General features: G+C 56.1%; 14 protein-coding genes across 23 annotated transcripts; 9 read left to right on the top strand and 5 right to left on the bottom strand.

The window, feature by feature from the left end:
- The first annotated feature begins 665 nt into the window (after positions 1-665).
- DRG2 (developmentally regulated GTP binding protein 2) lies at positions 666-10,664 on the top strand. Of its 2 annotated transcripts, XM_075104739.1 has the most exons (13): positions 666-818; positions 2,429-2,589; positions 3,025-3,114; positions 4,275-4,335; positions 5,337-5,427; positions 5,838-5,910; positions 6,064-6,154; positions 6,346-6,443; positions 7,066-7,142; positions 7,580-7,668; positions 8,623-8,681; positions 9,109-9,162; positions 9,250-10,664. In XM_075104739.1, exons 1-13 carry the CDS (start codon positions 755-757, stop codon positions 9,334-9,336), a joined length of 1,095 nt encoding a protein of 364 aa, XP_074960840.1. In that variant the 5' UTR covers positions 666-754; the 3' UTR covers positions 9,337-10,664. The 2 variants fall into 2 exon arrangements, with proteins under 2 accessions (XP_074960840.1, XP_074960841.1); XM_075104740.1 differs by lacking the exons at positions 7,580-7,668; positions 8,623-8,681; positions 9,109-9,162; positions 9,250-10,664 and adding an exon at positions 7,286-7,511 and having other exon boundaries at positions 668-818.
- Positions 10,665-17,437: 6,773 nt separating this feature from the next.
- MYO15A (myosin XVA) lies at positions 17,438-41,512 on the top strand. Its single transcript, XM_075104738.1, has 63 exons — positions 17,438-21,064; positions 22,008-22,090; positions 22,317-22,380; positions 22,485-22,594; positions 22,782-22,856; positions 23,077-23,167; positions 23,641-23,744; positions 24,277-24,340; positions 24,425-24,538; positions 24,735-24,896; positions 24,993-25,106; positions 25,210-25,268; positions 25,558-25,681; positions 25,770-25,865; positions 25,957-26,088; positions 26,529-26,654; positions 26,851-26,928; positions 27,315-27,469; positions 27,621-27,666; positions 27,808-27,932; positions 28,145-28,262; positions 28,354-28,529; positions 28,599-28,683; positions 28,950-29,003; positions 29,177-29,258; positions 29,348-29,478; positions 30,203-30,298; positions 30,389-30,624; positions 31,003-31,181; positions 31,291-31,363; positions 31,551-31,742; positions 31,897-31,991; positions 32,122-32,213; positions 32,302-32,428; positions 32,594-32,655; positions 32,796-32,859; positions 32,945-33,083; positions 33,532-33,622; positions 33,707-33,803; positions 34,038-34,159; positions 34,288-34,347; positions 34,595-34,670; positions 35,056-35,171; positions 35,255-35,373; positions 35,457-35,598; positions 35,901-36,012; positions 36,160-36,234; positions 36,647-36,852; positions 36,924-37,057; positions 37,138-37,204; positions 37,359-37,431; positions 37,664-37,737; positions 37,842-37,924; positions 38,148-38,278; positions 38,419-38,513; positions 38,927-39,004; positions 39,251-39,347; positions 39,433-39,593; positions 39,695-39,828; positions 39,933-40,066; positions 40,599-40,732; positions 41,018-41,158; positions 41,247-41,512. Exons 1-63 carry the CDS (start codon positions 17,438-17,440, stop codon positions 41,346-41,348), a joined length of 10,404 nt encoding a protein of 3,467 aa, XP_074960839.1. The 3' UTR covers positions 41,349-41,512.
- Positions 41,513-41,910: 398 nt separating this feature from the next.
- On the top strand, positions 41,911-60,949 carry ALKBH5 (alkB homolog 5, RNA demethylase). Of its 3 annotated transcripts, none has more exons than XM_075104736.1 (5): positions 41,911-42,039; positions 42,660-43,482; positions 50,003-50,083; positions 54,380-54,535; positions 56,239-60,949. In XM_075104736.1, exons 2-5 carry the CDS (start codon positions 42,761-42,763, stop codon positions 56,420-56,422), a joined length of 1,143 nt encoding a protein of 380 aa, XP_074960837.1. In that variant the 5' UTR covers positions 41,911-42,039; positions 42,660-42,760; the 3' UTR covers positions 56,423-60,949. The 3 variants fall into 3 exon arrangements, with proteins under 3 accessions (XP_074960837.1, XP_074960838.1, XP_074960836.1); XM_075104737.1 differs by lacking the exon at positions 41,911-42,039 and adding an exon at positions 42,092-42,141; XM_075104735.1 differs by lacking the exon at positions 41,911-42,039 and adding an exon at positions 42,280-42,418.
- A 1,307-nt stretch (positions 60,950-62,256) lies between these two features.
- LLGL1 (LLGL scribble cell polarity complex component 1) lies at positions 62,257-74,938 on the top strand. Its single transcript, XM_075104725.1, has 23 exons — positions 62,257-62,467; positions 65,296-65,393; positions 67,505-67,586; positions 67,663-67,778; positions 68,196-68,354; positions 68,433-68,595; positions 68,690-68,825; positions 68,913-68,967; positions 69,120-69,277; positions 69,370-69,587; positions 69,675-69,742; positions 70,062-70,215; positions 70,648-70,752; positions 70,970-71,262; positions 71,347-71,500; positions 71,579-71,732; positions 71,828-72,111; positions 72,388-72,652; positions 72,766-72,880; positions 73,001-73,095; positions 73,209-73,332; positions 73,439-73,518; positions 73,783-74,938. Exons 1-22 carry the CDS (start codon positions 62,387-62,389, stop codon positions 73,515-73,517), a joined length of 3,156 nt encoding a protein of 1,051 aa, XP_074960826.1. The 5' UTR covers positions 62,257-62,386; the 3' UTR covers position 73,518; positions 73,783-74,938.
- A 118-nt stretch (positions 74,939-75,056) lies between these two features.
- FLII (FLII actin remodeling protein) lies at positions 75,057-85,426 on the bottom strand. The gene is made up of 30 exons (XM_075104724.1): positions 85,300-85,426; positions 84,362-84,472; positions 83,133-83,204; positions 82,878-82,958; positions 82,322-82,407; positions 82,004-82,165; positions 81,795-81,898; positions 81,515-81,690; positions 81,271-81,428; positions 81,070-81,154; positions 80,627-80,774; positions 80,368-80,501; positions 80,039-80,251; positions 79,778-79,957; positions 79,622-79,704; positions 79,451-79,525; positions 79,107-79,190; positions 78,869-79,040; positions 78,682-78,786; positions 78,274-78,465; positions 77,952-78,137; positions 77,710-77,849; positions 77,369-77,594; positions 77,026-77,180; positions 76,837-76,897; positions 76,623-76,751; positions 76,412-76,518; positions 76,024-76,129; positions 75,863-75,928; positions 75,057-75,681 (listed from the first exon to the last, which is right to left on the bottom strand). Exons 1-30 carry the CDS (start codon positions 85,360-85,362, stop codon positions 75,547-75,549), a joined length of 3,795 nt encoding a protein of 1,264 aa, XP_074960825.1. The 5' UTR covers positions 85,363-85,426; the 3' UTR covers positions 75,057-75,546.
- A 413-nt stretch (positions 85,427-85,839) lies between these two features.
- On the top strand, positions 85,840-90,108 carry MIEF2 (mitochondrial elongation factor 2). The gene is made up of 3 exons (XM_075104733.1): positions 85,840-86,219; positions 86,705-86,882; positions 87,747-90,108. Exons 1-3 carry the CDS (start codon positions 86,073-86,075, stop codon positions 88,799-88,801), a joined length of 1,380 nt encoding a protein of 459 aa, XP_074960834.1. The 5' UTR covers positions 85,840-86,072; the 3' UTR covers positions 88,802-90,108.
- Positions 90,109-91,298: 1,190 nt separating this feature from the next.
- TOP3A (DNA topoisomerase III alpha) lies at positions 91,299-103,031 on the bottom strand. Of its 2 annotated transcripts, none has more exons than XM_075104726.1 (20): positions 102,975-103,031; positions 102,233-102,486; positions 101,006-101,065; positions 100,514-100,587; positions 99,820-99,895; positions 99,170-99,278; positions 98,735-98,878; positions 98,012-98,182; positions 97,686-97,786; positions 97,475-97,549; positions 97,271-97,353; positions 96,944-97,151; positions 96,584-96,769; positions 96,016-96,145; positions 95,489-95,602; positions 95,241-95,406; positions 94,663-94,806; positions 94,250-94,372; positions 93,243-93,970; positions 91,299-92,188 (listed from the first exon to the last, which is right to left on the bottom strand). In XM_075104726.1, the coding sequence occupies exons 2-20, from the start codon at positions 102,416-102,418 to the stop codon at positions 92,010-92,012; spliced, it is 3,057 nt and encodes a 1,018-aa protein (XP_074960827.1). In that variant the 5' UTR covers positions 102,419-102,486; positions 102,975-103,031; the 3' UTR covers positions 91,299-92,009. The 2 variants fall into 2 exon arrangements, with proteins under 2 accessions (XP_074960827.1, XP_074960828.1); XM_075104727.1 differs by having other exon boundaries at positions 102,971-103,012.
- Positions 103,032-103,388: 357 nt separating this feature from the next.
- Positions 103,389-113,152, top strand: SMCR8 (SMCR8-C9orf72 complex subunit). Its single transcript, XM_075104728.1, has 2 exons — positions 103,389-105,892; positions 108,111-113,152. Exons 1-2 carry the CDS (start codon positions 103,536-103,538, stop codon positions 108,562-108,564), a joined length of 2,811 nt encoding a protein of 936 aa, XP_074960829.1. The 5' UTR covers positions 103,389-103,535; the 3' UTR covers positions 108,565-113,152.
- On the bottom strand, positions 112,995-119,385 carry SHMT1 (serine hydroxymethyltransferase 1). 3 transcript variants are annotated; one of them, XM_075104730.1, is made up of 12 exons: positions 119,296-119,385; positions 118,046-118,170; positions 117,342-117,487; positions 116,949-117,064; positions 116,697-116,857; positions 116,454-116,535; positions 116,016-116,228; positions 115,625-115,741; positions 115,146-115,268; positions 114,732-114,848; positions 114,439-114,549; positions 112,995-113,936 (listed from the first exon to the last, which is right to left on the bottom strand). In XM_075104730.1, the coding sequence occupies exons 2-12, from the start codon at positions 118,145-118,147 to the stop codon at positions 113,767-113,769; spliced, it is 1,458 nt and encodes a 485-aa protein (XP_074960831.1). In that variant the 5' UTR covers positions 118,148-118,170; positions 119,296-119,385; the 3' UTR covers positions 112,995-113,766. The 3 variants fall into 3 exon arrangements, with proteins under 3 accessions (XP_074960831.1, XP_074960833.1, XP_074960832.1); XM_075104732.1 differs by lacking the exon at positions 119,296-119,385 and adding an exon at positions 119,204-119,228; XM_075104731.1 differs by lacking the exon at positions 119,296-119,385 and adding an exon at positions 118,467-118,546.
- Positions 119,386-120,196: 811 nt separating this feature from the next.
- LOC142062414 (chemerin-like receptor 1) lies at positions 120,197-123,224 on the top strand. The gene is made up of 2 exons (XM_075104734.1): positions 120,197-120,315; positions 120,844-123,224. Exon 2 carries the CDS (start codon positions 120,862-120,864, stop codon positions 121,945-121,947), a length of 1,086 nt encoding a protein of 361 aa, XP_074960835.1. The 5' UTR covers positions 120,197-120,315; positions 120,844-120,861; the 3' UTR covers positions 121,948-123,224.
- Positions 123,225-130,748: 7,524 nt separating this feature from the next.
- PRPSAP2 (phosphoribosyl pyrophosphate synthetase associated protein 2) lies at positions 130,749-146,675 on the top strand. 3 transcript variants are annotated; one of them, XM_075104720.1, is made up of 12 exons: positions 130,749-130,872; positions 133,252-133,371; positions 133,987-134,137; positions 135,339-135,391; positions 135,510-135,576; positions 136,585-136,757; positions 137,704-137,819; positions 141,386-141,441; positions 143,771-143,919; positions 144,634-144,704; positions 145,415-145,561; positions 145,982-146,675. In XM_075104720.1, the coding sequence occupies exons 3-12, from the start codon at positions 134,019-134,021 to the stop codon at positions 146,138-146,140; spliced, it is 1,110 nt and encodes a 369-aa protein (XP_074960821.1). In that variant the 5' UTR covers positions 130,749-130,872; positions 133,252-133,371; positions 133,987-134,018; the 3' UTR covers positions 146,141-146,675. The 3 variants fall into 3 exon arrangements, with proteins under 3 accessions (XP_074960821.1, XP_074960824.1, XP_074960823.1); XM_075104723.1 differs by lacking the exon at positions 135,510-135,576; XM_075104722.1 differs by lacking the exon at positions 133,252-133,371 and having other exon boundaries at positions 130,782-130,872.
- A 3,273-nt stretch (positions 146,676-149,948) lies between these two features.
- On the top strand, positions 149,949-191,097 carry SLC5A10 (solute carrier family 5 member 10). Its single transcript, XM_075104717.1, has 15 exons — positions 149,949-150,118; positions 150,811-150,882; positions 151,750-151,854; positions 152,462-152,521; positions 152,719-152,823; positions 158,473-158,578; positions 160,164-160,244; positions 163,936-164,141; positions 166,482-166,617; positions 186,313-186,420; positions 186,796-186,946; positions 189,256-189,424; positions 189,885-190,100; positions 190,282-190,363; positions 190,550-191,097. Exons 1-15 carry the CDS (start codon positions 150,005-150,007, stop codon positions 190,714-190,716), a joined length of 1,878 nt encoding a protein of 625 aa, XP_074960818.1. The 5' UTR covers positions 149,949-150,004; the 3' UTR covers positions 190,717-191,097.
- On the bottom strand, positions 163,448-182,534 carry FAM83G (family with sequence similarity 83 member G). Its single transcript, XM_075104716.1, has 5 exons — positions 181,367-182,534; positions 174,438-174,605; positions 170,504-170,628; positions 168,256-169,702; positions 163,448-164,665 (listed from the first exon to the last, which is right to left on the bottom strand). The coding sequence occupies exons 1-5, from the start codon at positions 181,859-181,861 to the stop codon at positions 164,246-164,248; spliced, it is 2,655 nt and encodes an 884-aa protein (XP_074960817.1). The 5' UTR covers positions 181,862-182,534; the 3' UTR covers positions 163,448-164,245.
- GRAP (GRB2 related adaptor protein) lies at positions 191,045-197,975 on the bottom strand. 2 transcript variants are annotated; one of them, XM_075104719.1, is made up of 6 exons: positions 197,740-197,945; positions 196,423-196,520; positions 195,035-195,157; positions 193,201-193,398; positions 192,147-192,195; positions 191,045-191,951 (listed from the first exon to the last, which is right to left on the bottom strand). In XM_075104719.1, the coding sequence occupies exons 1-6, from the start codon at positions 197,815-197,817 to the stop codon at positions 191,706-191,708; spliced, it is 792 nt and encodes a 263-aa protein (XP_074960820.1). In that variant the 5' UTR covers positions 197,818-197,945; the 3' UTR covers positions 191,045-191,705. The 2 variants fall into 2 exon arrangements, with proteins under 2 accessions (XP_074960820.1, XP_074960819.1); XM_075104718.1 differs by lacking the exon at positions 192,147-192,195 and having other exon boundaries at positions 191,045-191,891; positions 193,230-193,398; positions 197,740-197,975.
- Between the last annotated feature and the right edge of the window lie 17,377 nt (positions 197,976-215,352).

Here is a 215,352-nt window from a genome sequence, read left to right as displayed (position 1 = left end):
TTCAGAGCTTCCCTCCTCTAAAGCCTTTGTTTTGGTTTTCTTTGACTTGTTCGATGAACTAGAAAGACGTTACGTATGTTGCGATGTGGTGAGAGAGAACTGACCGGGGGAGGATCTGGGCTGTGGAGGTGAGAAATGGGGTATTTGGTCTTGAAAGAGGTTGCAATGTCTCTTTTGAACCGCGCTGGCTGCAGAAGTGGTGTGCTTGTGGGCAGACGGAGCAGGGGCTGAGGAGGCGTTTTGCAGAGCGATCAATGTCCAAATTAAACATGAAATGTATTTAAGGGGTCTGTGTCCGTGTCTGTTTATCGACCAAAGCATTTCTCGGTTCCGGGGGAGAGCTGTGCTTCATATTCTCCCCTCGAGGGTTTCTCCAGGAATCCCATAAGCTGCTGATCGCCTCAAATGCAGGATCCAGCCTTAATTGGAGGAGCAGGAGGGGGCAAGTCCTGGGGTGGGGGGCCTCCCTCTGAAACCCACCTGGGTCCTCGGAGCTTCCCTATAAGCAGCTCCCGTTAGCCCCCTCCTTAGCCTCAAGTCCCGGGCCGCTCGCACTCCCCGCTCAGCCGGCGCGTGGGCGCCCACCCGTGTCCCCCATCCCCGGGGCCGGGCGGCGGCGGCGGGCGGAACCCGGAGCGGCGCGGCGGATGCACGGCGCCGGACGCTTGAGAGGGACGGACAGACGGGCCGGCCGCGCTTCCGGTGTGCGGCGTGCGGGGCCTGTGGGACGGGCCGGTGCGGGCCGGGCCCCGCCATGGGCATCCTGGAGAAGATCTCCGAGATCGAGAAGGAGATCGCCCGCACGCAGAAGAACAAAGGTCCGGGCCGGCGGGGGGGGCCCGGGGGCGGCAGGGGTCTGAGTTACCTGCGGGTACCGGGCGGGGCCCTGGGAGAGGTTGGGCGTGCGGGGTGCAGGGGCTGGATCGGGGCGGCTGAGGGGCTTGGGGTGCGGGGGGCTGGGGCGGGTCACGGAGCGGGGGCCGCCCCTCCTCTCTTTCCTCGCTGTTAATGCCCTGCTCGTGCGGGTGGGCAGCGCCCCGGCCCCGGCCCCGGCCCCGGCCCTGGCCCCGGCTCTCCTCAGAGCTCGGCCAAACACCGCGAGCGCTCCGCTCCGCGCTGGTGCGGCCTCACCTCTTGCACAGTGTGCAGTTTTGGGCGCCACAGTATATTAAGGATATAAAGCTGCTGGGGGGTGTCCAGAGGAGGGCCGCAGAGTTGGTGAAGGGTTTAGAGGGGAAGCCATTCAGGGAGCGGCTGGAGTCCCTGGGTTTGTTCAGGCTGGAGCAGAGGAGGCCGAGGGCAGCCTCATGGCGCTCTGCAGCTCCCTCCCGAGGGGAGGAGGAGGGGCAGGGCTGGTCTCTTCTCTCTGGTGACCAACGCCAGGGCCCGAGGGAATGGCAGGGAGATGTGCCAGGGGAGGGTTAGGCTGGGCATTAGGGAAAGGTCCTTCCCCCCGAGGGTGGTGGAGCCCTGGAACAGGCTCCCCAGGGAGGCATCGCGGCACCAGCCTGGCGGTATTCCAGAAGCACTTGGACACGGCCCTCAGAGCCACGGTGTGAATTTGGGGTGTCCTGTGCAGGGACGGGAGCTGGGCTCAATGGTCCTTGTGAACCCCTCCAAGCTCAAGACATTCTATGATTCCATGAAGTGCTGCTGGCGCAGGGGACCAGGGCTGTCTGCTGTGGAGTCTGCAAGCTGGTGTTTAAATGCCTTAACGTAAAGAGGCACTGGGGAGCAGAGCTTCCCTCGGGTTTTGCTGGAGCTGGTGCCCAGCACAGTGCTGCTTCTGGAGGCTTTAGGCTGCGGTAAATAACGGAAAGGAAAAATAGTAAATCATGTAATCTCCTGGGTTTCTTGCCCTTCCCTCTTACAAAGGGAGCTTCTACGGAAAAAACTACTTTCTTTTTTTTCCTGTATCAGGTGTAGATTCAAGTGTTTTGCTAAGAATAAATCAGTAAAGTACTTCCATCATGTGAGCTCCAAGTTACAAGTCTTTTAAAACTTGGCAAGAACAGAGGGAAAAAAATCTTGTGTTTCTGGAGTGCTGAATGTGACCGGGTGTGAGAAGGGGCCTTTGCCCAGGAGTGGCTGTTTCCCCATGATCTCTCCCTCCTTAACTGGCTCCCTTCACCCCTTCATTCCTGCACTAGCTCTTCCTCTGGCTCCTGCCTTTTTTTTTTTTTTTTTTTTTTTTTTTGCTGTTTCTTTACGTTGAGTCTGACTTGCTGTGGAGGTTACTAGAAGGTTTGCTCTTAAGGCCCAGTGTTTCAAAAGGTTGCAGAACAGCTGGGGGGTAGGTTGTACGTGTCGCAGTGGTTAAGACGTTGACCGAAATCCATAGTGTTTCTTCTTAGGAAGGTTCTTATTTCTACAAGTAAATTATCAGCAACTTTCTGTCAACCAGTTGTTGCGGTTTGTGTTATTCCAGCCACCGAGTACCACCTTGGCCTACTGAAGGCAAAGCTTGCAAAATACAGAGCTCAGTTACTAGAACCCTCCAAATCCTCGGCCGCTAAAGGAGAAGGCTTCGATGTGATGAAATCTGGAGATGCCCGGGTGGCACTGATCGGTTTTCCTTCTGTGGGTAAGGTCAGTGAGTGTCTGCGTTAACCACGTGGCGTGTGTGTTTCCAGGTTTGTGGTTAGCTGTGGCTGTAAAGCAGATATCCATCTTCTCTTTGTCTTCCACCTTCTTGCCACAACTTAACAGAAAGTTATTGTACCCCAAGAGCTGAAAGAGCTAGGGTCAACGCTCCTTCACCTTGTGTGTGGTGCCCTGTGGTAACAGCCTAAAACTTGGTCTTGCCCAGCCACGGCACTGTTGAGAAAATAGGTGAGAGCACAGGATTTACCTTCGTTCAGCAAAAACACTGGCTGTCCCATCACCGCTTCAGTCCCCGTGCCTGGAACAGCCACAACACCCGTTCTGAAAGCTGAGGAACGCTTTGGTCTTGCTTGTTTTGCTGAACGTTTACCGGTCCTTTCATTTGTGCATCTGTGGTGATGCTGATCTCTTGCATTTCAGTCCACGTTTTTGAGTTTAATGACCTCAACCGCCAGCGAAGCTGCGTCTTACGAGTTCACAACCCTGACATGTATCCCAGGAGTCATAGAAGTAAGTAGGATCCCCCTCCCTTCAGCATGGCAGCGGCGATAAAAAACCCAGACATGTAAATGTGTCTGTGTCTCTAAGAAGCAGCAATACCCAGAGGTCTCTGCTGACTTCTGCTCTAAACTTTAGGAGGTCTGGAGTGCTTGCAGCATCAGATCTTCTGCACCCCACAGTGCTGATTTAGCACTTCCCTAGGCTACATAACTCTCCAGGATTGACTGCCCGAGCGGGGTTTCGTATGGTGCTGTTCGACTGACCGGAGCAATACAACAATTCTCAACTGAATTTTTTATAACCGCTATTGGCGCCATTGACCAGATGGCTGGAAACCTTGACAGATTTGTTTTTAATGAAGCTTTAAGAGAGGCAATCTGTACTGTGATCAATTTGGAAAGAAAATACAACTACTCCTGTCCTTGAGGGGTTTTATTAGTGGAGGCCTAAGCATCCATCAGTACGGCAAATGATAAAGGGCATCAAACTGAAAAGTGTCCAAGAGTAATGAGAAAATTTGGGTCAGAATTGAAAGTGGAGTTAAATAGTGAAAGTAACCATGTTGGTGTTAAAACGAACATAAATATTGTAACGCATCCAAACGCAGCCTTGAGCTGCAGTCAGTCGCTACCAAGCCGTTACCGAGGGCTTTGCTGCAACAATAGCTTGAAAGCTAATGCCCCTGCAGATCTGATGAATGAAAGCCTCCTGTTGTTCCCTGGTGCGGTAAGACCTGCAAAACATCTGAATAGTTCTGGTCTGTCTCGGTAAGAGGTGGTGGCACTTGCTTGTTACAGCACCTTCTCCTTAAACCAAGAAAGTAAGCCTGTGTTGGGTTTTTTTTTTTTTCTGTCCATTTCAGCAACTCAGGATAAAGCAACTCTTGCACTGTGCTGTTTTCCTGGTGCTTTGTCAAACTGCAATTACATGATGCTTTAGGAAGTCAGGACCTAATGAATGTTGTTGAACACAGCCTCGTAGGAAACACTGTGGAGGTTGCCCCGATAACACAGAGCCACCAGCTTTGTGCAAAGCTGTCCTGCTCTGTCAGGTTCATTCAGCTCTGCTCTTGGCAGGCTTTGGACTCCGGCTCATGCTTGGGGCTTTTGAGGCACCTCAGGTGCCCTGCACAAAGCTTTCAGCTTTCCACCCTTCTGTTTTCTTTTCAGTACAAAGGAGCCAATATTCAGCTGCTGGATCTGCCTGGAATCATCGAAGGAGCAGCACAAGGTTGGCTGATCTCTGTGTTCATGTAAAGTAGGGATTTGCCCTCATTACCATAGCTGGGTGTCTCAGACGTTAGCAGGTTTCCTGGGCCAATAGTTCCCATGCTGGTTTTCCAAATTTTAGAGTCCTTGATCTTATGTGAGGCACGATTCTTATCCCTGAGCCCACGTAATGTTCTATATGTAGCAGAAAGATGCTTTTCTGGAGGTGGGAGCCAAAGCAAGCCAGTCACTTCTCACCTTCTTGCGTGAGTGTTATCTTGCTCATCTGTTTTCTGGTACAGAGGAAATCTAAAGAAAGATGCTAGAGAGGCGGACGGGGAAATTACACCTAAACAGTAACCTCTCTTGACTAATTTCCTGAGTTCCTGCCAGTCCTCCCATGACTCCTGATTCTGGGAAGGAGTGTTGGCTTTGTCCCTTTGCTTTGTCATTGTCCTGATTGGCTGATCATGTCAGAAGATGCCTTATGAAGCTTAGGAAAACCATGTCAGAAGATGCCTTGGGAAACTTTGGAAAACCTCCTAGTGGTCTCTTCTTGGAGGGGCACGGCCTGGTTAATAAGGTCTCCCTACTTTTTGATCAGAAAGTGCACGTAACCTCTCTGCACAGGGGCCCTGGGCCCACGTCGCTGCTCTGGGTAAGCTGCCTCTGCTGCCTGGAGCTGTTACCATTGCACATGTCTGGGGACGCTGCCCTGCTGGAAGAGTTGTCGTTTCCACCCGCGCGGCCGTACTCTGATAGCTTTACACACACCAGTTCATGTAACCTGTGGTGGAGGAGCAGCAGCAAAGAGCATTTGTTAGGGGTTGTGCTGAACATAAGACAGTATGGATGGACCAGAGGCGCTTGCTCAGGGCCCCCGACAGCTAACTACAGCCAGTACAGCACTGCAGGATCTTTTTCCTTGCTTCCAAGCAGCTGTTCAGGACAGAAATCCCCATCTGTCGCAGAGCTCATAGCTGATTCCTCTCCCTGATGTGTGGCCATCTCGTCTCTCCTCAGGGAAGGGCAGAGGTCGGCAGGTGATAGCTGTGGCCAGGACAGCAGACGTCGTTATTATGATGCTGGATGCCACGAAGGGTGAAGTACAGAGGTGAGCGTGTGCTTCTGGGCTCATGGAGCTGTGGGGTGGTGGGCTAGATTCAGGGGTTCCCACGTGCCCAGAAAACACGCCAACTCCCTGAAGCATTGTGTCATGTGCCTGTTGGGGAACGAGTACTTAAGCTACTGAGTGTGAGACGGAGGTTGTACTCCATTAGAAGCGTGCTAGCTAACTGGTTTGGGCTTCTCAGCTGAAGGATCATTCCCACAGGATGGCTGGTCAGAGATGTGGGTGTCACCCTAGATTTCCACCGCAGATTCTGTCCTGCGTTAGCTGTGGTTTTTAGGTTGTAGTAAAAGCTCATGGCAAGGTGGTGTCAATACAGTAGTCGAAAAGGAAAGGTGTGGGAGTCACCCAACTGTGCTCAGTCTCACAGGTACTAACGTGCAGTCTCCCTGCAGGGCCTTGCTGGAGAAAGAACTGGAATCTGTAGGGATCCGGCTGAACAAAAACAAACCAAATATCTACTTCAAGGTGATGTTTCCTGGGCTGATGCAAGCACAGCTTGTATCTGGCTGCCTAAGCAAAGCTGGGGTTGCTGTGTGCTGCCCCTTGTGTTGGACAGACTGAAGGGGGGGCTGTGGATTTTGCAGGCTGATCTTAAGTTGCTTTATTGCCTCCCTGCAGCCGAAGAAGGGTGGAGGTATCTCCTTCAACTCAACTGTCACGTTGACTCAGTGCTCCGAAAAGTTGGTGCAGCTCATCCTCCATGAATATAGTATCCTTTCCAAAAATGGGAGACCCTTAAGCCACCAGCAGCTTGTCAGTCAAGTGGTACCTGCTGCGGGACAGCCTTGCTGTGTCTTTGATGCTGGGTTGACAACAGGCTTTCACAAGCAAGCTCAGCCCATTGGCTCACAGAGGTGTGTAGATGTGTTGGGATTTGGGCCTTGACAATGTTCACCTCAGAAATCTTCAACGCTGAGGTCCTCTTCAGAGAGGATTGTTCCCCTGATGAGTTCATTGACGTGATTGTAGGCAACAGGGTCTACATGCCGTGCCTCTACGTGAGTATCTCAGAAACAGCCTGCTTTCTGCTGCACCGAGCATCTCCATTCTTTGCCGAAGGAAACGCTGTACCTTCCTGGTTCCTAAAGCAGTAATGATTTGGGGTTTAAGAGGTGGAAAGCACAGCTCAACAGGGAGCTTTTTATAAGCTTTACATGCGCGGCTGTACTCTGTGTGTTCCCTGTGCCCTCTTGTGGCTGGCTGCCGTGGAGCAGCGCGAGCTGCGTGTCCTGGCGGCGTGGGGTTGGCTCCCCCCGGTGCAGAGGCTTCGATTCCTGTGCCGCAGGCTCTGCGCTTGGCTTTTCGCTACTGGGCCCTTGTGCCAGAGGTCACTTAACAGCTCTGTTTGGTGACTGGGTCTATGGTGAAATCAAAGATACTGGAGAACATATTGCAAGTCATCCCAAAGGGAAAATAAAAGGCCCAAACTTAATATTTCAGCTTCTGAATTTTAACAGTTTGTTTTACTAAGGGCCCTGGCTTGTCCTCTGGCTGGCAGGATCTGACCTTCTGTTTCAGATATTGGAACTACCTTGTTATACCTCCGTGTATGTGTCTTACTTCCTTGCAACATTGCTGAATTGGCTTCCTAAAGGGTGTGCTGTTTTTCCTTTGACCTAGGTATATAACAAGATTGACCAGATATCTATGGAGGAAGTGGATCGTCTTGCTCGGAGACCCCACAGTGTTGTAATCAGGTAGGAGCCTGTCACGCTGCCTGATGTGCTGGCCCGGATGGTGTGGTGGTTCATTTCCTACCCCTTTCTCCAGCTTCTCCCAAGAAGGGGCTTCTCCCAGGGCTGCCTGCAGCTGCTGGGATGAGAAGCAGAGCGCTGTGCAGTTTTTTCCAGGCTTCCGTCCCCTGGAGAGGCAGGCTGCTTGGCTTCTTCACACTGCAGGCCAGAGTAAGCCAGTCTAGCTTGTTTCCTTAGAAGTGCTGATATATCTGACTGGGGCTTTGCTGCTTCAAAGCTCCTTGCCCTTCTGAAAGCCCTATTTATTTCACCTTGTGTTTTTCCTTTACTTGGCCTCATTAAAGACTTTTCCCCTTGTTCCCTAGTGCTTTAATAAGACATTTCACCTTGTTCTTCTGGATCTCTAAAACCCAACAGCAGTAAACACTGGTGTTTTGCAGCTGTGGCATGAAACTGAACCTGGACTACTTGCTGGAGAAGCTCTGGGAATACCTGGCACTTACCTGCATCTACACCAAGAAACGAGGACGTAAGTGACCATTAGCTGAGCAGTTTTGGAAGGCACAAAGGGCTGCCACTCATCAAAGGCAGACAGGTTGCCAGCGGGGCTTGGATGCCTGGCTGTCAGCGCTCTCTTGTGTCCTGGAAATGCTGCAGTTACGCTTTCCCTAAGCAGCTTTCAGCTCTTGGGAAGTGCTTTCTGTTCCATCTGATCCAGCCATGCCTGTACCCCACCACAGCCCTCCTATTCTCTCTGTGCTAGAAGAGCTGAATTTTCATAAGACTTTGCATGATGATATAAGGAAATAAAGTTTGCAAGTTCGCAGCTTTCTTCCTTATTATGCACACTCTGTGATGAGCTGTTCAGCCCATCACTACCCAGAAGAGGTCCCCTGTTCCTGCTGTGAGAGGTTTGGTGATTCGCATGCCAGGCTCCTGAGGCTCAGGAGTGCTTTTGATCCTCCTTTTGCTTTACAATTCACTTGCAGCTTCTCTCAGCGATGAAGGCACGTCTGTAACTTGTTCCTGTTTGGTTGTGAACTGCTGTGTCTCTGAACTTGGCTGGATGTGAGGAGATTATGAGATTTACTTTCTATGAGCTTGTTAAGCTATGAAATCTTGCAGATTTTACAGAAAACTGCAGAATGGTTTGGTTTTACTTGAGGAGGTGTGTTTTGACGGGTTTTGGCTTGGGTGGTTTTGTTTGTCTTAAGTATTTGGAATGGAGTTGAAGCAGGTGAATTGTGAGGAAGCTGTTGACTGTGTGACATGGGTAACTGATCTTGTGGGTACTGGAGTGTCTACAGAACTGATCCGATGCTTTCACATACCTGGATACCTGTTCTGTCTGGGAGCTGGCAAGCATAACGGGAGGAGGGATTTGGGAGTAGTAAACACAAGGCAATGTGAGATGGTGTCAGCATGTTAGAACACGCTTGATGGAAATCCAATGCTTTTCCCCCCCCCTCCTGCTTCTCCACAGAGAGACCAGACTTTACAGATGCCATTATTCTACGGAAAGGGGCCTCTGTGGAGCACGTGGTAATTTCTCTGCATCTTTTACGTTTCCTTGTCTGTAGAAGGTAGGTTCCTCTTGGAGCCTGCCTTGATTTGTGCTTCATAAACCTTGGGACATGGCAGTGTTTAGTTGGGCTTCTCCTTTTGTTACCTTAACTAATTCCATCTGCCTGAGCTTTCTTTCCTAGCTGCTATGAAAGGTTAAAAAAAAAAAATCACTTAATGCAGTCCAGTGAGAAAGCACATGGAAGCAGTGGAATGGGGCTTTATGTGGAATGGTGATTCCTGTGTGTCTGTTCTGTATTCTTTCAAGTGCTGTTAACTGGTTCCTGAAGTCACTGTTGTAGTTTCTGACACAGGCCTGAGTTGCTTCTAGTTTCTGAATATTGAGCCAGTTGTTTGCAAAGTAGTGTCACTGAAATGCCTCACATGCTGTCTGTCTGTCTTGCAGTGCCATCGAATTCACAGATCATTAGCCAGCCAGTTCAAATACGCCTTGGTGTGGGTAAGTGTTTAACAGCAAGTGGAATCCCTGTCCTCAGGTGTCTCTGGCTGGTCTTCTCCTAACCCTTCTCTCCCTTTTACTTTAAAGGGGACAAGCACAAAATACAGCCCTCAAAGAGTGGGTTTAACCCATATGATGGAGCATGAAGATGTCATTCAGATCGTAAAGAAGTAATCTTCTTTGCTGGTGCCTGGCCTTGTCTTTAATCACTAGAATTGGAACTGACCAGAAAAAAGCAAAACAAAACAAAACAAGAAAAAAAAAAAAAGAAAAAGAAAAAGGGAGATGTGTTCTACAGCCAAGAAAGCAAGAAAGCTTCCGTGAAGCTCCTGCTCTTGGAGAAAGACAGAAAATGACGCTACTGTACTTGCAGGTGGGGATGGGGAAGATGGGGTTTCCATCTTGTGGCATTTCAGGCAAAGTAATGTCTCTTAAAAATAAAATAGGAGCCGGTTCGTCTAGGACACAGTTGCCACAGCCAGCGATGTCCTGCCCCTAGTAGGGTTTGCACGTGGATCCATGTGTTAACCTACCCGTGGCTTGCTTAACTAGTGGGAAGTTTGTGGGTTTGTGTGAACAAATCTGGCCCTGTGTTTTGGGACAGGGAAGCCAGGGCTGAGAGAACGTTGCTGATGCTTTGCTGTTTCTCAATTCACTTAATTTAAGCATTGATCTGAAACAGAAACAGAGTTCTCCCTCCCCTGCTCCTTGGAGATGTTGTCTCCGCAGCTTTTAGCCATTGGAAACATCACTCTCTGCACCTGAGACAACCCCTGGTGAATTTGTGATGGTCCCACCTCCATTAATATTAAGAAGTTGCACTCTGTGCCTCTCCTTCGCTCTGCAGTAGGGTTTGTAGGACATCCTGGTCCAACTGGTACTGAGAGAGATGAGAAATGAAACTGTTCATGAGTGATTAACCTGGCCGAACTGCAGCAGGGTACGATCAAAGAGCCATAGGCTGCAGCGAGGATTCATTTCTGGCATATCACTTGCCGAGGAGCTGTTTTGGGAGTTCGCTCCTTTGCTCTTGTCCTGCCCGTTAGTCCCCAAGAGTATTGCTGAGGAATCGCCTCCTTTCTCAGTCATGCCCCTGAATTCCAGTAACAGCTCTTTGAGCTCGAAGTATCATCCCATGCCGTGGGTTTTACCCCAGCCCTGTTAAACATTGTCGCTTGTCTGGATATTTTTCATCAGAAATCTGGGGTTTTTCTAATCATGCTTTTTCATTGAATACTGATGCTAAACGATTCAGAGTGCCTGATAGAGAACAGCTCTTTCCTTCTGGGATCAAGAGTTGCCAATAGCTTTTATTTTCTTTCATTGAAAAAGGGTTCGGTCTGATGTGGATTTTTAACTGTGAGGACAGGTCTGATCGCAAACTTGTCTGAGCAGGGCTCCTTCCCTCTCCTTTGTGCTCCTCCCCACCCCTCACAAACTGATCGAGCAGAAATGGAAGGATTATTTTATTTGAGAAAATAAAAGTTGCTATATCATGTGAACTGTAGGTGTCTGCCTGCCGTGGGTAGACAGTTTGGTGTGTTTTCTAACTCTCTTTTTTTCACCTTCGGCCACCTGAGGAATCCTCCTTGCTGTTGCAGGAGGTTGTAGGGGGGAATAGATTGTGAAGCGGCTGCAAGAGGACTCTGAGGCTAGAGGGGACTTGATGAGATGTGATGGGAGATAAATAGGTATTATACACAATACCCAAGCTAAGAAGGTGACTTTGAACTCTGTCAGTTCCCTTCCCTGTTCCTGGCTTTGTTCACAGCTGGAGTGCAGAGCAAATCCCGGCCGCGGTGGCAGCTAGCGGAGAATGAGCTCCAAATTAGCCGCATTATGCCTGAGCTGGCTGTAGAAAGCAGGCGCTTCTCTGTGTGAATCGGGTGGGATGCCGTTCCAGCACATTAACTTGCCCTTTACGTTTCCTGTGAAGGTTGCACAGGCAGAGCTGCCCGCACAAAGAGTTCTTTTGGTTTCGTTTTGTCCCTGAGTTTTCTGACTTCTCATTCCAAACCCAGGAGCCCGCCAAGCCCCGGCACACGACGGGGCAGCCAGGACTGCTGACTGGGCTTTGTCCTTCGGCCAGGTACTGTGTGGAACTGGGGAAATGGTCGATGCTTGCATGAGGCCGAAATGGACAGTGTTACCTGCTAAAACATATCCTTGGCTGGTTAGTGCCTACCTCTCGGTGTGTTCGGGTTTCAAATTGACTAGTCGAGCGTGCCATTGTTAAAAACCCCTCTGTCTAATTAGCCTTGCTCTTCATTTAGGAAATCGGGCGTTTTTATCCTGTTCAAAATGAATTGATACATGATTAAATTTGGAGCGGGGAATGTAGTAAAAATAGTTAAGCCAGAAGCAGCTAACTTCTTTTTTTAGTGAGGGTAGCTTTTTTGCAAGCAAGTTTATAGCTGTATTTGAAAATGCGTGCATTTAATTGCAGCGTTCGTTCTTCCAGGCGGCATCTCTAGTTGTTCTGCGCTACCCTTAAAAGCTGCAAACATTGCAGTTCAGCGCGGGAGCAGGTTTGCCTGAAGACAGCTCTGAATCCTGAGAAAGCAAGGTCCTAAGGGCAGGGTGGAAAGCTGCAGCATTAGGATCGTACCAGAGCTTCCTGAGGTTTATGGAATTGGTCAGACCCCTTGTTAGCTCTGTGGGAGCTCTCTGGGGGAGAGGTGCTCAGAGCCTCCTTGCTGAGGGTTTTTGGAGAAGGGCTTGCTTCTGTCCAGTGAGATGGGGGCGAGCTGCAGGCACGAGCTGTGGCTTTGCCCCCCGAAGAGCAGCACGCTGCATTTTCTCTGCTGTACGAGGGAAGGCTTGGCTGGATGATGCTCGGAGGAAGCCGCCCTCCGCAGCCTGGCTGGCAGTCTCCTCTTCTGCGCCGCGGCCCCCTGCCATTCCTCTGCTCTTTCAGCCGGCTCCGGTTCCGTTAGTGCCATACCCCGATCCCAGCGGGCTGCGCTGATCCTGCCCGGTCCCTGGGCCTGCGCTGCTTGCGGTGTGTGGCCGTGCATCGCTGCTGAGCGGCGCTCCAGGTGTGAAGTGGGGCGGATCGGCTTCGATACAGTCCATCAGCCACCCTCCATCTAGTCCTGGAAACAGCGACGGCCCGAGGCGTGCTCTGTTTAAAATGCCTGTTCCAGGCAATCAAGCAGGTTTGATTGGCTGAACACTCCTTTTATAATTTAATTTAGTCAGGAATCGTTTGCAAGGTAATAAAAAGAGACTCTGACTCCAAATACATTCATTTAATTCAATGAGAGACAGTTACTGCGGCGGGCTCGCCTCAGCCAGCTTCCCTCACCCCATCACGCTGACATCTTAAAGTGCTGCTCAGGGCTGTATATAAGAGTCACGATCTGCAGTGACAGCTTAATTGTTTCAAACGCTGACAAGGGTCACCCCGACCAGCCATCGCGCATTGTGTGGGGCTGGCTCAGGAGGCTGCGGAGAGGAGGATTTATGGCTGGCAAATAGTTCTGAATTCCTCTGGTTGCGCCTGCTAAATGATGAACCTGCCCCTTGGGGATTGGGGCTATTGATTGTAATTTGCAGTTAAGCCCTTGCTTTCTGAGGAATCAGCATAATAAATACCCACTGCATTACGGCAGGGACGTGTCTGCTCGGAGGAGGAGGAGGAGGAAGGGGAGGTTTTCCCGGCTCGGGCGGTGCAGCGCATGCAGCAGGATGCTCTCGCTGCCCCTGGGTTTGGGAGAGCCGCGGCCTCCATCGCTGCAGGGAAACTGTCCCCAGTGTGTGAGATGCAGGAACCCAGTGCTAGAGCGGGGAGGATGAAGCTTTTCAGAGGCTCTTTGCCCTGCTAATCTCAGATGCTTTGTGAAGGCAGGTGGAAATGCCCTCATCTGTAGGAGAGGGCAGTCCGGTGTTGTCAGGGTGATGCCATGGACAAGATTCCCTCTCTGTGCCCGGCCTTTGATCCCTACTTTTGGAGAGGAGTGGCGGGGGGGTGTCCATCCCTATGTCCCTGTATTTTCTTCTAAATTTGCCTTGGCTCAGGGGCAAGGAGCAGGTCAGAGCCATTCACCAGCTGTTCACATCTGGGGTTCATGACACTGAGAGGTGACGTCCCGGGAGGGAAGGGGCTGTGGGACTGTCCAGCCGCGTCACCGGGGGAGGAAGGGACAGGGACCAGAGCTGGCTGCCTCTCACCCCTCCAGCCGCTCCCTCCCTGACGTTCCCCAGCTCTGCAGAGGGAAGATTAGCTCCCGTCCCTCTGCTCATGAGTGGAGATGAGAATAATAGCAGTCATCAAATATGCATTGGGTAGCAGCCGCCTGCAGCTGCTGTGCAGCAAATATGGTCCTGCGGCTGCCGGGGGAGTGACGGTCGCCGGCGGAGAGCGAGGCTGAGAGCACGACACCGGCAGAGCCGGGGCTTCGGGCAGCACCGAGCCGGCCTGGTGCCATGTGGGGGAGCTAGGCTACCCGAGGTGAGTGGCTGTGAGTCCCCCAGCTGGGTGGCACTTCCCTTTGGCTTGTGGAGGCCACAGTGGGAAGGACCAGGGAGGGACCTTTGTGTGCTGGTCCTTATGCAAATGCTGTGGCGTGGGGCTCGGCCACCCTGGGTCAGGGTATATGGTGTCATCTTGTCTCTGGTTGTCCCTGCCTGTTTGCTTGCTGCCTTTTGACTCCTTATCTCACCTTCTGAAACGCACCCTCCCTGCAGTCCCAGTGTTCCTGCTGCCCTCCAGAGCAGGGCTCTCTCCCCTAAACACCCCCTCCTTCCCCAGGAGCCTCTGCCCCATGTCTTCTAGCACTCCTTCCCCAAATTCCTTTTACCTTGGGGCTGTTTTACCCCAGGAAAGCTGCCGGGCCCCACAGCCGAGCTCGGTGGGGACCCTGGGCTTGACTCTAGGACCAAGGTGATGGCACGGGGCTGTGACCTGGCTCTGAGGCCACCAGCCGGCGTTCCTGCGTGCGCACCAGTGCTAAGCCTGGGACACCTCACGCCCAGCTGGTTCTCTGCTTCCAGCACCTGCTCCAGCCTCCCTCCTCCCCATAACGCCTCCCTCACGGGCAGCTCTCAGTGTGAGGCAGCAGCCGGCAGGCAGGGACACGGTGTGCATCCCCCGAGAGATGGCGGGTCCCTGTCCTCGGGCGGGGCGGGAACTGGAGGGGATGGAAATCAGCAGCAAGTTCAGGGGCATGATGGGTGCTCAGGATGGTAAGGAGAGACACCCCCCCAGTGCCTTGGGGGCTTGGAGGACCGTGCTGCTGTCACATTGCCCATTGCTGGAAGGGTCCAGCCTGTCCCCGTGCTCCCAGTGTCTCTGGGGCTCACGGCTGGAGCAGTGAGAGCTGTGGCACAGCTGCCCCATCTGCACACGGGTGTTTAGAACTGGATGCACAATGATACAGAACTGATGAGGGGGAAGGGGATGTGATGGGAGATGCTGCAGCCAGGAGTTTCCTGGCCATGGCAGAGAGCTCCTGCGAGGCATGGCTGTGGTGGGGCCGGCATGGCATGGTGTGGTGGCACCAGGCGCTGCTCCGGCTGTAACTGGAAACAGGCTGTAAGCAGACCCTGGGCCAGCTGGTGACCACAGACCTGCCTGGAGACAGCGGAGCTGCTGCCCAGGAGCTCTGCCCCGCCAGTGCTGGTGCTCCAAAGGTACAGTCCCAGGCAGCTGTGCATCGCGCCGGGCTGGGGCGGGTGAAACAGAACCCCAGTGGTCAAAGCCTCCCTCCCCTTTCTCCACCCAGCCCTGGCACAGCTCCAGACTGCGGTGATGGGACAGGGGCTACCCTGGGCCGTGTCTGTGGGGCGATGTGGCTTTCCCTGGCTCAGCCACGTGGCTGGAGCTGTTCAGGGGTGACGGGGTCAGAGGATGCACTGGGCATCTTCTCCCAGAGCCCTGGTCCCTCTTGCCATCCCAGGGAGCCCCTCGCTGCCAGGTTTTGCACCCAGGTTCCCTCCCCTGTCCTGCTGCTGGATTCAGCTGTGCCCAGACACCCTGGAAACAGCTGCCAAGTGTGGGTGCCCCATGGTTTGGGGGTTCATGGCTGTGGGTTCCCCCACTAACCTCCAGCTCTGCCACCATCCCACTGTGCCTGGGCACAAATGCCCCTTGCCCAGCTCTGCTGTGCCAAAGGCAGGTGAACACTGCGCCCATGGCTGAAGAACCCAGGGAGGTGTTGAGGGGGTCCAGTATCCCCATACTGGGAGGGCTGGGACCACGGGAGGCAGTCCCTGTGTGGGATGAAGCCTTCTGGGCTGAGGCCAGGCTGCCCCCTCTCTCTTGCTGTCCCTTCCTCCGTGTCTCCTCTCGGAGAGCCCTTGTCACGGACTGGCACCATGGGCACAGCCACGCAATGGCATGGGGAGCTGAGCCAGCGCTGCAGGACACAGAGAGCACCGCCGGTCCCTCCTCTGCCCTGCCTGGCTCGGCCGAGGGTGGCGGGGGCAGAGGTAGGGACTGCCGAGGGCAGTGGGATGGAGGTGGGTGTTGCGCGGGTAGTGGGATGGAGGTGGGGACTGCAGAGGGTGGCAGGACAGAGCTGGGGACCTGCAGCAGCTTCTCACCAGCTGGGTACCCCCTTGCTCGCTGCCAGCAGCCGAGGGAGGGGCCGTATCCATGTTGGTGGTTCCCTGCCACGTAGTCGTGCCCAGGCGTTGCTCCGTGCACCTGCCCCGGGAGGAGGGATGGTATGGTGGTGCAGCCCAGGTGCCTGTGGTGTGGGCAGGGCAGGCTGCATTGGCCCCGTGTGGCACGGCAGCGATGGCAGACCCATGTGTGGACCATGCCAGTGCCATGGGGGGCTCCTGCGAGACGATTCTCCCTGCGTGGCTCGGGCTCTGCTGATGCTCTTTCCCACTGATCCCACGCTCATGTCACCCCGTAGACTCCTCCTGGCTATGTGCCTCCTCTCCTCCATCCCTCTGCTCTCCCTGCAGCTCCAGGGCAGCCTCCCTCTGTGCTGGGGTGTCTCTGGCCCAGAAATCAATGCAGCAAGGAGGCCAAAGCCATCAGATCACGGCTGATACCTCCTCTGCTACAAATGTGGCAGGTAGGGACCAGGCTGGGGAGCAGACCAGGGTGCCATAGGGTGCCAGCCATGGGGCTCTCCTGGTCCTGGAGGCAGCCAGTGTGTTCAGTGTAGCAACTTCTGCTGATGCTGGGGTTCCCCCAGGTGCTGCGGAGCTGGATCCTACTGCTGCTCCTTCCCTGGGTCTCCCCAAATACCCCCTGTGAGAGGGTGGAGCTGGTGCTGCCCCTGCCTGCACGGATCCTGCCACTGCCTGCAGGTGATCCGCGTGGGGCAGCAAGTTCCCACCACCGCTGCTTAAACTTTGATGAACCTGCAGCTGCAGGAATCCAGCCCTGGCATTAACATTTGATGCAGTCACCCTACGCCTGGGCACGTGTGTGTACAAACACGTTACCGGCACTGCCATGGGGCACACGTGTGGCACATGCAAACCCCCTCACCAGCTGCGTGTGGGCACGTGTAGCAGCCTGCCCGCACGTGCAGCCAGCATGGCATGGCATGGGGGGTACCCCCGCGGGCTGCTGGCTCTTCTCTGCTTCCCCCTCGGGCTGTGGGATTTGGTCTGGTGTTGGGTTCCTCCTCTGTGATGCTCCCCTTGGCCGTGCTCCCAGTGCCAGGGCGGCACATGCCTTGGGCTTAGCAAAATTATCTCCTTTCTCAGTGCCGCGATTTGGCTTTATGGGGTCAAACGGGTCCCTGGGCTTGATCCTCCTCTGTGCTGCCCAGAGGAAGAGGCTGATTTCCCAGGGGGGAGAGCACAGGGAGCCTTGAGGCATGGGGAGGTGGCAGGGTCCGGTTCTGGGGCGGTGATGGTGCTCTGTGCTGTCCCCCGAGGGACTGCTCCCTGCCATGGGGGCCCTTTCCTGCTGCTTCAGAAAAGTCTCGGGGCCGGAGCAGCACATCCCTTACATTATTCATGCTGCCACGAGCCCCAGTGGTTGGGTTACAGCCGGAGCCCAGCCGCCGGCACCACGCTGCCTAACTCGCGGGGTGCCGCAGCAGGCAGGAGGCAGCTCCGCCGGGCTGCGCCGGGGCTTCCGTCCCCCCGCCCCAGCGCCATGCCAAGCGGGCGGCCACCGGCGGCCGAGGGAGCCACACACGGGCACGTGCCTCGCCGAAACCAGGCGCAGGTAAATACCCCCCCGGGACGGGCTGTGGGGTCGGGAGCCGGACAGTGTGCCAGCAGCTGCCTCGTGCCGGTGCGGGGCGTCATCTCCCAGGGCCCTGCCGGGGCCAGAGCATGAGCGCCCGTCACCGCCGGGATGGTTGGCAAGAAGGGGGACCCCAAAAAGGATGCGGAGGCCAAAGGCAAGGGGGGCAAAGGGAAAGGGAAAGATGGCAAGAAGGGCAAGAAGGAGGTGCCCAGCGAGCCAGAGGAGACCTCGGACGTGGAGCTGCTGAAGGCAGAGGAGAATGAGGAGACGGAGGTGGTGGAGGAAGAGGACAAGGAGGAGGCGGCTGTGGAGGAGCCCAAGAAGGGGAAGGGGAAGGAGAGGAAGGGGGTGCTCAAGGGGGTGGTGGCAGTGAAGAAGCCAGGCCGGGGGAAAAAGGCGCAGCTGGAGCCGGAGGAGGAGGAGGGCGAGAGCAATGCCACGCCGGCCAAGAAGAACTTGAAAGGTACCTCCAAGCTGGTGATGGGGCTGGCGGCCGACAACACCAAGAAGAAGAAAGGGGCCAAGGGTGCAGAGGCCAAGGGCCAACCCAAAGCATCCATGGAGCCCAGCCCAGCCGAGGAGGAGGAGGCGGCGGAGCCGAAGGCCCGGGCGAAGCGGAGCCTCCGCAGCACCTCAAAGCTCTTCCTGGGCTTCAAGAAGCTTGGGTTGCGACGGCCCAAGAAGGGGCAGTTCAAGAACACATCCCGCTTCTTCTGGGGGCTGCAGAAGCACAGCACCAAGAGGAAGAAGAAGAAGAAGAACAAGGCGGTGCTCAAGTCCACCTCCAACCTGATGGTTCGCTTCAAGCGCGTGGGCAAGAAGAGGAAGGAGGCGGCCAGCAGCTCCCCGCCAGCGAAGCCATCCTTCCTGCTGCTGCGGCGGGGCGGGCAGGCAGCCGAGGACGGTGCATCCCTCTTCCGCCGGCGCCCGGAAAGGAAATTCAAGCCACGGGCGCAGGTGCTGAGCAAGGCAGCCACCGCCACAGGCTGGCTGGCCAGGAAGGTGCTCTCGCGGCGCGGGCGGCTGGCGGGGGGCGGCCGGGCGGCCGACACGGCCTGGCTCTCCCGTATCGGTGCCAGGAAGCTGCCATTCCCTGCAGAAGACGAGATCCTCAGGCACCGGGCCAACATGAAGCGGATCCCCGGTGGCAGCGGGCTGTCAGCCCCCAGCGCTGCACGGCATGGCCAGGAGAGGCTCGGCAGCACGGTGAGGCATCCGTCCCGGCGGCGCTCCCAGCATGCGCCTGCGGAGCTGCCAGCGCCACGCTATGGATGGGCTGAGGAGGAGGATGGAGCCTACAGCCACCGGCATGGCTATGCCAAGGAGCAGGATGGAGCCTACGGCTCTCACTGTGGCTACACCAAGGAGGAGGATGGAGCCTATGGCCCCTGGCGTGGCTACACCGAGGAGGAGGATGGAGCCTACGGCCCCCGGCAGGGCTATGTTGAGGAGGAGGAAGGCTACGTCCAAACCCCAGCCTACCCAGCGGGGTATGGCTTCAAGGGCACAGTGCCGACCCCCTACGCTGACTCCCCCGGCTATGAAGCAGAGGAGGAGTATGGCTTCTACGGTGGGTTTTGGGAGGAGGGTGACCCACCGGGGCACCCCTACGGCTACACGGAGCTCGAGGATGAGGGACCATTTGGTGGTGTGTCCCCCCATACCCTCTACGACCCTTACAGCAGTGACCCAGAGTACAGCGAGGAGGTGGCGGGGCCCTTTGGCTACAGGGGGGATCCTTATGAGGACTTTGGGGAGCCCCTTGCCAAGGGATACCTAGGGGATGAATACCCCAAGCATCGCATCCAGTACAGCGAGGGGGGCTGGGCACCGCATGCCCAGTCCTCCTGCAACCCTTACGCCCTGGGCCTGGAGGAGATCACTGAGGCTGAGGAGCCGGAGGAGTGGGAGGAAGAGGAGGAGGACAGGGACTACCCGTTCTCTATCCTTAGCGCCTCCTCGCTCCGGGGTATGCGGCAGACACTGTCCTCCAAGCTCTCCCTCAACAGGAAATTCAGGCTCTTCCCCCGGCCCCAGGTCAAGCTTTTTGGCAAGGACCGCCTGGATGTCCCCCTCCCGCCGTCCCCCCACTTGCCTACCACCCATGCTGAGGATGACTATGATGAGTACGAGCCACCACCACCACCGCCGGCAGCCCCCAGCCCCGCAGCTTCCCCGGGGCGCCATGTTTCAGCAGCGCGGGCATGCGGGAGCCCACTGGGGCAGTTCCTCCAGCGCTCCCTCTCACAGCCCCCCGGCCGCCCGGCTTGGGGTGGGGGGGCATTTCGTGACCCCCACACCCCCCAGCCCGCCTATAGATGTTCCAGCCGCAGGCTAGCAGGGATGGAGAGCACCAGCATGGTGGGCCAGGACCCCCCACCACGAGCATCTCTGGCCAGGCAGCCTTCCCCACCAGTGGGACCCTGGGGGCAGCCCCTGCCCCAAGAGCCGGGAGCTGCGCGGCGGCTGTCGCTCCGTAACCCCTTCGCCAAGCCCAGGCGCTCCTCATCACCGCCGCTGTCCCGGCAGCGCCCCAGCAGCGTGCAGGGCGAGGGGCCGCTGCGATCCCCCTCCTTCAGTGCCAGCCTCCGGCGGTTGGGCCCCAAGCCCCCCGCCCTGCCGCCGGCTGCCCCTCGCTCGCCAGGGCTGGTAGGGAGGCATTTGGGGATGCCTGTGGCAGGGTCAGGGAGACCCCTGTCCCCGCAGCAGTCGCGGCGGAGCAGCCCCCCTGGGCTGCCGCTCCCCCAGGCCTGGCCCAGGCTTCCTGAGCCCCCCACCAAGGCTGTGAAGCCATTGCAGAGGACCCCCTTCCTGTCACTGACCCCCCGCCCTGGCAGCCGCCGCCTTGGGCCCCCCAGCCCGTCCTGGGATGAGGAGCTGCCCCCCTGGCAGGGTGCTGTGCGGGGTCTCGCTGGGGTGCCCCCCGCCCCCAGCACAGCTCCTGGCACCCCCAAAACCTTCATCCAGCGTGTTGGGCAGCCCCTTGCTGGGATGGCCCCCCATTCCCCGCCAGCAAGGCTGTCTTCAGCTGAAGTGGGGGGCCGAAGCCCCTCCCCAGGGCGCTCTGTGGGGCAGTCCCTGGCATCATTGCTTGTGGGGAGCATGGCCCCTGCCAAAGCCCCTCCATCCCCACTGCCTGCCCGCCATCCCTCCTCCCACTCACCCTCCTTGCCCCGGCACCCATCCCGGAGGGACGGGAGCACCCGCAGATCACCGAGCCCACCGGCAGGACAGCGGGGCTGGGTTGACACCGGGCACCCTGTCCTCCCCTCCCCTCTCCGCGGTGACCGGAGCCCCTCGCCACAGCGTCGTGCTGCTTTCCCCGCACCCCGTGGCCGAGCACCCGGCTCGCCAGGCATTCCCCGCGGCAGTGCTCGCACCCCAGGGCCGGTGGAGGCCGTCGAGGGCGATGGGGCAGCCGGGGAGGAGGGCGCAGGGCGCTACGCGGTGGTGACGCCGCAGGTGCAGAGGTTGGGCTCCCTGCGGCGCGCGTCCCGCATGTACAAGCAGCACTGGTCCACGCAGCACGTCGTGCGGGTGCGGGAGATGCCCGACGCCTGGACGGCTGAGCAGGGCCTCCCCCGGCAGCCCACCCAGCGTGGCCGGCGGTGGGCGAGCCAGCGGGGAGCCGACATTGCCCGATACCTGAGCCAGCGCTCGCCGGCGGGCGGCTGGCGGGACAGGCACCCCTGGGCAGACGGGTACGTGGGCACCAAGCAGCCCTGGCGCAGCAAGGTAACGCCGGAGGGGAGCCTGCCGTGGGTGCTGGCGGTGGGATGGAGCCGGAGGGGCGAGCTGGTGGGGCGTGGGATGGGGTGGCGTGTTGAGATGGCTACCAGCTCACCAGGGATTGAAGCCACCAGTGCTGGGGGGTTTGCAGTGCTCAGGGTGGGGGGGAAGTGGCTACAGGTGCACTGGGTGCTGGTGGGGGTCCTGCCACGCGGAGAAAGCTGGAGGGGGATGGTCATCGCCCGTTGGGTGCCCCTCCCCCCCCCCCCGTGCATGGCCCCCTTGGGGACACCTGATTCTTGCGTATGGAAATGCTGAGACCCGATCTCCGGCCGGGACGAGCGCAGGTGGCACGCTGACCCGGCGGGTGTCCGCTTTCCTGCCCGCCGCCTGGCCGGCCGCCAGCAAGGGCTCCTGTGTGCCACCCACCCCGCGTCACCTCTGCGTGTGGCCGTGGGGCACGGCCGTGGGGAGCAGACCCCACAGCTCAGCCCCCACCACAGCCCCCTTCCATCATCTCCCCTGGATGTGCCGCCCTGCCCGAGGGCCTCTGTCGCCCGCGCCTTGCAGCCCCCGTGGGGGGTTGGGTGGAACGCAGGGTGTTGCGGTGGGGGGTGGCGCAGCCGCCTCCGCCTGTTCCTGCCTGCCTACAGTGCACGGGGCGGGGGGCTCCGGGACCAGCCTTTCCTGGGATGGTCCCCAAGGACACCTTGATGGCCTCGTGTCCCCATTTCTAGCGCCGCTGCTCTCCCGACATGTGATACTCTTGCCAGAGGACCCATTTTAGGGCCATGTGGTGCTTTCTTGGGGTCCCTGCAAAGGCTGGCTGCAGGATCCCCGGTTTGGGGTCACAAGCAGTGGTTTGGGGCAGTGGTGGTGACCGGGTGGGACACTGGAGGGGGTGGTGCGGCCCTGCCGTGATGGAGCCGGGCTGGGTTGCTCTGTGCAGATGCAGTCGCTGTGCAGCCTGCCCATCGTGCGGTACCAGGAGCCGCAGGAGGAGGATGGGCTGGAGGACATGACCCAGCTGGAGTGAGTGTCCCCATCCCTGCCACCCACCGTGACCCAGCACCGCAGGGGCCAACAGGGCTGCGACGCCCCCCCACGCCTGCCCCACAGCCCCCCCTGCTCCCCATCCCATCCCAACACGGGGTCTGCTCCAGCCTCCCAGGGCTGGGGATGCTGGGGACACACTCGGGGGCAGCAGACACCTCCTGCTGCCCTGCCACCTCCTAATGCAGCCTCTGCTCTGCGCCAGGGACCTCCAAGAAGCCACGGTGCTGAGCAACATCCGGACACGGTTTGAGCGCCAGCTCATCTATGTAAGTTTAGGGGTTTATGGCATCCCCCCGACACCCCAGGCGTGGGGTTCAGGGGGGTCATCGCTCTCTGAGCGCTCACAGACCCAAATCTTGCTCTTCTGCAGACCTACATTGGCAGCATCCTGGTCTCAGTGAACCCCTACCGGCTCTACAACATCTACGGGACAGAGCAGGTGCTGCAGTACGAAGGCAGAGCGCTGGGCGAGAACCCGCCGTGAGTACGGGGGTGTCCCCGAATGCCTGTGGGGAGAGGGGCACCCCTACCTGCCTTCAGCCACCCCTGGACCCTCAGCCTCGGGGTGCTGGAGCAGCTGTGTCCGTGCACGGAGGCGCAGAGGAGGCCCCTGTTCTGGGGCAACACTGCACCACAACCCCCACCTCTGCTTCCCCCCCCTCCCCAGGCACCTCTTTGCCATCGCAAACATCGCCTACTCCAAAGTGATGGATGCCAAACACAACCAGTGTATCATCATCAGGTGGGACATGGCTGTCCCCCAGCGTGGTCCCCCGGGATGGCCCCAGTCAGCGCTGCCCTAATTGCTGGTTGCCGGGATGCTGCCGCCAGCCCGGCCCGGCGGCCTGGGGCTGAGGAGTGCTTCTGGGGAGGGGGTGTTGGGTGCCTTTGGGATGGGTGCACCCCCTGGCCCCATGCTCGGCTGGTGACAGCCCTGGCTGTGTCCCCGCTCTGCATTTCAGTGGGGAGAGCGGCTCGGGGAAGACCGAAGCCACCAAGCTGATCCTGCGCTACCTGGCAGCCGTCAGCCAGAAACGCAGCACAGCCCCGCAGGTAGGGTGCTGCCCTGGGGACATCTTCGTCCCCATGTCCCACCTCCCCACGCTCTCCTCCACCCCCTGCTCATGGCTCTATCGCTCTCTCCTTGTCCCCACGCTTCCACCCGGACCACGGCAGATAGAGGTACTGGGAGGGACGAAAGCTGGGATGGTTCAAGGAGACTGAGCATGATGGTGGCATCTCTGCCATGTCACCCCAGCTGTGGGGGGACAGCTGGGATGGAAAGCCGGAGCTCGGTGCATACATATGCATGGGGTCTTTGCGCTCTCCTGCACCCTCATGCAACCCAGCCATGGTGAACACTTCAAATTTTGGCACCCAGGGGTGTCTTGCACAGGGCAGGAGGTGGCAGTGAGGGTGGTATGGGTGGCGGGATGACAAGGGGCGACCCATGGGAGCACAGCCCATAGCCGTGGCGGGTCAGGGTGGCCGGGCTGACCCTGCAGCTCTCCCCGTTGCCACAGCAGATCCTGGAGGCGACCCCCTTGCTGGAATCCTTCGGCAATGCCAAAACCGTGAGGAACGACAATTCCAGTAGGTTTGGGAAATTTGTGGAAATCTTTCTGGAGGAGTAAGTAATGCTGAGCAATGCCTGCGTGTATCTGGCCCCCACCCCCTGTGTGTGTCCCCTGGCCTGGGGCTGCCCAACCCAGCCCCCAGCCCTGCTGCCCCTCAGCTCTGGGGTGGGACACACATGGGGACAATTTTAGGGACAAACTTGGTGGGGGAAAGGTGATGTTGTCTGAAGACAGGCAGCGTTTGCTGTCCCTGGGGTAGGGGTAGGGATGCTGTGTCCTGGGCTGGTGCCCTGAGCACTCCTGGTCCTTGACACCCTGTCCCCACGGTCCGTCCCATCCTTGCTCAGCCCCACTGATCCCCATGGGGGGGGGTACCCCGTGTCACCCCGGGGTGCAGCAGCTCCAGCCCTCACTTGAGACTCTGGTGTGGGCACCTTTCTCTGCCCACCCATCCCTGGTGGGGAGCACCTGGGGACCCCCGCCATGTTCGGGGAGAGCACTGGGGCAGGGGTGAGCACCATGGTGGGGGGCACAGTCCCTGCTGTGATGAGGGTGCCAGCCGGGTGCCTGTTCTCGCCCCAACAGTGGCTTGATCTGCGGTGCCATAACCTCGCAGTACCTGCTGGAGAAGTCCCGTGTGGTCTTCCAGGTGGGTGGCAAGGGGGTCCCAGGCTCTGCCTCCCTAGGCCGCCCCCCTGCTTCCCCTGCCTCAGCTCGGTCCTCTGCTCCCCAGGCCAAGAGCGAGCGCAACTACCACATCTTCTACGAGATGCTGGCAGGGCTGCCTGCCCAGCAGCGGCAGCGCTACTGCCTGCAGGGCGCCGAGACCTACTACTACCTGAACCAGGTAGCATACCCTGTGCCTGACCTCCCCATGCTGCCCGCTTCTCAGGGGGCTGCCCGAGCCCGGGGTGCCGGTGGGTTCCTGGGTCCTCCTGGATTTGGCATGAGGATAGGGAGGGTGCTGAGGGCAGGGCATTCCCCCCACACCCTTGGGTGCTGCCCTCCGGGACCCGCTGATGGCACTGAGGGGGCTGTGCCAGGGTGGGAACTGCGAGATCCCCGGCAAGGACGATGCAGAGGATTTCCGTCGGCTGCTCAACACCATGGAGGTGCTGGGCTTCACCGTGGAGGAGCAGAACAGCATCTTCCGCGTCCTCTCCTCCGTCCTCCACCTGGGCAACGTCTACTTTGAAAAATACGAGGTACCTGAAGCAGAGACAAGCTGCACTCCTCAGGCCCAATTTGGGATGTGGCAGATGTGGGGGTCACCACATGCCACCGCCCACCGTGTCCTGCAGACTGACTGCCAGGAGGTCGCCACGGTGGTGAGCGCCACGGAGATCCGGACGGTGGCTGAGCTGCTGCAGGTGTCCCCCGAGGGCCTGCAGAAGGCCATCACCTTCAAGGTGACGGTGAGTGCGGGGAGGGGGCACAGGAAGGGAGGGGGGTCCCTGGGGACCACAGCTGGTGCTGCTAAAGCTCCATCATGCCATTGGTTTTGTGCGCCCCAACCAGGAAACTCTGCGGGAGAAAATTTTTACCCCTCTGACAGTCGAAAGCGCTGTGGATGCCAGGTAGAGGGAAGTGGGGGGCTGTGCTGAATGGGGGCATGGGGGGTGTCTGGCCCCCGGGGAGAGGGCAGGAGCTGAAATGCCAGGCTGGGAAAGGGGATGGCTGGGTCCCCCAGTGCAGATTAGTCTTTCCAGTGATTAAAATTGCAGCCCCAAGGGCTGCTCCGTGCATGACGTGGGACTGTGATGGATGCTGGCCATGGAGGCAGGGGTGCACGTCATGTTATGCTGTGCCATGCCATGCCGTGCTGTGCTGGAGATCCAGCACTGCACTCACCTACTCCCTCCCCAGGGATGCCATTGCCAAGACCCTCTACTCCCTGCTCTTCGGCTGGCTCACAGACCGCATCAACAAGCTGGTGTACCCACGGCAGGAGGCCCTGTCCATCGCCATCCTGGACATCTACGGCTTTGAGGTGAGCAGGATCCATCCTGGCTTCATGTCACTGGCCACCAGCCCCAGGGTTGTGGGGTCTCAGGTGCCATGGCCCCTTCTTCTCGCAGGACCTCAACTTCAACAGCTTTGAGCAACTGTGCATCAACTATGCCAACGAGTACCTGCAGTTCTTCTTCAACAAGATCGTCTTCCAGGAGGAGCAGGTGGGCCAGTGAGCGGTGCTGGGCTCTGCCCCCGTGTAAAACATCACCACGGGGCCGGGGGCACGGGGCTGACTGAGTGTCAGCCCCGCAGGAGGAGTACCTCCGGGAGCAGATTGAGTGGAAGGAGATCCCCTTCAGTGACAACCAACCCTGCATCGACCTCATCTCCCAGAAGCCCTATGGCATCCTCCGGATCCTCGATGACCAGAGCTGCTTCCCCCAGGTGAGGAGCTGCCCCGTGCCAGGGCAGTGACGATGGCAGTGCCAGGCGGTCACTGTGCCTAGGGTGTCACCATAGCCTGGGGCTGCTCCACTCCTGGGCTGTCCTGGATGATCTGGGAGACCCCTCAAGTTTCTGCAGACTGGACAAGCCCTGAGAGGTCCCAGGTCGGTGCCACTGGAGCAACTTCCCCCAGAGGACTGGCTTTTGCAGGAATTACTGAAAAACCCCTCCCAGCTACCCTATAGAAGAGAGAAGGGTGGTTGGACCCTCTTTGCCAAGGGGGTAACTGAGGCACAGAGCAGCAGGTGCCTGTGACCACACAGCTGCTCGCTGGCGGAGCTGCAAGCGGGGTCTGGCCAGTTGTTCAGGCAACCCAGTGCCTGTATCCCCAGGGCTGCCGAACTTCCCAAGCCGTGTCTCACCCCTGTGTCCGTCCCCAGGCCACTGACCACACGTTCCTCCAGAAGTGTCATTACCACCATGGGCTGAACCCACTGTACACCAAGCCGAAGATGCCGCTGCCCGAGTTCACCATCAAGCACTATGCAGGGAAGGTGACCTACCAGGTGCGCAGTGGCAGGGTGCCCAGCTTGGGGTTTTAAGGAGCGTTAACGGTGAGGTTTACCCTGCACTAGGGAGTGAGGGGAAGCCCAGGGGGTCTGGCTGGGGACTGGGAGAAGTCCCCTACCCACGATGTCTAGGCCTGGAACTCCTCGCCTCCCCCCACTGGGCTCCTCACTACAAGGTTTTGCTCTTTGCCAGGTTCACAAGTTTTTGGATAAAAACTATGACCAGGTCCGTCAGGACGTGCTGGATCTGTTCATCAGCAGCAGGACCAAGGTAGAGCCCTGCCTGGCCCTGGCTCTATGGTGCTGAGGGCCACAGGGCATGGATAGCCCCCTTCCATACACAGCACTTTCCCCGAGCATGTGCCCCCATCACCAGTGAAGCCCAGGGAGACTGGGAGCGGTGGATGCCTCCAGCTCCACCTGGTGCCTTCTTCCCATGGGGTCCTCTGGACTTTGACCCCTCCAGCATTGGCACAAATGGGCATGTGGGCTGCTTTTGCACTTTCCCATCCCCATCTGGGAAACCCAGTCACAAATAGGGGATGCGACTCGCTCAGGGCTGGGCCAAAAAGCAGTGACCGGGCTGGGAAGCAGAGCAAGGAGAGCTGCAACATCCCAGACACCTTCCTCTTCCCTAACCCTTCCTATCTCCCCAAGGTGGTGGCCAACCTCTTCTTCGGCCATGCCCAGGTGATGGCCCGGCAGAGGAGCCTGGTCAGGAGAAGCAGCACCAGGACACGGCGGTACAAGGCCCCCACCGTGGCTGCCCAGTTCCAGCAGTCGCTCCTGGACCTGGTGGAGAAGATGGAGAGGTCAGGGCAGGCAGGGTGGGCAGAGCAGGCGGGCCAGACAGCCAGGCCATGCCCACGCTGGGGGGAGCCGGGTGACAGCCAGAACCAAGCCCGAAGTGGCCAGGCTGGCTTTGTCCCCTGTCCCTGTGCCAACAGGGTCTCTCTGATGCAGGTGCAACCCCTTCTTCGTGCGTTGTCTCAAACCCAACAACAAGAAGGTGAGAGCTGGCCCAGGGCTTTCCTGCCCACGGTGATGCTGGTGCTGCCTGCCCTTGCCAGCATGGGGGGCAGTGGTGGGTGCATGGTGGGCAGGGGTCTACTTATGCAGCCGCCGAAGCTTCTCCCCATCTCCTCCCCAGGAACCAGGGCTTTTTGAGGCCGATGTGGTCAGCAGCCAGCTGCGGTACTCTGGAATCCTGGAGACCATCCGCATCCGCAAGGAGGGCTTCCCCATCCGCATCCCCTTCCCCATCTTCATCGACAGGTGCCTGGGGCTGTGGGTTGGGTATGGTGGTACCTGGCAAGGGGAGACTACAGAGCTTGTGGGTGTTTTGGGGTCAGCATTTGGCCTGGGGGTGGAGCTAGGAGCCCCCCACTTTGATGCTTTACCAGGCATGGTGCTCATCACGGCAGGGAGGGTCCATGCCGGTGTCCCGGTGGGGTCCCACACGGTGACAGTGTTGCGGGCTCACCCAGGTACCGCTGCCTCGTCGACATGTGGTCCAGCGTCATTCCCAACGGGGCCAACTGCGTGGAGATGCTGAGGAACCTCTGCCCTGTCAGCCCCAGCATGTACTACATCGGCGTCAGCAAGGTACTGTCCTGGGCAGGGGGCTTGGCTCTGGTGATGCCCTGGGGGAGCGTGGCCAAGGCAGGGGGCTCACAGCATCATCCCCACCCCCCAGCTCTTCCTGAAGGAGCAGCTGTACCAGGCGCTGGAGAGCAAGCGAGCCCGTGCCCATCACCTGGCCGCGCTCACGCTCCAGCGCTACGCTCACACCTTCTTCATCAAGAGGCGTTTCCGCTCCCTCCGCCGAAAGATCGTCCTCCTGCAGAGCCGGGCACGGGGCTACCTGGCCAGGTGGGTGTCCGGGGGGGGTGGCGGGTGAGCACTGGTGGGTGGCAGAGGGTGATGGGTGTCCTCCCACAGACAGCGGTACCGGCGCATGCGGCACACGCTCATCAAGTTCAGGTCGCTGGTGCATATCTACGTGAACCGCCGGCGGTACCTTAAGGTGAGGTGGGGGCTGACACAACCCAGGGGGTCCTGGGCACCTGCTCCCACCCTGATGCATGCTTGGTGGTGGGTCTGGAGAGGGCACAGTGGCACCCCCAGGCACCATCCCCAGCACCTCCTCCATGCCCCATGGGGCATAGGCAGTGCCTCTTGGGGGTGAAAGCCTGTCAATGCTGGGGGGGCAATGGCACCCCAGGGGGGTCCTGCTGCCTCTGGGTCTCCCTCCCTCCTGGTGGAGGCTCAGTGTGGCTACTCTTTTTGCAGAGAAAGGAGGATGCCCGCCAGCAGGCAGAGGAGGAGAGGGAGAGGATGAAGCAGGTAACAGGGTGCACTGGGAGGGAATGCACGTGTGATGCATGTGCAGCTGGTGTTGCTGTGCCCTTGTCCCTACCGTTTGCTGCCCCATCCCCATGCTGCTGGCTGGGGTACCCATGGGTCCTGGGGTGGGGAGCAGTGTGATAAGCAGGTGCATCCCTGTGCTGCACTGGCAGGAGCTGACGAGGAGGGAGGTGGTGGATGTCACCCACCTGGAGATCCCGGCCGAGCTGATGGGGCTGCTGGAGGCTGCCGCAGGTGAGTGGGTCTCGCACCTCCGCTGGCACCGCTCCCAGCCCCTCGTCCCCATCCCTGCGGCTGTGCCATAGCTGCCTGTTGTGCCGTAGCTGCCCGGGAGGTTAATGCCGGCTGTGTGGTCCTGGTGCCGCCACCAACGCTGCAGCCTGACTCCCAGCTCACCCTCCCACTTGACATCAACGACTACCCCATGGCCAAGTACGTGCGGGGCCACTTCCAGGTAAGGTGGGCGCCGCGGCCCGGTGGCAGGGACCCTGCCCCGATGGGCAGCCAGCTTTTGGGGGGTCCTCGGCACCCCAGTCATGGCTGAGTTAGGTTTGAGGTCCCCACGGCGGCTCTGCCCAACGGCTCCCCTCACCGTCCCACCGGGCTCTGCCCTGGCTTCGGCCGCAGGGATGCCGTGGGGTGTGAGAGGGGCCAGACCCAGGGCAGCTGCAGTTCTGTGGGGAGCTGGTGGTGGCCTCCCTCCCTCCCTGTGGGTTCCTGTCGTCTCCAGAAGCCGGGGGGACCCCGCTGAGATTATCGGAGAGAGACCAGCCGAGCCCTCCTGGACGCCCGACGCGGGGCGGATCCGGAAACGCTGGGGGCGGGAGACCAGGTCGCTTTGCTCCCAGGACCCCATCCCCAGTCACTTTGCCCCCTTCCTCCTCCTTGCCCCTATTTCTGCCATGTGTTTCCCAGTCCCCAGCATCCCAAATGACAGTGCCAGGGCCCTGCTCTCAGTCTCACCGAGGTGCCGGCATCTCTGGTGCTGCCAGCACAGCCTGAATCCTTCCTTGTTCTGCTGCTGGGAGGCTGCTGGCCCCATCCTGCACCCCAGCCCCTTCGCAGCCCTGTAGCCCCCATCCAGCCTCAACGCCATGCTCAGCACTGTGGTCCTGGCCCCTCCTGGCCTGAGGCTGTCCTTGGGGCCCGGGTAGCCACGGGTGCGGGTGTCACCGCAGGAGCCGGCGTTTGGGATGCTGACGGCCCCGCTGGCAGCCCCCCTCACCCGGCTGGACGAGGAGCTGTGCCATGAGGCGCTCAGCCTCTTCCAGCTGGTAGGTGGGACAGCACGGGATCCGGCACCGCGGTCCCCTGCCTGCTCCCTGCCCGGGGCTGGAGGGAGGACCTCGCTGTCCCTGTGGCAGATCCTGAGGTTCATGGGAGACCCGGGGCTAGGCGGCCTGCAGGAGACCCTCTTCGGCAACTACATTGTACAGAAGGGGCTGTCGGCGCCGGGGCTGCGGGACGAGCTCCTGGCACAAGCCGCCAACCAAGTCTGGCGTAACACCAACGTCAACAACGAGGAGCGGGGCTGGCTGCTGCTGGCCGCCTGCCTCAGCGCCTTCCCGCCCTCCGCTGCCTTCGACAAGTACCTGCTCAAGTGAGCTCTGGCTGCGGACAGGGACGGGGACTGGGGCTGGCTGGGACCCCTGGGTCGCCTGGCACGCGTGCCCGGGGACACTGCTGGGTCTCTCCAGCGCCCCTCCAGGCCAGCTTGGCACATGTGCCTGCGATGCTACCCAGGTCCCTCTGGGGATGTTCTGTGGTCCCTCCATGGTCCCCGGGGCCAGCGTGGCAGCTTGCCCAGGGATTATGCTCAGGTCCCTCCAGAATCCCTCTGGCCAGCCTGGCACACGTGCCCAGGATGCTGCCCAAATCCCTCCAGGGGTGCTCTTAGTCCCTCTGTGGTCCCCTAGGCCAGCCTGGCACACATGCCTGGGGATGCTGCTCCTCCTGCAGCACCCTCTTTTGCCCGCAGGTTCGTCTCTGACTACGCCTTTGCCGGCTACAAGCCAGTGTGCCAGCGCAAGCTGATGCATGCCATGGCACGGTCGCAGCTGGGCACTGCGGCTTCCCGCACCTACCCGCCCTCACTGCTGGAGTGGACGGCGAACCGGCAGCAAGCCAGCATGGCGCTCAACCTCCACTGCTTCAACGGTGCGGGACGGTGCGGGTCCAGGGGCACAGCGGCAGTGAGGGTCGGTGCCGGCTTGGCCCCCCTGTCACCGTCACGGGCAGGACCTGCTTACTGCCTGTCCCTCCCCAGGCGACAAGTTTTCCTGCCCTGTCCACTCCTGGAGCACAGGCGAAGACCTGGCAGGGGATGTCCTGAAGCACAGGTACCTGCTGGCTTCACGCCCCCCCCACCCAGCGGGGCAGGCACGGGGGCACAGCATCATCCCAGGGCCATTTTGGGTGAGCCCAGGCTCTGGAGGCTGGGATGCCCAGCTCATGGGCAGGGTGTCTCCCCGGAGCTGGGGCACTGCTGGCAGCCCGTGCTCGTCCCCAGTGTCCTGCTGTCAGCAGGGGGCTGGTGGAGGGCTGGCGTGGCTGGTCTGTGGCCATGAAGGCGGGTGCCCAGTGGGCTGAACTGGCTGGCCACGACTATGTCTTGGACCTCATCTCTGACCTCGAGCTGCTCCGGGGCTTTCCCAAGCAGAAGTCTTGCTTCCTCGTCGCATGGGAGGGGGCTGAGACCTGTGGCGGGGGCAGCCATGCGTAAGTACTTGGGCAGGGACGGGTCCCTCATCGTGGGGCTGGTGGGGAAATGCCGGCACTGGGCTGGATGGGTGCTGGCAGAGGTGTGGGTTGAGCCCCAGGAGGGCTGTGGCACCCAGCGGATGTGGGATGAGCATGTCCTCTCTTTCTGCAGGGTGCTGGGACACAGCTTGGATTTGGATGAAGTGCCTCCTCCCCCGGCCGTGAAAGCCCCCACGCTGCCGTCCATGGAGGCGTACCCCCCACATGGTAGGGCATCATTCCCCCCAGCCCCCCGGCGCTGCTGGCAGGGCTGTGCCAGTGAACCCTGCCGTGCCGGTGAAGCTCTGCCATGCCAGTGAAGCCCTGCTGCCACCGGCTCATCCCTCCTCAGACAGAGGAGATGGGGACTTTGGGGAGCCACGTAGCCAGAAGGGTCTGGACCGGTACCTGGACAGCCTCTTCGACCCTGTGCTCTCCTACGGCAATGGGGTAGGAGCAGTGTCCCCCTGCCCAAGGGACTCCAGCATTTTGGGGGTGCAGGTGGCTTGGCCTCCATCCCCTGATGCCTGCCCCCCAGGAGCTGGAGAAGCCCGCTGCCATCTTGCAGAGGATGAAAGGAGGAGGTGGCGTGGGACGGGGGGACAGCGGCGGTGATGCTGAGCGGAGCGGACCCTCCATGCCTGCGGAGACACGTCAGCCGAGGGGTAAATGCCCCGAGCACTCCTGCATCCCGACCCAGCTCCCTGCCTCAGTTTCCCTACCTGATCCCTGATCCCTGGGGTGGGGGACATCCCTGCACCCAGTGCCCCACAGCCCTGGTACGGGGCTGCGGGTTGCCCCGGCTGAGCTCTCCTCCTTTGCTGTTGTAGGTGCAGAACCAGCCCCGTCCCCGCAGCGCTGGGCAGATGCGAACCAGCCACCTGGGCCCCCGGTCAGTGGGACAGGGCCAGGGGGGCTGGGGTAAACTGAGCCCTGTCCGGCCTCTGCTGTGGGGCACCTCTCCTGGGCAGAGCCCCAGGAATGGGGGCAGCTGGAGGGTGCCAGGTCCTCATGGCCCTGTGTCCCTTGCAGGGCAGAGCAGCAGAGGGGATGCCAGCCCGTGCCCCCCAGCCCCGGCCCTACTTGCAGAAAGCCAGTAAGGGGTCCCAGTGCAACGGGGTGGTACTGGGGGCTCATGGCATCAAGCCTGGTCCCCCTGACCCACATGCTTGGCCCTGTAGCACCCATGGGCCAGCAGTGGCCAGGGGAGCTGGTGCAGCATTCCCGGCTCAACTCAGAGCACTTCCCACGGCCCACGCACGACATCCGCAACATCATCCGGCAGTGCCAGCCGGCTCCACGCGGCTCTCAGCCTCCCAGGTACCCACCCGAGTCCCCGGCCAAGCCGTGGGCTTCTGCCTGCAGGTGCGCGTGCCTGCCCTGATGCCGGAGTGCAGGCGATGCCAGGGTGCAGGTGGTGCTGGGGGTGGAGGCGATGCCAGGGTGCAGGTGGTGCTGGGGGTGCAGGTGGTGCTGGGGGTGCAGGTGATGCCGGGGTGCAGGTGACGCCAGGGTGCAGGTGGTGCTGGGGTGCAGGTGGTGCTGGGGTGCAGGTGACGCCAGGGTGCAGGTGGTGCTGGGGGTGCAGGTGATGCCGGGGTGCAGGTGACGCCAGGGTGCAGGTGGTGCTGGGGGTGCAGGTGATGCCGGGGTGCAGGTGACGCCAGGGTGCAGGTGGTGCTGGGGGTGCAGGTGATGCCGGGGTGCAGGTGACGCCAGGGTGCAGGTGACGCCAGGGTGCAGGCAATGTGGGATGCTGTCTCTGCAGGAAGCTCTTTGGGAAGAAGCCGGACCCCCATGAGGAAGCCATGCAGATCCTGAAGGAGCAGCTCTCAGCAGCCCAGGTGCCGGCAGCTGCGGTAGGGATGCGGCTGCCCCCATGCCCCCTGTACCAGGCTGGGGGAGCCACCGGCCTCGACCACAGCCTGCTGTCTGCTTTACAGGAGCCCAAGGAGACGGTGGCCACGGTGAAGCCTGTCAGCAGCAGCAGGTACCAGATGCGAGCACCCACAGGGCGTCCAGCGGCCACCCGACCTGCAGGTATCGCAGGGCAGAGCCGTGGCACTGGGGGGGCCAGGGCAGAGTGGGGCACCTCGTTCTCCCCGGTGGCACCGGGTGATGCCTGATACAGCCAGGTCCGGGTCTGGCTCTGCAGTATCCTCATGGGATAACTGCTCTGCCTGGCTTAACCCTCCCTGCCCTCAGTTTCCCCGGGTGGAGAGGGGCTCTTGGTGGCCCCCCTCGAGACGTGCAGGACTTTCCATCCCTTTGCAGTATCTGTCTCACGGGAGCTCCCATCTGAGGCACAGCAGGTCCAGACCCAGCTGCACCGGAGCTGCAGCGAGGACTTCTACACCTACCAACACGTGCCCTGGAAAATATACATCCGCAAGGAGGTGCCGGGAGGGAGGACGGGGACAGGCTGGTGTCAAAGCGCTGCGGGGATAAAGGGTGCTTTTTGCAGAGCCCAAGGCCCTGCAGGGTGGGCGATGCCACCGATGCATGTTGGTATCCCTCCTGACAGGTTTTCTACCCCAACGACAGCATCAACCACCCGCTGCTACTTGACCTCATCTTCCGGCAGGTGAGACACCGAGCTGGACCCAAAGCTCCCCGGGGGTCCCCTGGGAGCTGGGGTATCCCCCCACTGGGGTGATGGTTTACTCATCCCACCATGGCCATCCCATCTTCCCCTGCTGAGCTGCTGCAGAGGAGCAGGGGGTGTCCCCATCAGCTGCCCCAAGCCAGGTCAGGGGCCAGGCAGGGCAGAGGGCCTGGAGGGCACACCGCTCCCCCTGCACAGCCCTGCTGCTCCTCACCCCCTTCCCCAGATCTTCAACGACACGCTCTCTGACACCTGCATCCGGATCAGCCAGGAGGAACGGCTCCGCTTGAAAGCCCTCTTTGGTAACCCTCGCCCACACCCCCTATGTCCTGCTGCTCCTGGGTTGGGGGTCCCAAACCTGGGGGTCTCATATCCAGCTGCTCCAGTGCCCATCCTCACTTTCTGGGCTTCTCCAAGCCACAACCAGCTCTGCTTAAAGCCAGGGGGGTTTTGCCTCCAAACCCAACGAGCTCCCTGTGATTTAGTGCTCCACAAAGTCATGAGTTATGTCAGGTCTCACCCAGACTCGCTGCCTAAGAGGGTGCCCTGGCAGGGTGGATCTGTCTTGCCATCATGGTCTTGCCTGGCTGGGGAAATGCATGAGCTTCCCCCCTCTCACATTGAACCCTGTGTCCAGATCCTCCCCAGAGAGGGAGGATGCTCACCGGGGGATATTTCTCCCCGCAGCGGAAAATAAGCTGGACTCCTTCAGCCCTGTGGCCACTGAGAGCGTCAAGAGGGAGATCATCGCCGCAGCCCGGGATGGCTGCGAGGTGTATTTCTCACGCCTCTTCCCCGCCACGGTGAGGGTCCGGACATGGGGCAGGTTGGTGTGGGGGGTACCACAGCCCCGTGCCCCCGGCTGAGGCAGCGTCCCGGCCCACAGGGCAGCGTTGGGACAGGTGTGCAGATCCTGGCCGTGTCCCATGCTGGCGTCAAGCTGCTGCGGCTGGTGAAGGGCACCAACGTCCCTGGGGAGCAGCTGCGGGTGCTGCGGACGTACAGGTAGGGGCGAGGAGCCCAGGAGGTTGGGGTGGGAGGGGTGCTGTTGGTGCCGGGTGTTTCAGCCTCCCCTCGCCCTGCCCCAGCTACGCCGATGTGCTGTTCGTGACCACCCCATCCAGGAACATGCTGGAGTTCAACCTGCGCAATGAGAAGCTCATCCTCTTCTCCCCCAAAGCCCCCCAGGTCAAGGCCATGGTGGACCACTTCATCACAGAGCTCAGGAAGGTGGGGGGTGCCCAGGGGCCAGGGGGGCAGCTGGGAGCATGTCCTGGGGGCTGGACGCTGCCTGTGTGCCCACATTTGGGGGGCCAGGGTGGGCAGTGGAGGGTACCCTGCAAATGGCACCATGCCTGGGGTGAAGGGGGATTGAGAGGGGGGTCATCCTGGGGTGGTCCTGCAGCTGTGGGTGCTTGAAGCCCCTGTGCTGAGTGGGATGTGGGTGTGCATGCGTGTGCATGCATGTGCATGAGTGTGCATGCGTGTGCCTGTGTGCACAGGCTGTGCCAGCCCCCAACCACTCTGCCCAGGACTCCCTGTACGTGGTGGCTGTGAGGAACTACAGCCCGGAGGACAGGGGCCAGCTCAGCTTCCACAAAGGGGATATCATCCAACTGCAGCCGCTGGAGCGCCCTGAGACAGGTGAGCGGCCCCCCCACAAGCCCGTGCCAAAATGCCCTCGATGGGGGTCATGAGGGTGGCAGGACTGATGGCTTCTCCAGCCCTGGAGGTGGCCGTGCCCTGGCCTTGCATCCTGTGAGACCCTGTGTCCCCATGATATCCCTGCAGACCACTACTATGGCTGTGTGGTCCGCAAGAAGGTGATGTACCTGGAGGAGCTGAAGACGGGCACCCAGGATTTTGGTGGGTGCCATGCTGTCCCTGTGTGTGTCCCTGGTACATGTACAGCTGCCCTGGGCCGTGTCCCCTCCTGGGACTGTGGCATGGGGCAGGACCCTGCCTCTGTCACCCCCCAGCAGGATGGTTTGGGAGGCTCTTTTGAGCATCAACCCAATGCGGGGGGATGCTTCTCTGTGTTCCCACTCTGGGTGGCACTGGGTGCTGCTCCATGTCCCTGCAAGTGGCTTTGTGGCCTCTGGTCTGTGCCTTTACCTCGAGCAATACCAAACCGCCGCTGTTTACAGCCAAAACCCATGGCCAGTCCCTCTGGAAAGGTTTTGGGGTGCAGGGGGCTGGAGGGAACAGGCAGAGGCTTTTTGGGGGTGACCCCTGGGGCTGCCAGCCCAGGGCCATCCCCACCATCTGCCTGGCGCAGGGTGGAAGTTCGGGGCCATCCATGGCAGGTCAGGGCTCTTCCCCGCCGAGTACGTCCAGCCCGTTGCGGCCCCTGACTTCGTCCATTTGCCGGCGGAGAGGAAGGAGGAGCCCAGGGACAAGCAGGGCAAGGTGGCAGCTTCGGCAGCTGTGGCCGTGGCCGTAGCCTCCACCGCTGTGGCCCAGGAGCTGGACCGGAAAACCGAGGTGGGTGCTGGTCTGGGACCGTCACCGTCATGGTGCCAGCTGTGCCCAGCGCCCACTGCCCCACTCCACAGGCATCCCCCACCAGCACCGCCTTTGCAGAGGGTCCAGATGGAGACGGCGGTGAGCGGCTCGGGGCCAGTGTGGGGACCTGCCCCATGCTGGCCTTCGCTCGACAGTATTTCCGCGTGGCACGGCGTGGGACCACGTGAGTGCCCCCAGTGGTGGGATGGGGACACCCCAGAGCAGGGACACCTGTGCCCACCCGCTCCTTCATCCCTCTCCCAGGGACTCCTGTGAGACAAAGACCAAGAGGGATGTACCTGATGTGCTGGAGATGCTGACGTTCACCAAGGTACAGGGAAGCAGGGTGCCTTGGGGTGCCCCTGCACTGATGTCACCTGCGGGTCCCCCGAGGTCCTGGTGTGCTTGGGAGCTCCCCAAATGCCACCCCAACCTCCATCCCATCCCTCCGGCTGCTCTCGGGAGCTGACCTTCTCCCCCTCCAGACCCCCATCCAGGAGTCGCTCATCGAATTCGTGGATGATGGCATTAGCAAACTGGCTGTGGAAGCTTTCCAAGGTAGGTGAGGTGCACAAGGGCCCTGTCCCCCTGCCCCACTGCCATCCCCAGCCCCATCGCTGGGGAAGGTTGGGGGCAGGACAAGGGTGGGCATATGGGGTGTCCTGGGGTGGGGTTTAACTCCTCTGGTTCCACTGCCCCACATGCACGAGGTGCCGCCCATACCCAGGGGAGCATGTCCCAGGGAAGAGACGAGGTGAGCTGTGTCACCATTTGGCTTTGTCGTCCCCAGCTGTGATGAAGTTCATGGGTGACCACCCTCTGAGGGGGCAGACGGAGCTGGACGCCATCTGCACCATCCTCAAGGTAAATCCCCCGCCGGCGTGCCGAGGCCTTGGGGTGACGCCTGGGCAGGAGGGTGGCAGCTGGGGACGTCCCCAGCCGCAAAGCGAGCCATGCCTGTCCCCCAGCTGTGCACGGAGCACGAGGTCCTGCGGGACGAGGTGTACTGCCAGATCATCAAGCAGGTCACCAACAACACCAGCTCCAAGCCGTGAGTCCCTGCACCCATGCTGTCCTCCCTGGCTGGGACAGCAGAGGCTGGCACTGGGGAAACTTGTGTCCCTGGCCAGGCTGAGCTGCTCCAATGTGGGGGGAGACCTGGGGACCCCACTCTCGCAGCAGGCTGCGCTGCTCCTCGGGGCAGTGGGTGCCGTTGCAGCTGCTGTGGGCACCCTTGCCCTCCCTGGGGGCTAAGCCCCAGCTCTCCCCGGCAGGGACAGCTGCCAGAAGGGCTGGAGGCTGCTCTACATCCTCGCCGCCTACTACAAGTGCTCAGAGGTGCTCAGGCCCTTCCTCCTGGCCTTCCTGCAGGATGCTAGCAGGCACCCGGAGCTGCCTTTCCAGGGTAGGGGCTGTGACTGCCCCAGGGTGCTGGGTGCATGGTGGGGAAGGACACCCGCGGGTGTGACAGGGCTCTGGAAGTGCTCTAACAGAGCCAACATCATGGCTCAGCCCCGTCATTCAACCTGGACCCGTCCCCGCCAGGCATCGCCAAAGCCTGCGAGCAAAACCTGCGGAAAACCCTGCAGTTCGGCGGCCGCAGCCTCTTCCCCAGCGGCATGGAGCTCAGGGCCATGGTGGTGAGGCTGGGTGCTCATGGATGCCCGTGGGGTGCAAAGCAGGGCTGATGCCAGCTTGAGATCCACCCCCCTGGAGGTTCTGGACAGCCCCCCCCATGTGCATGGGATCCTCCCCAGACACTGGCCCGGAGCTGAGCTGATGGCCTCTTGCTGGTGTGGGGACCACAGTCCTTTTTGGGGTCAGCTCTCCAGACACACCACTTTGGGGAGGTGCCCTGGGCTTTCAGGGGTCCCCAGCAGGGACACAGCTTTGTGCACATGGGGCACGATGGCTCACCTGGTTAGGTTGGGCAAAATACAGGATGATCCCCTTAGGATGGCCCCCGTAGAACAGCTTGGGAATTTGGGGTGTCCTTTGGGGGTCTTGCTGTACAAAGGGCCCCCCTGCACCCCAGCATGTCCTCCTCACACAGGCTGGACGCAGTGCCAAGCGCCAGCTCTTCCTCCTGCCCGGCGGCATCGAGAAGCACCTCAAGATCAAGACGTGCTCGGTGAGTCAGAGGGGGCAAGAGGCTTGGCACACCCCGGGGCTTGTGGTGACACCCCAGTTGTGGGTGCCCTGAGGGTGCGGATGCAGGGGTCTGCACCCCTTGGCTGTCCCCGAGCTGGGGGACTTTGTTCTCTGGGAAAGGGAGATCCCTTCCCCGAGAGCCGCATGGGATGAGCCTCAATGCAGGACCCGTCGGTGGTGGCAGGGGGGACGTGGCAGCGTCTCAGCTGCCTGTCCCCATGCCCAGGTGGCTCTGGACGTGATCGAGGAGCTGTGCTGTGAGATGGGGCTGCAGCACCCGGAGGCTTTTGACGAGTACATCCTCTTCGTGGTGACCGACAGAGGTGAGGGGCTGGTGAGGATGGGACGGGCGTACCGCCGGTGGGTGCCACGCGTGGCGGCCGCGCTCAGGCTCCCGGCGGGGCGCAGGGCAGTGCGTGCGGCCGCTGACCCGCCGGGAGTACGTCCTGGACGTGGCTGCCGAGACGGAGCGCCGGGATGCTGGCTACACCTTCTGGTGCCGCCGCGTGGTCTGGAGCCAGCCCCTCAAGTTCGACAATGAGCTCTACGTCACTGTCCACTACAACCAGGTTGGGCCACCTCACCAGGTTCCCCCGGGGTCACCTTTGTGTGTCTCCTCCCCGAGCACCCCCTGTCCCCGAGCTGTGTCCCTGTGCTCTGTCCCCCCAAGGTGCTCCCCGACTACCTCAAGGGGCTGTTCACCATCCTGCCACCCGCGAAGCCGGGAGAGCAGCACTTCCCGCATGTGGCCAAGCTGGCTGCCCTCCAGCACCAAGCCAAGGACCGCCACCACCTCCCCACCACGTATGGCCAGGGTGGGGCGTCCGGGGGGGGGGGGGGGGGGCATGCAAACCATGGGGTGCGGGACCTGCTGGCCAGCGTCGGCCCTGATGTGTGGCTCCCCACAGGCGGGAGGTGCAGGACTACATCGCCCCACAGCTCTTCTGCCTGCTGAAGGCCCAATCCTGGCTCCACATGGTGACCCAGCACATGCAGCAAGCCCAGGCGCTCAGCGCCCACCAGGCCAGGGCACAGTTCCTGGGTGAGCAGGTGCAGGATGGGCACGGGGAGGTGATGCTAACAACGACGCAATGCTTATGGGGAGGTGATGCTGCTGGGGGTGCAATGCTAACAAGGACACAATGCTAATGAGGATGCAATGCTGCTGGAGATGCAAGGCTGCTGGGGATGCAATGCTAAGGAAGGTGTGATGCTGCTGGGTGGCTCCCCTGCAGGGAGGCTGGGACAAGCAGACCACGGCCCTGCGTGGAGCGTGGGGTGCTGCGTGGCCAGCAGGATGACACACAACGGGGACAGGACCGCAGGCAGGGCAGGGCAGGGCAGCTGCTCCCAGGCCCCCATGCTCAGCCACCCACTTTCCCAGCAGGATGCAACAGGTCCCCTTGGGTGCTCCTGAGTCCAGTCCTGCTCCCAGTCTAGAGCCTGAAGTGGTGCAAGGCTCTGGGAGCCAACCCGGCTCCTGCCAGGCATGGGGCTGGCTGGGACCCTTGGAAGAGCCCTGTGGGTGTGAGGGGGTGGCAGCGGGCACTAAGACCCCCTCCTCCACGTCACAGGGCTGCTGAGCGCCTACCCCATGTTTGGCTCATCCTTCTTCTACATCCAGAGCTGCAGCAACAACGCCATTGTCTCGCCCTGCATCCTGGCTGTCAACCAGAACGGCCTCAACTTCCTCAGCAAAGAGACCCACGTAGGTGGGGGGGTGGCTGTAGGGGGCACGGGGTCCCGTGGGCTCCACCCGGCTCCCCTGCTCCTGCTGTGGGGGCAGAGGCAGGCAGCGAGGTGTCATGGCAGGTCAGGGGGGTGACATCCCCCTCCGATGGGGGCAAGGTCCCCTGGTTTGCCTGCCCTGTGCAGGAAGGGGGCTGCATCACTGGCATTCTCCATCCTACTCCCATCCATACCCGCTCCGGTCCTCGGTCCCCTTGGTGGGGTCCCCAGGGCATGCGGGCCACCCCCCACCCTGTCCCTCCAGGAGACCGTTGCCAAGTTCTCGCTGAAGGAGATCCAGTCGACGCGGACGCGGCGGCCGACAGCCGGATCCAGCTACCCCTACGTGGAGATCACGTTGGGCGACCTCCTGGCGCAGGGCATCACCCAGCTGCAGCTGGAACAGGTAGGGGACACTCGGGGGTCCCAGGGTGGCCCTGCCGGGGCTCCCGCGGTGGTGGCACAGCCACTGATGGCACGTCCGCCCTCGGCAGGGCCTGGAGCTGTGCTGCGTGGTGGCGGCACACATGGAGCGGCTGCTGGGTGCCCGGGAGAAGAGGCTGACGCTGCCGCCCAGCGAGATCACCCTGCTCTGAGCCCGCCGCAGACCCTCGCCACGGACCCCCGCTGTGGGGGACAGGGGACACATCGATCCCGGCGTGTCCCCAACCTGGCTGGGGGCTACCACGGCCACCGTTCCCCCTGCGCCGCTCACACCTCGCTGTTGTTCTTGGGGGTTTTATACACGCCTGTGAGCTTGGCCCGATCCGGCTGTGATGGCTTTGTGCTGCGGTCGCTGCAGTGGGGGGGGGGGGGGCTGACGCCCCCTGTGCCTCAGTTTCCCCGTGTCCCAGTTCCCCCATCCCCACGTCCCAGACTCAACCATCCCCGACTCCCACTCTCCCCCTTCCACGAGTCCCACTCTCCCCCATCCCCACGTCCCAGTCGCTCCCCCCTCCACCGGCCCTCCCGTTCCTCCCGCCCGCCAGGGGGCGGTCTGCGCCCCGCCGCCTCGCGCCCGCAGGCACCTCGGCGGCCACCCCAACCCCTCACACCCCCACACCCACCCGCTAGGCCCCCGCGCCGCTCGCCGGACGCCCAATCAGCCGCCGCCTCGGGCCGCTCGCTCCCGCCTCCTAACCAATCAGCGGCGAGGCGGGGTGGGGCGGCGCTGCCGGTACCCGTTACGCCGCGAGGCGAGGGCGGAGGCGGTGGCAGCCAGGCGGGGTCGCCGCGTCGTCTGTGCGTCCGTCCGTCCGTCCGTACGAGGGGCGGGGCCGGAGGGAGGTAGGGGGGCGGTGGCGGCGGGCGGCGCGTGCGCGGCGGGGCGGGGCGGGGCGGGTGCGGTGGGCGGCCCCGCGGCGATCCGGGATGTCGGGCTGGCTCCTGGTGACGTAGCGCGCCGCTCGCGCCGCGGGAAGGGCCGCGCGAGACCCCCCCCGGCCGCCGCCGCCGCCCTTCCCCCTCCTCCCTCCCGGTCCGGCCCGGTCCGGGATTCCCCCCACTCCGTTCCCCCCCCTCGCCCGCCATGGGCAGCACCGCGGCGGCGGGAGCGGGCGGGGCGCCGCGCCGAGCCGGGGCCGCCGCTGGGCATGTGCCAGGCCCGGCCGCCGCCTGAGCGCCGCCGATACCGGCAGCGTTGTCCGCGTCCGCCCCGGGCGAAGCCGTGAGTGTGGCGTCCGCCTGGGCCGACCCCTTTCCCCCCAAACCCTCCCGGGAGGGGCGTCGCGGCGGGAGGGGGTGGGCGGGAGCCGCGTTCCCCACCGGGAGGGGGGTCCCGTGTCCCCGGGGAGGGGCGGGCCGGGGTCCCGCGGGCTCGACCCGCCTGGCCGCGGTACCCGGGGAGAGGAGGGGAGGGGGTGCGATCCGGTCCTCACCTCCCCGTTCAACCGGGGCTCTTCCCGCAGGGCGGCGGGTGCCATGAATAGCAGCTGCGCGTCCCTCACCGCCGCCGCCCGCCGCCGCCTGCAGCACCGGGATCGATAGAGGCGGGGGCTGCGGACACACTATGGCCGGCAGCGGCTACACGGACCTGCGGGAAAAGCTCAAGTCCATGATGCCCTACCGGGACGGCCACAAAGGTGGCGGCGGTGGCGGCCTCCCGCGGGAGCCCCCCGAACCCCCCTACGATCGCAAACGGCGGCACCAGGAGGATTCTGGTTCCGAACCCAGTGACTACGAGGAGCAGAAGGAAGAGGAAGAAGCTCGGAAAGTCAAAAGCGGCATCCGCCAGCTTCGCCTCTTCAGCGCCGAGGAGTGCGCCAAGATCGAAGCTCGGATCGAGGACGTGGTGTCCCGGGCAGAGAAGGGGCTCTACAAGGAGCACACGGTGGATCGGGCGCCGCTGCGGAACAAGTATTTTTTTGGGGAGGGCTACACCTATGGGTCTCAGCTGCAGAGACGAGGCCCTGGCCAGGAACGTCTGTACCCACGGGGGGAGGTGGACGCCATCCCCGAGTGGGTGCACGACCTGGTGATCAGGAAGCTGGTGGAGCACCGGGTGATTCCCGAGGGTTTTGTGAACAGTGCCGTCATCAACGACTACCAGCCGGGGGGCTGCATTGTCTCCCACGTGGACCCCATCCATATCTTTGAGAGGCCCATCGTCTCCGTCTCCTTCTTCAGCGATTCGGCCCTCTGCTTTGGGTGTAAATTCCAGTTCAAACCCATCAGGGTCTCGGAGCCTGTTCTCTTCCTGCCCGTGAAGAGGGGAAGCGTCACGGTGCTCAGGTAACTCGCCTGCATTGCCGAGGCCTCCGCTAACGTGCTGGGGCTCGGTTGTGTAACGCTAATCACGAGGCATGCGGTTGCACACCCTGACAGTGGCTCGGGCTTGATCTCACCAGCCTGTAGGCATGCAGGGTCTCGCCGTGGCAGAAGGGGTGAAGGAAGGATCTAAAGGAGGGGGTGTCCTGCCGCTGTGGTGGATGGGGATTTGGGTGGGTGATTGATTTTGGGTGGGTGCCCTCTCTGTGGAGCTCAAGGCAATTGCTGGTGGGAGCGTGGCCACTTGCGGAGCTGAGCTTTGACGTAGTTCCTGTAAATGGTTAAAATAACACATCGAGACACAAAATGGATCCTCTGCCCAAGAGTGGTCAGAGCGGAGCAGCTGGTTGGGACGGGGCTCCTGGGTCTATTCTTAGCTCAGCCCGTGCCTCCCTGACCTGACCTTAAGCTGGAGAGGAGGTGTGAATGGCCTCGTCTTCCCAGTCTGTAAACTGGGAATACTAAACGTGTCCCTGCCTGACGCTGATTGGGAGAGCGGAGTGCAGAGCCCCTGTGGGACTGTCATTTGGAGGCGCGGTGGGTTGCGGATGCAAGAACGGACTTTACTTGCGTTTTTGCAAGTGGGGGAAGAGCCGTGGAGGCAAAATGACCTGCCCAAGGTCATGCAGCCGGTCGGTGGTAAAGCTGGGATTGGCATGGGAAAAGCCTGCTTCCTAATCCCCGCAGCCTCCCGGTACACACTGGGTGAGCAGAGCAGGTAGGTGAGGGGACAGGCAGGGCAGGCGCAGGATGCACACTGGTGCGTATGGACCCTCCAGGTTTTGGGGAGGGCAGCTCAAAGCCCGGCCCTGGGGCTGTCTGACTCGGTGAGCAGCCGTCCCTCATGTCCCTGAAGGTCAGAGTGCTCCCTGCCAGGAGCAGGGATTGCCCAGACTCTGCCAGCAGTGTTCCAAGCTACCAACTGCATCTTCCTTCGGGGTTTAGTTGGGTGTTTGTTTGGTTTGTTGGTTTTTTGGTTTTTTTTCCAGACTGGTGAAGGTGCAGGCCGGTTTTCAGGGCTCCTAGGCCGTAACACAATCCCCTGCTTTGGCTTGTAAAGTGATCGCCGCAGGGTTCGGGAAGGAATTTTTCCCCCCCACATATGCACAGCCTCGCACCCGTTGACTAGTGCATCAATAATAAATGCTGAGATCTCGCGTAGCTTTTATCTCGGAAAAGCTGCACAAACATTAACTAATCCTCGCCGTACCCCCGGCGTTAGGTAACTTCTGTGGATTAGCGAGGGATGAGGGAGGCTGCCGAGGGAAGTGGCAACAGCACTGAAGAAATTTTCTTAATCTTTGGTAGCTTGGCCGGGGCAGGGAGGGTGCAGAGGTCCGGGTGATTTTGTGAAATGGGACCGGGGTGGGAGACCCATCCTCCCGTGTGTCCTTTTTACCGCAGAGCAAGCTCCGTCCCCAGGGATGGAGGCTGCTGGGTGCGAGGCAGCCGCTCCTCTCCCTGACTTCTCTTCTTAGACATGAGGAGGGAAACTTTCTACCCTAATTTTTCTGCTGGCGATGCAAACCCCTGTGCTGCCTTTCTTGGGGGGTCTTGGAGTAAATAGTTGTCCCTCCTTTCACAGCCAGAGGTCTTGTAATTTCATTTTTTAAGGACAGTTAGAGTGTTTTCTTGCTTAGAAGTATGCTGGCAGAGCCGTTAATGCAGGGTCAGGCTGTAGCCTTGTAGTCAAAGCCACTAGGAAAACTTGCAGCCTTACATCCAAAGGAGGATCGCGACTTTGCCGTGGAGGATGGTGGGAGGAGGGAGAGGTGCTTTGCTCTGCTTCAGGACCAGTAAATGATGTTTTCTTGTCCCAAACTCTCACTTTTCTCCCCAAAACTGCTGGGAAGAGTTTTGGGAGCAAAGGTCCTTTTTTCGCCCCAGCCGGAACAGCTGGCTCGGGGCTTCCAGAATTGGAGCGGGGTGTCTCCTAGACCTGTGCATTTGGGTTGGAGGCCACCTGGGTGCCCTAATCAGTTTATTAAGGTGGCTGAAGCGATCATACAAATCAAAGGAAGGTATCTTTTAACTCTGACTAGAAGGGTTGGTTTCTTACTGATCCACCCTAGTCTTAGATGTTCTGCTTTCCAGCAAATAATAGAGTTGAAAAGGGGGGGATTATTTCAATTTTGGTACAGCAGTTAGCAGATACTTAGCACTCACTTAAGAGAGATTCTGCCAAAGTGATTGTTCTGTGATGATATGATCCTGGCTGGATACAAGTTCCTGGACTGCGGCAGATCTCATTGTCTCCCCTCTAACCCCAGCAATTTGGGAGGAGCAGGGAGGGGTGCAGACTGCCGGTAAGCTCTCGGGTGTATCTGCGAAATCCAGCCCTTGGTCATGTTTAAATCAACTCCCCAAACTTGGTTTTTTCTCCTTTCAGTAAACAGTTGCTGAAGGCAGTTGCCCTGGAGATAGGGAAACGGCGCAGATAGAAATGGCATGCTTGTAATGTCTGTGATTCAAATATTGCTGGGTCAGTGGCTGCTGCTGGCATGCCGCCTTTCTGGGGAAGCCAGGGTAGCTGCTTGCGTTTGCTTACTGTGTGGAAATCATGAGGACCTAAACAAAGCTGTTGGATCTCTCTCTTTGCCCCTACATCCCTGGATCATGCCTGTCCTGTTCCTGCTCCCAGCAGCCTATTCCGAATTGTCCTTCCGATTTTGTAGCCACCCACCCGTCAGGGAGTTTGCAGCGAGGCTTTCCCTTTACCCCTCCCTTGCCTTTATTTGCCTACTGTAAAGCAGGCTGTGGTGTTTGCAAACGCTGAACCTGCCTCAGACTTGCTGGAAAGTATTCGGATCTCAAACGACAGGTTAGCATTTAAAAGGTGGAATGGAGATTCTCCTGGGTGGGCTGTGCACCTCTGCCAGCAGGAGAAAGGCTGAGCCACCCTGCAACTTGGTAATGAGCCCTTTGCTCTTCCAGCAAGGTGCTTTTTCCTCTTCTTTTGTATCTGTGGTGAAGATTTGCTCTTGTATGTTCTGGCGTCTTGAAGAAGACCTTGTCCGGTCCTCTCTTCTCCCACAGCCTCAGGAAGCGGGTGCTCCTGCAGGTTTGTCCTGCTGCCAGCCAGGCCAAGAGAAAACAGCGGCAGCACCTCGGTCTGTGCTGCTCTTCTTGGGCAGTCAGAGTTGAGTTGGATTTCAGTCCTGTGGGCTGTCAGCTGGCTGTTGGGGGATGCTGGCTAGACTGAATTTGTGGCTTTTCTTATTTATTTTTTTTTTAAAAAGAATTTGGTAAGCGTCATTCGATAGAAGCAGAGGGGAGGAGATGGAGGAATTTGCCCGTTCATCTGGGGAACACGTGCTTTGACAAATGCTTAGCCTGGAAAAAGGAAGGGAGCAGAGGGGTGTGCCGAGCCAGCCGGGGCGAGTGGTCCCAGACGTGCCCCTCAGCCGCTGTCGTAGGTAGCGTGGTTGGAAATAGCGCAGTTGCAGTGAGCCAGAGGAGCGAATGACCACAGGTAACATTTCTCAAGTTCTGAGAGCTCATATGCCATACGGGCTTTCCTCCTGCAGCTGGTGAGCCGTCCAGGTTGTCTCCCCCATGTTTGCAATAGCAGTGGAAACATCGTGATGTTTGTCTCTCCTGTTGTCTCGAGGCGTGCCTGAGGGTAGAGTAATCGGAGCTGGTTGGAACCTCTGGAGGATGAAGCTGCTTTCTGCCCAGCTGGACAAATCTCTCCACAACTGCCTGGATTAGATGCTTTTCCAGAAAAGTCTGGTCCCTCAGAACAGGCCGTTGGTGCAGAGGAAGTTCTGCGTGTGCCAGTGGTGATGAGGCAAATAGATTTGTTCAAGCTCTGCTTGAACTGGTCGGTGTCACATCTGTGGTTTGTGGCGGCAGCTTTCCTGAACCAGAAGTAAATCCTCGAGCTGCTCAGACCCTGCGATGGGCTAGTGCGTGAGGTCCCTCTGCCTGCGAGCTGGCCTGGATGTCGTCAACCCCTCACAACATTTCTTATTGGAGACTGTGTAGAACTTTAAGGCCTCTTTTCTGGTGATGTTTGTACAAAAAAATCCACTTTCATCTCTGTGTGACTCAGTTCAGTTATGTTGTGGCTCAGCCGTAACTATTCTGGGCTGAAAGAGACTGGGGAAGGACTTGGGGCTGTAAGATCTGACAGGTGAGTTAGAGTTTGGGGTGCTTGTGAGCTTGGGGGAGCGTGTGGATAGCATCTATACCCCTCTGTGTTCATCTGGAAACGCTCTAGGCTGGACACATTGTGCTTGGGTGTTCTTGTGGGCAGCAATTTAGGGCTTTCCTTACCAAGTTATCTCTTTACCTCATGCTTTGGGATTGTTGTCTGGGTAAGAAATCTCTGGGTAGACCCTTGATGTCACTACGGGTGTTTGGTTCCAGTGTCTTGCCCCTTCACCCATCATCAGGATGCGGCGAGGCCGGGCAGTGGGTGCGAAGTTCATGCTGGCACGAAGCAGAACAAGCGTGATGCAACCAAATAATCTTTTTCTTCCATTTCTCTGCGTGATGTCTGTACAAACCCCTGTGCTGGAGCACCATGCAGAGAGACACCGTCACTAGATCTGGTGTGGTGCAGGCTGAGTTGTCCCACACCAGCGTGGCACTGGGGCAGACTGGTGGGTCCCCATTAGGGCCCCAGACTGGAGTACTGGGGCGGTCGCTTTGGTGCTGCCCACGTGCATGTGGGACTGCCAGCTCTGCCTGGCACCGATCTGAAATTGAGCTGGGAGTGAGAATGAGTGGCTGGGCTGACACCTCATGATGGAGGGTGCAGGCCTTGAAGCAGACCTTTTCCTGATGTTCAGGGTGTTGCTGAGGATGTGCTGAGTCAAATGTTAATGTGGGTGATATTAATAAATTCTTTGGAGCTTGATACAGAGATTCCTGGAACAATAATAGAGCATCATTATAAGCCCCTTTGTGTAATGCTGGCTTGTTCTGCAGTGCCCTGGAGGATGGGGCGGGGATGGACATCAACCCCGGTTTTAATTGATCAGGTTTTAGACTCTTAACTCTCCTCTCTGGGAGGTGTGCATTTCTCGGTGAGTGGGTGGGTTATCTAACTAGATAAAGGAACCCTGGTCCTGTCCCTAGAGGAGACTTGCGTGTGCGTGATCTCTTCTCTGCTCTGAGTGTCCTGAATAACCTGCAAGCCGATGACCCTGGCCCTGCTGGAGGGCCAGCTGACAGCCGGTGTGGCAGCAGCTTCACAGTAAAGCCTTGTGGGGAGAGCAGGCTTCAGGTTAAACTAGTATGGTGGTGTGCTAGCTTTGCGTGGCGTGAGCAGCCTTCACCCAAGTCCTTTCGAAGGTCTTCCTGTCCTTGCCAGCTGTTTCAGGAGGCTCTGAAGACATTTATCTTCTCTTTTCCCTGTACTGGACTCTAGAAAGCTCTCTTGTGAACACTCTCCAAATAGCAGGTAGAGGGCAGGTCCACCTCTCAGACCTGCTCGCTGGCACCCACACGAGCGACAAGATGTGTTGCTGGCAGGGAGGTTTGTGTGTCTGAGGTGTGATGGCTGCTCTCCACAGACCCGTCGCGATCTCACCTGCTGTGCTGGACCCCAGGGCTTGTGCTGAACAACAGAAGCAGCAACGAAAAAAATGGTCCCATGTGTTGTGGGTAGCTGGGGCCCTTGTTGGCTGTGGCTTTCCTCCTGCCTGCTAGAAACGTGGAGTAGGCGAAGTCATCTCGTACAGTGAAACACTCCTGCAGACAATGGCTGCTGTGAGGCCGTGTAGCTGCTTGAGCCTGGTGTTATTTTCCTCGGCCCAGGTAGCTGTCTTGCCTTGTGAGCCCTGTGGCAGGGAGGTTTTGGGAGTGCAGCTTGGTTTGCAGGTCTGGATTTGAAGGTTACCCCGTGTGTGTTGTGTCGGGGTTAGGCTGTGCTGGGGGGTGATGTTTGTACCGTGGCTGAGGATGTGCCATGGGGAGGGCGAGGGTGCTGAGCTGGCAGTGACCGTGCCCACGTGAGGGGTGTGAGACACTTGACTGTTAGCACCGCTGTTCCCCCTCCTCAGCTAACAGATCTTCTCATGGACTCCGGTACATGTTTGTGTCTGGGTATGCTGCGCATCTCGGCCATGAGGTTTTGCCTGGGGACACGTGAGAAGATGCTTTGGAGCAATATGCTGACTTTTTTCCCCATGTTGGTCTCTAATTCCTTGATAAATGAACTCCATAAACTGATCTTCTACATGTCTTATTTCACAATGTTGTGGCAGGTGGCAGTTTCCTCTGGTCTGTGCTAAAAAATTGAGTCAAAAACCGAAAAAAGACCAAAAAAAAAAAACCCTGGGCTGTCCTCATTCTTTCCTGAAGTTTCTTCCTTCCTATAAGTCTAGCTCCCGTGTGCCCGGGGAATGACGTTTGAAGGAGGAATTCCTGGTGGAAGTTAGGAAGTGACTGGCCAAACTGGGTTGTTGGGGCTGGCAACCACTTTCTGCTTTTGCCTGTCGTCTTTCTCACAGTGGCTTTTTGTTTCTGTTGTCAGTGGATATGCAGCCGATGAAATAACACACTGTATTCGACCACAGGACATCAAGGAGAGAAGAGCTGTCATCATCCTTCGAAAGTAAGTGTTGAAGCCCTCTGGACAGTAAGATAAACTTGGATGTGGTGCTGTGATGTTTCCTAAAGTGCTTTTAAAGAAACACTTTAAAACTGCCTTGCTTGTTAATTTGCTGGCTTGACCTTACATCTCGATGAGGTGTGACTCTGTGCTCGCTTGTGTCTTGCCGTATGCATCGATTGGATGGTGGAAGTAGATGGAACTCGTTACTGCAGAGTTAATCACTTCTTGGCTCTGTGCAGCAGTACTCCATTGTAATGTCTGGGTTTGCAAGCGGTGTTCATGTCCAAACACCTGGCTTTCATTGGCTGCCCAACTCCAAACAGCTAGGATTTCAAACTCTTGTTTTGGGCTGTATATTCAGGTGTCTGATCATATGATACCCACATGCGTGGGTTACCTGGACAAGTCCTTTGAAGCTGATGCTTACAGTGAAGAATCTCCTGTAAAGCAGATAAAGTTTTCTTGGTAGCATGGCTTTCATTTCCTGGGGAGAGGGAAGAAGATGCTGGCTTCGAAGTGAAATGGATGCAGTGCATTTAGTGATGGCTTTGCAGAGCTTGTCCTTCAAGTCAGTGTTGGGAAGCCAAGCTATGTAAGCTGTATTGCCCGCTTCCTGTTTTAGAAGATATGCTGTTGGGGGGGATGAGGCGGACCCAAACAAACCAGCCCCTCCCCCAAACTCCCTCAGTATAACCTTTCTTTTGTTCCCAGAAATGTCCCCTCTCACCAGCTCCTACTAGGTGACAAAAAAAAAATGTGACTGCCACACATTGACCCAAGTTGATTGTGCCTTAGAAGGCGTTAGCAGTAATTCCACTGTCAAGAAATCTTGCAAGTGAGAGCACACACGATTTGAGTACTGTAAACCCAGGCGAAAGCGTGGGCATGAGGGCAGGACTGCAGTTGTGGCCCAGGCTGGCATAAGACTAGCAGGCAAGTGGTCTAGATTCAGACTTGCTAAGCCTTTGGATGGCTTAGTTGGTTTCAAAACAAGTCTGGCAACATTGTGAAGATGTGGCACAAAGCCAGTGGAGGGGAGTTGGACATCTGGTTAGAGAGACCCATGAAATGAAGGCAGGAAAAACAGCAGCCCTGAGGCATTAGCCAGGCAAAATCACAGACCCAGGGAGGCAGGATGAGATGAGGCAGGTGAAAAGAGATTAGAACCAAACCACCCAATAGTTGGTTATTGCCACATGAAGTTTAAGGCGAGAGGGTTGCAATAAAAGGCTGTTATGTTCACGTTATTGATCACTACAGCTAAAGAAAAGCAGTGCGAGGGCTGATGAGCACCAGTGGAAGGCCTCTCCAAATCCTGTAGCTGCTTTAGGTTGGGCTTTGGGATAGAGAAGCTGCCTGTCCTAGGCTGTGGAGCAGTTCCCTAGAAAATACAAACTTGGCTAAATAAGCTAAAGCTGCCCAAACTGGTGCAGATGTCTCACGTACGTGTTTAAACTGGCTCTACCTCTTGCTCTTGCTAGCCGCTGTAAGCTAAGGGTGTTGAGTTCTTTCAGTCTAGACTGACTGGCCTCAAAAGTGCAACTGTGCAAGCACCTGTCTGGCCGCGATGTGCCTGGCTGACCTGGTGCATCTCTGCTGGACAGACAAGGTCCGTTAGCTCCTAGGAGAGCCGTATCGGCTGTGTTTGCTTAGCCATCCTCCGTAGCAGCATGTCCTTCTGTCTTCCCCTGATTTTCAGGGGCCTGATTTGCTTAGCGTTAGAGCAGAAGTGTCTCTGCCCAGTCATACACAGACAGCGATGGGCTGACTTGACTGGCAGGCTGGAAGAAACCACAACAGGATTTTTTTCTTGAGCAAAGTGGAAACCCCCTGGTAATTATTTTTGAGTAATCTCCGTAGAGCTTAGCAGCCCTGGCGAATACATGGCAGTTGCCTGTTTGCCAAAGGGTGAACTCTGATTGCTGCCAAATAGAGCTTATTAATTGCTGCTTATCCCTTGTGACGGCGGCCGTCTCCTCGCTGAGTCCCGTGTGCACGCATGCATGCGCAGCAGGGCTGCAGTGACCTTTGTCTGCGCTCGCATCCCCACGGCATGTATTGCTGCAGCAAATGCCATTCCCTAGTCCCGGATCATGCGACTTTTTGCAGTCTGAAATAGCGTGTTATGCAACCAGGAAAACAGCTACTTCCGCTGGTAGCCTGCTAGCACGAGAGGCTAGGGAGCAGCCAGCGGCCTCATAAAACTCCTCTTCCTCACCTTTGTGGTAAGAAGCAGCCCCGAGCTTTCCAGCAGGGTCAGGTCAGTTGGGTCATAGAGCAGCATAAACTTTGCTGCAGCTTGGAGCTGGGATATTCAGCTCTGAATGGGCTGCCGGAGCCTGCTGGGTCCCAGACGTTTGAGTCTCGATCTGCTCTCGCCTCTGCTCCGAGCATGTGGTTCTAGGGATGGCTTTTGCTGGCAGCAGCGGGAGAACAAAGCTGCGCGAGCTGGAGAAGTGGCTGGGTTTTGCAGGATGCTTGAGAGCGGTGTAGTTACCAAGTAGGTCATAAACACTTCAGTGCTGTAGTGTGATGATATTTACAGTGTTTCCTGCGTATCGGAGTGCAGGACTGCGGGGAGCCAGCAAGGTTTGGAAGCACGTTGAGCAAGAGGCTGGCGGGGGGGAGGACTGGTGCTCTCAATTTCATGAGATGCGCAAAGAGGTAACGTGGGAGGTGGGGACAGAAATGAGACCTATTCAAGTGGGTCTTGAAAGTCATTTTAGAGGGCTTATGCTGCCATGTGTAAGCAGTTACATTGGGAGTTATTCTATTTAACTTGAACTTTGGTAGGTAATTTGCTCTGTTTTAGTGTAGCCTCTCCTGGTACCTGCTCCTGCAGCTCATACCTGCATTACTCTGTGGAGAGAGAGAGCGTGGCTGGTGTTCCTTTCCCTTGCAGTGTGTTTGGTGGTTTGTTCATTTTAATTGCAGGCCTGTAGCTGCTGTTGTATTTCAGAGGTATTTAAACCGCCTAACTTGGGCAGGATCCGCAATGCCTTTGGTGTTCTAGCTGGATTGTGTCCAGTCCTGGAGCCGAGAACCGCTCAGGACGACGGCGCTGGGGACTAGCGGAGGCTCCAGCCTGGCAGCTGCCTGCGGAAGCGTTCCTTGTTTTGGCATGCTGGGAGGACTTGGGCTGCCGTGCCCAGCTTCACACGTGCCAGCCTGGCGTTGCGCTGGTTAACCGAAGAGGCTCTCCCCAATGGCGAGAGGAAGCTTGGCAACAGGAGGTGCTTCCTAATGGGAGCTGAGGTTGGGTTTCTCCTGTGGGAACCTCCCTCGGGAGCTAAAGTTCAGCACTAGAGAGCAAGTAGCAATTCTCCCCTTCCACATTCACCCCTAATCCCAAGGAAGGAGACAGGCTGCAGTGACAATATCCGGGTGCCTTTCCTTCTGGGAAGGGGCTTGGATCCTCCTGAAATTGGCAGCTCTAGAGCACCAGTACCACCTTTTTAATGTGTTTTTGCCCATTCTTAAACTTCGGTCTGTGTTTTGAAATAGACTTTAGCAGTGCTTGTAAGTTGAGACCGGTAACTGTGCTGTGCTTGGAGATGGTGATAGTGCTGTGATAAGATGCTGTGCTGTCGAGTTTTCATTCCTGCTGCTCGGCCTGCTGCCTCCACGTGTGCTACAGCCGTGCCTGGGCCAGCAACAGTTCTGCTTTGGGACGAGCCGTGCTTGCTCTCTGGTGTAGCTCGAGCGCGTTTCTATCCCAGCACGAACAAGGCGGTGCTGTGCTGCTGGAAGGGATGTGGTGCTGCTTCTGTTTGCTAGACCTTCTCCTGACTCGTACTTCAGCTCTTTAAACCTCCTAGTCAAGCTGAGAAACGCCTGACCCCACGAGATCTTGAGACAGTAGGGAGTTTCCAGATAGAAGCAGTTATTACTGTCAGAGGCGATGATGAATTTCACAGGGCATCTCCCAGGTGGCTTAACTGCAGCTGTGAGTTATTGACGAGTCACTGTGATTTCATAGGATTTCACAGGGGCTCTACCGCCTCTGCTCTGTATCCTGTAACTGTGATTGCAGTGAGCCCAGCACCACTAGTGTTCACCGCACGACTGCCTGTGTCCCTGAGCCTTCCTCTTCCCTCTAACCAACGCAGCAAAGCTGCAAGTATCTGGAAGCTGCAGCTTGTTTTGCTGTTGAGCATGATAGTCCTGACCCTCTTCCTGGGCTGTGGCTGGGAATGAGGGTTCTGCTTCAGCGCATCTGGGACGGGCGTCTGCTGCAGCATGCTTGTGGTTCTGTAGAAACTCCTTGCAAATTCTCTTCTCTTTAAATATTTGCAGAACAAGACTAGATGCACCTCGATTGGAAACAAAATCGCTGAGTAGCTCTGTGTTGCCACCAGGTTATAACTCTGACCGTCTATCGGGAAGCAACCGGGACCAGATCCTGAAACCAAAGCGGTCCCATCGCAAAGCAGATCCTGATGCTGCTCACAGGTAGGAGGATCTCTTCTAAGAGCAATGTTTTGGATGGTATCTCTAGGTCAGTGTACGTCTGAAGTTCCTGGCCACTGATAAGAGAGGCTGCGTGCCTCCTGGGTGCTTTCTGTGGTGAACGACCTGTTTTATCAGAGGTTCTTTATACGTTCCTCCTAGCCTTGCGGAGGCTGAGCTCTGGCTGTAAGCAGCTTACATTGTTTATCCTGTGAGTGGCATAATGAAGAAGCAATAGATTTGGCTGGCTCTTGATAATGCAGTCATTCAGAACAATAGTTTCCCTGCAGCTAATTATTTTTGACCTCTATTGCCAAGCAACCTGTGCAGCTGCGTTAAACTATATTATGAAAGCAGTCTTGGGAGAGAACGTGAGGTTTTGCTGTCTGGGAAAGGTGAAGGCCTTCTTGGGAGGATTCTTAGACCTGTTTTGGTTCCAGAGCTGCATGTGTATATTTTTGTGTGTGTAACCAGACTGTGTGAAAGTGTAAGCCTGACCTTCAGGGGAGCAACTTGCTGAGGTTTGAGACAGCTTGAGCTCCGCAGCAAGGCTTCCTTCAACCACCACTTTGCTCTCTGTGAACGTACTGATAGCCGTGAGTGATAGCCGGTCTGCCAGTTGTCGTGCAGTACTTCTGCTATTCTCCAATTCCAAAGCTTCCCAAGGACCAAGGCAGCATTTTCTGCACCTCGTGGAAAAACCAAAAGTTGGCTTGGTCCTGGGGCTTGGCTGCTGCTGTGCGGTCTCAGCCCATGTTTCAACCTGTCCTGGAGGGAGGAGGGTGGGGATGGCTTGTTTATTAGCAGTGTTCACTCACCTGGACTCAGACTGACTGGGAAGATAAATCAAGAAGAGGAGCTAGCCTGCAAATGAACGCTTACCTCTGAGCACGCAGTGGGCCGGTGTGTGATTAGGGAATTGATCATGCAGGACAAATCTGTGGATCCGTGAGAGCTGTTTTTCAGCCTGATGTGACCTTACCGGGGTGGGGGAGCTTGCATAGACTCCTGCAGCAGATGGCTGTCAAAAACATATTTGTCTCTTCCTTTGGCCTCAAAGACTCCAGTATAACGTAGGTGAACAGCATGGCTATCAGACAGTGGTATCTCTCAGAGGAACTTGGCAGTTGCCACCTAGGACAAAATAAGTGGTCTGAGCAGCCTGCCAGCCCACTCCTACTAAGAAGTGATCACAGGTGAGACCAGAGGTACCTTTGTGGGATATAACAATTGTACCATGCTACTCTTTGAGAGAACTGGTGAGACGACAAAGGAGTTTGGAGCTGTGGTTTATTCCTGCACCACAAACACCCCAGCAGCTTCAAAAGGAGCTCAGCTTGGTGCTGTGAGTTCTGCTGTAGAAGAGACAGACCCCCCCTGCCCCAGGGATGTTTCTTGGGGCCACAAGCTGCACTTAAAAAGAGGTGACTGGGCTGTTTGGAAGCAGTCCTGGTGGGGGTGAAGACCAAAACTTCCCCTGGGAAGGGGAAAGACTTGCACCATCAAAAGTTCTCAGCCCCCCCATGGGAGGTGCAGCTTGGGGATCTGTTCCTGCTCTGCCAAGCACCCAGTACCGGGTGAGCAACGTGGAAACAGTCAGTCGTATCACCCAGAGTGTGCAAAACTGCCAGTAGTGTCTGCACAAGGGACTGCCTAAATCCTGTCGTGGATGTGCTCTCACTCCCTCTTTCTGTCTTTCTCTGTAGGCCACGGATTCTAGAAATGGATAAAGAGGAGAACAGGCGCTCAGTCCTCTTACCAAAACATAGGAGAAGGAGCAACTTCAGCTCTGAGAACTATTGGAGAAGGTCTTACGAGTACACGGAGGACTGTGATGAGGAAGAGGAGGATGGCAGCCCAGCCAGGAAAGTTAAAATGAGGCGACACTGAGGATTGCACTTTCCAGGCTCATGGAGCTGATGAGATTGGTCTCCAGTCTGTGAAAACTTTATCCTCCCTCTGGCTAACTTCCATCTAGCTTCAGTTTTGGTTTTTCCTTTCAGGCTGAAGAGTAAACAGGAAGGATCTAGCGATTTGTTTTTTATGAATGGAGGAATGCTGACACATATGTAAGGATGGAACATGTCCAGTGCACATGGTGTCCTGAGTCATGGGTCAAACAGGCATCTCTCCCTTAGGAAGCAGATAAAGTTATGCCAGGCTGTCTGTTGGGATTTCTTTTGAAAACACCAAAAAGTTTAACTGTTTCATTGCGCAAGATTCAAGAATTGTATTTTTGTTTTTTGCTTTAACTTTCTTCCTTTCCAAATGTTCTAAATATGATGTTTGACCCCAGGAGCTGAAACTCTGTGGTGGCCTCGTATTCCTTGCTTCACCAAAGGGCTCCTTGGTCTGCTCTTACCTAGTTGTTGTTGGGTTTGTTTTGAGGGTGCCCTGCAGTAACTGGAAGTTTGAAGCTTTGCAGACCCCTCTTACTGCGATTGATTTCAAAGGGTTTAGGATGTTTTTGTTGCACTTTAGTACCAGTTTTAAATGCCGTAGGTTTCCTTTCCAGTCCCTTTTCCCAAGCCAGCACAGGCTCACAGCTTTGTGTCCCTGTGCTGCCCTCTCCGAGAAGAATGTACTTAAGCTCTGGTTTCTCAGTGCTACTCTGACCAGGGGTATGTTTTGGTTGAGGAGGAAGGAAATGTGGCTGGCTTCACTGAGGCTTGGCCCAGCATTGACCCGAGGTCCATATTGGAGCCCTGGGACTGGCGAGTGAGTGATTGCATTGAGTACATGCTGCTTCCCAGAGCTGGAGATAGCAAATAGGAGTAGGAGAGACGCTGTGCTTGTGAGGACGCTTGCCTTGGGACCCCCTGAGAAGAGGTGTTCTCCACTGTCTGGGGAAATGGCTTTCGGTCCCCTGCTCCTTTTAGGTGGAGAGAGTTGAAGACGGCACAGCATCCCATCGCAAGGGACCGGCTGCGCTCTGTCAGAGCAGGAATGGGCGCTGCTGCGGTGGAGCCGGGCAGCTCGGCTGTGGTCCGTCCCCTCCGAGGCTGGCTCTGGGAGCGAGGACGCTGCAGGGCTCTAGTTTGGCCTTGGTTCAGTGCATTCAGCGACTAGTGCTGCAGCAGTTGCCCACCGCCTCCTGTCTTATTCCTGCGTGTATTCCTGGGGTAGGGAGTTTTCTGGTTGCTACAGAAAATGTTAAGAAGAATTGGGCATTTGGCCCCATGGAGTTAGTGTTAGAAAGTCTGCCGCCTTCTTCCTCTTCTCCCACCCAGTTTGTGTTAGCCCAGACTGAAGCCTGGGCGTTTTCAAAAGTTTGGGGCCCAACACCATATTTAGAACCGTACTTTTAAGAAACTTCCTCCAATTGATTTTTTTGAACCCAAGTGTTGGCAGTTGTAAGGAGTAGTCTTATTTTTAAATTTTTACTGCTTTGCCCTCCCTCAAATTGTAGTTTTTCTTAGTGTCGTGTCCCCCACACACTTCATGGTCTGCACACTTGGCAATAAAAAGATGTAATATATTTTGAAACCTGTTTGCTGCTGTCTTGAGGGGCTCCCAGTCAAAAAAACAACCCCAAAACCCAGGCATTGTTCCCCAGAGTGCCGTTCCTTGGCGATCAAGTACATTTGCTGACATCTGGGTCTCGGTGTCCTTTTCCTTCCCCACTGACTTCTGCAGCTCCTGCCACTTGCCCGTTGTTGGGGTCACCACTTAGGCTGGATCTAGCGGTCACGTTAGAGCAAAGGAAATTACCATCACCTTCAGTGCCGCTGATCTGCGAGGGGTTCATAGGTTCCCACTGCCTGTCTCTGATTCTCTTCATCCAGTTGCTTTCCTGGCAAGAGCCCCTGTCGGCTCGGTGCAGAGGTATGGGCACAGCCTCACAGCCAGCCTTTGAAGGAACCTGTCTTGTCTGCCCAGATATCTGAAAGCTCATGCTGCTTCTGCTTCTGAAACCTTTAAAAAAAAGTCTTCTTCAGACCACACTTAGCGTCTGAAGCGGTATTCCTTGCCCTCCCAGCTTTCTGCAGAGAATCCAGGCCAGCTCTTGGCTACAAACACCCTGCTTTGGAAAGCTTGGCATTCCCCTGATAGCAAAACCGCACGCAGGGAGCGGGATCCCTTCTCTTCCTTGCGGCTGGTGCAAACATCTCTGGCGAGCTAGGGACCTGCTAGCAGGATGCCTAGCAATGGCTGTTTCTAATTGTCTCTCTGGATTCATCCTGGATGTGCCCCATGCCCCCCTCTGCGTCAGGCTCTGCTGTGGGTGCTGCTGATGGTGGCAGTGGTCACTGCCAGAGGTCTCGGCTCTGCGCAGCCTGCTCTCCCCCTCTCCCCTCCCCGCACTGGCTCCCAGTTTTACGCCTACCTCTGCAATATGGACACTACCCTGGTGTCAACCCAAAATGAAGCTGGAGGCAGCCTGCCTTTCCAGGGCGACTTCCCAGAGCAGGACTCCCGTGGGACGAGGCGTTGGCTCTATCTCTGCTGAATACTGAACAAGGCATCCTGAGCTCTTACCTCTAGCCCTGAACCAACCTTTGCCTCATCCCGGTCCTTGTGCAGTCTGTACATGTGCAGGTATCCTTCCTCTCCCAGCTTGTTTCGGTACTCCTGCGTGCCGTGGTTCGGAGCTCTCCCCTCCTTCATTCCTCCCCTGCCCGACATCTGTGCGGTGGGTCTGAGCTGGCAGCTGTGCTGGAGCTGCTCTGTAGCCGCTCTCTGTTCTCGTGTGCGCTTGGTTTTCAACCTGACTGGTTGGGTCTTGACACCTTGGAGAAGAGTGAGTGAGTGGGACACGAGCAGTCTGACCCATAGCGTCTCTTGGGCAAGGAGTCCCCAGTGTGTAGGCAGGCCATCTTCCCCACTTGTACAGACATTTTCTATACACGCAGATGTATATGTGTAGATAACATGGTTTTTTAACTCTTTTGCACTGAACAACATCGGAGTGAAACCTTGATTTGAAACCAGAAGACACATTTTTCACGTGGATCCAGATGTCTAGATCCCTTATTGTAACCTGTCTGGTAAAACTGTGGCTCAAAAATACTGGTGATGCCCGTACCTGTTCTCTGTCGCTGGCTGTGTCGGGCTGCCTGCAGGCTTTGGGTCAGGCTGGTGGCATGGGCCTGCTGCGGAGGATGGAGGGTGGTGAGGCAAAACTTCTCCGTCTGCTCTGCAGGACAGGCTCATGCACAGACCTGACCCCAGCGGCTTTGTTGTGTCTGTCCTGTCCAACCTCCTCTCCATCCACCCACAGCTGGTTCTTCTTGTAACCTGCTCAGCCCGAAACTGGGAATAAGGCTATGTCCAGTGTGATGACGCCGTGCACCCAGACCCACAGCCCAGACCGTGAGAACTGCCTTTCCTAACGAAGGGGGAGGAAGGTGGGGTTTGTCCCTGCTTTTCTGCAAAGAACAGGAGGAATTGGGGTTTGTTACTGTTACCCGTATCTTGAGAAGACACGCTGATCAAACTAAAGCTCTTGCATCCGTTGCGTGGGCTCAGTGTGTTCATAGGAAGGGAAGGAAAGGCTGTTTGCTGGCGGTAAGAGGTGAGCTGGCCCAGGGAGAGGCTGTCAGTCCGCCAGCAGGTCACTGCCTGGCTGGGCTCTGCAGGCAGGCTGTCTGCAGCAGGGACGCCCAAATTGGCACATCTGGCTCCACATCTGCTGAACTGTCATCCAGCCATCAGTCAGGCGAGAGCTGTGACGCTCGGGAGCTGCGATCTTGATCCCAAGGCTTGACTCATCCCGGAGGTCGGAGGGGTTGCTGGGGCACAGGGCTGCCAACCCGCTCTCTGGGGTGAGCCAGCCACCAGCACGAGCCGATGTCTGGCAGGGCAAGAGCCTGGCCCTTCGGTTTTCGGCGCTGTTAGCACCCAGCCCTCGCTGCTACGCGGTCTGAGTCCCATGGGTTGAAATGGCTGCCATGCTTTGAGCAGGGCTCAGGTCAGGGTTCAGATTCCTGCCAGCAGCAAACAGTCTTACATCTGCCAAAAGTGTTCCCTTTCCTGGTCAGGAGGAGAAATGTTCAGCCGAAGAAGCGCGTCTCTGCTCCTTCCCACGCCCCTGCCCACACTTACAAGTTCTGGCTGACTTTAATTTTGTTTTTTAGAGATTCTAATTTTTTTTTGTTTTGTTACGAATAAAAATAAAAAAATAAAAAAGAAAGTGGCAATATTTTTTTCTGTAAGCTTTTCCTAGGAAAAAGCGTGGTTTGTAACAAAGTTGTACAGTTCTGAAGTTTGAGATACGAGAAGTACTGTGTGAAACGCTGTAAATGGGGCAGAGATTATTTTATGTACAGTCTGATGTGGGGGGAATCTTTTAATTCTGGTTGATTCTTAGGGAGAATTTGGTTCTTCACTGTCAGGGTTTGGAATTTCATGGTTTCATTATTATTTTTTTTTCTTGTATAGATTGCTGCATTAATTGAATAAAAGCAGAAAGCATCACTCTGCCTGCCTCTGTGGTGGTGCTGGTGGGTGGGATGTGTGCCTTGCTTCCCCGCCGGCAGAAACGAGGTTGCGGGGAATGGGGAACCGCTTCTAAATTAAGGGAGTCTCCATCTCCCTTGGGACGGGGCAGCCAAACACATCGTCTGTCCCTCCTGTGCTGCCCTAGAAAGCAGGGATGGGGCTTGCTGCCTTTCTCCTCCTCCTGCTCTCCATCCCTGGGGGTGGGGGAGCAAATGTGCATGCTGTCCCCCCGCAGCCCCCCACCCTGCCCAGCTGACCAGGCTTGCCGCAGCTGGTGACCGGTCCCTAAAGGCCCCAGCTCCCTAGCAGGGGCTGTACACCCTACTTGGGCATCGTGTGGAGCCCCTTGCCTTCTGCCCTCCTGCAAGGAGAGGGCGGTGGGCAGGTGGATGGGTGTGTGGTGCCAGGGGTGGTATGGTTGAATGGGGTCTGTTGGCCTTGCATGGTGGCCTTCCTCTTCCTCGTCTTCCACCATGAACTCCTGCCTGGTCTGGTGATGTTGTCTCCATCACCCATGGGGTCAGACCTCTTCCCCCTGTCCATCACCAGGGCATCAGGGTGATGGCTCCCCATTCGCCCCGAGGGCGTTTTCCACCCCAAAGGCTACGTCACCCAAATACAGTATTTCCCTGGGGATGGGGTTAGTCAGCAGGGAGGGGAAACCCTGCCCTGCCTGGGGTGACTCACCCCAAACCTGGGTGCAGGGCAGGGGCCTCCCCACACAACCTGGGAACAGTCGTCAGCCGGGGTTGGGGCTTGAATTCTGATGGTGGGAGCCAGCAGGGTGCTGAGCACAGCCATGCGTGGCGCAGCTGCCGTGGCTCAGCACCCTGCCGGCACATGGCCCAGTAGCCGTTGTGCTGCCATGTCGCTGATGCACCCCATGGCAGTGAGTCCCATGGGCCAGGATGGGGCCCTGAATCCAGGACACCCCATGGTTGTGTGGGCCCTGTGACCACGATGAGCGGCTTGAGGATGCCCTCGCTGCCGCCCCCACCACCCCGGAGTGAAAAAACGAAATAAAGGGGTAAAAAAAAAAATATACAGTGGCCGCAGAGGGCGCCTGTGCTGGAGAACTACAAGTCCCGTCGTCCCCCGCGGCGGCGCATGCGCAGCGCGTATGGGCGGTGCCGCGCCGCGCTGTTCGCGCCGTAGGGCGTTGATTGGCGGTGGGGGTTGTCCGTCAGGGCCGCGCCCGCCCCGCCGCGGCGGTGCCAGCCCGGGCTCGGCGCGCGGTGCTCGGTGCTCGGCGCGCGCACCGGGACCGGGACCGGGACCGGGACTTGCACCGGTACCGCCCCCTCCCTCGGGACCGGCACCGCCCGCCCCGGGAGCGGCACCGGCACCCCCCGCCCCGGTACCGGCACCGGGATCGCCGGCCCCGCCCGGTACCGCGCCGCCACCGGCCCCACCATGATGAAGTTTCGGTTCCGGCGGCAGGCTGCCGACCCGCACCGCGACCGTCTCCGCCACGACCTCTTCGCCTTCAGTAAGGTGCGTCCGGGGCGGGGGGCGCGGTGGCGGACCCCGGAGGAAGGGGGCGGGGCGGCGACCACCGGGGGGCACCGGGGGCGTCGGGCAGAGCCCCGGGGGCGGGGTGCGGGCAGTTCCCCGGTGGCGCAGGCTCCGGCACCCCCCGAGCGAGATGCCGCCCCCGGGGAGGGGAGCCGTGCATGGGGCACCGCCCCCCACGGGGCCCGGGGTGGACACCCGGGGGAGGGGAGTGACCGCGGTGGGGAGCCTCGCACCGGACCCTCTGCTGTCCCCGGTGGCGCGGGTCTGGGCCCGGGGAGAGGGCACCTCCGGAGGGGGCACGGCGCCCCGGTGCAGGCGTGGAGGGGTTGCACCCGCCGCGGGTGGGTACCGGGACCCCTAGGTGCAGGATGCGCCCCGGGGGCGGCAGGCTGGGGGTTCCCCTCCTCCGCTGGGTTGCAGCGGACATCCATCCCCGTCTCAGGGGGCACCTCGTCCCGTACCCGAGGGGCACCCTAGGGCAGGGTGCGACCCCCCCCAAACCGGCGTGACATCCCCCCTCCCCAGCCCCACTGGTGTGGGGGCTCCCCCGAGTGCCCCGGTTCCTGCACTGCTCCCTGCCCTGTGCCTTCCCCCAGGCCTTGCTCACCGGCATTGCTGTTTTGGGGTACCCCGCAGCCCCCCACCCTGTCCAGCCCCAGAACATCCCTGGCTGCACCCCCTGTGTCCCATGGGGGCACTCAGCCCCTCACCCCAACCTCCCCAGGGGTGGGATATGGGGGGGCTGGACCCCCTATGTCAGCAGGAAGGGCTGTGGCGATGACCTCTGGGCCTGGGGGGTCCCTTTGCACCCCAAAGATGTATTTCTGGGGGACTGGGGGGCATCAGAGGCCCAGAGCTTGGCCCCCCTGCCAGCAGCGGAGGGGGTGTTCTCCTTTCGACCCCCTCATGTGGCACATGGAGCCCCCTGGACTTGTCAACCCGGGAGGGACCCTGCGAGCCCTCGGGTGCTGGCCTCGGTGCGTTGGCAGGACGGGCCATGCTGGCGGGTGCCCGCCTGGGGCTCGGTGCGCCCTGTCCTGGGAGCCCCGTGGTATTGGGACCACCTTCCTGCCCTGGCCCCGAGGCAGGAGAACGGCAGCAGCGGCCCCTGGCTGAGCCCAGACCACGTCTGTCCATCCTTCAGCAGCAGCAGCCTGGCACCGGGCTCTTGGCCAAACTCATGGTGGGGACCGTGGCATGCGCCGGGGGGCACCCTCAGATCGCCCCACAGCGGGGCCGGGCTGGGAGGTGTTGGGGTACACCGCTGTGGGGGGGTCACAGCCAGCACCCACCGCCCCGGCATAGCCCCGTCCCCCCCCAGACTCACCACTGCGGGTGAGGGTCCGGCTGAGGCTTGAGGCTCAGCCCAGCCAGAGCCCCTCGGTTTTGGGGAGGATCCTGCCCAAGCAGGCGCCTTGGGGGGTCTGTACCCGGCGGGGTGTCCTGGGGGACTGCTCCCCAGCCCTGCTCCGGCCAGCCCGGTGCTGGGGCCGCCAGCTGCCCACCTGCCTCCCATTAACGGTTGTTTTTCCTCCCGAGCTCCAGATCTGCCTGGGATTTGCTGTAATTTGGCCGGGAGCGCGCCTTGGCCGGGCCGGCACAGCCTGCCGGATGCGGCCCCGCTGCCGGGTGGGAGGAAGGGCTGCACGCAGGGCGCTGCGAGCCAGGACCCCCTCTATGGGACTTGGGATTGCAGGGGAACTGGGAGGGTGCTTCTGGGGGAGCATCGAGGGGGTCTTTGCCAGTGTCATCATACCGGTCCCTGATGTAAAGCATCACTGGGGACAGCAGCAGCACGGGGATGCCCAGTTCCCACTGCCATCCTTCAATGCGGCGTGCGTCCCGGGGGGACCCGGGGTGACCCTGTGTGGGGCTGCTGAGGGGACCGGGACCCGGAAGTGTCTACTAACTTGCCCCTCAGCCAGGCTGGAACCCTCTGGATGGGCTGGGGACATTGGCATGCTCCTGAAGGTGGCCCTTTGGAGGGGAGCGGAAGACACGGGGGTGACGGTGGCTGTGCCGGCGGGTGTGAAAAGCCGCCCCGGTGTGCCTCTCAGCCACCCCAGACAAAGGGAGCGGGTCAGGATCCGGCCAGTCTGGCTCTGGCGGCCTCCGTATCGTCTGATCGCGCCGTCGCCGCTCAGCCAAGCTGCCCTTGGGGCTGCTCCCCCGGGAGTCCTGCGGTCCCCGGGGTGGCGGGTGCCCCCCACATCCCCCCGCTGCCAGGCGGGCAGCCCCTCCCCAGCTGGCAAGCCCGGGCAGGCTGCCACTGGCCGGGACTTCCTTGGGAAGGTGCCCGCGGGCGGCACCCGGCTCCAGCAGGGACATCCCCGGGGCTGGCGGCTCCCGCTCGCCTGGTTCTGCCACCCGGCACCGTGGACCCCCGGGGACGTTGTGATGGGGGTCCCGCCTGCCTGTGGGGTTGAGATGGACCCTGCTTACCCGTCCTGGGGTATCTGTACCTTGGGTGGGGGGTTTAGGGTGGGGGGTTCCCTTCCCCAAAGTGCCGGCGGGCGGTGGGGCGGCTTGCGCGAGCTCAGACCTACCCCAGCCCTTGGTGTGGCTGTTGGGTTTGGACTGTTTTTGGGGCGTCAGGTGGAAATTGGGTGAGGAGTGATGTCCCCCCTCCCCAGGACCCCCTTGGTGGCAGTGGGGGACAAGGCAGCGTCCTCATGGCCCTCCATTGTGGGGGTGAAGCTCAGGCTGGTGCAGGATCAGAGCCATGGGGGTGAGAGGGGACTGTGGAGGGGTTTGGGAGGGGTCAGGGGTGGGGGGTCCTGGCTCTGACCTGCCTGTCCCCGTGGCAGACGGTGGAGCACGGCTTCCCCAGCCAGCCCAGCGCCCTGGCCTACGACCCCGTCCTGCGCGTGATGGCCATCGGCACCAAGGCGGGAGCCGTGAAGCTGTATCCTTTTCCCCCAGGAGGGCAGGAGGTAAGGACCCCCCCACACCTCCCTGGCCACCCCCATCCTGGGGGACGCTGGGAGACATGGCTGTGCTGCTGCCGGCCCAACCGGCAGTGTGCTGTCCCCCTCCTCCCTAGCTCTGTGGCGTCTGTCCCTCTGTCCAGCTGGGCTGCAGCTGGGCTGGGTTGGGAGGGAATGGCCGGAGAATACGCCCGCCTTGCCCGAAAGGCCAAGGGAGCAAAGGGGCTCGGCAGTCCCGGGCATCTCAGGCGGGGGGTGCTTCCCAAAGTCACCCCCCTTATCCCGGGGGGGCTCCTGTCTGTACTGGCCTCGTCCGTGCAGCCTTCAGGGGGTGCAGCGGGGCCTCTGGCCGGCCCAGCTCTGGGTGGGGGGCCAAGGGGGGGACGACAACGCAGGGCCCGGCCAGGCTTTGTTGCCGGCGGCGTGCAGGGAGACTTCAGAGGGCTGCTGGCGGGCGGCCAGGGCTGGATGCGGCCCGCGCTCGGGGGCCCCACGCCGCAGGAATGCGGGGTGGGTGTATGGGGGGGGGCGTGGGGGTGGCTGCGCCCGGGTCGGGGTCGGGGTGGGGGGGACCACCGCGCTCCCCCTCCCCCAGGCCGGCAGCTCGCTGCCTCCCGAGCACAAAGATGGCGTTTTTTTGTTTTTTTTTGTTGGCTTTTTTTTTTTTCTTCTGCCGGGGCCGCCCCGATGCCAGCCCGGCCGCGATGTCGCCGGCTGCTCCGCTTGGCTGCTTCGCCGTGGGGTGCTGGCTCCAGCCACCCCCCGGTTAAACCCTCCCCAGGGGCTGCGGAGCCGCTGTTGTGGGGGGCTGCGGCGCCCTGTCCTTCCTCTGTGGGGATGTTTTTGGGGTACCCGGCTCGGGGCAGATAGTGGGGCTCCACGGTCCAGTGCTGGCACTGCAGCCGGTGCCCACCCAGCTCCACTCCGGCTGCCACCGAGAAGATGCTTCTGGAGGTTCATGGAAGCCAGGGCCGGGCGAGGCAGCAGCTGGAGCTGGCCTGACTGGTGCTACTGGTTAGAGGGGGCACCCGTGGGTGCTCCCTGGCCGGGCTGGGTGGATCTGGCTGCAGACAGCCCGGCATCAAGGGGATGCCACTGCCTGGGGGATCCCCCAGGGTAGCTGGGGGTCCCTGGGCTTGGACCCCTATCGCAGTGAGCTGGTGCCACCTGTTCCCTGGTGCTTGCCCCAAAGGTGGCTTTTGGCCAGCGGCACTATTTTGGGTGGGGAAGGGCCCCGGGATGAGTGAGGGCGGGTGGTCCCTTCCATCCCCACAACCCCCTTGCATGTCCCCGTTGTGTGGCCTCCCCAAAGCCTCGGTGGCTCTGGCCTGGCTCTGCCAGCTCAGCTGTGCCCGGCGCTGCCAGAGAGCTCCTGCCTGTTGGTCCAGGCAGAGCCACTGGGCTCGTTCCCCATGCTGAAGGCAGCGGTGGGGAGGACCACAGGGGTTGGCAGGTGGAGACCCCCAGCACGGAGCACGTCGAGCCCTAGTGCCACCTTGCACCGGTGACACTGGGCTGGGGGAAGCAGCTCGCTGGATCCAGGGGCTGTCAGGGAGGCGCCGGGTTGGGGTGCACCATGCGATGCTGGAGCTGCCATGCGGGTCCTGCCCCGGTTCCTGCTGAGCGGCGTCGCTGGCGGAGGAGCAGGGACCAGTCGGGTGAGTGAGGCCCTGCCGGCGCATGCCGAACCCCACCCTGTTGCCGGTGCGGTGCGTGCCGGGCTGGCCGGGGTTGCCGGTGCCTCTGCACAGCCACAGCCCTGCAGCTGAGGAAGAAGGGGGTGGCAGAAGGCAGGAGCTGGCCCGACCTGTGCACACCCACCCCAGCCACGTGCCGGCCACATCCTGACCCGGGGCATCCCAGTTGGAGGTGCTTGGTGGATCCCAGTTGGTGCTGGAGATGGTGGTACCAAGGCTGGATCTGGCACGGGGTGCTGCTGGGGATGCTCAGCCCTGGTTCTCCCTGGGGTCACGGGGTTAAATTGGCTTCTGCTTGCAGAACTGTGACCTGGGGGAGAATCTGGGGGGTCCAGGGGTTTGCTGGGGTGGGGAGAGCTCTACCCTCGTTGCTTCTTTGACGGCCTCCCCAGATATGGTGCGCCGGGCGTGGAGCTGACGGGCTTGCACAAGGAGACGGCCACTGTCACCCAGCTGCACTTTCTCCCCGGCCAGGTAGGTGGGTGTCCCTGGGGGTGCCTTGTGGCAGCTCCCCTGGCCCCCCACCCACCCCACTGCTGTCTCCCCACAGGGCTGGCTCCTCTCCCTGTTGGATGACAACACGCTGCACCTCTGGGAGGTCTGCCAGAAGGATGGCTGCTCCCACCTGGAGGAGACCCGCAGCTTTGGCCTCCCGGGACGCCCAGGGTCCGACAGCACTAAGTACTTGCCTGGGGGGGCGGTCCCCAGCTGCCCCCTTTGTGGGGCTGCGGCTGGGAGCGATACCGCTGCCGGTTGGGAACGGCGCGTGGGAGAAGCCATCCCTGCTCGGGTGGGATGGTGGCCAAGGTCCCCTCAGCGGCAATGTTTTCCCTGCCGGGATGCTCCTCTGATTCCGACTGGGATGCTGTGGGGGTGGGAACGCAGTGCTGGGCTTTTTATAGGTGCTGGCAGGACTTGGGAGTGATTGATGGCTCTAATTGCTGTTAGTGCTGAGGCTGTTCCTGTCCTCCTGGGGCCAGCAGGGATGGGGATGCAGTGCTGGGCAGGGGAGGTTTGGGGTGTCTCTGCTGCTCCCCCAGACCCAGCAGGAGGCTGATGCAGCCCCCCTGCTCCCCCCCCCAGCTGCTCTCCCGGCATCACGCGGGTGACGGTGGTCCTGCCGACATCTGCCTGCGCGGTGGCCTGCCTGGGCACTGAGGGCGGCGTGGTGTACTTCCTCGCCCTGCCTGCCCTGGTGCTGCTGGAGGACAAAGCCCTCTTTCCAGATGAGATCCTGCAGAGGTGAGCCCCACCAGCCCTGCACCCCCTCCCCACTGCCCCCAGACCCCCGTGATCCCCCTGTGTGTGTCCCCCATGCAGCGTCCCCGATGACTACCGCTGTGGGAAGGCGCTGGGGCCGGTGGAGTCCATCCAGGAGCATCCACGTGACAGCAGCCAGCTCCTCATCGGGTACAGCCGGGGGCTGGTGGTCCTCTGGGAGCAGAGCACACGCACCGTCCAGCACCTCTTCCTGGGGAACCAGGTACTGGGAATGGTGGGGGGCTGGTGGGACCATGGCCTTGTGCGTGTCCCCCCACCCTGTCCTGGGTGTTGAGCCCTGCCGTGTGCCCCTGCAGCAGCTGGAGAGCCTGGCCTGGGAGCAGAGCGGGAAGAACATCGTCAGCTCCCACAGCGACGGCGGGTACATGGTGTGGGCGGTGAGCGGTGCAAGCCAGAGGACCCAGCAGCCCGTCATGTCCACCATCCCCTACGGTACGGGGAGGGTCACGGGGTTGGGGGCTGATCGCCCCGTCCCGGTGCCGGCGCTGCAGCCACAGGGTTGGTATCTTTTTGTTTCAGGTCCATTCCCTTGCAAAGCCATCAGCAAAATCCTCTGGCGGACCTGCGAGTCGGGGTATGTCCCTGCAGCGCGGGTGGGGGGCTGCTCCAGTGTACACCCCCCGCAACAGCCGGGTTGGGCTGGTGATGGCCACACGGGGGATCTGGGCTGTGGGGAAGATGCCCTGCGAGGTCTGGGGTCTGATGGAGGCTGTTGAATCCCCTCAGGAACCCCTTCATCATCTTCAGTGGGGGGATGCCGCGGGCCAGCTACGGTGACCGGCACTGCGTCAGCGTGTTGCAGGGCCAGACCCTGGCCACGCTTGACTTCACCTCCCGCGTCATCGACTTCTTCACCGTGCAGAGCACCGAGGCGGCTGAGGGAGGTATGTCATGCCGGGCACCCTGGGGAGGGAGCGGTCGTGGTGGTGGGGGGTGGTCTCTGCTAGCAGCAGCTATGTCCTGCCCCCCTCGCCAGGCTTTGAGAACCCCCGTGCCCTCGTGGTGCTGGTGGAGGAAGAGCTGGTGGCCATCGACCTCCAGACGCCGGGCTGGCCCACCATCCCTGCCCCATACCTGGCACCTCTCCACTCCTCCGCCATCACCTGCTCCTGTCATGTCTCCAACGTGCCCCTCAAGCTGTGGGAGAGGATCATCAGTGCCGGCGAGCAGCAGAGCCCCCGGCTGTCGTCTGCGGTGAGTGATGGGGATGGCAGGGTCCCTGAGCCCCCCAGGATGGGCTGGCAGAGGGGTGATGCCTGCTCCCTCCATCCCTCCCTCCAGGCGTGGCCCATCGATGGGGGGAAGAACCTGGCCCAGGAGCCCACGCAGAGGGGACTTCTCCTCACCGGGTGAGTGGCCTGGCAGCGGGGGGAGGGGGTCCTGGGAAACCCAAAATGTGCTGTGGTGGTGTGGGGACACATCCTCAGCCCCTTGCTGCGGCAGGGCAGTGGGATGGGGTGGTGGGGGGGTCCAGCCCCTTTTGTTTGGGTGACTTGCCCCCCTTCTCGTTCAGTTTGATGGCTGGGCAGGAGTGTGTCACCCGCTGCGTTGTCCCCCCCTTGTCCCCCCCCCCTTCTGGCACGGTGGCTGCCAGCACACAGACGGCTCTTGTTAGCCGGGCAGATGTCAGGGCCCCACACTAACAGGGCCTCCCCATCCCCTCTCCAGGCACGAGGATGGCACAGTGCGGTTCTGGGATGCCTCGGGGGTCTCCCTGAAGCCCCTCTACAAGCTGGGCACCGCCAGCATCTTCCAGACAGACTGCGAGCACAACGACAGCCTCAACCAGGCGGGCGAGGAGGAGTGGCCGCCCTTCCGCAAGGTGAGGTTCCTGGGGCTGGGGGGGGATGCTGCTGCAGACCCCAGCACCCCCCTGCCTCCGACGGCACCGGCGCAAGCCTGGAGCTGGGTACGGAGGATGCACCCGCTGGAGCCATCCCGGCTGCACGCTGGGGACGTGTCCCCTGGCTCAGGGCACGCTTGCCGCGTGATGCCCTGAGGGGACACAAGGGACGCTTGTTCCGCGTGCCCCGTCTCACGGGCCTGCCCCAGCACGGGGGGAGAGCCGGGGGACGTGTGGGGACAGACCTTTCCCGGGCGAGATGCCCAGAGCAGCCCGTGCGCCGCAGCCGGTACCCGCCAGCTGGTGGGAGGGGACGTGGGGGTGCACCAGGGGGCTGCCGTGCAGCTGCATGAAGGCACCCAGCCCCCCCTTCCCTCCCTCCCTCCCTCCCTCCCTCCCTCCCTCCCGCAGGTGGGCTGCTTTGATCCCTACAGCGATGACCCACGCCTGGGCGTGCAGAAGATCGCTCTCTGCAAGTACACGGCCAAGATGGTGGTGGCTGGCACGGCGGGGCAGGTAGGGTGGTGGGGGACAGAGTGAGGGCTGCCGGGCACCTCTTGGCTCCCTGCTTGGGGACACAGGGCACAAGGCGGGGTTTCAGACCCTGCAGACACCCGTGCCCATCCGTAAAGGGTGCCTACCCACAGGGTTTAGCCCCCAGCTTGTAGTAGGGTAGCTTTACCGGAGTGGGGTCCAGCATATGTCCGCCACTGCCTGTGCTTGTCCCCTGTAGGTGCTGGTGATGGAGCTGAGCGATGAGAAGTCAGAGCATGTGGTCAACGTGGCCACAGTGGACCTGCTGCAGGACCGTGAGGGCTTCACCTGGAAGGGCCACGACCGGTTGGCCCCCAGGAACGGGCCCCTGCCCTTTGCTCCTGGCTTCCAGCCCAGCGTGCTGGTGCAGTGCGTGCCCCCTGCTGCCATCACTGCCGTCACCCTCCACTCCGAGTGGAACCTCGTGGCCTTTGGAACCAGCCATGGCTTTGGACTCTTCGACTATTACCGGCGCAACCCCGTGCTGGCCAGGTATGGGGGGGGATCTCGGTGCCAGGGACCCCGCTGGAGTGATGTGGCAGGGGTCTGGGTGCTGAGCAACATCGGTGCTTGCAGGTGTACGCTGCACCCCAACGACTCGCTGGCCATGGAGGGGCCCCTGTCCCGTGTGAAGTCCCTCAAGAAGTCCCTGCGGCAGTCCTTCCGCCGCATCCGCAAGAGCCGGGTGTCTGGGAAGAAGAGGCTCAACGCCAGCAGTCCCTCCAGCAAGGTGGGCAGGGAGCGGGGCCGCCGAGGCTGTTCCTTGTCCCCACCGGGCAGGGTCTGACCCCTGTGTCCCCCTCCCCAGGTGCAGGAGGCCAACGCACAGCTGGCTGAGCAGGCGGGACCCCCTGAGGTGGAGATGACACCCGTGCAGCGGCGGATCGAGCCCCGCTCGGCCGATGACTCGCTCTCAGGGGTGGTGCGGTGCCTCTACTTCGCTGACACCTTCCTCCGAGATGGTGAGACTCACTTTCCCCGGGAAGAGCCCCCGAGTTGGGTCTGGCTGGTGCCACGCTGTGGGGAAGGGGCTCTGACACTGCTCTCATCCCCGTAGCTGCCCACCACGGCCCCACGATGTGGGCAGGGACCAACTCTGGCTCAGTGTTCGCCTACGCCCTGGAGGTGCCATCGCAGGAGAAGTTTTCGGAGCGGGCGGTGGAAGCAGTGCTGGGGAAGGAGATCCAGCTGATGCACCGGGCGCCAGTGGTGGCCATCGCGGTGCTGGATGGGCGGGGGAACCCCCTCCCCGAGCCCTATGAGGTCTCACGGGACCTGGCCAAGGCCCCCGACATGCAGGGCAGCCACTCCATGCTCATCTCCTCCGAGGAGCAGTTCAAGGTGAGCGTGGGGCTCGGTGTCCTGCTGTGGCAGGGATGGGACCTGCCACCCACATGTCCCGTGTCCTTTCTGGGTGTCCCCTTCACCCCAGGCGCAGGGATGGGGCTGGAGGTGACTGGCCAGGTCCCGGGACGCTCCTGCACCTGTCCCCTGGGGTGGTGGCTCTGAGGGGAACATGCTACCCTTGGCTCTCGTGGTGGGAGGCTGCTGGGTCCCCACTGAAACCCTGCAGATTCCTGTTCCCCCACGGCACCTGGCTCCTCTCGCCTCTCCCAGGTCTTCACGCTGCCCAAAGTGAGTGCCAAGACCAAGTTCAAGCTGACGGCGCATGAGGGCTGCCGGGTGCGGAAGGTGGCCCTGGTGAGCCTGGCCAGCGCCGGCTCCGAGGAGCGGCTGGAGAACTGCCTGGCTTGTCTGACCAACCTGGGCGACATCCACATCTTCACCGTGCCCGGCCTGCGGCCCCAGGTCCACTATGGCTGCATCCGCAAGGAGGACATCAGCGGCATCGCCTCCTGCGTCTTCACCAAGCACGGCCAGGGTGAGAGCACCAGCCCTGCGCTGGGGGTGATGTCCCTTCCAGGTGGGACATCGTTTCTGGTTGCAGCCCTATGGGGTGTCCCTGAGGCTTTTTGTTGTCCCTCCCCATTCCAGGTTTCTACCTAATTTCACCGTCCGAGTTCGAGCGCTTCTCTCTGAGTGCCAGGAATGTGACGGAGCCACTGTGCCGGCTGGAGGTCACCCGGCTCCAGGACACCTCCTGCCTCAGGTGGGCTGTGCCCCGGGGCTGCGGGGGCATGGCCATGGCAGCTTGGCCACGGCAGCACCCCTGTACAACCGCCCCATGGCACCGGCTCCAGCAGTAACTTCTCCCCACGTTTCCTTGCAGTAACAGCTTGACGGCGACGCCGAAGCTGCCACAGGCGAACGGCACCCATGTCCCGCACAGCCCCGAGGGCCGACCCTCCCCCACCGACAGCGACCGTGAGTGATCGCCCTGACCCCGCCACGCGCACCGCACCCCCTTGGGCCCTGCTCCTGGGCTGGCTCCGTGCCGTGGCTGCCCCCCCAGCCCTCCCATCCCCATGGCTCCCCAGGGTCCCCCGAGGATCACCCAGCTGCCTTCTCGCCCGGCCCCATCGACTCCCCCAACAGCAGCATGGAGAACCCACTGGACACCACCGGGGACACCACCGTGGAGGAAGTGAAGGATTTCCTGGCGTGAGTGTGGGGAGGGAAGCGGTGTAACCAGCACCTGCGGCCCCTGCTGCCAGCTCCGAGGGGCCGCGGCAGTGCCCCGGCTGCCCCTCACCCTGCTCTGCCCCAGGTCCTCGGAGGAAGCGGAGAGGAACCTGAGGAACGCCAGCGAGGACGAGGCCCGGCCTGCAGGGATCCTTATCAAGTGAGGTGTGTGTGAGGGGCCGGTGGTCCCCAGGGTGGGCACGGGGGCGGGTGGTCCTGCACTGCTGTAGGGATGCGGCTCTGGCTGCAAACCCCAGGGTGCTGCGGGGTTTGGAGCTGGGATCCCGATGCAGTGCCCTGGCATCCCTATCCATCACAGGGAGGATGGGGCTGTGGTCCCTGGGGCTTGCGGAGGAGCGGGGAGCAGGGTGGTGGCGTGTCCTTGGGGGAACCCCCAGCTCCCCATCTCAGGGGCTGTGTCACCCACAGGCATCGCCGGCCTCCCCAGCCCATCTCAGTGCTCGGATTCCCGGGATGCGCGACTCGACTGGACCCCCCCGCGCCCTCTCCCTGTGTAACGTAGACTCGCCTCTTCTCTAACATCCGCGCTGGCCGCCGGCGCGCCCCGGCTCCGGCACGCTCCCCCCATTCCTCCCTGCCCGGCTGCCGGCCCAGGCCCTCCCCGCCGACCCCGAGCCGGGAGCCGTGGTGCACAAACTCTTCCCGGGGAAGATAGATAATTTTCTCATTTATACACGGTCAAGTGTCACTGTCCCCTGCTCCAGAGCCCCCTCCCTGGGGGCTGCTGCTGCTTCCCCAGCTCCAGGGGGAGGGCTGGGGCTTGTGGACCGCTCCTCCTACCCTGGTTTTGGTCCGTCGGGGAGGTGGGGGGCCGGGAACCCCTGGGCACGGCCCCCCCCCATACCCTGGTCTCTGTTTACATGCCCGGCTCCCTGCAGTTTACAGCCCTGTCCCCTGCCTGCCGGGAGGCTCCAGCTGCCGCACAGGGACTGTCCCCTTCCCGGGGGAGCCCAGCGTGGACCCCTTGCCTCCCGGGTGGGCATGAGCAGCCTGGGAGGGGATTGGGGGGGGTCACAGGTGGCCTTTTTCTCTTAGTGGCTTCTCCAAGGGCTATTCCCCAGGTTGGGCTCTGTGCCTGCTGCTCCTTTCTGACACTAATTCCTGCCACGGGTGGGTTTGGGATGAGATTGCACGGGAGGGGGTGGACGGACACACCAGCTCCTGGCCTGTGCGGGGAGGGGGGGAGGGCAGATGGGGCATGGGGCTGCCCTGGGGTCTCACTGTGCCAAATCCCTCTTCCCGGGCTCCCCAGCCCAGCCTTGGCCTCGCAGGGGGCTGCGGTGACAGCGGCTCTGTCCCCCGGTCACTCATACCTGCCCCTCTCCTTTTGGGGATCTGGGGCTGTTTTGGACCCCTCCCCGGGCTCTCTTGCGGTACGTGTGTGGTGGTGGTGGGGGCTGGGCAAGGCAGTGCTGCCCTGGCCTCCGTCGCTGCCTGCCGGGGCTGTAGCATCCCTGGTAGAACACCCCATCCCCCCCATCCTTTTTTTGGTAAGATGAATTTAGCATTGTTTAGTTATTAAAAATACTGGTTTTTAATATTGAAAATAAAGCATTTAATATCAGCTGCCTGGGCTGTAGGTGTCTGGGGAGCCAGGTGAGTGCCAATGTGCCCCCCCCCCCCCCCAAGCTGTAGAACCCCACCTGAGAGCGAGATGGGAGCAGTCAGAGCCTGGCACAGCCTTGGGGTGAGAAGTGCAGCCTTTATTGATATGACACTGATGCGCCGGCCCCTGCTGGGGTGGGTCTGCCCCCCACCCCCAGGACAGCAGGGCCGGCTGTAAGGCCCAGGGCTGAGAGACCCTTGCTCCCCCCCTGCAGTGCTCCTTAGCAAAGCATCCTCCCACCCAAACTGGGAAACACGCCTGTCTCCCAGTTGCAGGGGGAGCTCGGCACTGGTTTGCGGCAGCAACGTCCCAAAACAGGGTGTAACAGGGGCCCACACTGCCCTTTATGCCCTCTCCTAGGCAGCGAAGGGGCTGAGCTGGGCCCTGTGCTGGGAGACGTAGGGACAGAGGGTCAGCCCCGGTGGCTCCCTGCTGGCCCCAGCTTGGGGAAACAGCTCCAAGGGTTGAGCTTGGCTGGGAGCAGGCGTGTGAGGCAGCGCAGGGGGCCAGGGGGGTCCAGCTGTGCTGTGGGGGGCTGTAACCGGAGCACTGGGTGCCCCTGGCCCTTAGGCAGGTGGCTTGCGGAAGGTGCTCCAGGCGTGGAAGCAGCGGGTGAAGGGCCAGGGCTCGTTGCCTTTCCGCACCAGCCGGAGCTTGCGGGGACGCGAGGGGTCCTTGGAGCGCATGTGCTGGATGTAGACCTGGGGCAGAACATAGCCATGGGGGTCCCTGGCCCTTGCCCACCTCCAGGGCTGGCATTCCCCAGCCCGGGGGGCTGCTGGGAGCTCTGCACTGACACACGCAGGGCAGGATCAGGGCCCCAAGGGCAGATGAAGCCCAAATCCTCACCCTCTGCAGCAGCAAGCAGCAGGGAGGTCCTACCTGGCATGCCTTGAGGCTCAGCTTGATCTCCACCTGGCTGGTCTGGGTGCCCACCCACATGTAGACCTGCAGGAAGGACGTGCAGCCAGGCTCAGCGGACGGAGCTGCTGGCGGATCCAGCCCCCACCCTGGACACGGACGGCCTCACGGCCCCAGCTCACCTCCCGCCCATTGTCCAGCAGCATGATGTCATCATCAGCTAGGTCATCCTGGCAGAAATCGGAGCACTTCTCTGACACGGAGAAATAGCCCTTCTCGTTAGAGCACCTGCAGGGACAGCAAGAAGGGGATGGCATCAAAGACCTGAGTTTGTTAGGACGTAGCTCATGCAGAAGGAAGGGATGTGATGCAGAAGCTCTGTTTCAGCTGTTTGATGCCCAGGAGTGGAGAGAGAGTTGGGAGAGGGGCCTTACCTGTTGCGGGGAGCCGTGCCCTGGCTAGCCTGGGAGGACTGAGCCCCTGGCAAAGGCTGCTGTGGCCTGGGGCACCGTGGGACGAGGAAGGGGCTCAGCACAGCCTTGATCAGCCCCCACCTGGGCCAGGACCCACCTGAACAGCCGGGAATGTTTCATATAGTCGGCATCTTCATCATAGGGCTTCTGGCTCCCAATGCCCACCCAGAAGAAGTTTTCGGGTTCCTCTCCCTCGTTGATCACCTGTGAGAGCAAGGACAAGGCTGTGCGTGGCTGTCCCCTGCCCTGACGGTCGTTGCCACCCAGGTAAGCTGGCACCAAGCCCTGCTGTGCCCTCACCTGCTTACCTGCTTGCTGTAGGAGTCGTCAAACATGTGGTTCATGATGTCTTCAGCCAGTTTGGCCTCATCAGGGTCTGCAGCCCGGCCCACCCAGGTGTAGACGATGCCCTGGTTGTCTGTGCTCTCGAAGGGCACCTGGGGGAAGACAGAGAGTCAGGGCTGCCCAAGCAGGGGGACAAGTGGCCAAGCACCCCTGGGGATGCTCAGCCATGAGAAATACCTTGAGGATGAAGCAAAACTCCGAGTTGAGCAGACCAGCGTCTGTGTTGATCTGGATGCACCTAGAAAAGAAGCCCACAAGGTACAGTCAGCAAGAGATCAGGCAGCCGTGCCCACCAGCAGGTACCCTGCCAGGAGGCTGGCACCCATGGGTGCTGGCTGGCCTGGAGCCGCCGGTGGGAGGGCTGACCTGGTGCAGAGGGCTCCGCCGTTGGTGCGGATGTGGTAGAGGCTGGGCTGGGGTGGACTGGCCCTGTCCTTCCGCTTGCCCCGGTGGATGACAAACCTCCTCTTGAAGTGCGAGAGGAACTTGGGGTTCTCCTGCTGCTGGGTCATGCGCACGACCTGGCCAGGGGTGGGTATCAGCAGGGCCATAGGCACCCCCCCAGACACAACCCCAAGCCCCTGCTGCGCCCCCTGCCAGCCCCTATCTCCGCTGCCAGCCCCTGCCTTGGGTCAGGGAGGGGAGGGGGAGAAGTGAGGCAAAGCTGGGGGACCCTGTGTCACCCTCCAGGAGGACACAGCGGGGTCACCTCCAGTTTGCCAGGGAAGAGACTCTCGAACTTCTTCTGGAGGCTGAAGGTGAAGGTGAGCCAGCCCATGTTGGAGGCCTCCCGGCCCTGCCAGAAGTAGACGATGCACTGGAAGTCTTCCTCAGGCTGCTTCTCCTCCTCCTCTTCCTCACCTTCCTCCTCCCCTTTGCCTTCACCCTTCTTCTTCTTCTCCTCCTCCTCCTCGTACTCCACCGGCACCCAGTACCTGAGGGCAGGAACAGGGGGTGATGTGAGGGATGGGGCAGGCGGGGGGTCTGGGTAGCGAGATGGGTGGACGAGGGGGTCCAGCAGCCCCAGAGAGGGGACAAGCCGCGTGTCACCTGCAGAGGAAGACGTAGCAGTCGTGGGTGTGGAAATGGCCAAACTCCTCCTCAGGCAGGCGAGCGAATTTCTTGCCCTCCAGCACGAAGCCCTCCATGCCGTCCAGGTCCTCGTTCCACTCCTCCATCAGCTGCTCCGCCTGCGGCCCCACACACTCCCGTCAGTCTGCGGCCACCCAGCCCCTCCATCAGCACCGGCCCAAGGCCGTGGCGGGGACACACAGGACGGTCCCCAGCCCTACCTCGCTCAGGGGCATGGGGGGCTGGCGGGGCAGGAAGAGTGCGGTGAGGTCAGCCTTCATCTGGTCCTTCTTGGCATCCTTGCGGACCTTGCCGGCGAGCCCGCCCTCCTGCAGCACCGTTTCTGCGTTGCGGGTGTAATCCACGTGCAGGACGTCATCCCAGTTCTTGAACTTGGACTTGAACACCTAAATTGGGGAGCAGGTAATGCACCCTGGGCCACAGCACCCAGCATCCCACCCAAGGGGTCTGTGCCCCCATCCCCCTCCCTGGCACTGCTGCCGGGGGGTCTGTGCCCACTTGCAGGAACGTGGGCCGCCCTACCTGGCACTCGGTGCCCTCCAGGTTCCTGGTGACCATGGCGTGCTTGGGCCGGTGCAGCATGCTGCACAGCTCCTGGCTCAGCTTCAGGGCCGCCGCCCGCACAAGCCGCGGCGACTTCCTCCCGATCCAGATGAAGACGTCGGACCAGCAGTCCAGGATGTACACACTCTTGGTGTCCAGCAGGCTCTGCAGCTGAGGGCACCGCAGGAAAAAGGGGGTCAGGCACCCATGGGCTTTCCTGGCTGGAAAACGCCCTGCCTGCTCCCAAAAGACAGCCGGGAAGAACACAGCATCCCCCGCCTGGCCCCGCTGGCTGAACCTGCCTCTCCTGGGGCACAGCTAGAGGCAGAGTGGGCATGAAACCAGTCTTACTGGTAAGACTGGGAGAACCTCCCCACCCCATCCTACCAGGCGCATCTCCGGCATCAGATCAGCCTTCAGCCTCTTCTTGTGCTCCACCGAGAGCTTATAGTTGATCTGGGGCAGCTCCAGGTAGCCCAGACCCAGGCCGACCTGCAGAGGGGACAGGATATGGGTGAGGGGGGGCTGCAGGGGCCCGGCAGTACCAATGACCCTGCGGACGCCAGCTCCCCACCTTGTACAGCTTGGGTTTGTGGGGCTGGAAGTCATCGGGGACGCAGGGCCGAATCTCCTCGGGCTGTCCCCCCAGCACCTCCCAGAATTCGGGGGTCTCCTGGCCCTGGGTCAGCAGCGTGATCTCTGCTTTGCCCTTGCGCTCGTTCTTGTTGATCTTCTCAGCGAAGAGTCTGCAGCGGGAGCGGGTGAGATGGCAGGTGGGCTCCCTGCACCCCCAGCCCCCCGGTCAGCCGTACCTGGCCTTGGTGGTGCTGCTCAGCGTGGCCTGACTCCCACGCCACACAAAGAGGTTGAGGCCATGGTCCAGGAGGAAGACAAACCTGGTGGAGATAGAGGTGAGAGGACCGCCAGCAGAGAGTGGGGTGCGTCGAGTGTCCTCCCCACCCCAGGGGTCCTTGAAAAGCAGGGTACTGCAGTTGCTGTGGCTGCCATGTGGGGTTTGGACCCACATCCTTGTAGAAAGGTGCTGGCATGGCCGATTTTTCACCCCAGACCTGCAGCTACGATGTGCTGGGGGACTCTGCCAGCACCCTGTCCCTCCACAGGGACCCTGTGACCCCTGGCTGCTCCCACTCCTCACCGGGGGTCCAGCGATGTCCCTTTCAGTGCCACTGGCTCCAGCTTGACGTTCTTCTTCCCATACACACGGTACAGCCTGGGGGACAGACAGCCATGGCGGGACATGGGGCACCGCCTGCCCCACACACGCCCCCAGCCCCACGCATCCCCCCAGCCCCGGCCCCAGCTGTACCTGGTGATGTATTGTGTGTCCTCGACGGTGAAGAAGCCGCTGGCCGTGCCACCCTCAATGTAGGAGATGTCGTTGTCGAAGACCTGGGGGCAGGGAGAGGGTGAGGGTGGGAGAGGCACAACTGGGGGCCATGGCGGGGCCGGGGGTCCACCTCACCTGGAGGAACTCGTCACTCTCATCCCCCATCTCCTCCCGGATGCTGCGGCACTCAGCCCCCAGGTAGTTGCGGAGGTTGACGGCGTGGATGGCGGAGCAGGCCTTCTTGTCCAGTGTGGCCTCCTGCCCGATCCAGTAGTAGATCTCCCAGTTGAGGGAGCCGTTTTCATCCAGGAAGGTCTGGAGAGAGACAGGGTGTGAGATGGGAGAGCCACAGCCCTGGGTTGGGGACATGGGGAACCCTTGGTCCTCGCCGGGTACCTTGAGCACAATGTAGCAGTCGGCCTCGTAGAACTTGCCATGGAAAGCCTCGTCCACCAGCGTTGGCACGAAGTTCTCAATCTGCCAGACGCAGAGGCCGGGCAGCTGCCCCACGTCCTCACTGAAGAACTCTGAGTAGTCCAGCTGGGGCTTCTCCAGGCCCTGGTCCCAGCGGCGAGTCTTCAGGTCTGGTGCCTTCGCCTCTCCGCTCTCCTGTGGGGATAGGGACAGGTCACTAAGCTGGGGGCAACTGGGTCCTTGCCAGCACCCAGGGTGGGCCAGGGGCACTGTGGTGCTGCTCAGGGACCTTCTCCCACCCCAGACCCTACCTCTATCTTCTTGTTCTTCTCCTGGGCCACATCCGACATCCCCTTCAGCACCTGCTTGGCCTGGTCATCCTGGGCAGAGTCCTTGCGCCGCCGGAGCCGCATCTTGCGGGCCAGTGGGTCCTTGGTGCCGCTCCCTGGGGACATGGGGATGGGGTGAGAGACAGCCAGGATGCCTGTGCCTTGCGTGGGGCACGCCGTGGGCCACGGCTCGTTTCCCAGCACGCTACCCAAGGCAGGGGCTGTCCCCCACGCTGCTTACCTGCCGCAGCGGCTGCAACGGTGGCCGGGGAAGCTCCGGCCAGGCGGAGCTGGTTCTGCAGGGAGAAGTCGATGTTGTACCACTCCGACGTCCGATCCACCGGCTTCGGGGGCATCACCAGATTGGGGTTCTCGCGCACATCCAGGATCTGCCAAGGAGGGGACGGAAGACCTCACTGCTCTGAAGTATGGGCTCACAGGAACACTGAGGATGTGGGGTGGGACAGGAGAGCTCCAGAGCACCCTGGGCTTCGGTGAGGTGATGTGGAAGGAGCCCCAAATCCACCACCTGCCTGGGCTGAACCGTGTGCCAGATGGCACATATTGGGCCCAAGACCCCTCTGTCCTCACCTCACCCATCCCACCCTACAGCCCTGGGCTCCCAGGGACACACTGGGGCCGTGGTGGACCCAGCCCGAGGTGGAGCGGGTGTTGGGCTCTCACCTCCACGTCCGTCAGGAAGTGGATGGCCTCTGGCAGCGTCACCAGGCGGTTCTTGTTCAGCACCAGCTTCCGCAGCTTGGAGCACCTGTGGGACACAGAGACACTGGTGAAGGGCCAGGCCAGAGTGACGCCCTGTCACCACACAGCTTCTGTGTCCCCTCTCGGGGACGGAGCAGATCCGGTTGGGGGCTTTTTCCCTACCTGCACAGGCTCTCGGGGATGAGCTCCAGGTTGTTGTTGGCTGCCATGAACTCCTCAAGGTTGGCGAGCTTGCCAATGCCCGAGGGGATTCCATCGAAGTCGAGCTTGTTGGAGTTCAGGTATATCTTCTTCAGCTTAGTCAGCTTGCAGATGGCCGACTGGGGAAGGAAGAGATGGTGGGGTGAGGGAGAATCCAGCGGCATGGAGGCACGGGCAGGGACACCGTGTACAGGCAGGGACATACAGGCAAGGAGGTGAGCTGGTTGCGGGACAGGTTGAGGGTCTCCAGCTGGGTCCACTGGTCAATGCAGAGGGACAGCTCCGTGATCTGATTGCTGCTGAGGTTGAGGCGCCGCAGGCTGCCCAGGGTGTAGAGGCACTCGGGGACGCGACTGAGGTCGTTGCAGGACAGGTCCACGTCTGGGGGAAGACAACGGGGTGACGCCACCGGCCAGACCCACGCCAGGGCTGAGAGAGCCCCTGGAGAGCCCCGTGCACTGCAGGGCTGGGCGCCCCAGCCCTACCTGCCAGGTTCACCAGGCCCTCGAGGCTGGTGGGCAGGTTGCTCTGTGTGCGCTGGGTGTTCCTGAGGTGGAGGGTCTGCAGGGCCGTCATCGCTGGGAGCTGCCTGCAGGCCATGGAGAGCCACGGGGCAGAGATGGCATCAGGGCTGGATCAGGCACCTGGCCCGGCCCTAGTATTGTGGGATCCAGCCCGGGAAATGGGGCCTTACCGGAGCTGTGCGTGCAGGAGAGGGTTGTTGTTGAGGATGAGGGTCTGGAGGTGGACCAGGCGCCTCATCTGCGGTGGGAGGCTCTCCAGCTTGTTGTTGCTGAGGTCGAGGTAGAGCAGGTCCGTCAGGTTGATGAAGAGCTGGTTGGGGATGGTCTCGATGCTGCAGGGATATGAAGATCTTCAGGGCTACCTGGAACCTGCACCAGCCCTGGCTTCCCTCCCAGAGAGGGGCAGAGAGCCGGACCTGGTGTGAAGGAGGATGATGGATGGAGGTGGCCATGGCCAGGGGAAGATGCCTGCCCTGGTCTAGACCCACCTGTTGTGGCCGAGGTTGAGGACCAGCATGTTCTTGGCGTTCTCCAGCTCCCGGGGACACTCCGTGAGCTGGTTGTAACTCAGGTCCTGGGGAAAATGGGAGGGTAAAGCAGGCATCACCCTCTGCCCCGCATCCAGGAACCACCACCCAAACCCAAGGACCAAGGAGCACCTTCGAGGGCATGGCCTGCCTACAGCCACACCAGATCTTGCCCTGCGGATCAGTGCCCAGCAGCCGGAGCTGGATGAGCATGTGGGGAACCCAGCTGTGGCATCAGCCTTTAAAGGAGGCATTGCCATGGGGTTATCCTGCCCACAGCCAGCTTCCTCGGCACCCAGACATGGGGTCAGAAGGACGGTCACTGAAAGGGCATGGGAGTTCTTGTTGCAGGGAAGTTCCTTATGGCCTGGGCACCCGAAAGTCAAAGGGAGCCAGGCAGTGCTGAGCTCTGATTTACTCGTGCTCCCCAAGGGGCACGAGGGGCCACCGAGGCACAGGAGCAGGACCCAGGAGTCTGAGCTGGTTCTCGCATTAGCCGAGGAGACTCTGCACCTACCAGCACCGAGAGGTCATCCAGCTGGAAGATATCATCAGGGACTCCCGAGTTCTTCAGGCTGTTTGCACGAGCTACAATTGCCTTGAAAGGGGAGAGAGAGGCATGACTGCAGCCACCCACCGGCTCTAGCACCTGCTGAGCCCCCCGGGGTAGACGGGGATGATCCTTGTGTGTCCCCGGAGCCAGGGGCTGGATGAAAGGTGCCTGCAGACACCAAGCCCTGATGTGGGCAGGACGTGTGAGTGGGACACTTACCCGGAGGCAGGGCAGGCCAGAGAGCTCGCCGTGGAGCGTAGTGAGGCTGTTGTGACTCACGGAGAGGTGTTCCTGCAGGGAAGCCCCAGACAAGCCCCAGTGAGCAGAGAGAGGAGCCAGAGCTGCACGGGGCAGCGGTCGGGCCCTCACACCAATGTGGGGGCTCCTTGATCCCAGGAGAGGAGGGGGCTTGCAGAGGCATGGGTGAGCTCAGCCCTGACCCATACAAGGCTGCTGGGATGCTCCCAGTCTCAAACAGGTTGGTTGGCCCTGGTGTGCCCACGCTGCCTCTGCACCCTTGGGGCAGAGACACCCCAGCCCTGCTGCAGGGTTCGGGGTGCTCTGGGCTGCTACTGAGCTGGCTTGTGGCAGTCCCATAAGGTCCCCGGGCAAAGAGACCCGAGTCCTCGGAAATGCTTCTCACTGGGTGATCTGGTAATGGGCAGGCAGGCGAGGACCAGCAAGTCTGCAGCAAGGCCCCGGAGTAATTTTGTTTTCCTCATCAGCCGAGCGGTTACCTGCTCAGCAAAATAAGGAATTGGCAGCCTGTGGGTGAGATGCCAGACTTTAAGTCCGGTTGTGGCCCCCCAGCATCTGGCAGGACCGGCAGAGGCACAGCTCTGAGCCGCGTGGAAAGCTTCCCCACTTGCTGTGCCTGAGCAGGGTGCGCCCGGCATGGTGACGAGGGCTTTTGGCAGTGTTTAAAGCATCGTGTTTGGCTGACATCAATTTAACAATGTCCACAACGTGCTGCAGGACTCCACCAAAGCAAAGCTTAGCCACAGACTCCACCAAGGGCCGGGTTGTGCACAGAACTCGAGACACCCAAAAAACAAAGGCAGGCAGCTGCCAGCTGCTGCTCTTTGTATCTTTTAGCAAAGGAGGAAGGAAAAAAAGCCCGAAAACCTTAATTGTCCCCATACTAAACCTTCACCCTTCCCTTCTATTAAAGGGCAGAGGATTTAAGCATGGTTTTTAGTCTGGTTTTCTAGGAAAACAAGGTGAAACCGAGTACAAGTCCATCTCAACCCCACTCCTAACAGCTCCTGCATCCAATTTCAACCACATGTCGTAGCTCAGCCCTATTATTAGACACCAGAGCATCCGCCAATGAGCCACAAGGCTGGCAAGCACCGGGTTCTTGGCACCGCTACGCAGGGCCCCGTCTGACTCCACAGCCCCAGTGGGAGCCGTTGAGCCCCATCCCCTGCCCGGAACGTGCTGCTCACCAGCTTCTGGAGGGCGGCGAGCTCCTCGGGCAGGTAACAGAGCCCCGTGCGGTTCAGCTTCAGCCAGCGCAGGCTGGTCATCGCCTTCACGTGCTCTGGGAAGTAGCCGCCCTGAGAGGAGGAGGAGGAGGAGGGTGAGAAAACCACCTGTCCTAACAGGGTGAGGATCTGAGGACCTCAGTCTGACCAATCCTGCGTGGTCAGGAGGAGGCCTCGGATCGCCCAGTCCTATGGGATGGGAGCTGGGGCACCTGGGATTGCCCAGTTTTACAGGATGGGGGATGCAGGGCCTGGGATCGCCCAGTCCTATGGGATTGGTCCTATGGGGCCCGGATCACCCAGTCCTATGGGATTGGTCCTATGGGGCCGGGATCGCCCAGTCCTATGGGATTGGTCCTATGGGGCCGGGATCGCCCAGTCCTATGGGATTGGTCCTATGGGGCTGGGATCGCCCAGTCCTATGGGATGGGAGCTGGGGCACCTGGGATCGCCCAGTTTTACAGGATGGGAACTGGGGGATGCGGGATTGCCTGGTCCTATGACACTGACTGCTGGGGGCCAGAATCTCCCATTCCTATAGAATTGGGACCGGGGGGGGGCAGGATCACTCAGTCCTATGGGGTTTGGACCTGGGGGGCTGGGATCGCCCAGTCCTACGGGCCTGGGAGCCGGGGGCCCGCATCACCCGCCACTCTGGGGCCCCGTGGGTTGGGGGGACGGCGGCTGCCCAGCCGTAGGGGCCGGGGGTGGGGTCGGGGACTGCGGCTCCCCAAGACGAGCACCCCCGGCCTGGGGTCAGCAGCGGCCCCGGGGCCGGGCGGGGCCCCGCGGCGTCCGGATCAGGGCCCGCCTAGCGCTCGGGGCCTGGGGCCCGGCTGTCCCGTCCCGTCCCGCCCCGCCCCACCCCCCCTGGTGTCCCCTGTTTCCCCTCCCCGTACCTTGAAGTCGTTGCCGCTGAGGTCGACGCCGCGGACGAAGGGAAGGACCCCGGTGGCCGCCATGGCGGTGCTGGCGGCGGAAGGGCGGAGGGACCCGGCGGCAGCACGCCCCGCCGGCCCCGCCCCCAGTCCCCGCCCCCTTTCGCCACCCGGCCACGCCCTGGCGGTGACGTTCCACGCGGGGGGGTGGTAGGCGGAACCGGATTCCGCTTCCGAACGTGAGTGGGCGGTGCCGGGCCGCGCCGCGCTCCCATTGGCTGGGGCAGCGCCGGGGGTTGCGGGACGCGCCGGCACGCGCAGGCCCGGCGGCAGCGCGCGCGGGCGGCGGGGGTGAGTACGGGCTGCGGGGGCGGGGGTCCCGCTCCTGCTCGTGAACCGGTCGGGGCGCGGAGGCGGCGTCGGACGGTGCCCGCGGCCCAGCCACCGGCTCTGGGGTGTCTCCCGGCCCCTCCCGGGGGCGCAGGCAGCGGTTCCTCCGCGCTGCCGGTACCCCCGCCCCGTCCCCCCCCCCCCCCCCCCCAGGGCGGTTGCGCCAGGGCCGGGCGAGGAGCGGGTGGCACAACTCCGGGGTGACCCTTGCTCCTCCGCCGCACCCAGGCGTCCCGGCAGCGGCGGGAGCCTTTGCCCCGGAGGGAGAAGGGAGCGGTGGGGCCGGTTGAAACCCCCGTTCTCCAAGAAACTCCCATCCCTCAGGTTCTGCGACCCCCGAGGAGGAGAGGTCCCACGTCCCGGATGACACCCCGCTGCTCCTCTCCCTTCTCCGCAGGGCGACCATGGCCGAGTTCACACGCCAGCGGGGCAAGCGGCAGGAGGACGGCGGGCTGGGCAGCGTCCTTGACGTGCTGTTGGCCAACGCCAGGCTGGTGCTGGGCGTCAGTGGCGCGGCCGTGCTCGCCATCGCCACGCTGGCCGTCAAACGGGTAAGGGTGGCACGGGGCTTGGAGGACGGGGGCGGCAAACAGGCCTGCGGAGGAGGGCGGCTTTGCTCCCTGGCTGCGGAAGATGCGCCGCGAACATCGCTGGCTGCTGGGGAGCTGGTCCCTCAAGTCTGGCTCAAATGGCGCCGGTGCTGGCGGCAGTGCCATGGCCACGGAGCTGCCTGTGGGGGCACATGCAGCCCCACACCCTGTTTGCCCAGAACGGCGCACGTTTGGCATACGGTATCCCATTGAGAAAGGCACCTTGGGCTTAATTAGCATTAGGACACCTGACTGTTTTCCACTTAAAATCTTCAGGAAGAAAATGTGTACCTTTGTGGTCCCCTAAACTGTGTATTTTTGCTGGCTGAAGCCCTGCGTGGGGCTGTGTCCCCCCACGTGTGTGCCGGAGGGGCTGTTGTCCCCATTAGTTCAGGGTGTGACCACAGGGATAATAACTTTTCCACACTGGTTTTCCTTCCCTCCAGCTGATAGATCGAGCCACCAGCCCTCGCGATGAAGGCGATCCCAAAGCTGAGCAGAAGACCCTAGAGGAGAGCTGGCAGGATTTGACCTTGATCAAAGCGACGCCAAAACCCCCCAAGAAGCAGAGAAGGGAAGACCTCAGCGAGCCTCTGCTCTCTCCGGCTCGGCCGCCGGTACCAGGTGAGGCTCGCCAGTGTGCGTGCCGGCTCTCGCCGTGGCCAGGAAGATCACCTTGATGTGCTCCGGCCTGGCTGCACCGCTGTTCCCGGCAGTCTGGGAGCTCCATGTTATTTTTAGCTCAGTGACCGGAAAGCCAACCCGGTTGAGCCTGCCCTCCTGGGAGGCTCCCAAACTGCGGCCCCTTTTTAGGCAATGCCTGTGGTAACGGCACCTCTGACAGAGTCCTGGGTGCCTCGGCCACCGTGGTGTGGCGGAGACTGTCACGGCTTTCCTCTGGAGCGGTGTCTGCTGTGCTCGTTTTCTGGGTCAGCTCTGTGTAGAGGAAGGTGTGCTTGGGAGCTGACGCAGACAAAGGCTGCCTTGTCCAGCTGCCTGCAAAGATGGTGTTTTTACAAGTGGGAAAGCAGCCTGGATCGGTGCAGGGCAAGTCCTGAGATACCAGACCCGGAGCGGGATTGTTTGCAGGACTCAAGTGATCAGGCAAGCATTCGGGCAGGCTGGATCTACCTGAGCAGTCTCAGTGGGGCCAAGCCTCATAGGGACCCTGGCAATGAGTCTCCTGCCTGGCTGCTGGTGCTCGGCCTGGTTTACCCATCTCTAGCCAGAGGGTGAGGCCAGGAGCTGTCAGGTTTTGAGGTTTGTTTGGGCTCTGCCTTGGCTGAGAAGCACTGTTAACATCAGAGGACTTGGTGGTGGCCCTCTTGGCAAGGTCAGCCTCGCGTCCAGAGAGGTGGGCTGAGGGCTGAGCGCCCAGCTCACGCCTTCCCCTCAGCTGTGGCAGGAGAAGCTGCTGCTGTATGCTGCAGGTGATCTGCTCAGAGCTGTAACTTCACCCCCCCCTTCTGCCCCATCCCCTTCTCACAGAGCCCAGGGTCTGCTCTGCCCCGCCGGAGCCTCCTCGGGTCGAAGCCAGCCCTCTGCACTGCCTCACGCTGCAGAAGAAGCTCCTCTCGCACTACAGCAGCCGGCTGGCCGTGCCTGAGGCGCAAGCATCCCTCGCCCTGCAGCTGGCTAGGAGCATCTGTACCCAACTGCAGAACTTCCTGCGGAGCAAGTGCCCAGAGCTGCCCTTCGGCAGCCTCTTCCTCAGCGGTCCCCTGCTCGATGGCCTTGGGGCTCTGGCGGCCGACCACATCCACCTCATGCTGCCGGTGGTTCTCGATGCCACGCTCTGGAGCCTCATCCCTGGAGACGACACCGTGGTGAGGAACCCCCAGTACTGGATGATCAAGAGGACTGATCTGGAGTATTTCCCTCGTGGGCGCAGCCCCTGGGACAGGTTCATCGTGGGCCGGTACCTCTCCTCCAACGCGCTCAACGAGACCCTCCACAAGATGCTGGTGGCCTCCATCAACTGGCCGGCAATAGGCAGCCTGCTGGGGAGCATCATCCACCCGGTCGTGGCCTCCCGGGAGCTGAGGATGGAAGTCAAACACGATCAGGTCAAGCTGAGCATCACCCTCTTCCCGGTGGTGGAAATGGAGGACAAGGTTCTTCTGGCTGCTCCTCCTGAAGGACTGGTGGAAAACCTCTGGCTTGAGAGCTTTTACAGGGCAGAGGTCTCGAAGGTGGAGGAGCTGGATGCTGGTGACTCTGGGGCTCGGCAGCACTGCCTCCGCATCCTGAACGGTGTCTGCAAGAGCCATCCTGCCCTGCACAAACTGAGCGGCAGCCCCTTGACCCACGTCGTCCTTCACCTCAGTGCCACCAGTTTGGACTGGGCAGAAGAAAGCCTTGCTGACAGGTTCCAGCAGGTGCTTGAGGAGCTGGTAGGCTACCTGGAGAAAGGGGTCCTGCCATCCTATTTCAACCACAAAATCAACCTCTTCTGCGACCTGTTGGAAGAGGAAATCGATGAGATGGGCTTCATGCTCTACAGGGCCATATCTGAGCCAGAGCTCCTGCTGACTGAGAAATGACAGACCTCCCAAGTGTAGGGTGTTCCTCGCCCATCTGCTGCTCCTCGCTGTGAGGGTTGCGATGCTTCTAGTTGAGTAGTCAGTAAGAGGCAAAGTTCTTGCACTTTATGAGAAAAAAAAAAAAATCCTGTCTGAATAAAAACGTGCCTGAGCAGAGGTGGGCGTTGGCACAAGGAGCCTTTGGCTGGGAGGCTCTGCCAGACCCGGGGTGAGTGCAGCCTGTGCCTCGAGTACCTACAGGTGAGTCCTGTCTGCTGGGCATTGGGAGCCAACATGAAGCACGTTTGGTCGCTGGTTCCCAGCGTGCTCTGCCTGTCCCAGCCTGCGGTCACAGCTTTTGGGCTGCCCTTGTGTTGTGAGACCAGCTGGAGCTGGAGGGGAGGAGTTCCTTGCTGCTGCTGTGTCCTGCAGACCCCATGGGGTGCAGTGTCCCCGTGGAGACTTGGTCTTACTGCGCCATGGGACAGGGTGGGAGCCTCATTCGTCTGCAGGATATTGCCCAAGCGATGACCTGGGTGGTTGTCTGGGCACTTCAAGGTACAGCCATAGCAAATAGGGCTGTGGGTTTATTTTTTGGAAACCCTTTCAGCTGCCAAAAGGGGTGAGCTCAGCCCTACCTCTTCATTCTGCCCTGAGGAACGGGCATGCTTCCAGCACGGCGCTGGGGCTTTGTAGCCCTTGCCCCATGCCATGTTTTGCTGCATGATGTCCTGAAAAAGGCAGTGGCAGGAAGAGAGCTGCTGACTCCCGGGAGGCTCCTGGCATCGGTCCTTTGGTGGAGGCTGCAGCAGGGCTGTTCTGCAACAAACCACAGTGTCCCCTTCCAGTCTGTCCAGTGACCTTTTCACACGTGTCTTGCTGCTGTCTTCAGGTCCCCTTCCCCCCCCACCGAGCAGGGAATGGGGCAGGAAAGTAGGACAGGACTGATGTTCTGAGCAGAGCGCTTGCAAGACCTGAAGTGGTTTATGCTTTTTATTAAGAAGGTATGTTTCATTTGGGTATTTTGTCTTGGTTTTTTCCTTTGAGTGGCTGCTAGTAGGCTTCAGTTCTGGCTGTAGTCCCAGGGCGAAATAATATATTCTTATATTTAATGGAAAGAGCTGTTTTTGCACACTGGTGGAGATGGAGCAATCCTGTGGACTTCAATGGGAGCAGCTGTTGTGGTTTAGTTTTCTTCACAGCTATCATCTTGTTTATGGGAGGGGAAAAAAGCCCTGCTTTTCCTCCCAATCTGAAGATTACTTTGTTCCTCCAAACCACTTCCCAGGTGTTAGCGATGAGAATAAACCCTTCCTGTGTAAACTGGTTCTCTTGTGTCAGCTCTCTTTTGTTTCCTTTTTTGTGATGAGGACTGAAGTGATCCTCCAGCTGTGGTGGCATGTCCAAGAACTGCCCAGGGTCTCCCACACTGTGCAGAGTGTGATGGTGGTCAGACCCTGTCCTGGAACGCCTTTCTCCTCTGCTTCCAAACCCCTGTCCCTGCAGAGTGCCTGGCTGTGGTACGTGGGCCGTCTGGACACTGAACTTGTGTCATTTACCCAGTGGCTTTAACGGCTCAGCTGGCAAAACACTGGCCGGGGTTAGAGCAGGAAAGCTGGTAATGGCTGATGCCATCAGCAACGTTTAACCTGCTGCCTGTGTGCTACGCAAATGCTTTCCACGGCTGTTGCCATTCAGAGGCTGCTGCCTGGGCTTCTGCCATGCTTTTGCCAGCTCAGTGATTGCATTACAAAGCCTCGTAATCCTGTTATTTTAGCTGGCAGGTCTGTATTTTTAGGCCACAGCTGTTAATCGTGGGAGTGAGGGGTACAGGGAAATGCAACCCGAGTTCTCCTGACCTTACTCCATAGACAAACCTGATAGTGATGGACTGCTGCAGAGTTAAAGGCTTTCTTCTCCCTTGTGCAGACTTTAAAGGTGTTAAAACTGTGCTGCTGTGGTCTTCTCTGCTTCGAGCTACCTTCTACAGAAACTGCTTCAACCTCCTGCCCATGCTGGCTGCTCCGTGTGCTGCATGTCACCTCAGCACTGACCCCAGGGAACCGCTCAGGGTCCAGCAGCAGGCTCCTGAGCAGCATCAGAGGCCCTGGGGGAAAAACTGAATGCTGTCCTCTGGCAGAAGAGGACACAGGAATCTTGTGGGTCTACTTGCTTTGATGTACAGAGGAAGCCCCAACAGAGAGGGAGGAGGTAGCCTGGCTTCCCAGGGAGTTCAGTCTAAACCAAGTGCAGGAAAACAGAACCTCCCTTCAGTTCAGCCAGCTGTCCATCTGTCCCTGGGCAGCAACACTACAGCAGATGCAGCTGGTGAGATAAAACCATTTTCCCTACCCCTCTGTGGTTCACTTCTAAATAAGTGTGGGGAATTTCTGCCAAGAAAGCTTCTGTATTGTTCCAGTGAGTGGAAAGAGCAAGACTTGGGTGGATGCTTTTACAGTAATAGCTTAATTATTTTAAGTAGGAAGAAATAATAGAGCAGAGTTAAGATGTCACTGTATCATTTAAAAAATTAAATAATCTTTTAATAAGAAACTTATTAGTTTGACAAAAATAACTTACATTAGCTAGCAGCATCACAGAGGCATGTCTCAAGGTTTGAGAAAGAACTCAGTTTCAAATTCAGGTATGGTCTAAAATGAAGGCTTTTCCTGAGCGCTGCAGCTGAGCTTCCCTTTCAGGGCAAGCAACAGAGCCAGCTTCTCTGCATCTGGCCCTCCCTCACTGGCAGGGACAACCAAGGTAAGGGGTATGGCACTGTGACAAAAAAAAAGAAAGGGGAAGGTTGCTCAGGTAATGTCAAAGCAGTTAGTACCTCAGAGCTCAGAGACCCCTCGGCATGATGCCTCCCCTCCACGCCAGAGGAAGCTGCAGGTGGACTAGATCCAGTGCTGTTTTCTCTGCAGGTTCAGCTTCCAAACCCTTTCTTGAAATGTTTAGACTATCCCAATCTGCTCAGCAGAAGAGCAGCTGAAAACAAAGGCTGACACCAGTAGTGGAGCCCCCTTTCAGAGCCGATTGAACCCTTGCTGCCCAGGCATGTCATGTGTGCCTGAGGATGGTGTCCCTTAGCAGGAGCAGCCTGCAGCCAGCCCTTCCAGAATGCACTCAGCAGGCTTGTTTCTAGACTCTGGTTCTTTCAGCAGTAGGTGCTCCTGCAGCAGCTCACGAGCCTGGACCTTTCAGGCCCTCAAGAGATGTCCATCCAGGCTCAGTGGTTCTGAGGGCAGTTTCTCCTAGTGTGGCCAGGCTGGTGGCAAAGGCTACAGGTCCGTGCTTTCTTGGCAGTGGCTCCTGAGGAAAGACTGCTTGGTCTCTTGGCTTTACTTCCCAACCCTCTTGAGTATCCACTGCTGCCAAAGTGGTTCAGAGAGACATCTCCAGAAGGCCCTAGAGAGAAACAACCTGCATTTAAGCACCTTTCAGAATATAAGTAGGTGAGAAACAGAAGTAAGTTCAGAATGGCAGATCATGGATTTCACTATCCCAGCCACTCAGATTATTCCTGAAACTACACACGCTTTGGATTTGTCTAAGCAGTTAAATATTACCCATTTCTCTTGCAGCATCAGACAAATGTGGGAATAGAACAGGCAAATCTGATCTGCCTGGTTGCATGCTCTGGTCTACAGCTGAAGCAGAAACAATGAAACATGCCAGAGGAAAACTTGGGTTTTAAGTAGTTTTGAAAACTTGATTCCACCCTTTTAGGCCCAAATGTCTAAGGAGGAGGAAAAGGCCAGTGTTGAAGATCTCTCTCAGACCACATTTCTACTTCTGTACTTTCCTTAACTGTCTGTCTGTGTCAGCGCTCTTTCTTTCACATCCTTATTTTGTCTTTCTTTTTTTTAATGGGTACTTGTTTTCACCATCTTTTCACAGCAGCCACACTTGCTTTCTCAGCTCTGATCAAACCCTCAGACTTGGCCTTTCACTGCATTCCTGAACTAGGGCAGAGGGAGTAGCACTGCTTCCCTGGCACGACAGAATGGGGGTTTAAGATCGCCAAAAGCTCTGCCACTGCTTCAACTCTGTACCAAGTTGGTAAGAGCTCTCACAAAGCTCAGCACCGTAATTTGGGAGGACAAATTCCCAAAGAGACTGTTTGAAAGAGAGCTGGGCTTTATCCAATGAGCCAGACAGACGCTCGTGCTTACTGCACACAGAAGCAAAGCATCCTGCTCGGAGCCCAGCAGATGTGTGCTGTGAAGACATACCCTGCTAGCACTTGGAAAGGTAGGCCAGACTCAGTTGTCACAAGCAACATTTGAAGTGCTATAATGCTGCTGACAGATGTTCTAAAGACAAACCTGAAGTCTGTTAAATGTATGAGTTGCTACAAGAGCTGTCACGCTGCGGTAGCGTTACGCGTGTGAGAAGTGTGTTCAGTTTAGCTTCAAGAACAGCCTCCATCCCTTGCGTCTCACCCCGAGCCCAGCCTTACCTGGTGCCGCGTTTTCATCTGCCCACTGGAAGAAGCCGCACTGCTGGTCTCGGGGTTTAGGGCAGGTGTGGAACTGCCGCCCTTTGTTGGGCCCGTCCTTTTGGACGGTGCGCGTGACGGCTGGCTGGTTGCACTCACAGACTGTGCCACCTCCTGAATTGGAGCTGTTGCTTCCAAAGAGCTCTGGGCCTCTCCCTCCTCCTGGGTGCTGAAATCCTGCCAGGCCCCTTCCTGCAAAGGGCTGGGCCAGCAAAGAGCCCTGCGGAGCCCTGCTGCTTCTGTCCTCTGACTGACCAGCCCAGAGAAAAAAGTTGCAGGTACCGGCACTGCATTTGTAAAACTGCCTGCCTTGATTGGGCCCTTCTTTGCGCACAGTTAACAGCAGGGCTTCGTTCCCACAGTTGCACACCACTGCATTGTTCCCATCATCTGGGGCAGCTGAAGGAGCAGGCCTGGCTGTTCTCGTTGAGCTTAAGGAGAGTAGATGTCCTGGTGCCAGGTTTGTAGTCCCCCTCACATGCCTGTTTTCACCACCAGCTCTGTTAAAGGAGTTGTTGACCTGCAAGTGATGAGCTTGCTGGCCAGCCGACGATGTGGATTGGGATGGCCTGTATAAATACTTCAGGTCCAAGAGCTCTTTTAGCATCTCATCACAGCCTCCAATGCAGCCAACAAACTCCAGGGGCATCACAGGTGGAACACTGCCTCTCTTGAATTTAAACTTCAGTCTAAGAGGAAAGGAAGAATGAAAGTCTCCAAGTTCATATAACTCACCAACAGACCTCGATTTGGACTTGACTTTTTTTTTTAAAGTTCTACTACGCTTACGCTGATTTCCCTAACCCCTCTTCTTTCTATCCCCAAGCCATGAGAGTGCTGCTCCAGCTTTCCAAGACTGGAATGGAAAACAGTTGCCCAGCCTAACCCACAGAAGTCTCTGGCCCTGATGGCTAATACATAATGTCTGACGGGCTGCATTTTCCCAAGGAATAACTGGTATGACCTACCTGTGAACTGGATGTGGTTTACACACAGCACAGATGCTCTCGTCCCTGGCCACGTCCAGCACAAAATCAGGAAACCAGACTGCAGTTTTACAAGCTGGATAGCCTGTGCAGCTGAGATAGAACCTGTCACGGGACAAAGGCACCGGATAAGGAAAAGGCAAAGTCAAGACAGTCAATGATCTCTTCTCCTGCCTTCTCAGCCATCAGAAACTGTCAAAACAACAAATTTTAAGGGCACGTACGTACTTGACAGAAAGGTTCAGCTGAGTCCACCAGCTTTACGTAGCTGGTGAAGTTAGTTAGCTGCAGCCCAAGTTTGCACGCTTGCTGCAGAGGGGAGGTAAATGAATAATGCCTAGAGAAACACAAACCGACACAGAAGGCTACTTTCTAAAACAGGGAAGATCACCAACCCGCCGTTCTTCCTGGTCTTCAGGACCATGTCGTTGTTGCACTGTGGACACTTCCGAACAGAAACAGGCATTGCTGGGTAGACCTCCTCTTGCTCTGCAATTTCTGTGGCTTCTCCAAAATACTGAGCGAGGGCCTGGTCCAACCTACAAAGTAACAAGCAGAGCATCCTGTGTGTCTCCTCCACAAAACGCGATCAGGCACTGCAGTGAATTAGCGCCTGCCGCCCTCCACAGAGCCCTTCTGAGCTTCTCCACGAGTGTGTTGATTCAGCACCTTGCCTCTGGAACAGTTTAGGTGTGGGTAAAATATGAAAGAGGTCAATGCATGTTGCTATCTCCTTCAGCCAGCTCTGAATTTTATCTTAAGGGTCTAAAGCAAGATAAGCAGTTAGTTGGCGCAAACTCACAACAGTGTGCCAGGCTGCGAGTCATCCCTTCCCATGCAAATGCCTACACACACCGGGCAGAGCTCCAGGGAAACAGAGTGACAGGATCCTGCTCTGGGGTGAGCCCCAGATCAGAAACCAGCACCTCCCAGAACAGCAAAACAAACAGAAGAGGGCAAAGACAGGACTCACTTGTTGGCTCTGGCCACAGCTTCGATGAAGACTTGCTTGTACTTTTGGACCTGCTGCTGCAACACAACAGATTTGTCCTTCTTCCCCTCACAGATCAGTTTCAGATCAGCCTCCAGCTCAGCTCGAAGGTCAGGCTTGGACATCTCATAGCCCATGGAATCATAGCCTGAGGAGCATATACTGCACGGTGAGGGAAAGCAAGGAGCAAACAAGGAATCTGCCGTCTTCCTAATGGGCACTGCCCTTACCTTCAACCAGCCCCATGCCCAGGTGGCCTGGGAGGAACCGCTGATCTGCTGTAAGGCCCACGTACATCCGCATCTTAATCGTCTCGATGTGCTCAGCGTGAGTGGCGTCAGTCCCTGAAAGCAGACAGGTTGTGTCCAATTAGGTACCAAGGAGTGACCCTCCCTGTGCCTAGTGCAGCGTGCAAGGTGCTAGAGGGGCAAGGAGACAACTTATGGTCCTGAGCAGTGCTGCTCTCATGTCTCGCCTGTACTGAGGCCAACGAGGTGCTGGCAGGCACACCCTGAACCCTAAGCTGCACATCTCCCTAGGTACTGGAGGCACTCTGCAGACTCCTTAGGATTTCTGGACTTTGCCTGCATGTCTCTACTACTCCTTTGTTCTGTACATTTAACTGATTTCTTATCTGAAGTGACTTTTAGAGAACTCCCTACTCTGAGGGTGGGACAGAACTGGTGTTAGAGAAGTTGAGAAGAAGCTTATGAACAAAGCTCTCCCAAAAGCGAGAGGCCACACTGCCAATACTGACCAATGCCATGTTTCTCCATGAGAGCAATGAGATCCGCTTCTGTGAGGAGCAATGGAGGGCTGGTTTCCCCATCCACCATCTCCACTGTAGTGGGCTGAAAGCGAGACCCTTTCTCATACAGTGGGATAACCTGAAGGAAAGGAGAATCTCTTTGAAACTGCTTTCTGGTCCAGTCACTAACGACAAAATGTCACACTAGCAGCAGGCCAGTGCAGTAATAGAGCAGCACCCTGTTCCAGAGGAGATCCAGTCTCAGGGCCCTCAGAATTAGCCAGTAATAAGCTGCCAGAGAGACCACAGAATAGCAATTGCAGCTCCTCTCGATAAGTAAAGTCAACCCCACAGCCCTGTATGGTCTCTGCTGTGGTGTCAGGAGGGAAGGAACCTATCTGAAGCTGGCACAATAAAGCTGCACAGGTTTTCAGCAGAGATGGCTCTGAGTGAAACAGCCAGTGGTCTACGAATTCTCAAAGGACATTCTGTAGAGGGGTTTGAAGTTGGCAGCGAAGTGCTATTTTAAACTCCAGGTACTTTAGCCTCTCCCATCTACGTTATTCAAGGGTATTACCTTATCACTCCACCTCTCATAAGGATAGACTTCCAGATAATTTCGGGCCAGGATCATTAGTCCTTGAGCAACGAACCGCTCATAAGCAATGTCGATCTCCACAGTTGTTTCCTGTCCCTTGGCATCTTGAGAGCAGCAGGCCAAAAAATGGCGCACAATGAATTCATATAGTCTCTGCTCGTTGCCCTAATATCAAACAGTAACAAAGGGTCAGTGTCCTCCTGTGTTAATGAGATGTCAAGAAATATTAGCGAGATCTCACGTGAGGATACTGTGCTAATGACCATATTACTAAGACTTCTATCTCAATTTATCAAGCAATACAAACCATCCAGTTACCTCTGCCTTCGTTAAACTCACCTGCAGGTTAGCAGCGTACTTTGTGGGGTGAATGGGAGGGTGAGCCTGGTCTGATTTGGTCCCATTCCGAGGGGTTGGCCCACCCTGATCCAAAATCCTCTGTGCAAATGCTCCCCAGTTTGGGTCCTGTGTCTGCTGTTGTACTAAGGCAGAGAGGTTCAGCTCCTTGGGGAAAATGTTGGTTTCAGTTCGGGGGTAGCTAATGAACCTTAAGACGAAAAACAGAAAAGCACTTTAAGAGGTGCTCCAAGACACTTCCCACTTTTTACTAATGGCCATTTTTTTTTGAAAGAATTAAGTTTACCAAGCCAAGGCTCGCTTTCTTACCCTTGAGTATAGAGTTTTTCTGCTATTCTCATGGTTTCCTTTGCGTTTATTTTCAGTTTGCGGGAAGCCAACTTCTCAAGTTCCTGCACGGGGAGGAGCCAGAAAAAAAAACCAACACGTATTTGTGCATAATTCAGAGTGGTGAGTGGAATATCTGTTCAAAGCTTCTTTCAGATAAGTCCTTTCAGCATAGTTCAAACGTACCACAGTGTCCAGGGGCAGGGGCCTCCATTTGCTCTTTGGCTTGCTCCCAACCTCAACAACAGTCGCTACCGGATCCTAAACACAGAGTAAGCAAAATGAAAAATCTCCCTGAAGAGTTTACACAAATTGTTCTCTAAACATCTTGAGCGAGACAGATGCAGGAAACGTTTGGCTGATACTGGATAATGCAGCTATTTACAAGCTTTCCTACCTCCATACACATCTGGTAAAGGACGAGGCAGGCTGTGTGATTAAAGAGCCGGTTCCTCTTCCAGTTGAAGACCACACTGCCATCTTCATGATCATGTGTCACTGTTGAACAACAAATTTGAGTGACTAAGTGGTAATACAATGGAAATACAGCAGAGGCAGCGGGGCCACGCTATCGGAAAACCTTTCAGCTTTGCTTAATGGCCATGGCAAAGGAAGAGGAAACCACCTCTGCAGCATTGTTTGGTTACTGCCCTGATATTTTTCCTTTCTAAACACATCAAGCCCTTTGAGATGGAGCCCAGGACTCACTTTCCCCAGGCATACCTTTTATTTTATAGAAGGCTTCAGGAACAAAGGCCTGGATGGCTTTAAAGCGTTCAACTACAAACCCCAGCGTCGGGAACTGGCAGCTACCATAGCTGATCAGCTGATCTGCTAAAATATCAGGAAAGATCTTCCGCAGCCTCAGCGTCTGGAATCTGGTGAAAGCAGCACCTGAGAAAACGAAAGGGACAGCAGAACTGAATAATACAAAATCGGAGGATAATCACAACATTTCAGAGGGCTTTTTTTTTAATACTCTGAGTATTAATTTTACTCTGATTTTAACACTAGAAATTGCAGGAGTCTGTCACTGCTGCACCAGCTGTAAACCTAATGTTTGCTTCAGAGAGCATGCTTCTAGTAAGACGCGAGACGTGATTCAGTTGTATCTGACCTAAAAATCCCATTTACGACGCTATCGAGGGCGCTTCTGTCTTGTGTTGAGGATACAGCAACAGATGATTTCTAAACATCCCTTGCTGGGCTTTAACAATGTGCATTCAATGTGGTTAGACCAGAATGAAGGAAGAGCCTAATGGATGGCTGTCTGCTTTGTACAGCAGTCTAACGGAGTTCAAGTATTTATAGACCACAAGCTACACACTGATAACAAAGCTGTCCCCTGCCAACCTACCACGCTCTTGCTCGCTTCCCTTTATCGGAGGCGTAGGCAGCAGCTCAGGCCTTGCAGCCCACTCTCGCCCTCAGCGTGTGTTTCCATACCTATCCTGAGGTCCAGCTCCTGCCTGACGTCAACGGCATCGCTCGTTTTTTGATCCGGTTGGGTGAGGTTCTCGCAGGCTGTTCTGACAGCGTGAAGTGTAATCTCTGAAAAACGGGCTCGGAAAACCTGGAGGTTTGGCTTTACTGTCAGACACAAAAAGAAATCAAAGAGCGACTCAAACGCCAGTGGAAAGGAGCAACTAATGAGCAGCTGTCTCCAAGAGAGCATGCTGTCAACCCGCTCTATTGCTTTCCAATAGCTGAACGTATTTCTGTTGTATCAGAGCGACGTATTTATCAGACCTACAGTCAACATATTTAAACTGGACACAGTAAGATTGAGAATACGCCTCTGTTACGAGATCTCTGAGCAGCGATACCTGTTAAATCAGCACTTGACTGGAACTCAGATTATACAGAAGATGCTCTACGCACCAGCTTTGCAAACGTGAATTATCTCAAAGCCGATGTTCTCCCCTTCTCGATCGCAGTCAGTCCAGATCACCAGCGCTTGGCACTGCTGGACTTCTTGTTCAAGGGTTCTCTGAGATGAGAAAGCAACGCAGAGTGAGGCACACCAGGCCACTGGCTTTGTCATTTAGTTTTAGGGTGAGTCACTAACTGAACATGAAATGCGACGTGTATCCATAGAGATAGACTGTTGCAATAACATTTTGTAATTGTGTCTCTCATGAGATTAGGCAGCTTTCAAAAGAAATGAGTCATTTATTTACATCTAATTCTGTTAAAAAGCATGGCTTGGATCAAATTGTACCACAGTCTGTTTTCTGCAAATGTCATTTTTTGTAAAATTGAGACACAATTACCAATTCCAACTTGTTGGAAACAACATTTCTGCTTTTAGCAAAGTAGTTGTTCCTTTACTGCACTAAGTGTACACGAGCAGGAGACTTTCAATGTCATAAATGAACAGCATATTTAGTCCTCGGAAATGGGGGCAGAATTCGCTAAATGCTAGAACTTAGACATTAAGGGCAAAGGTACAACCCTCCTTCTGTCTGAGACGGTATTTGTAGAACTAACCTCTGAACTCAGTTTTGGGCAAACTCTTAAAAACAAGTTACCTTGATATCCATGTAATTTTCAGGGCAATACTTCTCAATTTCAGCATCAAAAAGAGCTAGAGGGTTGCAGCCATGCCTGGTAAACAGAGGATAAACAGCGTACATAAAAACTGAAATATATGTTGTGAGACACTAACTGGAGCTGTCTTGTGAGGAAGTGCTGTTCCAGTACTGGTATTTATAATATATTTTATTACAGACCTCGTCTCAGATAACTTAGTTTTCACATGAAATACTGAGTTACACTTAAAAGCAACAGAACCAAAAAGCAACCAGAGAAAAGAGCAAATCTGGAAGGCGGCCCTAAACAAGCAACTTCTCTTATTTCAAGCACAGAGAGAACAAAGGGAAGGGAAGACAGAGAAAGCGCCTCATTTCCCAGTGCAACTCCTAGCTGAACAATGAACACAAAAATATGAATCGAATTTTGGAATTAGCTTAATTCCTTGCGTCTGCCTTAATGTCCTTTAACCATTATTATGATTTGGGGGATTTTTAGCGCTCTGAAGACAGTAATTTGTAACAATACTATAGCTATTCTACATAAAATTTGGTACTCGTCACCCTGCTCTGCAGGCGGTGTCAGAGTCCCTCCCTGCTCCCCAGCCTTCGAACTCACAGTGCCCCGCTCAGCTCAGGGGTGAGAGCAGAAGACAACAGCCCCCCTTCCTGCAACTGGGTACCAAGTACGAACCATTTGCGAAATGGCAGCTTAAAATCGTGAGCCAGTAAGTGTCCTGACACTGACGTCATCACCATAGTAACATTCTGCAAGAGACAGAGCAAGGTAATTAGTGCCCATCCTTTCCTAAAAACTACCCAGAGCCTCGAGATCTTGATGCAGCTCTCAATTTCCACAGTGACACCTCCCTCCCGCTAATATATCACAACGAGCTCTTCCCTCTAGTGGCAGCTAAACCTATGGCCTTATCCTCAATTTTTGTAGGAAGCTCCCAATTCTAAATAGCAACATATTTTTGACTGATATAAAACCAGGAAGTTGAAAGACTTAAGGCAAGAAAACAAGTCAGTGGTTGAGCAAAGAAAAGAACATCTGACTTTTCCTCACGTTTGGACAAAGTGTCCCCAACACTGTATATGCATTTTGTAACTTCTGACAAATGGCTTTTAATAATTAGTATTTTGCACTTCCCTAATCCAGCAGTAGAATGAAAGAAAACTTTACCTGGCCAAACATCTGGTAGTCGTATTCGTAGATCTTGTTGAACTTGGAAAACCCTTCTCGCTAGAAGGAAAAGTAGTCACTGAGTTTCTGGCTCCTAACAGAAACCAAACGTTTCCCGCCTCGCTTTATACACGCTGTTATGGCAGAGCACAGACATGCATGGGGCAAGTGAAAACCAGGTACTGTAGCCGAAACACAAAGGTAAGGTAGTGTGAATGGAAAATGTCTGTATCATTTATGGAGACACTGAGACGGTGCTTTCCAACGTAAGAGTATTTTAAGCCAAGCCTGAAGGGGGTGCTAGGGTTATCTCCCCATGCATAGTGACAACAAATGGTGAAGAACAGATTTGTTTAATGGGGCTGGCCGGTTTTATTCCAAACAACTGCCCTGCTCTGAATGACAATCGGTGCGCCAGCTCCGCGTCCCCAAGAGTACCCCCCCATCTAACTGAGACTTGCGAAAGTTTCTAGATTGGGTATATGCTGCTTTGTCTACAGAATCAGGATGGTATCTTCTTTGATTGGGACTGCCAGCGCTCAGGCTCTCAATAACACCTTTCATTCAAGTATAATTCTGGTCTAGAAGCACCTCCTAGTTCCTTGGCTTGGAAATACCAAGTAATTATGCAAACTGTTACAGGTCACAAAACAAAGCAGCAGAGAGATCTTTGAACTCCTCTTCTCCAAACCACAGACCATCTTTGCTTTATTCTGTGAACTTCAGTAAACCCCTGATGCTTGCTGATGCTGCAGAAGCGGTGCTTTTTGACAGGGAAATGCATGCCAACAGATGGTTTCAGTTCCTGAAGCCTTTCGCATACACTGCAAAGCTAGGAACGACACAGGGAGCCCTCACTGCAAAGCTGGGCAGAGGGAGCACAGCTGAGGAGCTAAACTCCAACAGGACTTAAGTCACAAGGAAAAGGGATCCAAGCCTCTCAAATACATTTGGACAGGTGGTGTTTGTCCACAAAAGAAAGCTGTTCTTGCACCCTCACGTGGTCAGAAGCAGCCAGAGACAAAAAACAGTGGACGATGTTGCATGTGCTGATGTGAACTGCCTGTGCCAAGCTCTGCAGAGCGGGCTGGGGCTACCACACAAGACACAGACCACACCTGAGACCAGGACTGTGCTGCTTGTCTCAGTGAGCTGACCCTCTCCAGGCAGCTAAGCCAGACCCGTACGCGTATCAGGAAGCACTAAGGAGATATGGTGTATTCCTACCCGTCGCATTCTGCTGTTGGACAGCAGATCTGCAATCCCTCGGGCAGCATCGTTCTTTTCAGCCACGCACAGGACCTTCCGGATCCTCTGCAATGCCATATCCTCCGCAGCCCGGGAGAATAGACGCCAGGGCTGTGGCAGCATCCTGACCCCGCAGATAGTGAAGAGCCTTGCTCGAAAGTTCATTACAAGAGATGGTGACAGCTCCTGCAGGGCCAGGACATGCTGCTGGGTCCTTGCCCTCTGGCTGGATCCTGCCAAGGATGGAGAGCGATCGCGATCAATGAATGCCCCTGGTCTGCCTTTAACCGGCGACACCGGGAGGGCCCAGGGCATCCTCTGCCCGGCGCCATTCGCGGCGCAGTCCCCTCAGGGCGTCACCGAGCTGGAGGAGGCTTCTCTCCTCCACCAGAAACAGCCACCCGGTGGGCCCTGCCTGGGCTCAGGCAGGGCCCCGGCCCGTCCAAGGCCTCCCCTCAGGCCGGGGCTAGCCCTCGCCCACCGCAGCGGGGGCAAGGCAGGCCTCCACCATCCCCCAACCCCCCTGGGGCTCCCCCTCACCCCGGGCAGGCCCTTGCCACGCCCAGGGCTCTCCCTCACCCCGAGCAGGCCCCTCCACTCCTCGATCCCCCCGGAGCTCCCTCTCACCTCGGGCAGCCCCTTGCCCCCCCACCCCCCCCCCCCGGAGCTCCCCCTCACCCCGTGCAACCCCCTCACCCCCGGCCCCCCTCTTCTCACCCACCGCCCTCACTCCCGCGCTTGCTCTGTCGCAAAGCGCAGCAGAACACGACGCGCTTTCCCTCACCGTTACGTCCTGCCGTAAAGCGCCAATGCGGCGGGAAAGAACTACAGCTCCCAAGAGGCCCCGCGGCGCCCCTCTGCCGTGTCCCCCCCCGCCATCCCGCCCCGGTTCGCCGCCTCCTCCCGCCGCTGGGCCTGTCCCGGGTTAAGTAACGCCAAGGGGTGGCGGAGATTTAAAAATAAACTAGCTAATATCGCCATAAGAGTGAGGGGGAGGTGGCGGGGTGAGAGGTCGCGGCGTCATGTGATCCCAAGATGGCTGCCGGGCTGCGGCGCCCGTGAGGGGAGCGGCGGCGGCGGAGCAGCGGGGCCGGCGGCGGAGCGGGGCCCGGCCATGGCGGAGGTGTGAGGCAGCGGCGGCGGGAGAAGGGGGCTGCGGCGGGGTCCCGGCTGCGGGCGGGCCTGGGCTGCGGCAGGGCCTCCCGCAGGGCCCGGTGGCGGCGGGAGGGGGACACCGGGAGGGAGCTTCGCTGCTCCATGTCGGTCCCCCTCTGCGGGAAATATGATCAGCGCCCCTGACGTGGTGGCCTTCACCAGAGAGGAGGAGCTGGAGGATGAGCTGTGCAGCAAGCCGCCCCTGCCCGAGGAGTACTCGGTGCCGCTCTTTCCCTTCGCCAGCCACGGTGCCAACCCCTGGGCCAAGGTCGCCAGCTCCAAGTTCACCCAGGACTTCATCCTCATCTCCGAGTTCTCAGAGCAAGTGGGGCCCCAGCCCCTCCTGACCATCCCCGATGATGCCAAAGTGTCGGGCACTTTCGATCTCAATTATTTTTCCCTTCGGATCATGTCTGTGGATTACCAGGCTTCCTTCGTGGGGCACCCACCCGGCTCTGCCTACCCGAAACTGAACTTTGTGGAGGACTCCAAAGTGGTGCTGGGGGACTCAAAGGAAGGGGCCTTCGCGTACGTCCACCACTTGACTCTGTACGACCTCGAAGCCAGGGGTTTTGTGAGGCCCTTCTGCATGGCCTATATTTCTGCTGACGAGCACAAAATCATGCAACAATTTCAGGAACTCTCCGCTGAGTTCTCCAAAGCCTCCGAATGCCTAAAGACAGGGAACAGGAAAGCTTTTGCTAGCGAACTGGAAAAGAAACTGAAAGATCTCGACTACACCAGGACCGTCCTGCACAATGAAACCGAGATACAAAAGAAAGCCAATGACAAAGGGTATTACACAACCCAAGCCATCGAGAAGGCCAACGAGTTGGCCAGTGTGGAAAAGTTGATCATCGAGCACCAAGATCTGCTGAAACAAATCAGGTCGTATCCCTATAGGAAGTTGAAGGAGTCTGACTTCCATCCCTATGAGCCAGAGTGTGCGCTGGATCAGGCTAACGCGGGCTGCGACCAGGACCTGACTACCTCCAACCTTGCTGAGCCTGGCGAAACGCACCTCTATGCCCACGTGCCGTCCTATACCCCCAAACTCATTAAAGCCAAGTCTGCCAAGTGCTTTGACAAGAAGCTGAAGACACTGGAGGAACTCTGCGATATTTATTTTTTCAACCAAACTCTTGACCAGTTGCATCAGATCGAGAGGACTTTCAGAGGTGACGTGTGCTACCTCCTGACAGAGCAGATCAGTAGGGCACTCTTAAAGCAACAAAATGTAACTAACTTCCTCTTTGAGGACGTATCTTTTCTGCATGAAAAACCACCTATAAAACAGTACAGAGGCTGCCAGGAGCTCAGCCAAGATGCCATTGATAGAAAGTGTGGGGAAGAGTCGCCTGCTCCTAAAGTCATCATCAGCTTGGGATCCTACAAGTCCAGCGTGGAGTGCGTGCCCATCAAGATGGAGCAAGAAATCGAGGACCCCCAAGAACCCCAGATGACCGAGTCCGTGACATTTGAACACCAGGAGAACCTGGATTATCTGGACGCAGATATTAAGGGCAGCATCAGTAGCGGTGAGAGCATCGAGGTTCTTGGAACGGAGAAGTCCGCCTCTGGCTTGACCAAATCGGAGAGCCAGGCCAGCCTACCCGTCAGCCCCAGCCCCCAGGCGGGCAGGAGCAAGGTGGGCAGCCGGAGGACTGTCAGCGAGGACAGCATCGAGGTTCTCAGCACATGTCCCTCCGAGTCACTCATCCCGGAAGATTTCAAAGCGAGCTACCCAAGTGCCATTAACGAGGAACCTTATGCGGATGATGAAGAGGGAGGCCTTCGTTTTACCCCCAAACTAACCTTGGACAACGCCAATGAGCAGGAAGATGATGTTTCAAAACAGGAAAACTTAGTGCAGGTTGACTCTGCCTGTTGTATTGGGAAGGAGAGTCCCAACTTCCTTGAGCCTCTGCCTGACCTGGGACAGAAGCCCTGTGATGAGGATGGGGTGGTCAGGATTCCCCCGCAGCCGTACCGGCAGGCCGAGCAGGGGCTGCGCGGGAGCTTCGGGGGTTTCCCCTCCCACGATGGCATCTCAGGGGGGCTCCTTCCCTATGAGCTTGACTCTCGCTACCTGACGGGCAGCAGGGAGGTCAGTAAGAGCAGCCTGGATGAGTGCTCAGACTCCACAAGCTATATCAGCAGCGCCGCCTCCACGTGTTCCGACAGGACGCCTTCTCCCGCTCACCCTGCCTGCCAGGCGAGTGAAAGGCACAAAAAAAAGGCTGGCCAGAACGCACTGCGGTTCATCAGGCAGTACCCCTTTGCTCACCCCGCCATCTACTCCCTGCTCAGCGGGAGGACCCTGATCGTGCTGGGGGAAGAGGAAGCGATAGTCAAGAAGCTTGTGACGGCACTCTCCATCTTCGTGCCAAACTGCAGCATCTACGCCAAGCCCGTGAAGCACTGGGTCACTTCCCCTCTGCACGTTGTGGATTTCCAGAAGTGGAAGCTGATCGGGCTCCAGAGGTAAATCAAGGATCTGTTTGCTTGATTGGCATCGAGGTGTATGATAAAAACTTCACCTCCTAAGTGGGAATTTCAGAGGGGAAATGGTGCACAGGGGAGGTCTCTGTCTAATTACCTACGTGGCTGCTGTGAATTTCTGCTTATGGGATATATTTTCAAGTGGGGTAGATTGTCTCTCTCTTTATATCCAGCTTCACTTGAGTGTTAATATTTAAAACATCTGCTGGGCACTGCTGCCCGGCTCATACTAGTTATTTGGCCAGGAGGTTTCCTTCTGGTTTAGGTCTTAGCCTGGCAAAGCAGAGAACAAACACACAAAAACCTGCTGGTTTCCTGGATGATCTGGTAGGGGTGCTCCTGGAGTCCCCATGTGCCCTCCGCTTTCCCTCATCTCCTGCCAAAACTCTTCTGACGTTTCTAGCTAGAATTTTGGTTTTTAAATGGATGCTTTGTTAATGGGGAGGGTTTTTCCTTGTGGACCCTGATGAAGAGATGAGGCGCTGGTGATGAGCTCGGGAGGTCAGGCATTGGAGCGCCAGCACCTCGGGCCGTGTTGGCGAGGGTGTGCCGGCTGCATGCTGGGGGGAAGGGCGGAGGCATGCAGCTGGTGAACTCTCTTTGAGAGGATGCAGAGGCTTATTTATAACATGCCTTTATTCCTGCACTAAGGCCCACAGAGCTCAGCGGGCTGCGGGGTTGGAATTGCAGTTCAGATGCAAAGGAAACCTCTGCTCAGGGTGAGGACCGTCGCAAAAGCAAGCACTCCTTCCCCAGCCCCCAGTCCTGAAGTGCGGCTTCATAGTGTATATTAGCAAGTAGCAATTGCTCAGCTCTCAAGATTTTGGCCCTGCCTTTGTTGCTGTGATGAAAAGGATTTTCTTTGTGCGGTACCAGGATGCGTTCTGGTGCTTTGGGTGCAGGTATGACAGGGAATGGCCGTTGCTGTCACCAGTGTGAGTCAGAGTGGCAGCCCATTGCTCAGAGCCGGGCTGGAATAGCTCCTCAAAGAGAGTTTCTGAGCAGCTTGAAAATCAAAATACAGAAATCTGCTTTCTGGGCTGCTGAGTATTGCGTTGCTGGGGGTTGTGGATGACAAAATTATCCTAATCTGCGAGTTTCCCCTCATTTCTGTGCTCATGCGGCAGGCTGACAGCTCTGCCAACAGCTGCTCCCAAACTTCTCTGCTGTTGGGGTTTTTAAAAGCCCCAAGTATTTACCTGTTGCTCAATATCTGTGGTTAGATGCAATTTTTCTAAACAGAAGTAATTTTTTTTTTCTTAAGAACTGCTTGTAACGTGTCAGTCAGTTAAACTCTCCTCCGTGGAATGATAATTAAGTGTTGAGTTTAAAGTGGGTGTTCTCAGCGAACCATTTGTCCAAGGGCTTTGGGAAGGAACTTAGAGGCTAAATTAATTATTCCTGTAAGGGTGCTGCATCTCCTAAGGCCAGACGCTGCCTGGGCACAGGGGCAGCCCTTACACCAGCAGCCGGGGCTCCTAGTTTGAAGCTGGGAGCTGGATGTCAACTGAGTGACTTTTAACCACACAGAATTGAGGAGCAGAAGGTAGAGCTTGCGTAAGCTTGTAATTTGCATTTAAATAACATTAATTTAGGCTTGTTGGATAATTTTATGTTGTGAACATGCTGTGGGTTTGCACCTGAGTGGAAAATACCCATGCTCAGCCAGGGAATATTCTGGTTTAAGGATGGTTCCCTTTTTAAAGGAAGGGCAGAAGGTTTCGCTCCGCTCAGGGCTTTGACCACCTGAGAACGGCTCCCTCCCAAAACAGCGATATGGGGGCAACGCGGACCTCTTGGCAAGGCGGGGGCTGGTTTGGGTTTCTGAGTCCTTGCGTCTCATACAGATGCTCCCAGCTGCCGCAAGATTTGCTTCTGTTTACCAGTGATGTCCTATTGCTCCCTCTCCAAGTCACTGAGGGAGGCAGCCGCCCAGAATCACAGCGGTTTATGAAGTAGCGCACACACGGCGTGGATCAGTGCATGTGGGGATCCGGGGGATCAAGGTATTTCTGGGATCTAGCAGGCTGGAGAGACTATTTGGCCACTCTCTTCTATGCTAGGCTTTATTTGCCCGCAGAGGCTCTTGCACCAGGTCATGAGCTAGAGGGAAGGTGTGTGCGATACAGGGGCGTGGACACAGTCTGCTGCTTAACTGTCTGGTCCCCTCCAGCCGTGACCTCTCTCCTTGCTGTTTCAGGATGGCGTCGCCTGCCGGGGTGAACGTGCTGCACGCCCTGAGCCGATACAGCCGGTACGTCAGCATTCTGGACGCCGACAGTAAGACTCTCCGCTGCCCGCTTTACAAAGGCACCTTGGTGTCCCGGCTGGCAGACCACCGCACGCAGATCAAACGAGGAAGCACCTACTATATGCACGTCCAAAGTATCCTCACCCAGCTGTGTTCGAAAGCCTTCCTCTTCACCTTCTGCCATCATTTGCACCTTCCCATCAGCGAAAGGGAACCAGAGGAATCCGTTGTGAATCGCAGGATGAACTTTCTGAAGCTTCAGCTGGGCCTTGCCAATGAAGATATCAAAATCGTGCAGTACTTAGCTGAGCTGCTGAAGCTGCAGTACCTTCAGGAACCTGGCCGGGGGGTGAACCCTCTGCTCAGATTTGACTATGTTCCCAGCTTTTTGTACAAAATCTAGCCTCGCGCGGGCTGTCTGCCTGCGTACTCGGAGTCTGACAAAGCTCATCCGTGCTTGACAATGACGCTGTCTGCAGTAGCTCTCATGTGTTGGGAAGGGGCGAAGAAGCCGGTGTGTTTGCGAGCGTCTCTGCTCCACAGAAATCGGTGTCTGAGGGACTGCATTTCTGTGTGGTTCCTTGTAGCCAAGAATGTAGATATTCCATCACATAAACCGCCGGGCACTCTGGTTTTAAATGTTAGAAGGGGCACTATTGACTTTTAAAGTGTATCATGGCAGCATCCTGGGGGGGGAGGGTTATGGCATGGAGAGAGAGGTGGGCTGTCTTGGGGATGAAGACTAGTGTGCAGCCTCTGAAATAATGCGGTGCTCCGTGTGCTTCTGCCAGAGCCCTAAACGCTGTTGGTCCCTTCCATGCAGCCAGGGCAGAGACCAGAGGGGAGATGTGAAGGCCACATGAAGTGTTTTAATCCACCAGTGTCTCGCATGAGTGTAGCTCGGAAGCTCCGTGGCAGGGTGGCAGCTTGCAGTTACCTGTCTGTGCACAGCAGTAGCGGATGGTGTGTCCCTTTCTGCATTTGTCTGAGTTTCCTGGCGCTTCCCAGGATGGGTTGCCTGGTGGGAGAGCAGTGGAGGCACACACGCTTCTCTCCAGAAAGCGTTTGCTTGTTTCTCTCAGTGTTTTTAAAATCTGGAACGTGGAAAGACTCCTTAACGCTGGTGAGCACCGAGGTGGCCGCTGCTGTGAATGTAGAGCACTGTGCCTTGTTAATTTGTCACGTCCTATTTGCTGGGTGACCTCTGAGAAGGGCAGGAGGGAGACCAGGAATTCTCAAAGCATGTGAGGTTGAGGGTGGCCGTTTAAGGAGAGAGGGGCACTGAACAGAGTGGGGGAGACCCTCGTTTTTAGGTGCTTTTAGCGATGGGGAAACAAACAGTGCAATTCAGCTGAAGCTACGATGTGGGACAGCAGGCTGTTAGAGCAGGCTGCCTGGCGGGTGAGATACTAGAGCTCAGGAGAGATCGGGGATTAACGTATTGGATTCCACGATGTATCCAAACTAGGTTATTTTGGTTTATTTTATTGTTTGTTTGTTTGTTTTCTTTTTCCTGTTGGGGAGTTGACTTTTGTGCTTTGCAGTAAAGCAGAGTCAGCGTCGCCACATTTGTCACGTCTCGACTACCTCTCCTGGGGTGATCCTGGGTAGCTCTGGATGGGGCAGATCTGCCACGCTCTGATCCTGGATGCTGAGGACTTTCCTTTCAAGCTTTTGTGCCACTGCCTGTGCCATAAAGGTTGTGCCATCGGCGTGGTGACGCTCCCAGATTGTTCTGTCAGTGCCAAAAGCTTTGTGCCCGGGCACAGCGCTTCCCTCTGGAGTCTCGTAGGAGATGCTGCTCCTTGGCCTCTGGTCCCAGTCTGCTCTGCCCGGAGCTGTGTGGCGGTAGCAGCCCCCATGACACTTCTTAGCAAGAAAAGCCTTGCTAGAAAAGATAGCCTTGGTTTTATTTCTTGTTATCGCTCTTCTGGTTATGGGGTGAGAACAGCTGACATCATACAAGATGAGCTGTTGTGTTGTTTGGTTTGGGTTTTTTTCTGTTTTTTAAACCTCTGTTTATCGCAATGGTGTGAGGCAGTGCTGGAGATGAAAGCGATGTTCCTTCCCTGCCCAGGGAAGTTTCTGTGTAAGACTGGGGTTTGTCAATGTGGCTCAGACCCCACTGAAACTTGCTGCAAGAACAGCACTGGCCCAAAACCTCTGTCCTGAAGGCAAGGAGGCCCCTTGGGGAGGTCTGGCACCAGCATCTGCACTTCAGTACCGCTGCCGCCTCTTTCTCTCGCCTGGAAGGGTCTCTTTGGGGTGGTGCAGTAGGTACAAATGCCCAGGGCCGAAAGGCTCTTTTAAATGTTAGTGTTGTTTCTGATGGCTTACACTGAGGCCAGCTCAGCCTGGCCAGCTGAGCTCAGGGTGCTCCAGAGGGATTTCCAAGGTCAGGGGTTGCTTGTGACGGTGTTTTTAGGTCACAGTTGAGAAGCAGCGCAGCGTTACCTTCGCTGCAGGGGAGCAGTGTGCCTGTGCGCGGGGCTGCATGCCTTTAAAGCATGTTTAAAGGCATTTTACTTTCCTAACTGTGCCCTCCTGTCACATGCAAACTGAGTCTGCTGGTGAGAGACTTCCATGTCCATCAAAACCGCCTGCCTTCTGAAGTGAATTGAGGTGTCCCCTGTTGATTTGTCTGTACCTGGACGGCGTCTGCACTAGAGCTGAGGTGAGATTCCCTGGGGGAAGAGGCATCTCAGTAAATCAGTAACGCAGGTGACACCAGGCAGACGAAAGCTTCCTGCGTCCTGCCTGACCGGCAGCTCTGGAGAAGTGCTCGGCACGGGAGCTTGTTTCCTGCTGGAAAACAACCCAGTGCTGTTTGGGTTTGAGGAGGGAGGGATGAACTTTTTCCCTGCTGACTCACTTGCATCTTCCTCCAGGCTGACAGCGCAGAGCGGCGGAGCAGGATTGATGATTAGCGTTTGCTGATCTCTTAGTCACAGCGGTCTCTACCTGTGGTGTTCGGCTTCACTCATCAATTGATAAATAACTCTTCTCGTTGCTCCCTCTGTGTTGAGCAATACTTGCACTACCGCCTGTCCGACCTGCTTCATCTCTCCGCGGTGAAGCAGCTCTGATTTGGGAGGATGCCCTGGGGTCTTTGCTGGGCTCCTCGCCTGTTTCAAAACAGGAGCTCTGCACTATCTGCAACTCGGCTATTGAGCAAGAGCTGTGGGCAAACATGCCTCGGAGTGCTTGTCCTCCCAAAGCTGCCTCACGGCAGGGTAACCTCAGAGCTCAGACTCTGGGAAAGGGGGGGTTACATCGGGCTGCGGCACCTCGGTGCAGCCAGAGCCCGGCCTGCCCTCGCTGCTTGTGGCGCCCGCAACGATGGCAGATATCAGGGGGAGTCCGGGTGCAGCTGGTGGTTTGGGAGCTGAATTCCTCTTTGCTCAGTAGTTTCTCTGTCTGACCTTCTGCTCCTGTACAGTAAAGATCCCTCTATCGGCACTTTAAGACTTTTTCCTCATCTTCACTGTGTTACCTCACTGGCTTCCAATATTAGCAGACTTATAACAAGTTACGATCTTCGCACTAACAGCTCCCGCAATGAATCCCGGCATGCGTGTCTGTCGGTTTGCACCACTCCACCCGAGCGCCGTGTGCTGCCGTCCAGCCATCCTTCCACCACGAGCGGGGCAGGTTCCTGGCAGCCACAGTGCGATACTCACCAGCCCTCCCGCACCGACCCTCTGGCTGCCAGAGCCAGCGGTGCCACGCATGGCCGTCGCCTGCTTCCGTGAGTGCTGCCAGCATGCCCCCGCCTCCCGCACGGCCGGCTCTGGCTCCCTCCTCTCTCTCTGCTGGCTGTCTGGGAGGGGAGGCTTTAAGCCTGACCGAGAATTCATCAGAGCAAAGGTCTCCCCTAGCTGTCTGTCGCCTGGCTGGGAGTGCAGGGCTCCCTCTTCTTCCTCTTCCGCTTTCCTTCAGTGGGAGGCAGACTGCCAGCTCCTGCTCTATGCTACGCTAGCCCACTGCTTTCAGATCCCACCCCGAGGAGGGTCAGCCATAGGAGTAGGCGATATTAACCCTACACAGGTTTAATTTCTCAGAGAATAGTGCTCAGATTTAATTTCTTCCAGCAGCAATCACTTCTAAGCAGCTCCAAAGCTGTCATGCCTTGACTGGGGAAGTACTGCCTATACTCTAGCAATATTCACCATTTTGTAAGGGGTGGTAGAGGCGTTTGAGGGGTGAGAGCGGATGGCTCCAGGCCCCCAGGCCAGCTCTTTGGTTTTCAGAGTGCGGGGGGCCCTGTGCCCCCGCTCTGGTGGCAGGTGACAGCTCACGCTGCGGATTCGGCATCTCGGAGAGCTGGGCAGGACACAGGGCTTGTGGCAGCGCTTGTGAAAAGGCTCCTGTGATAAGGTGCGATGGGACATTCAGCGAGCTGCCCAGGCAGGCGAGCGCCTGCTCCGCGCTGTGCCCCAGTAGCACGTCAGAGCAAACAGGCTGTACCCCAGTACCGCAGGGGTCGCAAACCCAGTGCGCGCTGGTCCCCGCGAGGAGTTTTAACTGGAAGGCAGAAACACAGGGTACCTGGTCCCGCTGGCCGCCTTGCCGCTGGCACGGGGATGGGGCTGGGCTAAGAGCTGCCTCGGAGGGCTGCGAGGAGGCTGTGATGAATTCTCATTTTAAAGCACTGTATCCTATTACTGCATGTTGAGTTACGTGTGTGTGCCTGCGTGTGCCGAATGCTTGCGTCGGTAGTTAGAGCGAGCGTGACTGGGAGAAATCCAAGAAGCATGTCTTAGTGTCGTGCTGTAAGTGTTACCGCACAGGAGTTTAACAGATGTTAACACCAAATGACTAGTCTAAGAAATGTACTTTTAAAAAACAAAAAAAATTATTTATTTGGGTTCAGATATTTTTGAAATACAAAAAAAAAAATTGGTTGTATTTTTTAAAGCTTATAATTCTTGTCATACATTGTGGTTAAATTCTTAATTTTACCGTGCTTATTAAAAAATGGTTCTACCTAAGCTTTGTGCTCAGAGGTCTGAGAAAATACCGGTAGACGCGGCCTAGGACGGGATGTGATCCCAGGAGGGCTGTTCTCCGTGGGGCTGGGGCAAGGCTTGGCCTTGTCAAACCCTGCGGAGGCTGGAAGGCACTTTGTGGAGAGGGAGCTTGTGCGCACGAAGGGGAATCCTCGAGGAAACCAGGGAGGGTTTTAGTGGCTGTGAGGTCTCTTGTGCAGCTGGGCACAGCACCTGGCTGCAGGTGGGGGCGTTGGGGTGAGCATGGGCAGGCCTGCCTAAACCTCGTCTGCCACTCCTGCAGCCAGCAAGAGCTGGATCAAACCCAGGCCTGGCTCTGAGGCTGAGGGTTACCTGGTGCTTGGTCCCAGCTGTAGCGCTGGGTGGTGAAAGGGCTGGTTTCTCCAGAGAGGTGGACATGCTCAAGGGGGTCCCATACCCCAGACAAGTGGGGAGGGGTGAGTGAGAGCCAAACAAGGAGCTGGTGCTGCACTGCAGCCAGTGCCAGCAGGGAGGTGCGGGGAGAAGGTGCTGGGGCATTGGTTTCAGGCTGGAGGTGCGAGTGTGCCACAGTCCCGGGTACTTCATTGCTCTGGGAGCGGCGCAGGTGCCTCCCCTTACAGGACAGGCAGCCCCGGGAGCGGGAAGGTCGCTGCAAAGGCCTCCACCTCTTCCTTCAGTGCCTTCAGGTCCCCATGGTATTTCTCATCCTCCAGTTTCTCCTTGAATTCCTTCAGCGTAGCCTTTGGGCTCATGTCCTTCTGCACACGCAGCGTCAGCTCAATCCCTGCCAGGATAGGAGAGACGTCAGTCAGCCCTCATGGCTGCAACGCCTCTGCCTGCGCCTGCTGCATCCCACGGCTCTCCCAGCCCCACCACAGGGAGCCTGCGAGGCTGGGCTGGGGGCTCAGCCCTGCACACCCCGCAGCAGCGCCGGGGCTGCTCCCCAAGGCACATGCCAGTGAAGGAGCAGGGCCATGAGGGACTTGCTGCCCCAGGAAACTGGTGTGGGACCCCTGAGGACAACTGGAACAAGTCTCCGCAAGGTACAGTTTTAATCCGGGCTTTCAGCCGCTGCCTGTGCGGTGGGGAGGGTTTGGCCAGTTCCAGATGTCCTCTCCCATGGCCAGATGTGCAGGTGGGACAGTTACTCCTCACTCATGTGTGCACTCCCTCCCCAGTTGCTGGGGAAGCCACCCCGCTTGTGCCCCCTCAGCCGGAGGAGCTGCTCCGGCCCTGGGCTGCTGCCGGAGCCGAGGCTCGGCCCTGCAGGTGTTCCCCGGCCTCACCTCTGTGGATGTACTGAGCCACCATGCGGAAGTCATCCTGCCGGAAGCCGCGGGAAGTGAGAGCCGGCGTCCCAAACCGCAGGCCGCTGGGGCGCAGGGCGCTGATGTCACCTGCACCAGAACAAGCCATTTGTGACAACCCAGTACCGAAACCGCCACGCATGGGATTTCAGCGTGGTTCCCAGTGTCCAGTGTGGACTGGGAGCTGGGAGCCCTGCAGGAAGCTCTGCACAGGCCGTGGGAGATCCCCAGTGTGTGGGCCAGGATGCGGCAGAGCTTGTGGAATCCCTCACCGGGGCATGTGTTCTTGTTGCAGGCGATGGAACAGATCTCCAGCACCCGCTCAGCCCGGCCGCCATCCGTGCCTCTGCTGCGCAGGTCCAGCAGGATCAGGTGGTTGTCGGAGCCCCCTGCAAAGAGAGGGGTTTGGTGGGGGATGTGGGACCGAGGTAAACGCTGCTCCCATGCGAGACGTCAGGGACAAATGCTTGGGATTGCAGCAGGGCCTGCCCCTGGTTTTGGGGGTGGAAGGGTGCCTGCCCTTGGGAAGGGAGGCTGCTTTGAAACAGTTTTGCGGATGTCCTGAGGAACTGCGACAGGCAGAGCCCTGCCTGTAGCGTTGTTCACGTGGTGCCCTCGTGGCCTGGCTCAGACCCCGGGCCACGTGTGGGGGTGAGCCCTGTCCTGCCACTGAGATCTGTCCTCACCTGTGACAATGTCGTAGCCCAGCTCCATCAGCGCCGCTGAGAGTGCCTTGCAGTTCGCAACCACCTGCTGCTGGTAGGCCTTGAACTCGGGCGTCATGGCCTGCCACAGTGCCACGGCGATCCCTGTGGAGGGAGGCAGACTGCAGTGAGAGTCTGGGGGGCTCCCACTGGGAGAGCTGCTGGGGATGCGTGGCAGTGCCAGCAGACATCACCCTGGAAGCTGAGCAAACTGATGGACTGCCCCTTCCCCTAACCAGGCTCGTGGCATTGCTGTGAGCCAATAGGCAGGATAGGACAAGCCTAGTGGCTCCCTGGGCAATGCTGGGACACAGCTGCTCCTTGCTGCAGTGTCTCCAGGCTGTGAGCCCCTCGGGGCCGCTGGAGCCCCCTGCACTGCTGCTGGGGGTCAGAGCCCAGCCAGGACATCTCTGCCGGCTCCCTTTGCCATCCTGGAGCTCGTGGGCAGCCTGGATGCATACCTGCAATGGCGTGGTTGTGCGGGCCTCCCTGCAGCCCGGGGAAGACTGCCTGGTTGATGAGGCTCTCCAGGTTGTAGAGTGTTTCCTTGCCCGTCTTGGGGTCCACACTGCGGGTGCCTGTGGGAGGGGAGGGCAGGGTCACTCTCGAGGCAGCACAGCTGCCCTTCTCCCACGAGTTGCTTTCACCCCTGGCCTCTCAGAGCAGGGATTGCAGTTGTTCCTCTTCAAACCTGGGCCACAATTGGCCCTGGGAAGCAACCCAGACACTCTCAGGAGACCCCAGACCTTCCTGCCCTCCCTCCTTTCAAGCTAGAGCAGGAAGGAGCTTTAACTTGCAGCCCCCTCAGCCTGGGGGGAGCTTTTCTTCTGGCTCCCTGGCCAGGTCAGGCACCTTTGCGGTAGAAGATCATGCCGGCCCTGCAGCCCCGCAAGGTCTTGTGGGTGGTGGTGGAGACAATGTCGCAGTGGTCAAAGGGAGAGGGCACCACGCCAGCAGCCACCAGCCCGCTGATGTGGGCCATGTCGGCCATGAGATAGGCACCGTTGGCGTCGGCGATCTTCCGCATGCGGGCATAGTCCAGGTTGCGCGAGTAGCAGCTGACACCTGCGGGGAGATGGGATGTGGAGGGGACAGGAGTAGAGGCTTGAGGACCCTGGGACAGCCCTGCAATGGGGACAGCCCAGCCGGGGACAGCAGACAAGTTCCTGCCAGCATGGATGTGTCCTGGCACTGCAGCATCCACGGGCTTACCAGGGTGCTGCTGGCTTTGGGGAGCCACCCACACCTGGGGCGTGTCACCAGGGGGGTCAGTAAGGGTTTGATCTTTACCTGCTATGATCAGTTTGGGGTGGAAGAGGCGGGCGTTTTCCTCCAGCCGGTCGTAATCAATGTAACCAGTCTTGGGGTTGACCTGGGGGAGGAAGAGGAGGGTTCAGCCATCTTGGCATGGGTGAAGATCAGCTGCAAATGCCATCCTGCAGGAGGTGATGCCAGTAGCCTGATGCCAGTACTTCTAACTTCAAGAGGTGCTAATGCTTCAGACAACCGCATCCTCGCTCTGTGTCTCTGTACCTTGTAGGGCATGGACTCGAAGAAGACAGAGGTGGCAGAGATCTTCTTCTTGTCTGTCATGAACCCATGGGTGAGGTGGCCCCCATCAGGCAGGTCCAGCCCCATGATCCTCCCGTGGGGCTCCACCAGTGCCGTGTACACCGCAAAGTTTGCGGGTGATCCTGTGGCGAGAGCACACCGGGTTACGGTGTTATGGGTGCTGGGGTGTACAGAGGCCGGTGAAGCTGGCCTGGCTCTCCTGAGCACCGTTACCTGAGTAGGGCTGGACGTTGACGCCCCACTTCTGGGGGTCGAGCTGGTATGCCTGCAGGGCTCGCTTCTGGCACAGCCTTTCCAGCTCGTCTACAAACTCTGTCCCACCATAGTACCTGCCGGTAAAGGACGGGGCAGGGGTTAAGCCAAACCTTGTGACCAAGCTGTGGAGAACCCAATGATGCATGACTGCGGCAGACCTGACCCTGCTGAGATTGTCCCACGTATGGCCAAGGACAGAAGTTGAGAGGGTCAGATCCTGCCCTGGAGGAGCTTGGCTGCCAGTTCCAGGACATCACTTCCCCTCCAGAGGCGAGGCCTGGCAGTGTGGGTGGTTCCTCTCCCCTCCCTGTGAGGATTTGGGTTGGGTGGGACTCTGCCCCAGCCCCGTACCTCTGTCCTGGGTAGCCCTCAGAGTATTTGTTGTTCATGCAGGACCCCAGGGCCTCCAGGACTGCTCGGCTCGCAAAGTTCTCCGATGCAATTAACTCCAGCCCCAGCCTCTGCCGCTGCTTCTCCTTCTTGATGATACTGTGCACCTTTGGGAGGGGAGAGAAACAGCTTTGCTTGTGCTGGCTCTGCATGGAGACACAGGCGCTCTGAGGTAGGCGATGCACCCTCAGAGGGGACAGGTCGATGGAGAGGGGCCTGGAAAAGTGCGGGAGAAGGGAGACAAGATCCCTTCTTGGTACAGCTGATCCCAAACAGTTCCTATGCCTGGTCACAGGCTGTAATTTGGGTTTTTACCTGCCAGGAAGCTGCCAGATAATTCAGCTGTCATTTGGACTAGAGAGTCAAGGGTAACTGCCACATGGCCTAGTGGGCCAGCTGTTCTGGTATGGCCATTAGAGCCTCAAGCAGAGCAGTATGAGCAATAGATGTGAAGTTATGACCGTGTTATCTGCAGATGGGTGGAAGATGCCCTCCCTCCACCTCTCGCTGCAGGTAGAGAGGACATGGAGGATGGATGGGTCCTACCAGTTCAGCCATGGACCATTTCCCTGCCTCATCCTTGGCTCAAGGATGTCGGCATCCCCATGGCTGTCTGGCAGACAAATGAAGTGGCGGCTTGGCAGGGGTCAGGACGGGACTCTCACCTCCGGGTCGTTGCTCTCGAGCGGCTCCAGCACCATTCTGTTATGGGAGGCCCAGAGCTCCATGCTGGGGAGGCCCCCATTGCCCTGTGTCGAGTTCGCCATCTTCCTGCTGGGTCTGAGGTCTCCTGCCAGCAGAGAGGGGAGTTTGTGGGATGGGCTGGGATGGCAGCGGGACTGGGTGCCTCCATGCTGCACCCCTGTGTCCTTCCTGCTCCTATCCCACGTCTTCCACAGCGGGACAGAAGGGTATCTTATTAAAACTGCTGTTTAATTTCAATGGCAGTGAAGCGCTGATACCCACAGACGTTAATTTTAACATGCGTTGCGTTGCATTCCCCAGCACCCTTAAACCTCTCCGCTGCTTTCCCTTGTGCATAGCCATGAAGGCAAACCCCCAGCAGATTGGAGTCCTGCCCCAAACCTTAACTGAAAGCTTGTGGAGCTGGGCCCCGAGGGGCAGCAGCTCTGCCTCAGCTTGACTCCACAGCACTCGTGATGCCCGGGCCTGGCAGCAGCCTTCTGGCAGATGCTAGCATTATAACGCAGAGCACAAGCTCCTGCGCAGGCGTGACAGCCCAGCTTCTGCCTTGGCTGAAAACAATGCATCTTTTTACCCATTAACCCTGCAAGGCCAGGGAAGGGCCGTGAGCAGGTTATTAAGCAATCACGCTTAGTTTGCTTGTGCCAAGCTGCTGAAGTTTGTTCAGCGTGGCCCTGCTGCCCAACCGCCCTCCTCCCCGAGCCCAGGGTCTCGCTGGCAGGGAGGAAACCCCCGCTTCCAGAATCTGGGCTGGGATGGTGAAAGGGCTGCGAAGGAAAGGGTAGGGTGCAGAGCTTGGGCTTTGAGCAGGACAGCTGGGCCCAGTGCGTCCACCCGGCGCAGGTCGCCGCAGTACTCGCACTCAGCGCTTGGGGGGAACAGAGCTCCCCCTTCCCCACCATGTGCCCCCCATTTCCACCCTCACGGTGGGACACCGGTCTGGTCCTGGCAGTTCACCTGCTGCAGGGGCGAACCCTAGCCCCGCAGCTCCATCCCCACCCGGGTCTGCACCCCTCGCTCCATAACCCGCCCCCATCACCTCCCGCATCCCCGAGAGGCTCCCGCTGAGGCGCCCAGACACCGGTGGCAGGGAACAACGCTCGCTGCCTGGCTCTCACCCTGCAGCGGGGTGCCGTGCCGTGCCGTGCCGTGCCCGGCCCTGTCCCCGCAGCCCCCCCGGCCCCGCACGACCCCTACCCTCCCGCCTCACCGAAGCCGGATACCGCACCGCCGCCGCCGCCGCGCGGGAACCCACGCGCCTAGCATAGCCCGCTCCGACACGCCCCCATAACACTTCGGCCAATCACCGCCTCGCTCCGCCCGGGTAAACCAGCGGCGGGGAACACTCTCCGAAAGTGTCTGGACCAATCAGCGCCGCGTTCTCCCACCTCCCCGCACCCTATTGGTCCGCACCGAGGCGGGTCCGGAGACGCTGCTAGCACGTGGCGGCCGCGGCGGGGGTGACCTTGGCCGGGGTGGGTGGGGGTTCCGCTGGCGTCACCACTTTGTTGTCGTCACCCCTCTGTCGTCACCCCTCCGCTGCCGTCACCCCGCTGCTGTCAGCCGTCCAGCCCTGCGCTCCGGGGGGGAGCCTCTCCCCCAGACCTGGGCTGTCCCCAGTGCCCTGGGGTGCCTCTTGCTGTCCCTGTGAGCTGGAGGACAGAACCCCACCAGCACCACCAAGACCCCTGCCGGGGAGGGATTGCTTCCAGCCACCCCTGAGCCCTGCTGGGCTGGGCCAGGCTGCTGGCCTGGGCTGGGCTGCTGGCCCAAGCCAGGCCTCAAGGCGAGCCGGCATGTCGGGTGGCACCGCGGGTTGGTGTGGCAGCGCTGCCGTGGGGAGCAGAGCCTGCTCCGGACCCCCATGGCAACCCCGGGGCCCGGTGGGGGGTCCCGGTGCTCAGGAGGAAGGATGCTGCCTTGGGGGTTATGCCAGAGAGCAGCCATGTTTCCTTTGTGCTTCAATTCCAGTTAGCAGATGGGCTCGGCCATCCGGCCCGAGGGAGCCTGCGACCGCCAGGGCTTCGGGGGTTAAATCCACTCGCCACAAATTGAGGAACAAGATTAGGGAATAAGGATCCTACTAAATTCCTCGTGATCCCAAGCCATGGGAAAACGGGACGAGGCACCATGAGTCACTCTCTGGAGAGGAGCGGCGTCTCAAAGGGGAGTCAGCCAGGAGGCAAGAGCACCCGCTGTGGGCAGAGCGGCGAGGGAGCACGGCGCGGTGGTGAGTCCTGCCGGCACTGGGGCTGGGGCGAGCGGGGGCGCGAGGAAGGCCCTGGGCTCGCCAGGAGGGTGGTTTGTGGTTGAAGGGCTGACTGTTACAACAGAACATACCGTGGGCACTGTTCTGCCTCCTGGAACGCACCTCCCGGGAGGGTGCTTACTGAACAGCCTTTTGCCTTAATTTTTATCAATCTAAATGGTTTTTGCTATCTTCATTTATCACTGGTCTCTGAAGAAGACTTGTCACAGCTGCAGGATTTGGGTTTCCACAGTCCTGCTGCTGGCCTGTGTCAGACTGCTGTTGTAGGCTGTTCATGGTGGTGTTGTTCTGACAGCGCCGATGCCAACAGCAAAACCTGGGTCGGTTTCTCCAGTTGTGGTGGTTTCTGCGACTTTATATTAATTATATATTAAGTTATATAATCTGGCTGGGGATATACGTCTTGCGTCCAGTCACTAGCAAAGATTTTCACCTCTCCTGAGCCATAGGAGCTGCAGGTAATAGCGGTGTGTGCTGTTACGATTTCAGGACTCCAGCTCGCTGGCGATGGAGAGCATCTCCTCTTCCCCTTTGCCCTTCTCCACCACTTCCCCCGCCGTGCAGCCCGAGAACGCCACTGCCCACGACTACTACTCCGGCCTCCAGAAGAGCATGCACGTCCTCTCCATGGTAGTGTACAGCATTGCCTGTTTGCTGGGGGTGACAGGGAATGGCCTCGTCATCTGGATCACAGGCTTCAAGATGAAGAAGACGGTGAATTCCATCTGGTTCCTCAACCTGGCTGTTGCTGACTTCATCTTCACCTTCTTCCTGCCCCTCAGCATCGCCTACACTGCCCTGGGCTTCCACTGGCCGTTTGGGAAGCTGCTGTGCAAGCTGAACAGCACCATCGCGTTCCTCAACATGTTTGCCAGTGTCTTCCTCCTGACGGTCATCAGCATGGACCGCTGCGTTTCCGTGGCTTTTCCCGTCTGGTCTCACAACCGCAGGAGTCCGGAGCTGGCGGCCAGGATCGCACTGGGGACGTGGGTCCTGGCTCTCCTCCTCAGCTCCCCATACTTCGTCTTTCGGGACACCGTGGTCAGCCCCAGGAACATCACCAGCTGCTACAATAATTTTGCACTGTCCAATGATTACACGTCCGAGGCAACACGGAGGCTGTGGAGGATGCGGCATAAAGTGATGATCATAACACGATTCTTATGCGGGTTCCTCATCCCCTTCACAGTGATTCTCATCTGCTACAGCATCGTTGCCATCAAGCTGAAAAGGCGGCAGCTAGCCAACTCCGCAAAGCCATACAGGATTATCATTGCTGTCACAGTCTCATTTTTCCTCTGTTATTTTCCCTATCATGTCTTCTCCTTGCTGGAAATATCCAAAAACTCCTCCAGTCATGAGATGAAAATGGCCCTTTACATAGGGATCCCCTTGGTTTCCAGCCTTGCTTTCTTCAACAGCTGCATCAACCCCATCCTGTATGTATTTGTGGGGCCAGATTTCAAGGAGAAGTTTCGCCAGTCCATCCTGTCAACCTTTGAAGGGGCCTTCAGTGAGGAGTCGGTCCTGGGCAGCCTGACCAGCCGGAGAAAGTCCAGGTCTGCTTCGGAAGCGGAGGTCCCGAGGGTCTGAGCAGGCGCTGGTGTGCCGCATTGCTGGCACTGCTGGAGGGAGCCGTTCTCTTCTCTGTGATTTCCCCTCATTTCAGAGCTATGATCGCAGGACCGGGGGCTGCAAAGGGCTCTGCATGCTGACAAAGTGGGATTTGATGTTTTGGAGGGATCTCAAGCCTACTATGACTTCATGCGCTATGGAAATCAAACAGCTCTCTGGAGCTGCAGCAGGGTGGGAAAGTCCAAGTACGTTTTGCTCCTTGTGCCGCTTCCTTGGCTGCCGCATTTCCCTGAACCGTTTCCATCCCCTGTGGTCCATCACACCTGGGAAATTGTCTCCCTGGCTGCATGTGCTGAGAGGGCAGCCCCAGCCTGGGTGGTGGCTGCTGGTTGTCAGACTTGGTTGCCTCAGCGCTGCTGATCTGTTGCAGCTTCTGGTTTTTAACAGGGGACCCTTTATAAAATTTGCCAGGTTTGTGACTCCGCCGGCAGAGCTCCCTTTACTTTCCTCTCCTCCGGGGCTCGCGAGGAGGCAGCTTGCAGGCACTCTCCGTGCTGCCGCCCAGCCCAGCCAGGGTCACCCTACACACACCCGGGGGAGGCAGTCAGGGCCAAGTCCTGTCTGCAGCTCCATCGGGTTCACCTGCCCGCAGTGCCTCTGCACGTGGTGAGCGAGGGGAGAGGTTGTTCCCTGCCCTTGCCAGACTCTCCTGGCAGCTCATCTTTGCTGGGTTTCCACCGAGGGAAAAATCAGGTGCAGCTGCACCATTGGTGTACGGCTGTGCCGGAGGTGTACGGCTGTGCCAGCATTTTGGCTGTCCAGAGGAGCAGAGGAGGGAGGGAAGGGCTATTCCATAAGTCCCTTGTAATTAAATCAGTGAAGAAAATACAAAGACCCTTTCCCATGTATCAGTCCAGTCTGACACATGGGCTGCTAAATCTTAAGGAGAAAATAATTTTTACAAAAGCAGCTTGAACATGCAGTGGGACCCATCCGGAGCCACTCTCACAAATGCATCTTTTAAAGAAACAGGGTTAAATGAAATGACTATATGTATTTTTGTAAGGTCTGGACTAGCCAGTAAGACACTCATCTTTCCTCTCCCAACAGCTGTGGCAGGATGAATTATTGGTTGCGTTCCAGTTACTCAGGTTTGATGTACAGCATAGCTATTTCCAAGCAAAGCTTGTCTGCATGCATGTTAGACATCTTTCTGGCCCTTAAATAGCAGAGATCTGACATTTTCTACTGTTGGTGAATGAATATTAAACCCCATTAAACTTATGTAAAACATACGCAGCCTGTTGTGTTGCCTGTGTGATAAAATGCTTGGTGATCGAACTGGACTGAGTGTAATCATCTTTGGTAATAGAACAACTAGATAAAAAGATGAAATCCCCAGAATTTGGAAACAAGCCACTGGCATTAGCAGCCACCCTCATGACTGAAAACCAGTGGTTTGGAGAAGGAAGAAGAGCAAGTGTGGCTGGGCTGGGTCTTCTCAAGTGTCACATTTGCAAACTGCTCAGGATGAAGATGGCGGGGGTTTTCCTCCCAGGCTTGATTAGCCTCTGAACCACTTTAATTTTTTTAAGTGGTTTTTTTTGGTCACATAAAAGGGAACGGCAGGGTAGAGGTGCTGCCATTCCCAGCCCACCCGAGGCAGCTGAACGAGCGGGTGACTGTATCACACCTCCTTCTCCTGGTCTGCCCAATCTGCCTGTAAAATGGCCCAAGCTACCATTTGTCCCGTTCACGCTGCCCGAAACCTGCCTTGGAGCCGCATTGCTCCAATGGCTGGAAAATCCTCTAACTCCCAGCCTGAACCTATGAATTTACACCTACCCCTCACTATTCTGCACAGATGACATTACTGAGTGAGAGCTGCCACTCGAACATGTTAGGGATTAATTATGGGTCCGCTGGGCCATGCAATACTAAATGAAGGTTGTGATCCTACAGGAGTGCATGTACTTAACCTTAAATTCATGCACAAACCCGCTGAGAACAGGGAATGTAACAAGACCATCCGTATGTCACGCATGAGAGAACTGAAAGATTTAGCCTTTGCCATGAATTGCTGCCTGTCATCCAGATAAAACTGCAATGTTTGCTATGCAGCATGCAACTCCGGGGCTATTTACTTGCTGCTGGTGGTAAACTACAGCATTGATTGCAGTGTCAAGGTTGTGCAGACCCATGTTTGCTCTTTCTGGTTTTCCTTATCTGTTTGCAGAGGCCATGTAATTCCTTGTGACAAGAGGCTCTGCAAGTGTTGGACCAAGGCCTCAGCCTCCTGTCACGCCTCTCTCCTCAGCCCAGCACCCTTGAAGGTCAGGACTTGAAGTATTGACCTGGTTTGTGGTAGGAAAGAAAGCAATTTTCTGGGTCATTTGGACATCCAAGGTGGGTACAGGATTCCTATGGGACAACGTGAGTTAAATGAAGCAGAGTGCCTGGGTGATCTATGGAATTACCACTGGGATACCGGAGGGTAACTAACCTACATAGCACCACCTCCTCCCTGGCATCCCAGCCAAGCCAGCGTGCCTTTTGTGCAGCAGCTCTCCTTCATCTCTTAACCCCGTTCGACTCCAGACCTGAGACCAAGCTGCTCGCTCTCTCACCCTCTTGAATTATCCTCCCCAGAACTTGCTTCCACTTTAAGTGGCACTTTATTGCACCTAAGCAAAACAGCGTGACTTTACAAAGCTGAACGTGCATGATGGGGAAGGTGCTGAGAAAGCTTTCAGACAGCCATTCCTGAGAACACTTGCCAAAGTATTGTTGGGAGAAAAAAGGGGGAAGCGAATGTTTTATTGATGGTAACGGCCATTGCTGTGTTACAGGATGCGCCTGAGATAGAGATGGGTCTGTCATCACGGGTCTGATCCCCAGCCAGCCTTTGTGCAACGAGAAGCCATGCTGACATCAATATGGGGTCAGGCTGCCAAGAGACTGGTTCCAAGATAAATCTCCCATTGTATTGAGTTCCCTCATGTTCAGACTATCTCATTATCACAGTGGTAATTGTAATAGTCCCTCATTCCCAACTAGGAGGAGGGCTGTTCAATCTCTCCACACTTGTGTTTGTCATGCACTTATCTAGCAAAGCTTGAATGAAAAGAAAAAAAAAAAGGGGGGGGGAATGTTTCCAAAGGCATGCAAACAATCTAAAGAGGTTGAATGACTCTTCTGGCAGCTGTGCCCCGCTCTGACGCAGCTTTGCTCTCAAGAATCTTTCAGATGCGATTGGATGGGTGGAACAGCCTGATCCCCCCATGTATTTGCAGTTATTGAGAAAGGTGCTGAACCCGCTGCCCTGCTGGTGTGAGGCCCTCATTGGTGCCACGGAGGGGCCGATCCAACAGCCCCACTCCTACAAACAGCGGGCTGGGACATGCAGAACCATTGGGGCCGCACAGGGTTGTTCAGGCTGTGCATGGAGGAGCCTTAGCTGAGAGAAGAAGCAAGTTTTGATAGTCAGAGTGTTTGGTATGAATTAGCAGACATGGGTGGGCAGTCTGATGAGGTCATTAATACCTTGGTGTTGGGCAAGGTAAATACAGAATCACCAAAATGTCTTGGTGAAAAGCTCTGAAAGGCTTGGCAGGTGATTTTTGGTTAGAGGTTTTGTCACAGGCTGTGCCTTTTGAGTGCAGAAACTGTGCCAGCTGCAGCTGTGGTCCAGAGCTGCCCTCCAAGGAAGGTAGCAAGGGATGGTGATACTTCACTAGCCGGCATAGATGGGAAGAATTATGTCACGGGACCAGTTTGGGTGAGGGATGACAGACCTCTGTATGCTGAAAAGAGAATTGGCAGAATCCCATTACAGCCCGGTCGTGTCCTGTCCTGATCCAGGCACAGGCCTAAGTGGTACTGGATCAGCATTACAGTTTTGGTCAGACTAGAGTCTAGCAGGAAGGTAAGATGTCCTTACATCTTTAGTACAAGAGAAAATAACTGGTGTTTTAATCCTGCTGAGGGACAGCCATGGTGTAACTGGGTCTTGTGACACAGCTGCTTCTGTAACAAAGACAGGATCCTAGATGAGGGTGAATGAAGATGATGATGAAGAATCTCAAGGAGTTAAAGCCTGGGGTGTATTGCAGCAACAGTAGGTCCTCGACAGCCATGGATTATTTATTGCTATACCCAGCAGTTCTGCAGTGTTTTAGCAAGCACGTAAGTCAGGGATCTCAAGAAGAGCTGCTGCTGCCTTGCTTTGGAGGAGAGAGTACAGCAAGTGGCTCTGGAGCTGTGCAAAGCTGCAGATATCAGGGAGAAAACCAGCCAGGAAGGATGTGGCAAGTGGTAGCTCAAGAGGAGAAGGTATTGTCTATTTGGGACCTGGATAAGAGCATGGGAATAGAAGCTGGGCTCTGAACAGTTAAGAGGAAAGAGGGAGGAAAGAGTGGGAGCTAAGACAACCTTGAAAGTACCAGCACCATGATGGTGGGTACAAATGAATGCGAGGGAGACTGCAGCAGATGAGGAAGTTCTCATTATGGAGAACTTGATGAGACCATAAAAGCCTCTGTGAAACCTAGCAGTCCCCATGCCTTTCCTCTGGTGAAACTTTCCCGGTGAGTAAAATTTTCAAGTGTCCCGCTCCTGAGCTTGGGGAATGGACTTGTTAGATAAGGTCAAGTAAAAGACAGCGCATGGAGGTCTCACAGCAGAAGCTCTTCCAGAGCTTGCTGAAATTGGGCAGGAACAATATGGCCAGTTAGAGGACCAGTACTGGTAAAAAGTTTCTCTCTGAAGGGGAGATACTGATTAGGAAGTGGTGCAGGCCAAGCCTCACCCAGGCCTCCTCAGCCTTTCTTGGCATAGCAGCAGGGTGAGGGGCCCACCCAGCAAGGGCATTAACCTGCTATTGCTGGTCCAGGGTCGGTCCTGATTGGCACCAAACTGGGAGGGGAACAGGGTGCTCCTCACTGTTTGCACTTTGGTCCTTCCCTGCACCTCTCCCAGCTTCTCCTTAGCTGTACGGGGCAGAGCTGGTACCAAATCTTTCTTTACATCCCGCAGTCTATCTCCATGCACCTGTGCACACAAAGCATGGGATCTTTTCTCCTGTACCGAATTCTGCTTCAATTTGCAAGCCTGCTCTGTAGTGACCAGTGACTAACTAAAGCCCTTCCTGTATGTTCACTAAATGCCTGTATGGGGCATGATGCGTGCGCACTCCCTCTCTGTTTGTAGAGGAGCTGTAGCTCAGTGCAGTAAATGACAAGTCATGGTAGGACAGAGAGGAACAGGATGTTTGGCGTTAACCGTGGAGCTGTTCAAATTCCCTAGAACGACATGACCTCACTGTCCAGTGCAACTGCATTTGTCTAAAGCCAAATCGAAGGGCTAAACCACATCTACAAGCAGAAGGTCATGGATGTTAACTGGATGTTACACAGACTTTGCAGGACAGAACTGCGCACGAACGCAGCAAAGAGAATCTGCAAACAAAGCAAAAGGCACTACTGCCAATTCTTGTTTCAGGGCAATGTTTGTTCAAACCCTCGCCCTCTCATCCAGCTTGAGATGTTTGTCTGTGCAGTGACCTGTTAAACACCGGGTATGCCAACAAGCCTCTCGTCTCTTTGTTTGAAGGCTGGTTGGAGATAACTCTGTGCTGAAGCTGATGTGGCAGGTCTGTTAGTCACTGCAGACTGACCCAGAACTGAGAGCATGCTTAGGAACAGGAAAAGTAACTGAACTCGGTGAGTCTTTCAGGCAAAGCCTCATGACTCAGGAGGAACAGGACTGTAACAAAATGAGTCTGTGCCTATTTCCTGCAGATGGCCAAGCCACAGCTAGGCAGTAGTAATTGATAAAACAGTAAGAGAGTGCTGTCTATGTACATAGCCCTTCACATAGATGTGTTCTCTGTACCAGGGCCTTTTTTTAAGGTACTTTGGTTCCTAGTCATAGGGAATGCTATCTTCCAGATCAATCCCAAGAAATTATAAAATTAATCCTCCCTCCCTCGATTCAGAAATACATTTATAGCTGCTTCGCATTCTGCCTCCCTAGCTGGCTAATATCCAAGCCAGGTTCTTCTGGAAATCAGACACAGGCTCTTCCAAGGCAGTAAAGCTGAAGGCAGGGGAAGAGGGCAGCCTTTAGGCTGTGCTCAGTGCGGATGTGCCTGTGTGCCACAGAACCTCCCTGCGGGCTCAGAGGGGCTGCTGCGTAGGGTAGAGGATGCTTTCGGGATGCCTCGTAGGACCAACCATTGGGAGAGGCCAAACCTATTCACAGGGCTGCGTTTCTTTGATGTACCATGTCTGAAAATTCTCACTGTCGGGTGGTTTGGTAGGTGAGTTTTAATATCCACCTTTTTTAAAAAAAACCCAATCCAATACAAACAAACAAACAAAAAAGCCAACCTGGCTGAGCAGTGATGGATGAAGCTCAGGAGGCTGGATGACAGTAGCATTTGTCTTCTCTCAGGTGATGGATGCAGGCTGTTGTCCAGCCAAGCACCTGATGAGCAGTGCCCTTCACCTTGGCTGCACCAGGCGCAGGGGTTTATTTTGCACATTTCTACTTGCCAGGGTTGCATCTGGATTAAGAACAACAAATCTCTGTGAGCCAGCACATTCACATCCAGCGGTTTTTCAGAATTCCTTAGGCGACTGCTAATTGAATCATTGTAAATGAAATAAAATCTGGGTACTCATTTTGGAGCAACTATTCGTTAAACTCTTAGCATTTGGATAGCATATTGTAAAATTAACAAATCCCTCTCCCTTGGGAGCTGAGATTTAAACTTAAACTCCTCTGCCCAGGAAAACAGAGGCAGGAAAGAAATTGATTTGTTCTAAGAAAACAAAGGCAGTAGCCTTAGAAAAGGGTTCAGGAGACAGAATCTTTTAGTTCCTGGCCTGTGGTTTGCTTAAGCAATGTCAGGAATTTGGGGCAGCATGAATCAAATAGTCAGCAAATTCTGGGTGCTCTAGGGTATTAAAAAATGCTTCTGGGGAAGGCTGTTACTTGCATTATGGGTCAGTGCTTCACCATGTGTTGTTTCTAGTTGTTCTGCCTTAAACTGCTCTGCCGTACCAGCCTGTAGTGAAATCGTGCGATCAACACTGATGCTAAGACAGAAATCTCTGCAGCTCTGGGAAAAGGCTAACAAAAAGCTCAAAACCCTGTTCCCCTTTGTCATAAAATCCCCAAAACAAAACAAAAGAAGAACCTACTAGGGTCAACAGCCCTGAATCAACTGTGGAAGCTCCAGCCTGTAAGCAGAAAAATACAGACTGGGGGTGTTGTCGAGGTGTTAGGAGAGGTCTATTCCCTTACACCTAAGTGCAATTCAGAAGAGACTCTAGGAAAGGCAGAGGATTACTGCTGCATCTCTGTGAGGCTACAAACAGGCTTATGGCCTCTCTGCTCACATATTTCAAACAGATGTCTGTGCTTTGAGTGAGTGCTGCAAGTGAGTGCTCGACATCTGGCAGCTGCTCAGCAGCTCGAGGTTAAATTGCTCTCCTTCCCCAGCTCTGAGTCTGTTGAAAAAGCAAAAAAAGGAGACAACTGATGAAGTCTTGGAATGCCAGAAGCGATAAGCAAATGTTGTGAAATACTGGGAATCACTGGCCTGTGAATATTTAAAATGGAAAATGCAGTTCATAATGGCAGAAACTGCACTTTCAAAATATGAATTGAAATGTTGTCATTTTGCAGGCAGGTTTGGTGAGCAGTCCTGGCAGCTGTGGATTTTATTCCTCTTTCACAGTAAGGCCAGCACAGACAGAAGCATCCGCTGGGGTGCTCAAGGCCTCGCTCCAATGTACCCTGCGGTCCAGGAATAATTAAATTTAATTGGTCTTTGTGAGAAAAGCGGCAGCAGAAAGTACCTGATTTGTACCTTTATGCTAAATGCTAAAATTCTGATCCATAAAATACTGCTGACCTTGGGCATGCTGGAAAGTGTAAATTAAAACAGCTTCTAGCTACGCAGTTAGTGGGGAAAAACATGGTCCTTGTTTATTTACTTAGGATGGGGGGCCCTGGCAGGAGCTTCACCTGTCTGAGTCTGTGCAGGATGACTATGACTTTGTCAAAGAAGTGACAGGACACAACTTTTGTCACAGGTGCTGTCCAGTTATAACACTGGGCTTTAAAGAGGGTGACTAAAATCAGTGTCTTGCTGCAGATGTCAAATGCATTTTCATCCGGTTTTACTTATGTTGCAAGGAGGGCCCTGATAAGGGACTCTGGACGTGTGAAGTGTGTGTGCTCTTGCAAGTGTAACAGAACTGAGAGCCCACTAATTGTTTTGTTTTGGGGTTATTTGTTTATTTATTTATTTACTTTCCAGAAAAAGCTTCCTTCTCTACTCACACTGCTGGATCTGATGGCAAAGGCCAGCAGGGGACCCGGTGCCTGGTGGAGATGGCGAGGACTCACCACTATGGTGGCGGTGCCCAGAGCAGCACAGCTGTCAGCCACCCCTCTGACAGAGATGCAGGTGTGGGAGCTCTGAAACCTGGCACCTTGCGGACATCCGCTGGCTCATGCTGTACGGACTTTGCATCGGGGCTCTCACAACCCTGGTGGGGGGACGTTACCCACCCAACGTGCTCTTTCTCTCTTTTTTTTTTTTTTTGGTGGGTGTGTGGGAAAGCCGAAATCCGACGTCGGTGCTCGGGTCCCCCCCAGCATCGCAGGCCCGAGGGGACAAGATGGCGCCGCCGGTGGCTCCCCTCAGCCGCGGCGCGAGGTCGTGGCGGGAAGGGCGGGGGGGGAGGGCGTCGCCTCGCACCCGCCCCTCCCTCTCTCCCTCTCCCTTCCTCCCTCCCTCCCTCCCTCGCGCGGCGTCGCCATCTTGCAAGCGGAGAACCGGAGGGGCTGAGCTCTGCCGCTGCCTCTGCCTCTCCCCCTCCCCTCCGGCCGGGCTGCCTTCTCCCGGGGCCGGGGGGCCGGAGCCGGCAGGTAAGGCCTTCAGAAAGGGGCACGCACGCTCGCTCAGCCCACTTCAGCCGGCTGTGTGAGGGCAGGACATCCCCCTTCCCCAGTGCTCTCTCCCCTTCCCCACACAGGGTTCCGTCGCCTGAGGAAGGGGCTTCGTCGCCTTCCCTTAGGGGCCCTGTGGGATGGGGGGCCCCTCTCCTGGGCGACCCCTTTCCTGGGCTGCTGGGGGCTCCTTGCTGCCCGCCAGCCCTACAGATGAAGGGGAGCGGCGTGCTCGCTCCCACGCCGGGGGCTGCGGCGTGCTCGGGCCTCTCCCTTGAGAGGAGGGAAGGGATCCTCAGGTACCCCGGGGTGCCTGGGCTGCCTTCCCCTCCTAGGGCGTGTGTAACCCACCTGGAGCAGCTGAAGGACTTGTAGGGAAGTGTGGGGTGGAAGGGTCGACCCTCTGCCGTTTGGCCCAGGGGGATAGGTTAGTGTGGGGGGCCCTTCTGGGCTGGGGAAATTTCCCGTGGGGAGGTGGGCGAGAGGGTTCAGTTTCCCTCCAGCCCATGGGGTTCAGTCCTTTAGTACCATGGTTATCCCATACAGGTATTCCTGCCTCTCTTGCTTTCTACGTGGACATGCTCCATGGAGGTGTAAAGCCGGTGGGAGTAGGGTGTCATGTGTACCCAGTCCAGTAATTGTGTTCATCATGGTGTGTCTGTGTAATTGCGTGCGGCCCAAAAGAAAGGGTAGGAGTCTGCGGGCTGCAGCCTACTCTGTGGTGCATGTGTTCTCCCAAAGCTGATGCAGGCTTGGAAGACTTGTCCACCTCAAGCCAGAGGGTTGTGGTTCCATGTACCCTTGCGGAGTCATCTCTTTACACATCCAATAAAGTTTTGTGAGCTTGCTCTCATCCCAACACCTGTTTCAAGGTTGATACATCACTGTTACTCTACAAATGCAGCTTCCCCCCTCCACAAACACGCTGTAGCCCATGTGTTGTTGCTGAAGTACATCTGCAGAAGAGTCGTTGACTATGTGAAGAGCTATGTTCGGTGTTGCTGCTTGTGAATATGTCAGTATATTGTGGTGTAAAATGCACCCCGAACAATAATCAGGAACGAACAACTCTTGTCTTTCAGCAGACCTCTTAACTCTCATTTCCCTAATCCTTGGAGCAAAGAAGGTAACACAACTGGAAAAAACCCTTGTGTCTTCAAAACACTGTCTCTACTTTGTTCCCATCTAATCACACAAAGCAGGGTGCTTTCACTGTTCTGAGCCCTAGAAGCACTTCTAGTACATGCTCGCTTTGTTGGATTTAAGATGTATCTTTAACGCCATTATGAATATTTGATGGATGATGGCCATTAGTTAACAGCTGGCAGTTACAGAGAGTAAGTGTGCAGCAGAACAAAGGAAGGAACACTAGCTAAGAAATAGGTTTTAAATTGTTAGGTACTTAGTTTGGGAGGGATATAGTTGAGCTTTAGGCTGGATGCCTGTAGGTATACTGCCTTCTAGGATATTTTTTCAGTCTTCTCATCTGAAAGCAAAGGCTAAAACGGGTGGGGTCTTGCTTTAGAGGAATAGGGGGGCACATGGGGTTGTAGTAGAGTCGAAACCTGTGTTCTGCAGCTGAAGTTGTTGCTACTCCTGTTCTCTTTATGCACATTTTGGAAGTTTTGATGACAGGCAGGCTTTCATTCACGGCCATTGAGTGTGCATAGCACAGCCTCTTCATGAAGGGATTTGTTGTTAGGAAGTTCCTGACTTCACTTTGGCTCTTAATTGAGAATGAATCAGGTACAGTTTCTGCGATGAGGTCAAACTGAGCAAGAGCTTGCAAAGGTGGGCTGAATGAGTTTCTTTATAGAGCTAGCCAGCTGTTCCTCCAAGTATGAAAACTTGTTTTTCTTTTAGATGCTGTTTCGGAGTACTTAATAGTTGATACATCATCAGTTTTTGTAACAGATTATGCGTGACTATTACATAATTACATTTCTCAGCAGGGAGATGTTTACCAAGAAAGAAGTTATTGATTTATCCTAACTTCTGTTTACTTTGTTCTGAATTATGCCACTCGTATTTGATATTTTCAGTCCCCTACGTAATGCTGAAATGGATTATGAAGGATTGGGCTATTTATACAGCAGAAGTGAAGTGCTGTAGCCTAGGATATTTTGAGTTGAATGCTACTTTGATCTATCAGTGGCTGCTGGTCAATGTGATTTTTTTTTCTTTTATTTGAACAAAATGTTATGGTAGAAGTAGTCATGAAAATATTACAAAGAAGCATAAAAAATGTGAAGATGGAATTCTGTCAAATTCTTGGCGGGATTAGTGGTTTGAGCCTTTATTTGGGAAAAAATAAAATTGTATAGATTTCCTCTTAATATTTTTCTCCTGTTTTCACAGGAGAAATACTAGTATCAAAGAATGACAACAGCTGCTTCGCCAAGTGAATGCATTGTGCAAGAGGTCGTTACTTACAGCTACCAGCTTTATTGAACTCTTCCTAACATTTCATCCTTATTTGTAAGTTTATAATTTATTGCAAAGTGATGAAAAGATACGTAGCTATGGAAATAGACTCTTCTAGGCATTTTAGCAGACTCAGGACCCAGGAGCTCTGTTGAGCTCAATTTTACCTCTGACTGGCTTTGTGGTCTTGAAAAAGTCAATAAGCGTTGCTCAGTTCTGGAAAATGAACTGAAGAAGCTGATGGAAAAGAGAATTTGTGTTACTAGATGACAGCCTAAGGAAAACATTTAAAAAAAGAAAAAAAAAACCAAGAAGAAAAACTGTTGAAGTTAGGAGGTTGTGTAGGGGGATCTTTGGAAATCTTCAGCGAAGCATTCTGCTGGAGGGTACGTGAAGCTTGGGGGCCCGAAGAGGAAGGCAGGGCAGGCTGAAGTGCCCTTCTTTGTGCCACCTTGTTTAGGTATGCTGAGCTAGGTCGGTAAATGGTATGGCTTGTGGGTTGCAACGTACTGTAAGGATATATTCCTGGAACTGTTAAAGTGGGGATAACCAATATTAAGGATGCTGGAAAATACAGGCTTATGGGAAACTCTTCACTGTCTAAACAGAAAATTTGCTGCTTTTTTGTTTCTAACATTGTGGCTTTAACAGCCCTTTGATCTCTTGCAGTCTTTTAGGAGCGGAAAAACAACTTAGGTTTGATGTTTTGTGTGCCATCAACTGAAATTGGGGCCATCATGAATATAACCAAGGGTGGACTGGTGCTGTTTTCAGCTAACTCCAATTCGTCATGCATGGAACTATCGAAGAGGATTGCTGAGTGAGTAGAATCCAGCGGGGCAGCTAAGATCTTGTTACTATGGTGGAACTTATTTTACTGAAGAATGATTTCTCTGTTTAAGGGAAGTTACATGGGAAATCTGCCACAGTTTGCAAGAATGTCTAGTGCACTGTATTGTGCAGCATATTTTGACAGATCAGTAACAGAAAATAACTTGTGTTAAGTTGTTTGGTGGCAGGTTGTGTTTGGCTGCAGTATGTTGTAGAGAACACACGGGAAAATAATGTTTGGATAGTGTTAAATAATCACAGCAGAAGTTTTTATCATTTTCTGGTTCCCCTTGTAGCAGAGCTTTCCTTGCTGGCAAGGTTGCATCTATCCTGCTTGCTGTATATTTTAGATGGGTACATTTGTTTAGCTTTAAATGCATGGATAGGTTCGGAAGAGCTTTTACAACTTAAGGAAATTTTTACCATGCTGCTATAGCATGGTAAACTGCATACTATATGTGTGCTATGCATATTAGGTTATGTAACATTACCAGGAGTATTGCACATGATGGGTTTCTTCCTGAGGCTTATGTACGTAAAGTTAGATCTAGATAGGGTGAGAAAGGAGAGTACAAGTATGTAACATACTCTGTTGTCTCCTTTCTTTAGTGATGGGGATTTGTGCTAATACTGAAGTGGGATAGACGTAGTAGACGTCAGTCTTCTGCTACTCATCGAATAGAGCTTGCTACTATTTCCTACTCACTCTATGTTGACATTTTTTCTATAGAAAAATAATGATTTAAAAGCCGTCTTTTAAGCATTGTGCATGTTTACGGTGCCATGTGTATATACATATATATGGCAGTATATATAGAATGTATATAGAAATACATTCTATATATATGCAATGTATATAGAATGTATATAGAAATACATATCAAAAATTATAAATTGTAACATACTTTAGTAATCAAGCATTAAAGTTTTTTTTCTGTTGCTTGTTCTTCTGAGCTTGACTTGAAAATGAGTTCAGCTTAGCCTGCAGCGCAACTTCTGGGAATTGTAGATGCTTTGTTAAGAGATTTCCACTATAATTACTGGTTTTATGGTTTGGGGTTTTCTTTTCTTGGCTTTCTCCTGTGGAAATATAGCCTCTTCAGTAACTATTGCTTTGTATGGGCTTTGCATTTGTTTTGCTCTTCATTTTCCTGTATTGACTTCTATTTTCCTTTTTACTGCTCCTGCAGGCGCTTAGGAGTTGAGATGGGGAAGGTTCAGGTTTATCAAGAGCCAAACAGAGGTGAGTGTTTAACTGCCAAAACTGGAAACTTAACCTACGGTGTGTGTATCGGCTACCCTTTTCTTAGACTCTGCTGAGTTTTGCTATTGCAAATATTACATATTTCTCTTCTTGGCAGAAACAAGAGTGCAGATTCAGGAGTCTGTGAGAGGGAAGGATGTATTTATCATCCAAACAGTTTCAAAGTGAGTAACTGTTTAAAGACACTGTGCTAGCATTTTGACATGGGCTGTCCATAAGAATGCTGTTTTAATTTTAATTTGCATTTTATGTCTATGATACAGTATAATAAGCTTAGATTAACTAGATAGAGGCTTTTCTTTGTGGTTTTTTTGGGTTGTTTGGGGTGGTTGGTTTTTTTTTTCTGTCTTTGATATGTGCACAAAAAAGACCAGTATCAGCTAACCTCTGTTATTTTCATTTTCAGTGAATATGTCAATGAAACTTTCCGAGGGGTCTCTGCATTCTTTTGGCAAATGCATTCTTTTGCTTATGTCACTCTTTAAATTCTTCCCTTTTCAGCTGCCCCATCTCCAGCACCATTTCAAAGTTCTAAATGTTGGAGGAGCATTTCCCAGGCAATGTGTCCCGTGATACAGAAAATAACTTTTTTTTTTAATGTGAAAAGAACTTTACAAATGCCAAGACATTTTTTCTAATGCCAACAGAAATAGAAGGTCTCTTAGTTCATGACCATTTCTTACCTAAAAAAATATCTTTTCAGTGTTTTCATTTATGGCAGAAAATAGATGGTAATTATTATTTAGCCTGCTTGAACAGTAGAGGAATATGCTGTAAAGTCTGAAACTTTAAAAAAACCAACTTACCTATATTGAAAAATAGATCTATTTTGTTTTTTGCATAATAGGAATAGATGTTGGAGGTAAATAATGGACTGTTTTGTTACAGCAACATGCTGCATTACTAAAAGCCTGAAAATGTTGTAACAAAACCTGCTGAATTGCCCAAAATAGCCAAGTGAAAAAAATAATGAACTGTGATTCTAGGGAGGAATTTAAATGCTGGGTCCAGGGCATTTGCCGTCCTGGGGTGCACAGCTGGATTCTTGGTGAAGATGGCTCAGTCACTGAACTCTGCTGCCCTGGAGCAAAAACCCTGGAGCGGGTATAGATATTGTGTTGAATACAGGATTTTGATGCATGAGATACAGAACTAGATGCTTCTCGTTCCAGGGACGTGAATACTACGATCATGGAACTCCTGATCATGGTGTACGCCTGTAAAACCTCCTGTGCCAAAAGCATTATAGGAGTGATTCCTTACTTCCCGTACAGCAAACAGTGCAAGATGAGGAAAAGGGGCTCCATTGTCTCTAAATTACTGGCTTCAATGATGTGCAAAGCTGGTAAGAGTGCAGATTATTATGAAATAGGGCAACAGTGGCTCTTACTGTCAGCTTTCAGGTTTAGAGAGGTCTGTGCACAAGTTGGGACTCTGCTTAAAATATAACCTCCAAGTTTTTTGTGAGTTTAAAACCCACATGGAAAGGAGAATGTAATTAGAAACATTTCCAAATCATGAGTTCTTAAACAAACCAAACTTTTAACAGCCATTTTACATTGTGTCCTACTAAGCAGACAAAATGAGTCTGGTGGACTCTGCTGCTTTGGGGCGTGGTACCTCTCTCATAATACTGTTCTTTGCCTTTCTTACACTCTTGAACAGTTGTGCTTTGTCATGTCTAGCCTGTTTTTTACCTGTTGGATGAATGTGCTTTGTATTGGTCCTTTACATTTGAGATGATGTGGGAGAATGAGATTATTCATTTTCACAGCCTTCAACACATTTTCTTTTCTCCTTTCCTTTTGCTCCTGTCCCTGGGAAAAACGGGCAGCTACAATAAACACAGTGTGATCTGGTTTCTTATTTTGAAGGAAGTGTTTTGATGATTAGGATTTGGGCCCATTTTTCAGGATTTTGGAACTCTAATGCTGTCTGGCATAGGACAATTTATCTTACTAGTGCTTCCATTTTGTTGCACATCGAATGGAGAGGGATCTTACCTGCCTCAGTGTGGCACTACTGAGTCAATTTTGAAGAGTGTTCTGAGGTTCTTTTTAAAAGGACGCTGTAGAAATCTGGAAACATGGTAACGCCAGTGTACGTAAGAGGGATGTAGTTAATACGCTATGTACTTTAACTAAGTATAGTATTTTTGTTCTGATGCGGCTTAGAGACATTCTGGACAAACTTCAGTGAAACTTAGTAGACAATTAAAGAGTGTGTCTGTTGTTCTGTCTTGCTTTTCTTGATGTGCGTTTCCGTGTGTCTTTTTTATCTTTTTTTAAAAGGACTAACTCATCTTATTACCATGGATTTACATCAGAAGGAAATACAGGGCTTCTTCAATATTCCAGTTGATAACTTGAGAGCATCTCCATTTTTACTACAGTACATCCAAGAAGAGGTGAGGAAGGCCTGCTATTACAGTTGCTTTTTAAAATTATTTTTTGCCATGTCTCAAGGCTTCTGAAATAAACTTCTCTGAAAAGTCTCTTCAAAAAGAATTTTAAAGGGGGAAGAGTCGTGTTGGGGCAACTGGTTCTTTTCTTCCCCACAGGCTTTTAAGTTTTGCTGGCATTTTCCTAACCATGTGGTGATGCTGTTCTGTCTTCTTAGATATATTGCCCTACCTAGTGTTAAAAAAAATGAGTATTTTCTTGCTCTTGATATCCTCTTCCTTTCCCGTTTCCAGTTCCCTTGATATTTATAGGATGGAGTGCTTGTGTAGGTGTAATTTGTATTGCCTTATGAAAACACTTTGGAAGTTAAGTTGTAAAGTATGAGAGCACCTGTTGATCATACTCTGAAACTAATAACAGATGACTTCTTGTGTGGAAACCTTCCCCTGCTGTTTGTTCAGCTTGTCTTGACTTGAGGAGCTTAACTTCTGATGTTCTGTGCGTCCAGTTCTCCATCTTATTTTTATAAGTGCTTTGAGAAGCGCTGCTGGTAGATTCATAGATACAAATTGTGCAAATGATAATTGTAGGTGTAACATACATATTATGCCTCTGACTAATGATAATTTGGAATAAAGCAAATGCTTTCTTCCTGGTGAGAGAAAAGGTTTAGCTTACTCTTCCTTTTGAACCCAAGCTATTTGTTTTCATAGAGATATGAATGCCTCAATTTTAAAAAAAAAGCAAACACCCCCCCAAAAAAAAAGAAAAAAACCCAAACAAAAAACCAAACCAACATGATTTTTGTTACAACAGTGTTAAAATCTGTTTGGCAAATCAGTTGCCATTTGAATCCATTGCTATAATTTCCTTTGGTACTAGAGTGAAAGAGGATGATAGAACAAAGCTCCAGGCTCTGGCATTGCCACAGTCATTCATCTTGTACACCAGGAGAGAAATATCACACACTGTAAGCACTTCGTAAGTTAAAAAAAAAGAAAAAGAAGTGGAAACCCAAATATTCAGACATGGGACAAGTTGTGCCTTTATACGATGCTTGTATGCATGGATTATGGTCGATAACAAGATCATGTTCCTGGTTTAGTCTCCAAGCACATTTTGATACATGAGCTCTTAATGGTTTACAAAGAATTGTTGCAGCTTTGAGTCTGGCACTGCCGTGCCATCTAACAAACAAACGTCTGGAGAGATCTGCTGAAGTATGTGTAGAGAGGTCTTAAAAGATACTTTCCGTTTTTCATTTCTTCATTCCTCTGCTTGTCCGTGAGATGACTTGCTAAAACTAGAGCTGACTGAATGTATCTAATCACATGGGATCTATATTGGCAGCTACCTTCGCCAGCCAGGTCACGTATAATATCTTTTCTTAAAAGTTTCATCCAGTGCTGCTCAGGAGGAACTTAGCATTCATCTCAAATACACGGTGGCAGCAGCTTGCTGCGTATCCTGCACAGTGCTTGCCAAAGCATGAAAAATGTTTCAAATGGGAGCTGTGATGGTGTGTATTGAGTAGCATGAAATAGAGTCCAGCTTGGTAAGAATGGAGGCTACTTAAAAAGCATTTAACTGAAAGTTAAGAGGATGAGGGCTTGTAGTTGTTCCCTATTGGGAATTTATGCATAGGTGTGAAGAGAATTACTTGGTGTTCTGGGATGAAGACAGTCCAATCAGTGAAATTAATGTGGTATAAAAATAATTTGGTGATTTGCTTTATATGCTTAGACGTTTGGTACTTAGTGTCTTCTCTCTTTCCTACGCATACACGTTAATTTTAGTGACGTAGCTCTTTGTTACAAGGAGTTGTTGATGTCTTACTATCTTTCGGATGACATTTCTGTATTACTTCATTTTTAAAGAGCTCAGAACAAATTTGATAATTTGGCAGGGGAAAAATGAGGCAATGATGTCTGAACAAGATCAAAGCCTTTACTATGTCAAGTGACAGGCCCTGCCTTGTCCATACCTTCCATCACGTTAATCTTTGTAGCCTGTTGTATAACTAAATGTTCGTAAAGGACAGAACATGCTGAATTCCCAGTATTATAGGTGGAGTTAGTAACATTGCAGATCATTAATGTTGCCTGACACATCCTCAGAAAAGCTCTTGTTTTCAGTTGGTTAGGCCCATGCCCAAACTCAGAACTTAATTATTTTCTTTGCCATGCCTACTTCAGGTAGAGTGCTTTTGGAAATAGTCAGCCAGTGTGGTGTGTATGTTTGAGGATAAGGTTGTGGAAGAACTTACCTTGCTTGTGTCTGGAAAAAAACCCGAGTATTTCTATGCTTTGGAACTGATATTTAACGTCTGATAGCAAGGTGATGAACTGCTTGTCAGAGTACCATCCCCCTGAGTGTGTGAAATTAGAACTGTAACAGATCAATTTTCAGGTATTTACTAAAGAATCTTCCGTCCCTTAACACTGGGATCCTGAGGACTGGATATGCGCTGTAGGGCTTTGCTTGCTATGGCAGCTGAGAGAGGCTGTGGACTATAATTATGGCAACTGAGAGAGGACAGTCAGGTTCTCTGCTGCTGTCCATGGCAGACAGATCGGTCCCAGGGCAGCGCAGTGGAGGAAAATGCTGAGTTTGCAAGGAAGGGAGTGAGACGAGATGTTAGAGGGAGCATAGATTGCTGTTGGAAAGGAGAACTGGAAGTGTGAATGGTGGAATGCTCGAGAAGCTATGGACAAGGAAAGATGAGTGATGTGGAGCCACTGTGCAGGGAAAATGGAGACTAGGATAAGAAACTTCTGAGAGATGGGGTCTGAAGTGTTGGCTACATGGAGAGGGGCAGTCTGGGATGAAGAATCAGTATGAGAACAGGGCAGGGCAGGAGCAGCAAACTTCAGTGCCTTAGATAGTGCCTGTGAAGATGGACTGAAGTACCCATCAGCCCTTGAAATGAAACCCAGGCTTCTTTGCCTTACTGCTGCACTGCTGTCGGCATTTGCAGCAGCATCCTCTAGTGCTGGGCTGCGTGGAAGATAGTCTGCAGCGGTATTAGACTGCATCCCTCTAGGGTCAGCACAGCGAATGCAGAATTTTTATCCCGTTTGATGGTCTGTGTAAAGAGTCAGTATGATGTGAAGAATTGATGGAGAGGCGTTTTGTTTTTCAGAGTACACTGAAAAAAATTAGGAAATAGGTGAAACACTATGCTGTCAAGGGATTAAAGACTGCCGTGTGCACACACAAGGTGATTTAAGTTGAATAGGAAACTTTAATTTCAATGGTTTCCTGTTTCTTTTAACACTTGTCCATGTAGCCACGATGTTGTTCTAGAGCAGTTACTTTTGTGTAATCTGTAATATAACATGGTGTTTATCAAAGGTATAGTTTTAAGTTAAAATCTGCATTTTCTAAATACCTGTTTTACTGAGCTGTGAACTCTGATCATGTACCGTGGGTTCTTCAGGTTGCTTTCTTATGTTAGGTAAAATGTTCGATGCTTAAAATTCTTCTGGCAAAATAAAGTTCTCTGATTCTTACTGAGTTTAAATTTGTCTAAAGATATGAAGTAGACATTCCTATCTGTTATTTACTACAGATACCAGACTACAGGAATGCTGTAATTGTGGCCAAATCACCTGCGTCTGCAAAGAGGTGGGTAAGATCTGCTCTCTTGTGTTAGAGCAGGAAATCTGTATCGTGGTTTTGTTCTTAGGGTCAAGTGAAGGACAGATATTCAGTAATTAGAAGTCGCAGCCTTCAAGTGCCTCCCAGTTCTACTTTATCAGAAGTGTAGTTTTAACGTCATTGCTGTAATTATAATAAATCTTAAGGAGAGTAAAAAGCAAACAAACAAAAGGACGAGGTAAATCAGTACAATGCTTAGGATAAAATGGTATTTAATATTAAATTTGTGTGCATTTACATTATAAATTTCCTGCTATAAATGAAGAAAAATGGCTGGAAGTATAAAGCTGTTAACCCAAAGTAATTGCTTCACATGGTCATAACTATGAATGTGGTAGAGCAGATCCTAAATACAGATGGCTTATGTCTACCATGGTGACACAGGATTTGATGTTCGAGATGATTTTGCTTGTGAAGTCCTTGGTGGCTGAACAACTCTTCTTAATCCACAAAGCTTTTTGCTTGATTATTCCTAAACTCTTTGGAATTAGCTGCTCTCAGCAGGTGGTGTTTAGCTCAGCAGACGATGGTTTAAGAGATACTGTATTTGCTGTGGTGACAAACTAATAGTTTGGTGAAAAGTTATCTAGGCTCTCACGCCAAGGAGTCACGATACTCTTTGTAAAAAGGGTTTTGTTATTTTAGATAGCAAGTGAGAAATGTTTTAATTTGTAGAAGTATAGTGAAGGGAACAACTTCTGTCATCTTTGTTTTCCAGCAGTACTTCTAATGCGATTTGTTTTGTTTTGGCCAGTTATGTTACATTCGCTTGCCTTTGACTGTTTCTTTTACTTGGTGTCAGGATTGCCTCTTGGGAGTAGGCAGACATTTGTTAGAAGCATCTTCATGCTTGTCAGGAAATTGTGCATGCCAGCAAATAGTCTACATGTACCTTTAACTGATCAGACAGATAAGTGGCACATGTAGCCGATGTGTGTAGGAGAGGATCCCAGAGCTGTATTGTTTTGCTTCTTCACGTGTACATGTGAGCATTTAAGAGCAGTGTTTGAGGAGGTGCATTGTACTTGGAAAAGGGGGACCGAATGCTTCAGCCTAATTGAGGAGAACACTTCTCAGATGAATGCCTACTTGTGGAAGAGAGCCTTTGCTTGATGAATTCAGAATGTTTCTGTGGTTTCTGAGCTCACTGAAAAACAAATAAATCATTTTACTGTTACTTTGACCTTTATTCATTTTAATATTGCATTCTGAAGTAATTATTATGGGTTCGTTGATAGGATTATGCCTTCTAAGTCATAACTCTTAATGTTTGAAATCATAATTTATCTGTAGTTAACTACTTGAAAAAAATACCCTAACTGTATGATAACCACAGGGCAGAAGAGTCTTCATTTTTAATTAACTGAGCATCATGATGGGCAAATTATTCTCTGGACTTTGAGTTGCTTGGATAGTGAAACAAGGCTTAAGCATAAAGGAGGTGACTCAGGCCACAGGTCTTAGATGCTAATGTTAGAACAAAGTGAGTCACTCCGGATGTGCCAGTCTCACTTTGACCAGGAGACTAGGTCACTGGCTTAGGCTAGGTACCGAACTCTTGGGTGTGCAAGGTAAGGTAGGATGAATCTGCTAATTTTTACTTGCTGCTTCCAGCATCTGGGATACAAGCACTGCCTGTGAAATTCCTATTTTCCTGACTCTCTGCTTTTCTCACTCCCCCAGCTAACCTTACACTTCTTTACATAAATTTCTCATTTTAGTCAAAGAAATACTACATGGTGAAGGAACTTTCTGTTATCTTCTAAAAAACCAGGCTGTTTAACTTTGAAGAGTGGTTTGTTAGGCAAAATGATTGACTGGATTCTCTTTTCTGTAGGATATCTAAGGTTATGTGTCAGAAGGTCAGGGATATTGTCTTTATTTAGTGCTCATGTTGCTAAAAATAAATAGGTGAACACTTGTTTTCTGTTTTCATGTGAATATTTTTTTTCCTATTAAATGTAGACAACGCAGACATCTGGGCTGCTCTCAGTTACTGTTGGATGAGACCTGCTAAAGCATGGGATCTCAAGAATGTCAAAGGCTAGGAAATGTGTTTTTGACTGTTGGGCAAAACAGAAGCCAGTTATCAGAATTATGTGACTTGCAGCATTTATCCTGCTGCTTCAAGGCCAGTATGGGTTCTTTCAAGGTTATTCCGACTCTCACAAGCCTGGTGAAAACATTTTTCCTCTGAAAGGTTAGAAATGAAAGGGAAATACGTTAGGATTGTATGTTATGTGAATTATTTTAAATTGAATATAGTTCTGGTTTTTTTCTAACCCTTTCCCTACAGGGCACAATCCTTTGCTGAGCGCTTACGGCTGGGAATTGCTGTGATTCATGGGGAAGCTCAAGATGCTGAGTCTGACATGGTGGATGGTCGACACTCACCACCTACAGCCAAAAACGTAGCTGCGATTCATCCCAGTTTGGAGATACCCAGTAAGTAAGTTTGTGTGTGAAAGCATTCACCTCTCCGTTTTTTGTTGTTTGGGGAGGTGGGGCTGGCGGTGATGGGCCATCAAAAAGGAGGGGTTCTTAGCAAAGCAGCGGTGGGAGGGAAAAGGTTCCTTTTTGATGCTCTTTGACTGTGGTTTTAGTGCCAGGCTGTAGGTGAGGTCTGTCCCCTGCGTAGGAGGGGCTGTGTCATTTCAAGTAGTCAGAAGAGCCCCTGGCAAAGAGGCCTCACTTTTTTTTTTTTTTGCCATTTACTTTTTCCTGTTGGAATTATTCTGGGGGACAGAGCTAATAAGTTGGGCTTACACCTGGTCTGAGTGTAGCTCTGTGTCATGGGCCTTCATGGGGTGACCTTGCTCAATGTGGATGTGATCTAGCTTGGATCTCAGTAGGGTGATTGAACTGGTTGTGTCTGCAAGCTGCTCTCTCCTCTGTACTAAAACGAAGAATTAATTGGTTAAGAATTTTGGGGTAAATTAATGTAATTAACACTTTGCCTAAGCTTAAAAAAAATCATTTACATATTAAAATCCTGCTGTTTTTTCCCCGTAATGCTGTGGTGGTTGAAACAGTTGTTGCTTCACTTCTCTCTATAACAATGGTGACCCATGCAAAGCAGACATTTCCGCACTTGAAGTAAATCATCTAAACTTTCTCTTTCTCCTTTCTACCCCTCTAAAAAAATTTGCCATTAATCAGTGCTGATTCCCAAGGAAAAACCACCCATCACAGTTGTTGGAGATGTAGGAGGGAGAATAGCTATCATTGTGGTAAGTAAGATGCCGTGGCTTTTGAGAAATTATATTAAATATGTTAAAGTTGCAGAAATCAAGTAGATTTTCTGCTGTGTCACCAACTAAGCTTTGGTTGATGGTGGGCTTTCGATACTGCACTTTTTATACCATGAGGCAGTATTCTGCACGCTTACCGAAGCTGACTGGGTGAACTGTGAAGTGATCCGTGCTGAAAAGCAGCATTTTCACCTTGTTTCTGTGAATCCGCCAGATAAATTCCTGTGCAAGTGTTTGCTTCTCAAGGTGAGGGGTTTCAGGTCGTGCTTATAGGTCACATGAGGGGACAATCACTACGTTTCTATTCTGCGAGTTTCAAAATGCCAGTGAAGTAAATACAACGCAGTCTCATGGTTTCTCTAAAGCAGAGTGTAATCTCTGGGCTTTTAATGGAAAAGGTCAGTTTTCCATTAGTTTGGTTTTTGGAGGAGTGTCAGTTGTCTTGGCTTTTCCCTCTTCCCCTCACGGAGCAATCCCTCCGCCCCTTGATGTTGCAGTAGTTTTGGACGCTCTCCTTTTCCGCTTTTCCGCATGTTCAGGTGTCTGAAGAACAGCATCAATAAAAACATCCATTTTGTGTTGGCTGTCGATGGTTACACTTGAAAAAGGTGTAACGTTAATCTGGGTGCGCTGTGTTGATCTGTCTGAGGACATGGTGAAGCTTTGCTGACTCCATCTTATTTTGGCAGGATGACATCATAGATGATGTCGACAGCTTTCTTGCTGCGGCCGAGACCCTCAAGGAGCGGGGGGCTTACAAGATCTTTGTCATGGCCACACATGGCCTGTTGTCTTCAGACGCTCCCAGGCTGATAGAGGAATCTGCGATCGATGAAGTAAGTGTGGATGCAGAATTTCTGATCAAATGATGTTATTTTTTTTTTAAGCAAGCCATTTTCTCCTGACTTGATTCTTAAAATATACCGGCATTAAGAATTTAGCTGGGGAGGTTCCAGGGTTCAGCCTTTCCCACCGTGGAATTGCGTGCTCAGATATTAGCATCTACATGTCCTTAAAGTATAGCAACAGGACATGAGGGGAATAGTGAGATGAGGGACTGCTGGTGTTAGCAGGCTCTTCCCTTCAGCGCGGGGATGTTTCTATACCTTCCTTTGGACCTGCATGGCAGAAGGGAAGGGGGGAAGGAGGTGCCAGCAGTATCCGTGGATACATGGACGTACCCTTTTGCGGTTCTGATACGGGAGGCGGGAAATGTAACGGAGCTGCGTCTTTCTGATCATTTTTTCTTTCTGTAGGTGGTTGTTACAAACACAATTCCGCACGAAATACAAAAACTCCAGTGCCCTAAAATCAAGACTGTGGATATCAGCATGATCCTCTCAGAAGCCATTCGCAGGATCCATAACGGGGAGTCCATGTCATACCTTTTCAGAAATATAGGACTGGATGATTAATGCTTTTTATTCTAAAGAAACAACCCGGGCCAAACTGGAAGCGAACAGATAATGAGCTGTGAAGCGTCATGCTTACCTTAATATTTCTATTGAGCCACTTTTTGTTTTCTCTTGGTTTGAGTATCAAAGTAGAACAGTTTTTAAGAGCTATTTTTTTTCTTTGCAGGGTTGTTTGGTTTTTTTTTTTGGGGGGGAGGGTGGGGAACAAACATTTTACAAAAAACTGTTCTAGTTGCTTTTAGGTTAGTTGCACTATATACATGATGGAAAAAAACCCACAAAACACTTGAGGCAGGATTTTGGCTTCTAAATTAAGCATTCCTTTTCCAAAGCTGCTTGCTACAAGTGCTTTAAAAGATAATAAAATGAAGTGATTGTATAATATTTGCATTTTCAAAGCCAAAAAGGTTGTACTGTTGTACGCAGTTAAGTGATTTTGTAGGAGTGCTTTTATAGAAAAGCATATGAAATATGCACCTGTATTTATTTTCTGCGACAAAGAATAAAGAATTGTTTTGTGTGAGCTTTCTAAAAACGTTCACGTGCTAGTCGCTTGCCTTCCACAGCGTGTCCCCTTAAAAACGATTTGCAGGTTTTACGTTACTGAAGGAAATCGTGAGGTGAATTGAATCTTTTATGCTGATGTGGTACTTGGGAATATGAACAGGAATTCAGGCTGCGTGGCGGTGAGGAGAATCACACGCGCTTTGCTTGTTGTTCTAGCGAAACACCTGCGGACGAGGGGGAGAGGCTGCTTTTCTCCAATATGGCTACTCGTGGTCATTTTCCAACCTGAGCTGAGCGCTCGTAAAACGCAGAGCACCGCCTTTCACCCGCCGCTCGCAGGTGCTATCGCAGGCATCTTGAGTTGTAATTTGGCCGTCAGGCCACACTTCCAGTGTGCTGCTCTGCTACGGGGAGCGCGGGAGGGAGTTAAATCTGTGGCTGGATGTCAAGGAGCAGCAGGGACTTGGGAACATGGCGGGGGGCAGAGGTTCCAGCTGGTAAAATCCAAATTAGCCCATCACAGATAAACTGATCTCAGAGGTTTGTAGCCTGGCCTGAACGTATGGATGAGCTAAAAATGACGGCCGTAGCGCAGAGGGTGAGTTGCTCAGGTCGGGTTTCCCAACCATCCTTAGGCACGCGTGTGTGGGATGGCCGCCAGCTGCCACGCCGTGGGCGTCCAGCCTCAGGGGCTTGAAGTTCCTGACCTCTTACAGAGAAAATGCTGGTGGGATTAATGAGTGTTAGGGGTGGTTTGGTCTCGTCTCTCTCAATCAGAATGTCCTGCAAACAAATATAAAACTTTTGGCATGTTGAAAACCAGAAGTGAAAATTAGCCTTTGTTGACACCCATTTTTCTCTGCTTGTGACAAACTTCCGAGGGCTTTGGAACATTGATTGGCTTTTAAGGGTAAACCTGGTTTTTTTCCTTCCCTTGACTGTCTTGGCGCACAGCACTGGGAGGGATGGAGGCCTGGACTGTGGCTAGAAGACCTAGATAGTGCTAAAAGATCTACAGTGCTTGATCTTGTTGGCATATTCTGCAGGTGAGATGGTGATTTTATTTAGGCAACTGCACATTTGTGTTTGGATAACGCTGTTATTCATTCTGTGAGCTTGTGTTGTGTAAGATGGTTCTGTTTTGATTTTTGCAGTTCTGTTTGGAGAGGCACATTCTGTCTCTATGAAATGACAAAATCATAGAATCACAGAACGGTTTGGGTTGAAGGGACCTTTAGAGCCCACCCAGTCCAACCCCCCTGCAGCGAGCAGGGACAGCTTCAGCCAGATCAGGTCGCTCAGAGCCCCGTCCAGCCTGACCCTGGATGTTTCCAGGGATGGGGCATCGACCACCTCTCTGAGCAACCTGGGCCGGGGTTTCACCACCCTCAGTGTAAAAAATACCTTATATCCAGTTTAAATCTCCCCTCCTTCAGTTTCAAACCATCACCGCGGGTCCTGTCACAACAGGCCTTGCTAAAGAGGTCACCCCCACCCTTCCTACAGCCCCCCTTTAAGTACTGAAAGGCTTCAATAAGGTCTCCCCACAGCCTTCTCCTCCCCAGGCTGACCAACCCCAGCTCTCCCAGCCCGGCCTCGCAGCAGAGGGGCTCCAGCCCTCGGAGCATTTCTGTGCCCCCTCTGGCCCCGCTCCAACAGCCTCGTGTCTGTCCCGTGCTGAGGAGCCCCAAGCTGGAGGCGGCGCTGCAGGGGGGTCTCACAGAGCGGGGCAGAGGGGCAGGACCCCCTCCCTCGCCCTGCTGCCCGCGCTGCCGGGGATGCAGCCCAGGGCATGGCTGGGTGTCTGGGCTGCGAGCGCGCATTGCCGGCTCGTGTCCAGCTTTTCATCCCCCTGCACTCCCAAGTCCTCCTCCACAGGGCTGCTCTCCATCCCCCAGCCCGTATGGATACCGGGGGTGGCCCCAACTCAGGCGCAGGACCTTGCACTTGGCCTTGTTGAACCTCAAGAGGCTCTCCCAGGCCCACCTCCCCAGCTTGCCCAGGACTCTCTGGATGACATCCCGTCCTTCTGGCGTGTGAAATGCAACGCTGTACCTGGTTGTACTTTAATGACAGCGGGTTATCAAACAGTTCAGTGATGTTAATAGATACACTAGGCTGACGTATTAACGCTTATATGTACTTTGAATGTGTTAATGCAGGCTAAATTCCAGCTGAGCTTGGGTGCCTTGGCTGTTTCAGAGAGAGGAGAAACACGCTGACCTGTCTCAGTGATGGGCGTATCGGTCGCAGTGTATTTATTGTATTGGTGAAACCTTGTGATACCTGGTTGGAAAGTGTGCTGCCGCTTGAAAATGAGCCGGCGAAGCACTCAGTACAGAAACCGGCATGGTTACTGAATACCCCAAACTGTTCAATTCCAGGGTTGTTTCCTGCTGCTGGTTCTGTCTTGGCCTTTGGAGGAAGAGCTTCGTCTTTTCGGTGAGCATTTCTGCTGGCTGGCGTGCCAAGGCTCCACCTCGGACGTTCACGTGATTCCTGTGTTTGGTCATTGCTTCAGCGTGTGAGAACCCCCGGCTTTGCCTAGTTCGGGGCCGCGCGATGACTGTTATTGATTAGGACTCAAGGATTTGGGAAGTTGTGGCCGTGAGACTGGGTCACTGGTCCTTTGGCTTTTCATAGGATTGGAGTGGTTGAAAGGGAGCAAAGCATGTGTGACTTCACTCGGTTGTTTTTCAAACCCCTTTCATGACAGCATATAACTTCAGAGCTACCTGATCTCTGCGGGCTTTTCCCAGAAGCAAAAATATCAGATCTAAGCTATTCTTACAGGTGTTACTCTGGGATCCTTCAAATACAAACAACACTTTAAAAGCCCTGCTTTATTCAGCAATTTCGGCAGTAATTAACTAGTCAGAAGATCATGCAAATTCTTTCCTGTCTTAGGAAAGAAAAATATTGGGGTTTGGTGGACAGTCCATAGATGACAAAAGCCTTGGCAGTTTCTTGTCCAGCAATATCTAGGTTTAAGGCACCTCGGCGAGAGCCTGCATCGCAGAAACGCATTAGTTGCAGGAGCGGCTTGGACTGGAGCTTGCGGCTTCGCCAAGATTGGTGAAGAACCAGCAGAAACCCGTGAGGAAATAGGGATTAAGTAGCCGCTTGTTTGTCAGACACCGAAATGAAGAGGTGCTCGCCTGGACCGTGCTTCCTGAGCGCGGAGGGGAGAGTGAGCGGGGAGGGAGGCAGGGGGCAGCCAGGCTGCCCACCCCAGCGCCTTTGGAAGCGAAGCTCCTGCTGCCGGCTTGTTTAATGATAAATGCCCTCAAGCCGCTGACGGGTTACTGATTCAGCGACTGCGAGGCTTTTGCTGAGGATGAAGAAGGAGGCAGAGGAATGATGGAGGGCAATTCCAGTGCTGCGTCCTTTACCCCCGCACAGCAGTTCAGCATTGCTGATCTCGTCGTCGTAGTCATTTATTTTTCCTTAAACGTTGCAGTGGGAATATGGGTAAGAGTGTTTTCTCTTGTTCCCTTTCTACTTGCTTTTTTTGAATAATCTTCTTTTTCAGGGCTGGCTTTTCTGTGTGGAATAGTTCAAAAGCCTCTATTTTCCCACAGTAGTTTGCACTTGTTATGTATTTTGTGTGTCGTGCTTCATTTGCGCTCTTCTGTTGTACAAACCCTCCGCCTCTTTCATCCCCTATGGAAAGACTCCTATAGCTTGAGAACGAGGTGGAATTAGCCACGGCAGAAACCTCTCCCCTGGCCTCCGGTGTTGGGCATAAGCAGATCTGCTTGTCTATTAAAGGGTGTTGAGACAAATGCCATGCTTAAGAGAAAAAAGCCCTCAGCTACCTGCAGTTCCAGACAAAGGCTCTCCAAAGCCATTTATTCTGCCTTGCAGAAAAATCGTAGCCAAAGCTGAGCCCTCTCAGCCAACCTGTCTGCGTGGGATGGAGGTAGGACGAGCACATCCTCCGTGCTTCCCCCTCTTGGGGTGTCTCCTTTGCTATTCGTGGCTCCAGATGCTCGGGGTGCAGCCACTGTTTCGTGTAATTAAGCTCGAGTTGCAGAGCTCCCATTAATTATCCAGTCTCCTGTCTCTTGGCTTCTTGTCTGGCAGACTTGGTTCTTGGTTTCTTGGTGTCTTGCCTGTGTTTGTAGGGAAGGGTGCTCCATGCTGATCTTTTCTCCTCCCAGTCTTCATGCAGGGTGAACAGGAACACCGTCAGTGGCTATTTCCTTGCTGGCAGAGACATGGCGTGGTGGCCAGTAAGTAGAGACCTCTGTCCCTCCTGTGACACCTGGGCAGCAGGGACATCCAGCACTGTTCCCCCTCCTCTGTGCCCCTGCTTCCCCCACCACTGCCCCACACTTCCCCCCCACTGTACACCTCCTCCTGCCAGGATTCGTGTTGTCCGAGCTGTGCTTCCCTTCTCATTGCACAGAGGGTGCTGGAGCCCACCCAGCTTGTTTTCTTCTGGTGGGTCTCCTTGTGGGCTGCTCTGAACTTGGGGAGGGGTCGTTGGAGGCAGACATCTATCTCCACCGGCCCTGTGTGCTCCTGGTGGCTCCAACATGGCATGGGTGTCCCAAGTTCCCTTTTTCCCTCCTTTTACTTCGGCGTGATCTTGACAAACTGGTTGCAGGTCCTTCCCCGTCTGGCGCTGGCTGCTTGCGCAGGGCCACCTCTGGGCAAGGTGTGTGGCCACCGTGGCAAATGCAGCAACACGTGGCTCCTCCTCGTCCTCCTGAAGACAAGAAAGTCCATCCAAAACCCACTGGGGATGCCCAGATGAGCTGAATGTGTGGGAGTGCTGGTTGCTGGGGCTCACAGCTGCCTGGGTTGGAGTCTGTTAAGGGCTTTTCCTGCAAAATACACGCATGTCCCCCATCACACACAGTGTATCTTTGGCCACGCTTTGCTTTAAGATGTGGCTGGGAGGTCTGCGCTCTGCTGCTCCTGTTCAGACATTATTTTTGCCTCTTCCTCTTACCAAGTTATCCCCTTGGGGCTGTGCTGCTGGGGAAGCACCAAAGCTGGTCCAGCCGGCATAACTGCTGTGCCGAGCCGCGGGGAGCCGGCGGCCAGGCACCCTGCCTGCGAGCACCCGCAGCACCTCCTCTGCTCCTCTGCAGATCGGCGCCTCTCTCTTCGCCAGCAGCGAAGGCTCGGGGCTCTTCATTGGGCTGGCAGGGACCGGTGCTGCTGGGGGAATCGCTGTCACCGGCTTCGAGTGGAACGTAAGAAACATGTTGTGTTATTAACAAAATGAGTTTCTGGAGCTGTGTGGCAGCAGATGGCCCATTTCACAGCAGCTTCACGCAATGTCTCGAAAGGCTTGGGAGGAGTTGTGCAGGGGGTAATGAACGCAACCCTGCTAACTCAGCTTCTCCGTCTCATACCTAGTGCACGTACAGTGAGCTTGGAGTCAACTCAAGCCCACGTGCTCGGGGAAAAGGACATTTCAGTGCAGAGCTTCCTAGTCCAGCTGAATAGGTCACCCATTCCCTGCTTCCCCACCTGTTGTTTCCAAAGTCCTTGGGTTCTGCAGCAAAAATACGGCATTTGGCTTGCTTGGAGCTCAAGGAGTCAGTGGAAACATCTGGTCAGGAGCTGAAGGGCTGGGGGAGGAGGCTCCTGCTGGCTGACAGGGGTCCGGGGGGTTCTCCACCATGGCCTCGTGTCCCCGCGCCTGCTGTCTGAAGCCATGTGGGGATGTAACTGTGCACTTGAGTGTGAGCCAGGGCTGGTGAGGAGTAATGGATGGGGTCTAGCATTGCAATAGATGTCAAGCTGCAACAGGATCAGTGATTTTTTCAGCTGTGTCATGTTCTTCCTTCTCAACAGGCAACTTACGCTCTTCTGGCACTGGCCTGGGTGTTTGTGCCGGTCTACATCTCGTCTGGGGTACGTAGAGCTGCCCTGAGCCTGCTGCAGGGAGTGCGGCCCCGGCCAGGTCCTCTGCTTCCTGGAGTGCTGACACTGTTGTCCTTTGAGACTTCTAAGCCCTGCCCTGGGACCCTTCCCTGTCCCCTTGCCTTCCCTGGGACACCCCAGGAGGAGGGGGCCTGGATGGGGCAGTGACCCCTCTCCTCCTCTGGCAGATTGTCACGATGCCTGAGTATCTCCAGCGAAGGTTTGGAGGGGAGAGGATCAGGATGTACCTCTCTGGCCTGTCACTCCTGCTCTCCATCTTCACTAAAATCTCTGTGAGTAGCTCCCACTCGATTCTGTGACATATCCACGCCTGATTTCCAGCAAGCGAAAGGTTATTTTGGGGCTCAAACCTCACGTAGCCAAGTCAGGGGAGAGCAGCTGCTGCAGGATGCTCCAGGAGGGAGCAGGACAGGAGGTGGGAATTCGTGGGCAGATGCCATCTGCAACACCCTGTGCATTCGTAGGCAGATCCAGCAGCGATATTCATGTCTGGGTAGCCCTGACGGATGCGTGGCCGGGTGTCAGGATTCCCAAACTCATGGTGCACTCGCCTTGTAGCAGAGGTTGCAGGTGGAATGTGCTTGGAGGCTGAGTTGCATCGTCTGGGATTTTCCTCCATGCTCTGGCAGCGATGCTTTCCAGAATTCCCCGAGGGACCCAGCAGAGCTGGGAACTGAATTGGGAATGCATTGGTTGCTTTAGGGCACATGGGTTTTCTGAGGAAAGGAAGTCTTGCTGCAGCTATAAGATACCTAAGCACATTATAGAAGGTGCCTAATTTTCAGGGACTTTTCCACAGGGGAGTTTTCACCCCATTTTGGCCTCATACAGTACCCTGTGTGCAGCCCCTGCTCCCACTGCCCGCTTGGTAACCGTGGGAAGAGTTTATCTGAGATAAAATAGCTAAAGAGCCTGTGACACTAGGCCTAGGGCAAGCAGGAGAGAGCCGGGCACAGACAGCCCTGGGGGGCTGGAGGCAGCGAGACAGAGATCAAGGGCAAACAGCTCAGAAACGATCCGGAGGAGAAAACACAGCAGAGGGAGCAATCCTGCAACACCACCTCTGATGGAGCGGCCGGATCTGAGCTGGGGTCTGATGGGGCTTCTGCATTTCACTGGCTGCAAGAAGTGTGCTTTTGCAGGTGACTGGCTGCAAGAAATGTGCTTTGCCAGTGGCCAGCTGCTAGAAATGTGCTCTTGCAGGTGGTCAGCTGCAAGAAATGTCCTTTTGCATGTGGCTGGCTGCAAGAAGTGGGTGTCTGCAGGGCAGTAGGGCCGGTGCCAGAGTGTGTTTCCCCACGGCGAGGCGCTCAGTGCCTGCCTCTCTGCTTGCCAGCTCCGTGCTTCGCAAACACCAGCTTGGCTGGCCGTAGCATCGCTCCCTGTGCAGCGTTTCTGCCTCCTCGCTGGCGGCTTCGCAGCCCCAGGCCCTGGGCTGAGCTGCGGGGGGATCCTCCAGGTCTCCTTCTGGGGGATGCGGAGGACGGAGCAGCCTGCAAACAGGGCTGCGCACACCCACCAGTGCTTAATGGAAAGGGAGAGGCTGCGCCCGCCTCGCACAGACCCCAGCGCTGCGTGATGTGATGTCCCTGGGTCCAGGAGACCCTGTCTCCCTCCTGTGAGCTTGACCTTGAGTGAGGCACTATGCTTCGGGTTTAAAAGGCAGGTTGCGGGGGAGACGGCAGCCCTTCCCATGTTCCTGCTGATGCAGGGCTTTCAGCGTGGCAGAGGTGGTGCTGGTGACCATCGGTGCAGCTGTCATCTGTATTTTCGCTCCCCAAACCATGTCCCGTCATGCTGGAGGGCATTCTTCCCATAAAGCTGATATTCTTTATGCCCTTATCGTTTAGGGCGTAGAAAATCCTGTAGCATTTCTCCTGAAATCAGCCTGGTGGTTCCTGGAGCTCCAGTTCAGTTTGCAAGTTTGGGCAGTGACACTTCGATTATTCCCTGATTGTCCTAATGCCGGCTAAGCTGTTGTCACTTATTCCTGTGTGCTGCTCAGGAGACATCTCTCCCCTGCTCCTGATGAAGAGCCAGGAAGAGCTCAAGGGAGACACTGGAGCACCCATGTCTGTGGTGTGGGTCTGTGTGAATCCCTGCTGCCGTTTCAAAGGAAAGGTTGGAAGCTGGGATAGGTATTTCTGGTGGAGCAGTTTGTTCTTGCCGGTCTGAATCTGAAGAAAGAAATCACCGGTAATTGGAGGGCTGGTTCTCTTTGAGTCTCTTTCCAGACTATCACAGACATCCCCTCTTCTCTTACAAGACAGTGCCTACAATGCCATGGGAATGTCCTTGGTCCCTTGGTTTCCAGCCTCTCCGTGGCTTTGCCCAGAAGGAATGGATGTCCTAACAAGTTCATTCTTAGCTTGGGAGACTGTTGTGGTGTCACCCCTTGCCTAACAGCAGATGAACCTGTAGATGACCTCTACGCAGTGCCTCCTCTCCTGGAATTTACCCTTTGGCGGACCCCAACACTCCAAGTGTCACGGCAGGGTGCAGCAGGGCAGCCCGAAGTCCTGCTGACAGATGGCGTCGCCCCTGGCTAGGAACACACAAGGAGTTGCACAGGCATCCTAGCCTTGGCGAAGAGCTCCTGGAGACTCCTCTGTACCCTGGGTAACTTGTTCTACTGAGGCTTTGGCTTCCCCAATTGTTAAATCCAAGCAGTCTCTAAAGCCAGCTTTCATTGGGAAGGCATTAATGATGTTGGGTAAGAGCGAGTTTCCAAGTGAGGTCACTGGTGGAGGCAGGCATCTCATTGGATTATGAGGCCTGACTTCAAAGGCTTCTGCTCCTTTTTTACAGTTGAAAGGACTTGTTTTATGAATAGGTCATGCCTGGTTTTAATTAGCTTGTTTTTGTATTTGGGATGTCTTATTAACGACTCAGTCACATGCGCTTTTATTTTTTTCCCACCCTAGCAGAATTACCAGGAAGGGAGGTGGAGATACCTCTGCTTCCTCATAGCAAAGGCTTAGATTCATTTGCAGACAACTGCAAAATGATTAAGCATTGAGAAAGCTAGGAGAAACAGTTATGAAATATCTTGTCCAGGGCTGAGTCTTCGCAGCTGGGCTCTGGGGAAGGGGTTCTGGAGAAGCAGGCAGTCACAGGGGGGCATGACTTTCTGGCAGGTGCTGAGATGACAAGTGATGGATCCCTCCAAAGGACACTGGGAGCTCCAGAAGACACCAGGGATGCTTGTCTGGCACTGTGCTGGGGAGGCTCAAAATATTTGGGGTTCCCACTTCAGGTTGTGTTGGGAGGAGACAGCTGAAGGCCTTTGGTTGGGGCTTTTCTGCATTGTAGTTGAAGCTTGCGCTACATGAATGGCTTAGCTGTCCTCTTGTAGGGTTGCTTGGTTGTCTCTGTGGTATCAAGCTGTGGTTGGATTGCATTTGTGGAGAAAAGGCATCTATTGAAGAGGAACTACTGGGGGAGGTTTTGGCAGGGTTGCCAGTGAATTGGTTCCTCTTCAGCAGGACATTCCAGGGCTTAATTGCCTCTTGCTCCTGGTGAGAGCTCTTCTGGAGACATGGCCAAGCCCAAGTGCAGCTGAGGACATGTAGTACCTCCCTTGGGAGTGCTAGGCATGACTGTGGTGTAAAGCCTGGTCCAGATGTCACGGAGCAGTCCCTGAATTAGGATCCTCAAGATCATGGTGTAAGTGCTTTTCTGACTGGTTTGATTTGTGATTAATCAACGTTACGCCTAACAGATTGTGCTCAGCTGCCAGGGAACGGGCTTTCATGTTGTGCTGAAGCTGGATGTGTGCTCACCTACTGCATTTCCTGGCTGATGGAGCCCTGCTAGGTAGCACGCGCCTTGGTTCCTCCATCGCATCATTCCACCCTCCATCATGCAGTGGCCCCATCTCCATCACACAGTGACAGTCCGCAGCTCCCGCGTGGCAAGCTTGCTGGAGCAGCACCCGGAGGAAGAAGGGCAGACCTGGGATAGGAGGTGTGACATGGGAAATAACACCAATCCTCCATGTTAGTAATCCCAAACGACTGCTCCCGCATGACCGGGCAAGACAGCCCTGCTGTTTGGGGGATGGTTTCTGGGAGGTGTGTGAAGAAAGACGTCAAATCGGAGCTGATGTGTTGGCTGTGGGAAGCTGTCGTGGCTCTGGGCAAGGGTGTGGAGTCAGCTCATCTTGCCTCTTCCTGCCTCTTCTGGCTCCATTTCCTTCTCCAAACAAGGCTTTTGTGAAGATACCCCAGCTGAGCGCTGGAGATGTCTGGATCTCAGCTGCGGGTGGAGACGTGGTGGCGGCACGAGCACTGACTGCTGCGTCTGGTCCTTTCCTCCCGCAGCATGGCTGCTTTTACTGGAGGAGACGTCCCAGCTCCCTCTGAGTCTCTGCTTTATGTCTCACTCCCATGAGACCATGACCAGACCCCCCTGTGTGAGTCTAGCCCTTCCACAGATGGGAAATGGTGGTCACTTTGGGGCTGTCAATCATCTCGAGGGAGTTTGGCAGCTGAATGAGCTGCAGGCCTGTGCATGCTGCTCTAGGCAGAGGCACGCTCCTGGCGTCCCTGTGGGATATGACGTGGGTGCAGGAGATGCTGGGGCTCGTGGAGGCAGCATATTGGACATGGAGTTGGTCTGTCCTTCCGTGGCCAAGCAGAAACCCCAAGCCTCTTCCCAGGGCTTTGCAGTGGGTGCTGCAAAGGTCAAAGGATCTGTTGGAGGATGCATTTGTGCTGGTCCATGCTGGTGTGCAGGACCCCATGGCTGCTGCTTCTCGCTTGGGGCCAGAAGCCACTTCTGCCACTTGCCCATGCTTTGGTTTCCCCATCTGTGCAAAACCAGGAGGAGGTATTTTCCCAGAGATGCTCAGCGAAGAAGTGGCTTGTCACTGGGGCAAGGCTCAGGAATGGCAGTCCTGGTGGTCTTGCGCTCTGTGCTGGGGCTGCCCACACTGTGGAGTGGCTGTTGAGGTTGAAACGCTGCTGTAACCCCCAGGGAGCAGGGCAGCACGCTGTCCTGCCCCACCAGCTCCCATCTGAGCACCTCTAATGGGCTCCAGCGATGTGGCTCAGAGCTGCCCCATCCATCACTAAAGGCATTGCAGGTACCAGCAAGCCCCTTTAAAGTCCCTGCACCTGGGAGGTGTCCTCCTGCCCCTAGCAGCATTTTTAGGCTGGCTGCTGCCCTCCTGACCGGTCTGACAGTCCGGACCAGACTGTTGAGCTGCAGCTGGGGAGGGGGGAGCTGGTCCTTGGCAGCCTCCTTGCCGGCAGCGCAGGTGCCAGGAGGGTGAATCCTGCCAAGCAGAACGTGAAATACCAGCTACAGCCGCCCCCGTGCATCGGCCCTGCGGGGGCCAGCGGGATGCGGAAACAGCTAGTGTTTTGGTGGAGTGTGGTCCCTGGGCTGGTGGGAGGTGCCCCATCTCCAGGGCTCGGCAGAAAGCGTGGTGAGATGCTGCCTGGAGAGCAGGGCATTGCCATCGGTGAGTGAACTGGAGGTACTCGGGGCAGCAAGGAGGTAGCTTGGGTCAGGGTCTGGTCCTGTAAAGGGCCGAGTATCTCTAGCTCCCTGCTTTGCTCTCAAAGGTTGTGGCAGCACTAATGCCCCGAGGCATCCTGTTTCTGACCCTTACGTCCCACCGTCTGCATCCAGCTGAGCCCAGTTGCAAATGACTGCTGGAGCTGCTTGCTCCGCTCTTTGGGGGTTGAGGGAAAGCGGCCTGTGACACCCGTCTGCTGCGGTGACACGGCCACCCACGTGGGACCCCGGGCTTCAGCGCTGGCTCTGGGAGGTGTCCCCCGGCATGTGCAGTGCAATGCCCTTGCTGTACCCGTGGTGTTAACCATTTCCCTGCCATGCTGCTCGTACAACAGCCCTTGGGTGCTGTCTAGCCAAGGATGTCACCTTTCCCAGCTTGTTTCTTCTTCCACACACAGACGGACCTGTACTCGGGGGCCCTCTTCGTGCAAGTCTGCCTGGGCTGGGACCTTTACCTCTCCACCGTCCTCATGCTGGTGGTCACAGGGCTCTACACCGTTGCGGGTAGGTTCCTCAGTGTCTGCTGGCCTCAATCTTTCTTCTTTGGTTGAACCACACCACTTACACTCCTGCTTTTATTTATTTATTTTTCTCCTAGAAGGCCTTTGGGGATTTATACTAATGGGGTTCATATTCCCTGCCTTATCCAGCCAGTATCTGAGCATCCTTCTTGAGCGTCAGATCAGGCAATGACACAATGCATGAATTCTCCTTTGTCATTACAGCTTTTCATTTGTAATAACTCCTCCGTCATGTAGTTAAATGCTTTCTTGTGTGTGTACCTATTTGTAACAGCAATAATCAGGGTTTCTCCTATTACAGGACTATTACTACGGAATTTACAATCTGACAACCCTTTACCCAACTCATTTCCCTCCCACTTGCCCTGCCTGCAATGCACCTTGCTGGCCTCCCTCTGCAAAGCTTTCGGGAATATTTCTTGCCCATGCCTCCCAGTCGTGGGACCAGCTATTTATGCACAGTGTCAATGCATATCGTTCTTTTGTGATCCAGAGGCGATGAAAGTTTGGAGCTGGAGTTGGAAATTGTGGGTTCCTGGCTTGCGGTCCCACTCTCGGACATGGGACTGTGTATCCCTGCCAGCCCTTTTGGTTATTATTTTGGCTGGGATGTTCCCTCCCCTGGTCATGCCGGTGGAGACACCTGGCAGTAAATTCTCCCTTGCTATCTCATCCCAGCCATCAAAAGGGGAAACAGTTTAAGTATATCCGAAACATGGTGAATTTTGCAAGACTTTGGTTTTAAGCAAACCCTATGTCGGGTTTTTTTCCTGCCCACAAGGCTTGTTGTGAAGTAAGGCGTTTCAGCGTGAGCTCAGGCAGAGGGTGTGATCGCTGTGTCATCCTCATTCTGAGAACATCCCTCTGTATTCCAGGGAGGGTGCAGCCCTGAATTCCTGAGATGTGAGCTGGTGCGTGGGGTTGAAATTGGTTCAATTTTTGACCCATTTTCTCTAGTTCCGCTACTTTTTAATGCTTTTGTTGGTGTGCTGAGTAATTGCTTTCCGGCTAGATAAGCAGGTCCTGTGTTTACAACAGGTCCTGAGGGAGAGCTTGGGATGAAAAGGGAGAAATGCTGCTGGCTGGCTGGCCAAGGGGGACCCCGCTAGGTGTCAGCTGCTGGAAAAATAAAACTGCAGGGCTGGGAGGAGAGCTGAGGGGTGTACGAAGCGGGAGGACTGGTGTGGTGTTAGGGAACTGTGGGATGAATGGTGAGACCAGTGTCCTGAATGTGGTCTGCTTGCTGGGGCTGGCCAGCATCGTCCCAGCTGCGTGGGTTTGTGGGGCTGCATGCCTCCCCTTGTGCCATCCCTCTGCTCCCCTTCACTGCCCCGGGTGGGATAGCAGCCCCTGTGGCTGCTGGCTGCTCCCCCCACCCCATCTGCAAGGGGACCCACCGAGGAGCTGTTCCCCCTTCACGCTTCCACTGCAGCCCCCCATCACCACGGTGTCGGCAGGACCACATCGGTGACACACATGTCCCTGTGAGCACAGGCAGCTTTATTGGGACTTCATGCCCGAGCCTGAAGCCGGCGGTGCTCCCGATGCTGTGCCTTGCTCTCGTGCAGGGGGGCTGGCGGCCGTCATCTACACCGATGCGCTGCAGACGCTCATCATGGTCCTCGGAGCCATCGTGCTGGCAGTGAAAGGTAAGAGCTGGGACAGCACAGATCCCCCTTCCATGGGGACTTCTTGCCCCACTCAAGCAGTCTCAGAAATAAATAAAAAGGCTCAGTCTGAGCAGTTTGATGGCCAAGATGCCCAGCAGGACTTTGGCCCATAGCACTTGCCTAAAGAAAGTCTCTGGTCCCTCTGCATCCCCTCTGCCACTGTGCTTCCCCTACATGCCATTCCTCTGGGTGGAGATGCCACAAAGCATCCCCCTGGTCCTCCGTGTGGGGCTGTCCCCAGTGCCAGTGACCTTCCCGCGGCCGTTGCTGCTCCGCATGTTTGCCTCTAGTCCATGTGCTCTGTGAGACCGATCAAACGTTTGGCAGCAAAGCAGCATTTTGGGTTTTGCTCAGGAAAACTTGCAGCAGTGTCGTGGTGGGGTCTTCAGACAGGATCCCACTGCATGGGGACGTGCACAGCAGAAGGCAGTGCCGGGACAAGGTGCCGCTGCAGGGGATTGCCTGGGGATGCAGAGCGTGGTGCTGTGCCTTCCTCCTGGTTTGAGTGAGCATGGTTCATCACCAGCCATTTTTGAACTCTCAGCACTGTTGTGTCTCTGTACATTTAGCCGCAGAGCACCCTTGTGAGGCTGGGAGCTTTCATCAGCCTTGTTCTGCCATCGGGGCTCTTGGCCTCAAGGAGTAGAAGGCAAAAAGTCAGGTCCCAGCTTCAAAGGCAGGCATTTAGCTACAGAGGAGAATTACCAGAGGCACTCCTGAGATGATTCCCACCATCTCCCAGAGAAGTCTGCTTAGTCAGGCAGGTAGGAAAGGCTTTGACCCAATGCCGCACAGGAGCTCTGCTGCGGAGGTGGGAGCAGCTCCAGACCTGCAGCCAGCTCGGTCCTGCGGCTGCTCCCCTGTGCAAGAGAAGAGCTTGCTGCTGGGCGAGCCCTGCATGCAGAAAGATATATTTACAAAAGCCAAATGAAAGGACAGATACTTCCCGGAGAAGTGACAGCAATACTAACTGCCCCAGCAGAAGCAAGGAGCTGCACCGGGCAGAGGAGCACTTTGCCTGTCCAAGCAGATCTGAGTGGTGGCCACAGCCTTTGCATTAGAAGAGGTGCTTGGACGTTGCTGGTCAGTGTCTGAAGCTGTAGTTGGCCATGGGGCTCTCTGAGGCTTGTCTCTGGTAAGCTTGGCTGGGTGCAGCAATGCAGAGGCAGAGTAGGAAGGCATGTAGCCAAGGCCTGGAAAATCCCCTCTGGTGATGCCAGAGCCCAGCTTTTTTTGGCTTTGCCAACCTGCAAGCGAGGCATGGTGCATGCAGGGAGGTGAGGGTGCTTGGGAGAGGGACTGATCCAGGGGAGTCAAAAGACAAGCTGCTGGTCACACAGGTTTTTTTTTCTCAGGTCCTGGGAGACCTCAGGACCCGGAGGTTGGTATGCCTCAAGGATGCTCGGTTTTCTCCAGCTCTTGTCAAGCTCATCTATTAAAGGATTCTTTCCATGTTGCACCTTGTTTATATCTTCAGACTGTGACAGCTGCAGTGGTGATGCTAACGCTCGTCCGCTGAGCTGCGACCGCTCTGGGTCTGCTCTGCCTGGACCATTGCCTCCTCTGCTGCTGCTGGAGGGACAAAAAACTTATTGCTTGGCTCTGAGGTTGCATCTCCCGAGGGAGAGCAGGAGGGTTGTGCAAACCCTCTCGTGTGCGATGCTGGGCAGAGCAGTCTCGAGTCGAGAAACAAGCGGGTGCAAACTGAGGGGTTGTAGACAAATCATTTTGCTTAACAGAGAGCTCTGTGGCTGTTTCAGCAGGTGGCAATGACGGCGGTGGCTCTGCTCAGCTCCGGCATCATCGTTAAGAGAGACCGTGCTGTTATGCACCCCACTTGGCATTCACCATGGGGGTGTTAATCCTGGCGGAGCCTGCGGGCTGCAGCCAGGCATCTGCAGACTGAGCTCCCGCTGCCTTGAGGTTTTTGCCCCTCTCTTCTGTTTCAGCAGGCAGAGGTGTCGTGACTTGCCAGCAAACACCTCTGGGAAGGGAGCAGGCCTGCACCCTCGGGCGTGAATCTCTGCTTTCAGTGCTCGCCCTCTGCCGCTGGAGAGCCTTTGTTGGTGCCCAACGCCCATGCAAAGCTTGGGAGTAGCCGGTGCCTGGATAAACCAAGCACTGGAGGGGGGCCAGGGCTGCTTGCACAAGGGCAGGAGGTGTTTACAAATGCTGACTCCCTGTGAAATATGGGGGGCTGGTTTGCGGGTGAGGGGGGCACAGTGAATGATGGCCCTTTGCAGATCCCCCAAAAGCCTCAGGTCAGGGGGATGTCCCGGGATGGGGACAGGGCTGCAGGTCAGTAATGGAAATGGCAGTGCTGCAGGGAGAGAGCTGGCCTCAGGCAGGAGGGGACAACGGAGCAGGATGGGTGTCTTGGAAATTAGGATTTGCCCAGGCTGGCACTCGATGGTGATCGCAGTGTCCAGCATCCGATGCCTGAGGGATTTGCTCTCAGTCTAAAGACAGCCGTGCCTCTGGGCACGGTCCTGCAGGAGGGCGACTTCTCAGCAACACGTTCCCACCAGGCACTGCCGTGTTGGAAGGGGCTGAGCCGAGGGTCCGGACCGCAGTCCATGGGCTGAAGGGATGCAGGATGTGACAGACGGACTAGACGGGGAAATCCACCGAGGGATGCTCGTGGTCTTGCTTTGAGTCTCCCCTCCATGAGACCCATGGAGGCCCTGGGGCCATCTCTCTTCTCCTGAGCATCAGCAGCTGCCGTGGGTATAGGGGTGCCAAGGCACCCCCTGCTTATCTCCTCCACGGCTGCTGTGTGGGTGGCCACAGCATGTGGGGGAAGCAGGTCGGGTGCCTCCCATCCCTCCCTCCTCCGAAAAGTGATGCCTCTGGCTCCAGAATTATTCTGCTGGAGGTACTGGGGGAGCTGCAAGGAGCATTCAGCCTGTGCCCCCCAGGAGCAGGGAAGGCAGTGGGGGGCCAGGGCAGAGCCCGGGGCTGGTTGGCAGCTGCTGCCAGGGGCTGGCGGCTGCGGTGCAGGCGGGAGGAGCACCAAGGCAGCTGCCAAGGGCTGTGAGGCTCGCTTGCTAGGGCTTGTTCATGGCACGTACTCCTCAGCAGGGCTCAGGCTAAGGCCCAGCCTTGAATCCCACTTGCTAGGGGAAAATTTCAGTGAAGAGGGTCTTTTTTTCCCTTTCTGTTTTTTTTTTTTCTTTCCTTTTGCACTGGTTGCCGGAGGTTTGGGGATGGAGCTGTGTGAGGGGTGCTGGGGAAACGCTCAGAGGGGTAGAAAACTTTTGGCCAGACATTTGTGCCAAGGCACCCTGAGCTGTAGTATATCAAATCAAAGGCTACCTAATCTTGCATTTTAATAGTCCTAAGCGAGTTTCCCCTGCTTTGGGACTGCGGAGCTTTAATAAACCGGTTGCTTTTACAGTACGAGTTCAAAAGAGGTGGGTTCCTTGAGGAGCCTTTGTCCCAGGGCACAGGTCACCCTCCAAAGGGAGGGCAGACTGTAACGGGACCTGCTGTGCAAAATGTTAGTAGAAGAGTCTCTTAAATAACTAGAAGAAAACACGATCATGAATGAGCCCTCCCTCTCTGGGCAGCACTTCTGAGTTAACAAGTTGGCGAGTGTTTTACCAGCTGGTCTCACAAGCCACTGGGTTTTGCTCAACTCTAACCAGCCTCCCCCAATGATGCTTTCCAGCTTTTAATGAGATCGGAGGTTACCCCAACCTGGAACAGGCCTATTTAAAAGCCGTGCCATCCAAGATTGTTCCCAACACTACCTGCCACCTGCCCAGAGTGGATGCAATGCACCTCTTCCGAGACCCAGTCTCTGGAGATCTGCCCTGGACCGGGATGACTTTCGGGCTGTCTATCATGGCCACGTGGTACTGGTGCACTGACCAGGTAAATGTAAACAAGATTCCCCTGCCCCATGTAACACAGCATTGCCTGGGGTCCAGGCACGCTCTACTACTGCTCTCGCCCTGGAAGTCCACCTTTGTCAGCGCCTAGTGGTCCTTCTGGCTGGTGGTCTCGGGGGGCTTCTTTTTGGAGTCAATAGAAGCACCCTGGGCTCCCGCAACCCTGTTCTTGAGGTGCTTGGACTGGGACAGTTTGGAGAGTGGGATGCCAAGGGGTGTCCTCAGCTCCTCGGTTGTCTTCTGGCTTTCTGGCAGGGAGGTTAAGCGTTTGCTTGATGCTCTGGGGTTGCTTGGTGAGAGGTGGCTGGGCTGCGTGGGCTTGCTGGGGCTGAAGGCTTTGCTCTGCCAGTAGGGCTGGCTGCCTGCAATGGTCTTTTTGGGCTCGGCTCCATCCCCTCTGTATTTGGTGGCCCCAGGGGGTTTCTCAGGTGTTGGGGAGCAGGAGACCTCCTTGCCTTGTTCTCTGCCTGTGGGGTTACTGTGTCGGTAGCGGTAGATGTGCGTCCCCTGTTTGTTAAAGAGCAGAGAAAGAGATGAGCCACTGCTGTTGTAAGGATGCTGTTCCCCTGCTAGGACAACACTTCATGTGTCTCTGCCGCAGACTTGGTCCTCATGGACAAGTCCCTCTCACGCTTGGTGTATTCCCTCACCCAAATTCTTCTGAGACCAGTGGCAGCTCAAAACTGCCTTGAGTCTTAACCATTGCTGCTCCTCTGATTTCTTGCTCTGGCAACGCACTGTCCTGCACATTGCAGCATCTCAGCGCCGCTTCCTGAGCGGCTCCAGCTGCCTGGAGGCTGTCCCGAGCCAAGTCATGGCCACCTGGAGATCCAGGACCAAGGATGCCAGCAGCATCTCAACGCCTTTTCTCCAGCTGCAGCCTGAACACTCATCTTAATCATCTAAATGCTCATCTCAGGCCCAAAGAGCGTTCAGTCATCCTGACCCAACCTGTGGGATTAGGTGACTACCGAGATTAGATGAAAGGATGGAGGGTTGGGAGAGGAGGTGGGATCAGGAAACAAGAGTGAGCTGCAACACCACTGCGGGGGTGGCTCTGATGAGCTGGGTTGAGAGGCACATTTGGATTGGGTCTGAGCACCATTAATCTTAATTCTGGACTGGGTAAGGCCTTAATGCATGGCTGTGGTCACCAGATATTTATCTTCTTCTTTGGGTGTGTCTGTGCTGCAATCTGGAGGTGTGATTGCACCCCTTGCAGACGTATGAGATTGGATCTAGCGAGCGCAGGTGCTGATGGCAGGGTGAGCTGAGGCTGGAAGGCGGCAGAGCCAGCTGCACCGACCTGCCCTGCCTCTGCCGCGACCCTCGCTGTGCCGCCAGCACTGCATCTCCGCTGTGCTGTGGCATCGTCTTGGTGTTCACTCATTTAGTCTGAATATCCGAATGGCCTCTCTGGTCCTCAGGCAGACACCTCCTGCTTTGACCAGGAGGGCTGCATTAGAGCAGTTTAGCTTAGGTAATGCTAGACTGATTTAACTATACTGCTTAAAATCAGTGCTAAGGTCTGAGATGCCTTCAGGTGGGGACACTAAGGGAGATTTAGCTCCTCTCCCTTCGAGGTCATCATGTGCTTGATGTGGCGCACATGGTGACTGAGCTGGGTGGTGGGTCCTGCAGCTCCTGACATGCTCTGGCTCTTGGGCAGAAGTTACACCACAGCTTCCCCAAGCATCCCACCCCAGGAACTGGCACCTGGTCCCTCCTGCCCACAATGGCACGAGCCAGTGCTTGCTCTGGAGCAGCCGAATCCTGCTGGGTGCTGAGCGCTTCTCTGTAAGCCCTTGGGGAGAGTCTGGACTCTTTTAAAGTCAGCATTTCCTATGGATATTGCCTATTTAAGAGAGATTGCCTCAAAGCCCAAGGGCTGGCTGTATCATGGATGGACATGGCTTGGCCAGAGCTTTGAGGTGTGATGGTTTGAGCAGTGTGGGTGGTGGAGTTGTGCTAGGAGGAGGCTGGACTCAGTGTCCCTTTTATTGTGGGATCTCTCTGGGGAGGAGATTGAATAGAAGGGTCAAGAGGGGAGAGGATGGTGGTGGGGAATGGTTGATACTGGCAGAGAGACACGCTACTGTGGTTGCACTGGGCTTTTGTGGCACTACGGCATAACACCAACCCGTTTCTGGTCTGGAGAGAAACCCTGCCCGTGGGTTGGGTACACATCTACGCTATGTTTGGGCCTGATGCCCAATGTCTCTAACGTTTGGGGATGCTTGGGATGCAGATTGGCAAGGAGGAGGCTGATGCGGACTAGGAGGTGTTGCTGGCTGCTCAGCCATCCAGCCTGTCTCTCCCGCAGGTCATCGTCCAGCGGTCGCTCTCTGCCAAGAGCCTGAGCCACGCCAAGGCTGGTTCCATCTTGGCCAGCTACCTGAAGATGCTGCCCTTGTTTGTGATCATCATGCCAGGGATGATCAGCAGGGTCCTGTACCCAGGTAAGGGCCTCGCCGTGCAGACGCGGAGCTGGCAGGATGGGTATTTTGCCTGTCACTAAGCGATGAATGGGGAGGGGGGCTTGTGTGGAAACCTCTGCTCTGCCCGGACATGGGGGCTCTGTGGGAGGGAGAGGGACAGAAGAGGACCCGAGTGTCCCTGGTGCTCTCCTCGTGCCTGCTGTGCATCAGCCAGCTCTACTGTCCTCTCTTAGCTGTGCAGCCGGGTGTGAACAGGGTTGCGTGTATTTAGGCAAGGCAATGCTCCAGGGATAACTTGGCTGCAGTGTTCTCAATGGGATGGAAAACATGATGTTTGCCCTAAATGAGCCTCCGCCTGTGTTTTGGGCTACACTGGGCTACGGGCCAGCGTGTAAGAAACATGGACTCAGAATAACAATGTTTGGTAGGGGTTGATTGCGATTCCTGTTGATTCAAGGTTTCTAGAAAATTAAACAAGGATTGCTTTGGTTTCTTATTTTTACATATGGGAGAGACTATTCTCTGCACGTTTCCATCAGCTGAGCGCTGGCTTTCCTAACCCTGGTGGTGTGTTAATTATCTGCCTTTCAATAAAGGGTCAGAACAAGTTGTCGTGGGAAGGCCAGTGTACCTGGTCACTCTGAGCAAGGTGGCACCCGGGACCTGGGTCACAGAGCATCAAAGGGCTCGGTGCTCCTCGCTCTGCACGGCTCTGCAGGGTGCGAGGGGATATTTGATGTGTGAGGATTAAAACCCTACTCTGAGCTCTGTGTCACTGGCAGGGAGGGGAGAAGCAAGTGGACTCTTGGCTAGTAAATTTAATTCCCTATAAACACAGATTAGATGCTCAGCCGGGGTAACTTGAGGTGGCTTCAGTGATTTCAGTTGTTGATTTAGCCCTAGGGGTTTGAATGCTCTGAAAAGAGTGGGTGGGGAGCCTTGAGAAACCAAAATGCTTGGTAGTGGCGCAAGAGGCTGCAGCATTTGGGTGGAAATAGGGGACTGACTCTGTGATCCCCCTGCCGGCATGGGGTGATGCTCCTGCCGCAGCGGGGATGTTGGCATGCGCCCCATGGGGTGACAAGGTCTGGCGTCACTCCTGGATCAGCCACGAAGCTGCTGACTGCAGCGCTCGCCCACAGAGGTTGCTGTCCCTGTTTCTCCACTGTCTTGCTCTGCCTAATTATGTGTCCGAGTGCTTTTACTTTGATGCTAATCATCTTTGCAAGGAGCTAGAAAACAAGCCTGAGAAGGACACGCCTGCACGCACAGTCTGTCCCTGGCTGGGCATGATGCCACTGCTGATGGGCTAAGGGACTGAAGGCCGCTGGACTCCATCCCACAGCCCAGTGCCATAGGATAATCTTTAATTCCCCAGAACCTCCGCTTTACCAGCCATTCCCATTGCACTCCCAGACACCAAGAGCTGTGGCTTGGCCAACACCTTCTCAACCAAGAGCGCCTCTTGGGTGACTCCTACCATCGCCGTGTGTAGGGTATTATTGTCCTGTATGGGGAGTCTGATCTCAGCATCTAGGACACGACACCAAAGCTAGGGATGACACCACGCCTTGGCTGAGCTGGCTGGGTCACCTCCAGGTTTGCAACCTTTGTAGGGTGGAGAAACATAGGGAAGGATATAGCAAAAAAGAGTCCTACCTGTGCAGCACTGCTGGGGTAGGAGCTGTTGCCATCCAGGATGGTGCGGGGCAGCACACACCTAATCTCTACAGCGTTGCTCCTCCTCTTTGTAACATCCTCCACACGGACGTGCTTCAGGGATGGGAGGCTCCCCAAGGGGCTGAGGAAGGTGCCTCGGCTGATGTGAGGGTCACTGAGCTTCCTCTGCATGGGCAGGATCTCCCCGTTGTGGGTGACGTCTGAGTTGGTTCGCCGGAGCGGCCCGTAGCGGTCCCTCACCTCGAAGTACTCGTCTGAGATGGAGGAGGCATTGGAGCGGCGGTAGCTGTGGTCAGCGGAGCTGCTGGAGTAGCTCTCCTGGTCGCTGAGAGTGATGTACTCCTCTTCCTCCTCTTCCTCCTCTTCTCCCAGCCCATTGTGGGTGCAGGGAGGCCCTCTGTCCTCCTGTGGCCCCATCACTGGCCGGTCTTGCTGGAGATGGCAGGTCTCTGTGGAAGCTCTGTTGGGGTTCTCCTCTAGTTCCTGCTTTGCACCCACATGGTCGGGTGGCGGTGGATGTGTGTTGCCCTCTGGGGAAGTGCCACTGTCACAGGGTGTAATAGCTTTGGTCAAAAGGATGCCAACGGGGACGGTCCTTGGCTTTGGAATCGGGGGCTTGATGTCCTCCAACGTCTCCTCTGGTGGCTTCAAGCGGTGGCCCAAGGGTGAAGTGGCAAATGTTCCTCCTTGCTTCGCTGTCCAGCTGGTGCCTTCGATGGGGCTGGTAGTGGAGGCTGCAGGAGCTTCCATGGGGGTCTGTGGGGCCTGTCTTTGGCAGGGGGACAACAGAGGTGGCTCGTGGTCTGAGTTTTTCTTGGCCTCCATCTCCCTGTTCTTCAGCATCTGCCGGTGCTGGGCGCTGGCTTGGGAGACGTCGCAGACTTTGATGCGGTTCATCTGTGAGAGTTTCACGTTCTTTATCTTGGGATCAATAATGTTGATGTAACCCAAGACTTCACTCCCGGGCTCGGGGTCGGGCTCAACCCAGGTGGGCAGATAGTCAAACATGTTGGCTTTCTCCAAGTTTAGGAGGCCGGGGTGGATGAGGAGGGAGACGTCTGCCACGTCGCCGTGCCTGTCGCCTGCCTGGCCCTCGGGCAGGGCTTTGCCTTTGTTGTCTGTCTTCTGGTTTTTGTCCTGGTTCTCGGATGAAGTCTTGCTGATCTGGTCGGCGCTCTTGGCCTTCACCAGGGCGTATTTAGGGTTTATCAGCTTCTTCACCACGGCGTTGGCAGGGGTCACCGGCACGACAGAGGGTAGCGTTACGGGCTCAGGTTCGGGCTCTTCGCCCATGGAGATGGACTTGAGGCTCACCCCCTTGGACATGAGGTAGAGCTCCTGGAACTGCTTGTCAAATGCTTCCACTACTTGGCCTGAGAGGACCGTGATGACGTTTCGGTCTGTCCTCGCCGCAGACCAGGTGAAGCTGGAACAGAAACACATTGGAAACTCTCTGAGCGCTTGCTGGTAAATAACACGCCTCTCCCCAGCCCTGGTTTTCCCTGGGGGATTGATGATGCTAGTAGGGACATGATCTTGTTGTAAACAATAATAATGAGATCGAAGAAAAAGCTCTCATCCCAAATTGGAATGAAGTCTTGAGTACACTGGAATGTGAAGTAAAAATAAAATGTATTTGTGTGGGTCAGTTAGTTTTTCACTTTGGTGTTGGCTGCTTTTCCTTTCTCAGTTTGGGTTAGTTAAGAAGCAGCTCATAAATGGACGCGTTTGCTGTTGTGGCTAGAAAGTAGGAAATGTTTCAGTTCCATGTTTGTGAAACTTGCCTTTTAGAGCTGAAAAGCTTATTGAGACTGAGCTATTTCTACCGAAGGAAGTTTTCACTTGGAAAAATTGGAACAGGCTTTGGGTAGAAACTGGAAAAGCTGAGGTCAATATGAGAGCTAGGACTGGCTGTGGTTTGGTGCTTTTGTCGTTCCTTGTGCTCATCATGCCCACTGGCAGAAGCATGTGGTGTATTCTATCCCCTCCAAGAAGGAGGGAGAGTCCTAGTCCTGGCCGTGGGGTGGCCGTGGGGTGGTGAGGGCCCCTTGAGTCCCACTCCAAATCTCAGGCTGGCCTTGCAAAATCGTCTCTCAGGGGGAGTGAGTCTGGGACGGGGTCCCAGGGCCAAGGCTGGGCAGGGACAAGGACTTGGACCACGTTGGTCCATGTCGGTCCTTTGACCAACACCTCTGAGGGGTGGGCAGGAGGAGATACCACTGATTACCTGTAGGATCCACACATGGCCCGGTCCCCATCCACAAACATGAACTTCTGGGCCAAAGCCCCTTTGAACTTGGTGGCCGAGCGTGTGAAAAACTCTGTCCCCCCAGTGCTCCGGACTCGCAGGTTCTGCAAAGCAAAGGCAGAGGCATGAGCAGGAGCAGGAGCAGGAGCAGGAGCAAAGGGCATCAGAGCATCATTCACTCCCTCCATCGATGCCACTGCAGATGCTCTACAGCCCCTCTGAGGAGTGGGAAGTGCTCTCTATGGCCAGCTCAGAGGTGGCCGTGGTGATGGGAAGATAAAATAACTTGCTCTGGGCGACGCAGCAAACCATGGAATTCCTGGTTCCTTCAAGAATTTCCTGCTTTGCCCATGTGTCGGGCAGTGTTTTCTACCCTTTATTGGAATAATCTCTCAGGGAAGTGGTGGATTTCCCAACATTAGACACTTCTAAGGTTCAACCTTTGCCAAGAAAGGTTGGACCAGATGATCCTTGAGGTCCCTTCCAACCTGGGAGGTTGATTCTCTTGAACTTGGCGCTGCCTGCGTCCGTGGGTGAGCAGCGTGTGGTACTGCTGCCAGATGCTTTCCCTCTATGCAAATGCTACCATGGGAGAGGCGATTCTTCACCTCCTCCCCAGTGGGAGATGTGCAAGGAAGGGTTTTTATGGGGAGGTGGTGACCACAGGACAGCGCAGCTGGACCTGATGGCAGTGGGCTTGTCCTCCACTGGGTTTCCCCCTTGCTGTGCTCCTAAATCTGAGCATCTAGCCCTGTTTTTTAGGGTGTGTGGGGGGGGGAAAAAGACCAAACAACAGTGGGGCAACATCTTTTCACCTTTGGTAAATGAAACCTGGGGACATGGGCCAAAAGGGCACATCCCACAGCGTGTCCCTGCAGAGGTGGCTGGGGAACGGAGCGTCCCCCCGAGCAGGGAGTCCAGGCACGGAGGAGCAGCCCCAGCTCTGAGAAAATACTTTTTATCTTCAGTCTGGCTCATGCCTCTCTGCTTTTCACTGGAGGGCACCAGCACATTTTTGCAGCTGAGGAGATAGTATCTTTCACTGCAAATGGTCTCCCTTGGGTGGAAAGAAAATATTTTCTTATGAAAGCACCTGCATTCCTCTTGTTCCTGCTGGGATGTTGGTAATGCTGCTGCTAAAGGCACCATGTCGTCACTAGGTCTTGCCCTCCATGGTTTTTTTTTTTTTTTTTTAAAAAAAAAAAGCTTTCAACAAAGGAAGACAAAAAAGGCACCAAAAATACTTGTCCTCCCCACCTCCAGCATTCCTTGCCTGCTTCCCTGGGGTCTCCTCCCTCCCCGTGGACCATGACCCAGCACAGGCACCCCAGTCCCCACTCCTGCACGCCTGGCAGGAGGGGACGGTGATTCCACGCTGTTTTTAGTGTGATGCAAAAGCAAAGCCTTTCCTGACCAGGTTTCCGGGGAAGTTTTACATACTGAGTGGAGAAGTTTGGGGTTTATTTGGTGTGTTTGATTTTTTTTCTAGCGTTTGCCTTTTTCCCTGGTGTGGCTGGAGGGGGGAACTGGTGCTGAGCACCGCAGCGTCCAGCTGCACTGAGGGTGCTGGGGGCTGGCTGGCAAACAGTTTGGGGTGGCAATTCCCATCCTGTCCTGTGTTGACCCTACACGTGGGGCTGCTGAGAGAGCGGTAGTGCACAGGGTGCTGCACGCCGACTCACTGCTGGGTAACGCTTGCACCCAAGGCTGAGCCCTCTGCCTGTCGCCAGCCTGGGCGTCCCCGGCTCACGGCTCTCGCAGGGCGTCGGTCTCTCCTGCTCGGAGCCAAACTTTTGCACAAAGGCACAAAACAGCCGTGGGTTTTTCTCAGGTAACACCCAGGGGAACAAAGCTCCCCAGAAGCAAGGTGCCGGTTACCTTTCCCTTCCTCCTTGCTCCCGGCGTATCGCTGCTGTTAAGTAAGATCTGTTTGTTTAATCTCTCCTAAGACGAGCGTGCAGCGAGCGAGTGCCGGGTGCGATGGCTGGCTGCCAAGCTCCGAACGGAGTGAATCACTTCCCAAGAAGCCACCGTTGCTCAATGAAGCAACCGCCTTGCCCAAGCCGGCTTGCTAATTGCAAAGTGGGGAAGGCACTGAGATAACTACATCCATTTTGTTAGCATCTCCTGCCTTACGAAGCAGCTCCCAGACACTGCCCTAGTTTCCTCACAGCCTCCTGCCCTGCTGTATCCCATGCCAGCAAATTGGCTGCAATATGTGGCAAATCCCAACTTCTAGACATTTGCCGAGCTCTGCAGATGTTCTCCTGCTTTTCCAGTCCTGCCACCAGGTTGCTAATGCATTAAAACACCGACGTGCGTCAGCTCTGGCTTTTCTAGTCTCGGAGTGGCAGCAGTCTGCAGGATGCCAGACTCTCCTGGGAGTTTGGATGCAGGTAAAAGCTCAGCTGAGTCTTCTTTAATTGTCGTGAGCAGCAGTTAAGCAGGGCCGGCAGGCTCAGCGGCTGGGGAAGGCGTGAGGCTCGGCTGGCTGGTGCTTTCGGCTCCCTGGTGTGGGGGTCCCCAAGCCCCCCCTGCGTCCCGGCCCTGCTCCAGCCTGGCGTGAGGGTGTTGTGGCTCCTACGTGTTCCTGCTCTCACCGTAAGCAAATCTGGCGAGCTTGCCCAGGCATGGGCCTCCCTGCCAGCCATTTGGCAGCCAGCGCACGTGGCCGGGTGACGTCAGGCGCAGAGACGTTGCCTTTCTGCCAAGCAACAGGCGAGGCTGAGCAAACTGCAGCCAGCGGGTGAAGTACAGCCAGGAGGGGGGTGTCTGCAAGCCCCGAAGTGAAACTGCTGGGCTGCTCCGGTGTGTTTGCATCCGATGCTGGTGATGGGAGCGTTATGCCCAGCGCAGAGCCCGGGACTCTCTCCTGCGGCCGGAGCGAGGGTTCCTGCTGCTGCTCTTGGGGCTGATATAACCCCCTGCCCTCTCCTTTGCCCCTTTGTCTTCCTCCACCTTTGCACAAGCACCACACAAAGGGGTTTTCTTTGCACCCCCTGCACGCACAGGGACGTGTAAGGTGTTTGGAGCGCCTTGGGCTGGGGACCAAGCTCCAGCGCTGCCGGGTATCCCCTGTGCTGCTTTACCTTCCCTCATTTCAAACAGGATTTGTGCACCAGAGCAACGTCACGCACAGCCTACAGCACCTCCGGGGCCAGGTGAATGTGGCATGTGCGGGCAGATCTGTCCTGCCGGTGTGCTGCCAGCCGGGGCCGGCGTCGCAGCCACCCGGTGAGGGCATCCTTGGCAGCTGCTGGGGCCGCAGGCAGCGTGGGTGCCTCCCTGCTCCACTCCCGGCCCCGTGCTGGGGTGGAGGCTCCAGAAAAGGGGAAAATCGAGTTTTTTAATTCCAGCCTCTGACTTGTGGGAGAGCCTGAAAGTGAGAGAACCGGCCAGTGGTTGCTCCTGCTGGTCCTGCCCCTGGGGCAGGAGCAGGCATGGACCTAGTGACAGCAGGGATCCAGCCCTGGCAAAGCATCCTTCCTCTCGTGCCTCCCCTCTTGCCAGCTTGTTCACCAGAAGGAGCTGAGCACGTAGGTTTGCCCTGGGCTTTGCAGTGCCCTGCTTGAGTCATACCCACCCTTGCAGGGCTGCAGCTTCCCGAACACCCCTGTGCCCCAAAGCCAGCTCTGGCTAGGTATCAGCAGCTCCCCAGGCTTTCCGCATCCAGCTTTGCTGGGTGGAAATCCATGTCCTCATCTCTCATCTGTTCCCTTACATCCTGCTGATGCTGGATTTGGGCATCACCTTCAGCTTTGGCTACAGGAAAAATGGACTAAACTCATCTAGCACTGCCTGAAGTTTGGGGTTGTGATCCCCACAAGGCAGGAGGGAGCAGGGCTGATAGCTCTGATTACCTCCCTGCATTGGAGGGGGCCACCCGGCCCTGGACCCTTCGAGCCATTCTTACCTTCAAGTGGCCGGTGTGCATCTGGGCTCGCTCGCACATCTGAAGGAAGTGCTTCACGTTGGTCTCATCCAAAATTATGTAGACTCCCACTTTCCTCTTGAAGCCCGCGTCCAGGAGGTCCTTGAAGATGTCTACATCGGTGAACATGTCCATGACCACCGCGATGACCTGGAGAGGGGAGAAGAGGGATGAGTCTGGGTAGCGTCGCCAGGTGGCAACCCCAAGATGTAGCCAGTGCTTGGGTAAGAGCCGAAGCAATGTGCTTCCTCTCTAGAAGGCTGGGATTAGGTGTGGGGGAGCCCGGGCTCCCCCCGCTCCAGCCAGCCTAAGGGCTGAAAGCAGGAGCCCCCAGCCCCATTCCTTGCTGTCACTACGGGAGGTTTGGTCTCTGGTGGTGGCCTGTAGCCTAATACACTTGTGAAAAATTGGTTTCTGGGGGTGAATCTAACTTTCTCGCCTTTAAGAAACATCACAAATTTCAAAGTCCTGTTTGTGGCTGAGTAGTTTGGCATCCCTTTGCTGTCGGCACTGCCCTTGGCCCCATCGCAGGGAGCACCAGAAAGGGAAGCCAGTGATGCAATGATGTGTGTGTCTGCTGAGGGCACGTTGCATGGGGTGGAGGCCCCCCTACTGTCTCTGGGCATCTTGTGCGTGCTTATGTTGAGAGAAACAGTATAAAATTAGCTAAAAGTGACTCTAACTTGGTAGAAAGTATCTGGACACCTCTGAGTCTCGTTCAGGAGCTGCAATGACTTTTAATATCTTTTAAAAAAACAGGCCTGGGTGTGAGCTGATGAGATTGCTTGAAAACAGCTGGGGGTTCGCAGCTCCCTGTTCCAAGTCCCGGCTGCTGCTAGCAGCATGTGGTTGGGTTCAAGGTCAGCTCTCCTCCATGAGGCCAGAGCAGAGCACCGGGGGCAGGAGGTGTTTCCGTCACCAGTGCTGCTGACGTTTCTCTCCATCTCGCTGGCTGGCCCTTGTGTGGCTCGGGGTGCTCAGGGTGCTGCTTCTGCTGTGCAACCCCCTGGTGAGCATCCTTCCTTCCTCCCAGGCTGTATGAAAGCAGAGCAGAGCTGGGACGATGGTGCCAGCTCCCCGGGCAGCGACAACAGGGTTTGGCACACGACAGCATCACTGTTCTTTGCAAGCTGGAGCTGCCTTTGTACCCAGGGCATTTGCTGCTATGGTGGGGCCGGGGTAAGTCCTGTGTGTGACAGGAAGATGCGTTGCTGTCATGTCTAGCCATGCTGGGATTTCGTTGGGATGGCTGCCTAAGTGCCAAAGTTCACTCCACACCCATGGATTTTGCCTTCCTGGAGATAACGTTGCCTGTGACACGATGGTGAGCGGCAACAGTGCAGCATGAGACACGTGCAGGCAAATGGGCTGGAGACAGCTGCCTGCAGCCCAGGCGAGCATCTCGGTGTGATCCCCGGGGTAGCAATAGGGCGGCACAGCCCCGCAGTCACATCTGCCTCCCCTCATCCCCTGCAAGGTGTCAACAGCCATGTAGGAAAGCGGTTTGTCATCAGGGCACTTGTGTGTCATTGTCCCATGCTCAGAAACCTGTCGATGCCCCCGTCTCTGCAGCTGTTTTGGAAGGTGCCCTGGGCTGGGGGGAGATGGGCGATGGCTCCGAGCCCCTGTGCCTTTTGGCCCTTTGCCCTTCCAGCAGGGCCACAGCATGTGGCCGAACCGGGGAGGACGCGAGCATGGGAACGTGCACACCATGGGGTGACGCAGAGAGACCCTGGGATGCTCCTCCCTTGGGAGGGAAGGGATTGGGGTGGTGCCAGGTACTTGCACACTCAGGCACGTCCAGTCCAGGGCTCTCAAAGCACCAAGCTGCCTTTTAATTAATTTTGTGCCACAGGAGGTGGAGAGCTCTAATTAAGAGGAGGATTGTGCGTTATGACACTGCCAGCTCTTCCCTTCCTTTTCTGCAGGCGATGGGGTGCGGAGCAAGGCTGCATGGGGAGCCCCAGCCTGCACTGCCTCCGACGCCGCCCCGACCTCCCCAACTCCAGCCACGCACAAGCATTTTGGGAGGTGCCAGTGAGCCGAGCGAGAGGGGACATGGCTCTGCCACTTGGTTTTAACTGAATTCCCATTTATCCTCACCTGAGAGCCTCTCAACAGGCTTTGCCATGAAAAGATAAATCCTCACTCCCTTATGCGCCTACTCGCATGTTTTGCACGTCCTCATTGTCCTGATGGGGAAACTGAGGCAGAAAACCGAGTGCTTGCTTTGCATGGGCTGCCCGGCGAGGGCTGCGCTTGTCTCGCCAGCGATGTAAAGTGGGACAGGTTCAAAGCTACTCTTAAAGCTCAGGGCTTGGCTTTTCCATTTCCAGCAAATAACCGGGGAGGAGCTATGCTGTCTGCCGCAAGACCTGGGTGAGGGGCACCTGAGCCGGGATGGCGTCTCTGCAGCTCAGGGAAGTGGGTTTGGTGGCAGGTGCTTTGCTCCTGTTTCTGACACCGATGCTCCTGGTGGCCATGGTCACGTCACTTTGCCTGTGCGCTGCATTTTCTCCAGGGGAAGTCGAGGGCTTATGAAATGGGGATCGAGAATAGTATTGGCCTTCATTTCTGGGAAGAAAAAAGGCATTTTCTCACTGCTGTCCCAGCGTTCCCAAGGTCTTGACTTGCTGCTGTGGCTCTGAAGACAGGAAGGTGCTTTGCAGGGATGCGGGCAGGGCATGGTGATGTCCCCCATCCCAAGCACTGCTCACAGAGGGATGGCGAGCAGGCAGCGTGCTGCAGGCAGTCACCCACGGTGGCTGGCTCAGGCAGTGGAGAGGCAGCCTGGCTCTTACCCGCTTGCCCACATTTTCAACCCGATTCCTCCTGCTCAGCTGGTGCATCCTGTCGCCGCTCAGCGCTTCTTCTTCCTTCCCCACTGCATCTTGCCTGCAGGACAGGCTTGGCCTCGGTTTGTCACCAGGATCTCACGCCAGCGTGCCAACATGCTGCCCTGGCATGAAATGGGCCAGGAGAGCAAGGAGGGTGCCAGCAACGCTCCCAATGCCGTGACTGTGCGGGGACTGCAGGGGCGGAATCTGCTGCTGGGCTGCCTGCGCTTGAACCTCAGCTGGGACCAGTTGGGTCTATGCCAAACCCAGGTACAGGGTTTAATGTGCCAAGAATGGAGGTCTGCCTGCTCCAGAGAAGTGAAATCCTGTGTGCTATTTGCTTCCCATCCCAGGGAATGGGAGTGCCTGGAGCAAGCTGTACCGTCCTGCTATGGGGAGGGAGGTCGGCACCCTTGTCCCCGTCGCTTCTACGAGGGCAGCGCTCAGTACCCCGCACGCTCAGTGCCAGGGAGGCCCCCGGCAGCAGGGGAGCTGCACCTCTTCCCAGCGCCCCTTTGCCGCCGCGTCATCCCAGGAAGCTTTGCCATTCGTTTGCCATTCACCTGGGGGGTGCGGAGAAGATGAGCCTCAAACCTGCAGCCAGATGCTCCCAGCGCCCAGGCAGGTGATGCTTTTCTTCCCAGGAGCTGCCAAGATCCACTGGATGCAGCCGATGTGCAGGTGCCAGGTCCCAACACCCCGAGGAGCGGCGAGCATTGCGTCCCCTCGGACACTGGGCAAATGATGCTGGGATCCTTCCGAACAGCTTTGATGAGTGCATAAACTGCAGGATCGTGTTTTATAGAGGAAATCGCAGCTCTTTATTAGCTCACTCTGAATCATCAGATAATGACTTTTGGGGCAGACCACGTGGGCATTTAATAAATTAGGCAGACACCAAGGCACAATTAGAGGAAGCGTGTTGGGATGAGGGAGAGGTGGGACAAGTAACATTAATAATTGCTCTCCCCTGTCGACCCTTTCATCCAGGAATGGCAAAAGGTTTTGTAAACAGTAATTAATAGGGCCTCCCAACCTTTGCTGGAAGTTGCTTAGGGTAATTATATCACCACAATCCCAACCTGGAACCTCAAGTGCAGAGAGGTCAGACTCACTGCTGTCTCTGGTGGCTTTGGGCCATGGTCAGTGTTTTCAGCCTGCTCTGTTTTTTGCTCACATGGAGCCAAAATCTAGAGAAGAAGGGAGGAGGGAGATCTTCCTCCTGACTCATCCTGTGCTTTTCAGCCCGAGGAGATCTGCATCAAGGGAGAGATGGCTGTGCCACAGCTGGATCTGGTGAAGGTCTCCAGGGTGAAGCCCGGTGGTGCACCGCATCCCTGACTGGCTCTGTTTGCTGGCCATGAAGATGGGGATTTGCTGGGAGAGCAGGGACGTGCCCACAGGATCCTGCCTCTCTTCTCTCCCATTTATTTCCCCAAAGAGGAGGGGATCATTTGCATCTCCTGCTCTGGCTCGCCTGGGTTTGCCTCTCTGCAGAACAAAGCAGAGGCTCTGAACTCAGCAGTGTTTGGCCTTGTTCCTGCAAGCAAGTAGGTCCACCTGCACCATCAAAGGGGCCTCAAATCTCAGCTCTTGGCTCCCTCACCCCAGCCCTGAGCTGCCGTGAGCCTACCCAGCATCAGCAGCACTCACCTGGGCTCTGAACTTCCATCGGCCAGGCTGTCTGCTGGGTGAACTTTGCTCTTCTGGCCACAGAACAGCAACCTGCTGGGGTTTAGTGTTTGGTATCTGACAGCATTTCAGATGAAGTGACCTTGACAGTGGCTGGAGCAAGGGTCATCCTCTGGGATGCAATACTGAAGGTCTCCTAAGCCCGTGCTCCTTTGCAGGTGGATGACGAGCCTACCATTGCCCGGTGGGATGGGACAACTCGGCAGGGATCTCCGCAGGGTGGCCCAAGGGACAGTGCAGGAAGGACAGGGCACGTGGCCAGCCTATGTGACATGATAGAGTGGCAGCTGGACCCTCCCTCTGTCCACTCTTGGTTTCTTCAGCCAAACCCTTTCACCTCCAAGCTGCCGTGAAGACATTAAGCCTCGTCCGAAATCTTGGGGTGCAGAAGAGGGTGGTCTAGCCCAGCATCCCCACACCAGTTTTGGAGCACCCACACCAGCGGTCACCTGGGCTCAGCTGCATGATAGCAGGTTCAGCTGCGGTAACTGTGGTCCTGGTACATGGGGTGGGAGAACTCTGGAAGAACGCCTCTAACTCCTGCCACTCCCAGACCCTGCAGACGGCAGGTTTGAAGCACGCACCCATCTCGGCGTTTCCTGGAGTGCCATAAGCTCCAAGCAGGCTCCCGCATGTCACCAAGTGGTGTCACCACGTCTCATCCCACCCGCTGGGATCGCCTGGACTAGGAGACAGAGCCCAGCCCTGCTCATGGGGCATCAAGGTACCAGTGACAAGCGTGGCAGCATCTCCCGTGGCCACGTCCCTGCGGCTCGGAGAGGCCCCAGGGGGAGGTGGGGATGGTGCAGGCAGCAGGGCCTGGCAGCTGCCTGACTCAACCGCCTGGCTCTGCTGAGCAGGAGGAGGGTGGTAGGATGACTCAGGAGAAGCTGTTTGTGTGGGGTCAGGCGGGAAGCAGTGAGTAGGCAAAGCCAGGCAGGAGCTGCAAGCCCGGGTGAGACACAGCTGGAAAGACCCAAAGATGAGACATTATTTGTAATGGGGGAGTTCTCCCCATCCTCCATCCCATGGGACTTCAGTTCTCCCTTGCCTTTGCTCTCCTGCAAAGCTCTTTGGTGGGGAAAATGTCGCAGGTAAGGACAGGTCACCTTGACTTTTGCAAGGTGACAGTGGCCAGAGATGGCTCCTGTCCGCAGCGGGGCAGCCCTGATCTCCTGCATCAGCCATCCCTGTGAGCCGGCTGGCTTGGGCGTGTTGGGAGACCAGTTTTCCTGCCTGAGCTGGGGCTCTTTGTGTTCAAACCCCTGGTCCTGGAGAGGCTCTGATGGCTGTATGCCATCAGGCTTCCCTCTCTCCTGCCAGGGTCAGTGAACCCCAGCACCGTCCCTGGTACCAGCATGGGGGTCTTCAGAGCCACGTGGACCTGGCGCATCCCAGCCTGTCTCCCCCTGCCCCACAGCCACCTGGGCAGAGCCTCCGTGTTTTCCTACTGGAGCATCCTTGGGGTTGGGATGTTCCTCCCTTGGAACCGAATTTCTCACGGGAGTGGATGCACAGAGCTAAAAAGGCTTCAACCACCAGCACCACAAAACCAGCAGGTACCAACCCCTCCTGCGCTTCCCAGCTGGAACCAGGTCACTGGGAAATACCAGCAACATCTGCCCACTGCCACTGGCTTTCAACGTGTGCCATCACATCCCTCCTTCCCTTGTCCTTCTGCCCATGAAACCAGCCTGGCCCAGTGCTCCTCCGCCCCAACTCCCTGCTCCTTGGTTTGATGCCACAGGGAGGATAAGTCTCAACCCAAATCCCAGCCCCAAAGAGGGTGGGCTGCCATTAGCTGTGCTACCCCTTGGCATCTCCCCAGCCTTGTCCTGCACATCAGCTCATCGTTTTCCTCTTAAAGCCAGGATCAGGCCAGCTTGGAGTACCGCGGCAATCTCTGGCCAAGCTTGACCCTTGTATACATCGGTGTCAGACCAGTGGCTTTGGCTGCTTTGCCCCAGGGCTGAGTTTGGCTCCTCCGGTTCCTGCGTGTTGCCACATGCAGTCACACAGGGATCTGGGAATAACGATCGTGGATGCCTGGGACCGTGGGCTCGCAGCTGGGAAGCAGCTCAACCCATTTTTTCTCCCTGGTGATTTTCCCCACAGCCCCATAGGGGCCCTACAGATCGTGAGAAGGGTCACATTGCTCTAAGGGAGTGTTGGACCAGGCTAACGGCATCTTCGGCCAAATCTGATCCCCAAATATTGACTACACTGAATGGACATAGAAAAACCACAACACTTGACCTCCTTCCTTTGCCTGGGCAGAGTTCCCTGCAGGATGGGGATTAACCGGCTGGGCAGGGCTTTGTGATCTACCCTTGGAAGAACAGCCTGAGGCAAATCCTGCCCAGTCCCCGCGGCATGCCTCACCTTCTGAGCCTGGCAGATCATCTTCCGTACCACCTCCTTGATGTGCGCTTGCCCCTCGATGGGCGGCTGCATGTAGACGGTGGCACGGGTGACCCCGCGGTAGGCGATGGTCTCGGGCCAGCCGAGGTCCAGCTGGGGGATGGAGCGGTCGGACCTCTGGGGCCAGTACTCCAGGGAGGGGGCCACATCCTGCTCGTCCCCTTGGCTGTTGTGATCGCCTTCGCTCTCCCCTGCGCTGCTGCCGTGGCGCGGGATGTACTCGGAGCCGGGGTCGTACGTCTCCAACGTGTCCAGGATCTTCTTTAGCTCCAGCTCGGAGAGGAAGTCCCTGATATTCTCCTTCTTCAGGACCTCATAGAAGGCATCAGGGCCACGGGAGGCCAGTGCCTCCAGGGCCAGGCGTTGCTCCTCGCTGTAGAAGAATTCAGGCTTGGACTCGCTGGACCTCCAGTTGACGTGGCTGTCGTCCAGGCACTGCACCTGGGAGAAAGCCATGGTGACCACACAAGCCAGTACCCTCACTGAAGGCAGCTCTGTACGCCCAGCGAGTGCCGGATGCCGACAATAAATAAGGAATTAATTAGTCCCCAGTCTTTAAATACACGATTTGCTTTGCTTCACCCTCCCCAGCTCAGTGTGCAGCTGGGGAAATGTGCCGCTCCCTTCTCCGCCAGCTCCTGCCGGGCTGGAACTCTTCTCCGCTGGGAAGGAGGATTCGTTTTCTTGTTTGCTCCCGGCTCTGTGCAGCGAGTGGGCTTCAGGCAAGGAAAACCTGGAGCTTCCCACGGCCAGGGCTGTGCAATGGGGCAGAGACGGCCCCAGGTGCACATGCACACCGGGAAGGTCCTCTACCCCCGTGTCCACGCTTTTTTCATCCTCTGCTCTTTCAAGACAACGTTAATATGAGATAAAAGAAAAAGCAGAAAAAAAATGAACAAAAAAAAAGCTTAACAGAGGGCAGAGAAAAGCAGGATTTCTTGGCTCAGATGCCGTCCCTGGTTATTGTTCCTGGAGAACTGGGTCAGCCGGTGGGTTTCACAGCGGCGAATGCCTCCGTCAGCCTCTTGTGCATCGCCCTGGCTGGCAGGTCGATTATTTCGGGCTCCTGCCAGTGCACAGTGCTAAGGCCGGACAGGTAACAGCAAGAAGTGAAAAGAGGAAAAGCAAAAGAGTGATTCATCGCTCCGCCCTGCCCCACCTGCAGTCACATGCTGCCTTCACACATTCCCAGCCCTGCCTGCACATTAACTCTTTCGGCTGATGCCAGCCTCACACCTCTGCCCGGCCCAAGAGCCCCCCGGGACCTTGCGGGTGCAGGAGGTCGCTGGGCAGCTGGGGAGGGGTTTGGGTGTTTGTCTTGACAAACAAAGCAGCTCTCCCCTGAAATCTCCCCCTCTCTCCATGTGTCGGCTGGTAAGTCAGTATTTTCCAGGAAAGCAGCCCTGCCTCGTGGTTAACCCCTCCTGTGCTGAGTGCAAGGACCCCCGTGCTAGTGCTGGAGCTTGGAGCCCAGGTGGGTCCCGGGGGGCAGCACCGGGTCAGAGCTGCCGTAATGGTTCAAAGCTGCTCCAGGGGAGGTTTAGACTGGACATTAGAAAACATTTCTTACCCAAGAGGGTGGTCAAACACTGGAACAGGCTTCCTGGAGAGGTGGTTGATGCCCCAAGCCTGTCAGTGTTTAAGAGGCATTTGGACAATGCCCTTAATAACATGCTTTAGCTTGGTCAGCTCTGAATTGGTCAGGCAGTTAGACTAGATGATTGTTGCAGGTCCCTTCCAACTGAAATTCTATTCTATTCTATTCTATTCTATTCTATTCTATTCTATTCTATTCTATTCTATTCTATTCTATTCTATTCTATTCTATTCTAAAATTCCCTCTGCTTTGGCACAAGGTTTGCAGCAGGGACATGGTCACGGCACTTGACCTTGCTATGGCAGATTGTGTTAATAACTGGGAGATGGGCAAAAAACCCCCCACTTGTTGGTGCTTGCAGGCCAGAAACATGGTGTGTTCTACTTGGAAACTCAGATAAAGATGAGTTGCAAGAATCGGGGTCAGATTCTTGCACCGATGCAAAAAAGGAAAGTGCCAGGGGCTGCGTCTCGCTTCCTCGCGTTGGAGCAGCTCATCTGGATTCGCAGCCGTGTAAATGAGAGCCCCGCTTGAGTCAGGCTCCCAAGGCGAAGCCGCCCGTCTGCCCGGGCGCTCGGCCATCAAAGCGCTCCTCTCTGCAGACGTGGTGGCCGTGCAGCATCCCGGCTGCCCTGTCCCTGGCTGGGACTCGTGGCGTGGCAAAGCACCGAACCCGGAGAGGATTTGGGAGGCAAAATGAATCAGAAATGTGCAGAAAGAGGAGAAATTCCAGCGGGGCTTTCTCAAAGCTGGGCTGTGGCAGGCTGAGCTGATACCTGCTCCGCTTTAAGTTACAGTCATGGGCTGCTGAGGGGAAACAGTGGCTTTTCTCCCCTTGCTTAAAAGTAAAAGGCTTTATGTGAGTGCCTGGGAAATGCTGGCAAAATCAGCCTCCTCTATCCATGCCCCCAGTAAGAAATTGTGCACTGGGTTGTGCCCAGCTCTGGTTTTCTCGTGTGCAGGAGGGGGCAACGGGGACAGGGGACATGGGGATGCAGGGATGTGACAGCTGTGTGTCGGGATCAGGACACAGGAGGAAGGAAGAATTTGGCTCCCACCAAATATCAGCTCAAGAGGTGTTTCGGATGGAGGTGATGATTTTATGGAAAGGCCGTGCCAACCCCGGGGGATTTCCCAGTGGCGGGGTGTCACCTCCGCACCGTGACCTGTGCAGCGAGAGGTGCAGCAGAGACCGAGAGTGCTGGAGGCAAAACTGGGTATTTTGGCTGAAACCCCAGCCCTGCTGAGCAAGTGGTGGTGGTCCCTTTGCTGATGGAGTTGCAGCTGGGACAGCAAATGTGACAGAGCTGAGCACCCAGCCAGCACCCACAGGGGAGCTCTGAGACCTCGTCCCTGGCTGTGGTCCCCCCTTGGGTGGCCCAGCCCTGGTAAGTTGGGAGATGCCCCAGATCGGGGCTGGTGCGTTGAGCATGGGTGTGCATGGCGTGGCTGGAGCGTGCTGTGGTTGTACCCACCTTGGCTGCTGCTGGCTGCCGTGGCTCTGTTTTTATTGTGCAAGGAGATTTACAGTCTCTTTAGCAGGGTGTGTGCGCTTATGATTTATTACGCAGCGGCATAAATGCAGCATCCCCTGGGTTGTGTGATGTGCTGGCTCCTATGGCCATGCTGAAGGGGCGATTGGGACTGCAGACCCCCTTCACCTGACCCCTGTGTGGGGTGAAGACACCTGGGTCCCCCATCCCTGGAGAACTGAGGATGGGGAACCCTGGCATCTTTGCCCCACGCAGCGAAATCAGCACCCAAATTGGGTGCAGCCCCAGCACAGGGAAAAAGGCAGCACCTCCTTTGTAATCTCCTGCCTGTTTGCAGGGACAGGTCACCGTGGCCAAGCAGGTTGATCCCCACCATTGCAGGTCTCCCTGCTTGGCTGCCCCAGGCTGCCCCAGCCGGACAGGCAGCGCCTGGCACAGGCACCGGGGCTGGCTCCTCCCAGCTGCAGATGGAAGCATTAATTACAAGCTCCTAATTAATTTCCCATCTCTAGCAGAGGGCCTAATGACAAAGCGAGGCAGGAAGGTACGACGCTGTGCTCTGCTCCTGGCTTGGGGGCTCCTGCTGCCCTGCCAGGCCTGGCTCCTGCTGCCTGCATGCTCCAGGGTCCCACCGAGGGGTTTGGTGGCAGAGCTGAACCCTGGGGTGGGTGTTTTGGCTGGGCTATAACACCCAGACACTCCTTTGCCCTCTAGAGCATCTTCCACCCGCCGTCTGCCAGCCATTTGCATGGAGCCGCGCACAACGTGGTGTTTTAGAGAGGGGGAAACTGAGACACAGAGTGGTGACGGCAGCTTTACTCACAGCTGCTGGAGGACAGAGTCACCAGAGGCCTGGCACTGACTCTAACCCTGGGGAAACGTGGCTCAGGCTGGTCCTTTTTTAGCGTCCTTGGAAGCACTGAGTGTTGCCTGTGGTCTGCTGCCTGCACCCCGTGTTGCACTCCCATTGCACCCCACATTGCACCCCGTACTCCGTTGCAGAAAGCCCTGGGGAGTTACCAGCTAGTGTTTGCCTTCCCCAGCCACTGCTGCTGGGGGGCAGAGGGCTGCACCCCTCTTTGGTGGGGGTCACCGCACGGGAGGACTGGGATGATGCTCCTGACCGTGTGCAGCGATGACCCGTGCTACTCCTGGTGTTCCTCGGCGAGAGGATGCAGACTGGAGAGCCAGGCAGCCCTTCCATATTTATGCGTGACATTAATTTCCATCCATTTCAATATTTGATGAGCCTAACAATAAAAAAAAGGGTTCAGCGCTCATTGAGACAGAAGTAAGTGGGCGTTGATGGTCCTGGCAAGCTACCCTGTGCGTCCTGGGGAGCTGCTGGGTGCTGCCCATGCAGAGGTAATTGCCCCAATGGTGCATGAACTCACCTGTCCCCGTGTGCCGGGACGGGCAGCGCCTGCCTGTGGGGCTCTGCTGCCTCCAGCTGTCGCCCCGGGTCCCGGTGGGGCCCGTCCCGGCTCTGGAGGTCTCCCCAGGGCGGCTGTCGCTGGGTTTAATTCTGGGGAGGGCTCAGCAGAGGTAGATCTGACACTGGCACTGGGCTGGGTGATGCTGCTGGGCCAGATCCTGCCTGTGACAAGGCTGATGGGGGGGAATGACGCTGGGGGGAGGCAGAGGTGGATCTCCATGTGTGATGTGCTCCCCGCTTCTCCCCCCAGTCCCCTGCCAAGGTCTGGCACTGTGGCCAATATCCAGCCTGGTGGGAGGGCATGCTGGTGGATGGAGGGCGGGTTTGGGCTGGCCCCCATCCTGCAAGGGGACCCCATGTGTCTCATGCCTCTGTCTCCCAGATGCCGTGGCCTGCGTGGACCCCGAGGAGTGCGCCCGTGTGTGCGGGGCCGCCGTGGGCTGCTCCAACATCGCCTACCCCAAGCTGGTGGTCGAGCTGATGCCCAGCGGTAGGTGGGTGGGAGGAGGTGCCTCCGGAGGTCTCCACCGGGCTTTGTCGCACCCCGGGGCCGCCCGTGCAGTCCAACACTGCTCCGATGTTGAGGAGGACCCTGTAGCCGGTCTGGGTGGGCTTGTGTGCAACCCCCTCCCCAGGTGACCCTGGCAGCGTGGCCAGGGGATGTGGGTGACCCCCAGGGCAGAGCAGGGCCCCAGCACCCTGGGGTGCAGCTGCGTGTCCCCAAACCTGTTCCCTGCCCCAGGGGTGATCCTGGTGTGTGTCTGGGGAGGGCGAAGCATTACCCTTTGGCAAAGCACTGGGGCTGCCCCATCCCACCCCATTGCCCCCAGCTCAGCCGCTCCCTGATGGTCCCTCTCCTCCCCAGGGCTGCGGGGTCTGATGATTGCGGTGATGATGGCTGCGCTCATGTCATCCCTGACGTCCATATTCAACAGCAGCAGCACCCTTTTCACCATGGACATCTGGAGGAAGCTGAGGCCAGAGGCCAGTGAGCGAGAGCTGCTCTTGGTGGGCAGGTAGCGACTGGGGGTTTCGGGGAGACTGTGGGTTTCGGGGAGACCGGTGAGGCTGGTCCAGCCTTCTGTGATCTGCCTTTAGTGCCCGGGAGCCTGCAAAGTGCCTGTGCTCAGCCTGGTTTATGAAAGGAAAATAAGCTTTTGGATTATTTTATGTATGAAAGCACTGGAAAGGCAGACGGGGCGTTCAGGGCGTTTGGAGGGGCAGGGTTGTCCCCGGCACGAAGCCTTTCCCTCGCTGCCTCCAGCCCGTTCCCCGAGGGAAGCCGATGGCTGCTCCCTGCCAAGGTCACAAGCAAAATGCGCAGGGGACCGTCGCCGGGCGGCAAAGGGCATCGCTGCCCGCACATGCCCCGGCTGCTCCCGGGGGATGGCGGTTGCCGGTGGGGATCCCGGGAACCTGCCCGCGGTGCCACGCTCCGGGCGGCAGAGTCAGTGCTGGGGAATGCCCCGGCACGGTGCCGGGGTGCGCGGGGAGTGTCTTCGGCGCGGGGCAGACAATAACAAGGAGGGAATCTGGGTCAGGGCTTTGGCTGTGCTGTGCTGGGGCTGTGGGGAGGGTTGGCTGGTCTGGCGGCTCCGGGAGCAGCCATTTCTTGGCATCCTCTGTCTCCAGCGGATGGGAAGGAGAGGGGTAGTGACCCCAGAGAACTGTGGTCCCGCATGGCTCCCCCATGGGAATCGGGGTGCTTGTCTCGGGGCCTGCCTCGCCCCTCCCTGACATTGGCTTTGGTGCTGGTAACAAGGGGTGTAATAAAGCCGGAGATCTTTCCTGAGGATGGTTAATAAGTGTTTGTGAAGGGCTTTGCCCACCCGGGGTGGGAGTCACTGCTGCAGTCGACCCCGGGCGATTTGTGGGAGCAGGGTGCTGCGAACTGCCGCCGCCGTACGGCCCCACAGGAATATGGCAAACAATAAATGTTTTGGAGAGGAAAAAAAAGCTGTTCAACTCCAAGTTTGAGGTTTTCCTACCTCCCAGCACAGGGACAGGCAGCTTGGGGGTTATTTCTGAGTAGCTGTCTGGGGGGTCCCAACCACCTCCCGGACCTGCCGGGGGGGAGATGCCTTGTGTGGCTCAGCATGAGGAGGGACGGGATTTGTTCGTGGGATCAGAAAGAGCTCCCAGTTCCTGGACCTGGGGGTTTGAGCTCCCGCCGCAGCCGTGCCACCTGGCTGGAAATCCCCGCTGATGTTTGATGCACGCTGTGTACCGAGGCGATGGCACAATGGCGAGAACCCCCAATCCCCCCCGAATCCCCCCCGAACTCCCCACGGCAGGCTGTGCCAGGGCTCTGCACTCCATCCTCGCCTGAATATTGACCTTGGGCCACGTGCGGAGCGGGGCATGGCTGCCCAGCACCCCAGGCTCACCACAGTGCTCAGAGACTCCTCCATTTTTCCCATGACCTTTTAGCATCCTCTGTGGCTGAAACGTACTGAATGTGGGGTTTTTCTCCTACCCCTTGGGTCAGGGTGTACGTTTCATGCTTGGGCTGCTTCCTCTTTCCAGTGTGCCAGGCAGGTGTGGGGGACTCCGTCTAGAGACGCTTTCATTGCCGTCTTTTTTTTTCTTTTATTTTTTCCTACTTCTGCTTTTCGAGATGAGCAGATGGAGACGTAGGTAATTCTGCGAAGCCTGTAAACAAGCCAGGCTGAGCTATAAATACAGCAGCTTTTGGGACATGTCCTGCCCAGCCTGCCTGCTCAGATTGGGCCCAAAAAACTGCGGTCTGGCCAACACCTCTTGCTTTGGAGGAGCGTGATGCTGTGGGGTGCAGCTGGGATTTGGGAGAGAATGGATGTGGTGTTGGGGGACAAATGCACCCCTCCATTGCAGTCTGGCCAGGGGGAGCTGAGCACGGGGCAGCTCAGCCCACATCCCTTGCTCTCAAGTGGGTGTTTTGGCTGGATGCAGGGGTGCTGAGAGCGTCACCCATATCCAGACAGAGCACCCAGCCTCTGCGGCTGGGGGCTTTTCATAGCGAAAGTGTCCATTGCCCAGCGTTTTGCCATGGGGGGAGGTCCAATGCAGCAGCCCCCGGGGCTGGGCGGAGGCCTGGGGAGCGCTCGCCTGTCCAGGATGGAGCCGGCGCTGGCATAATTAGTATCTGCTGCAGCCCCAGGGATGTCACCTGGTGACGAGCATCCTCCCACTGACCCTCCAGCATCCCCTGGCCAGCTCTTCTGTACTGGCACTGGGACCCAGTTCCTGACCCTGGGGACCCCCCACCGCCACGGTGATGCCGTGGGTGAGAGGAGTTGTGGGTGGGACAAGAACATCACCCGCACCGCATCGCTGCTGCTCGCAGGGTGGTCGTGGTGGTGCTGGTGGCCCTCAGCGTGGTCTGGATCCCCATCCTGCAGAGCTCCAGCGGTGGCCAGCTCTTCGTCTATATCCAGGCTGTCACCAGCTACCTGGCTCCTCCTGTCACCGCCGTCTTCATCCTGGCTGTCTTCTGGCCCCGAGCTAATGAGCAGGTACATGCCCTGGGTGACTTTGGAGGTGGCTCAGGGACATGGGGTGGTGCCAACACCTCCCTACCCACCCTGCTCCCAAGGACCCAGTGGGGCTCCGGTGGTTGGGGGGAGAAAAGGGGAGAGGCGATGCTGGAGGGGCTGGGGAGAGGAACTGAGCCCGGCTGGTGTTTCCCCAGGGAGCTGGTGGGTGGCTCATGCGAGGAGGAGGAGGAGGAGGAGGAGGCAGGTGTGGCTGTACATGGCTGCCAAGCGTGGCATGGCCAAAGAGGCTGGCAGGGGACATCCCCTGCAGAAGGGGTGCATGTTTGGGCCAGCTCTGGACAGCTGGGGTGCGGGGTGCTGTCTCAACACACAAGGGATGCTCGACTGTCTCCCAGGGCTGGCCAGAGAGAGTGGCGTTTGTTCCCCCGTGGGGTGGCTGTCCCCCTCCAGCCACCCCCTCGAGACCTTTGCTTTGCAGGGAGCTTTCTGGGGCCTCATGGCAGGGCTGGTGCTGGGGCTGGCCAGGATGGGGCTGGAGCTGGCGTACCCCGTGCCCCGCTGCGGGGTCCCTGACCGGCGGCCCTGGCTGCTCGCCGGTATCCACTACCTGCACTTTGCCGTGCTGCTGTGCGCCGCCACGGGCGCCGTCGTGGTGGGGGGCAGCCTGCTGAGCCCCCCGCTGCCTCCAGCCCAGGTGAGGAAGAGCACCTGGGACCCCTCATCTTAGCCCCCACAGCTGCATCCACCCACTGGCCCTCCTTGGCCAGAGACATCGGTGTCGCCCTGGTGCATCCCGAGCTTGGCTAGGGGGGGCCCCAATGGTTGGGGGTCTGGCCCAGGGGTGTTTCTTCACCAAATCTCACCCTGGTTTCCAGCTAAAGGATCTGACGTGGTGGACCCTCTCGCGGGAGCACCCCCAGCCCTCCATGGACGGCACATCCCAGGGACCCCCTGATGGTGAGTGTGTCCTCGGGGGTGTCTGGCAGGGGAAGCGTCTTCAGTGCCCCCCACTCCCCTCCTATAAAGGGCAGCGGGACAGCATGGACGCCCTGTGCCTCAGTTTCCCCAGGGCTGTGTCATCTGCCAGGAGGTGGCTGGTCCCCGCGCCCCCTGACCCCCATACTTGCCATCTTTCTGTGCCAGGTTCCTGCTCAGCCACCCCAGGCAGTCAACAGCCATCAAAGGCTGAGGGACCCCTGGCTGCAACCCTCAAGGAAGCCAGGGAGCCCCACTTTTGGGCCCACGTCTGCAGCGTCAATGCCGTTGTCCTGATGTGCATCAATATTTTCTGCTATGCCTATTTTGCCTAGCAGCCTGCCAGCCCTTGATGGAGGAGGAAAGTGCTGGGAAGGGGGAAGAAATGGGGATTTGGGTGATAGTTTGGGTGATGTTTAAATCCACGGGTGCAATGAGCTGGGTGTTCTCAGCACTGTGGACTCTGAGTATATCCCAGGGGGCTGTGAGGGGTGGGGGGCATTCATGGGGGCAGTGAGTCCCTGGGAGGTGTCTGGGGAGAGGTATCGGGGTGGGCAAATGGGGGCTGCAGGGGAAGCAAAACCACAGCAAAGCAGCAGGTGTGCAAACAGAGCCACGGAACCACCATGGTAGTGGCGGAAAAGGGACAGCCACGCTCAAGGGTGTCACACAAACACATTTTACTAACTCTAAATTAAAAAAAAAAATTTTAAAAAGCCACAATTTGCAGCAATGAACAGCACCTGCAGGACTGAATCCCCCCAGACCAGCCTTCCCAGGCTCCCTGAGCCCCGGCACCCCTCCGTGGAGTTAGTGAGCCCGGTCGCATCCTGCAGCCCTCCTTGGAGCCGGGGCTCCACTTACAGGGTGTGGAGAGGAGCAAGGGTTTGGGGCACACGTGCTCTTCCCCTCCATCACTGCCACCCCACTGGGTCATGGCTTTGGAAAAGTTCTTATGGCCCTGGTTCAATGCTCTGCGCTCCCTCCCCAGGGAGCACCGCTTCCAGCCCGCAGCGAGAGGTGATGCCTGGGCTGGGGGTGGCGGAGGACTCCTGGGTCGGGGGAGCAGGGCAAGCTGTGGCTGATGTTTTGGGGTGCCAGAGCTGAGCAGCCCCTGGGTGGGGATCACCGCCAGCCTGGCCTCTACCTCCACACAGCCCACGCGGCACCGGGACCTCGTGTGTCGGCAGCCCGGCATGGGAACAGGCACCGTCCGTGGGGACGAAGGGACGTGCAGTCCGTGAGCAGGCACAAAGCAGCTCCGGTGAGCGGGGGGCAGTGGGGGCCGTGGTCCTCCCCGCTCGCCCGCAGCGCCGCTGGCGGCTCACTTGCGGATGGGGTGGACGTAGTTGCGGGGGAAGAGGCCAATGCGCCCATAGATCTTCCCCTGCCACCAGTTGGGGTCGGGGTAGTCCAGGACCTCGATGATGTCCCCGCGGAGGAAGGGCAGCTGGGAGCCGTCGTGGGCTGAGAAGTCGAACCGGGCTTGCACGTATTTGGGTCTCCTCACCTGGAGGAAAGTCGAAGGCAGGGGTTGGAGGGGGGGAGAGGTGCCCCCATCGGCCAGCCCCTCTGCATCAGGTTGCACTGCCGGAGTCCCCAGCATGACAGGGATGCCACTGCATGCCGAGGGCATGGGGGGGGCCAGAGCACAGAGTTCTGTACCCCAGGGGATACCCGGGGTGCCTGCTTCGAGGACAAGAGACGGGAGGTAGGGAAATCCTGCCATGGGAAAAGCCAGAGTGCTGGAGACAGCCCTGGGTACGTGGCAGAGCCTGGGGAGCAGGGGAACACCCTGGGGTGCAGAGGAGAGTCTGGGGTGCAGGGGAGCGCCCCAGAGCATGGAGGTCCCTGTTCCTGCTGCCTGGGAGAGCTGATGTGGATGACCAGGGGCACCCCTATCCCTCTGAGGCAATTGGCACCCCTCTCCTTCCAGGGTCCTGCCCAGGTCCCTTCTGGTGCCAGAGCAGCCCCCAGCCCATCTCCCAGGGCCCAGTTTCGCTGCCCCCACAACCGCTGCCCCAGGGCTTGGCTTTGCTGGAGCTCACCCAGAGCTGGCTGAGCCCTGTCCAAGCTGGTTGGACTGTACCACCCACCCCAGGCATCACCCCCAGCCCAAGGGATGGCAGTGTGGTCCTGGGGCGAGCCGCGGTGCCCTGCCCTGCCGCATTGCGCTGCGCCGGTGGCTTTCCTCCACCCTGCCGGCTTCCCCACAGTGCTGCCTGTCTCGGGCTGCTCCAGCCTCTCCTGCTTTACACTGCCTTGAGCTGAGCCTGAGCGTGGGGCCACGTGTTGGCTGGGCACCTGGGGTGTCCCTGTCCCCCTCTGTGGGGATGCTGCAGCCGGGGGAGCTGAGCCTCAAGAGGGCTCATTCAGGGGTTGGGACTGGACCCAGGGATGCTTCTCCCGAGGGTGGTGGGGGAGCCTGTGCCCAGGGGGGTCTAGACCCTGTCTCTGCTCTGCACCTGGCCATTTGCTTTCCTCCATTTTGTAACGCTCTGCTGTTTCTTAGCCATTGCCAGCATCCCGTGGCCAGCGGGGAGGAGCAGGAAAAGTTCAGGCAGGAGGAAATCCTGGTGCCCCGGGAGCTGCGGCCCTGTGACGCCTCCCTGCGAGCACAGTCCAGGGCAAAGCAAGACCAGGATGGTGCTGCTGACCCACAGGCCCATCCCGTGCCTTGGTTTCCCCATGGACCATAGCGGGGTGGTGGCAGCCCTGGCACCAGGGAAGCGATGGGGGATCCCAGAAGGGATCAGACACGGGCTCCCAGCCCAGCCCAGCTGCCGGCCATGCCGTCGCCCTGTGTCCCAGCCCTGCACGTCCCCATAGCCCCATCCCCTGATGGTACCTCCTGAGTCTGGTCCTCATCCCGGAGGAAGATCTGCTGCTTTTTGGCAATGGTGGTTGTCCTGTAGAAATCCACCAGCTCGTTGAGGGAGTTGAACTTTTCCTCCCAAAGGAAATATTTGCCGTTCCTCTCCCTGAGCACCTTGAAGTGCTGGACATGCTGCCCATAGCTGCAGATGGAGAGTGGACGTTACTGGAGCTCTGGGATGCTGGAAGTACCCAGACCCCCTTCCAGCATCACGGGCAAAGCCCAGGGGCTGCTTGCTGGGCTGGTCCTCTGGAGGGGCTGTGCGGGGTGCAGCTGTGTCCGTGGGTCCCACTACACCCATCCTGCCATGGCCAGGGGTGACAGTGGCAGTGGGGTCACTCCTGGCCCTGCAGTGGGGTCACTCCTGGCCCTTCTGGTGAGTCAGTGGGTGAGGAACCCCAGCATGCCAGTGACATGGACCTGCAGCTGAGACCTGCCACAGCTCATCCCACATGCAGCTGAAGCTTAGTGCCTGACTCCAGTGCAGCAGGATGCCCGTGGGCTCGGGGCTGACAGCATGCCAACCATGTGTAGCGCAAGCGGCTTTGTCCAGGGAGCAAGCAGGAGCCACATCTGAGGCCACAGCGTCAAAACATTCACGCAAGGCAGGTAAGAGCTCAGGGTGGCCATGGGCTCGGGCACTGGTGCTGCTTGGGCTTTCCTAAAAACCGCAGAAGGGCTCATTGGGAAGGGTCTGGGGGGGCTTGTGGTCCCTGCACCTTGCCAGAGCCCATCAGCTCCATCCCTCCCTTTCTTCATCTTCCCGCTTCGCTGCCGAGGGAAGTTGTGGTGAAGGCTGCAGGTCTCAGCTCAGCACGTACAGGGAGGAGACTACAGAGGCTGGGCTTAGGCTCCCAAATCGCCTGTGCCTCCGGGGACCCTCAAGCTGCAGCAGGATGGGGCAGGCCGGGATTTCCCTCGCCAGCCTCACATGCTGGCACCCCCTTGGTGCGTACCCAAGGGTGGCAGTTTGGGGTGCCCACACTGTGGGGCTGGCAAGGGGCCACCACGGGGACCTGCCGCTGCCAGGCCCCTGGGCAGGGGCAGGGACCCGACCACGCTGGTGACGCACGGCAGAACATGGCTCCCTTTCATTATGGGCGAGAACCTCCTTAAATGCTTAATTAGAGATTAGCAGCGTGAGAAAGTGCCTGGCTGGCCTGGGGCTGGCTCCTGCTACCCTGGCCCTGGGCAGGGAAGGGGCAGCAACGGGGTGAGAGGCCCAGGAGCGGGCTCTGCCCATTGGCATGCTGCATTTGTACAGCCCTAGCTGGTGATGCCAAAATCATCGGCCCCGTGGCACTGGGATGCTGCAGCCCTTTGTCCCTGGGGATGCTCTGGGCAACTTGTTCCTCCAGGCCACATCCCTTGGGCTGCGCTTGCAGCTTGGCCCCTGCCCTGTTGTTACCCACATGGCTGTATTTAGGGGCAGCCCAGTGAGAGACCCTGGGCGAGGCAGCGAGGCAGCCCAGCGGTGCAGGCAGGGTGCAGGCAGGGAGCAGGAAGCGGCTGGGACGGAGGCGGAGCGCGAGGCTGCAAAGGGGAGGAAGGAGAGGAAGGTCCTGTGCGAGGCTGCGCCTGGATGTGTCGGGACATGGCTCCGCAGCCCCCAGCCCCTTTGAGGCAGCTGGGGCAGGGCAGGGTGCTCGCCCCTTCCCCAGCACCGCAGCAGGGAGCACGTACGAGGGTGGCCTGAAGCCCTCGGTCCCCAAAGCAGGGGCTGCGGAGGACCCTTGCCCATCCCACCTCACGTCCATCCACATCCCACAGCCACTTACTTGACGGAGATGGAGAACTCCCCCGGGGTGCTCTCGCTGTCACGGATCAGGAAGGCTCCCAGGTGCTTGCACTTGAGGAGCCGCTCCTCTGCCAGGTGCCGGGAGATCCTGCCCACGTACCACCTGCCAGGGGCACTGGGCTCAGCCACGCGACCATCCCTCGACACTCAGGGACACCCCAGTGCCACATCCGCACCCCGCAGGATGGAGGCACTGAGAGCCCCAGTGCCGGTGGGAGCAAGCTCCCTGTTGGGCTCTCTGCAGGACTGGGACCCCTCCCCACAGCAGTTTCTCCCTTCCCTTTCTCCCTCTGCCCCCTGATTTATGGCAGAGCTTTCGTGGAGGTGGGGACCGCAGGATGCTGCAGGTGCAGACACGTCCCCATGGGCTGCCTCGTCCACTCAGAGTTTGTGCAGCATCGCCAACAGCCATGACCGCATCCTGTCAGCAGCTCACCACATCACATGCCTCGTCCCCCACTTTGCTGCCTGTCCCCCAGCTCCCTGCCACATCCCGTGATCCCCCATGAAAACAGCCCTGCCAGGTGCTGCGGGGCGTGTGTGTGTTGCAGAGCAGAAAACCCTCCGTGCCAGGATGAAACCCTGCCTGCCTGCACTGCCGGCAGCTGACAAAACGAGGTGGAGGAGAAGAGTCCCCGTCTCCTGCCCCTGACAAGGCTGTGTCTGTGTATTTGGGAGCCTCGGGTTACAGAGACCCTCTGCTACCTGTTAAAATTGCTCCGTGGACGATCAGCCACGGACTTTAGCACAGAGCCAGCCCTCCAGGTGCTGCACGGAAGAGGCTGCGTCGCGCCCGTCTCGGCCTGTTAATCAAAGCCAGCGAGGCAAAGGGATCTGCCCCGGGCTGCCCTGAGCCCACGCGTTCCTGCTCCCCAGCTGCAGCCCCGAGCAGGTTTTGCTATGGCATTTAAATGTGATTTACCAGGGGATAATGATACATAAAACACAGGTTAAAACAGGGATGGATTATGCTGGGCTTTAATAACAGTAATAGGATTGTGTCTAAAGCAGTTGTAATCCTATAACACTTTGTTGTTCCCCAATTATCATTTATTTAGCGGGCAGCCCAGTATAAGGGTTGAATTTCTGTGTGTTAGGGGTATGTGGGCACGCTGCTGCCTCCTGTCCCCTCTGGCTGTGGTGGCAATGGTAGGCTGGCCTGGCAGGCAGACCCCATCGCTGCCCCATCACTCTGTGACTCAGTTTCCCCATGTGTGGGACTACCCTGGCTTGTGGCAGACCTTTGGGCATTGGGATGCACCATTGGGATGGCTGCCTGGGTGGTGGGAGAGGATGTCCTGGCGCTGGTGGGTGCTACCGAAGCGGGGCTTCGAGCCCCCCTTCCCCTCACGGTGGGTCGGTACTTACGGGTGGGGCTTGACTTTGATGTAGTTTTTGGGGACGAAGCCCTCGCAGCCGAACAGCTCAGCCTTGTACCAGTTCTGGTCATCTTCCATGTTGAGGATCTAAGGTGGGAGAGGAGCAGGGAGGCATCAGCCCGGCCGCTGTCCCCCTGGGAGAGGTGCCGAGTGGGACCCCCACCACTGCCCCACACCCATGTCCCCCACCAAAACCTGGGAAAAAGGGGCTCTGACAAAGGCCACATGGTTAGGGGGTGTTTGGGGGCACATGTACAGAGCTGGCTGTGCCACCCAGACCTCCTCAGCTCACAGTCAGTCTGGCTCACCACGGGTGCCAGGAGCTGAGGGGTGCCCTGTGTTGCCCCAAACCCCCGGCCAGGGAAGACCCTGGAGGCGCTGTGGTGGAGGTCGGGGCCCCGTGCCCCCCGGTGTGGTGGCAGCTGGGTGCTCCGTGGGAGGAAGTGCCCTGGTGGAAGCAGGGATGCTGACACCCGCTTCCGTGTGACACCATTTTCCAGCCTCCCACGCAGGGGCCCGGGGGCCAGCACAGCTGTGCAAACAGGATCCGAAACCCTGGGGCACGGCGCCGGGGCCACGGGGAAAACACGCCGGGGAGGCAGGGATGGGCACAGCGGGTCTGGGGCCCTGGCTTACAGCCAGGCCATGCCCTTGCCCTCCCCGGTGCTGGCTGCACCCCTCGGGGGGCTGCTGGGTGCCGGGGGTCCAGGAGGAGCTGCTGGCATCTCAGCATCGGCCCTGCAGAGAAGGGCGAGCCGCCAGGCAGCGTGGTGGGGTGCAGGTGCCCTCATCCCCATTGCAAGGCCTCAGTCTTCTGGTGATGTTTTGAGCCCCCCCTCCCCCCCGCCCACCCCCCCCCAAAGCTTTTTGGGATGCCCAGATGGCATCTGAGAGCCCGTCCTGATGCCAGCACCTGGGTGGGTGTCTGGGCACATGCTCCCTGCCACCAGGCCCCCAGTGCATCCGTGGGGCAGGGAAAATGTGTCCCAGCCCTGGGGGCTGCCACAGAGCACAGCTGGTGGCGCCGATGGCCCGGGAAGCCATGTGCTGCATCCCAGCTGGGTCCTTGCTGGAGATGTGGCTGGTGGCACGGAGAAAGGGTACCCACTGCTGCTGGGGATGCTGCTCCGCACCCCGAAACCCTCAAGGATGGCTCCTTTTACCGCACAGAAAACCCCAAAGAGGCAGCAAAGCCAGGTGCAATGAAAGCGCTGGTGTCGCCCCACGGCATGTGCCCGCTCTGTCCCCCAAAGCAGCAGCATCCAACCCCCCCCATGGCTAGTGACCCCCGCCCCGCTCCCCGTACCTTCAGGGTGTCCCCTTTATGAAAGGGCAACTCGTCCCTCTCCGTCGCCTGGAAGTTGTACAGAGCCACGGACTCCATGGCGCTGGCTGTCACCGGGCGGTGGTGGCGAGAGGTCCCGGGGGCTGGCGGTGCCAGGGGCGCGGGGCTGCCTGGGGCTCGCCGCCCCGCCGCGTGAGGCTGTGGGGGTACGGGGCGAGCGCGCGGCGCGGGGGTGCCGGCGGGCAGGAAGCCGCGCTGATGTCAGCGCGCTGCCGGAGCGAAACGGTGAGCACCACGCGGGACGCTGCCAGTGGGCACAGCTGCCCAGATGTGCTGGGAACGGCGGGGGGGGGGGGAGCTGTGCTGGCCCACCTGGATGCCGGGGTCCCCATCTGCAAAAGGACCTGGGCGCGTTGGCTGGTGGCACGATTTGGCATCACCTCTGCGGTGGACCGTGGGCAGCGGCGCCGGGCAGCCATGGAGTTTTGGAAGGAAACTGGATGGTGACGAGCTGGATACACAGGTTGAGAATGTGGGTGAAGCGTGCCTGGAGAACATGGCCAGCAGGCCGGTAGTGCTGGTGGGGGAATCTCTGATGTCTTGTAAGGACTGAGCTGCCAGCATGTCATGGTGGGCATGGTGGTTTCAGCAATAAAAAATCAAGGGGTGTGGAATGGGCAGAAGCGCAGGGAGGTGGGGTGGATGCACACACCTGGTTTCTTTGGAAATCAGGCTGAAAACCATGTGCCATGTCCCAGCTCTGGACAGCGAGGCTTCAGCATACTTGTTACCTGCCTTTTGGGTTGTGGCCCTTTGGGGGGGTGATTTTTTCCAGCTTTCTTTCGCAGGGCTGGGGAAAGGAAACAATCCCTTTTTGGCTAAAACAGCTTCCTGCAGCTCTTGTGGGTGTCAGGCACTGAGTCCACAGCGCTCACACGCAGGGCATTGTTCCCAACAGGAAGGTCCCCAAAGCTGTGCAGCCTTCCTATCATGTGCATGGGCTGGGGCATGAAGCGCACAGAAAATCCACCAGATGCTGGTTTTGCTTTGCTGCAAGGAATTAAACCGGGGACAGCTGCGGCTCAATCCCTGCCCATGGACTTGGGCATTTTCCAGGGAGCAGCGGCATGCCACGGCCATCTGCCCGGGGAGGGATGAGCCCCTGAGCTCGCAGGGCCTCTGCAGGGACACCAGCTCAGCGATTCGCCTCCTCCAAACTTTAACCTCACTTCCCAAGTGCATCTGAAAAGCCAGTGCTGCACAAAACCCCACCAAAGCCTTTTTCAGGGTCTTGGTGCCCATGGGAAGAGGAGAGGGATGTGCAGGGTAGTCCTGTGTGTCCCCGAAACCGGTGAGACCCCGGTCCCCAACTGTTATCCCCTGCTGGTCCCAGGGGAAGCGGAGTGGCTGGGAAAGCTGGGGAGGGCAGGGGGGCATGAGAAGAGGCTCGGTATGTGCACGCCTGTCACAAGGAGGATGGGACTCAGCGACTTTCTGTGGCCTGGCGAGACCCAGGGGACGGGACTGCCGCGGGAAGACGGCTATCTCGGGGCGCGCTTCCTCTGCCGCTCGGCTGCCTTGGCAAGAAGCAGAGCTGGATGTTCCCTGGAGAAACCAGCCCCAGTAGAGACGGTGCTCTAACCCTGCTGCCAGCCAAGGGCCTGATCCTGTCCCTGCATCCACCAGCACAAACTGGATGATGCTAAGCCCATGTGCAGGGGCCCTGCTTCCAAAGGGTACACAATTAGGCAGTGGGGGGGGTGTCAGCTGGGTGTGGACGTGTCCGAGCACTGGGAGGGGGTTGGTGTGGGAGAAATCTGCAGCCCAGGGAGCAGATTAGCACAGGGTGGTGACCCGCCATGCCTCAGATGGACACTGTGAACAGTTTTGGGGCCCAGCTTACTTAGGATTGCAGCAGGGGGTTCAAGGGGCACCTTGGGGTGCCCAGCCCAGAGCCATGCATGGTCCCACACTGCCCTGTGTGCCCAGCAGTGGGGCGCAGGTTGTGGGGTCACAGAGGGGTCCCCAGGCCTTGGCGCAGTGGCCAGATGCAGGACCGGAGCAGGACTGGGTCCTGCCAGCAGATGGCAGCAGTATCCAGGGGGACACTGGGGACCGTGGGGACAGTGCCACGTGTCCCTTGCTCTCATGCTCTAACGAAGCCAGCAGCCCCTTTGGCATCCCTGTCTGGCCACCTCCAGCACCACATCCTGCTCCTTATCCCCTCTTCCCTTGCCTGGGGCCGGGTCCCTTCTGCTCACTCGTGGCTCGCTGTCCCTGGCTGCTGGCCGAGCACGTGTGGTCACAGCAGGGGTGACAGCAGCACCCACACCCTAGGAGCAAGCTGGGCTGGACGCTGGAGCAGTCTGCAGCCCCATTTCTGGGCTGGGAGCCTAACGCTCCTGCGTTCAGCCAGTTTCTTGGTGCCCCATCCTGACTCACTGCCACGGAGCGGTATGGGGTACTCCGATCCCAGGAGGGGAGCAGGGCCCAGCGTGGTGGTGGGTATCTCAGTGGCACATGCTACCTTCAGGGAACCCTTCCAAGGGGCCACGAGCATCCTGGTACTGCAAAACTGGCGACGCCCGTCACCTCCTGGCCTCCAGCTGCTTCATTTCTTGGGAAAACCCTTCTGCCTGCTCATGAGCAGCCCCAAATCTGCCCCATCCCACGCTCACCGGAGCCCCTAGAAGGAGCCAGGGACCCCCGCGGTGCCCGGCTGCTAGCCATGAGGCTGTGCTGCAGAGCTCTGCAAGGCTCAGGAGCCAACGGCTGACTAACCACCGGCCTAAGACATCCAAGAAACAGCAAAACAAGTTTCCACCCCCCCATCTTCCCTCTTGTGCCTTGTCAAGTAGCCATATTTCATACAGCACACACTGTATCAGAGCAGGGAACAGCCTGTCCCTGCAGTGCCAGCCATGAGTGGCGGGTGCTGAGCCGATGCCCAGTAGGGTGCAATCCTGGGGGGTCTGTACCCCCATCCCTGTGCCCTGCATGCCCCTGGTGTTCAGAGGGACCCAGAAGGTGCCACGTAATTACCTTGGTTGGGTGTAACAAGGTGCTCAGGGCTGCACTCTGTGAGCATCAGCCTGGCTTGCAAGGAGAACCCAAGGGCCATGGAGGTGCAGTGGCTCACCTGAGGGTGCACAGCAGTGGGTGGGAGGGAGCCAAGCCAGGGAACCCACCCTGCCCCGGGTCTGACCACCAGCCCACACTGCTTCTCCCTCCACACAGAGGAGTTTTGTGACCCTGGGGACAGGCAGGGGAGGGTGCAGCCGGCTCTGGAATCTCCCTTTCCTCTCTGTACGGCTGCCCCTGGGCTGCGTGTCGGATGCTGGGAGCTGCCTGGAGCTCCTGCCTCTTCCCAGGTTGCCCAATCTGCCAAGCCCGTTTCATCAACATCCTGTGTTTACCTGGCTGCAAAATCCCCATGCAGCAGGGGAGGAAGAGGAGGGAGGGGAGCCTCTTCCCCTTCTGCTGCAGGCCCGGGAAGCTTTGTTAAGGAGGTGATCCCGGGCTCCCCATCTCCTCTCCAGCCAGTGCCCTCTGTGGCTCCTTGTTGTGCCATGGCCCAAGGTGGCATTTGGGGGAGGATGGGAGGGGAGGGGGTGTCTCAAGCCCTCCCGCGGTGGGGCTGTAAGCCAGGCCTGGATGGCGGCAGGGCTGGATGATGCAGACCCCAGCGTGCACAGGGACTTCGCTCCTGGCAGCGAGTGGCACGAGGGACGGGTCCCATCTCTCCACGCAGTGCTGTGCCCAGTGGTCAGCAATGCAGCACAGCCCAACACGCGCTGTGCTTCCCCTTGCGCCGGTGCGAAAGGAAACCCACAGCGTGACACCACCCCGAGAGAGTCGCAGAGAAAGCGGGGCTGGTGTGACACGACAGGCAGTTTTCCTGAGAAAAAACCCTGCAGCCCTTTTGCCTCCGGCTCTATCTGTCCCCAGCAGCGGAGAGCTGCCCGCCGAGCCGAGTGACGGTGCAAAGTGTACCGCAGGCTGGCTGCGGTGGCTGCCATGCTCTTCTCACACCCACGCACAGCCTGTGCACCAGGCGTGGGGCAACTCCTCTTGCCTCATCAGGAAGGCAGCCCCGGTGCTGCTGACTCAGCGCTGCCAAGTCTGTGTTTGGCTGGGGATGGAGCTGGAAAGATAAGGTGATGGGGAGGAAGGGGGAGGGAAGATAAAATGAAGAAGGGAGGAGAAAGGGAGATCCATCATGCTGGCCACCAGCTGCCCTCCAGTGAGCCCCTGGAGACCAGACTAAATGCCCTGCACTGGCACAGCGAGCAGGGCCAGGGTGGGAATGCTGGCCCTGAGCTTCTCGCTGGAAACCAGCTACTCCCCTGAGGTGCCAGCAGTGCTGGGGCACAGAGGGTGAGGTGACGGGGTGATGCACCCCAGCAGCGGGGCTGGCCTGGGGTGGCTGTGGGGACGCAGCCTGGCTTTAAGCTCATGCCTGGGATGCTGCATGTGGATAAAGCCAGGCACACGGGTCAGCCGCCGGCACCGCTGATGCATGCACCGCGCAGGGGTGTCACACTGCCCATAGCTGCCTGTGTGCATGGGGACTGGTACTGACCCACGGCCGGGGCATGGGCTGTGATGGGCACCCTCTGACTCTTGAGGAAGTATGTGCCCTGCTGAGGCCCCACACACAGAGGAAGCAACATCCCGGGCTAGAAAATACTACATCAGTGCCCGTAAACAGGAGTTCAGAGTCAGCACTTTCCCCCTGGAGCAGAGGCCACGTTGGTAACCCCGACATGCATCAGGCTTGTCCTTATGCATAACCCTACCTCTCTACAAAGCCCAGCCCACACCTAGATGCTTGTGTCACCATTTACACCCTGGTGTAACCGAGCACAGAGCACGGCCAGCACTGGGAGCATCAGACCCCTCCAAACTCCTCATTGTCCCAGAGGAAAGCATTTACAGGAGCATCCACCAGCAGACCCGCAGCCAGTTTGCCATGTTTGGTCCAATGTGGCCATGAGAGGCCCCTTGAGGCACCGGTGGCTTCCAGCCGTGGAGCTGCATCTCCTTGGGATCAACACAGGTGTCTGGGATTGGTATTAGGGTTTCTGGGCTAGTAAACTGGACTGGGTCCTGCTTGCCTGTGGTGTAGGTGAGATGGGAAGTGGGACCATGTTCCCCAGCTCCTGTGGGGGAAGCCCAAGGATGAGGGGCTGATGGTAGGACATTACTTTTGACACTTGGGCCTGTTCCTGATGATGGATCTGGAAGAGGACTGAAAATTCTGAGGTCTTGGGTGTGCAAATCAACCTAAATCTGCAGGAAAGGGTCACTGAGGAAGCAGGTGATCCCAGACAGCCTCCTCAAGGGGATGCGCAGCCTTGGATGGTGGCCAGGGCCAGCCTCCTGGGAATGGGCCAAACACTGTTGTGGTGGAGGAGGGAAAGTCAAGGCACAATGAGCATCAGCCTTAGGGTGATGCTTCCTGCAGGGCTCCCAGGACTCAGTTCTGGGCTGACGGATGCGAGCAGTGCCGGTGCCTGGCTCTGGGGACAGGCACTGCATCTGTTTTGGTTCAGGAACACAGCTGTGATGGAGATTCAGGTGAGGATTATTTACAGAGGTGTTAACTGTTAATGAGATAATCATCAGGGCCAGCAACAGCTGATGGCTATTCGTCTCCCTGGGACCTCTAAAAGGAGATGGAGGCCACTAGTTAGGCTTGGGCTTATGAAAAGGGGTTCCTGGGATCCTGCTGTTCCCTGGGATGGTTCCCCTTGACAGCCTGGGGCACTTCAAGAGTAGAAGGTGGGCTGTCCATCTGTCTGTAAGGTGTCCTCTCTCCAGCTGGTTGTGGCTTCCTTGTGTGTGACCTGGAGAGGATTGAGCCATGTAGCTCTACTTGGTTCATTGACTTGGTGCCTGGCTGGAAGCAGATCTCGTTGTGTGCCCCGTGGCTGTGGTATGCCAGTCTTAACCTCTGCCCTGGGACCTTACTGTGGTCACTGACATCTCTGTGGGTTACTCTGAGACCTGCTGGGTGCTCTCATCTAAGTCACCCTAGGCTCTGCTTTAAGCTGAATGAGCAATGTTTTCTGCTGAACCTGCTAAGTGCTGCTCTGGAAATGTCTGATGAGGCTTCTGGGGTGAGAAACTGCTGTGGCATCCGGCCTCCAGTCTCCCCCCTTGGTGTTGGGCTGCCTGTGTGGGTTATGGGGAAGGCGTCGATACTCATACCAATGTTATCTGGGCGGACTGGTGCTGCAGCATGTGTGGGAGCTGGGATTTCTCTGCCATCTCTTGTGGGTCCTGGGGAGCCATCCCCAGAGAGTTGGGGCTGGAAACCCACCACACTGCATGCTGTGAGCACAGCATGAAAGAGGAGAGGATCACATCGCTGCTTTGATTTACATGGGAGAGAAATCAGAAGGGTCCCTTTAACTGGAAGCTCCAAAGAAATTGGGCAGGGAGGCATGGGGTTTGGGTGTGGAGGCTATTTGTTGTCAGTGTTTGCCATGGAGGAAGGCTCCTTGCTCTCAGCAGGCAGCATAGGGTGGCAGAAGTAACCACCCTTGGGCAGGGGAGCTCTGTGGCTCCCAACGGGCTTGTTTTAGGGGAACTGTGAGTGTGGTCATACCCAGACGCAGCATGCTGCTTGAACAGGTTCCGAGAATCTCCCCCTCAATAACGGCATCTGTTATTTTCCTAGGATTTAAAAAGAAAAAACCAACCAAGAAGCCTTGCGACGTGTGTGTAGGTGAGGGGACCATGCTGTCACCGCTGTGACTCACTAGGGAGGTCTGTGATTTCCGAGAACAAAAATGATGTCGGGATAAATTGTGAATGATTGCTTGCAGAGGGGTGGCTGAGCTCTCCACCAGAGAAGTAGTTGAATTTTGGTTCCTCCTTAGGTCTGGCTTGTTAACAAAGAGTTATTAATAACAAATTAAGCCAGAGTTCACGTCATGCCTTCCTCTGGAAGTGTGGCAACAGCGTCTGTGGTTCCTCCTTTGGCATGTACCCACCCTGCTCCTTTGGCCAGAGGAGCATGGGGTGCTGATTTGGGCAGGCGCCTTGTCCCCCCAGAGCAACCCAGCGGTGGCATGCCTGGGGGACGCTTCCCAGGCAGGGATGTGGGGGACCACCAGTGCAGAGGTGACCTGGGGCTCGGCCGTAGTTTGGCTCCCTTTGGCTGAGCTCATGGCACTGAGGGGAGCGGGTGTGAAGAAGAGGAGCCTGGTGTGCCAGGTTTTTGGTCAGTGCCAGGGCAGAAGGTGCCAGTCGGCCGTGGGGACAGCCCGGGGCGGAGGGCCAGCAGCCGGAGGGAGGAGGCTCACTTGCCTGCTGCTTCCTTGGGCTGAGGATGTGCATGTTGCTGCATCCCCGGCCAGGCTGGCGATGTGCCGGGCAGTGGGGAGGAGGCAGGCGGGCTGTTGGAGCGAGCCTGCCGGGATAATTCATGGAGCACCGGATGCACTGTAAAACCTGAGAGAATCCGGGCACTGTGCTCCTCCTGAAACTGCCTATTCAGGGGAGACATGGGGAAGACAAGAGGGAGGAAGCGGAGGGAAGATGGAGCACTGAAGCCTTCTGTGTCTGGCCAGTGACGGATGCAGGTGCAGCTGCGGATTCCCCGGATGCTCCGGCAGCTCCGCGCCGCCCTTTCCTGCGGGGAAGGAGGAGATGCAGTCAGGAGTCCCCCTGGGCTCCCAGAGCCCCCAGCTCTGCTTTCACTCTGATTTATTCCTGCTGCCACAGCACCTGGTGCAGTCTTTTTTCCCTATAGAGCTGGGCCTTGAAGTGGCAGGTCTGTGTGGGTTCTCTGAAGTCTGATGTAGGGTTGAGCTGTTCCTCATTAGTATAACCTCTCTCCCCTCCCCAAACTGTTCACCTTCAGGAAATGTTTAGAAATGAACTAGCTGTGAAAATTCTGCCCAGCCTGTCATTGGCTTGGTCTGAAATGAGCAAACAGCCTCAAAGGTTACAAGGGGGAATCCACATGTGTGGCCTTGCCTGTCCCTTTCCACACAGTGCTAATGCATCTGCTTCCCTTTAGAAAACCAAGCTAAATAAAGCTGCTGCCATTGCTTTGGTGGCACAGCACTCTCTCATGCCATCTTCCTGAGCAGTGCTTTTGCCTGTGCAAGGCAAGAGGAAAGAGGGAGCAAAGATTAATTTTTTTGGGGGAGGTCACCATAAAACTGATGGATTGTTCCCTGGGGCTGTGTCAGACTGTGATTTCAGATGCATCAGCTGTGGAAGTCCAGGGTAGTTTCAGTAACGCCTCTCTAGATATCTGCCTGTGAACATGAGACCAGGATCTGGCCTGAGTGTTTTAAGGAAAAACTGCCCAGGGGATAGCTCCAAGATGCATGCTGTGGCTTTCTGCCTCTCTTAGCAAATGCTAATGCAGCACTCCCACAAGGCAATTCTTCATTTTTAAATGGAAAGTCGAGGCACTACTTTCTTTAGAAACATTCCTGCCGTGCTGGAAATGACAGCATTTGTTTCGATGAAAGAGTTCATGAAATCCCCAGGAAACTGGGGACCTGGGCCACCTCCCCATGGAGCTGATGGCAAAGGAACAGCGTGGCTGGCCTCACCCTGCAGCGTGGCTCAGCAGGGCTCGTGGGTTGAGTGATGTAAGGCACAGGTAATAAAAACCTTTCCCATGGAGGTATATGCATGGCACATGCACACATATAGCTGCACTTGCAATGTCTAGCAAAGTACATAGCAAAAGACTGTTATAGGTCTGTGTTTATATAAAGTGTTCCTTTCAGCAAGCATCTGAAATGCAGATTTGTTGTCTTCCTTCCCTCCTTCCTTCCCTTTTAACTCTCTTGGGCTGAAAGAGGAACTGAGTTTGGGTTTTGCTGGCTTTTGGGCTTTTGGGAGCTGTGGCTTGCTACAGTCATGGTCATTACAGGCTTTGCATACCCAAGTGCCTTGCCAGCTTATGGAGCATTTAATGATTAGGTGGCAGCAGGATGTGTGTTATGTCCACATGTCTTGTCATATTAATGTTATGTGACGGTGTCCTGATGTGCTAGAGAAGTGTCTGGGAGGGGGCTCCTGAGTGCATCACGCTGAAAGGCCCTGGTGGTCCTCCTAGCTGCAGGGACTGGGATTTCAGCTTCTCTAGACTTGCCTCGGAGCAGGGGGTTGGAGGCACCACAGGGCACCTGATTCCTTGCAAGGGCTCAGATGAGCAATGAGGTCAAGTTTGATCTTGGGCAAGTGCCAGCTCCAAGCAGATCAGGCAGAGTGGAGGGCACTGTGCAGGAGAGCAGGGCTGGCTGCTGCCCTTTGGCAGTGCTGTGGGGGAAGAGGAGGCACTGCAAGGTGGCTGCAGAAGCTTGGGGAACCTGTGGAACAGCAGGAACAGTCAGGACCAAGTGCACTGGGCATCAAGGGCTGGAGTCACTTCTGGGGGACCCTCAGAAACAGCTTGGGAAATGGCTACAGTCCCTCTCCAGCCTGGGCACCTGTGTTTTCTTCCTCTGGAGACCAGAAAATTAAGTCAAGGTCTGCAGCCCAAGCTGGTATCTGGTGGGATGTCTTCTTCAGCTGGGATCAGCAGTGCAGCCTCCAGTGGTTTTCAGCTGCACTGTTCTTGGCTCTCCAGGGCAGGGACATTCACTGGTTCATTTCAGAATATATTAAATCTACCTGTGTAGGAGGGGCTCTGAGCACCCCTGGGTACTGAAGGCTTAAAAAAGCATGTTACCTGCCTACAAGACTTAATAGAGGTTTCAGCCTTGAGGGTGTAAAACATGGCTGTTAATGGAGAGCCTGGAGAAAGGCATACAGGGATGGAGCTTTCGGGAGAAACCTGTGACAGCCTGTTCAGGAGAGCTGAGAAACAGTACACAAGTGCTGCACTTGGCCTGTGCTTTCAAAGATGACATCCACGCAGGTTTGAAACACAGAGCTGGAAGCCAGCGTGTGGGAAGATAAAGGCATCCATCCCACTTAAAACAAAGGGGTCCAGTCCAGAATCCCAACACCAGTAGTGGCTGGTAGTGAATGTTGGAGGGTAAGTGTTGGAAATGGGTAAGCAGACAAGTATTTCCTTGTAATGTTCTCCTAGGACCCAGCAGTGTGGGGCTTGGACGCTTCCTGAAGCAGAGCTGTGTCTGTAAGATGTACCTTGCAATGACAGCTTCTCCAGTTCCCCGACTCCCCCAGGCTCAGATCTCACAGCAAAATGGGAGGTCTTGCCCCATCCAGAGGGAAGACACTGGGGTCTTGTGTCTTTCTCATGATAACTAAGTGCAAGCTGGAAAAGCTGATGCAGACCCACTTTGGGCGATGTGCCTGTAATGAAGGATTGCAAGCATAACAACAGAGAAGGCAGCGCACAGGGTGTTTGCATGGAAGTGCTTGTCAGTTTTCTTTTGAGGGTCAGATTGGTGGCTTCAGTGGAGGAAATCATCTGTAAGCACAGCCCTTCCTTTCCAAGTGGTTAAGATCCTGCTGAGTGTAAAGTACTTTTAAGCTAGCCGTGCAGGTGTTGTGAACCGGTCTTCTGGCCCACCGGCGACAGATGTGGGATTTTCAGTACATCAGGCAGTTTAGGCTTATTTGGCGCTTGCCTTTACTGATTGGGTTATTCAGTTTATGCATCTCACTGAAGGCTGCTGTCAGTATTGCTAAAATGTATTGTGGCTGCACCAGGGTTTGCATCCCCCTGTTCCCCCAACACACTCGGAGTGACATGCAAGCATAAAGAGCCTTCTTGAGGGTTAGAGGAAACCTACTGTCTGTAGCAACTTGCTTTGCAGTTATTTTTGATTGAGGTTGAGGGCATTGTGGTTTGTGCCCAAGAAGAAACAAGGCTGTGCGCAGCCAGTTTGCAGTAGCACTGGGGTTTGACTTTTACCTTCCCTGATCACAGAGATGTTTGATTTCTAAAGATCAGAAGAGAATGGGTTCCTTTGACTTCCTCTAATGTTGGCCAGGTCAGGGAGCAATCCTGTATTTCTCCATCTCACTCAGTCTATAAGAACGTGGAAGCTCATAGGAGTGTTAATTGCAGCCAATTATAACCTGCTTGACTAGCCAAGATGCCCAAATAGCTACTGAAACCTGCTGTTGTTGAAGATGGACACTTTTATTTAACCAGGGAAGCCTTCTGGTTCTGATGAGCCCACAGAGCCGTTGTTCACCAGGGCCGATCCATGGAGCAGCTTGGTCAGATAGTGTTAGAATTGAACATGTTCCTGAGAAACTCTTGCCTGCAGTGCTGTGCGGTTTGTTTGCTTTGTGGAGCCCTGATGGCTTGTCATTAATCTCTTCCAGCCCAGCTGGCAAATTTTTTATTTTGCTTGCTGATTACACAGCTTTGCACTGTTTAGGGGTTTTTTGCATTACAAAAACACCTGGGAAGCCCTGTTGAGGATGAGATGCTCTTTGTGACGGAGTGGCAGCAACAAGTTTGGAGTTGAGACCATGAATGCAGATATGAAAGTTTCAACTGCATTTGTGAGCCTGGGAATAGAGGAAGTCACTTGCAGAAGTGGGAATCAGAAACCTAGAAATTGGGCCAAGTAATTAAGTGGCTGGGTGCTGTGCAAACACAAACCAAATAGACAGCCCTCAGTTTTCATCTGTCAAGGGGGAAAAACTACCAGCTTTTCAGCTGTGATAATCAGTGATGGGCATCCAGCTGTAATCCAGGGTTGTGGCAGCACTGTTAGCAATCCCTTGGTTTAGAAGAGACAGAGCTCAAAACGCCTGTGGCTTCCAGTACTTGGTCTGCTTCAGGGGTCCTGTCTTTGCTGCTGAGAGCAATACTATGAAATTTCTGAGCTAAAAATGGCTGTAGCCATACATTGCAGATATACAGCTTAGTTCCCAGGGTTATAAACAGATGTGGTTTTCCAGACAGGCTGTGCTGCCAGGCATGGCTTGCTGTCAGGTGCTCTGGGAGCAGAGCATGCGTGAAGGAAGCTTCTGTTGAACAGATGATGTCCCAAGTCTCCATGTTTATGAGCACCACACTGCTGTGATAATACTGATTTCAGTCTTGGTACCCCTGACTCGCCCCAGGTAAGTGGTGGATGAATCACTGCACTTGCCTCTTGTGGGCAAGGTGGTGCTTTTCTCATGGGCCTTGGATTTTTGTGCTTAAATGTGAAACTCTGCACCTGAGTGTACCATGTCCTTGGACAGCAGTGACCACTGGTTGGCTGCTTGGTTGTAGGTATGCTTCACTTCTCCCCCCCTTTTCTGTTAGTGTACAAAGTCTCTTGCCTTCTTCTCCAGCCAGATAGGACCAGCCTAAATCACTGTCCCAGCCCACCAGGAGAAGAGGAGACCCAATTGCCAGATGATGCTACACAGCCAGCAGCACAGCTCTTCTTGCTCTCCTGATACATTCCTCATCGTGAGCCCCACAGGGTGGTTTCCCTCAAGGTGAGAAACAGCTGGGAGGAGTGAGGATAATCCCTGGCCACGTGAGATCCTTGTGCAACAACACAAGTCATCCTGTGGTTTGGCTGTTTTTTATGAAGTCTTGATCGGTCTGAGGATGGGCCTGGGGCAAAAGGGAGGGCCTGACTCTTTGGGTGACATTCTTTGGGTGGCTGCAGGAATGATGAAGAGGAACTCTGATGCATGATGTTGTCCATCAGCTCCTTCCTGGCAGGAAGTCCTCTCGTCATGGCAAAGAGGAAGTCAAGAGGGATAGTACAAACTGTAGCAACCACGAGGGAATCCTTGTCCTCCAGCATGGGCTTACAGGCTCTGACTTGATGACTTGCTTTGGGGAATGAGCTGGTAATGCTAAAGGAGCCCATCTTCACTACAAATACCCTGGGCCTGAGTCTGCCACTCAAAACTATGTAGACAGTCCCAATGGGCAAGTACTCCCAGCCTGGGAACGAGCAGCACATCCAGGCTCTTTAGGTCAAATATGCTGATTGTATCTTATTAGGCAAGGAAAATACCTCCTCACCAGTCAGTGGGGCCTTGCAGTCGTCCTGTCCCCTCCTTCCTGCTGATGCAGGTGCTCATTTGACCTTCTGGTAAGCTGGTTCAGGGAGATACATTGGCTGAGAAGTAATCCCACCCCCCAAAAAAGTGATTAGACTTCACTGCAGATGGTATAAACTGGTGTTGGTGGTAGGGAGGGAATGGGAACAGGTGGTGGAGGAAGGGCAGGAACCACAACACCCTGACTTAGGTCAATTAAAACTGTTGTGGAATTTCACCCTGAGGCTTTAGTGGGATTTAATGTAAGCAATGCAGTAGCCTTGGCTTCTCATTGTGGCATGGGGAGAAACTGCACCTACAGAGCAGTAAGGAGAAAGGAATGAGGGAAGGTGCCCGCAGATGAGAACAGCTCTAACTTCTAAAGAAACACAACACTTGGTAATTACTAGAACTAAGCACATTTCAAACGTCACTGCCTCTTGCACTGTCAGTGCATATTCATTTCGAGAAAAACAGAATGTGCTGGGGTTGCATTTTCTCCTTTTCATGAATCTGCTAACGTGTTCACAAAAGGTCTGTTTTGAAAGCCCATATTAGAGGTGTGTTAATTTTGAACTTGTCAAAACGAACATTTGCATTGGAAACAGTTCTACAAGTTTGTCTGCATCACAAATGAAACTAAAACCCTCACGCTGGCCGTAAGCATGCTCTATTCTGATTAAACTTGGGTCAATTCCAGCTGAACTCACGCATGGGCTTACTGGGCTGTACTCTTCCCCCATTCATCATCCTTCTGACTTTTGCTTGTTGGAACTACATTTATTTAAAGATGTTTGAAGAAATAACCTAAATCATACTAAATATGATGGGAACTAAACCTTTATTTTGGTTCTCCTCTGCTTGTAGGTAAATCCTGTATGTGTGGTTGGGCTGCAGACCCTGTGGATCCATGTGTCTAATCAAAGCAACAGAGTAACTCAGACAAGAGTGTAATTCAGACTTTGCATATTTCAATGAAATATTCATGAATCCAGAAGGGAATAACCTGGGGTGAACATTACTTTGTCTGAATCTGAATATATTCTGTACCACTGTCAGCAACATGCAGGCAGCTCTGAAAATCCAGAGGGTCTGTGCTTGTTGAGAAATGTCTCACTGCTTTGGCTCTAAGGGCAATAATGATTGCGTTTGCCCAGATTCTCATTTAATTAGTAGATTTCAATACTAGGCACTAAGGGACTTAAGTCCCTATTTATCCCACATGGAAACATGTGGCTTCCCAGGGAGGCCGAGAAACGCTGGCTCTCACTGGAGTCAGTGTGAGTGGAGGGTGCCCAACCTCCTGAGACATGAGGCAGGTTCTCACTTGGCTGCTGTATATGGACTTAAGTGCTGAACAGTAAACACACCTTCATTAGATGATGCTAGTCTCTATTTTCAAATTGATTCCTTTGAAGACCTATAGGTTAGGAGTGGGAAAGAAAATCAGTAATGGAGCAAAAATGACTGTGATTTAGAGGTCGGGTTGCATACGGCCAGAGCCATGCATCAGGATAATGAGATTCAGTCTTGTTTGGTTACAAGCGCTGGAGACAGAAGCAGAAAATGTGATCCACCAAGCCAGCTCTCAGGAAATGAGAAACAATAGAGTGAGGAAATCAAATTTCAAACTGCAGGGATATATTTATCAAGTTTTCCTTAGAAATTTTGCAGGGCCTTTTGGCATTCTCAGTGCAGCTTATTTTCTGTGGGTTTTTTTCAGTCAGCCGACATATGGCTGGAGGATTAGATCACTGTAAAGCACCGTTGTTTGTGACCTATTTGTTAATGCGGGGCTGGGGTCAGCGAGAAGAGACGAATGTACTTGTCGTTTTTCAGTGCTTTTCAAGTGCTGTTCCTGTTGTCACTCACACCGTGGCCGGACATTTGGAACAAACTCATTAGCTAATTAGTGGTGTGCTCAGCCCCACGTGGCAGTAGTCGCTGTGTGGGCAATATTCACATTATGGCTGTGGAACAGGCCCTCCTGTGGCTTCCTGGCAGCAGCTCTTCACTAGGTTAGTTGGGAGGGCAGCCGTGGCTGGGCAGAGCTGGGGGAGGCTGCGCCTGCCTCGTCTTTGCTGGGAGAGTCTCTTGCATACCACACATCGCACTGTAGCGCTGCTCGTTATCCTCCTGCTCCTTGCTACGCAACAGCCCCTCTACTCCCACTCGCTGAATACGCTGCCACCATCTGCTTTCTCTGTGTGGACTACTCTGCTGCCGGCGCAGCTATCAGGGAGGTGCCATGGCTATCAGCTTCTGATGCTGAACTCATATTGCAGATAATGGCCTTGAACTCTGGCTCTGCCAACACAGCTGAAATGTTGTGGGCTGGGAGTGATTTGATAGTGCCTTGGGTCAACATCCAAGGTGTGGTACAGCCTGCTTGGAAGAGGGATGGGGCAGCACTGGGGTGGAAAGCTTTCTAGACTAGCTCCTGGGTTTAAAAATCACAGGAGAAATAGCAGTGACCTCCTGCCACTGATAGGAAACAAAGGCCATAGGTCCACTGCCATGAGTGTCCTTTCGCTGGGGGTGTCCTCAGGGACTGCCAGAAGGGATCATCCCTTTGCAGCCTGGGCAAGTCTCTGCTGGTGCAGCTGTGTCAGTCAGGTACCTGACCAGCGCAGCAGGAACACTGCGATTTAAGGCATTAACATGGGTGTAATAAAGTGTAGTTTTCCTTGGCTGCCTTGTTTTGCTTGAACTAAGTGGCTTGATCTGGTTGATAGAAAATACAGTTTAGTTGATACAGGTGTGCCAGCTGTAGGATCTCTTTGCTGGGTTCGTTGATTTCTACACTTATGCTATAGACAGAGAGACCTGGGATGGAGCTGGGACTGGAGAGGAAGCCACCTCCTGCTTTGGAGAGCTGTCTGCCCAGACTTGGACGGAAGGCAGCAGGAGCGATCTTGTTCTTCCCATTTTATTTTAACCGAGAGCTTTCTTCTTGTTCTTTAGAGCTGTCAGCACCTAATCAGTAGGATTAATGAACGTGCACGGAAACACTAGGTTTCCATCATTGCCCTTTTCTTCTAAAGAAAAGAGGGAAGTATTCTCTCAGCTCCTGCTGATAACAGCAGATGCGTGCTGATCCTTTATTTTTTTTTCATCCAGAATTTAATTCTGCCTAGCTTTCCTAGCTCAAGGTTAACAGCTAAGCCAGCACCGCAGCTAGCTGCGGAAGACTTAGCTTCCCAGCTACCAGATGGTATTCAAAGCATTTGAACTTACAGCGTTTCTAAACAAGTTGCTTTTTAATGCAGCTTACTTGGTGTTTTGCTGCAGTCCCCGCTCTTCCGTATTTAAACCTCGATCTGTCTCCTATCGAGGTCAGCAGGAATTTTGCTGCTGACTGCATGGGAGAAAGGGCTGGGCTGTAAGTTTGCAGCGCTTGCCCTGATCTTCCCTTCACTTCAAAAGCAACACCCTATAAACTGGATTTTGTTCCAAGTTTACTTTTTGTTATGCTTTAGTAAGGCAAGATTCCTCAAGGATCTGGGCTTTAAATGATCGGTAGCATTACCCAGAGCCATCTGCAATAAGAGCAGTGTCCTGTGAGCCAGCTTCTCCCCTGACCTGCACCAACCATGACCGTCTCCCGAACGGCCACGTCCCGTTTCCTTGAATTGTCTCACAGTTTTACGATGGGAACAAATATTTTCAGGGAGAACTACAATGAGACCACTAACCTCCTCCAACCTGCGATCCCGGACATGGGCTTAGTCATTATCCCCAGAGGGGAAGGACGTGTGCTCCAACCCACCCAGACTGCCTGGCTCCTCCTGCTGAGTTCATGCCCCTCCACTGAGCCTCCCCTTCGATCACCAACTGTGATGGTGATGAGGAGGCTCCCTCTTGCCATCCCAAAGTGTCCCCTGATCCATAAATGCTGTTATTTTGTATTGGTGTCTTTGGTGGGGTGGGGAAAGGTGGAAGCCTGCCTGTGGCCCTGCTTTTTTTGCGATCCCTTCTCTTCCCTGTCCCAAAAGTGGTTTCCCCTTGCGGATGAGAGTGAGGAGGGGGCTCTAAGCGGTTTGCCCCTGTACTTGGCACTGCTGAGGCTGCATCTTGAATCCTTGGTTCAGTTTTGGGCCCTTCAGGGCAAGAAGGCCCTTGAGGGGCTGGAGCGTGTCCAGAGAAGGGCAGCGGGGCTGGGGCAGGGTCTGGAGCACAAGTGTGCTGGGGGGCGGCTGAGGGAGCTGGGAGGGTTTAGCCTGGAGAAGGGGAGGCTGAGGGGAGCCCTTCTCGCTCTCTGCAGCTGCCTGAGAGGGGCTGGAGTGAGGGGGGGGTCGGTCTCTGCTCCCAAGTCACCAGTGACAGGACGAGAGGGAACGGCCTCAGGCTGCGTCAGGGCAGGTTTAGGTTGGGTGTGAGGGAAAATGTCTTTAGTGCAAGAGTGGTCAGGCCTTGGCACAGGCTGCCCAGAGAGGAGGGGAGTCACCATCCGTGGGGGCGTTAAAAAAACATGTAGATGTGGCACTTCAAGGCACGTTTTAGGAGGCCTGGGGGTGTTGGTTTGATGGTTGGACTTGACGATCCTAGAGGTGTTTTCCAAACTTAGTGATTCTATGATTCCCTCCATCAGGTGTGGCAGTGCGCTTCTCCCGGGGTGCAGCCGGGTGGTGGATCCTGCCTTGCCCCTCACTGTCGCCTGCCCCTCACCCTCCTCGGCCG

Source organism: Phalacrocorax aristotelis, chromosome 10, assembly GCF_949628215.1.
Source record: "Phalacrocorax aristotelis chromosome 10, bGulAri2.1, whole genome shotgun sequence".
Classification (NCBI taxonomy): Eukaryota; Metazoa; Chordata; class Aves; order Suliformes; family Phalacrocoracidae; genus Phalacrocorax; species Phalacrocorax aristotelis.
This window is presented reverse-complemented; position numbering and strand designations above follow the sequence as displayed.

Coding starts and splice junctions, on each gene's coding strand:
- TOP3A (XM_075104726.1), bottom strand. CDS start 102,418: ATGAACTTTCGAGCAAGGCTCTTCACTATCTGCGGGGTCAGGATGCTG. Junction 100,588..101,005: donor ACTACCAGATGTTTGGCCAG/GTAAAGTTTTCT, acceptor TGTCTCTTGCAG/AATGTTACTATGGTGATGAC. Junction 92,189..93,242: donor AGATGAAAACGCGGCACCAG/GTAAGGCTGGGC, acceptor GTTTCTCTCTAG/GGCCTTCTGGAGATGTCTCT.
- MIEF2 (XM_075104733.1), top strand. CDS start 86,073: ATGGCCGAGTTCACACGCCAGCGGGGCAAGCGGCAGGAGGACGGCGGG. Junction 86,220..86,704: donor CCACGCTGGCCGTCAAACGG/GTAAGGGTGGCA, acceptor CCTTCCCTCCAG/CTGATAGATCGAGCCACCAG. Junction 86,883..87,746: donor GGCTCGGCCGCCGGTACCAG/GTGAGGCTCGCC, acceptor CCCTTCTCACAG/AGCCCAGGGTCTGCTCTGCC.
- LOC142062414 (XM_075104734.1), top strand. CDS start 120,862: ATGGAGAGCATCTCCTCTTCCCCTTTGCCCTTCTCCACCACTTCCCCC.
- FLII (XM_075104724.1), bottom strand. CDS start 85,362: ATGGCGGCCACCGGGGTCCTTCCCTTCGTCCGCGGCGTCGACCTCAGC. Junction 82,166..82,321: donor CTCAACCTCGGCCACAACAG/GTGGGTCTAGAC, acceptor ATATCCCTGCAG/CATCGAGACCATCCCCAACC. Junction 78,138..78,273: donor TGGAGGGCACCGAGTGCCAG/GTAGGGCGGCCC, acceptor TCCCCAATTTAG/GTGTTCAAGTCCAAGTTCAA.
- GRAP (XM_075104719.1), bottom strand. CDS start 197,817: ATGGAGTCCGTGGCTCTGTACAACTTCCAGGCGACGGAGAGGGACGAG. Junction 196,521..197,739: donor ATAAAGGGGACACCCTGAAG/GTACGGGGAGCG, acceptor CTCCCACCTTAG/ATCCTCAACATGGAAGATGA. Junction 195,158..196,422: donor ATCAAAGTCAAGCCCCACCC/GTAAGTACCGAC, acceptor TGCCCCTGGCAG/GTGGTACGTGGGCAGGATCT.
- FAM83G (XM_075104716.1), bottom strand. CDS start 181,861: ATGGCTTTCTCCCAGGTGCAGTGCCTGGACGACAGCCACGTCAACTGG. Junction 174,606..181,366: donor TGATCTGCCAGGCTCAGAAG/GTGAGGCATGCC, acceptor TCCCCTCTCCAG/GTCATCGCGGTGGTCATGGA. Junction 170,629..174,437: donor TGCACACCGGCCACTTGAAG/GTAAGAATGGCT, acceptor TTTGCTTTGCAG/AACCTGCGAGTCCGGAGCAC.
- SMCR8 (XM_075104728.1), top strand. CDS start 103,536: ATGATCAGCGCCCCTGACGTGGTGGCCTTCACCAGAGAGGAGGAGCTG. Junction 105,893..108,110: donor AAGCTGATCGGGCTCCAGAG/GTAAATCAAGGA, acceptor TTGCTGTTTCAG/GATGGCGTCGCCTGCCGGGG.
- SLC5A10 (XM_075104717.1), top strand. CDS start 150,005: ATGATGGAGGGCAATTCCAGTGCTGCGTCCTTTACCCCCGCACAGCAG. Junction 152,522..152,718: donor CGGTCTACATCTCGTCTGGG/GTACGTAGAGCT, acceptor CTCCTCTGGCAG/ATTGTCACGATGCCTGAGTA. Junction 166,618..186,312: donor CAGCAGGGTCCTGTACCCAG/GTAAGGGCCTCG, acceptor TCTGTCTCCCAG/ATGCCGTGGCCTGCGTGGAC.
- SHMT1 (XM_075104730.1), bottom strand. CDS start 118,147: ATGGCGAACTCGACACAGGGCAATGGGGGCCTCCCCAGCATGGAGCTC. Junction 115,269..115,624: donor GCACAACCACGCCATTGCAG/GTATGCATCCAG, acceptor CTCCCTCCACAG/GGATCGCCGTGGCACTGTGG. Junction 113,937..114,438: donor GGCTCAGTACATCCACAGAG/GTGAGGCCGGGG, acceptor CTATCCTGGCAG/GGATTGAGCTGACGCTGCGT.
- PRPSAP2 (XM_075104720.1), top strand. CDS start 134,019: ATGTTTTGTGTGCCATCAACTGAAATTGGGGCCATCATGAATATAACC. Junction 134,138..135,338: donor CTATCGAAGAGGATTGCTGA/GTGAGTAGAATC, acceptor CTGCTCCTGCAG/GCGCTTAGGAGTTGAGATGG. Junction 145,562..145,981: donor AGGAATCTGCGATCGATGAA/GTAAGTGTGGAT, acceptor TTCTTTCTGTAG/GTGGTTGTTACAAACACAAT.
- ALKBH5 (XM_075104736.1), top strand. CDS start 42,761: ATGGCCGGCAGCGGCTACACGGACCTGCGGGAAAAGCTCAAGTCCATG. Junction 43,483..50,002: donor GGAAGCGTCACGGTGCTCAG/GTAACTCGCCTG, acceptor TTCTGTTGTCAG/TGGATATGCAGCCGATGAAA. Junction 54,536..56,238: donor GATCCTGATGCTGCTCACAG/GTAGGAGGATCT, acceptor CTTTCTCTGTAG/GCCACGGATTCTAGAAATGG.
- LLGL1 (XM_075104725.1), top strand. CDS start 62,387: ATGATGAAGTTTCGGTTCCGGCGGCAGGCTGCCGACCCGCACCGCGAC. Junction 69,588..69,674: donor GCCCCCGGCTGTCGTCTGCG/GTGAGTGATGGG, acceptor CCCTCCCTCCAG/GCGTGGCCCATCGATGGGGG. Junction 71,263..71,346: donor CGCAACCCCGTGCTGGCCAG/GTATGGGGGGGG, acceptor CGGTGCTTGCAG/GTGTACGCTGCACCCCAACG.
- MYO15A (XM_075104738.1), top strand. CDS start 17,438: ATGGTTGGCAAGAAGGGGGACCCCAAAAAGGATGCGGAGGCCAAAGGC. Junction 32,429..32,593: donor GGAGACACGTCAGCCGAGGG/GTAAATGCCCCG, acceptor TTGCTGTTGTAG/GTGCAGAACCAGCCCCGTCC. Junction 39,348..39,432: donor CTTCGTGGTGACCGACAGAG/GTGAGGGGCTGG, acceptor GGCGGGGCGCAG/GGCAGTGCGTGCGGCCGCTG.
- DRG2 (XM_075104739.1), top strand. CDS start 755: ATGGGCATCCTGGAGAAGATCTCCGAGATCGAGAAGGAGATCGCCCGC. Junction 6,444..7,065: donor TCTACATGCCGTGCCTCTAC/GTGAGTATCTCA, acceptor CCTTTGACCTAG/GTATATAACAAGATTGACCA. Junction 9,163..9,249: donor TCAAATACGCCTTGGTGTGG/GTAAGTGTTTAA, acceptor TTTACTTTAAAG/GGGACAAGCACAAAATACAG.